The sequence below is a fragment of the Diadema setosum genome, chromosome 14 (genome assembly GCF_964275005.1).
Source record: "Diadema setosum chromosome 14, eeDiaSeto1, whole genome shotgun sequence".
Lineage (NCBI taxonomy): Eukaryota > Metazoa > Echinodermata > Echinoidea > Diadematoida > Diadematidae > Diadema > Diadema setosum.
Genome location: NC_092698.1, coordinates 34,970,556 through 35,258,913, shown reverse-complemented (window position 1 = coordinate 35,258,913; position 288,358 = coordinate 34,970,556). Strand labels below are relative to the sequence as shown.

The window sequence follows — 288,358 nt, the reverse complement described above, 5'->3', positions numbered from 1 at the left end:
TTGATAGATGGATGTCTGACGTTAATTCCATCTGTTACAGCACTTCCTGAATATAGCCTTACTTCTACAGAATATCCTCAAATCTCAAGCCCGTTTGACAACGCTTGCCATAAACCAGCATTTCTTCGAAAAAAGTGTTGTTACACACGCCATGACACATCATAAATCAACCATAACTTATCATATTCATCACTGTGCCTCTGTAAATCTTAACAGATCAGATATCAGTTGAAAATACTTTTTTTCACGTGTGTATGTGCGTGTGTGCGTGTGTGTGTCTGTGTGTGTTTTCAAGAGGAGATATGCGATGTATCCAAGTGATATATTTTCTATCCTATATCAGGACTATAATCTAGACATTAAAATACAGGGGTAACGTTTTGTAGATATCTTCTTCTTTCCATTGTTGACATAATCTCGCACTGCACTTAGATGTGTGCTGCTGTTGTGGATGAGAAAGCAACCTGCACTAAATATTCATTGACATCGAATAAATTTCTTTCATCCCGCATATAAATATGATCATTAAATGATGATAACAAGCACTATCATACAAGACTGACGATTTATGACGACGATACTACCAACAATACCAGTAGTAACAATCATAATCATAGTATTGTCAATACAGATTGTATAATAACTATTGGTCGGGCCCTGTTCACGACTTCGAAATCGATATTCCAACTCTCGTCAACAAAATGACCAGAAATAGCCTTTCGAAAGTCCGAGTTGAGATTATTCTAGTTCATCGAGAAGACAATTTGCATACAAGTGTTATGTTTTCCCTTCGGGATATGCACAAGAACGGCATGCCTTGCGAGAAATCACTATGCACGGAGCCTTTTGCTTGGTGGTTTAAAAAGTATGACCGAGCTCAGAGATGCTCATCGTCATGGTTACACGAACTGAGTTCCTCCATATTAACTCGGGGCGAGGTGAGGGGCCTATACAAGCAGCAATGTGTGGTCCTGTTGACTTTATTGTAAGTATATGTATTACCAAAATGGCTTGCCGGCTAGCATGGAAGTGGCAGAGAAAAGGCAATTTCCTCTCAAAATGACACAAATGTGCTTACTGTTAATTTGTCATTATATCTGAGAAAGCCGGTATAAAAGTTCCTTGGGGCAGTGTCGTCTGTGTATATGAACACGACCGCCATAATCATTAGAAAGGGATAACAAGCTACGTGTCTTCATTACACCATGCACAGGAAGGAAAGCCGGACCGATTTCAGTATCCTGGGAAGACTGCTAGATCGCCGCGTTAATCACTATTTCATGAACTCCGTACCTTACATGTAACAAGATGACCTACTTGCGCGGATGATCTTTCGTTAAAGTCTCCGGTTGGGTCTTCAGGCCGACATCAATCACTTCCGAGGTATCTATGACGACAAGAATAAATCTCGCCATAAGAGGACCCATCGACAGCCGAATACACAGGAGACGAACCAGGATTTCAAAACAAGAAGCGAACTAACTCGTTCTGCACCTCCATACTGATATCGTGTACAAACGGTTACCAATGGCATGGAAAGGATTTAACCCTAACTAGGCCGGGCTATTTAGGTAGTTGATAGAGCCGGGGGGGGGGGGGGCCTCCCAGGCCCCCCCTCCAGATCTCGGCCGTCGACCGCGCGATCGCGACGAAAATTGGCACACACATTGCCTATGATGTAATCTAAAATACCATGAAGTTAATCTTTAAAAAAAAATTATCATTTATGCTAAATTATGCTAATTTATGCATAATGATGCATGAAATCAGACTATTTGGAATAAATCACAAAATAAAGCTCAGAACAGGCACATTTTTTGTGTAAGTATTCTTTTTAGTGTCCTTAGCAAATGTAGTAAAAGAAATTTGTGATATCAGAAAAAATTCTTAAGTATTTTATTGTTTTTTTGAATTTCTTATGTATTTCTTTGTTTTTTCGACTTTATGTTTTTCATTGTTTTTTCGATGGAATTTATTCGCGACATTGCTCCGAACAAGAAAATATGTTATTCATTGATTTTAATCAATAAAACACCAAAATAATCATGCTTTTATGAAATTTGCCTGCAAGCACAGTTTGCATTGAAATTGTACACAAATTCACGTTTTTCAGCTATTTTTGGTCTGACATGCATGTACATATTTATGCGTAATTTCGGAACCACGCGCCCGGGCGTCGCAAATTTGGTGTCAAAAGATGCGGGAGACTTGAAAGAAAAAAGTCATGAAACGTCGCGGCGATAGCTTTTTGCGATTGCGAAACATCGCGCGGAACGTCGAGGGGGGGGGGCCTCGGAGGCCCCCCCCCCCCCCCCCCCCCCCCGGCCTAGTTAGGGTTAAGCGTGAGGAACGACATGTTCCTGAAGGCCTGGTAATAGTACTACCACACAATACATCAAGGAGATGCATTCCAAAGAGATGATTCACGCTGTCACCATGGATACACGTCATTCAAATTAATAGACATCAATTTCTACGATACGAAAGTGTACTGACAAAGAAGCCTCCGAAGTTTGAACAAAAACCTATTGAAATGAGTTCTGTGATGCTTTACTCAGATATATTGCTTGGTAATTACCCAACGACGACAGAATGTAATTACCCAACGACGACAGAATGTACTTTCTTATATCAATAATTGACCTGCCTTTTCTAATTACGTTTAACGGTTTTCTGCAAAATTTGAATTACGGTCGTGATTGTAAGGTAAAGTTGACGAGGTGACCTGTTTTAACATGTGCGGGATTGTACTAGTATGATCATGCATAACTACTCCTTCATAAATATTCATGAGACTACTGAAACGCGTGGCGGAGTCGCTTGTCGAGGGCCGAAAGACCATTCAACTATACCACCGAATATTAAACATCGTAGGCACTATTAACAGGATTATTGGAAATTTTGCCTCGTAATGGAAAACAGAATCGTCTCTTCAGAAATATATTATTTGCGTCTCGATATCACCATCAAAGGCTTAGCCGCAGAGCTTTCCTCTGAAAAGGAGAGGCTTTTAAAAGAATGGTTATAATATGTCCTGTCCCCCCCCCCCCCCTTGTATAGAATTCTGGCCAGTAACTCACATATAAATGTGACACGTGGGACCGACTCCGACGACTTTATAAACACAAGAAGTGAATTTCCTCCCAGTTGCATTGTAGGGGAATAGACGAGAAATGTTACCCGTTTGATTGATCTCCTCTCGGAGGTGCCGTGTTTATGTTCTAAACGGATCGTATTTCTTAAATCTGAGGCAGAGTGGTGCAACAGTCTCGGTTACTCCTCAGTCTTACCCATCAAGGTAGCAGTGTCTCTATCTAATTCATTGCAACCTTAATGAAAGCCAGCGTTCCATCGACTGTACAGACAGCTGGTAGCAGTGCCTTTTGTCGAACAGACCCGAGAGAGTAAATTAATTCTGCATTTAAGGTAGGTTTCAACCACTGAAAGCTGTGACTCTAGGCAAGGAGATCAATGTTCTCAAACTCACGTGTGTTTGAAATACAGCCGTCTCTTCACATGTTCCATCAGGGAGGTGAGAATCCCTGGTTCCATTCAATTTAAATTTGCCTTTCTTATTCGGTTGCTAGATTTGCAGCAAATACTGTAGTAGTAGTAGTAGTAGTAGTAACATTCAGCTAACACGGTGGTTAACATCCCACTAAAATATGGGCAACCAATGTAAGAACATGAAGGTAGCGGGGAAACCGTTACCGTTACGTGTAGATTTGCAGGGAACAATCTCCGCCTGGCTTCAGGCCTAGCCACATTTACCAAGGGTACATGTCAGGCTTTTTATCCATCTACACAATAATTGGAGTTGATACGTGCAGGATTTTCGGCTACATGGCGCGTGGGGGCGAGGCGCTTCCCCTGGTAATCAGCGCCGCCAAAACGATTCAACGCTAGCAATTAAACTCAACTCACACCATAGCAAATCAGAAACAAGCCGGCCCGTGCAAGCTATACACAATGGTATTTTATCTCGCCAAGATAACTCACAGCACAGAAACATAAATGTCATGAATCGCTCAGAGTGCTTAGTGGTGGACCCTGGACATCACATGTCCTCTTTGTCATCATATTGGCCTCAAAACCACAAACGAGCACTGATTTAATATTCAGACATATTAGTTGTAGCATGTGCGTGCGTGCCTGCCTACCTGCTTGCGTGCGCACACTTCAAAATCAGAAGGCGGTCGTCATTTGCTGTCCCGTATGTACAACTCTCGGGATAGTCGTGTGATCACCGCCTAGGGGTAGAAAATATGACGCTGATAGTCAGAGTGTGGCGGAAGACAGTGTTCTCACATGGGTAATGTCGAGGATTCTTGAATTCCGAATCAAAATGCAAACCTCTATTTTCATTGAGACATCACCAAACTTGAAAAGTAGGTAATGCATTGTATTACACGCCTTACCCACTCAACCTTTTCATCATAAAAGTGAATAGCCCACGCAAAGAATACCGTATTGAATATCTACTACGCCTGCAAGGAGAATGGAACCATTTTATTTTCCCCAGCATATGCCAGTTACTCAATTAGAGTATTTTTCCCATGGTATAACACTCAAGCGAATAAGCAAATTGCAATGTTTACACTGATCATTTACATGTAATTATTTCCCAGGTTAGTTTACTCATAATATTCACTGAGGAAATACGTATGAGAACCCCATACACCGATCCAATTCCTTTAGTAGTACATCGTCATGCGTTCAGTAAACACCAATAATTATATCACTCAACGGACTTTTTATTCGAATAATTGTACACACATGGGGGACGCATCCTCTGCGCATCATTTTGCCATCGATTTCTTGCCTTAGTTTTCCATCAATTAACGATTCGTAGGTATTGATTCGCACGTATCATATAGATGGCCCACCACTGCCACGTTTTCAGTCACTGTTTCGATCATCGTCATGTTCAGAGCTATTACAGACGAAACACTAGAACATAAACTTAAGTTTCTACTTTGGAATGTTCACAGACACCGGTCAGTGACACTCAATCCCAAACTTTCCATTTCAGAACTGACTACTGACAAGCGACCAACATTCTGTGTTTTCAAAAGATCTAATATAATAAAATGTAATAAAAATCCTCGACGTCTCAAATAATATCTGGCCATGTGCCCCTTTCCTCGAGTGATGCAGGACATTAAAACATTTTGATGTGTTTAAAATTTATGGGATATTCCTAGCAAAATATTAGGCTTACGTGACGTCTTTCCCGTATATCATACGACATGAAAATTTTGCTCCTGAAGTTGCTATAAAGACTAAGTGGGGTTTGTGCTTCGATGGCCTTACTTAAGTATTTCCATAATGAACGTCATAAGAAAGGGTGAAATTGAAGAAAGAATGACGACAGTCGGTGGTTTACTGCTCTAGTTATGTCCCTACGCCGTGCCTTTTTTTACTCAAGCTATGTTATAAATCATGACCATGTCTCAAAGCGGAAGACAAGGGTTTGAAGGATCATACAGCGGCCTTCAACTACGACTTGCCTACAGTTGTGGGAGGGCACATTACTGTCACTTACAGCACGAAAACGATTCTTCTCTACCACTGACTACCAGCATAACTGGAGAAATAGAGGGCGTGGTCGGGTTGTTTCCATTCTTCCCCGTGCTCCCAAAGCCATGCACACCGGTAAAAACGTGCGATTCGAAAACAGTAACATATGGCATACCCCGCACGCGATCCAAGTGACATTCGTTCTACCATGGACCTAGGTCCATGGTTCTACGTATTGTAGCAGAAACTTACGGACACAAGGCGGATGTGTGTCCGGTGTTTGTGCGATCAATTCCCTGTGTAACTTGAGCGCCAGGATATTCACTGTCCCATTCAACTATCAAATATTAACGCAGATAATATTGGTGCTCGATGATAGTAGGGGGATGTACACGGATGGCAAGCGGTATATTTGTCTCTTCTTACTAATTAAAGTCTCCTTCGTGAGGCCAGGTAAGAGTCGTAGCAAATTAGCTCGCAGGTAACCCTTGCAGATTCCATGAATAAGACAGTGCGAGCAGGAAATTGTTTCATAAATTATTTACCCCAATCTTCTCAGCCTTCCTCCCAGACCATCTCTTCCATCAGTTATTAACCAACCAGGTCTTACGCAAACCGCCGGGAACACGCATTTAGCGTCGTTTTGTTCACGCCGTCTGCAACTCGTCTTGCGTCTTAAGGCAGCCTAATTACCAGTCTTAATTATAAATGGGATTAGTGGCGGCCAACCCAGGGCAGACGTGTCTGCAAAACACGCGTTAAATTATCGGCATACAGCAAGGGACATTTACAGGGCTCTCTCCTCAGCCAAAGAACTTTGGACGATTCCCACCGGGATAGCTATAAACATTCTCATTTCCTTGCTTATAGTTCTCTGTTTCTATCAAGAGATCGAGCACAATGACGTTGGGTTGTTCAAACTGGCGATAAATTTCACAACGGACGAAAATACAATTCTTGTCAATATAGTGCATGCATTAAGACTACAACGATAAGACAATATAACGGTGACAGTGACTCAGAATGAATCACTGTTAATTATGAAGAATATTCATTCTATGCGTTATTAGTCTTCCCTCTATCTCAAAACCAAAGGCACGAAAAATAACACCAAAATTGGACGATGTGTTTGAAGTTCTTTGATTATTTCAGGTGCCTTATACAGCTGACTGCAGTTTTTGTTTTGCTTTATTCTGTTTTTGTCAGTAGTTTTCAGGAAGACCGTGGCACATATACTATTATACAAAAATGTTATCTGCTGATGATCTAAGGACGCATACAGACATGTGTGGTTCCACAGTCCAAATGGAGTGGCTACTAGTATGGGTCACGTGACATTGTAATGTTGTAGGCTCCTCACAAGTGAGTGTAAGGCGGGATGCATAGAATAACAAGCAGGTGTTTCAGGGCATTGACAGCTGAGAGCTGGTTATCACCTTCTATTTCTCCACTGTGTGAGAGGAGGACAACAGTACTCTTTCGATATCTACACCTTTCAGCACAAATGACTAGAACTACTAGGGTTTATTGCCACTTGGTCTAATATCAGACGGTCTAAAACACCACTAGTACTACGGCTAAGGTCATTGGTCTACCATCAATTTCTTTGGTCTAATCCTCACTTGGTCTGATGCCCAGTTTGGCTAATTATCATTCCGTCTTTATGACCAGATTGTCTAACTGCAATTTTGTCTCCTTAGATTCTTTCCCATTTTGTCTGATAAACTGTGAGTATTAGACGAAATTGGCATAGTCCATCTGGAAGTAGACCAACTGGTAATGAAACTACGTACAAGTTGTATAAGTGGCAATTGAACTATAAATATGGTCATTAGAGGAACTGGTTGTACTTGTAGATGAAACGAGATTAGACCACGTGGGTTGAGACTATACATGACTATTAGACAAAGTGGGAGTAGACCAAGTGATAGATCACCAACTACCAGCCCCTCTAACAAGTTACATTATTATGCTGGTATGGCAGTAGTGCCAAAACAGACTGTTGCTATCTTTTGCTCAATTAAACAACACCAACATAAAAAACAAATCACTGCACCTATGACACGCATGTTTCATTTCATCATTAATTTACAGTCGTTCAGGGCCCTGTTTTATGAAGTTATAATTGATTAAATAGTTGATTTCTATCATAAGTCTGTGGCAGCCTGTGTGGTAAGGAAATTTATAATTGATTATATTTTTTGATAATACGGGGCCCAGAAATGCTAAGATAGAATATAAAAAAAAACCAAAAAACAAATACTTATAAACACTCATGGTATATTTCTGCTGCGTTCAACCTGCACACGAATAAACATTTCCCATAGACTTGTAAATATAGGCCTACAATTCACAATCTAATCGTAAAGTGGAAAGTGATACTATCAAATATTCAATCTAAATTGTACACTAGAGTATAAGTCCCTGCGCAAAGTTAGAAAAATCCATAAACGTACATAGGGGAAAACTGTCCAAAATGAAGAGTTCGTGTAATTTCATTGAGTTTTTTTTTCCCCTTTAACTTTTGTTCAGAAAAGATCACCCATCCAGGTGTGAAGCCAACAGCTGAGCTGTCTCTGGTCACATGACAATTATGAAGATCACATGACAGGGGAGTCGGGTCAGGTGACTCGTTACAAAAACATCGGTAAATCGGGTGTCGTGCAGATTGCACTGAACAAGTCACTGGTACTATCCTGGTGGTGAAATACAACCATGAAATATAGACGTGACGTATACGGTTAGCGCATGTTATAGTGCTTTTTTTTCAGATATAAACGGGAAAGACAACATTTTCATCAGTGATTATCATAAATAATATCAGCACCGTTGGACTTCTTTCTTTTCGAATTTTGCTCCGGATTTCACAAGAAAAACAGAGAGCGCTGACCAAGATCACACTGAACTGCTTGGTCCAAAGTACTTCGAAGGCTAATTGCAGTGGCCACGAAATCGTGCTCCAGGACGCAGCGAATAGCTCCCGAAAGGTATGTCGTTCCGTTTCTGCGCCTCATTCTTACCACGGCTATGTGAGGTAATATGCTTGCTGGTTGTTTTCCGTATATCCGAGGAGCTCGCTTTCCTACAGGAAAATATCGGTACATGTAGTTGCAATCAAGAAGCCTGTGAGTGAAGCTAGTTAATATTACAATGTGCTACGTGCACGTAACTCGTGGTACTTTGTGTGTTTAGCCCCGATAATATACAAAAAACGAAGACGCATATTAACTGTCATGCTTAGACATCAAATAATACAAAAGTCATGATATACACGTGGACTCTTTTCTCGTTCGCTCTTCAACTTGCCAGTGGTATATAAATACCAACATAGAGTCAATTGAGAAATCGGACGCTCTTGCGTTTGAAGTTACATGTTACATTACGAAGGTGTATTTCTGAGGGGGAGAGGTGACGGTATTCAGAATACAGGTTACATGATAAAGGCTCATCAACCTACACACGAATATCATTCGATAGCTGGTGACACCAGGTTAACGCAGTACATATGTTTCGGGTCACTCACAACAAGATGCATTGGGCAGATATTCACCTAGTCTCGATTCCAGGCGCACTTTTTCCAAAGCTTCCTCTATGCAATCCTTCATCAAATCTAGTGGCATCGGATCAACACTGGGGTCATGGGAACGAAGACGATTGGCCATATTTTTTCGAGAGAAGGACAGATCACACTTCCTACTCATAAAAGCGACAATCGACCTCTCATCTCTCCCTTCTTCGTGGCGAAAAGTTGACCCACGTCGGTCGGTTCACTGATGATCTCCGTCATAGCGTGTTCTCTCTCTCTCCCATTTCGGGCTCGCCCTGAAACGGGCGACAATGGGCCAAGCCAACTTCCGCGCCACATGCTACGTGGCCATGCTTTGTAAACCCACACAGGCGCGCCTGCAGTGATGGCTAATCCCGCATATCAGTAATATGCCAATAGCCCGGCATGATAAATGACACAGCCATATCGCACTCATGCATATCCTAATATGTACTCAAGGCTAAATGCCGCCAACGAGAGAAAAGAGAAGAGAGAAAAAGAAAGAGAGGGGGAGAGACGGGAAAAATAGAGAAACGCATGGAAAGAACTAAAAATACCGAAGAGAGACGAGAAAATCACCATTAATATTTGCATTCTCAACAGGGCACGCATAAATAACAGCTCTCTGTGTTTGCTTTCCTTTCCTGCACGCCATGCACTGGGTCACAGCTGGGTTCTTCAACACGGAAAAAACCATTCAGACAACGCCCATGATTGATACGTCTTTCGACCCATTGCTACACCCTATATTGGGTTCCCAATTCTACATCAAATTACCTTCTCCGACAAATTAAAATTCTTCCAATAAAATCAGAAAAAATGATCACTGTCAATCATTGTCGCGTTGAAACGGTGAACAGCGGAGCACGATCTCACGTAATTCAATGCAGCCATTAATCACCAACACAGATATAATATAGGACACAGGGGCCTGTGGACAATGGCAGACTATAGGGGGAAAATTGAAGTAGGCTTCCATACACATAAAGATTTCATAAATGCATTAATGATCGTATCATTATGACGTAAATGTATCATGTCATTAACATCAACTCATGTGAACCACTCAATTTAATTAAGTTCTTGGGATTTCGTTAGTTTCATGTGATTCTCCCTACTTAGCTTCCCTCCCCATCATAAAGCAGAGCGGTGAAAATTAGCCGTAACACAAAGCCCATTCACTGAACTGAAGAGTACACAGCATGGGCGATCCCTTATTTGCATGTACTACATTATCGGGTGAGAATTTGCTCAGCTGTTGACAAAAGCAAGCTGAACCATCTTTCACATTGTGATTTCAGCTAAAGGTGCAGAATTCTCTCGAAAAAAAAAAGCAGAAGAGGCGATAACGTGAATGACCAATTACACTGTGATTAGTAGTATAAGAGCACGAAGTAGAGGAAATATATCTCATCGGATCTCTCTCTCTCTCTTCTCTCTCCCTCTCTAGTTCCATTCATTGCCACTATAATCTCTTCTCTATCGTCTTACTTTTTATCTATCTCTCTTCTCTTCACTCCAAGCAAATGAAAACCAAGAGGCACTAAAAAAGTCCTGGCAAGCAAGATTACGAATTACCATGCGTCACGCTCAGTCTCGCTCTCTGTAAGGGCGCATTGAGTCACTGTGGAATGAGGAAGTACACACGTGGATAGAAGGCCTACATCGACTGAATACAGGATTTGTGATTCATGAGATTGACGAGGACGAAATAAATCTCTCACTGTATATCAAGTCGCTACTTACCTTGACCGTGACATTCAAATGACCCCCTGATTTCTCTAGTCAAGGTTTGCAAATTTACGAGCATGACGAGTGTTTCGACTGGAGCAAACGGCCCAGAAGGTACTGGTACACAACTCGGTAAACCTAAAATATATACCAGATTATACAGAAGTAGGGTGTTCACACTTCGAAGTAAATTCACAGATTTTACTCACAAGATAATATGAACAGCAGATGTACCGACAGTCAAATTCTAGCAGCATACAGAAAGAGCCAGTAACCTTACGTTTATTACTGTGCGATGCTTTTGATATACTATTTCAGCCCATATATATATATAGACAAGATCACCTTTTTTTCGAGCATTTCTAGAAAATGTTACCACACTGACTCCGCTACCTAGCAAACCAGGGTTTTTTTTAACTGCTGTGTAGATATCTCACCGGCACTGTATATATTTACACCATACCTGCCAACACCCAAGTGTTTAAAGGTGATACACCTACAGTGATGAGCTGTAGCTGTATTACACGGAAGAAAACGGATTATGTTTTCTGACGTATTGCCCATGTGTCGCATATCGAAGGCAGTAAGCGCGTCATTGTAATCACTCCCCATTCAACATCAGAATTTGAACGATCACTTAACTTGTGCTGAAAAGGGTGATTTCAAAATAATGCGACAAACACAAAAAATCAGTACGAAATAAATTAGTCTGCAATAGATGTAAATTTACATGTGCGTGTTCGCCACCATGAACTATCATTCAAGTCTCTACGTACTTACAACTAAACGAGGATCAGACCATGGTCCTGATCCTGGTCAGGTAATGGAAAAAAAAAGGAAAGAAATATAGACATCGCATTGGCATACGATTCACCCTGTCAGAGGTAGCATACGTGAGAAACATTATCTATGATCCATAAGACAAGTTATGATGGAGCACAAGGCCGGAGATAATACCTACTCTCTTCAACAGAAGTCAAGTTGTCTTCGATGACAAGCTATAGCTTCGTGTTCAATTCCCCCACGATCACGTACACAGACAGTCACTTATTACATACAGCCAACACTAGAGCGGACGCATGGTGTACCAGTAAAATCCCCATTATGCCGGAATACCCGCGTCTCCCCTTGTACAACGGGAAGCGGGGGGCTGGTGGTACCTGCGTGACACGACACTGTGGTGGAAGTTTAGCACACGTCTCTCGGATTACCGGTAACATTTCTGAAGGCAACCTCTACGACTCGGAGAATGTATACTTTTCTCAACTGGAATGGTATTACCGAGGTGGAAATATGGCAGAGATTGCGTGGCTTTGATTCGACTTCTCCGCTCCCAAGCTCTCCATGCATGGATCCCACACAATACACAACGAATTTCCTCACTCTTGGGCGTGCGGTGTGTCGTACGTGGCTGGGCGAGGAGACCGCTCCCGTGATAAGTCAGGTGCACAAAGGGTGCACGCATCATATGCTGACCCGCCACTCTCAGCTGCACAGCGGTATCACTCGTGCATGCTGGCAATAACCCAAACCCATGCGAATGAAAACGCCGAAGCACACATGCGCGAACCTAGTACCTCACCGCACCACAACCCAACAGACAGGAGCCAGCGCAGGAATCATTGAGATAGGGAGAGAGAGAGAAAAAGATAGGGAGAGCGGTAAAGAGAGGAGGAGAGAGGGAGGGAGAGGGAAGTGGGGAAATGTGCAGCAAACGATGTGTCGAGCGTGAAGACTTTGCCCGGTCCCAGCATCCAGATGCGCGCGCTTTTCGTTGTCAATTTGTCGTAATGGAATGAGTGTGTCATTAATACTAAAACGGCGGCTGCTTGTGCTGGGCCCAACTTTTCACCCCATCCAAACCAAGCTACTTATGGAACATGCCATTGCAAATCAAAGTACACGTACTTATACCTTGTGCGTAGGGGAAACGCGGCATGATATTATGTATAAATTCTGCCAGTGAAGTATGACCGTGTGACGTCTTGTATCGTGTATATTGCCTGTTTCCCCTACATCTTCGTATCAACACATTCACCAGTCATTGAGCTGTGTATGGCATGTGACAATACGAATTATTGTATCAGGAAGGTGGGTAAGCTTTTCCTGATTGAACATTGTGTGTAGCATGTGATCCAAGCACATCAAGCACAAACATCATTCCAGCTTGAATAGGGAACGCCGCGTATCACTAAAGCTTATGTTCAATCATTTCACAAAGTTCATATAACCTTAGACTATTCGTCCAAGTGCTGCAGTACTTGTGTTGATACCGAGGAGGTGGCACATCCCTGCTGATCTTTCCACCTCCCTGCTGATTCTGTCGATTGCGGCACTCTCAATGGAGCACTGACTAAATAATACTCCTGATTTTTGACACTAGCACCCAACTGGTCATGGCAAATATAGTACATGTACATCCGACTGCATGGAAGAGCATCCAAGACTTTCTCTTCAAGCGCCAGTAGTGTCATCGCACTTTGAGAGGGCGTCGATATGTGAGCACTATACTGTATATGACAGCACCACATTCACTCCTTCCTCGTTACTCGAGAAAAAGGCGATGCGCCCCCACGAATAACCTAGTGTCAATCCAGGGTTAAGATTTCGAGGAGCTCTCCAGAGGGTTTGGGCACGAACAAGTGTCGAAGGGGAGGAGAGAAACTGGGGTGGGGGAATCCAGAAGCCCCCGTCGCGTGATGGCATCCGAACTTCAGAGGAATACATTGATTGTATGGTTGATTTCTATGAATACTAGTATGCCATCATGGTATAAGACCTACCGAAAATCACCCATGGTCGGAAACATGCAGAATAATATAATTAACTCTGTCATTCATGATTAATGATATAAACTTACACAAACCTCATTTGCAATTAATTCAAAGAAACTATGGAGCAGACTCTATCGGTGAAATCACCATTGAAACTGAAAGTAGATCATTTGTGTCGCATTAACAAAAACAAGTTCGTTATTCTTTTTTTATGCTACAACCATAAGTTTTGTAGGCCTATATCTTCTGTCTGTGATATATTTCAATGATTTAAGTTAGAGAAATAGGCGCTGGAATGGTGTTTCCTTCTTTTTGTCTATTTTTTTTTCATCTTGGAGGAAAAACTAAGAACCCCTCCCCCCCCCCCCCATTTCCTTGCGGGACGATACGGTATTTCCCATCAGGCTATTAACTCGTCACCCTTGCATCGTATTCGCATAATGCGTGAACGGACATCAGTTGGTTTTGTAGCCAGGAAGTACGCACTCCATTGTCATGAATAAAGACTTAAGTCGAAATGTGTCACCCGCAGGTGGCTGTTGGTGGCGTGCTTTACCTGGCAGAATGCATCAACCTTCCTGCAATTTGAGAATCTCCTCCAGATTTTCACGTCCTTAATGAAAGACCAACTGCCAGCTTTCGTTGTTAATTACAATGACACACTCAAAGCACTTATTCTATTTAACTGGCATCTGTGGTTACATTTTTCTCGGGTTATTTTGTATGTATGTGTATCACACCACACACACACACACACACACACACACCACCGCGTCTCTGAAAGGTTTACCCTCTCCGATATTTATTATCAAAGAGTTGAAAGCGACGCCACTTTTTCCTCTTTCTCTTTCTCTCTCTCTCTCTCTCTTTTAAACAAGGACATGAGGCATTAGCGCCATTTTGAATTACCATCTCACTCCAGGATCATGCATCGACCACTTTCGGTCGCTTCTCCGGATTTCTCGGTACGCCATCAATTTTGTTTACAGATAGACGCACATGTTACAGAGCGAAGGGGACAGTGAGTTTTCCCAGGGCGTCTTCTGTCATGCCGCCAACCAGGCTCCTGTAGCTTTTACCGCCATTACACATACTCTCCAAGGCGACGTAAGGACGCAGGTGACTGCAAGACGTTTTATACATTCTCTTTTAAAGTTTACGGCATCAAGAGTCATGAAAGCTTGCAAACATATGCGCACACGATACACAAACATTACATATCTGTATATATGTGTGTATATATATATATATATATATATATATATATATATATATATATTACACACACACACACACACACACACACACACACACACACACACACAGCCTGTAGGTAGGTCCTATATTAAGTGTGTGTATCTATAATACTTTACTTTTGTGTGTATGAGCAGTAATGTAAAAACGCTAGAATATAGTACCGGGATTTTTTTTTTTTTTTTCACGCGTATACATACAACAAGAAAATGTCTGTTGTCATTACATTTTGCCTGATGTTGACTATTCATGCCCAACTTACTGGCCAATAATGTATACAATTTGCTGTAGCAGCTGTTGTACTCTTTTAGCACATGTAATAGCACATAGACATACACCAGTAAAAAAAAAAAAAAGCAAACAACAAAACAAACAACAACACTCTAAAGAACTTCGTATCATTGTCGGCCGCAACGGGCCCGCAAGGACGAACGTTTATCAGTGGCTTTAGCGGCTTGAACGCCAAGGCAATATTCAATCTAATCAAACCACAATTATCCCCGGTGACAGACCTAGAACCTCGAGAGGGTTCGATGCTGCACACATCTCTCACCCTCCCCGTAATGCCCCCACCTGCCAACGATCATCATGCCCGTTCCTATCTGGGCACACTTGGCATTATGGTCGTGTCTGCTGCCTTCTTGGTGGTTGTAAAGCTCTCCTTTGGGCAACCGACATCCAAATCTTCACAAGATGTCAACTCATGCCTGGAGCTTGGCGGCAAATTAATGTTTGTACTGCTTTCTATTTGGTAATCACATCAAGAATGGTGATCGACTTCTCTTGCTATTTTCTGGAAGTTTTAAATGACTTGGTTTGTGACGAAAGATAAATATTTGACGTTCTCATGTACATGTCAGATTTATTTTTTCTTTTCGAATACGATTAACATAACCTGCTTGATAAATATATTTTCAACGTAGCCCATGGTAATAACTGTATTTCTGTTTCACTTTATTACTCCAATGAAGGACGCTGTTTCTGATTTTCTAAGTGTGTTTGGTTATATTTTTATATTAAATTTTGCTCATAATTCTTCTCTGCATCGATGTAAACAAGTCGTGAAAAGAGTACAATCATGTGGACACAATCTTCCTAGTTCTTATCGGCATGCACTCAAGGATCTTTTCATCTTATGCTCAAATCATAACGTGACATTTCTCAAACGCTGTGGAAAATTTTTCATTTCATTCAATGCTACAATGACCTCACTTCTTTCATGACAGGTATGCTTTGATTTCATTTTGTTTGAACATCGAGATCATCAAAATAATCAAAGGAATACTGCGCGGGGAGATGAACATAATTTTCATGTTACAAAAGAACGCCATGTGCCCCATCAAAACACATATCCCTCTGGTCATATTATGTAGTAGACTCTGTGCTGCTATGATCTTTAATTTAAAGGGATCGTATAGTTTTGGTTGAGACCTAATTTAAGGTTTCTAGCATTTTTTGGTGAGATAATGAGAAACCTCTTTTGAAATATGAAAGAGCATGTAATTCCATGAGGAATTCAACGTTTATTTGATGAAAATTGGTTTTGAAATGACTGAGATATCCAAAACTGAGCGATTCTAATAAAGTGTGGGACCCACACTTTTTTACGATCGCTTTGCTTTACTTTGTTTTGGGATGTTTCAGTCATTCCAAACCCGATTTTCATCAAATAAACTTTGAAATCCTCTTAAATGGTATGCTCTGTACTATTTCATAAGTGTTTTCTTGGTATCTCGCAAAAAGTTAAAAGCCCAATTCTCGTCTCCACCAACACTGTACCATCCCTTTAAAGTTTATAATTGTTGGATATGGATGGGCAAATAGGAAAATGGGGCTCGTATGATGCTATTCCGTCGGGAACGCAAATATGATAGGAAAGAGAAAGAAAGAGAGAGGAACCTCGAAAGGGAGGAAAGAGATGGAGCGTGGGAATGATCGCGGCGACACTAGTAAGTGAATGTTACAGACAACGGAGAGGTACATTCAGACTCAATACAATCAATCAATATAATATATATACACTCAGCAAAAAAAGAAAGTAAACACTTTTTCGAGATCATATTTTTCATAAAAGATTTTGGTGAAAATCAATGTATTATATAGCATATCAAAGGTAATTTGATTGGCTATCAGGTCAGTACGTTAATACAAAAATGAAACTTTACGCAAGAGTGAACACATTCATTTTTGCCCGCCAAGGCACAAGATTTTACTCTTCTTATTTAGTAATTTAAGGATTCATGAGATAAATTTAAGAACCAAATATTATTTACAATTTTCCTAATTTGAATACAAATTGAAATTTCTACCATTTTTGTTAATATTGCTTCTTCTCTTATTTCATTGGAATATGGGTTTGACCTAAGATTCTTCATTTTTCTCCCTTATTTTTGGCCTTTATTGATATTTTGGGCTTCAAAGATATTGTAGAGATCAAAGGTTTAATTTTTCAACTTAATTCATGTATCTAATTGTGTTAAATTTGTCTTTTGTCCTTATTGTTATATGGGAGAGCACTTGCGCATGAATAACAACTTGTTCAATTTTGCAACTTTTGCTTTTGTGCCTTGGAAGAGAAAAACAAAGATGTTCACTCATGCGTAAAGTTTCCCTTTTTATTGACCTACTAGGCTGATAGCCAATTAAATTACCTTCAATATGGTATATAATTCATTAACTTTTAGCCAAATATTCTATGAGAAATACAATCTTAAAAAAGTGTTTACTTTCTTTTTTTTTTTTGCTGAGTGTATACACATACAGATATACCCAATGGCGCACACAAACACACACACAACACAAATAAGACACAGAAGTATACTCAAACTATTAAAATGGAATTATCGTATAAAATCAAATTTAAAACAAATTCAACAAATAACAGATGGAAAGTTTAAAGGTACTGTTTACCATTGGGAGTAGTGATTTAAAAATGTTCAAGATATCTGTGTCGCATATGTGTAGGTTAGTTGTATCACAAGACATTCAACTATGTAAAATTTTGCAATAAAGCCTGAAATATAAGGAGATAATTATCACTATTTTTCTCACTAAACCATAACTGTAGACGTTATAGTCTAGAATCATTGTTATGACTATTGTTCACATTTTGAATATCTAAAAATAGTTACCATTAATTATTCTGATTCAATTTTTTTTTACGTTGGCTGTTTCTATCCCTAACTCACATGTTAGCAGAATTTTGAAGCACCGAATTAGGGTTTTTGTTTAATCTGCATATGGTAAATAATACCTTTAAAATAAAGTAGATAAAAATGTCATCAATAAAAATGATAATATCAAAGACAATAAAGCAAACAGTTCACAGTTCTATGGCATACAGAGAGAAACACAGGGCGAATGAGAAGGTTGATTTTGCAACCTACGAATAATGCGGCTAAAATTACACTATTTCGATTCGCTTATAAGCCTGCGTATTCTTTATAATTAAATTTTGAGCAATTTCAGGCTCCGAAGTCATTCAAAGAGTTTATACTTCAAGATTTCTCCAAAAGGAAGTTATTCCGGAGAGAATGTTTCAAATTTTGAATGGCTGAGCAATTCACCTGTTCAACGGCTGACAAAATGACACACCAATCAACAGAGTGGTGACTCGTTACCTGTCATTGGCTGATGCAACGCTGATAACATGACGTCATAGCAAGTCGTAAATAAGTCAAAGCTACCTGGACTTTATGAAAAAAAAAAAGACTAGCAGTCGCATGCGTGTCCTAAGAAATGGTTGGACTGTTCTTTCGCTTACTGCAACTCACAGAAAAGTGTTATAGCTCACATTGGTCTATATACATATTATACATGTATATAGTTTATCACTGGTTTATCCATACAGTGACCTCACAATCCATTCTTGTGTGTCGGCCTTTTCCAGTGAGGCCATGATTATGGAATGAATTTACTTTGTCCTTTGCACGAGAGAGAGAGAGAGAGAAAGGCCAAAGAGAATGGATTTTCTCATCATTACCATCACTGAGGTCGGAACAATCAAATCCTCGCTTAACTTCAAACGCAAACGTCATACAGAAACACACGCACGAGCATAATGAATCCATGATAGCATGGTGCAAAAAGGAAACGCGTTTCTCGCTATGAGAAGAGGACTAAGTGAACTTTCCATCCTATCCCGGTAAAAAAGCTCATGCATGTAACATGAGAAACGCAATGCAGACCTAAAATCATATATGTGAATTCGACATATTCTGGATGTCATTGCACAGGAGAGGAATAAGCGCATAACGCAAATAAAGCATGAATGATTTAGTTCAAACATTTCATTGTGACGACCTTCTTCCACATTAGCCAAACAATGTGGAAAGACTACCATCTGCCGTGTGTCAACATGACTATTCCATGGCTCTACTATCGGAAAACAGAAGCTCACAACATCCTGTTCATCAAAGACTATACTCCACAGGATGACAGAAATATGGAAACACTGAATGCGAGGTTCATACACGTGACGCGTACAGATCACTGTGCATGGGGTGGTGAGCTGGTTGATGCGTAAGCGTGTAATCTCAACACAGGATGATGGACAGGAAATGAAAACGGGGATAAACAAGCTGACGTGAGTGCGCAGGCATGCTCGGCCTGTTGTCATATGTAGAGGGAAAGTCACTGGCTCGGCTTCTGTCACAGCTCTGAAACTCAAGAAGCGCAAAACCAGCAGGATTTTGTGCGCCATCCCCGGATGCAACAGCACGATTCATCTTTTTTTCAGGTTTGGAGCGACCTCTTATACTCGGGACATCTACTACCGTCGAGGTCAAATCCAACCGCTTGTTGTCACGTTAACACTGACCATGATGAAAGGAAGTCGTGTTCTTTTAAACACTCTCGTAAAAGCAAAAGGGTGTGTTTCATATTGGTTTGTTTCTGTTTGTCTTTTATTGCAAGGGCGCCCTCTGCTGCTAAAAGGGCCATTGGCAGCCTTAGGTCTTGGAATATACAACCCGGCTGTGATTATTCTTTTCCCTTAGAATGGACATAATCATGTTAAATGTAACGTTCACGGATTTTGTGTTTAGGTAGCAAACCCATTAATCTACAAGAAAATGCAAGTCATGATGTTTAACGGAAACTATAGCCATGAGACATTATATCCTATTGTCTCACGCTTGGATAGTTTGCGATATTTTGATCTTTTTTAACCTGTGAAATAAAACAGAAGAATTCTCCCGTTCAACAAGATACATACTTTGCCAAATAAGTTAACCAGGGCATCACCAATAGAATCAATTATGTGTTTGATTCCTAATTTCCATCTAAAAAATAATCATCGTGTTGTAGAAAGAGTTTGTAGCAATCTGCAAAGTCTATCACACTCAGTAGTGCACTAGGCTCAGATAAAAGATACTTTTTGCTTCATTGTCACAACTACAATGCAAAACCTTTCTAGGGCAAAATTCCGTGTTCCCACATGGCATGGAATCTGACCTGGCATAACAGGTCATTGGTGATTTCTTTTCTCCGTAATGGGACATGAGACCAGTATGTTGGTGCACACCAAGCTATAAATGTTCTCACCATGAGCAGGAAACCATTCGGTCCGAAACGTGGCTTGGACACGCATCGTGATCTGCATAGCAGCGATCCACTGAATGCTATGATAAATGAACCACCAATCTTCCAATAATCAAAGCTTTCTTACAATTGTCAATCACATTCTGAAATTCGGACTGATGGGTCCATTTCCTTTCCTCTGCTTTAACAGAATAATCCTTTTAATAAACTTATTCGGGGTAAAATTTCAAACCCAAGAGTACATACCTTGAGTTTCCTTGCTCACGCTATGCCAAGATTCTCGGACAATCTGGACAGCTCACCTCGTCGCTGGAAGGAGTCATCGCTTGAACAGCACACGAGTTCGATGTTCGCAGTCTCGACCAAGGCTCATGTGGCAGATCGGTCTATCCACTCTGAATAGGTCATACCTTTTCCCATCGATGTATAGAAACAGTATAAAGCTAACTTTCCAGATCTCTTTGGGTTATGACTTGTGAGTGGCCAAGCACGTGAATCTGAGCATAACGGAGGGGAGGGAGAGAGAGAAAGAGAGAGCGGTGAATAGGCTAGCTATGCGGAAGACGAGAATTATCGCCCGATGCAACAAGCTCATCGATTCGGTGATGGATATACAACAAGGAGGGGAATACGCGTCAAGTTATTAATACAGCAGATCGACAGTGACAAACAACGAAGAATTCAACTTCCGCGTACGTGCCTATTGTTCAGTCGAAGCTGCCTGGTGCCTCTGCTCTCATCTACGGACGCCGCAACATTAAGCTCGCACTAATAACCTTAATCAAATCATCATATCGCAATGGTGCCCGTCTATGTCTTCCAAATCACATGACTTCCAAATCGGAAGAAAAAAAAAATCCCATATTGTAATCAAAATGTAATTGCACTTTCCGCTCTGTTTGTAGTCTTTTTACTTTAGCTTGAGTAAGAATAACATGCCAAACAGCTGTTAAGCAGAAAAGGCTAGTGTATAAATAGATCGTCATTATAAGTCTCCTCATTTGTAATCCCCCTTTTGTTTTCGCGGAGAGTCCCAACGATATCTGTGCTCTGATTCCAAGATGGCTGCTAATTCTACGGGGAGCCATAGCAACATGTCGACTCGCGTCTCGAGCAAGTGTTTTGACCAAAATAGATTCTGCTCACGTTTCTAAGAAAGGGGTTTCTACATGTCGATCGTGAAGCTCAAGCATGTTAATCGGTTGAAAATGCGGTCTCTGCATAAGCACATGTCTTTTTCTTGAAAGTCACTGGCACTTCGGGGTGAATACAGCAGAGGAGAATGAAGAGAGAGTACTAGAGCGCCCTCTGTTAGGGCCCCTGCTCAGCAGCCAAGTAATGCCCTATTGACATCGCAGTCACGCCTGTATCATTTGCGGCAAGCGGCTCAATAATCTTCACCTAAAACACATCTAGTTTCTACTAAAAATAACATGAGGAGAAACGGCAAGAGTCCTGGGTTGTTAGCCCTGGATTAGAAGCAAAGAGTAAAATAGTAGCGAGTCTTCTGAAAGAGGGTTCAGACAATTTAAGAATGCGTCTCCTTCTAATTCAGAGATGTACTATCAACGGGACGAACTACAATTCGCTGAGTTGGACATCACCTACATTTAATCGCAAACTATGGCAACATTTGAACAGATGCACTCGTGTTTTGTATGAGGTTTTAAGAAGGATATCTGAAAGTCCCAATCAACGTTGAGTCCTGATTACAATGTTTTTTTCTACTCGATGCTTCAAGATCTTTTCCGAGACTTACAGGCAAACATGCAGGTGGAGTTCGACCCCCACTAAATTCTTATCACGATTCCTCATCCATGCCCTTCACCCCTATCCAAACCTCAATCCTCACCCCTCATCCCCACCTATAATCCCCAGTCCTCATCCTAACATCGCCCTAATCCTAACCTCAACCCCTTAACCCACTCCTCACCCCAAACCCTCACCACCACTCGTGATCCCCAGTCGATACGGAGCGCACGAGCATCCCCTCCTCGCTCGGTGATTCCCTAACCAGGTAAGTCGTGCTTCAAAGCAGCTCTTTACCATTCCAATCACGCCGGAGGGAAGCGATGTGGATGAAGAGGGGTGGGATGGAAAGGGGGGGGGGGGGGAGGGGGTTGGGAAGGCGGACAGAATACCGTGATATTCACAGGGACTGTCCCACTTTGCTATAATTGGGCCCATTTCTCCGTCTGGCTTTGCCATCGTGGGAAAATTAGGACGTTATCAAACGAGCAACATAGCGATGAAGTTTTCTACACTGTACTTCTCAAGCTAAATGAAAAACAAACAAACAAACAAAGAAACTGATAAATGTGTATCTCACAAGTAGAAAGATGTCCCTTCTTATACTAACTCATGAATTATGGTCATTTCAGATCACTATGAGGTGGACACAATGTATGAAAGCGATAGAAAGTGTATAACTCACGCAAAATTTACATCTAAGTATGCATGCATAACAACTTTATCAATTATCATCATTAAAACATCACTAGTAGCATTTAGTAGTAGAATCTTTGAAGTTATTCTATTACCTGGAAAGCAACGAAGACTGTTCTGTTTTCTCTATATATTGGACAAAGTGACAAACAGACGAATGGGAGTGTAACTACTCCTCCATTAACCTTCCTTCGTACTTATCAAAATGGTAAACGCATCACGTAGTACAAGAAAATGATATTTGATATTACCTTGCATTTTCTTGGTGTTTATTCATTTGTGTGGAAATTTGTGGAAAACTCGTATTTACAGGATAATATAGGTTCTGTTGATAATACCGTCGAGATAATTGTCGAGATGAAAAGTGAGTTCCTCATGCGCCTTAGTACAACATGTATGTTTGGACTACTTCCGTGCCTACTACTATTTCCAGGCTTTATAATATGAAAAAGGTCGGACGGTCTTTTTTTCGTTATCTCGTCGGAGTCAGAGAGAACATCAGACGAAAATGACTGATAGGCATATCACTGCCTAATACGTATCATAGGAGCCAATAATGAATCGAACACTTTCTGAAGGCCTTGTTTGCGCAACCGCACTTCTATTGGGGGGAGATTGATCGACACACACACGCGCGGGAGAAACTCATTTGGGAGAAAATTGGAATGGTGGACCGGTCTGCGCATGAGCATAGGCAAACCACACTCATCAGCTCGGTGAAAGCATCGATTTCTACGCCATTTTATCCTGTTTTCCACTTCCTGCATCTTATCTCTTTAGACCGGCTATATATAGAGAGCATCCTACACGCATCCGTCTAGTAGAAGGAATTGATACAACACGTATTCAGGTAATGTCAAGAAATGCAGAGTGATGTATGTATACTGGCCTACTTGTTGAAAGAAATAAGACGAAAGAGTACAATAATTATTCTACTATCATTCTACAACAGACTCAGACTTTTAGGTGTCTTGCAAGGCACATGCGATAGATATACAAATCCACTTACCCTTCCAAACTGTAACAAGCTATTACACACTCACACACACACACACACACACACACACAAACACAAGATTTTATATGAATAATATAATTATGCGCAATTACGTACTTGTGGTTGGATCGATGTGTGGCATTATCTAAAAGCAGTAATTAACTTAGCAATAAAATCCATTACTTGAATGTCATACACCACCACCACCATAACAAGGGAGAAAACAGAATAAGTCGGTTTTCAAATACCAACGTTTGAAAGTACCCGTATACGAAGTAGGTTATGTAAATGTGAAGTTGCAACAAGAAAACAGTCTTTTCATACGGTTGTTGTGCGTCAAACGCCACATGTCCTTAATCCTTGTCATTCACGGCAGAAGAGGACCTACGCCTCCTCTCAGCTTCACAACCCTTGTGACCCCTTTGGAAGTTCCTGAGAGCTGTGTGAGGACTCCTATAGGACATTAAACACACTTAACCAGAGTCCCAGTGACCGCGATTTTTCCCCATAACAACTACTACCTTTTTCACGCGTCTGCTCATACGAACAACGCATGAATATTCTGCCAGAGGCTTGCGTCGTCGCTAGAGAGATTCGTCAATCTTTGATCTTCCCGCCAAACGAAATATTTGTGGACAACTCCAAGGCAAACGCTCTCACAAAACACAAACACTCATAAACAAATATGACCCACAGGTCCAAATTCAGGTTGATTGAAGAAAGAAATTCTCCATCATAGATGTAGGTTTATGTGATGTCTCACCGTCGGCAAGTGAAGTGGACTACAGTCGACGCCCTCATCTGGTTGAGGCCAAATCTCCGACGCACAGCGGCGCCATTTCAGTGCACTGCGGCACGGCTTTTGATGCGCTCCCAAGAGAGCGGTGCAGTGGGACCAATCGGTCTATCCTGTGTTCACTACAGAGTAAATAATACGCTGGGAAGCAGCTAAAAACAGGCTCGTTCAGCAGGAAGAAAGACTTCTGCAATCGATCTACCATCCTCCCGATGACTGAAGGGCTACAATACCAGGACAGTGTTTAGAAAAATGAACAATCTGGAGCTAAAGAAAATTCTAGTGTTAATCGACTACAATAATTAATCTGCAAGTGACGGAAAACATAGCGTTTCCTTTTGATGAAGTGTCGGCCGCGAACATCAAGCGGAAACAAACATAAAGAACACACAGTGCTAGAGAATGAAGTATGTGAAAATGAGAACATGAAAACCATCATCAGATTTCACTACATCTCTATGATATCTCGAAAACTATTTTCCCGAGCATATGTGTTTAAAATATTGCAACCGAAACTGAACAACAAACATCCTATCCCAAATTAGGCTAATGACATTCCATATGGTAATCGTCTGCAACCAGGATGCGTTATTTCCGGAGAGACAGAATAATGAAACTACATGTTCGCTCTGCTCCGGAGAGAGAGGGGGGAGGGAGAGGGAACGAGAAATGCTGCAATATCCAGCTCGTCTGCAAATCCACGTTCCAGGAAACAAAAGGATCTGGCATGACTGCCTCCCTTTTCATATGTTCCTATTAACGAATCCGGCGAAGGATTCTCTGAAGTAGTCAAATCTTTCCAAGCGCGCGTGTCTTCCATTACGGCACGACAGCTTTTAACGCTTATTGATACTGATGTCAAATGAATAGAGGCACGTCTTGTATATGCGCACCGGGAAAGGGTAATAGCCGTCCATGCAGCATAGAAAATTCACTACATCTCCGCGGAAATGAAATTAGAAAGCACTTGTGCGCTTTTTAATGCCCGTCTCGTTTTTCATATTTCGCGTATTCATGTGTTCCGTGATATCAAATAACATCTATTTTCCAACTCATTGTAATGATGCTCGATCATGTCTTTCATTTCTCGACCATCAATCAGAGGCCGAATTTGATCTGTCTTCTGACTCCAAATCCATGTCAATTCACCCAGAAGTCTTCCTGTTCGTCGAACATTAATTTTTCTGTTGACATCCATTATTGCGAAATTATTGTCGTCTCCTTTTCCTCCCCTCAGCTTCTCTCATTCCACATCAAACGTCTGAAGACGCTTTCAGGGGCAGCACAGGGATTCGACAACAGCAATTACGGGAAATTGAAATGAATAAAAAAAAGAGTCGATTTGATTGCAGCAATGCTTGACATTATTCTACATGTTCCCATAAAGAATGCACCGAGCGATGATATTGTTCTACTTTTCCTCCCTAATGTCGAGCGATGGTGCGTGGTTACTAGCGGCAAGAACAAGCCGCATGTGAGTTAATGCGTGATGCTATAGCAAAGCTAATGGTCCTGGGATCGTTTGAACATGGTTTGAATAATTCACTTGGTTGCGCATCATTATGTAAAAAACAAGTGACTGTGGCAAACGTAGCTTGCCCTAGAATAAATTACATTCATAAAACATGTGATATCATTACTAGCACGAGTCTGGTATATCAGTCTTTTATACTTCAATAAAATATATATGCCAGTGGATACTATACGTGTCACTTGTTAAAATTAACAAAAATACCTGAGCAATTATTGTAATAAAGTTGTTCATTCATGCAAAATGATCTGACAAGTAGAAACACTACAATGGTGAAAATCACTACAATGGTGAAAAAAAACGAGTTATGAAATTCGCTTTATCGGTAATTAAAGTGTTACATTTTCTTTTTTCTTTTTTTTTTTTGGACAGGGGGACTTGATGTCAAACAAAATGTCGTTCATTCATAACACTGATTGGCATGTTAAATTTTCTGACTTGCGTATTCTTACAGTAGTAAATTCCGTTATGGAAGGATGCTCTCAATTTTAATCGAAGTGTATACACTTTTCGACTATGAAAAAGCAAACATATTTCATTTGCATATCACAAGTTTAACATAAATGCGTATGTCGTCCTCATGTGTCACGACAACTAGGAGTTATTTTCGTTGATTTTTTTTTTATACAATTGATAGCCCAAAACAAGACGTCCAAAGAATTGCACTAAAGAAAATGACTTATATCAAAATGTCGAAGAAATTGATTATGGGTAATGACTAAAACTCTATGTCACCAAAATCAGTCGGCATGTAATGACAATAGAACGTTTCAAAAATGGAGCAAAGCCAATACTTCCTGCAGGATATTCTTGAATAACTGTTTATGGGTATTCTTAATCTCTCGTGTTTTCATACAAAGATACGTGATTAATTACACGGAATTTCCACTGTGTCAACGTGGAAGAAGCAGTTTGGTATTAAAGAGAAAAAAAAAGAAGATACCCTAACTTCTCCATCCGAATAATCGGCACTCGCTTCAAGACACTAGAGCCTTTAAGTTCACACCCTGTTTGACCTTCTAGCTTGGGCACTTGTCTCGGAGGATCTCTTCTCTAAGTGCATTATGAGACTACACACTTCCCCTCTTCATATCGAAGCTGTCAACACTCAGTCCAAATTCAGCTTCGCGAAATCAAGTTATACATCTCTGCTGGTCACGTGATCACTCTCTAGTGACGCTCACTCATGGGATACGCCGGTCTTCAAACAATCGATGGCATCGATTGATACCAATATATACGCTGTAAATGGAGCATGACCGGTGCTTGCAACATGCATCCCAGGTGTATTCAACCAAGATATTCGATTGGAACGCATAGTGAGGTGACACCGGAATGGGAAGCGAGGAATTTTACAGTGTCTCTTAGTTGCGTTCATAATAACTCTGTCACCATTTAATAGCGACTTCTGTTTTGAACGAATTGCACTGAGTCCACGTACGCCTACATGGACGACAAAGGAAGATGGCATGTATATGCCTGTATGGACTAAAACAGAAGACAGCTGTGAGGCTTAAATAATGTAAAGAGGTCGGAGAGAATAACCAGTCAAGTGAGCTGTGATTGGGAAGCCGCTGTAATAATGGAAGACGCCACAACTTAACCAGTGTCGGTGCTCGCGCGTTTGTAATGCTGCGTTCACGGTCTTTTCGCCCTCCACGCAGATGCTATCTACGGCTGATGATAAACCATTATCGCACTCACCGCGGTAAAATAATACGTGTGGGACTGAGGAATAAGATGGCTAATTGCCCCTTGCGCTGGAAGGAAACGGTGAAAGGGTTGCCACAGGCATGTGCGGAGGCAATCAAGCTGTCGATGTTCATTAGCGTAACACGCGCGGAAAAGTAATAAAAGAACGACCTTTCTACCTTCATAACGGCGGGCTACGGAGTCCCATTATGTCTTATTTCTCGTTGACATGGGGGCAGTGCCCAAGCCCGCACTATACAGGCAATCATGTACTTTGGAGGGACAAGGGGGTTGGGACTGACGCAAACAATGTCTTACCTGCATTATCGCGCGATCGGTCAATTGTGGGTGGATGGCCAAAATAATTACAAGACGACAGAAACTTCACCGGAAAGTGTAGCCTGTAGGGATCGTTGTTACTTCATTTTCTGTGTCAACATTGCAAACATTGCCAGTCGCTCGTTGTCCGCCTACGTCCCCTTTGCAAAGCATATCGCCCGCTTTCCTGGAGCATTGTTTACAGGTTTTCACTCGCCTAAAGGTACACCCAAGTTGCTATGTTGTTGTACTCTTTTCGAATGCTAAGACGAGCAGTGTTCACATTAGTACCTATATATATACCATACCGTGACTGAGGTCTGTTCACACTGAATTTCTGCCATCCTTTTCTCTCCCTCATGGTTGTACAAACATGGCAACTCATCTTCCATGGTAAATAAAATTTGCAGCTCGTTGTAGAAGTGTAGACCTTAAATGATGATAACTGCTATAACGATAGTGATGATACAATAAACGTAACAATGAAAATTATAGTGATGAAAGAAAATACGGTAGTAATGACGAAAAAACAATAGCATCCTATTCTGTAATAAACGCATAGCACACTGCTTACTTACAAATCCGCCATGTGAGTTCTACAGACATGAAATCCATGCATCTTCGGATACTAAGTAATTCCGGATCGCTTTGGAAAGATTTCATGTGTGACTCTCCCCCCCCCCCTTTTTTTTCTCGATCTTTACAAGAGGAGTAAATGTCGGTCGTCCTTGAAAGTATGAGCCCGTAGAGCAACCTTCAATGACACGATATGCAAGGTATAGTGCAAAAAGAAATGCGCCAGAGACATTCACGTGGAAGTTGTTTACCAACTCGACTGCATTACGGCGTAGGTGGCAATACGCGTATGGCCCCAAAACACCTTTCTGCACGGTTGACTCCTTATTCGTATACGTTTTAAAGAAATGGTGATTATACGCAGCAGGTTAACCGAGGTGCGAAAATTTTTTCGGGAGCCTCGGGGCGAATATTTCGCGCCGAATTGAGCCGGGCGGTGTTCTGCCAATGGAGCGAGAGAGGTTCTGAGAGGCATTTATAAAGGAGACCTTAATATCAGCACTGTCGAGTAAAGAGGACCCATCGAGATTGAAATATGACGCTGAAGAGACGGCGGGGTGGGGAGAATTGAGCGAGCTTATCAAGCATCGTCCCTCTTGAGACTGGAAAGAGACAGTGGAGGGGAAGAAATGTTATCACATGGACATCATGTCGTCACGAATGCCTTCCTAAACATAACTTTAAATAGGACGGGGAACGGAGGTGCTCTGGAGTTGCATCATGTAAGTACTTGACACTCCAAAGGTGCCGGCATAGAAAGGAGCGGTTTCCCCATCTGCTGCCACCATAAACAATGACCGCATGATGCAAACTCACGGAGAAATGGCATTCCACTAATGCATAGAAACAAAAAAGCTACGTATCTGTGAAAAAAAGGCGAAATCTGGCGAATATTTAGAAATTTATTTTGGGACCATTCGAGATTAGTGAGCCTCCACTACGGCTCAGTGGGCATCTCATACTGTAGTCTTGGTCACGTGACCTTTACGTCACTTTCAAGACACCACTTACTGATCTCTGCGTGGATTTAATTTCACGTCTTCCCAAAAGATTTTGTTTCTTTACGACTTTGATTAGATGCATCACGGATACAGTGTCCTCATCCATTCTTTGAGAAACATTACCACTCTCTAGTGTTATATATATATATATATATATATATATATATATATATATATATGTTTGTGTGTGTGTGTGTGTGTGTGTGTGTGTGTGTGGATGCATGCGTGTAAGGCAAATGTTATTTATATGGCAAGTCGTCTGAAGGTTAGAAAGTTATCTTATGATGTTTTCTTTATTCTTTTATTTGCGCAAGATTCCCCTCTTCATTATCTCATAAACGTGCAGTCCATCACAATGAGGACTAGTGCTATGAATATCATGTACCACATTCCACATCATGTACAAACATGACACCGTCTTCACGACTTCTCTACATGTATGCACCAATGACAGGTGTTAATTTAACAGGTTCCCTCGTTATTCCAGGAATATTCCTAGGGTGGTTTGAATCATGGCGTAGCACACTCAGAGAGCTTCGTGATGATGTAAATAAACTTCATCATAAGCCCTGTTTTAACGACATGACAGGCACAGCTAAATCTCATAGAAATTTTCCGAAGACAAAGCTAAGCGTGACAAGATGATGACTCGTGCAGTATTTGCCATTTACGGCAGTGCTACTAGTATCATGTAAGCTCTTACACAGACCCTTGGACGCGGGGTAGACAAATTACACAGCAATCCTCAGAATATGCCGAAATTGGAACAAAGCTCCTTCATCGAAGATCGCGCTTTCTCCTTCCTTTTTCTGTTAAGGGTTTTTTTTTTTTTTTTTTTAGATCTGTGATAGCTGATTATGCATGCAGTATAGCATCAGAATGATAGAGCCCACTATTAGCTGCCACTGGCACTTGGCTCTGATAATACACGATGCGCTGATGTCATTCTTGTCCCACTATGTATACAATGTGCCAGAAGGCAAAAAGCGCCACCAGCGCACCACCATCACCGTGATCATGCTCTTGCTCTAAGTGAGATTACGGCTATTTATACATGTACAATGTAGTCCACATGTAGACGCCACGTATATCTATTCTCGAGCAATTCATCCAAGTTACATGCTCTTAGATGCAAGGACTCATTAAGAACGACATGCAGCCAATCGATAGAACAAGCTCGTTTATGCACAGCCTTAAAACGTGCATTATACTGCAAGTCATTTGCCGCCACACTACAACAGAAAACTTCCATAGTATATTTCACTCTGCAAACATTATTTGGCATGGATCATAGCACATAAATCTGCTAACTTCATGAGAAGTATTATTTTGAGCCAAATCACGTGTGCGTGTATGATGTGTACGTGTTTAGCTTTAGATAGTCTGTTACATAATCATCACATTTGAGGTATACGGCACAAACCTCAAAGATCTAGTATATTGTTCGTTGTTTTGATGTTTCCAAAGAGCAATTTCTCATTCCGTTTAAAACATTGATTGATCTAACATGAACTTTTTCAAGGGAGATACATTTTTTCCATTTGGATGCGAAATTTACTCACTAAATCCACTTGGTGTGCCTTGGACGAAGTCGTGAAGACAATGTTAAGAGGTAACTCGAAAAATTGGCAACACGTCGTGAAAAAGTAAGGGATAATACATACTGCATACCAGTCGACTATTTACTGACATTCTGGTAACATTATATACCTTTATTATTACAATACTTGCTGTCATCATTGCTTCGCTGTATTATCACTGTTTTTATGAAAATATAAAAGCAGCTGTTTATGTCACAACACGGCGATGATTCTCACGGAAGCTCGCAAATATTTATCCGCCACGTGAAACACGGAATGGAAACAGAAACGTACATTATGAGAATTTCTCATCCTCACTGCTATTATGCAGAGTTTTTTAGGCTGTGACGGAGACACTAATCTACAGCGAAATGACGGGCATTTTGTTTTCATTTCGGCATTGCCATTATTCATGCAGCAGCACGGAGGGTGAGGGAACAGTGAGGAATACAAATATCATCAAACTCTCCTCTCTTTTTGGAATTGCATTATTGATATAAGCGAACACAAACTAACTTAAGTACATATTTATCTGACATGTAGACTCGTAAACTTAGCGTTACAGGAAATGTACACCTTGCTATAACTCAATATTAACCTCCGTCCTTGACTTGAACTATGAGAAGGAAAAAAAAAACCCACACACCACCCTACATAAACCATTAGCAATGAATGAATTCCACAGATTATGATCGTCAGCTGGCAATATCATTCCATATTCTTTATCACAACTGTTTTACCACTACATTATGCAATAATGAACGCCATTGGAGGATATTGAGTACGAAAATACCCCCATCCCAACTATTTTATAGTTTAACGGTAATGTTCAGTCTGAAGTGTTAAGTAAGAGCAAATGCCAGTAGGCATACTGTACGTGTGGTTTCCAACTTTTTCAAAGATTAATTTGGGCTGTAAATTACAGCCTGGGTATTTCTTGGCACCATAGACAAGTGAAGTCTCATAACGCCTGTCGATTTGCACGGACCCTCTGGTTTTACCAACCGTGTTTATTCAACTCTCAATAAAAAAAAGCGATCCATCACAGCATTCGCACATTCATTTTGGCAAAGATTGATTTTGAATTAATCAAATTCGGTGTCACGTACAACACACATACACACATAGAGAATGCTCGAGTCTGTCTTCACCCCTTTCCTCCTCCTCTACACCTCGTCCCCTCGCTCTCTTCCTACCCCCCCCCCCCTTCTCCCTGACCCTCACCCACACTCATACACACATCGACACACACAGATGCAAACATGCACTCGCTCCTATCACCTCTAAAGGTTACGCATTCATCCCTGTCTGTCATTGTCACCTCGCTCAGGCCAAAAGAAATTACCGCTGCGAGTTCAAACTGTTTATTCAAAAAGGCGCGATGGTAAAGGAACTACACGAGTTGTGATAGATCTCTCATCCCGGCACGTCCTTCATGATGGAACCGGTGGATCAACCACCGAGAATCTCTGAACCGAAGGTGAGACGAGTTGAACCCCATACCACAATGAAAAATGACAAAAAAATGAGAGAGAAAAAAAAGAACAGTAAACAAAAAGAAAGGAAAATCATTTTTGGATTTTTCTCATTATATCATTGAACAGTTGTTGAAAATGAGAAACAGGAAGTTTCTCGACTAGGAGTAAATAGGACAATACCAACACTTTTTTTTTTTTTTTTTTTGCAAGATTAAGGGCCAAGAGACTAGTGACAGTGATTAAACTAAGCCTAAAATATGTATGGGGATCAGGTCGGGTATAGCGTCATGACATGGTCGAATCGATGCTGGCTATAACCCTGACTCACCCTGTGACCATGGTGTGTGGGGTACCCTGTAATCAAACTGGGTGCATGCTGCACAACCTGACAGCCGCGGTTTGGACTTTCACTGGGCGACAGCCAATATAGCCACCCACTATGTCACACACACACACACACTCGCATTATACATATATATATATATATATATATATATATATATATATATATATATATATATATATCATTATTAGTAGTAGTAGTAGAACAGTGTATTTTATTCGGCATTTCAGACATCGCACATGTACATGGGTAAACACAAAACACATTTGATTCAGCAAAAACAAAAATAAGATAAATTGTAAGATAGAGACAAAGCACAAATGAGAGAGAGAGAAAAAAAAGAGCTAGATTGTGACATAGAAAACAGGGCTGCTAGGGGCAAGAAAAGGTAAACTTAATTACCGTTATATATATATATATATATATATATATATACAAAATTGCATCATACGATACCATTAAGTCTGGGCGGCTCTCCAGTAATTACATTCTAATTAAGATCCCTATACGATCTGAGATAATGGACGGATACACGCAAAATTTCCAGCTTTTTCCTCCTCTTGATCAAGGCAGATATAGGTATTAAAGAATGATATGCATTGGTGTGACTCATGGCAGCACACGTGTGTGCATTATTATGGCCTCTAAGGACATCCTCGTGTGTGATGGAAGTTATTCTAAAATCGGTATGATATTTCAGTGATCTACATTGAATTACAAATTTCCAGAGATCTTTGATATAATAAAATATCGATTAGCTCAAGTTGGTCGTATCGTGAGACTGATAATCAATAAATTATCTCTGAACACCTACATAATCATATCGCTGGATGTAAGAAAACTATTCATTCCTTTTCTCTCTTTTTTTTTTTTCATCCTTCTCCCCTTGTTTATTATTCCCAACGTTTTCTAATAAATTTACTTATTCTGGGGGATACTTGTAAGTATAGGTCAAAGTAATTATGCATAATATATGAAAAGCTGTTTTTATTACACGCGCATGCGCACAGGAATGAAGTTCACTCAACCATGACGAAGGTTCCATCCTACAAGTGCACGCAGATACTGACTCCACCGCACTTGATTCATCGTAATATCATACTACCAAACGTTGCTTTATCTTTATAGGGTTACTAATGTATTCTTGTAGTATCCACAGACTATATGAACCGCAACAGTAGATTAACTTTCACTTCACGCGATTTCAAATAACATGACGGTCTGTCGACGGTTTTCGCCAATAATGATAATAAGGTGTTCTTTATCCAAGGTAGCTTCTTCAGTGTTGCCACTGCTCTACCGGAGTCCCTGCTATTATTATTACCCTAGCGTTGCTAGGTGCCCATTCATACACCTGGGTAGAAAGGGACGTGGTGGGAAAAAAAAACACAAACATCTTGTCCGAGGACGTAAGCACTGTGCGGGATTCGAACTCAGGTTCTCTGATTGGGAGTCTGAAGTCTTATCCACTACACCACAGCGCCCCCACATAATAGTATTACAGTGACCAAAGGATCAATGGGGGGGGGGGGGGGGGGGAGGAGGGATGCGCATTTTTCCTACCCTCTTCCTGTATCCTCATCACCTTTCATCCTGCAAAACGAGTGCAGGCGTGCTGAGAGCCTTGACAATACGGTACTGCGTCATGATGCAGGAAGTTATCAGTTATCAGAGGTCTATCATATCACGTCATAATTGTGTCGAAGGACTGGACTAGGTGAGGCAATCAATTTTTGTGACTCTTAAGGTCACATGACTGAAAAGTCGGGAGGACGAGTGATCGAACTGGCCCCATTATGAGTAGTAAACTCAGATCTTTCCTCTCTTGTATCCTGCATCCTCCCCATACGTAACAGTAATGTACATAGTATACTTGCAATGATGGGGATAAAATTCTAAAACACGCCGGAAAGCAACGAATTAAAGGAGTTCATTCACTAGGCAAGACTTAATGTGATGCAAATCTGAATCGGCTCCGAACCTCTCCATTACACGCATACCGTGCCAGTACTTCTCATGCATAATGCTTGTCGCATGTGCGTACAAACACCGAGCAATATTTGCCGTGCCGATGGGTATTCTTTTCAATTCACTCTTTCATTTCATTTTCCCCATCTAGACATCCTCGTCACTCAAATTAGCGCCTAACCAGATCTGGATATGCACGGAAATTTACCGCACTCACTACTTCGTACCCGATTGGAATCACACACTGACGTGGCAATAGCGTCGATATCTTTTAACTTTGTCACTGCGCCGCTACGGGATTTGATGTTTATTCATGACGTGCGGTTGTTACGAGTATCACGGGGTTCGATTGAATATAACACGATAAGACAGCAAGGCAAAATACACTGCATGCATTTCCCCCTGCTTGATTGAAGGAAGAAAGGATGAAAATTGAACAACCTCACCGCATATATTAAAGTGTTTTAAAGTAAAGCGTGACCCTTGTTCGTGTGAGTGAAACCCAATACGATCTGAGAAACTTTCGGAATTTAGGTCAGAACGGGTTTCGCAGTTTGCTTCGATTTTGTCTTCCTCGCCTTCAGGATTGATTTCCATGTGACTGTCAACGATAGTATGCACTTGGTCGAAGTACTGCAATCGTTTAGTCTTCGATCGATAGAAAACAAAAATAAGGAAATTGTACCACAGAAGCTGAAAACACGTAGCATGGCATCAGTGGCGTATCTAGGGGGGGGGGGCAAGGGGGGCACGTGCCCCGGGCGCCACTCCTTGGGGGCGCAAAAAAACGAAAAAAAAAAACGAAGAAGAAGAAGAAAAAAAGAAAAAAAAAACGAAGAAGAAGAAGAAAAAAAGAAAAGAAGAAGAAAAAGAAGAAGAAGAAGAAGAAGAAGAAGGAAAAAAAAAAAAAACTCGCCCGGAAGGGGGAGGGAGAATGGTGGGGGGGGGGGGGTAGAAAACCAAATCAAACAAGATAAAAACAAAACATGATGATGACGCGGACAAAATGACAATGATATACAAAAATTTTCGGCTCGCTCGCTGCGCTCGCTCGCCACTTTAAATTTGTATAAAAAAGAAGGTAAGAACAAAACGTGATGATGACAAAATGGCAGTATCTATTGTGTTCACACATGTCATTTTATATTTAGCAGGCAAAATGTTTCACGGAGCAGCGGCTGCAATTTCATTCGTTCTGAAGCGATCGCCCATTGGATCAAAAGAGTGCGTCAACCATTGTCAACGGTTTTGAACATACGGGGGGGGGGCGCAAAAAAACAACAACAAATCAAACAAGATAAGAACAAAACGTAATGATGATGCTGAAATATACAAATTTCGGCTCACTCGCTCGTACTAATTTAGAGTATTTTTTCAAGTCCTCACTTTGTTGGTATAAATCGTTATCTATAAGGCCGTCACTATATCTTGATTAGAATTGTAAGATTTAATAAGCAAAAAATGACAAGAGTTTCATGATTTGTAAGCTGAAATACAAAAATTTTCGGCTCGCTCGCTGCGCTCGCTCGCCAAAATTTGTATAAAAAAGAGAAAAACAAAACGTGACAATGACGCGGGCAAAATGATAATATCTATTGTGTTCACTCATGTCATTTTATATTTAGCAGGGAAAATGTTACACGGAGCAGCGACTGCAATTTCATTCGTTCTGAAGCGATCGCCGATTGGATCAAAAGAGGACGCCAACGGTTTCGAACATACGGGGAAGGGGGCGCAAGAAAGAAATCAAAAAAGATAAGAAAAAAACGTAATGATGACGCAGAAATATACAAATTTCGGCTCACTCGCTCGTACTAATTTAGAGTATTTTTTCAAGTCCTCAGTTTGTTGGTATAAATCGTTATCTATAAGGTCGTCACTATAATTGTGAGATTTAATAAGCAAAAAATGACAAGAATTCCATGTTTTGTAAGCTGAAATACAAAAATTTTCGGCCCGCTCGCTGCGCTCGCTCGCCAAAATTTATATAAAAGAATATAAGAACAATACGTGATGATGACGAGGACATTTACAAATTTCAGCTCACTCGCGCGCACTTATTTAGAGTATTTTTTAAAGTCCTCAGTTTTTTGGTATAAATCGATATCTATAAGGCTGTCACTATATCTTGATTAGAATTGTAAGATTTGGTAAGCAAAAAATGACAAGAATTCCATGTTTTGTAAGCTGAAATACAAAAATTTTCGGCTCGCTCGCTGCGCTCGCTCGCCAGAATCTATCAAAATTCATTACATTTAAATCACCCTCAAAAAGATCCCTTTTAAGTGCTTGAAAAAGCATCATATGGACTTTGTTTAAAGTCCCTACAGGGATGGGGTTGGGGTTGAACACTTTTCAGAAATTAGGGGCGCAATTTTCGTGCTTGCCCCGGGCGCCGTTTTCCCTAGATACGCCACTGCATGGCATCACATGGCTACGAGATGATGCTTACAAGTTTACGAAATCGTGAAAAAAAAACACAACAACAAAGGCTTGTATGTCGTGCCCTAAAATAAAGTTAGGATACTAATGCTGTCATTTCAAAAAGCAGATTACCATTTTACTTGAGAATTTAACAAAAGAGAAAAGAACTCTTGAACAATTCGCTGAGATGTAGGCCTACTACGTATACTATATATCGGTCACAATTTTGCCCCCCCCCCTCCTTTTTTAATTTAACACATTGTTCCTGATAAAGCTATAAAGCTGAATAAACCTAAAGCGATATTTTAAGGGGTAAAAGAGGGATATTTCTTTGATAATGACACCTGTTCAAGCACTTCAGATCAGGAGCCTGAAACTGATAGGAATTCTTCAGAGTATACAACACATGCGCTGTGTATAGACTTCACTCCGATATGTTGGCGAGAAGATTAGGGAGGGAGGGAGTTGGGAACAGACGGCAGCTGGATGAGATGTATTAAAAGGAAGAGAAGTCAGTAAGCGAAGACTTCTTTTAAAGCAAGCCAACATTCGACCTAGATCTATGGGTTTCATGTTTGTTTGGTTTGGTGCCCTGTTGAGGTCTGCTTCCGAGTATTTCGGACATTCTTCCGCCTTGACAGTATTCCATTTGAGTGTGGTAGACCGCGTGTGTCCGAAAGAACTCATGGAGAACATCGCAATTGTATATGGTAAGTAGCAGATGAGCTGTGAGAAGTCATCAGGTGGTATTATGATAAGGCGGCTTCGAAGCAGGTGGCATAAGATCCGTTTTACCCATTCTTAAGCAGTTGTGGAAACACTGGTTATGAATACAATTCTATCTAAACCTGCGTGTATGGACTCAATACCGATGTCTACAAATAAAAACAGGACACAAGCCTTATTGCAATCATGATCGGTTTCAGAATGGAGAGACTCGTATGAAAGACGACTACGTCCGTCAAAGGGCCGGTAGATATCTAATGTAAGATTCCCCTTGAAGAACTATCACATTCTCTTCGCGACACCACTTCCCTCTTTCAGCTGCCAATTTATTAGATGCCATAAAATTCACGATATCGATTATGTACAACACTGCACTCAGAAAAAAAAAGAATGTGATATCTCAGTTTCACATTGCCAGTGAATATTGAATTCTTCGTGTATGGACACTATTCTCTGAAATCTTTCTTCGTTGCTTTTTAAATTAGTATAAGAGCAGCCTCTGAAATCCATTAACAAAGGGAGTTTCATCTCGACCACATCAGGCCTACACACTACACAGGAAGTGACTAAGCCGCTTCACGCTACAAAGTGAACAAAGAACTCGGATGGCTATACATGACAAAAAAAAATGCGATTCTGTTTTCACGAAGAACTTGACAATATATCGCTGTCACTCAGCTGGAGAAAACTAACAAACGTCGTTCATTTACCTCCTTGTCCACACACACCCTTTGTGTAATAGTTCCTTTCTCTTGTCCTCACTTCTTCCCCTCTCAAGACTTTTAAACTATTCTTCTTGCACTCCTCTCCTCTTTCTTCTCCTACTTCCCTTTTCATGATTTTGTAAGAGGCGTGACTTGCCACTAGTAAGTCGTCTCCTTATCTCCACGATCCCCCACCCCATCTCACTTTTGGATGACAAAGCTGGTTTGTAACCGTAATCTGGATCAACGCTGGCTCTCTTCTACTTCGTGATATATTCTGGATTAATAATAATAATAATAATAATAATAATAACAATAATAAAGGTGGTATCCTCCAGTGATTGGTTGAAAGAGCTTCATGTGATTATATGTATTTTGTACAATAATTTCAGAATGTCTTAACTGGTAGGTGACACTCCATGGTATACTATTTGTGAAATTATATCATACAGTAATTGTGACATCACAAAGCAATTGTAACATCGCGCACGGCTTCTCACGGTCACTTTATTGTGACATCACAAAGCAATTCTGGCATCGCGTGCTGCTCCGTATGGTCACTTCATTGCGACATCACAAGCAACTCTGACATTGCGAGCTGCTTCGCACGGTTGGTAGTTGGTACTGTACTAATATCCCTCCACAACATTGCATCCATCACAGGATTTTTCACTTCATTTTCCCCTTCTTTGGTATACATTTTTGACCAAAAATATAAAACAAATATTCTCTGCCTAATTTCGAGTTTCCGGTAAGCAGGCCCTACTGATGAGCCTTGATGTCTCCAGTAGCACCATTCACGTTGCCTCTCGATGAATAGTACTATTTTTTTTTGAGCCACCTCTACCCACACCTTTAACCAGAAACTCTCAAGGCAAAGTATATTTGCATATTATGCCCACCTTAACCCTCCTTGAATCACAGAGGGTCAAGTGGTATACTCTGCCAGTGGTGGACACTTCGCGACCTCAATACGCTTCCTATAACCACCTGCATCACGACAACCTTTAGAGACCGATGGTTCGTAGACTTGGAGGATAGTGCCCCTCATTACACAGTGGGAGGAGGGGCTGATCACTCTCCTGGGTTTCCTGCAGTGCTGATCACGATGGGACATTGTCTCTGCCGATCTCATGACAATTGGTTTTGACTTTAAAAAATGCAACTGTCTGTCGCCTGAACAAGACCATAACGTTAACACTCTTTTTGGACTCTTTGTAGTCCAATAATCGCAAATAACTGATGCTACCCTCATTGTTTCATCATGAAGCTTCTTCTACCAGACAGAAAGCATCACGGCATTAATGTAGTATAGTATAATACGAAATTGATATTAAAATGGGATATACCATAATTTTGTTTATTGATTTGACTTTCAATGATAACCACAAAAGAAGCAGTACTTTTAGTGTGTCAACACACACAGATCGCTTCATTCGCGATCAATCGAAAATACTTTCGGTGATGTTGGAAACGCTCACTTCACTGCAATCACACGACTCCATGAAAGCCCTCGCATGCGCGCAATTGATGCGGACGTGGCGTATCAAAATCCCAATTAGGTTGACCACAGTCAAACTCACGAACATTTATTAGCGCGCCAGACGGGGGATTGCTTTAATGGATCGTTAAAGACACGCGGAGTACCTGGCGCCACGATCTACACGCGGCATTCCATACAAGGTGCCTGGTGGTATGCTGGCGACCTTCAGACATGCTCTTCGTATACGCCTGTACCCGCGACAAACAACCACAATAAACATGTTAATACAAACATACACCTTCTAAAGACATACCTCGCATGCCTTCACACCCCACCCCAGGTTTATTCTTTAAAGTCTCTCCATTGATTTCTTTCCCTCTCTTTTTTTTTCTCTTCGACCAATCCACTTCCGCTACGCCCACGTGTTTCCTCAGACTTTACTGAAATCTTGCATTTACCTTTATTTCCATGCTACAAAAGCCAGAGCAATGAATATCTACTTCAGTAAATAAACTCAAAGCGCACAAATATGCTGGACTGGGGCAATTTCCTTTAGCCTCCGTCGCAATTCGAATAACCATTTTGCTTCCCATAATACCATCACTAAGCTTACTGGGGACTAAGAGCAACATAAGCCGGCGTAACAGACAGACATAGACGAGCAATAATACACACAAACACACCAAAACAAAACTTCATACACACACTGACTGAGTACTTCAAGACCCATATTCAATTCCCTGTAGTCACCCTAAGTAACATACCTCAAAACTTTGATAACATTGTATCATACTCCAGATCTTTCTTGATTTGTTTATAGAATAATAAGGTATTGGGACAGAAATATATACGTGAATCTGATTAGCATAGTGGCAAACTGGTTTATTGGCTTACACATTATGAGGCCGGAAATGCATGCAGGTCGTTGGACTATGAAACTGCTCCACGTGGCGGACTGCGGGAGAGAGCTTTACAGGGAAACTCCCTCGCAAGACGTTATCTGAATCATGAGCGACTAACCAAGATGCAGTGCAAATGCATGTTAACTTGTATTGACTCATAGCATAGAAATGATCGTCACGTATGTGACCGAAAGATTAATTATGTAATTCTTTTTTTTTTTTTGCCAGATGTTATTTCATGATACCATTCTACTATTTTTCTTTGGGTTACTTGGATATACCTTCAAACGACCAAGATTCTGCCAGTTAACGTCATTCGTCAATTGTTGCTAAGAAATGCTAAAGTACTAATATTACTAATAATTTTCATAATTAACATAAGACATCGAAATGCACCTTCCCCTATAGACCGATCATAACTTACATAATCATTTCCCTGCAATGTTTTTTGTTAATCATGTAATATGGAAACATGAACGTCATAATAATTCAGTCTATAGGGGAAGGTGCATTCTATTGTCTTTGTTCATCATTTTAGTATTTTAGCAATGCTTGACAGATGATACCACTGAGAACATGCCAGAATCTTAATCGAGATTTTTTCTTTTGTGTGTGTGGTTTGATTGTTTGTTTGTTTTTGCATATCCAAGTAATCTGAAGAAAAACATTGTTTATGTCAACTGTTCGAGAACTGAGCAGTTAGAACTGAAAATGAGTAAAATGATGGTGTCATCGTTTCGCAATTTTCATAGATCATGTGAATAATTATGAAGAAAATGATATTCTTCTCCTTTAAAACAGTGTCATTACTTGCAGAATAACTTCAAAAGTATGATCAGTCAGCAGCTATATCAGGATTTGATACCGGGGCATAATTGCGTTTGAACCAGAACAAAAAACAAACGGGAAAATTCAAGATCTTATAGAATGATGTGCAAACTACATGTTTATAGCAAGTTGTCAGGCGATTATAAATATGATCAACTCACTACTTCATATTGAGCACTGTTTCGAGTAAACTGGCACAACTTCTCAATTTCATAAATTCTCTAATTCTTATTCGATTTTGACAAATTTTTCATTGTTGTGCTTGTTACTCTCTTTTTTTTTTCAGACCGACTTTTAACAGGTCAAGAATTTCCCTTTTGATATCGTATTATTGCGTTACAGTCATTGCCAGATTTTCGTTCATACATGTTCCCATTAACTCAGACCAGTACTGAGCATGACATGTACCAGCTACCTGCGGCTACTCATATTGAATATAACGAGCAAAAACAGGACAAAGCTGGCACACTCACGTACGCGCACACACAGACCACACACACAGACATTATCCCACTAATTAATTACAGCGTGCCCTGCATCTGAACATAATAGCTAGGGCATAATCAGCCAACACCCAGACACACATATTGACGTGTATACACAAGAGATAATGTCTCAGCTCTCTTGAGTCGAAAATCACACATCATCCACACCCAGGCATGCTCTTTAAAAACACATTTGAAGAGCAGAGCTCTCTTTCGAGAGGTCTTTTTTGTGGTTCGGAGAACTGATAAGAGTTTACCTGCGACGTTAAACCGCCTCCTCCATTCTTACACAATCAGGCAGGACCCTGACGAACGGTATACTCCCTATAGAAACACATTGTATACAAAGCAGGCAGAACGTACTTCTCTGTGAATAGAACGAATGATGGTATGTGTAATCCTACGAATTGGGTGAGGAGGTTTGCACGGACTGATAAAGCGCGCTACAGTGCACAAACAGGGATTTAAAAGGCGAAAGGGTTAATCAGGGATTAAGGGACAAGCATAGAGCGGTAAAATCGCAAACGGAGACGAAAAAGGCGGGGAACTATGCACTGCAAGTGGGTGTATTGGAAAGGCGTATAATATCAGACGACATGTGGAAAACTGGTATGCCATGTGGCTCTTCTTTGGTCTCGAACTAGAGACCAGGGGGCATTCCATGAAGCATTTTGTCCGACAGGACAAATTTGCTCTCGGCCAATCAGATGCAAAGGATTTCAGTAGCTTATAATAGTTTGTCAGAAAAATATCGGACCAAAAAGATTCATGAAATGCCCCCTGCACTATACAGAATCATGCTTCAAAGTCCATAACTCCTACAAAATAATATAAGCACACTTTACAATTACAGACACGAGTATGACCAAGGTTTATTGATTGTACACGACATATTACGAGTATGTCTCGTGTTTTTTGAATTAAATAAACATGTTAACCTATCAAGCTGGGGTACAAATTCATTGAATGTGACGGGAGGTTTACGACAAAGAAGGTAGGCCTACTTCTATGCGCTAAATATGTCTTAAAATGAAATCATTTATTTTTCTTTGAATACCAAGTTTCATTTTTCAACTAAACGGTGTTCTCGTTCTCATCATGCAACATATTTGGTGTTTTCTTTTTAGATAGACTCTGAATCTCATGGATTTACTTCATCGGTCGGAAAGAGTCCCTTATGTAGTCCCCTACTAACTTTGCCAGTACCACTCTACACTACCCTACCCTGGTTAGCTTACGCACGGATGTACACACACACATTTGCTTGGAAAGTGGTGGGGACATTATGGAACTATTGCCCATTTATTTTTAACCCTATTGCAAAAATACTCTAAATGGGTTATGTTTTTCATGAGTTTATCGTAACAAAGTTTGCGGCTGATTCAAAGTAATTTCAAGCAAGAACAAACACAGAACGGCATTTCCGTGTGTAGACTGTAACGTTATGGAAGTGAAGTATGACACACAGATATGGCAATACTGAAATTCATTTCATTTTCATTCGAGACTCGAGAGAGTACTCAAATTGTAAACGTCGATACATCGCGCAGTGCGATACCGGTGCAGTTCTCCGTGTCTCGATACAAGAGGCCTGAGGGTACGAAGTAGTTCCTACACGCACAGAGGTCATGGAGTGCAGGTCAGCGGCTCACAATCAGTGACTTTCTGATCTTTTCCGGTTTCCGGGGATTTTGTGCAATGAAATAGCGGAAGTGTAATTTAGAGAGGACATTCTATCCACGCTAATATATAATATCTTGGGCAAGAGTATCCTAGCCGGGGATAGGTAATAGATCGGACCATGTACCTTGATCGGAATATCGTGACATATGGACAGCCGAAAGAATCACTCCCATCATCTCGCGATATTAAACATTAGCAGTAAATAATCAGTGTGCAATTCCTGCCAAAGTACATCAACTCTCTAGGCGCGCAATACAAAATTGTAATTGATTGCCTTGGAAACGTCATGCAAGAGAACTTGCCTAACATTAACAATACCAATATGAATGTAGCCGAACATTAACAAATCAATATGAATTTACTTTTCTTACAACAGTTATACGTACTTCTGTCGAAGCGCTCGTGCAGGAAAATGTCAAGTATAATAGAAGCGTTTTAAATAGACAGGCGGTTGAAGCTCTACGTTGCTGCTGCTTCGTGAAGTTATCGCTGCAGAACGAAGACATGCTGTGACTGATGGGCCTTCTCCTAACGAAGGTAATTAACCAAGATGTCCCGCGGATTCCTTGCCAGACCCGACTCACTCGAGTCCCTGTCAAAATACCCCCGCAAATTGGCGACGCTCAACGGAGTCGGGGGCGATGGAAAGGGGCGTAGACTCGCTCGCTCGTCAGCAACTGTTTCGTGTCAAGGTGTCACGTGTAACCCTCGCTCGATCAATACATCGAACGTGGGCATGCATGTTAAAAAGAGCAATCCACTCAAATTGTAGCGGAGTCCGTATCTCCGCTTTCCGAAACATTTAGTTTTCATGTCAACCGTGTGGTATCACCCATTTAATCATAAACCTATTTGAGCAGCGCAAAATTCACGGTCACGCATACACAACGAGCACCTCTCTAAGTCTAGTAGTATCTTCTCACTGATAAGCAAAAGAGTTCCACTCAAATCACACAATCAGCAAGGGACCCAATACAGGGAGAATAATGACCGAATACCCATCAAAATCATACCTAAATTGAGTGCAAATTGCTATTCTTCCTTCAACTTACCACGTTGATTGATTCCTATGTTTACATCAGCCTTTCGCGTGTGCGTTGAAGACTCCACGTTTCGACAGCTGAAGATAGTAGTGCGCACGAAGCCGTCAGTGGACGATGTCGAAGAGGCCTTTCTCATTTTTGTCATGGTAAAGACTGAGCCGTTTCAGCGACGAAACCCCCTGCTGCATGCAGCTCCAATGTTGCTCAGTCTCTGGCATATAATGATGCGACCTGTGGCGGCGCTGTCCGTTAATGAAAAACAAAATGAACACAGTTGACGTACAACACTGTTTGCCCGCGTACTCAGTGAACTAAAATGATGTCGGTAGCTAATGGTAGGGGCATCACAGAAGTAATCTACTTCAATACCCCCATCCATAGAGAGCTAGACTCCTACCTAAAAACGCAGACTGTACAACAATTCTCTCTCACATGCAAAAGGAAAGGAGTCGGTTTAAAGGCCACTCTGGATGTTGAAGAAAACTTGCGGTAGTCCAAAGTACGATTGTTTATTTTCTCAACGTAAAACTTCGTCATCTATTTTTGAAAATTTAAATCAGAACACTTTGGAAAAGAGTTGAAATAGTGAATTCTAAGCATGACACTCGTCACTTCATCTATATCATTATTTCTGCGGATGAAGACTCAAAACAAACTCCAAACCAAGCACTCAAAGGCGAAACCCTTGCAAGTTCTGCAGGCCGTGTCAGCTCCGCATACCGGATACGCATTCGCTTATCTAGAATCCTTTTGTAACCTTAAAAAGACAGCCTTGTAAGTTTTGAGGTGCAGTTTTCGCTCATGAAATGATTTAAAGAGTGGGAACCTGCGTGCAAGGATCTGTAACTCAGGCGTGTGTGATAAACCTTGCCAACGGGTTCCGTGACACAAACACCTGACATAAGAGAGTTGGGAAAGTGAAACAGTGAGTTACGCACTTGAAAGGAACATCCTTTCTACTGTCTTCTTTTTATCTTATTCTATTTTACGTTTTCACCCAAATTTGCTTTTCGAACAACACTCTTGTCCAAAGCCTACTAATGCATAGTCGTTTTACTAGTATGCTGTCTTGATCAACAATGAATGTATTTTGAATAGTTAGAATTAACAGTGGTTGAAGTCGTTGTGCAAATCTCGTTTGCAGGCTTGAACTGCGGTCTTGGTCACACAGATTTCAAGAAAAAATATATCTTCAAATTGCTTACTCGTATTTATAGTTACTAAAATAAGAATGCTGATCATCGGTAATTACTACTCTAACCTCTGGGTAGCGAGGGGGATAAAAGCCAATTAACGAACGCGACAGGACGGCATTGAGAAAGGCGGTAAAAACGTGTTCTCTAAATTCTCACTTCGCGCCTTTTTTTTTTTGTTTGTTTAGTTCACACCTTTGCCCTTTGTCTTGAAGAGTGAGAACAGATGCGAACAAAGAGAGACAAGATGTTATTTGATATCTACATACCGTGAACATCACTAGCTAAGGCTACGTGCTTTCATAACGTTGCATCATCCACAACATTCACAGACTCTACAACATTAACCAGGGAGGTGTCACCTCCTTGAATTAACAAACAGTGCCACATTCTGTGCAGAGATACAGAAGAGTCAAACTTGGAGACGCACATAGCTCTAACTACACGAAGCCGTACGAATTTAGCTATCATCACGAGGATGTACAAAAGGTTTGCGAACAACTATTGCCTTACATTGGTTTACAGACTGTTCTCCTACAAAGTTGACGATCATTAAAATTTCATGATTGTCAACTTGGTTGGAGAACAACCCTCTTATAAACGTCTAATGTTTACAAGAGGGTTGTAAAATAAGTACAAGCTGTTACTTTTGCATGCTGTCAGTTTGTACAGCTGTGAGACGCCGAATGCACTCAGGCACTCGTCAGACAAAAGGAAACATAAATCTGATACATTTACAGCAGAGTGACCAGACGTCATGTTCGACATCATATCATTACGGCCTGCCTGTGCAACATCAATGTTTCATGGCATGATAGCCAGGGCGCCAGAAATATCAGAACATAAAATATGACTGTTTAACCCTGTAAATGCCTCAAGCAAGATTACTGTGTGCAACAGCAATGACATTTTACGACAGTGCTGCTATAAAAGGGGTTAAATGCGCAGAGATGCATCGCTAAAGTTAGTGGCGTCATAACGAATGGGGGAAAGGGACTCAATTTGAGCAAACTTGCTGGGTTGATGGATGACAACTTCAACACTCAAGACATGAAAATTTTTCACCGACCAAGGGGCCAATAAGTTGACTCGGCTTGCTCCGAATTGTAACTCAATTTGGTGAGGCAGACGTCTCCGTTACCCCCTGAAATTGGAGTGATTGATGATTTACATGCTCTCGAGTTATTATTGAAACAAACTGCACAGCTAAAAATCGCCAGATGATAGATTCAAAAGGTGTGAAATAACTCGCCTCTTACCCCCCTCACCTCCCCCTAACCCTCTGGTCACCCCGACGTTCCCCTCACCTTCCCCTCCCTAACCTCCCACTCATCTCACCTCTACCTTCCGCTCACCTCCCTTTCCCCCTCCCCTTCCGGTTTTCCTCATACGCTCCTCCCCATCACCCCTCCCCCCTCCTTATTCTCCTCACCTCCCTTCCGATCCCTCACCTCCCCTCCCCTTCGTTCTTCCCCTCATGCCCTTCATCATCACATTTACACACAAATACACACACACGCGCGCGCGCACACACACACACACACACACACACACACACACGATGTACACATATACATACATAATACATGATGTGAGAAATAACTGGGTTATTCATCGCACGCACACACGCACACACACGATGTACACATATACATACATAATACATGATGGGAGTAATAACAAGGTTATTCATCGCTGTCGCATTACAATCTAATATTTCTAATACATGGGCACTTAGAGAAAGTTGTCTTTTTTTACGGAAAGCGAGAACACATCATCCCATGATAAGCTTTGGGATATTTATAGATTAAACCATGGAGCTATAGCTCCATGAAAATACAGATTTACTTTGCTTTCTGTGTAACATTGTCACTGTTGACAAAAAAGCTCGTGCTAAAGGAACGGAGGCAAGTAATTCCAGATGCGATCATGTTGTAACTTGAAAATAATAATGTAAGTGCAAGGAATGTCAAAGTTTTGCTATTACAGCAAATTTCTTGTCTATAAACCTCCCCTGAAAATGTGTTATGTGATACCCACTATCGTATTGCTATTTTACATTAGAGGAATAATAGGATCGCTACCGGGGTTTCTCTTTCCTCACGACTTCGACGACCGTGCGCATTCTACGCTTACAACCCCCGTATAATGCTCATGAAGGCCAATGATCTCGCCTGTAAAGATCTGAGCACAAGTAATCCTCGTCAATAACACACCTTCTTCCCCCCCCCCCCAATGATTACTCTTCCATTGAATCCTACTTGTGGGAATTTATCTATTTAATTCTGTAACAGAAATTAATACCTAGTGTGAAATCATTTTTAGCATTATTACAGTCAATGTTGTTGATTTTCTGCGGGAAGAAATTGGGTAAATTCGAAATTACAGATCACAATGACGTGTTTGATATTCAGGCCATTTTGCTACCTGCTTGCGACCGCTTTCTGTTCCTGACGATGGAGGCGCCCTTCTCCTATTACAGGTTTATTGCTGCACAGTGGCAGGTATTCCTGAGCTCTAATGGTGTCATTAAACATAATATACAGTGTACAATCATAGTCATTACTGGTACTGGGTGAAGATGATGAGCGCATGACAGTAATTCAGCCATACGTGATGCGGAGTAAACTTCATCATGGGCCATCTTTCAACGGTGATGACAAAGACCCCACTGTCATTGGCATAGTGAACTTTCACTGACCTATGATCGAAGGAATGAGGCGGTGACAGGCCAGACGATGTCCCCTAACGTCAGCGAGAGTGACTTGCTCTCCAATCGCTTTTTGTTTTTCTCTTCTTCAAACTCAACAGAGTAAAACGTTGATATCTACTCTAAAATTCCAGGTAGTTTTTTTAAAACCTCAACAGGATTATTAATATCAAAAACAAATATTAATAATAATTATGCACGACAGAAAGCTACACCTGATTAATGTATTCTCAATCTGCTTTTTGATAATAAAGGTATTCATTATCATCTGGAACCGCAAGAGACAGGGTTTGGTTAATAAGACGATTAAAGGTCGCCAAGAATCGGATTGGTGTGACTGGTTAAATCCTATAAGAAGATTGTGTTGGTTTCAAATGAAAATGGTGTCAAGTTAGCCTAACCAAGGAGTAAGTATATTACCGGAGGTTTGAAGTACTACAGTGTACCACTGAAATTAGCTGCCTTGCTTCATACATGTATTTGATCAAGATAAATGCTCAATGAAGAACATGGTTAGTCAAGCATGACAATCTATAAAGAAAAAAAATGGTTGCAACCAACACGATCATCGGAACAGGCCAGAAATTAAAATCGTTGAGTGAGTATTATTACAACGTACAGTGTCTTTGTTATCTCAGAACACAATTGCATCGACGAACACGAGAGTACTTACACGCCACACTTTGAGATGCTCCGGTTCATCTTATCATATCCGCGCAACTGGCGTATCTTAGGAGGGTGGTGGTGGTGGGGGGGGCAGAGTATGCTTCTTCCATCCATAAGCAGACGTGTTTCATTGTCTTCTCTCTGCGCTCTCAAGGGGTGTGAAACAACTCACTGAGGTCCAGCAATAGAAGACAAACACCCGGTCTGCCCGGTGACAAATTTCCCGCGCAAACACCTCTCGCCTGTTACCCGGCGTGGAGGATAAACGAGCGGGCAAACGAGAAGATAACGTGATGAGGGGCGAAGGAAGTTGGCGAGGAACGGTGCGGCACCTCAATCGACAGGACCATGACAGAAATGCACACATGACGCCACGGTGCTGGCGAAAATCACAGCCCCTCCTATCCTTGTCACTTAAAAGAAGAAAATGCTATCAGAGAAATGGACGGCGAGGGATGACGACGGCAACGAAATGGTAAACATGGTGGGCAAAGAAAATTCGTTAGAGCCAAACATGCTTAAGAGTCTAACCTCGGCAGAGACGATAGCTGAGATGAAAAGCGCCACGTAGTCGCTTACACTCGACCCTTAGTAAAGGGTCGTTGTGACAGGCAAGGATAACCAGTTTCTATAATGTCTGGCGTATCATAATACGAAGCTGAAATCAGCCTGCTCCAAGCTCCGCCTTACGAATTTCACCCGCGCATTAGGTACGGCCCAACACTTGACTCTCCTCGTAATAAACCCGTCCAGCATGATTCATATCTCGCCACGCTCTGGCGAGCATTCATAATGCTGATCTGATAGCAGCCAGCTCAACCGTCCATCCGTGCAATCCGACCCCGTGTTCTTTCATTCTGGTAATAATAGTCTTAAATCCCGTTTCCCTATTTTTCTGTGCTCTTCATTTCCATGCAACTGTAAACCGTGTCTTCCTTCCTTTCCCAGCCCCCTTTGACTGCGGATGAATATCCACACTTCACCAGTTTAGTGTCCAGGTATTGGTAATTTGATACAGGGGCAGAGAGAGGAAATATTGGCAAAGAGTGCTGGTTATTGTTGCTGGCACGCAGTGTTGTATCAAGCATGATCACAAACCAGCAGCATGGAGCTTGGTAAGAGGAGAAAAACATTTCAAAAGACACTTCACTGATGCACTTACACATGTTACATAGCCTCTATTCAGAAAAGAGCAAATCGAGCCAAGAAAAAGCAACACCCACAACCTGTAATTACACACTGGCGATAGTTTGCGCTAGGCAAACGCTACATTCATCGGGCTCACAATCTACAGAAGATCAATTATGAATTGCGCGAAGTCCATTGACTGCGGTTTCTTATTACGCACGCGCGAATCGAATACTGTACGTGACGACTTCAGCAGCTCTTGAGAGAGCCTCGACTCTCAGCGCAAAAACCATTCCCCATCTGGTCATTTGTTACTTTTTAGAAGCTTGTTTGTCTGCAAGAAAACGGCCCACGGACTATAGTGAATAAATTATCATTCATTTTATGCACGTCACTCTTCAACTGTTAGTTGTGCTGCACGCTGAACGGCTGTTCCTCGTCTCAGCACTGATATAAACTATACCCGTCTTCTTCTGCGAGAGTAGCAGCAATTTATAAACACCCGGACAAAGCTTGCATCCTCTGCGCCTCTATTTGAACCAGGTCAAGACGGCATACTTAATTAACCCTATCACAACCAATAAGCTAATATAACGTGTGTGATACAAATGAGACGTTTAGACAGCGGTACGGAAAGGGGTACATGTCACGTCGTGTCAGGCATTTTTATAGCCATTCACCGTCAATCATATCTTGAAGAAATATGGTCGACTCAGTTAAGCCATTACCCCGATAAATTCTGACGCAAATCTTTCTATTTTGGACAACACAACTGATAAGACCAATAATTCCACTGATTGATTTCGTCTTTCTGGACCCCTCCAAAACCAGACACAATATAAGTCTCACAAGTCGGATCATCACCATGCAATTGTGTTTTGTGATCTTGGATCTAACCTCAAAACGTTTTGGTGGTGACCGTAAAGGTATCAGACTTACATGTTCATGTGATGCATAAATATAAGTGATTTAACGATTGGTCAACAATATATAGGCTGATGATTTAAAAAAAAAAATCACCTTCATACCATTGCTGCACATGTAAATCTTGCCTTTAATATCAGGTAAATATGATTATAATCCTGTATTAGATATTCATATTCCTGTTCTCTTATCAGCAGCCCATAAAGTTCTATATTCATTATCATGCTATTAAAGTAGCTAGCTCGTTTATAGAGTTTCACACTTCCATTCGAAAATCATATTTGGACCCCTTATTGTTTTTCAGTATGCAACATTCGTTCGTTCATTCATTAGTTCATCCATTCATTGATTAATTCATTAATCATTCCAGCAGAAGAGATGATAACGCACGCATATAGCACATGACAAACGATAAAACCCCTTCCTGCATTAATCCATCACAAACAATGTAATATGCGTTATGCCCCATCGAACAATGTGGTCAAAAACTCGCCGTTATCATTACGATGGATTTTGAGAGGAAAAGAGAATTTTGAGAGAAAGACACGCGATTCTTTTTGGTACATCTAAGTTTTCTTAAAGATAGGAATATCTAATTCAGAGAAAGTGGCCAAGATTTAAAGCCATTTTTGCTATCCCTTTTCAAGGAGCTGAAGTAAAAAAGAAGCTCTCTCACCCACCATATCGTGGCGCCCAGCTCCTAATCAGTACCCGTCATCACGGATAACAATACTATCAAAATTATGTTGGATATGCCTCCGTGCATTGCCCTTTATTCATCAAAAAAGAGGTCCTTGAGAGAACCGCCATCTATACTATTGCCATCGTAAGATAGGAAGGATAATTACCATGGAAGTCAACCGTGGACGACCGGAAATGGATCGAGAGTTTGTCCTTGTTGGAATACATTATACCGAGTCCTTCGCGTCACACCTGTAAACCCCTGGAGTAATAGAGTTGCATCACGGATGGCGATACGAGGACATCTTCCGCGGATAACTCTCATTTATACGAGACTGTGTTGTTGCGTGGTATTGATGCCTGGTGGTGGTATACATACAGGGATACCTGTTGGATGGAATAAGGAGGGTGATAAAAGATTAATGTTGGGGAAGATACCTCTCTGATGAGGAATTCAGGTAGAAATTGAGTTTCAGCTACGTTTTGCCACAAATGCAATAGATGAACAGGGTGTTTATAGTCAGAATATGGGCTGCAAGATGAAGAGTATTATGGTACTGTAAAAACAGTCGTGAGGTGTTTTTTTTTTAGACCAATAAGGTAATCTATCATCGTTTAATCTGCAAACACTGACGATATTAAAGAGCAATGATTTTTAGGTGGTGGATGACTGATTGAACGAGTTAAAGTTCTTAATAACCACCTTTATGTACGAACATGACGAATGAACTGGTATTCAAGTACTCTATATAGGTATAACACAGGACAACATCATACTCATAATTTCTCATGTCCCATCGCTTTATGGTCTATCAACGGTTAGGTTAGGTAGTGTCAAGCAGGAAAAGCCGTCATGAATCATGAATAAAGGATTTCGACGTGGATTATCGACAACACGAGGAGAGCTCGAGTCTTTTTCTATTCCTTCAGATAAAGCAAGAAGGAGATTGAATTCGCGTTCAAGAGAGAACTGGGTTAAACAGGAAGGTCCAGGCAGAGGAGAGAAGGGGATTAACATAAAACTCGAGGCATTAGATTTCTTCTTTTTTTTTCCTGAGGAGAAGATACGGAGCTGGAATGAAACGTAGTGCATAATCTCGACTACTTATACCCTTTCCCTCCATGCTGGATAGTGACATATAGATTCATCATTTTAACGCTGCAGAAAGCTACAGAAGTCAACGGCAAAGCTTAAATGGGAGACGAATGAAAAAAACAACAACAACGAAAGAAGGAAAAACAATACTAGAAGTCTAGAAACGGATGGATACCTCAGTCGTATGTGACTTCTAGCAGAGAATAAAAATGAATGAATCGGGATTTCTTCAAGATTGGTTTTTTTTTTTTAAGTTGGGATCGATAGTTTTTTTACCTTACAACTGAAGTTTTCATAAGCTTCAAAATGACTAACGTAACCAGTACTTTTGGTACTTCGCAAAATACAGTAGGTCAAATTGAATTTAGTTCGTAATCATTATTCTCCTGTATAGGGACAAACATTTAAAACAGGTGAAGGCAAATTTGAGTGTGACGTTTTCTGTTTTCGCTGACACAATAATCATTAGGCCTAATTATTACAGTCGTGATAATGTATTTCATATTTTCTTGAACAATGTTCTTGTCATTACAGTGTACGTGTTTCTACAGCTGATTATTTCGAAAGACACGCCATAATTTTTTTTTCTATCAATTCTCTTGTGCGCTGTCTGAAGTACGTCACTCTTCCGGCTGAAGTAAATTAAATGCGAACAACAATAATATCGGATTCAGAGCGGGAGAGAGGGAATTATAAAACAATAACAAGCATGTTTAAAACGACTCCTCCCACTACTCGTGAAATATGCTTGTATTGATTTATTCGAGCAACATGACTCCACTAGCAAATATGATGATGCGGAACTGGCCAGTGAAGAAGCGTGCAAGTGCGCTGCCTGTGGACGACCCTTTTCTGCTTGTTTTGCCGCGACGCCACGAAATAACAACATGATACTGCGCGACAGGAACGCAAATAACACTGAAAACGGAAATGACTGTCAAACATCAATATGTACATGCAAGCGACTCTTGCTTTCCATGCTGTGCAGTCTTATTAATCGTGGTGACGAGGACGTCCTACAGGGAGCCGTCCCCTCGCCGCGGAGCCTCTTGGCTTGACGTCGCTTCGGTCTACGAGCCGCCAGTTGCTCATGGAGAAACAAAAAACTTCTCATTCACGCTTCGAAGCTTCCAGTATTACAGCCGGCATCGTCCGACATCGATCCAATACACTCATCGGCCATCGAGATGATTACTGAGTAATCGATCAACATTACTCCTCAACTGTGCGAAAACATGGTGGCTATACAGGGACACTAAGATCGCACATCCTTAGGAGAGTCTGCCTTATTTTCTGTACACACTGACCCTCGCAAGAAACTGTCTTGAAATTATGTAATAATGTCGTTTATTTAGTGAAGAGTTGACTGTGACCTTTATCTGATAAGTTAGTGAATAGGACTCGTGTCTCGGTTCGCAGCTTCATTTTTCGAGCTAAATATTTTGTCTGTCGGTAGTAAGTGGTAATGCACGTAAATTGTAATGCAATTCCACATTCGAGTTGGCTTAGAAAATACAAGGGTCAATCAAACAAACGGACGGGTAGAATTTTCATCGAAACAAATGTTTTCGATATCACTTCTCGGTGAAAGCTAGTGACAATTGAGAGTTCATCACTGTAGTATTTACTTTATGATCAAGTTTGATGAAACTCTTTTGTTTGATATCACTTTCTGCATCAAATCTAATTTGAATATGGAATGAAATTTTATTTCAGCATTCAAGTTTGAATACTGTAAATGAAAATTAGGGCGTGCTGCTCCAATTTGATGATAACCAACAATGTGGAGCTACACTTAATGTTCAATTTAACATTTAATAAAAAATGAATGAAATGAAAAAAAGTGTTCCATCATTTTCAGACAAAATCTTTAATTTACTACCAATAAAAACAACAAAATGCGTAACTGTGTTGAATAATATGAACATTTCTGCAAGCCCAAGTTCGAGTACTCTTAAAATAAGCAGACATGAATAAGAAATGAAAGCAACATTTGCCACTTGCCTATACAGTTTGATGTAACCCCGTCCCATTACACACACACACACACACACACACACACACACACAATGACATAACCTGTCTTAGAGCATATGGCTCCGAGAACAGCGTCGAAGAGGGAATGCACGGGGTTGCACGAAAGTTCTTACGATGTATTTGTTAAAAACACGTATGTGTCTGGGTGACAAATGTGGAAGGCTGTGCAGTTTTCAACACATCCCGCGCACGTAAACACGTAGTCATCCAACTCAAGATTGTCTGTTATCTATTTTTTTCTCTCTCTCCCTCTCCGTCTTTCACACACACATACACACACACACCCTCTCTTTCTCCCCCCCCCCTATCCCTCCTATAATGATACTTGTTGGTACGTTACTTACCCGACATACACGCTGATCAGCCGTTCTATTATTCATGCCATCCCCACTTGGCCACTCTTGTGTGTGGAACGGATATGAGCAGATATGCTCCAAATATCCCTGCATTGGAAGCAGACGAGTATCTCTGATCACAGCAATTTCAGAGCAGTTCATCCGAAACGAGGTTTAATCCGGGGCCCTACCCTGAACTAGTTCATAGATTGTGAGGATACAGCTAAGACAGGGAATATGCCCAACACCGATAAGACTTGCAAGCGCATCAAGGTTTAATCCCTTCTTCATTCTCCAGTTATTATTTCTACAAAGCAACATATCCTCCTATTTGAGACACGAGTGATACACACCCGGCCCTCCACCCCCACCCTCCCCCGATGATGGGGGTGGGGAGGTTGAAAGCAGGTGTGTCATTGAAAGACAAGTACCTCTACACGTGTCAAGATCATGTATCTCCATGAAACATGCATGAAACATGTATGTTAGGAACAGCGGTACTGTCACGATCTCCGGCACATTACGGGGGAGTGCTAATGATAGAAAATGCGAACAGCCATCCTGCTGCCAGCTATAGCTCTCGTACAAGAACGTGTTTATCCCCAGATTTCAACCTCGGAATATTCAGCAAATATGCCCAGACCCTTCGGCAAATACTGCACCAGCGTATGGCAATCCGACGGAATCTTACTTCTCCTCCTCGAATTTTCATTATGACGGACCAGGACAATATACCATCCTAGCGATCCTTTCCTCTCTACTCTACAGTAATGTTTCCATTCTTTCGTCGATCCCACAGTCAGCATCCTATCTCTTCAATCTCGCTCTCTCTCTCCATCACACCAACAGCCATATATATATATATATATATATATATATATATATATATATATATATATATATATATATATATATATAATGTATATATATATATATATATATATATATATGCGTGTGCGTGTGCGTGTGTGCACGCGTGTGTGTGTGTGTGCAAAGATAGAGAGAAACAGAAAGACAGCTAGAAGATACAATTTAAATCTCTTGTAGTTACTAGTAATCATGATTATGAATTTAAGTATACTTCACAGTGAGTAAAGTATATGTAATGTATATATATTGATCAATATATCATATGTTTGCAGTCAAAAAGTAAAAAAAGATGAAAAATCATAGAAGAATATTGGCTAGGTTTGAGGTTGGTATGATTAAAAACGTCTGACATCACAAATGAGATGAGACACACATGGGCACGGACATGACAATCTACTAAGGAAACCGTACATTCATATGAAAATACTAACATTGTACATAATGTATACATTATAACATATCTATTATAATTGGAAATTATTTGACTTACACAACTTTCACGGCGAAATCCTGGTGATTAGATGGTGAAAATGATAATGTTAATAGTAATAACAGCAATACTAATAACAATATTATCAATATTATCATCACTGCTATTGTTGTTGCAAATGTAGCATAAGTGATGGTATTGTAACACTTCAACCAATAATGATAAGAATAATCATTATGATAATGCAATGAAAAAACATAATACTAAACTACATTATTGATTAACATAAGTAGGCCTATCTATCAAAATACCAATGACCATGTCCACTGTGATGACAGCACCACTACCAATGCAGCTACACCAAGATTCTACATCAAGTTGAAACATTATGTTTTCGTTACCATGGCAACAAGAAAACCACCCCACGCACATATTTCACAAACAGTGAGGAGGCCCCCGCCTACGCGGTGTATCTGATGTAGAAAAAGGACACATACCAAAGTTTATTCCTCTACGATGTAGTTACATAGCCAGCATCCTGCGACTACGATTTTCACATTCGTTGAGGATATCGCTGAACCAGGGTTAATCTGCAAAGAGACTGTGAGGTTCCGAGTAGGAAGATTCACATCTCGCAAATGTGTCCAAACCGATTTGCATGTACAAGATAAGCTGCCTTGCGCGGCGGACTAATTCGGGGAGACAAGCCGGAAGACGAATGTCAGCCTTAACAATGATCAATTCTGACTAATTTAAGTCTAGATAACTCTGGCTCGTACGGAGGGTAATGGTTTCATCCGTCGTCCCCAGGTCAGTGCCAGTTATTCCCAAATAGATCAAGCTCTGACGGCACTGGTGACCGATTTCTCAGCTGTGTACGATGAATAAAAAAGTCAGGCAAAGCACAAGACAACAAGTATGCCAAATCACCGTCCACGTGATCTCTAAGTAGTATGCTATCACCCATTTCCTGCAGTGTGACTCATTGAATAATACAAATTGTCCCGCGAGTGACGTGCGATTCAGTAAATACACTGCTTCTTCAATAAGAGCCAGAACGGTATTGGTTCATTTTTGTGAAATAGCAATACGTATAGGAGCCTACATGGTAAGAAGGTGATGTTGCTTTGACAGTTCTGATTCTCGTTAGCTAACTTAAAGGCATAATTTACGATTTGCAGATGAAACAATAACCCAGCTTTAGTGCTTCAAAAGAGTTCTAAAATTTGAAGTAAGGATAAAAACAACCAATGTAAAAATTTGAATCAGTAGAATCGATGTTAAGCATTGTTAAATATACAAAATGTGAACAATAGTTATGATAAAATTGTTTCCAGACTAAACCGTCTACGGTTATGGTTTAATGAGAAAAATAATGATATCTCCTTATATTTTAGGCTTTATTGCAAAAAAAAAAAATAAAATATATATATATATATATATATATATATATATATATATATATATATATGGTAGGGTGTTTAGTGATACAATTGACCTACACATATGCATCAAAAGTGATATCTTGAACATTTTTAAATCACTGCGCCCAAAGGTAAACAGGACTTTTAAGATCAGATCTTTACTGCAAAGGGAGCCTCCTGCATGGTCAACAGCACATTTACCTTTTATGGCAAAAGGAGAGTGTTTTTTTTTTTTTCAAGTTTGCGCAGTTCCCTTTATCACGATCATATTCTACACTGTTGTAGATGTAGATCTGTCTGTTTACATCAATACCAGACAGTCGCTTCCGACATCCTGTAGTATGGAATGATACATTTCATTTGTACTCGTGGATATTTAATTGCCTCTTCACACAAAGATTAGAAGTAATAATACACGTAATGATACACTAAAAGTCACAAGACTAACGCACGATTTGTACTTGAGTGTTTACAACCTCACACTTCTGTAAGAATGATGACGCCATGATGATAACACGTTGTGAAGCGCACGCATCATTGGTTTATTTGATTTTTAACTAGCATTTTGTTTGTGGCATCTTCATTTCTGTCTATGGAAGACATCTTCCCCTCCCCCACCCCCCCCACCCCCCACCCCGAAAAAAAAAAGGATAAAAAAAGGGAGGTGTGTACTAACCACTGCTTTTCCTGCTTGGTTTTCTCGAAGATCCTCTCAAGTAAACATTTCCATCAAGAGTGCAGGGGTGAGGGTGGAAACTCATTTACGGTGATCGACAACAAACAGACCGCGGGAATATTATTGTGGCGGAATGGCCCGACAAAGGACGCAGCTGATCAGAATTGGTGGCCCAACAGCTTGTGCTGTTCCTCTTCCTTTTCACCACAAATTCATTTCGATGGAGACATAGTCTTGGACAGATACAGGAGTTCAAACCAGACGACGCGATTTTCTATCTTCTGTATGATACCAAGCCATTTCGACGGCTATTCAGACGATATCATCGACATCGGCAAAGGGTTGTCGAGGAATGTGTCCCAGAGTGTGTGACAGAACGTTGAGCGAGAGACTTTACTCGTGATATCTAGGCACTTAACGTGAGCTACTTCCTTCTTGCGGGTATGTTTAGTCGAGGGGAAAACCAAATCTCTGAACTTTAAACAGCATGTCAAACTTTCATGCATTCGGTCAGAAGTAAACTGCTGTATGATGTTGACACTTCTTTATGCAAACATATGTATGGAGGGCGCGAATGGAAGTTTCACTGATGAAGCTGTTCAACGTTACGGGTATAACAAATGAATTTTTGAAATCAAGCGAATGTTAACGCCATTGATGTCTAAGGGGAGGGGGGGGGGAACTTAATCAAGTAGATTCTAAGTATTGAATCTGGGGGCGCTGTGGCATAGTGGATAAGACTCCCGACTCCCGATCGGAGGACCCGAGTTCGAATCCCGCCCAGTGCTTACGTCCTTGGACAAGATGTTTTTACCCACTGTGTCCCTCTCGACCCAGGTGTATAAATGGGTACCTGGCAACGCTAGGGTAATAATAATAGGAGGGCCCTCTGGTAGAGCAGTGGCAACACTGAAGAGGCTACTCTGGGTAAATATATATTATAAACTTTAAAGATAAAGTTTGTATGACTTTTGGTTTTATGGCCATATGACAAAGGTATAGTTAAACACGAATCACGATAGGTTTTTTCATTTCATATGTTTTTCAATGAATATTATGGAAGTGCTGGGGAATTTGACCACAAAGTGAAAAATCGTGTTATTCACTCAATATCACCATTTCACTGCAATTTACTGTCAGTGCAAAGTGTCGTCTGTCAAAATTCTCTCGTTGTATTATGTTTCAATAACACCCATGAAACAAGCTATCTCGTCGTCGGCATTAGATAGAAAGTTATTGAACAAAAGAAGCAGTTTGCTGTTCGTATGTCAGCAACAAAACGTGTATTTTTTCTTTATTATTTACCATTCCAGTGTGACATGACAGGAAAGGCTAAAAGACGTATTTACGAGACTTCCGTTGCTATCAGTACATGTACTCGATTCAAATCACGTGTTCACTCGAGGAGGCAAGGAGTATGCCTTGTCTCAAATGGCTGTCGAATACACACTCTCACGTTTCTGTGTGTCAACCCGAGTCTGCTGAACAGCCGAGACTGGTGATCAGATCTCTTTGAACCCCCAATTACATGTCAAACACTCCCTAACCGGCAGAATTGGTGAAACACCGGAAAGGGTTGTGCATTCTGTCCGCTCTCGCGCCCCGCTCACACCAGAGGATTCGCATGTTAGGCGCCTATATCGATTGATTGGCCGTTATCAAGAGTGTCCTCAAATTAAAGTTCTTGTATAGTTTTCGGAAATAATCCGGGAAAACACTAAAATGATTTTTTTTTTCTACTGAACAAGGAAACTGATACGGCCAGTACATTGGCAAGTGTCGCAAGTCAGCGAATGTTTCAGCAAAAGTTTATCATGTCAAATGAGCTGAAAAATATGACAAGTCGGGCACTGTCTGTGTGCACACTTCAAAAATCCGTAATAGAAATCTGATTGACATATCCTCTCCTTGAACTTGTAATCTAATTAGTTTGCTCTGCTCATGTCAGGATTAAAAACAAAATAATGTCCTCACAGCTCGGCGACGGATCTGTTGATGTTGGGTTGTAATTTTGCTCAGATGTTGAGCATTACTAAATGTCTCGATCTTTAAGAGAAACATGCCGAAAATGGAGCTGTTGGGTAAACCTGAATCATTGGCATTCCGTTGGAGATGTGTGTAAGTGGTATCATAGTTACGTAGCCAAGACATTTCTATTAATTTTCTTCGCATTTCCATTGGGATGCCATATAGAGGATTCATTGGTCTTCAAATAATCATAACTATTCAACATGCATCCAGTGTATATCACCGGTAGTCACATTTTCATTGAGTTGTAATTTCTATCGGACTATTTTCCGACAAGCTGACATTTTTCATCAGAATTATCACTCCTATCACTAAGCTTTCTCTAAGATTCGACGGAAATAATGATGGGACTCAACAAAGACGTTTCACTGCACCAGGGAGGTGGGAAGAGAGATTCTCACCTCCCTGACTGCACAAAGGCTATCCATAGACTTGTTGGTATCGGTTAGAGTATAATAGTGGCAAAGGTGAGCAGTATGTTCATTAGCTCATATCCAAACTTCAAATGGGAACTGAGATTACTGCATTACCAGAAAATGAGACTGAATTTTCGATGTTTTTTTTTTCTTGAACATGGCAGTTATAACTCTACACACATTCTTGCAGGACTTCAAAAGTGTTATCAAGCATACTTTGTGGTAGCGATCTTACTTTGACTCTCTGAGTGTTGAAGATCGTCACACAATCCCCAGCCTAAGATTGATATGCCAGACGGAAGAATATATTTTCCATCACTTAATCACCCACAACATGCAGATTTTTCTTCTGTTTTTGTCATATCTGTCCATCTCCCCTGTTCATACCTGGTCGTAGTCATATAGGCTACGTAATGCACTTTGACGTCACTACGGGAAGCCGAGGGCCGCATATCATCACTGTGGGGCCGCACATGTCGAAGACCCGTGTACTCCTCATCGCATCTTTCCCTATATCTCCTTCAAAATACGAATGTCACCGGTGGGAGGCCCACACTCAAATCGTTTCTCCATCAGAACTCATTTCACCTCTGCCGTACTGGTGGTTTCAACGTGACGGGGCTGAACGACTCGAGGCTGTCTTTTCCACGTGCCCGTAACGAGAGGAATGTTTATGAACGTTCATGGCTCTTTGCTGTGTTAAATGTCTGCTGGCTTTGCGACGGGCGTCACATGGCCTTGAACTTGGCACGAACTTTCTCTCACCCGATGAGCTAGCCCGATGCGAGCTTCTCCCTTGCCAGCCCGCCGCATCGCAAACGTTTGCCTAGTCTACACTTCTCTGACGGTGACATTTTCTCATCCTCTACAAACTACTGTGCTCGCACGGACAAACATCGACAGAAAACTCTTGTAAACGGTGGAGAAGGCGCCTAGCTCAAGTAGTTTTCAATGTACCTAAATTTCAGGCAGGCTACTTCTTACAGTGAAATTAAGGCACTGGCCTAATTCGCAAACTATCATGTTCACCAGCAAACAGGAGCAATGAAATACACATACCAAGTGGTACAATATACAATCGACGTGTAATACGATCACAATGAAAATCTAGGCAGATGTCAAGACGCCTAAAAATGAATGTTTATGAAAGTCAGATTTACAATATCCTGTCATGATTAACAATCATACTGAGATGGGATAACTGGATCGTAAAAATATGTCATATTTTATTCTAGAAAGGCAAACAAAATGCCCCTAGGTTATTAGTAGCGCCATTTCAGAATCAATAACGGGATAGGAAAAGCTTTGGTGTTAAAACCTGATTGGCATGGAACTAATGAAAGTTTTCGTCATCCTCCTGAGAGCCACCTGTCGGTTTTCTGGAGGTAATCAGGCGAGGGTGCCCAAACCAGCACGGGCAGCTTGTAAACAAGGAATATGAATTAAGCATTGTGAGCATAATAAGCGGTCAAGGTTATAATTAAATTTCTCTCTACGGAGAGGTGACGCCCATTTCGTTCCGCCTCCACGTTTTGGGGTTTTTTTCTCTCCGCGCGAGAATACAATTTGCGTTCATCCTTGCGAGTCAATTCAGGGCGCTCAGAACGTTTAGCCTTCAACATTATAACAATTATGATGTCATGGTGTCATAAAAACGATGAAATACTCATGTAATTTTTTACGTTTATTATGATAATGAAGGCGGTGATATTGATAATGGCAATAACAATGATGATGATAATAATACAGTAGAAATAACAATAATAGTAATAACAATACGATCTTATAGATCCTTTGTAGTCTAGCATTGCCCCTGGTTCTAATAGAAGGCCCTGCTATATTATCACCCTATATAACAATGTCATGTACAAATTCATACACGTGGGTCTAGAGGAACTGCGTGGATAAAACATATCTTGTCCACGAACATGAGCACTGACCCTTTTCTAAAAGGCAAGTGTTTAACCCACTAAAGAATGACTGTTGATGAACATAATTTCCGTAGTAAAAACAAACCCACACGAGCAGATGAAAATGAAAGTAAGAATTTGGAACGTGATTTCGTGTACAAGGCGCTGTTTGTACTGGTTAACTGTGATATAAGCTGTAAACATGTAGGCCCACAGCAGCCTTACAGTAGTGACCTCCTCGCTGAAGCGGTAAAAGAAAAAGGCCGACAGTGAACAAGCAAAAACAGACAGGGGGAATAAGAAGTAGGAACATAAGCTGTACGCCCTGATTCCCATATCTGTTTGTGAAAAAAAAAATGCACACATCAGTAGAGGTAGAGGCTATACAGCTACACGCCGGAGAAAGCACGACCTTATTGACGCCTCAGCCAAAGTGAGGCTCATTCCATTAAATCCTATTTTCCCTCGCTCTTCTCTCGGCTTGCCGATTCGTGCGCCCCTCCCGAACCGAAATCCAATTTCTGCGAGTCACCGGCACGCATCTGCCGGTGAAATGACTTGATTGAATCATGCGGCCAAGTTTGCCCTGCAATAACAGGCTGGAGGGGAATGTAAAGGTGCAATTAAGGGGATCTCCCACCCAAAAAGAAAAAAAAAAGATAATAATAATATCACACGCATGGCCTTTCCATATGCCTGACAAACAAACAAGGGATGCGATTTGGGTAAACGTTTATAATGGAATTTCGTGACGTCTTGCGGAAGATGGATTAAAGAGGTATCCATACTGTTTTTCAACCACTTTCGATTAAGTCCTTGTACAGCGGGACTGCGGCATGAATAGAAATGATTATAGGCCAACGAACACACATTGCCAGCCTATGGTGAAAAATGGTGGTTAAAATGAAACAGTTCTTTAGCCCCAGATTAAAACGATCTCTACTTCAGATGCTGGTATGGTGTCAGATCGTGCCGTGTGCAGCAGGAGCATTTCCAAATTTCGTCTACGGAGGGCGCGAATGGAAGTTTCACTGATGAAGCTGTTCAACGTTATAATTAATAATTAGACAAATTTGTATAGCGCAGCTACTATGTAAATATACTCTACTGCGCTGTGATGTAACAGAGCTCCTGTCACTGATTAGACACACGAAAAATAAATAACAAATTAATCAAAGGCTTCTAAAAAAAGATAAGTCTTCAATAAAGATTTGAAGACAACAAGTGATGATGCCTTCCTCAGTTTCTCAGGTAATTTATTCCAAAGTTTTGGAGCAACGGGTATAACAAATGAATTTTTGAAATCAAGCGAATGTTAACGCCATTGATGTCTAAGGGGAGGGGGGGGGGACTTAATTAAGTAGATTCTAAGTATTGAATCTGGGGGCGCTGTGGCATAGTGGATAAGACTCCCGACTCCCGATCGGAGGACCCGAGTTCGAATCCCGCCCAGTGCTTACGTCCTTGGACAAGATGTTTTTACCCACTGTGTCCCTCTCGACCCAGGTGTATAAATGGGTACCTGGCAACGCTAGAGTAATAATAATAGTAGGGCCCTCTGGTAGAGCAGTGGCAACACTGAAGAGGCTACCCTGGGTAAATAATACCTTATTATTATTATTATTATTATAGGAATCAAGTATTATGAATATACAGGAGTTTGGGAGCTAACGGTTTTGCAATCTAGACGAGGTATAGTATGTTCTCTGGATGGAGATCACTATATAGATAGCAATGTTAATTTACCACAGGAAAATTAGAAAAAAAGAGAGACAGAATAAATAACATCTGAAAGCTCTAACTTTACTCGGATTCTCCACCTTCATCGATTTTTAAAGTGACGATTCGTCCTTAAAGGGTGTGTACAGTTCTGGTCGAGGTGAAGATTTAGCTTTTAACGTTTTATGAGATATTCAGAAACCACTCTATGAGATGTGAAAGAGCGTGCAGTTCTAAGGGGTATCAAAAGTTTATTCGATGAAAAGCGGTTTTGAAATGGCTGTGATATCCAAAAACAATGTGAAACAAAGAGATACTAATAAAGTTGGGGCATGTCGCCTTTTATCATTAGCACTTTTTTGGATGTCTCAGCCATTTGAAAACCAATTTTCATCAAATAAACGTTGAACCCTTCTTAAAATTACATGCTCTTTCATATTTCAAAAGAGGCTTTTCATTATCTCACTTAGGAATGTTCAAAACACGAATCCTTACTTCAACCAGTACTGTACAGTCCCTTTAAATCCTTCTTAATTTCATTTAAGAGGAGACCACACATCACTCATCTCACATATTGCTGAAATAAAGCAAATAGTTAGCTGCAAATAACCGAATATGTCAGTCGGGAGAAAGTACGAAGTCATAAACATCCTGTAACAATTGGTCATTGGGGCCCAAATAAACATGAAATTTATCAAAGCTCAGATCTGAAATAATTCACAATTCTTCCTCTTTGATGAATCAAATCGAACGGGGATTGCAAGCGTTTTGTAAGGTTATCTCTTGCCAGAAAAGGGAAGTGGATGAACTTTCATTATGTCTGAAACGGCGAGAAGATTTGCACCATGCGAGTTTCCAGCGATCATATTAGTGAACGACGCCTCCCGATTCAGGATGGATTACTTCGTGTTGCTGAGGGACAAACAGGTCAGTCTTTCTCTAAACACGTCTCATCCAGTTTGACGTCTTTCTCTTACGAAATACACTCAGGACATCAACTATGTTCTCCATAGAGGCTTTGCAACCTTAATGGTCTAAAACAGGGGTAAAAACAAGATCCAATGTTCGAAGCTTGTGAGCGTGAGGGAACTGTCTGTTCTTTTAATGGGATATGAATTGAAAGACAGAGGAGAACCAATATACAAACAATCCCTCGGTTCTGTTAGATATTACATACACACTGAAAATGGAGTAAAACAAAATAATTTCTCAATAATATGGCACTGATGCGTCTACTTTACTGCGAAAAGTACAACGATTTGAAATGTTTTGTTTCGAATTGCGGCAATTTATAACTTGCGTTAGTTTCTATCTGCCAGCAAGGCAGATCTGGGGTTCTGGGAGAATGACAGAGAAGAATCTCAAATACTTGTGAGCGTAGGCCTACAGGTTTTGTGGTTTGAATCACAAAATTAATGTAAGGATCTACGCATTCTTTGCAATAGTGTGCAAGTGTGAAAAAAAAACAGTAGCTCAGGCTGAATATAATTCGTCTTGCGAGCATATTACGCACAGAGACATGAGAGGGGAGAAATGGTTCATCTAAGGGCAACCGGAAGTCCACAATATCAATTTCAGGGGATACAGAAAGAAGAATTGATTCGTTCTCATTACCAAGATCTGCTGATCTGAAATTGTAAATACATCATCATCTTCAAACAGTTGATCACAGAGATTACATGTTGTGGATATTAGGGTGGGTTTGCAAGAGACGGATCTTAATATACGTTGTCGAAAAACAACAATCAACATTTTTATCATCTATTTCTGTGAAAATGGATACTATTGTGGATTCAATGGGCTGTTTGAAGACTATGATAGGTCATGCCCCCTTGGTGAAAAAGAAAAAAAGATTTTTGAAAGATGGTCGATAGGTTTATGAAATCACGAGGAAGACACGGTCAAATGACGACGCCAAACCTGCATGGTATCCGGGACGATATCGGGGAATGGCAGCGGATGAGTTAAACGGGCCGGAGAATGTTGACCCCTGCGAGGAGGAAGGGTCAATCCGGAGTGGTGAACTCTCCCGACAATGCTCGCCTAACGAGCCGAGTGAAGACGAGGAGACACAACGTGTGGTTTATTCATTTCTCCGTCCTCGGGTACCTGACGGGGAGATCAGTCTACCTGTCGGTCCGCATAGACGCGAAGAGTCAGCGACAAAGTGTCTAGTCCTTCCTCCCCGATGTATGCGATTGCCCGGCGTCTGACACGCATGGACACCTGGAAATGAAGACTCCAATTTTGGCTCTTGCCGCACTGGGGAAGAGATGAATGATGGAAGAGATTGTCTCGACATGTTCGTCCGATTAACATGCGATGGGATGCCATGCCGGGATGAGATGCTGTCCCAGCCATGGATGCGGCGAGACCTCACAGCATGTGGCTTTACAAGTATACTCACCGTATAGCTTTCTCTTGTTTTGAACATCACATACACACCAGTTGCCATCAGTTTCGACTCCCGTCAATATGTGAAGATACCAACTACCAATAACAATTACACTCACCTGCCACCCTGATATCATGCATAATATCGTAACTTGATCCTGATCAGACTGGACACTGTTTCTGGTGAATCATAATCACTGGTATTGCCAATTGAAGAATGGCGGGTATAAGGGAAATAAAGCTTTCACTGAGATGCATTACCATTGTCTTACAGGTTATCGTCAAAACGGCATCCTCGCTGTCATCTTGACAATCGTCAAAAACGTCATAAAAGCATTCTAGAGAAAGAATACTCTGTGTCATCACCTCCCTTTATACTAACTTCAGATGAACCATTTTCTTGGGGTCTTATAAAATTCCAATTACCCATACTCATACTCCAATGTGATGACTTATTCCGTTTTCTATGACCAAGGCAGAGGTGAGGAGTATGTCTTTCTCTCTTCCATCGGTTTCTCGTATTTCGGGAGAAATTTGAACGAGACACGTCCAGAGAGTCGTAAACAATTCCACCGCGATAATCGCTCTTCATCTTCCTTGACCAAAGAGGTACGCCATGACCTAGAGGGCTCGACCAATGACATCAGGGTGAACAGACAGAACGCTGAGCTATGACCCGTGATGACTCTCTCCTCTTCCGCTCTATGTCACTGATGCCTTGATTTGGCGAACTAAATCTTGAAAATGAGTTCGGTTGAAATTCCGCCCCTTCTGTGCAGAAAGTTTACCATTGTATAACTGCGTGACATCATTTGAATTTTCGTGGTCCAATAAATGTTGAACTCCGCCCTCAACGAAGAAGCCCTGGGTTCAAGCCTTTCTTTGGCACTTGTGCCCAAGGACAGACTTTTTTCCCAACGCTGAGTGAGAGAACAGCGGATGCAGTTCTGCTTCAAGTGACCTGGGTAATGATGATGTGTTAAAACGCTTTTACACCAACGTGGTGGAAAGGTTAGCATAACATTTTACTGGGAGAGTATGCAGTGTTTTATCACAACCCTTATTTCGACTTAATGTCAATGCTTGTCATCAATTACATTAATACTGTTACTTGCCGTCTGTATAACTTGCTTGCCTCATTCTCTCTTCACCCATATTTGAAAACCTAGAACTGCAGTGGATGCCCTGATACTGTGTTTTCGCAGAGCTGGCTGTAGTAATAACAGCTACAGATCACTCTTTCGTCGAGATTAGCAGACAGTAATGGTACAAAGGAAAGAGGATGACACGCAAAAAAATAAAAGCAAACTAATATTCAAAGCCCCCCCCCCTGACTCTAACGTGCCCTATTTTTCATTCCGATATAGACACGACAACACGACCTAAATTTCCGACATTACCCTAAATTTTACCCCAGAAACACCCAATCACGGTAATTTTGGTGGATTGATATCACATGCTTTCACCGACACCAAAAATCCAACAATCATAAGATGGGACTCCAGGCAGATTTGATTTCCTTTGATGAGAGACGAGAGGGGGCTACCCCTTACCGCTATCCTGTGGATGTACTCTCGACATCAGTCTTGCCTTAGAATCAAGTTAACAGCATCCTGAAAATGGAGCATCGGCGACACACACTTGTTTGCACAGAGAGCAGCCGAATTCCGGCGTCGAGTAAGAACACTGCGGCACAAATTTCACCTTACAACGAGGGCATTTATTTGGTCCATGTCCGCGAAAATTGTATATATTACGACCAAAATGAAGAAGGGAGCTTTCCAATTGCCCCGATTGCATTCCTTTACACTCATGTAGTGGTATATTTGTGATCTTGTTTTTAGTTTCAGCTTAGTTTATCTTTTTATATATTTCTAAAAAAAAATAATACTCCGTGGTTATACAATATATTATACAAAGCATACACAAAAACACGTCACAAAAACATTCATTGAAAAGTGTACATTGACCGTCATTATGCTAATATTGCAGATGCAAAACAGCAGAGAGAGAGAGAGAGATGAAGAAAACCTACGAATAACAAAGGCTGGTAGGAATTGCAGGTTTCCAAGGAAATACAAGAATGAATTCTTAGAATATCATATATTATGTAGGCCAGAAATGATTTCAAACTGACCAAAAATGAATACTCATATGAAAACAACAACAACAACCGGCATCAACAACAACAACAACAACACACACTCACACAAAGTTGTATTTAGGAATAACCATCTTTCAGTATTTGACTATTTGTCATGAGATTTACAACATTGTATTTTTATCTCAGTTCACAGTTTCTTTTTTTCATTACAGTGTCGTGTTATTTTGTGTATTTATATGTTATAATTATATTTGTTGGAAATAAGATAAACGAAATGAAATGAAATGACTGAGACACGATGTAAAGAAGTAGGACAGCATCGTGAGTTAACTCACTACGCACATCTATACTGTACTTACCACTAGTAATGGTAAATAGAATCTCTGGCAATGCCTGATACCCGTTGTATCTAAAGTGAGTCTTTGTACGATACGATGTAATTTCCTAAAGCTGAAAAGAATGCGTTCACAGTATCCAAGCTTAGCGTTTGAGATCCTTCAACAACGGATGCAAGCTAGAATTAAAAAAAAAAAAAAAACTATAAATGAAAACGTACTACAACTGCAGATGATTAATATGTTAAGTTTATACGTTACACACAAGCGCTGCGACGTGTAATATTTTCGTGTGAAGAGTAAAGAATAAGTAATGTGAAAATTGGAGAGGCGTGTTGTGGATAACACGCGTCAGGATTAACTTATCTTAATTTGGGCACACTCCTTCCTGCATTCATTCCTCCATAAGAAAGGGATAATATCGATTATAAACGAGATACAATTTGTGAGGCATCAATAGAAATGAGCTGAAAGAATTAAGCGTCAACATAATTATCACGCATTTTGGCTGAAAAGTCACGAGGAATCCTGGAAACCACATCAGCAGAATCAGTTGCGCCCAACAAAGTGAAAAATTACATACGAGGACTTGAGGGGGAGGACGATCTGCAGAGATACATACTCCACACTGCATTTGACACAATTGATTTAAAGAAATTTACTGCGAGGCATTTTCCGAGGGTCCAAAAATGAAGTCTTTAAAATTCTGGTCGTGGGCTCCTAGAAGAAGTATTCATTTGTTTTCGTTTTATGAGGGAAGTGTAGCTTTCATGTTTCTCTTTGGAGGTACGCTCTCGAATTAACATATCTTTTTTAAACTTACCGTACCACAATATTACAACGCTACTTTTCCTTCTGGAAAAGCCAAACCTCGTTTACATTTTAAAAAATGTATATTATAGAAACAGATACCAAAGAAGAATACTTCTCAAGTTACAACATTATCTTATTTCTGTTCACCAGCCCCTAATTAGCCTACTGATCACGTCCTGCACCATGTGTACGTCATTCTGCACCTATATGATTAGAATATTTCGTAACATTTGCAACACACAGCGCTTCAGACTCCAAATGAAAGGGTAATGAGAAGTAAGCCACTGGAGAGATTCAACTTGGAGATCTCTTGCCTTCGTCATCTCTTTCCTGATTCCCAAACCCGGTGACATGACTAACCCTTTCACGATCATCATCGTAAAATGCTATAGACATTGTGCATAAACGTGCATTTTCTTTGTTAATTTTGTAATCATCCTTAACTAAGCGTCCCCTCGATTCTTAAACAGAGAACAACAATTGCTGAACTCTCCCTCCCATCCCCCCCCCCCCTCTCTCTCTCTCTCGTTTTGTCAATGGGCGCCTCGAACACGATGCCTGTTCTCTGTTTTGCCAAAGCAAGAGCCCCACGCATCAAAAATAGCTTTTCCTCTGAACGCTGAAAGAGCAGTCGAGCAACTGGCGAACATGGGGGGAAAAACGGCCAAAAACTTTTTACACAACACAGTCATTGCCGCCGTATTAATCAAGATAATCTTTGTGAATCGCTTTCCATATCCTTTTGTGCTGCAGCGATAGATCGTTTTAAAGCTCAATCACGTGGGTAGATTGTGCTCAAAGGAAGGAAAACATGAGGAGAATGGGGGGAAAGTGCAAGCCACCCTTATAGCGCACACGTCTGCCTGAGTCGTGCTTCGCCCCGGGTAAAGTTGTTCTCTTAATCAGACAAACAGTGGTGCCTTAGTCGCCGACCATTATGACTGTTCGCGAAACATTATTGCGGAATAATGCGATTACTGATAACACGCTTCATGTCATGTCTATTTCTAGGGCATGGTCACCAAACTATACATCGCCAGCACGTTCACAGTACCCCGCGCATTGCCGGTTCTTTCCAGCCAGTCTGGTTTGCGCCAGGCCTCGATGTCATATCACAACTCGGCCTGAATGAAAGCTACGCAGGTTCTAAGTGGCGCCTTTTAGTACACATTTACAAAGATGATTGGGAAAAATCAATAGACTTTCATCGTAATCTTCACATTGATGCCGTAACATTACCACATAATGACGCCGGCAATCTTACACCATAATATGGTTTTATACTATAAAACAATCCCCTATAGCCAGGTTTACACGAAAGTTATAAAGTTCCCTCTTTGCCGTTCACCCATCAGGCATCATCTAGGAAAAAGCTTTGTGTGAATGGTTCAGTTTCAGATTCGTGTCACAATGGTTGAAATCCTGCTCTCTCTATTACACCTGCTTTAAACTTATATAGGGAAATGGGTTAAATAAGGCAGGGTGACATGCATCACTGCTTGCGAGTTGTCATGACCTTTATCAAGCTAAATGGATAGAAATTATGATATGCTGCAAGATCTGTTCTGCGTCTGCAACTTGGTATCACTTCCTCCTTCTCCTCTTTTGATTCCTTTTTAACATTTTATTACGAAAAAAAAAAGGATAGATTTGTACATGTAGGTCAATGGGAATCTTGTACGGCGATGACGTCATCAGCTCATCTGATTTGCATATAATCATGATTGTGAGAATTATCACTTTGCCGGGAACACATTTTAAACTTTGAAAATCCGTAGCATCTCACTTCATGTGTGATTCTTATGATATTTCTTCCATTAATTAAACTCGGCTCTTGAAAGTCGACGTGAATACATTTGGGTTTTTTTTTTTTTTTTTTTTTAAGAATTCTAAGAGGTCAGTTGCATTAAGCCCGCCGCACACTATACGACTCAGGACTATACGAATGACAGACTTTGGATCCGAAATGAATCACGTAGCCTCAGAATAAACGCGCTTGTTTATTTCAGATCCAGAGTCTGTCAGTCGTATAGTCGTGAGTCTTATAGTGTCCGGCGGGCTTCAGTCAGATCATCCCGCTAACCTTACACAGCAACTTTGGACATAATAATAATACTGTAGAGGAGATGACGGGGCGATATAACCAAATCCTCGTGTTCTGTTATAATTTCTTTTTCTTTAATTTCTGCGTATAAATTGTGACGTGTTCCTTAGAGTCAAAGGCACATAATCATGATAACAGATAATCGGAGGCCACAAAGGATACTGGTGGTAGCGAAATAAATCCATATACGGGTGTGGTAAATAAGACTAGGTGGACTTATGATGTCATTTCGGGAGCGGATTTACGAGAGCTTCGGGCATAAAATTGGATTTTCATGTAATTTTTACAAATCATCTTCTGGGAGAATTTGAATTCATCCCATAATCCTGATTACAACTTCGTTGCGCGAAATAGTGTCATTATACTCTCCGCCCGAGGGTCGCAGGCATTAGTCTCTATAATCAAGAATCTAATCCTTCAAATTCTTCGTATAGCATAGAGGACGTCACGGTATGGTCTGCACTATATGGCCAGGTATGAATGAACAGACAATAATTACGAGACATGCTTATTCACTCTTGTCTGCCTTTTACCTGGATGAAAGATTCTCATACATGACCACAATACATCATTCAACAATAATCTGTTCTGTTCACTTATGAAGAATCACACAATGTATAGGAAACAAAAAGTAAGCAATACAGCGCTCAATATCATTTGTTTTTGTTTTACTTTCTCTCATCAGTGGAGTTACATATCTTAAGATGAATTCATTTCGGGAGGTGTCTCTGTGGATGAAGCAATTGCATCAAAAAAAGAATCTGCCAAAAGACTGGACTAGCATTTCAGGTCCTTCAAAAAACTCAAACGATTAGGGAAGAATATTTGTGTGATTTTAATAAACTCAGAATAATACCAATGCATTTTATGTAGCTGCAGAATTATAGGCACGCTAACTACAAGTATATTCATTTATTTCATACTATATTTCTCATGAAACTTGCTGTCTTCATACCTTAATATTACTACGGAAAGCTGACAACTCCCTTCATAGAAATACAGGATCTTCGCCCACTGTTTGTCGTTAACAATCAGAAAACCAACACAAGTCTCCTGCCCTTTCCGACCCACATTAGCGTCGCCTAACGCACGTCACTCGGTGTGTCGTTTATCGAAGCAAAGGATGGGAGTCAGGTAGCAATGTCTTTTATTTGTAGTTTCGTATCGGTATCAACTGTCCTGTTATTGGTGAAACATCATCCGCAAATACTTGCAGGGCGGCTGAGGGTAAAGCCGAGAGCGCGATCCCGAGGATTTCGTCACAACTTCGATCTCTGAGAGGAATGCTAGACAGAACTCGGACGATAACGAGTCTTGTACGCGTCTTGGGTTGCGCCCATACCAGTGATGATATTTCTCTGATAAGTTTCGGAGCCACACACACACACACACACACACACACACACACACACACACACACACACACATACACACACACATACAATGGCATTCAGAGAGGAATGGAGTCAAGACAGTCACAAATACCGCGAGAACGAGAGAAAAGAGCGAAAGACGCGACACCTGCTCTTGAGTCAAAAAGTCACTTTCATTAGTAATTTCAGATGTACCCCTATAACTGCTGGTTATGAGGAAATCTACACTCTCTTCAAGATTACAGGTCGTTGGTTTACGAGCGAGTCAGTGCTTATTTGCTACTCCAGATTGTCCTCATTCACATCTGAGATCTGGCCCGGTATGAACAGGTGCTATTTTCTGGTGACAAGATACGGGTACATTTTTTAATCTAATACGCGACGCATTGAGAACATCTTTCGTGAAAAAGAAGTATAGGCCTAATTGCAGAAATATTCGAAGTAAGTGTCAACAGATTGGCAAAAAACAACACTCATCAGTCACATTGCAATTTGGAAAAATAAAGGCAGAATTAAGAAAATCCGAACAATAAGCCGGTAGGCAATTATCTCGGAGTGGCTGTCCCACGGGGCAGTCAGCCGGACAGGAGTAATTGTCCGGATTAATATTTTGGTCTTAGAGAGGGTGTCCGGGGAGAATTATGTGGGGAGTAATTATCCGATGGTTGATTATGGTGGGCAGGTGTCAAGGGGCTAGTTCTTCGGAAACAGACGTCAACGATGAAATTAATCGAGAGAAACACCCGGCACTGTTGTGGCGAACTGTTCGACTAATCCATAATCACTGTGTGTATAATAACTTATGCATCGTCTTTGCGCCATCTACGTGTCTGGCCAGGACATTTTTCACGCCGTTATAATAGAGTTGACGTATTTGTTTTGAAATTTATTTATTTTTCAACACTCTACTGGTCTACCTGTAAACTCACGACAGGTTATTCGTTCAACTTTTATGGTAGGCAAACATGATGACAGTATTGGGTCTGATTAATGGAAGACTATACCACCAGTGGGGAAGGTGAGTGACCGCTACTCATGCTAGAAGTCACAAAACTCAAATTAGTTATTCATGAAAACTTGACACGTGTTCTTCAATCATGCAGGAAATATGACAACATCATGCTATCTACACGGCGGTTTAATCCCCTTCGACGATAAAAGTAAGGGGAAAGGAGCGAAAACTGTCGTTTTCTTGTGGGTATAACGAGTCGATAATTATAAAATGGGACAGAATGATTGATAACTGTTTGTAGAGCGCTCCTGGCTCATAGATCCCATCATGGAAGACTCGGTTTCATATCAAACTTCAACATCGGAGAATTAAGTGTTTGCAAAGCAAGAGATACCCAGTGTTGTCGTTGGTCTGTGATTAAAAAAGGAAATTATGATAATGATAAAAAACAGCTCAGATCGCAGGCAGAACCTGGTTATTATTACATACAGCAAGCCTTGTTTGAGTAACACTCCGTATAGTTTCATACTTCAAAACAGATGTCATTTGCTCCACGTTTGTAGCATCTGGTATTTTCGTCATTTCTCATTTTGGGCTACCCACGTATATACACAATGTTCATCCCCAATACATGGGACAGCGCGCTAGCGCTGAACGCTAGCGCAATTTATTAATGAATGAACTTGCGAGAGTCCGTGCGGCCTCCCTGGTCATGCTGGTGCGGCCTGTAACAATGCCTTACTATTATCGATACAGTGGACCCGATCGTTTATTTTGGAAGGAATGAGTATTGAATGTACGCTAGCTCAAACTGACGAAAGTCGCTCGCAAAATCTATAGTATGTAGGCCTACTTCATGAATTCCGTGTATGGGATTAATAATTCCATGATCTTCTCTTTACAGAAATTATAGCCATGCTATAGTTGACGTGTGCTTTAAAATCAGAACCAGATAAACAACACTCTTCCTTAGCCAAGAGGTCCCCTTTCTAGTGCATGTGTTCTGTGCGTGGAAGTGTAAATAATCAATGATTGTGGATGAAATCAAAATAAAATAGAACTGTATCAGCCAGTCAACATGTTTCCAAATTAGTGTTACCCGATACCAAAAATATTATCTAAATTATACAGCTAAGACCTGCAATTTTCGCTTTTAATGTCCTCTACGAGTTTTGGAGGTTCCAAAAAGTGCCAAAAGCTGTCATTGGCATGGCAACAAACAGGAGCTGGATCACATACAACTAATTTAACCAGGAGCAATGATTGCATTATTTGCCATCATTGCTGAGCTAGTCATCATGATCGAAGACTTAGTGAGAGTTGTCCCGCTCTTGGAGCAGAGGGGGCAAGGCGATTCCATAATTACAAACTATGTTCAGAATTATTACTCTGTTAGTACCATTAGCAACTAATTTCCGTACATCTATTACTATTCTATGGTATGACCTTTTGGGAATGGTCGTTCTGAAAGGGTTAGTGTAAGGTCAGGGTTTAAAAGGTCATCATTCTGAATATAAATTATACAATCAATCAATAAATATCAATGTCATAAGCGGAGCACGTTGTCAAACCAGGGAGGTCACCTCCATGGTCAAACTGTCGGTCAACTTATGGTCAACTGCTGTATAATAGTATCTAAAACTTGTCAGAGGAATACAGTGACAACTCGATTGGCCCAAACAGAGTACAATATACAAAATTAGAGTGTATGAATGCGGGTATTTTTGTTGTTGTTGTTGTTCTTTTTTCGTAGGTATCGTCTTTTATTCTTTTGTTATTTTGATCTTGATTGTTTGACTTAAATTTGTTATTCGTCAGTAAATGCTGTTATACCTCATCATCGATTTTAAGCCAATTTTTAATTGAAAAATAGTGAAATCAAGCAAATAAGATGGAACAAGTTTCGTGAAAATTGGACCCAAAATAAGAAAGTAATGGAATTTTAGACAATTCCGCATGTTGTTGTTTTTTTAAGTTACAATGATGTTAGACTCAACCACATGATGGGACTTGGAGGAGACAATAATGTCTTGGCTTCGCAAGTCTCTTTATACTGACAGAAATATGAAATCTTTACTGAATTCCTCTTTTGGCATGGAATCGAAAAATAAATACTTATATTAATGTTTCGTTGCTGTGTTGCAACAACCTAGCAGAAAAGGGTTGTAGTTGTTGAATCATCGTAAAAAAAAAACAACAACATAATATTGTTTTGACAGTCGGTGACGTCATCATCTTAGCTAATATGAATAGGCTACTGATACTCAGTAAAGACATGGGAAACTTTTAAGTTCCACAAATTTCTAGTTTCAAGTCCTATTTTAATGAAACTTACATAAACTATAGTCACCTGATTATACTCTGGTTATGAAAGTCGACTCGAATATTTTTCAATTCAATTCAAAGTTTATTTCATTTTTCGACAAAACATATAAGTTACACTTCTTTTGACAACAGAGAATAAGGTAAACATAACATTATGTATCGAAAAGAATATAAAACAATTGAGGAGGACCACATAGTAATTATACATTATAGTAAAAAAAAAAAAAAAAAAACAGAAGTGATCGAAATATAGTACATGTATAACTTTGCTTAAAGTGCGAAAAATGGAGAGACCCACTAAAAAGACAGAGCTTGTAGAATGTGGGCCCCTCTGGAATAATAACGTCAATGGAAAAATTAACTAAAGCATTATAAATACTATAGGCGAGGGGAAAAAAAGAGGAAGAAGTCTGGAAGCCCACTGAGAACTAGAATCACAGATAAATACACTTACTATTACAGACGTGAACAACATAGGACAAGACTAGGCAACAAAACAACTGCTGGAGAAAAGGCTGTACGGGACAAAACGGGATGGACAAGACTAACAGACGCGAAAAAACATGAAACAAGACTAGACAGCAAAACAACTACTGAAGAAAAGGCTGTACGGGACAAAACGGAATGGAAACGATGAACAAATAGAAGACAAAATAGCAAACGAAAATGCACAAGAGAGACAGCGATCGTCGACAGAAGTGTATCAAGGGACACAGAAAATGGATGTGGAGGGGAAAAAAGTGATTGTAGCGTCTGAAAGGAGAAAAGCAAGGAATTGAAGGGACGTGAGAACAGGAATAAGACAGACATTCATCATTATTGTTCATGTCTTTGACTCTTTTGGCGAAAGCGTGGATAGCAGCAGACATCCAAAAGATTAGAATTTATTCTTCAAAGAGGAAAGAGTAAGTCTGTATGTGAGAGAGAAGGCCAAATGGCTAGTTGAGTCCTGGAAAGTCATACGACTGCAATAGAAAGGACTTCAGTCTCCTCTTGAAAGAATGTATGGATGGGGCGTTTTTTATATCATGATTCAGAGAATTCCAATAATTTGGGCCGATATAAATAAGTGTATTTTTAGCAAGAATCGTGCGTAAGAGGGGTAAGTGAAATTCATTGGAACGCCTAGTGGGATATTCATGAAATGATTGGTTTTTTAGGAACATGGAATTAAAAATAGACGGAAGCAAATTGTTACAATACTTATACATAAATTGGCCCAAGTTATACAAAAACAAATCTTTAATTTTTAAGAGCTTATTGGAGGTAAACAACGTGTTTGTATGAGAACGTACAGGGGAATGGCAGATAATGCGGAGGGCTTTCTTTTGCAAGAGGGACACTCTTTCAAATAAATTCTGATGCGTGTTGCCCCATACTAAAACTCCATAATTCAAATGAGGCAATATTAACGACGAATATAACATAAGTAATGTTTTTTGAGGAATATGAAATTTCAATCTATTAATAACACCTGTATTACGCGATATTATATTACAAATATTATCAACATGTGATTTCCAGGAAAGTTTATCATCTACAATGACCCCCAAGAATTTAATATTTGATACTCTTTGTAGATGAGAATCATCTAAAACTATATTAGTGTTTAAACTATCAACAGTATTGCTGAAAATCATATATTTCGTTTTTTGAGCATTTAGTGATAACTTATTAGCTCTAACCCAATTTGTCACTTTATTCAATTCAATATTAATTTTGTGAACAAGAAAATCAATATCATTATGGGCAAAAAATACGTTAGTATCATCTGCAAAATGAATAAAAGAGAGATCATCAGATACACGACAAAAATCATTGATATAAATAATGAACAATAACGGCCCTAAAAGACTTCCCTGTGGGACGCCACATTTGACTTCTCTGATATCTGAATCATTGTTTTTAATTGTTACAAATTGTTTTCTATCGAACAAATAACTCTTGAACCACTCCAAGGCCTTCCCACGTACTCCATAATGCGATAATTTATAAAGTAAAATGTCATGATTGATGGTGTCGAAGGCCTTGGAGAAGTCCAAGAAAATACTACCTAAATGCGAGTGATTATCGATGGCATGAACTACTCTATCAACGAAATATAAAAGAGCATGCGAAGTACTATGTTTCTCACGAAAACCAAACTGATAGTTCGTAAAAACTTCATGTACCTTCAAAAAATTGCTCATTCTCTTATAAATAAGTTTTTCTAAAACCTTAGAAAGTGAAGACAATAATGAAATTGGGCGGTAATTACTGACTTCAAGTTTATCACCTTTCTTAAATATTGGTATTACTTTAGCCAATTTCATTTTATCCGGAAACACACCGTTGAGGATTGACAAATTGAATATATGAACAAGTGGATCAGCAATCGAGGAAATAACACCCTTAAGTATGAAATTATCTATCTCATCATAACCAGAACTTCGTTTGTTCTCAAAACAGGAAACTATATCAATAATTTCAAATCTATTAGTTGGCGTCAAAAATATGGAATCAGAGTTGCGCTGACCTAAAAATTCAGTAAAATGAGTTTCTGTTGCAGGAATAGTTTGAGCATAATTTTCACCTATTTACCTAATATGATGAGAATCATTAATCACTTCATCATTCACTTTAATTTTATCAATGTCAGAGTGTTTACTCGGAACATTCATGGCCTGTTTCAGAATTTTCCAAGTATTTTTCATATCAAACCTATATCTCGAGAATTGCTTGAAGTAATATCTTTTCTTTTCAGAACGTAAAATCATTGTCAGAGTATTTTTGTATGATGTATATCTATTTTTCGATCGCTCAGTTTTTTCCAACTTATACTTATAATACAAACGATTTTTCCTATTAATTGAACGAAGGATTGATTTTGAGATCCAAGGTAATCTGGGTGTTTTTTTATAGTCTGTTCTATTTTTTTGTTTTGGAATTACATCATCTAAATGATGATTAAATATTTCCATGAAATTATGAAAAGATATATTGATATCATCGCTGCCAAACACTCCTGACCAGTCAGCATTCTCGAGAGCCACATCAAAACTAGCTAGCTTTTCGGGTGAAACTCTACGACTAAACAAAGGAAGTGACAGAGGTTTAATATAAGATGATGTTTTAAGAGTAAAATAAGTCATTATTGGAAAATGATCAGTCATGTCTGAAAGAATTATGAAAGAATCGGGGAGGGGTAAAACATTACAAAAAAAGTTGTCAATGAGGGTGGCAGAACGATCTGTAGTACGTGTGGGTTTGGAGATAAGCGGGAGAAAGGATGAGGATAGAAGTGTGTGAATAAAATCACTAGAGATATTGTCATGCTCAGACTTCAGCAAATCAATATTAAAATCGCCGAGCAAAAAGCAATCCTTATTTCGGAAAACATGTGAATTTACCAAATCTGAGTAATACGTTAAAAAATCATTGGCGTTTGAGTTAGGAGGTCTGTATACAATGCCTACCATAAGATTTCTACATCCTGGGATGAGAATTTCTATGAACAAAGATTCAACAACATTGTCCATTCTAGAAATACCTTCATGGACAATAGTTTCAAAGCAACATGATATATACAATGCCACACCCCCACCATTCTTATCAGGCCTATTATTAACAAATAAATCGTAACCATCGATTGCAAAAGAATTTCCTGCATTGGAAGTCAACCATGTCTCACTTAATCCGATAACCGATAACGACTGACTTTCATTCGATTCTAATAAAAACTTTAAATCATCAAAATGTTTATTCAAACTCCTTATATTTAAGTGTAATAAAGAAAACGTGTCCTCAGAGAAGTTGTGAATGATATCTTTGTATTGATTCACTGTGATATAATTGCACAACATATTTTGAGTGGGATCATTACTAAAATCATGAGGCAATTCACTAGCTGCTGTATTCAGGCTTTCGGTGACAAAATCATCATAAAGGGTGGGTCGTGTGTTGGTTAGCCAGCTAGCAGGGTCAGAGTCTAAACTGGTGTTCCTAAACAATTCAAATAAATCATCATTCGATACCGAATTAAAAGGAGCATTAAGAAAATTAGCCATGCTTAAAGATGCAAGACGAGATTACAAAAGTCTGCGATATCAGCAAGACTAGGATATCGTAGATAAGTAGATGGTACAAGAAAATGACCAGTCGCCAGAAAGAGGCAAAACACTGAAGTAATCTATAAGCATAAACGACGTCAAAATCACGATAAGCAGAAGATCGCTGCGGAGAAGAAGAAAGTGAGACGAGAAAAAGCAGAATGAGGTAAGTGAGAATGTACAGAGGCATTAACAGAGAGTGACATAGAACACACACAACACAATAACAAGAACAAATCAAGTGTCTCTGTGGGCTTCCGGGGCAAAAATACACAGAAGCAAATGGCGGAAGCAAATGGCAGAAGAGTAACATAATACATAATCATGGCGTTTACTCTAATGACGAGTTTGTAGAAGATATCAAATTATATATACACCTTTTGGTATACTTTTGTTCGACAATATAGGAAGAAGAAAGTCAAAAGGAACGGAACCAGTGTAAAAAATAGTTCAGACAGAGTCTGTACCGCTGTTGTAAGGACATCAAATAATGCATGGCTATTGAAGGAAACTCATTCAACCATTAATATACATGATCAGGGAGATGTGACTATTAACGAACAAAATGACAAGGTAGCGCTACAAGGGCGCCAAAATAACATCTGACTAATGATAAGTATGTCGACTTGGCGAGCTGTGCGGCCAATTCAGGCATGTCAGGCAAGTACAATAGTCGGACAAAACAAGTACATTTAAATGTAATATGGCGTTGACTGGCAAAGTAAGTCTTATTCTGCAGCTTCTGCTTCTTCCATCCACAAGTTACCCGAATCGTCGGTGCAAGTGAACGTGCTGCTTTACATGTTTTGACGGTATCTCCTTTGACCTTTGACCTTCCACATCCTTACACTGACAGCCATCTGTAAATCGGCAACTAATTTGACATCGCTTTGCACGAAAAACATTAAGGGATCAGAGTCAGATGTACCGAGAATATGTAGGTTTCTTTTTTTCCCATCTCAAAACGTCGGTAAAATTCATGAGATAGAAAGGTCCCTGTCAAATAGAAGTCAACGATTCGTCGCTCATGTGATTCACTTTCAGCCATTCACCTGCCAGTTGATGGGCATCTGGCCAGCATGTTGTCATGGTTACGAATCAAATACATGTTTTCCAAAGCGCACTCAAATTCGATAGAAACAGAACACAAGGAAGAATAATAACAGAAAAAAGACAGGTGAAATAAAGAACGGCTGGAAGAGAAAAAGTTCAGCGTAAAAACGGCATCGCCTCCCTTGTCAAAGAAAATAATTGAAAAAAAAGTATCTTTGTAACTCCGAATTTATAATTTGCACGTTTAATATCATTAAAAAACAAGTTAGTTATAATGTCTGTGCTAGCAAGTTGGAGAGTGGTAAGGCGATGGCATGATCACCTCTTCTGATTGGCAATCTGTTTTTGACCGATATCACAACATCGAGAAACAATGTAAAACTTTGAAATACCATAACCTTTTTTTTTATTTTGGCTGAATAATGAGCGAAGCTTTCACTGTTTTACGTATATGTCTGACTGAATTCTACTTCGTAAAGTCGATTTTACGAACATGGTAAGAAGTTTTCCTTCCCAACCCAATCTCTCACAAACTCCCCTCAGCACACTTGAGTGATTTTCATGCTGATGCACGAACCCTCCTTCCGACTCTCACGTGTTTTAATTCCCCATCGCATCACCAAGGTGTATGATGAGGCCCCCAAACTTCCAGGGATGAGGGAATCGAGGAGGGAATGACACGGAGAGGTTCGGTGACCTGCGCCATTCGCAGAGATCCGAAATTTTCTAGTTAATAAAAGGCCAGGCACCGAGTTAGAATTGACTGGCTTCGACAGAAGAGGGTCACCTTGGAGAGAGCGTGGAAATCATTAAGTCGAAGAAAGCTAACGCCAAGGGAGACGGCTCTTCCACACCTCTTCGGACTTTCAAACAGAGCCCAAACTGTGAACATAATGATAACTTAATCATCCTCTTTAACTCAGCCCGCGGGATGCATGCACTTTCGTGCTCATATTTACTTGACATCTCTCCTTCACTGTCTCCTTGATTAGTGGCCGACGACGAAAATATGGTGATGTAAAAATATGCCCTTTTAGCTTCCACAGACAAGGAAAGTGCTCATGCGCATACGACTTTGAATGGTGGACATCAATTTTGTCGAACCAAAGGGGCCAATATTACCAATTACGATTGTGGGCTGCTGTCACTCTCGTACGTTTTGCTACATCACACTTGTAACATAAACCAGAAAGCAAGGCAATATCATTTCATGATGCAATAAAGACATATCAGGGGCCCGTTTCACAAAACTTGTTATCAGTGACACTGTCACATTTCTATGACAAATTTGCTCTCAGCCAATCAGATGCAAGGATTTCAGTAGCTTGTCACATCTATGACAACTTGTCACTGATGACAAGTTTTATGAAACGGGCCCCAGGTGTGCCGTCAGTATCACTTTCGCCCATCTCGACATAACTCCCTTTCTTTCTTTCATCGGATTTTGGGGTCTGATTTCACAGTCGTGAATGAAGACAATTCATGTCACGCAGTAATACCGGTACGTCCATATCGCATAACCCTGATGTGACCCTGGCAGTGGGTATGCCATTTCAGCAAGAGAAAGTTTGGATGAAGTCTTCTCCCTACAGTTATTACTGGTACACGACTGGTAGTATAAAATTTTCTATCTTCCTTACACTGAACAAAGAGCGATGTTCGATTTAACACCATGGGTGTTAAATCTAACACCGGTCATGTGTCAATAGAGGACCATACCGACAGGTGTAGAAAGTATGTTGTGATGGTGTTGAAAAGTGTTCACCTGGCACTTAGTGGTGTTAATTTGACACTGTAGCTGCTGATATATTGACACTGTGCCGGTGTCAATTCAACAATGTCACTGCATGGTGTTGATTTGATATTGCTGGTGTTAATTTCAATGGTATGGCACCTGCCCAGTGTCAATAGGAGACCACACCGACAGATGTTACTGTGGTGTAAATGTGTTCACAACTTTTCTTTTCTTTAAAGTGAAGGACTTTATCGGAAAGTTCTTGTTCGTCTTGTTGGAGTTTAATTCAATTCAATTGAAGTTTGTTTCCACAAATTCAGTTTAAAAAAACATAGGCCCCACAGAGAGACAATCAATCAACAAAATCAACAAGAAGAATAGTAACTAATTACCTATCTGATATAAGTTTTACATTTTGAAGTGACACCCAAGGTGATAATCTAACACCACAAAATGAAAGCCGGGAATTTAACTCCAGCTTGGTGTTTCATATTTAACACCGGACTTTTTGCAGTGTATTATCCAAGTAAACGATAGTGAGTCCTCGGTGTCCGCCCTCACTCTGCCCGGACCAGGTTGGAGTGGTAAATTTGGAACACGTGATAACTTCAAAGCTGCAATGTGATTTGGGAACGAAGATCTACATGCGGGACATATTGATATTGGTCATCTTTCATACTGAGTTGTATCAAACGGCTATAATCTAATGGTATAGACTAAAGTGAACAAGTAAGAAAAAATAATGTGTTTTGGAACACGTGCGTGAAAGATACAAACGTATATGGATTATAAATTAGTATTTTACAATTATGTGTCGTTATAGCATCAGAGAACATCTTCAGATAAAAGACGACTGTAAAGATTTTTCCGTTACATTGTTTGCAAACATTTTCAGCATTTTGATGGATTTTTATGTCTTCCGAAGGGAAGAATTCATCGAAACTTGGAGATTTCAGTTTTGTTTTGTTTTTTGTTTTGTTTTGTTTTTGTTTCGTTTTGTTTAGTTGGTGGTGGTGGTTTTTGTCTTTTTGTTTGTTTGTTTGTTTATCTGTTCAGTTTGCTTTCTGGTGGTTAAACTAAGACAATTTTGGTCTTGAAAGCCATGAAATAAAGACAAGTGTGCGTCACCGGAACAACATCGCACATTAATTTAATGTCACAAGGGCGCCATCACAGATCGCTGGGAATGGGCCACTAGCGCTGTGCCCAACATGCTGAATTATTTGTGAGCAGACATCAGGGTTGCTCGGCCAGGCTCGGTCAAGACAGACGGTCACAGCCGCCCTACAAGAAGAAAATTATAGAGCAATGGCCTCAGCTGGCTTCTCTTGCACTGTTTAACCCGCGAGGCAACATGAGGGTGATACAAACATGCATCCCATCCTCTACAAAGTAAAAAAAAAAAGGGGGGGGTGCGAGAAAAGAGAGCATCTTTGCAGACTTACAGTAAATTTGGTTACAAAGAAACAAACACGCTAATTTCACAGTCTGGCCTCTTGAAAATCTTTTGAAGAGTTTTAACTTTTTACACCTTTCTGATAATACAATGTCTTCCGAACCTTATAACAAAAGCGTTAGAAAAACAGTAAGATATTTCATCATAACGAACGAGGACTTTTATATAACGATAATTCTATGTGAAAATCATATGGAACCGTTTTAATCAGCTTGTTCATTGATTCAAGGAAAACTCTCTGAAAACACAGAAAACAAAGTTGTGACTGATTGAAAGATGTGTGATTACCGGCGCATTTAACTCGGAGCGCCTTATCCGCTTTACGTTGATATACAGTGCAGGAGCAATAGGAAGCTGCCATTCTTCACTTTTGCCGCGGCTCCGGATTTCGAGTGAGGTACCTGGCATAGGCCGGGAGCGGTGAGCCCCCCCCCCCCCCCTTCTTTCTGTCTCATTCTCTCTATCTCATCTCTCATCCCTGGAGGAAGCTGTAATTGATCGATCACCACAAACAGGGTGTTCAAAAGGGATGTCACTTCTATCCTAACCTCACTTGGAACAGCGGTTAAAGTGAGGGTATGCTAACATTCATCCGAATAACACGACAACTGTAAACAACAGAAGTACAAAATGTAGAAATGCAACAAATCTGGCTCTGTTCCCTGTTCGGTTGAAAGAGCTCGCTAGCGCAAGATAGGCAGCTCATTGCATGGGGAAGAGGAGGAAACCCCTGCCCCTGAGTGTGCTCACATCTTACTCACCATTTTCATTTTCATTTCATTTCATTTTATTTCATTTCCAACAAAAGTATAAAGTACACTACGACATTTGCATGTACAATTGCAATCAATGCAGCTCATTTTTTACAAGAGTTAACAAAACATAGTTTAAGGAAATGCATAGACAATCTGTAACTGAGTCGTATCAAGGAAAAGTTGCCAGAAATGGAGAGAACTGCTTTCCACTTCTCAATCCTCTTATTTCTACCGCATAGACTTTGTCGCAAGTATGATGCAGGCCCTACATTATAAGAGTTGCTATCACAAAGGTTCGTACGAACGATGCGTTCGTACGAATTCTAGAGTTCGTAGAGATTCGTAGATGGGGCACAGATTCTTCTACGGCCTTCTTACGAATTTTGTACGAACGCTGTTTAATTCGTAAGAACAACTTAAGACCTTTTATGGGAAACGAAATGATTTTCAGTTATACAATGGCCCTAGAATCCTTACGTTTTTCGTAAGAATGCCTTGAGTTATTCTTTCGTCAGGCTTACGGCCATCTTATGATTTCTTTTTGTCGCAAGATGGTCGTACGTGCAACTCGCGGCACTCTCAAGTCATTCGTAAAAAGATTTTACGATATTTCTTTTTTTTTGTATATTTTGTCGGGTTGTTAGAAAGACGCTGTCGTGTCCTGTCGAAAATTCTGTAAGGTTGAAAGTTTTAAACTTCAAGATGGCAGTAGTGTCACTTCGGATGTCCATCGTCTCTTGAGGTTGTTGTCGCCCCTTCCGCCTCGTCTCCCTCCTTTCTTTTCTTCCCCTTCCCCTTTTCCCCTTTCAATGCCTTCCCTTTTGGTCCCACATTTAACAGAGATGCTTTCTGGTCGAACACCTAGAACAGCGTGAGGATTGGAACTTCGCGCGTTTGGCTTTATACACCAACAAACTCAACAGTTGCACAAATATTGTGTACCTATGCCTTACGAGTCACTTACGATTGCCTTACAAACTCGAAGAGTAAGCTGTTGTTCGTAAGAACGCCGCACGAATCTCCGTTCGTAAGGCATTCTTACGAAAGACGTAAGAGCCCTTTATGAACGACAATCATCGTAAGAATTTAAGGCTTCCAGAATTGTCTCTCGACCCTACAAAATCTTGCATAGTTCTTACGATGCTCGTACGACGTTCGTACGGCCGCATTACGAAGAGAGGGTTTCATACGAAGTTAAAAAAAAAAAAAATTGGGAAAGACAATCGACCAGGCTACGAACTTACGAACGGTCTACGAACGGTCTATGAACATTGGTTTCGTAAGATCTTACGAAATTGTCTACAAATCGTTCGTACGGCGTTCGTAGCGTAGCAGTTCTTAATGATATTTGTGACCGAGCCATTAGCTAGCAATTATTATGAAAAAAAAAGAAAAAGAAAAAAGGAAACAATGCCTCTCTATCCCGTCGTGGGCTCTGACCGAGTTATTCCTTAATTCCCTCTCGATGGAGCGCACTAGACAGGTTATCATAAACATATTACAAATAACCAAACCGTTTATCCATCCATTCATCATAATCAAATCTCAGAGATGAACGTTGTGGTCGTAGTGTTTCGCTCTGGTGCATTGCGAGGGGCTCGAACCCTCCATCCTTTTCGCTAGAGGTATAGCGCACAACGCGCTAGACACTTGCTTAATGCTTGTGATTGCATGGTCAAAACTCACTTCGCAGTCGTGCTCGTTCGAAAAAAACAAACAAGAGACCCGCGGGTCTAGCGCTCACCTGAGTATCGCAAGTTCACCTTTCAAGCAGTCACTAATCTAAATTAGTAACAGCTTTACTAAAATTTGACCAGGCATTCTCAAGTAGAAGATGAAAATGTACAATAAGGGCCCAAATTTTTGAAGATTCCTTAATTTGGGGGGATGGGGCCCCCTGGGGCCTTCTGGGTGGGGCATGGTGCCCATTTTGATAAATTAAGATCCTGACCCCCTAGGGATGCTACCTGCCAAGTTTGACGAAAATCCATCATGATGTTTTCAGGAAGAAGATGAAAATGTATAATTCAGGTCCCCATTTGGACCTTTCCAACCCCCAACCCCAAGAGGGGCACCCCTGGATCTGCTATGAACAAACTTGAAACTACAGTCATCAATGCACTCACTCATAGTATTATCTTAGCTCTATAACTTCTGATTCTAGAGAAGATTTTTAAAGATTCCTCATTTTGGGGGTTTGGGCCCCCCTAGGGGCCCCCTGGGTGGGGCATGGTGCCCATTTTAACAAATTGAGATCCTAACCCCCTAGGGATGCTACCTGCCAAGTTTGGTGAAAATGGGTCAAGGGGTTCTCAAGAAGAAGATGAAAATGTACAATTTAGGCCCCATTAGGACCCCTCCCCACCCCCTCCCCTGGGTCCCAAGGGGGACACCCCTGATTCTGCCATGAACAAACTTGAAACTACAGTCATCAATGTACTAACTCACAGTATTAACTTAGCTCTATCACTTCTGGTTCTAGAGAAGAAGATTTTTACAGATTCCTTAATTTTGGGGGGTTTGGGCCCCCCCCCCCCCCTGGGGGCCCCCTGGGTGGGACATGGTGCCCGTTTTAACAAATTGAGTTCCTAACCCCCTAGGGATGCTACCTGCCAAGTTTGATGAAAATCGGTCTTGGGGTTTTCAAGAAGAAGATGAAAATGTAAAAAGTTTACGCACGACGGACGACGGACGACGCACGACGGACGACGCACGACGCACGACGCACGACGGACGCCGGACGAAGGGCGATCGCAATAGCTCACTTGAGCCTTTGGCTCAGGTGAGCTAAAAAAAAAATGAGATCACGACGACCGTACTGGTGAGCGACGAGGATTTGAACCCATGTTACGAATGACATGTTTGCGGACTAAAACATTCGGCCATGATCTTAGCGAACACGATCTTGCGTAACCTCGCAAACAGCTAATTCGGTGAAAGTCCATTAGCACGCACATTGTGAATACAATAGTTGTATCGAAGTGTCCTCGGCGATACAGTGTATCATGATCACGATGTTTTCCCGCGCGCGCTCTCAGTCACGTCGATACAAACACAAATAATGTACGGATACACTCGGACACGTACTGAACTTTGCATAGCAGATAGCAGGATACTCTGAATTTGAAGGGGGAGAGAGAACGGGGTGACACTGAGTTACAAAGAGACGATAGCTTACACTGTGCTATCAGATTTCACTTCACGTCATGTAACGTAAGAGTCGTTTTTTGAAGGAGGGTGACATTGTGTCATTGACAATGTCAATGTAGACAGGTAAACGGTAAATTGGTACTCTACACATGTTGGCCTCTCACAGACTTGCAGGTATCCGTATAATTTTATATAGACAGAGATTGTGTGAATGCTTTATATCTGTATGTGATTACGCCTTCAAGCATTCATGGAGGGATATAGCACAATTATCATTATGAACGGGCTAAAGACAAAGAATGCTTCATTTGCCTTTTTTTTTTCTACAGCCGCAGATATAGGGGGCTTGATATTACGGTGTAGCTAATGGACTACACTAGTCACAGAGATTCTGTCCATCTGTGACTGATTAACTGCCGTCCGACGATATTATTGCTGCTATCGGGTATGTAGGGGAAATCCCACCCCCTGCTGGTGTGTAGCACATTATACACCATGAAAGATCTAAATTCACACATACACACAATGAGTACACACACTAGCACTCTCCTTTGCTCAATTAAGCAATGATTTCTGTTGGGCCTCGTAAACTTACCTTTGACAAGAATAAGGCTTGGATTTGGCGCCCAACTGTCCTTGCTGTGTCCATTTTGCGAGATCACATTGAGAAAAACCCGACCAACATCACTTAGTGCATCAAACCGGTCTTAGGCACCTGTAACGAGAAGGGTCCTTTTCGGACCAGATACGCCTATAGCAATGGTTTACAGCAGGGGCGTCTATCTCACATCTCGAGTATCAGGGATCGCGAGGTGGAGTGCACCTCCCAGAGTCTTCAGTGGTGAAGTATGCTTTGCAACCGTAGACGATTAATCTGCAAAGGCTCGTCCGCCCTGTCGATCATCGGTGTACGGGGTATCTCGATACCTCGAAGTTGAGTAGCGATCAATGTTTTGAGGCTGATATACACATAATAGTTTTTTTTTTCTCGCACATCTTCTTCTGTTCAAGACTTCCAACGTGATTTTTCATCCTTTTTCACGACATCTACGATCACTGACAGAGAGTGGTATGTTTGAGAAGAAAATAATTATCAGGATTACCAACGCTCTTGAGAACATGGCATCAGATAGCTATTCGGGTCCATAGTATCACTCAAGCGTCCTCATTTCATGGAGTCGACTGTAAAGGACGGATCAAAAGCCAAAAATGTTTTGAAAAAAAAAATAATATTCTTTCAGATTTCAACAGCAGACGGTCTCTGGTGTACAAGCGACACCACCACTGCCAGCTGCGCGAGGTATGAATACGAACCATTTGGAGCTCTGCGCATTAACCATGTCCACGGCGCGGAGAAAGCAGAATACAATTTAGTGGTACATGTATATAGATGAAGATATGATAGGAACTCTTTAGAAACGAATTGACCTTCAGATTGCCTGGGCCCCCGCGATAGGCCAATACTTTTACCACATGGACGAGAGTCGCTGTGGCCATGGGGCGATCTTTGACCCCAGCTATACGATCCGCGAGGGGCGTCGAGACGAATGTTGGTCACGGCGTCATTAAAATTCAATCGTCAGTACAACGTGTTGAGTTCTCGACGGAGAGGGCCTCGCGAGCAAGATGAGTCGATAGGTCACTTATGTCTTGTCTATATGCGTGTGAGATGGATCCCAATCTTATATGCTCCTGCTGATATGTCACTCCTTCAGAGGGCAAAGACCCATTGAGATAGAGGGGTGCAATTTCAATGACTGAAGAGTGATTATCTGTGGAACTTGAACGTTCTAACCATGGAGCTCGACTGCGAAGCTCCATGTTCTAACTGAAAGCCTTTACATAGCCACTTATCAGACTAGTATACATCATACACATTATCATGACCATTGTGTTAAGAGAGTGGATATACATAGATAATTATGGCACCATCCAAAGCACATGCAACGTAGGGGTTAGTAGAATGCGACTTTCGACGGGAACCAGGCAGATGCACTGCTGGCTTGAACCATTGAAATCTTCATCAGAATATAATTTGGTTTTTGTTCGTTTTCCCGACCAGAATATTTTCAAAGTTATGTAACTGTCCCTCATGCATATCACGGCTTCCCCTTGTAAAGTTTGTATCCCTGATGAGGGTACACAATCACAAAGCAATGCGATGTCTGCATTTTGAAGAAGACATCATTTTGTGAGATGAGGTGCTGTGTGGCATAGTATTGCATGGAGACTAATGAGACTAATGACAGACCTTAAGGTGACTACATTCTGAAGACTGTCACTGGTAGTCGACGGGTCGGTAGTCGAGAACTTGCACTCGCATCTGATGTTTTTGTATGACATATATAATACACCAGTAAAGAATACATCACCCAACACTGAATTCTGTTTCCATCAGATCAGAAACTGACCTGGTGGATCGTAAACCCAAATACCAGCCATGTATACGCATGACGCGTGGACGATGCTTTCGTTTTGGTTTCCCTTTGCCATATTATTAACACCACGTTGGAGCAGCTTGGTGTCGTGATTAGCGAACCTGCTTCTAACGTTGCAGGTGATCACTGACGGGATTCGCTAAACATCTGACACTTTTTCCCCCGGTTGACAATTACATTGATTACTTCGTACAGTGGAGTAAATACTGCTGTGTAACGTAAAGAAAAACACGACGCATTTTCTAATGCCATTACAAAAATAGAGGCAAGTTGTCTTTCGTGTTCAAACCATTTGAGATCCGAGATACTGTTTCCTCCAACTAACCTAATACGAATTCATCCATCCATTTTGTTGATCATCAAAGGTGACTGAACTTTGGGTTTTGTTTTTGCTGGTTGTTGTTTCTTTTTATGCATTATACTCACTTTGACTTTCCCCATTTCAGGAAGTCTCACTGGCTTACGTTCTTGCCGTGCTATAATCCTGAGCATGTTTGTATGCACGTGCATAAGATACGCATGGACATTTAAAAGGCATTCATATTTTCTAAAGCAAGATTCGTCTCATCAAGTCTTCGTGTAAGGAATTTACCCAGCATGGCATGAGTACTGGTATCATATTTGAATCATTTTTTTAAACAAAACTTTCTTACAAATTAGTAAAAGTGCAGTAAAAAGCTACGAAATGTTGAAATTTCACAAAGTTTCAACAAATTATTGAGTGAATTATAAATGACAGCCACATTATACGAATTTGATTGATGATTATTTCAAACTGCAAGTATTAAGAAAGCTCCCTTACCTTTTCACAGGGTATCCAATACTGGCGCCAGAACTATAGTCATCAATGGAAGCATCGCCATGATGACGTAATTATTGCCTTCAATGGAGAGGCAATAACTGTTGTCATTCTCCGTGACCTTCGATCCTCTGATGACTCGTTTCAACCTTTCAGTTCCGAAAACATGGAGGTACGCAGTTGGTCGACCTGGCGATGATGATGATGATGATGATGATGGTGGTGGTGGTGGTGGTGATGGTATGGTAGATGGCCACGCATTTCAAGTTCAAATCTTTCCCTCACAGCTGAGAGTAATAATGCAATTCTCTTTTTATCGGCCGGGCAGACAGCGTGCTGAGCGGGATAACTTGTCGTCTGCCGCTTTGTACAGTCACCATTTTGTTTCGAGATTTCAAGGTAAATTAACGACACTGATAGTTGTGCGAATTACTCGCAACAGAGTTGCTCTGCCTTCGAATCGAATCGGAGGATGCCTCTTTTCATTTTTTTTTTTCGCAACGCCACTAAAGCTACGAGACGAAAAATCGCATACGTAAATATCAATTTCGGTCGACAGCACACGATCGCCCCGTCAACGGAAGAGAAAGATGTGGCGGCGGTTTGATGCCCGCCGCAAACCAATATTCTAATGGAGGAGACAAACACGCGCTTCCTTATTATACCAACATCAGCGAGCCGTGGATACGCGCGGGAAGGTTCAAAAACACTCGTAAACATTGCGTCGCTAGGTGAGCGGTGGCATGGCAGTTGATGTGAATGATTGGTTCACTTCCCGTCTAATCAACAGCGGACATTAGCAGCTCAGAGTTTCTCTCCAATTTCCGGATGTATGATAAATGTCTTTTCAAACAGAATGCCCAATATGAAGGCGCCGCTGTGGGATAATGTCGACAAAAGCGTTCATTACTCATTTGACAAAGGTCCCACTTGTAAACTAAAATCATTTTCAAATCGTAGGTCCCGCTGAATGTTCTGATTTGCTTTTCTATGCTGTGTTTTTGGTGGAAAATTAATGGATAAACAAATGCTATTATCTTAGAAGAGTTTTATCCAAGATTCTGTAATGTAAATCTTGTGTGACATCCTAAACATGAAATATGATAGAAAAACAACAAAAAAAAAACACACAATAATAATAATAATAATAATAATAACAAAAACAACAACAACAACACACACACCCCACACACAAATACACTACCACATTTTAACATAGTATCACTAAAGTCCCTGATTGTTTTTTTTTTTTTTTATGTTTGCGAGGATATGACCTCGCTCGGCAGTTACGTCCATACAGTGCATTGCTCTTGGCAACGTAATGCACAAACATAATCATGATAATGGAAACAATATTGTTGTACCATGGACCCTACCATGGTTGTGCAATACATAAACGTAAAGCTAAATAACAGAAAAAGAGACACACATGAAATGGACTTAGATATCAGTTATGTCTAAAAACCTTACATTCATGTGGTGCACTAGTTCAGTCAATTTACTCCCCCCCCCCACCAAAAAAAAAAAAAAAAAAGAAGAGGAGAAAGAAAAGAGAGAGAGAGAAATATGATAAAATACTGTTCTCCTGCACTTGTCAGGAAATGAAATATACACATTGTGTGCACACACACGCAGTGTACACCAACACGCAAGTTTAAAACCACATGACACTTCGCTGCTCCTCCCATCATACATGGATAGAAGTGTGTGTTTGATAACCGCGCCAGAATCGTTAGTGTCGACCAATATTTTGTGTGTGTTACCCTGTCGCCTAGGCACATAACACGCAATTACGTTCATACATTGAGTGATTAATTCTGCTGTCAAAATGGAAAAAAAAAAACCCAAGAATCGCATGCAGAATTTCTTCAGTCTTAATCATAACGTGATACTCCGTTGATGGTTTCACCACGCATCAGCTGGCAAATCTTTAGTTTGGATCCTTCTTTGTTTTTTTGTTTCACCACGATCTGTTGGCTTTACCACCGTCCAAAACCTGTACTCATACGAATGCCTCGTTGTTTGTTTGTTTTTTAAATCATGATGACGTCCATAGAGCGGCTCAGCATTAACAAAGTGCGGTCAATCGAATATGAATTGACAATGTTTCTGCCTGGATAATTATAACAAGTGTAACGTAAATGACCGGGACACGATCGGAGAGAGTCTCTGAAAAAAAAAAAAATGATGTCTGAAAGATTTATCTATATTGCGTAAACGCTTGCTAACCATTACAGATACATGTAGAAAAATAAATCTAAATGTAGCCCTATGCTCATGACTTTATGTAGTAAACGTAATTATTTCTTACAAAATGCTAACAATATAGTGATGTGTATGCTTTAAATAGGCCCTAATGCTTCACCTTTTTATTGGATGGAAGTAAACTATGATTGAATTGAAATTCAAAATGAATTGAAAATACAAACTGATAATTTTCATCGCAAATCCATTGTAATATCAATAGATATTGGCTTGATTTGGTTTTATGTCTATACTTCTTGCTTCATAAGTAGGACCTACAGTAACAAATTGATACAATGTACGCAAAAAAGTAGCATCATGCAAATCAATATTGCAATTGTCAATATTCAGAAATATCACTGTCCCTGATAGCATATAGCATAATAGGAAAATATCGATATTGCATACTATAGGTAAACAAAGGAGAAACCAGCACAGGAAACCGTCATCGCAAACAGAACTTGACTTAGATTGGGACCCCATTGAGGTTACAATGTACTATCTGTCGCAACATACGCACTGTTTTACTATACATGTATGCCTATTCCTGAGGGAAAAGCGATAATTCGTGGGATGATGATGTCGCGCTGACTTGTGTGTGCAGATAAGTTTTTAGCTGTCTACTGTAGACGAAGTCGCTTAAATAATCATAGACTTCATGACTGTGAGAGTATGTGTGCATGTGAGTGACAATGCGATGCAGTGTGAATTCTGAATGTGCGTGCTTTTGGCGCAGCTTGCCCACTTGTAGGTGTGACATGCAAACATTTTCCCCTTTTATAATCATTGATAAGAAATAGAATGTAGCCTTTTGCAAAGGCGGCTTGCAATGGAGTCGCATACGGCGGGCGGCGTGTTTTTTTTTAGACGGCACAGATTGGGAAAACTAAAAATCTATCGGGGACCCTATCCCTAAACATAACCCTAATCCTAATCCTAACCCTAACCATCAAACCCTAACCCTAACCCTAACCCTAACCCTAACCCTAACCCCAACCCTAACCCTAACCCTAACCATAACCATAACCAAAAACCCTAACCCAACGTTTTTCCCATAGGTTTAACACGCGCCATGCCCCAATCTGTGCCGTCTTAAAAAAAACGCCGGCGGGCGGTTGGACTCGCGCGCACACAGCAATCGGATGGGAGCGAGTTCGCCGGTCGCGCGCTGTGTGTGCGTGTGCTGAATTTATAGCAAGCTGCCTTTGCAAAAGGCGAAATAGAATGACGAGGTTGTCAAATTAGACAACATTGCTAGCATAGATTATGGAGAGTGATCAAAATTTAAAGAAAAAAAAAAGAGCCTTATCTAAGAATACTAATGCTAATCGCCTGGGTACATAATTTCAATATCCAGTAGGCCTACTTTCTTAGAATATGTGCCTGAAAGTAAAACAATTAAGTACACTGGGTTACTTTATCGGGTATGCTGCGTAAGAACTCGGGTACGTTATCTGATTGATTTCTGCGCTAAAACAGTTCTGGGGGTTCACGAGGTGGTAGTCTGTCGAACGGAGAGTTGAATATATCAAATCTGATTTTACAGGCATTGACATAATTTTCTTCTTATATATTATCCACTATAAAAGGATAAACATAAAAACAAAGTACAGGAGGACAGGGGAGTGAGGAGAGAGAGAGACATTATTGTATTACATCTGTGCTTGGATCAGATCAAAACACAATACTTGCCGTATAATATATTTCATTATCTATTGCGTTTCACCCCCCCCCCCACCCTTTGGCTTATTCTAAAATTATTTTATTCTTTATTGTGGAACTTTGTGTACAGATTAACAATGGAAATCTTTCCACTTTTTTAGTTATGTTGAATTTCATAATACAAAAAAAAAATACAGGAATCATTTATGGTTGATGCATTTTTCTTTCCGTAACGAGGTCACAAAAGGTCGGCAAGACCTTTATAACGTTGGTTTACCTCAGGGTGCTGACAAGGAAAGATATGACACCGTGTGAAAGAGGCTCTTTTAGAAAGAATCAGCAATGTATTTTGCTTTGGCAAATTTCCACAAATGGCCACAGTCCCACTGGTAGTGGTACCTATTTGTTTAAAAATTTGTCATAACTGATGACCCATGTTCCAAGTCGGCTCGCGTCGGCCTTGTCGGCAATGAAGATTTTGGCTGGATCGTACCGGAGGCTAATTCCCAGCAGATAAAGACGACGGGCTGACAAGAAGACCACTATCCGCCAGCCATGATGGATTGGATAGACCGCCATTGCGAATAACACGACTCTCATCTACCGACACGCCTCGACACGCATCACGTGACGCGGCTATCGTGGATTACCGCTCGGCCAATCGGAGGCGCGCAAATTCATCCTCACGCAGAGTCGCTTGATTAGCTTTTATATGACGAGAACCTAATCAGTTAATTCACTCTGCTGGCTTTTTCCACGGTATGTTTGATATCGTGGTATTTTCCCCCTATCTCTCCGTCATTCGATGTCATAATATGCCCACTCAGTCAGTCGTGGAGAAATTCGAAAATTACAGGGACTATTCAAGCGATGACATTATGTAGTCTATATTATACTTGATTAAGAAAAGATGGCGTCGATTTGTGACCACTGGAGATGTTTTGTTTAGCGTGTGCAGTCGTTTCTTGATTCAAATGACACAACGGCGGCACAAACGAAAAACCCTTTAGGCCCTCTGTGTAAGGCCTCCGAATAAGACAAGTTAGTTACATGAATTCAAATGTATCCCCCTAGTCCAGCGCTATTCAACAAATATAGGACCTGCTCAACATAATATTACAGATGCAAAATAATGAAAGATTTTTGACTATGTTAGTCAGCGGTTATTGATAATGGTATCCGTTATACTGTGATTAGTATCATTGTTGGACATCGGACGCAGTGTCGTTCGTCAAGAATGAGAGATTTTTCGGTATTCTCCACTATAATTCGGGGGATCAATCCAGACACCTTTTAAGCATCTAATCATAATTGTCATACAGGCAATCAATCTAATCAAGGCCAAAAGCGTTGTAGAAATCGGGCCAGTTCTTCTTTCTTCCGTTCTCAATGTAATATGCTCCACCTGAGAGGGCGTTTGATCAATCATTAACCTCGTTACATCTTGTGTATATTGTGAGCATGGTGTGTGTATCTATATCATAGGGGTGTCTATTTCTCTGTGTACGCACTTCTACTGGTGTCCGCTCACGTGATGACTTATGAATGAACCAATGAGAGAAATTCGGTAGGTCAGAGAAAGCTGAGCCTAAATCTTTGTTCACACTGACAAGGCAGTGACATATCATTTCATTGTTAGTAAATCATCCAAAATAGTGTAGTGCTCTGAGTACCTCAGAATAGTTATAGCGCTCGTGTCCTGGAAGGATATTGCGCTGTACTCCCAATGTGCTTTTCCAAACACACACACACACACACACAAACAAACAAACAAACAAACAAACACGCACAAACACATACACTCTCACAAAGTCAAAATGATGCAATTCTGATAGACATTTTCTAAGTTCCTCACTTGGGAGATGCAAAAAAAAACAAACAACTGAATGTGACTGGTACATGCTGAACAGATCGCATGAACACTCTTCCATATAGAAGAAAATTGAAAAAAAAATAGAGATAAGAGCTATGTCAGGCAAAGTCAGATAATCAAGAAGACAGTCACACGAACAAGGCAGATCGTTGGCAACCTTACTTTGCTCCTCCTTAGGTGCAGTAACTGATATGAATATTTAGGATATTTCTGTCTCTGTCCTATCGATTGCTCACACTGTCCCTTCTCTGTTTTCCTTTAAACATCTTTCTCTAATTAATCCAATATAGGTACTAATTTGAACAAACAATTTCCCCAAGCGTCATTATCGTCTTGCTTCACAGCCACCGGCATGTTTAGTCATGGCTTGTGATGTTATGGTCATTTGTCATTTTAAGGCATTAACGATTCAAGGCTCACGGCCTAATTAGCCTAATGACATTGTGTTCCGTGAGTACACTCTGTAACGGATGTATAACAATGATCACACCCGCTCATGTATGCTGAAAATTAGATGTTAAAGGGGTTCTCCAACCTTTTGTCAAACAACGGTTCGTTGGCTTGAGTAGAGTTAAGTACATTATGAAAGGAAAGAAATTACGGCGAGTTAACAGAGAGTGACCAAAATAACAGAATATAGTCTGTGTGCATCGAAAGTCTATACAAATTTCCGTATGAAACGTCATTGTGACATCGTTGATCTTTCCAATGCTATATACTCGTGCCCAAGACGGCCAACAATACTTTGGTGTTATTCCTTTACTCACTTTGTTTGACGGACAACCTTTTATCATTATAGTTGCACTAGTCGTATAATAGTTGCATGGTAATGTTCCACTCATTCTTTTGCTTCCCTCTGTCCCTCCATCGTTCGCGTTTTAAACAGTTTATGTATATCAATTGATATGTATAATTATATGTATGTGTATGTATACGTATCATGTATGTATGTATGTATGTATGTATGTATCTATGCAGGGTATATATAAATAATAAGTGTGTGTGTATGTGTGTGTGTGTGTGCATGTGCGTGTGTTTTATGTCGTGCTGAGCATTTTGTTAAAGCTGCTCATAGCTGATAATGAAATGGCGGTGGTTTAAGTCAGTTGAATCCCAGCGAGGTCACTTTTCTGGCCCACCGCCAGCGCGCCATGTTTCAATCTTCAGTAGATCAAAGTGACCGTGACAGTGACAGAAACTGCGTCCGCCTGGATTTGTCAAACGTACACGTACCATAATTGCGGTAATGACCATGCCATGTGTTGTTGGTGTATACACTGTCAATGAGGCTTGACCTCTCTATGATTGCTTCTTTGTTGTCTCAACGGTGAAAAATTATATGATTTGTACAGTACATGACTTGTAGATGGGTTTCAGGACAGTCTGGCAGTCAGTCGACCTTCTTGATTTCACGTAAATCTTATTCTAATTCTACGTGACTTCTAGCCAATATGAGATAATCATCATTACAAAATGTTTTATCATAATCATTACTTTCAATGGTGTTAATCATCTTCACTATAAACTCCACATCCACCCTTTTTATCTTCATTTGGTTGTCCATGTATTCGTCGTTAAGAGCATATCTCTCTGACAGCTCTACCAACACCTCCCAAGTGAACATTGCGTAAAGGATCCAAAGTAGGGCATCTTCAATCTCAAATTCAGCCCAAGCTATATCCAGGCAATGTCTTTTATTCATGAAGGAAGGTTTAATGAAACACATTTCGTCATATTCAGTATGGCCGCTATATATACCCAGTATCACTGTGTATATCATTCGCAGCCATCAGCGACGGATGTACTTTGAATCAGATAAGGGCATCGCTGCTTCTGACTATTTTTGTTTGACATTGTTTGAACTCGCTTTTACGCGGGAAGTGATACGGGACATCAAAAATATCAATACTGATCACGTGTTATCCGATTCACTTTCTTGTCTCCTAACCTTATGGCTTTAATACAATTAGAGGTGAAAATATAAGTGTGAAGCGAAAGCCATCCGGTCGTTTTAAATGTATTTCGGACACATAATGGACATTAGGTCGGTCAAGCACTCATAAAATACATACAACAAAAAGTGACCGTGGCTGTATTAAGTATTATACGTGTAGATGTAAACCGCCTTTATTATCCATGTTTTTATTCTGTGTGTTGTTAACGACACACTATACGCTCATTTCTGCAACTCCCAAACGCCACACCACTAACACCAAATGGAAATATGCAACTCTCGCGGGCCTGTTTTTTCGTTACCATGGTGAGCAACAACTCAACCTGACGTCACAGCGTCCTTTTGCGACGAGAATTATGGTAGCGCTTGGTGTGTGTGAAGGCTTGTTGGTGTATACATATTTCATTTTTTGGTCTGAAATACATTAATATCTCTTTTTATCTAGGCATCATTTTTATTTGTTGTTTCTTTCTCTTCCGTATCCCCACTGTGCATTGCATATCAAGATTTCATCTAATGTAAGCACTAAGCTGGCTGGGATGTCTCGGGCGAGACGGGGATATCCATAAAATATGCACATACTGTTTGTCGCGGATTTCAGATCGGAACCATAAAAAAGGGTAATAGCAAACACCGTATTATGCACCTGGAGCTTTACAATATCCATGGGATAAGAAGAAGAGGAAAAATTATATATATATATATATATATATATATATATATATATGCGTGTATGTGTGTGTGTGTGTGTGTGTGTGTGTGTGTGCTATAATGTGTGTGTACACATGTATATATTGCTTGGTACAATATAGTCATAATGTATTTTATCGTTTTATTATTTCATTTCCACATACCAACTGAAAAAAAAAAATTAAATGGGAGAAGTCCACCATAAATTATATCGATTTCAAAACTAGTAAACAAGTAGCCCACGCTTAACGGGCTGGCTAAGCTGGTGCTAAAGTAGATTGGTAGACATGATGATGGAACTTAAAAGCTAGAGCAGGGTGCAGAATTATTAGCTCAATCAACAAGGCCTTGCCTGACACGAGGCGCCTTCGCAACTCCCATGACAACAATTAGAATCCTCCAATAGAATTGAGGCACATTTTGACATTACTTTATGACTACAGAGATAATTTTTGTTAGGTTTTGAACCAACTCTAATAATAACGATAATAAAATCAGATCTAGCATTACATTTTTTAGGAGATAATAATCATCTGCGATGCCGATGCATCTCGCTTAGCAGTGACGAGTAAACTGCAGGCGACTACAGGTTCAAAGATTGTGCATGCAGAATCAGCTGGCAAAGGATATATTTTGAGTTCCACCACGACCATAGAGGGTGCTATTCAGTAACGGCAAACCGGGGCGCTGTGTGTATGTGTGTATGTGTGTGTATCACAATACAGTGAAATGTACTCTGTGCGTGTGTATATCATAGACACGCGATTGTATCATGCTTACTTACGTGTGGATTTCTCATAGAAGTACGACTCTAGTTGGAAAATGTGTCTGCAAGACACCCCCAAACAAAACAAAACAAAACAAAACAACAACAACAACAACAACAACAACAACACCAACAAGAACAACAACACCACCAACAAACAAACAAACAAATGGACAAACACAAACAAACGAACGAACAAACAAACAAATAAAGGAAAGCAAATGTGCAAAACACACAAACACACAAAGGAGATTCCCATGAACCTATCTCCTGTGTCATCCAGCACCAAATGAAACCTTGTGGCAACAAAGATATTTTATAATATGAACCAACATGAGACAACATAGGTGAAAGTCGAAGTAAAGAGGGACAAGATTCAAGGTACTAGTATCTTAATTGGCAATAAACATATATTGATGTTGTTTTCCTGAGCCAAATCAGGCGGAAATGATTTAATATGCAGGCATTGGTTTGGTCATTGAGAGGTGCTTGTCGTTACTATGGCAAATAACAGAGAATACACGTCACTAGAGTTCTTTCGATTGTCCCTTGACTCATTATGGACCTCGGACAAACTGGGGCAGGTTTTTATCTCACGGCGGTATTAATTACAACCAAGTGCACTACTACAGTTTGTTTGTTGAAAGAATAGACAAAGGACTGCTGGCCCCTCTCATCAAACCTGATAAATAATCAAAATAGACAAGTAAGGTTGGAGAATCATAAAAAAAAAACCCTCACACAATGTTTTGTGATAATGTAGCTTCGAACACTGATTATGGGCTTACCGTGCATAGGGAAGATATTGATAACATAAATGACAGTAAAAATTAAAGTACATGTATAATGCGAGCGATTTCACTGGTGGACTATTAACAACAACAAACACCGTTCCCCAGAAATAAAGAAACAACAGAAAAGAAAAACAAGCAAGCAAACAAGCAAACCAAAAATACCCAACAAAACTAACAAACTAACAGACGCTATAATAGGCGTTTTTGAAAACCTACCGGAACAATCGGGGAAAAGAGAAAGTGTGCAATTTCAATAACAAATCAAGACAGTCTTGTACTTTAGATTAACCTGGTAAAGTGCATTTGAGTTATCTCGCATGTGGCTATGGACAAAGAGAAGACACTCTTATCTCTTCTGTGTTATCTTCTTGGTTTCTGGTTTTAAGTGCAACTGCATATTCAATACATGACATTAGGGAATAGGCAGTATCCGTTTAGAACGACAAAACAAAGACAAAAGTGCACTTGCCACGGCAGAAGTAAACGTATTCTACTGTAAGATAATACCGAACCATTGCGCTTGATTCACTGCGTCAAGTCGTCCATAGCACCTGGCGAGGATGAAAGGCGGGGAAGTGATGTCGCAGAAATCCTAACAATCAACCACTTCAGCAAAAGGAAAAAGGAGAACGCACTCAAGAAAATTGATCATTTTACTATCACTGATAAAGATAAATTCACTGAGCGATGACAAAAATAGAGAAATGGAGGGAAAAGTTTCCAGTTGAAAGTCATGGACAATGATAATGATATTATCCTAAGAGGATTACACACAAAAAAAAAGTCTTTATATAGTCTCCGCTCGATGTCTGCATTTCGGCTGTGCTTCGTGAAAGGAATGTCATAGATATCCCATTTCCCGGAATGAGATATGACTTCCATGATTACAGTTATATATCTGGAACATTACGGTTTCATGGATCATGAAATACAAATGAAGTTAAATTAGAAGAATATACAGTATTGGATTCTCCCATCAACAAAATCGATAAAGATGGCCTCCCTCGAGACTTCACTCTGACGTGATCAAAATTGGTTATTTTCAATTGACCGTATAGGGCTCCACATTAGATAATTTACCTCATCCAAAAGTTCATAAGTTTCTTATCATTCACCGTTCGCTCAAATTTACCCCAATCTGTTGCTTTTGTGTAGCTGCATTCCCTCCGGGACGAAGTCACCTTTCCCGCCGAAAGAGCTTATTGTGACGTTCCCCAAAGATCAAAATTTGATTGAATATTATTGCTTTCTTCCTGAGCAGCGAGACCGGGTGGATGACGGCATGTTGCGGAGGGGGCACCCGGGTAGAGCATCCTCTCCGCTTAGCTCTGAATTTCTTTGTTTACAGGCGTATCGATGAAGTTCTTCCCATATTTCCTCCTTCCATTATGTAATGAAATACCTATAGCCCTCTCACGGCGTTTATTATTCGCGTCGTGACACCAGCAGTCAAGGGAGGAGAATACGAGAATGCTGCCAGAGATTTTTTTTTTCCACCGGCTTTGCGACAAAAATACATCCGCCTCATGTTTAGGCTGATTTCCCCAGCGACGGTTTGCCTAGAAGAATTAGTTGGTGGCCCTTGATAGTCAGGTAAGAGATGAACGAGAGAGAAAGCAAAGAAGAGCGACATAGAGATAGAAAGATAGCTAGAGAGAAAGGGGGAGATAGGGGGGGGGCAGGGAGAGAGAGAGAGTTGCAGAGGCGCTATTTGGAGAAGATGTAAAAGCCTTTGATGACAATAATATGGCGTCCCTAGAAATTGTTTTGGATTATTTGTGAAGCCTCGTGCTTCGATTCCCTAAAGACTACTAAAAGAGAATACATCACCATTCTGGTATAGACAAAGTGATTTGCTTGACTTGGTCCAAAAACCTCCCAGCAATTGCTCTTTTCAAAACATATTCCATGAATTATGAATTAGATAATGCATAAAAAGCTATGGCATTATTTTTCAGGATACATTTTTTGAAATGAACGTTAAAGTTTTGTTTTTTGGCCTTGATATTAACGTTGTTTTTCTTTTACATAAGATGTTTTCTCGCCTTGTATTTATCATTATTCTGTCAAACAATACGCGCGAATCAACCAGTATAATAAGAACATTTTAATGCGGGTTTTAAATCTGCTATTTCCCATATTCCTTTTCAAGAACACCAAAACGTGAGAGAAAATTCACAAAACTATTATATCGGGAACAGGACATGTAAGTAAAAGACTCAAGCAAAGCATGTCATGGTTTTATGCCAAAGATGGACCCTCTTATTCACGTAATTTATCTCATGCTCCTTTAACATTTTCTATGCCAATGAGTAACTGTACACAAATTTCACACGCATGCCTATGGACAGGAGGTTAATGTATAGCACACAGAGTTAAGCCGTCTCTTCTATCGCTTTGTGACGTAATCATACTCTATTTCATGTTGCCAAGAATACTATTAGATCCTGTTACAGTTCGCTATCGATGCATGATTACTCTTCAAACACACAGGAACTATCCTTTATAGCAAGACGAAGGAAGAGAATCTGGAATTCTGATTTCACTTTGAACAGTCTCGTAAAACCCAATCCATCTATAAAACCTTTGCTCTCTACTTTCCTAGTAAACTCCCAGATTCAATTCATGAAGCCCCTGTCACACTTTGCCGGATAGGCCTACCGTACAAGAAACGGGTGATATTTTGTTCATCCGTTATTCAAATCGTCAATCCGGTGGACAAAGTGTAAAGTTTCCGTTCCATTCACGGTCTAGGGGCCTAACAAAACGAAAAAACAAAAAACAAAAAACACCCCCCCCCCCCTCGCAACTGGGCGATTGTCTATAGGACAGTGGAACGTGCGCAGAAGCATGAGGAACGAATTATCAAATGCACGAGGAACAAATGGGTGACGCATGAGACGTACATAAAACGTCACAGCAACATTCACGTGACGAGTGAGTTGCAGCAAAGCCGGTACATATTCGTTAAACATTAGCGTCATGTCTTGTTTATATACATGTACTGTGGATGTGCTATAGATATCCTGTAAATGTGCAATCACTTATATGGTAGTCGTGTCCGTTTGTCATCCGTAACTACATGCGTTTTGCCCGGTAGTCGTCATGTGGCTACGCCGTGCGTATGAGTTTGATGTGCTGTACATAGCCTTTCCGTCTGTTCCATCCCTTGGAACAACGGACTCTACAGGAGGCCTGGCGGATGTAGACGCGTGGAAAAGACAAAGTAGGCCCTACCAGTACAGATACAGGAGAAAACGTACAACTATTGGACAAGTGTCAGATCACGCTATCCGTGTTTGGCGAGAAAAATCTTTCTGCATGCACAAAGTTTTCTGGCCGCTCTGACGAAATCACCAGAGGATAAACGTCCATCCAAAGGATAAAAGGGACATGCATGAAACGCATTTTAAGGGACATCAACTGATGTCAAAATCGACATTCGTTTGTCATGCGTTTGCCTTATCCGGCAAAGTGTGATAGGAGCATGAATAATGGCTTCCTTCCTTTGTGATATACTATCTGGGAAATGACCTTATTCAGTACTTTTTATAACGTCGTTTTCAAATACTACGGTGTAATACACTATTTGTGTGAAAAGATGGCACAAAGCAATTGTGAAATCACACAAAACAGTTGTGACACCGCGCGTTGCTTCGTACGGTCACCTGTAAAATGTCGCAAAGCAATTGTGACATCACAAAGCAATTCTGACATCGCGCACTGCTTCGTACGGTCACCTGTAAATGAGGCCACAAAACAATTCTGACATCGCGCGCCGCTTCGTATGGTCACTTTATGAAATGTCAGAAAGCAATTGTGACATCGCGCGCCGCTTCGTACGGTCACGGTGGGATCCCTCTACAACATCACATCCATCACACGACTTCTTGCCTCATTTCCCCCTTCTTTTGTATAAATTTTTGATCCCAAATCAAACAAATACTCTCTCTGCTCTACCATATTATGTAGACGTCACTGCCCCTTGGCAATCGCTGATGCATAAATTCTCCTCTACCTCTTTCTGTCGTCGCACGAGTGTAGCAAAGTTTTAATATGCTCTTTCGTCAGTTATCCCAGCCATTGTGGACAGGAAAGTTAGCCGTCGAAACAAATACACTCTGCCTAATTTCGAGTTTCTGGTTAAAATTATGGGTCTCGCCATTGGTGCCTCCACTGATACTACTTTGGAATGACCTCTGCCCGCAGTTTTAACCAGAAACTCTCAAGGCAAAGTACCGGTATATTTGTATACAAAACTATAATTATGATACTGCTATTTCATGGACTAACGGATTATAATGTGACAGTGACCTGTGTCATCAAGATCATCGTCATCATTAACATTTTCATTATCTTTATCGTCATCACTATCAGCAGCCGCAACGGCATCATTTATGACACCATAAATCACGATGTATTGCTACATAGGTTGTCTCAAAGATTCGGTATTCGAGGAGAGGCACTCACATGGTTAAAGTCTTACCTGTCTGGACGTACTCAAAAAGTTGTGATAGGAGAAAATGAGTCTACTGACCATGTAGTTACACACGGTGTTCCCCAAGGACCTGTACTAGGTCCAGTTTTGTTTTCATTGTACACATCTCCTTTGGAAACTTTAATCCAATTCATTTGGTGTTCAAAAGATGTTTTATGCCGATGATACCCAGCTGTATTTAGCTTTTAACAAATCTGAAGTTGAGAATGTAATCCCACAGATTGAATCCTGTATCAGAGCGATAAAGGAATGGTCGATGGTTGATTTCGATTGTACTACAATCCATGCAGAACACACTTGCAGAAATTTAGGTGTAATCTTGGATGATGAATAGCTCATGGAAAATTTTGTGTCGCAAAAATATCGCTCCGCTTCATTTGCACTTTACAAAATTGGGAAAATTCGAGAGTTTACTGACAAACACACCACAGAACATTAGTTCATGCTTTTGTCATGTGCCACCTTGATTTTTGTAATGGATTGCTTTATGGACTGCCGGTCAAACAGATACAGAGATTACAATCAATCCAAAACTCTGTGCACGAGTAGTATCCAAAGTCAAGAAACATAAACAAATTTCACCAGTTTTAAGAAGCTTACACTGGCTTCCAGTGAAAAATCGGACTCAGTTTAACATATTATTAGCATTTGAATGTTTCTATATGTTTGCTCCACATTATTTAAGGGAGCTACTTCAAATCTACACACCAGAGAGGAACCGCCGTTCTAAACACGCTAAAAGTAAAGATTTATTTGTTATTCCGAACAGAAGGACCAAATTTTACGGAGAACGAACATTTGCTTTCAATGCCCTTACCTTATGGAATAATTTACCTCAAAAATTAAGACAAATCACTGATATACAATGTAAATAGATTCAAGTCTGCTTTGAAAACGCATTATTTTGTTTACAGTGTAAGCAAACATGAAGCTCGGTACCATCACTGTAATTGGAATTGAATGTTTTTGTATAATCTTTTCATTTATTGAGCGCATAGGGACATTATCATTCTGTGTTATGCGCTATATAAGAACTGTCAATTATTATTATCATCACTATTACTACCATTATTCACTCAACAGAAGCAAACCCATCGTATAGGGCGCCTAAGGTGTTGCATGATGGGAAATTGGCGCCCCAAATCTTTTACACAAATTTACAAATTCTTGTTAACTTCTGGTTGTTTTTTTCCTAAGGTAATAAGAGTAGCTCTTTGACATCATATTCCCGGTTCTGATGACTCCTAGATATCCATCGTCCGACGCGGAAATGAGGAAAACAGGATGAAATTCATTCTTGAAGGAATGAATGAGTGCGGAGTATTCAAGTTTTAGTTCAGCCGTCGAGCTGGTCATCTTAGTTATCTGCACTACATGTTATTGGAAACGACACACTGTCGGAGAGCTGAATTCATGAATGTCTATGAGTTCAGATACATAATAATGGAGGACATAATCTGTGACTTCATTCGCATTATCTTTGTTTTATTTCACGTTTTCAAATAAATAAGTTTTAGCACACCGTGTTGACAAAATATTCAAGAATCCGAGAGGTTCGTTACACCGATGATGGTACATGTAGTACCAAAAGCGCCAACTTCCATCACCAGCTTACATCTAATATGCTTCGATGCCTAGGTAACTGAAGAAGGTGCTACGTTCAGACTAATTAGTCTTCTTGTCTCATTGATAGGGTTAAATAACGAGGAACGCGGTGACATGACGGATATTTATGAGACCCTACGGGACCATAGTCGTGATATACAATCCTGACATGGAAATGGACTATCAATCATGTATGGCGCTTTAAAATCCATTGGTTACCTCCAGTGCCATCGTCAGTAATAGCTCAATCTCTCCCTCTCTATCTCTTTCTCTTTCTATCCATCCATCCATCCATCTAATCATCTATCCACATTCCTCTCACCTACGCATCAAACTTATCAATAATTTTTGTCACTCTGTATTCACTCATCAATCTACAAAATGCTTTCCCTCTCGCATTATTGAAAAAAAAAATGCTACAATGTACTTGTATAATCCTTGCATTTGATACCAGTTTTTTCGCTGTGTCGTCTTGTTTTTCCGGCCATTGCTTCCTAAAATAATGCAAGAGTTTGGTAAATCACGTTCATTGAGAGATGGTACCCTTCATAACGTAATATAAACTGTGAGAAGTGTCCAAATTACACAATACTCCACCATACAAAGAAATATTTTGTTACAACATAAAATCACTTTATTCATTTTCTCGATTGTGACAAATGCAAATTTTCATATTCAACGCTTCATTCACTTCAAATAAGAAAATTTTCTTTTTCACGCAATTCATCGGAACAATGCCAGTAATTTGCAGGATGAAAAAAAAAAGAGACATTATATCAGAAGTTGCATCAAAATATAACTTGGTATGTATAAAAGGATTTATGTGCTTAATCTGCCTACATCACATTCCTTTCAAAACACAAAATAATATCAAGTATAGAACAGTATTTTGTTCATTGGAACATATCAAGTGCTTTGCATTCATATATACATTACTCTACGATATAGTCAAACTACAATAAACGACAACTAGCATCTACAAATCAATATTTTGCGCCATTAAATGACTGCAAAAGATATAGCAAAACAAAACAAATTAGAATGGCAAGATAATGGATGGCATTCCCTACTACATGTAGTCATGTTGTCATCACGGCCATTTGAACAGAACAAAAATTAGAGCCTTTCTAAATGCTTTTTTTCAGTTGATTTCCCTCAGATCAATTATGACCTATGCATGTAATGTGTTACCAAAGTTGACCCCTTACACCAAAACTGACCTATGATATCTGGAGCACCAAGGCAGAATATAGAATAGGGTGATAATGTATTTGTGTCAAATACATTCAGTATTGCAAATACAATGTACTAATTCCCTGGGAATCTCTGGGACTAATGACTATTTCTTATTCTCTCTTATGAAGGATGTGGGTTTGTTGATGTTTTGCTGACTCCAATTTGACCAAAAACCATCTTTTTTTTTCCAGTTGGGTCCACAAGGAACTGCCCAAACTTCAACATAACTTACAGTATGGCTATTAAAGCTGTAATGAGAGTGAACCGCAAAGGTTGCTAACCTTATGTTTGTGCGGAATAGTATAGTTAACGGCCCATGTGAATGGAGTTATCAGTGAACTCCTGGTTAAGCCAGACTCCTAAGAGGGCTGAATAACTGCCAGTGACTAAACACCTTGAATTGCTCATGCACTATAACCAGAGAGGTTCTGCACTAGAGCTTGGCATGCATGAAATTGGGGTCGCTGCATGCTGTGCACTACACTTCTGGATTTCATGATTTAGTGCAGCTCCTTGATAGCTAATTAGAAATTCTATCTTCAATGATAATCCTAATGTGAACATGACTAATAATTGGTAGCATTTTTGCATATTACGAAGAAAGTGACTGTGTGAACATGGCCTCTGTTTTAATCACTTTCTTACACCACATGTTTGTAGGATAACTGAGACTAATATATGTGATATCATCTTATATGACACAAACTTCCACTCTGCATACTATGTTTACCATTAAAGGTCTGAAATTCTGGAGCAAGCTGTTTTGCTTGGTATTGTACAAGTCAGCGATAAACTTATTTCTGCGGGGTACATAATCTCATTGGCTTGTTCTCTTTCAACAAGGACACATGTGATTCAGTTGTCAAATGTTCAGAATTTATCCCAGATGAGGCAATGAATTCTCTCCTGCCTATTGCTCTTTGCATCAATAAATTGCTTTAATCCAATCTTCGTCTGATTCATCTCGCTGTGTTGGACAACTCGCAGTACTCGTATGTCACTTATTTCCCCCTCCTTCCTCCTACAAGCACGAGAAACCGTCACTCGCCACATGCGACACCAGGATTGCACAAAGCGGTATATCACTCCTCGTAAAATAACACCCTTTAACCACCACGATAGAATGAAAAAAAATAAACATAGAAAAATATTATATACACAATGAATTCCAAGTCTCTGGGCGTACAAAGATTACCACACTTTGATGACTACTGCACTACAAATGTCGATCTAGTGAACACCTTGTGCCACAATATTACCTGTATGTGGTATGTCAAATATGACATAAACAGCTAGTGAATCTTTATGTGTTTGAAATTTGGGATATCAAAAATGGCACAAACTTAAGCACACTCTTTCTTGACAAGCACAGCTCCCTCACACTCAGCCAAAACAAAATGATATCTTTATGCCTTTTCAGCCTAAATATGATTTCATTTTACTATACAAATGCCCTTTAAGTGTATTAAATATCGACATGCCTCAAATACAAACAGCTTATGTAACATCTGCAAGCAGACAAGTACAAAATACTACATACCTTCAAAGTAGGTATACCTGCTGCACTTTACAAGCCTTCAAAGCCACAGAGCAAAACTAAAATGCACACACTCTTTTCATCCACAGTTTTGCAGATTGTAAAGCTGTTTGTGCTGCATGACCAGCTCTTACTGTACAAGCAACAAAAATCAATGTCCATAACATGTAAATCAAGATGTAAAGAAATACACTTACACCTCCTCATGTCCTATTGTCCCAAGTCAAACCTGTCTAAGATGTCTGTGTACAATGCTCTCCATATTGCTTCTACCTCACATTAAATTTTCCTCCACATCTCACTCGATCCTGCTTTTTAAGAATGCAGAGAAAAATATTTTGATGAATTTCTTCGCCATGATTAATCATATCCTGTTTGATCAACTCATATTTCTTTCCTGGAGATATAAGATTTCTCATCATGACCTTGACTCCTGACCTTAAGAAATCATGATATCATATCCATGAAAAGGTCAATCACAGTCCATACGTACATATACTTTGATTTGAATTCTATCATATGAATAGTTAAAATCGCATATCGACATGTTGAAATATCAGACAAGAAGCCTGAACTTTGACCTTTATATTTCACATGGTATATTCACAATTTACCCATATCAGACATCTGAGCTGTGGTTCTACATTATCTTATACCCCTTGTTTTAAGTGCCAACTTTTACACAGTGTATACATAGGATTTAAGAGGGGAATAAAGCATCCAGGCACTTGCTGTTGCTGAGAGTTTTGCAACAGGAGTCTTATACTTTTTCACATAAAAATAGATGACGATCGCTGCAGCTGCCTTCTGTGTGTAAGCGCCTGTGTGACTGTGTGCACTGGCTGTAACACACCCCGCTTGCCTGAGCTGTGCATGTGTGCATGCATAGTATGGATGCAATATAGAGGTGGAGAGCTGGAGTGGAAATTTGTTACTGGGAAGTTGGAAAAAGTTTACATTTTAATAATTTCCACTTCTGCTCAAGATGCCTGAAATGGGTAATAATAATGATATGGGCTAGCTACTTTGGGGGATACACCATTAACTGCCCTCACTAGAATTGTATTGCCCTTAACTTTGACTTGGCAATACATTCTAGTTCAGGCAATAAATGGTGTATCCTCCTCAAGGCCAGTCCATATTATATTGATATTACCAGTGAATAGTCTCCTACCAAGCACATTTATGCGTCAATTCTTACTACAGTCAATAAAATGTTTCTTGAATTAAACCATGCCCTGCCAATTAAATTTGACCTATGAGCCCTAATGATTTGTGATCAATTGTCTTTAAAACAATATTCATACATTTTTAGAAATAAAAAATAAAATAAGCTGGGATACCTGTACAAGAACTAATCAGGCACAGGGAGATATACATGATATGTACAGATAAACTTACATCACGGAGAGAAAAGTCACAGATACATTATGCACCCAACGCCACCATCTAGTACAGGCATGAATGGAATTAATTACTGGAAAAATATGATATGATGACTCATACAAACACAACTTCACAATTTAATTTACCAAGTATGTACAGCACTCTCTGGCTTCGTATACGTGTTCTTATTTTACACGAAAACTCTAGATTATGCACCATTGGTAGGGATGAAAGTGAAAGTTAAGCATTAGTATGAATATATAAACTCTTCGATTTTGACTCAACAGCATATATAAATCTGTTTGAAATCATCAATAGATTTCTGAACAGAATTTCATGTGAGTCTGCTGGGTGCTGTGATAACTTCAAAATATGTGAAAGTCAATTTACTGTTTAGTGGAAGGTTGCAATATTGGCTAGTTTTTGATCACGTGATATTTTCATTCACAAATATAGAAGAAATTCATACAGTACTGGAAATACTTTGATGTTATTTTGGAGAGATTAATCACAAGAAATGTGAAAACTCTGAGACAAAATACACACATGGAAAAAAAACGTAGCTAGAGGATCTACTTTTCTTTACTGCAAGTGAAAAAAAGGAGTCTATGCTTGTCAGCAAACCTGTAACTATATCAATTAGATAAGAGGAAAACACGTATAATTGACAAACTTCAGTCAATCATACTCATAGCTATGATGTCACATTACAATCATGTTCAAGGTTACATTCACTTCTCATATAAATCATTCTTCTTAATATATAACTAGCTAAAAACAAGAGAACATGAAGTTGGAGGAATGTCAGCCTTTATAAACTTTCTCAGTAAGCACACATTAATTCTGACAAAAAAAAATTCCAGTCCTCTTAGTTTTGTTTTCTTTTTGTTTCTTTTTTTTTTTGTCAGCCAGGCTGTCGATTGTGAAGCAGGCTGTTGAGGTGAAATGTTTGACATACTTTGAAAATCTACTATACAAAGTTGCCTGATGGACAGACTCAACGTGCTGCATTACAATACATGAAAGAACAGAAGACATTTATCAAAAGGAAAAAAATATTGACCTCCATGTTAGCATTCATAAATTTCTTAACTACATAATGTTCAGCTGACATTCAGCCCAAATTTATGCCAAGGTTGGCTAACTGGCCACGCGATGATACATATCACAGGATTACGTCCATTTCACAGGCTTTCATAAAGAAAAAGGAATGTACTGCTTACTGACACTTGGCAGAAACCTAAAATTATCAATGCCATTACTAATTATCAATGCCATTCACATGTACCCGAATTAGCAGGATACTAATCTTGAAATTTGAATTGCAATCGCAATCTCGAGATTTTTGCACATGTGGACACAAAAATCCCACAAATTAGCGCGATATGCATTTGCAAATGCCAATCCCAAGAAATCTTGTGCTTATTTCTAAAGTAGCGTGCTTATTTGGCCCACGGTGACTGTGTGAACGATGGACCAAATCGTCTGTTGAGAATGAGAAGGGTGTTAAGTGGTCTTGAACACTATGGGTTTAGTGACAACTTAACGCCCTTATCATTCTCAACCGACGAAATGATCTTGAGATTTTATATCCCATCATTCAAAGCGCACATCACAACGGTGTGAACACCATGCCACTGTGAGCTCAAGAACAATAAATTTTGTGATTTATCGACTCACAATTAGCAATCTATTTCTGTACATGTGAATGCTTGCAAAAAATCTCGAGGTTGGGAGCGCGATCGTCATCCCGCCATTTCTGACCGTGTGAACGCTTGCAAGAAATCTCACGATTAGGAGCGTGATTGCATCCTGCTATTTTGTACGTGTGAATGCAGCTGCTGTTTTCACAACTTCCATGAATGGTATTACTCGTTCCCAACATTTCCAGTATCACAGTGCCAGCAGTGTTAAGTCTCTGTTTTTTCTCAAAGTCTATATAAAAAGAAAGGAAAACAAAAAACAACGAAGAATTGACTATGACAGGAATGTTTTGAAGGGAATACAAAGCATCTGCTCTCGGTTGCTAAAAGGTTACGATTCAGAAGTACTAGCACTAATTTACATGTTTACATTCAAAAGTCGTGTTCTTTTTAGCCATTTCTCAATTGGGTAAGAACCATTTTATTGAAGGTTAGAGTTTAACCAACAAAAAAAAAAGAAAAAGAAAAAATATGATTGCTAAAAGGTATGAGCTGTAACGTGACTCTGACACTGCCTTCCTGGTAATTCTCTGCTCAATGAGTTAAAGTGCCATCTGAAGGAGGTAAATGACTACATCAACGCATTCCTCTCCCAGTCATACTCCTGCAAAAAAGTTTTTTGGTCATAGTGGAGTAAAAAGCCACATCTACAAGCCTGTACCTTTTCCAATGCTTCTGTTAAACCTCCTTTGCATTCTCAGTACAGTTCTAGTAATCATCATCCCCTAGTTCTCCAACATGACAGGATCTTGCTTTTTCTGGCTTTAAACAAAGTCACTCCATTCAGACCCATTATTTCTGCGAAACACTGGCAGACCACCAAGCAACTGGACGTCATCCACCTGTTGATAACAGAATGTCATGATACAGCAATATCCTGCAGGTTTTATAAAGCAACTGGAGGGAAATGTGATGGGTTACCATAGCAACAAATCACTATGAGGAGGAGGTGGAGGATGATGGTGTTGCCGCCTTGAGCAACTGGGTAACCTTCTCCTCGTTGGTATCCAACCAGGCAATCCTCATCTGGATGTCCTGCAGTGCTTGTCTCAAGGCCCGCGTCCCTTGCTTGGCGTCGTCCTTGTGCTGGTCAAAGAACTGCTTCGCCTAGTCATGGTATGAACAGCAAACAAATTGTGATGATGTAATTACTTCCGTTTGCTCTGGTACTCATACTTGCGAATGAACTATATAATGGGTTCATGACACATTGCATGCTTAAAAATGCTGTACATGTTTCTTGAGATTCAGCGACTCAGAGCATGATGTACCTCTAGTAATATGTGATGACAAAAAGGATGTCAACAGTAGGTAAAATGTCTTGTCAAACTTTATACAGTTTGTTGAGGTTCTAAAAAGGTGATTATGTTGGCCAATGATCTTAGGTAGATGATTTGGGCACATGTATTGCTTTATTAACTTGATGTACTCATATTTCAAATTCAAAGTTTTAACAATGATACAAAACAGAGTCCATTTAAAAAGGGGTGTTGGCTTCTTTGCTTGTCCCAATAACACTTCAATAGTAATACTGTTTATTTTTAACACTGCATTGAATTTACTCAGAATGGCAAATGCTGATTCCTCAAATCATCAAATATTCAAATAAAATTACACACTTGCAGCCTATAAAAGCTACTAACAATGCTACTGCAAAAATGGTAAGGTAAGGAGAGAATCACACACATAAATATGTATATTTTTCATTTGTTTACATACAGGATTCAAGCAGTGACTTGATTAACATCTAAATCTTCCAGTAATCTTGGTCACAGCATGTTATTCGTGCAAGTGCTCAAGGATGACTCCTTTGAGCTCTTTTGCCAATTGGAGGAATGTTGTGTAGTTTTGTGTTGGCCTTGTTTTTGGTGTGGGAGGGGTGGATTTCCTAAAGCTACCATATTTGGTTAGTAGCCTTCACTTCATATTACAAAATGAGCAAGGAGATACAGTAACTCACAATCTGGTATTCAAACTGAGATGAGATCCAACTCGTAGTTCCTGTGATGAGGCCTGTCATGACGAAGGGCTGATCACCAATCCTGGGAAGCGAGGACACGCATAGACAAGATACATTAAACCATCACGTCCAGAAAGTCATATTTCTGCAGTTTGGTGCTAAACTGTTGCTCATGATTTTTGACAACTAATTGTGAGTGGTTCATATGGCAGACAAGAAAAAGAAAAGAAAAAAGAAATTATTTCATTATCATTTCATTCATTTCCATTTATCTTTATTATCAGCAAAGAGTATCAGTGTATCATACAAGTTCTTTGCTGTTAACATATGTGACCCTGCATCACAAAACCAACAAAAAGTCGCCAGACATGGATTTTTAGTTAAGGGCAGATTCTTAAAGAGCAAACTCTAAGCTTTAAAATTATGTATAACTCAATTCAAATGGACTCCCCTAACCTATCTAAATATTGAAAAGAAAGCACACACTTTGGTAAAGTGTGAACTGAGAAAAGAGTCTCTGAAGTACAGGGTCTATTCAAGTGCTTAATCTTCACCAAGCCGTGCTAGCTGTGCAATGAAAGGGACAAAACACAGGATGTAAACCACAGGAGCAACAACAAAGAAGGGAGTATCAGATTAAGCTGAAATTGAGCATGTTCTTTAAACAAATTCTGTCCATGATTAATGCCAACTTTCAAAGCAGTAGAGCTATCCTTTTGAAAGTTATTAGACTTGAAAGTGAAGAGTGTGTAAAGAATTTCAAGATATGAAAAGGAGACTCTACGACATACCTGATCATTCTATTCTCCGCCAAAAAGGGTTGTAGAAAAACTGTTAAAAACACACTTTCCCATTCATGTTATGATCCCAAACCAAAGAATAATGTAGAAGAAGGATAGCTCTTTCAGAAAATATGAAAGATTCAAGATCGACTCAGTTCACCCATTTCACCTTTTTTGAGTCCTCACGTAAAATCAAGGGGTGTGAATTTTTGTTCGTTTTGTGATGCACGGTCACATATACATGTTGCTGTTGCAGAATTTTCACAAAGCTTCTTGACTGCTGGATTTATAAATGATCCTTCAAATGGCAACACATTTCAGAAGAGTAAAATTCATGTTGCTCTCTCATATTGGTAATGTTTTCTACCTTTCTTTGTGATATTGTGCAGACCTAGTAAATTTGACTGGTTCCATCTCATATTTCTTTGATATCACATATGCAGTGATATCACATATGCAGTGAAATACAGTGTCCAATTTAATAAGAGGATGATTTCGGGGGGGAATTAACTGCAATCTGGACAGCATTCTTAATGTAACAGATCACAGTATAGTGCAGCACAGTATTGATACTGCAAGGCATATCTGAGAAAAAGGATTACCCGGTACTAAGCACTACACCTGTACTAACACTGGGTTGAATGTAATAAGCAAAGAACCCTGATGATTTGTAATAAGATCATTTCTAACATCTAATCAAATAATATATGTTTTTAACACATTTTTTTTTTTTTTTTTTTTTTTTTGTGAAAGCAGAAGAAAAACAATATGGCACAGTTAATTTCTGTATTAACCCTAAAAAGACTGGGCTATTTTGATGCCTCGTAGGAATTTAAAAAAATGGCTGTAAATCTGTAATTAAAGGTCCAAAACTGCTGATTTTTGGCTTAGGTACTCTGTGTATGATTCCTATTGAATGTACATCAGAAAAATAGCGTTATCAAAATGTTTTCTTATGTATTTTATTGTTTTTTAAATTTCTTATGTATTTCATTGTTTTCGACTTTTTGTTTTTTATTGGTTTTTTTTAATGGAAATCATCGGCGACACTATTTAGATCATAAACAACATGAAATTAATTGATTTTGATCAGTAAAAGTAAAAGTAATGATACATTTATGAATTTTGGTCAGAAACAGAATTTGCATTGGATTTGTACATGAAATCACGTTTTTGAGCAATTTCGGGTCTGACATGCACTTACAAAATATTGTGTAATTTCAGAACCGTGTACCCAGGCGTCACGAATTTGGTCTCAAAAGTTGCGCAAGACTTAAAAGAAAAAAGTCATAAATTGTCGCGGCGTGAGATTTTTACGTTCCAGATTTATCGCGAAAAATGTCGAGGGGGGGGGGGCCCAAAAAGCCCCACCCCCCCCCCCCCCCCCCAGTCTTTTTAGGGTTAAGGGGTTTGTACAGTTTGTCCAGATGTCTTGGGTGTTTAAAATTTTGCCACGTGATAAACTTTTGGACTTTATATGATTTCAAAATTTCTGCTGTATTGCAGACATATTAGTAAAAACTTTGCCATCACATGCAAGAAATTAGCAATTCAAGGAATTGAGAGTAGGCATTTTCTTATTTAACCCAGTGCCTACAGGGACCAGGTGGTGTCACCATTGCTGGATGAGAAGACTATTACAGTTCATGTCACATATGGAAAGTATTACAAACAATAAAGAAAAATTACTGTATAAGCTGTTATTTTCGCGAGGGTTTAATTTTCGTGAATTTCGTGAATCACATTTGGATCGCGAATTTAACAAAACGCGAAAATGTCTCAATGCACTTTGTTAATAGTGCGTTAACGTAAGCGTCGGCGACAATTCGCGAAAACAACATCTCGTGAAAATATCAATGACCTCGTCATTCGCGAAATATCTGTACGCGAAAATAACAGCGTATACAGTAACACATTTTCACTTTTCTACCACAATGAAAGAGCGCTTGACCTGCTTCTCTCAGAAAGCAGGGAGAATAATATTACCCTAACCATTTGTCAGTAAATACATCAAGTTGAGGGAGTGTGTATTCATGAAAAAATGAAATTTTGTGGAATTTTAGTTTCATTTTCTTTATATCGTTTTCTATAAATGACATCATGCACCATAATAGTCTTTTCATCCAGTAATGGCAGCACCAAAACTTGAGAAATTCATAACTTCCGAACTGATGGTTCAATTTTCCTCACACTTTCACTGATGTGCTCTACTAATATAGCAATCCACATGTATAAGCCAGTTCGGAGTTAGCTCATGGGCACATTGGTACGAATGACCTTTCTTTTTTCTCAGTTGGTTAGGGGCACTTCACTCGTTTTCATACACCTGACATAATGCATATAAGTTTTACGTAACAATTTATGGGATTCATCAATCCTGTTCAAACAAAGAATAAACTTGCGTAGACCAGATGAGCATATAATGATCTGTCAAATAACACTTGAGAAAGCATCCATTTCATTATTTTGCATTGGATGTATTGACAATCTCCTTTTATTGATATTGCCAAATACCACTTTTGCTGTCAGGTGGATGTGCTGGCAAGCGGCATTTATAAGGATTACATGAATAATCATTACATCACAGATGCTTATCCGAGTGAATTTAAAAACCAACATGCATGTTAGTCCGAATGACCTTGTTTCTGCTCATGCGCAAAGTGGAACTCCGAACTGGCTTATTCTCGGGTTCCATCCCCCTTTAAAAGCAAAAGGTGGAAGAGTGTAATTTTATTCTACTTTCCCAGGGTAGCATTACAAGTGGAAGACTGGTACAGTGCACTCCCGTTATAACGAACATGGTTATAACGAAATTTCGCTTACAATGACGTAAAAATTCAGGCTGCAACATTATCCGTTCTATGTTTTTTCATTGTTTATTTGTTCGGTTATAACGAAATTTCGGTAAAACGAAAGAAAACTGCCTGTCCCGAGGACTTTGTTATAGCGGGAGTCCACTTTACTGGCACCTACTTTTCCTTGATGGTCTCCCAATTCTCCACCACAAAGCTGAAGGCCATGTATGAGCCAGCCCTATTGCGTGCCACACTGCCAATGACCATGTCCGAATCCTGCTGGCGAATCTTGTCACTGTCCAGTGCCCAGTGGAGGTACCTGGATGATGCAAGTTCATGAGAAGAATATGAGGCATCTTAAGACATCTTATAGACATCTTTATACTCCACCTGGTGGAGTGCAGGGGCAATGCCTTGGAGCTTGACAGCATCAAAGCCACATGAAACATGGCTTTCTAATCCCTTTGAAAACTTCATCAAAGAGCCCGGCAATTTAGAACATTCCTTGGTTTTCTTTCATGGCATGCAAAATCATTCAGTCATGTAAACACAAATACATTTTTCCTGCCAAATATTAAATCGATGGCAACTTTTTCCAATTTTTTACGATGCACAAGGGCAAAAGAACTTGTCTTCATTTCTTGTCTGAAACTTGGTGACAAAGCTCTCAAGAGACCTAACAGTACATGCTGTTATACACAAATTCGATCTTTCCACTCAAGATTATCTGATGATATGTTTGTAGGTCACTACAAAAGATCCTACAAAGAGCGGAATGATCTAAACTACACTAAAACATTTAGCGGAGAGGAGTAAGACTTGAAGGCCAGTGAGCACAGCCAAAATGAGATGGTCACTGGTCAGCCGAGCTCTGCAGCCAAGTATGGATCAAGAGTAATATCGGTCATCCAATGTCTAATCACTGACCTGTTGAGGAGCACTTGGTCATTTGTGCAGGCCAAGTCGTGAAGGAGAGAGGCCTTCTCTGTGGGAGAGTCGGTGGTCAGGTACTTGTTCCAGGCAAAATCCCACTCCTCTTCGTGGCCATATTGGAGACCTCCACATCGCACGGTGCTCCGGAGGTTGACCCCAACATTCCTGCGTGGAGGACATGGGGGAGCAGAGCCAAATTTGCAGCTTACACTTGTATTGTGTACTGACTGATTACCCCTGCCTTCCATGCAATGAAATCTATGTCTACAAATATACTGAGCTTTATTTTAGTATCTTTAAACTATACCTGTATCTCATATTTATCTGTAGGATGAGATTTACATGAAATAATTGCCCTCTCCTTACCATGTGATTACAATTAGCCATGCATTGTTGACTCCAACACACATATCCTGAAATAATCTTGTGACTGGCAAGACTGTGTTTGCTTGACTTCTTACTAAACACCCAGCTCTGCTCCAATACTATTTTACTTGTGCAATTTTCTTTGAGATTACCTTTTCTGTTCCACAAAATCTGTAACAATGAGCAAATCATTTCGGGAGATATCTGAACACTTTTGATCAAGATATAGGACCTAATGAACAGCATTTTGAATTTAAATTGCATGATAACCTCTTCTAGTTGCTGCATGACAAAGTTGGCATCTTCATTTTCTTTGCGTAGACGGTGAAAAAAAGTTTCTTCACAGAAAATAAGGGGAGAGGGACTAATGGCAATGCCTCAATTCACTTCAGCAAATATATCAAATATTGAATTGAATGGTTAGGGTTAGGTTTAGGGTATAGAGTTTGGGTTAGGGTTAGGATTAGGTTAGGATTAGGTTCAGGATTAGGATTAGGGTTAGGGTCAGGGGAAGGGTCCGGGGTAATTGCCCAGGGGGTAATTGCCCTAGACCCACAAAGGGGTAAGAGAGACTCACAACTTGCCGGTGGACATCCAGTCCTTGTATTTACCACTGGCCCACTCCAGCGTATCCTGATGCCCCAGTTCACAGAGGTATCTTAGAAGTCTTAGACGGAGCAATCTGGGTCAGTCCAATAGTGGAAAGAAAGTTAGGAGTATGTGAAATTGAAAACAAAAACAAACAACCATGTACTGGTATTAAACATAATTTATGCACGACATTTAGAGGTTTGTGAATGTACTGCAGTTTCCTATTGTGACACCATTAATGTGACAATCCAATCAATACATCCAAACCACTAGACCACGTTTTAAGAGGGCAGTGTTATTGTATTTACATAGCATCAACATCATGTCTCATCTCATCTGGCGATTTTTAAACATAGATCTGTATAAATGTGGAAATTTTTGCGGTGTTGAAATTATCACGCATTTTGCACAACCAGAAACTAGCGCGAAAAATGAAAGCACGCGAATACTTTTTGCTTGCCATATGTTCCTGTACTTGATGTCTTGATTACACAGAATTAAAAACACTCGAAACTCATATTAGCCAACCAAGGGTGAAAAATTAGTCGTGCAAAAATATCCACTTTTACAGTACCACATGATAATTGATGGATACTATCAACACATGATGCGCAATCTCTCTATAGATGCAATGTTAGAATTGAAACAGTTTTCATACAGGTTTTTTTCAAGTGCTTCTTCACAATCACACTCCCAAAGTCACTGGCTACATTCCCTGTTTATTTTTTGTTTTGTTTTTGTCAATGCATTTCACGTGCACCACCCCCACTCCCACATGACCACACCCCACTGACTGCAAGGCATCACATCTCTTAATATCTACTTTCTGTATGTCCAATGTGGTGGTGAAGATGATACTTTGCATCTCCACAATTTAACACTACGCTTGCTTGAGCTGGAGGTGGTACAAAGTCCCAACCACACAACTGCAATACCTCCACCAGACACCTTTTCTTGGCCATCCTCTCAGTCATCAGTTCAAAGATCACATGCTCATGATGGCCAGACTAGTTAATAACACCAATGCAAGAAACAATGTACAGTACAATTGTACTTGTCATAATATTTCTTTCACTGCCTTTTGACCACATTGCATGAGTCTCATTTTCTTTTTTGTTTGAAAGAGAAAGTCAAACATCACTGCTCTGTACCTGTCTAGATGTGACCCTGTATCCTCCCGACCTAGCCTCTGAATAATTCCATCAAAGAGCTGGATGACATAGAGCTAGGAGAAAAAAAAAAAACAGCAGTTAGAAATAAAGAAAAAAAAATCACATAGTATCAAAGGAATTCCATCCTCCAGCTTTTTCAGTAGGCGTTTTCACATCAGCCCGATAAAAATCCAAGCTCGAAAAATTTTCCGCGATTGCGAATTAGAGCGCTATTTCATTTCTTGTTCACATCAGCGCGAAGAGGGGGTAGCCCGAATAGTTAAAAATTTTAAAATAGCTAATTCGACAGCTGAGTATGTGCAAACAGCATCAGTAATGTGTGTGCCCTCTCAAAAATTCCTCATGCTTTGTGTGCAGTTTACCTCGGTCGATCGGGTCACACACGCTAGGAATGATGGAATTCATCGCGCAAATTTCTCGAGTCGTTTTCACATTATCAAACAGCGCGCTACTATCCAGCTATTTCAGAAATTTCCCGAGTTGGACTCGAGAAATTTTCTCGATCAGCGCGATACAACTAGCACATTAATTTGTGTTCACATTATCAAATAGCGCGCTATCTCGCTATCGGGAAAATTTCCCAAGTCAGAAGATAGCGCGCTATCTCGAAACATCGGGCTGATGTGAAAACGCCTAGTGTTACTAGCTCGACTACCTTATATCCAAATACTGAATTTACGAATGTTTTGAAATTCAAAACTGTTCTATTTCAATACAGTATAAACTACAGTCTTTTATTTCAAATATACCCTAGGTGGTTGAATGTCGAATGCTTTCCTGCCTGCTTGACTCAATCCAAACTTTAGGGCCAAACTATATGAGCTCGAGAAGCCACCTTTCTCAACATGTGTGCTGAAGGCTTTTGGAAATAAAATGGGACAACTTAGATAGCACTGGAATGTTTAGAATCTTGACAATTCAGTAGTGACAAAATCAGATGCTAGGGGTGATGGGTCACATTGTGTGGGAAGATACAGTCAAGATTGGGGTTAGGAGCTGCACTGTATTTAATTGTGTACGCACCTTGAAGTAAGAATAACCCTCTCTTCCATACAGCACATCTCCGATCACAGCGAGGTTACTCAGGGCTGTGACGGTGGGAACATACTCCACCTCATGTTCCATATACCCCAACAGATTCAGTGGTATGGAGTAGTCAACATACCCTGCCCTTTAGAGGAATAAACGAGGCAATCATTACTCAACATGTAATGCACATTGTATTACAATAAACAGGCTTTAGTCTGATTTGTCTTTTTTTCTCCGTCACTAAACTAAAAATTCCTGAACTTAAAGCCCTTCTGCTGAGACAATCTTACATGAACATGGCATGGCTTTGCAAGTCTGGGCGTCCCAATTTCACAGAGTATACCTCATAAAATGAAATAATCAGATTTCCAACACACACAGTTTTAGCTGTCACTGCAAAGATAATGACTCGCAGAATAATACAGTCCGACCTCTCCTATCCGGGCATGTCGGGACCTGCGCTCATCCGAATAAAGGGATTTGGCTGGATACGGGAGACTCAATGTTTAATATATGCAGCTGCCCACCCAGTGGTAGCTAAAGATTAATGAATCAATTTTGTGTGATCATGTCACATCCTCGTCGATCAGCTGGTCTGCATTCAGAATTTTCTGATAATTTGCTCAATGAACAATCACCTGTCTTGTGCCATTATTTAATGAAAAGCTTTCTGTCCATGTTCTTGCTTTGATTTGAGGGTAGTGAATACCTGAATACATGTTATTTAGATGAAATTTGATGTGAATGTATGTTAATTATGTTGGGGAAGATAAGTAATTCATGTGATCTTGTGCAGGAATTTTGTCTGATTTTGGAATCTCCCTCTTCCCCATAATTTTTATATTGAAAAAAAAAAAATCCATGGCGAGATCGCGTCCGCATAATAGAGAGATCCGGATAAAGGTAGGCTGTATAGAAGAGGTCGGACTGTACTGATATATTTCTATTAGAATAATACAATATCAATGATAATCTCACACTGACTGCAAAAAACATCTCGCCTTTCCCTGTTGTTTTTTGCAATTCTTGTGAAAAGAGAATTAAGGTTAAAGGAAAGGTACCTCATGCATTGCTACACCTTTTAACAGCACAATTATAAAGTGTGACCGAGCTGTAAATATTGCTGGGACATTCTTAGGACAGGGGTGTATGGAGGGGGTGTGGCTTAGAGTAGGGGAGGGGATAACATTTGGTAAGGGATGGGAGGATATGGGGTAGGAATTCTGGGTCTTAGAAGGTAAGGGGCAGATGTGGCTAACTGATGGGGAGAAGGATCAGTTTTAAAGGACAGAGAAAGGGACTGAAGCTAAGACCAAGGGAAGGGTGAGAGATTTGGGATGAAATCTACTTCAACATCATAAGAGGATCCAGATGGGGACGCCCCTGGTGAGCGCCCCCTTTCTTTTTTTTTTTAAACAAAAGAAATTTAAAAAAAGAATGAAAGGGGTGCAGATGCCCTCCTTTAATTTTGGAAGAAACCATCTTAGTCGGGTGATTGCAGTGGCAGCAGAAATTGCCTTTTTTTGTTTTTGTGTTTTGCTTGTCAGCCGATGAATCCCAGAGGTGGCACCAGAAATATTTTTTTGCGCCCCCTCTTTTCGGAATTTCTGGATCTGCCCCTGAACATGTCCAAGTCTGAGATGAGGAACAGAGAAGATTTGCAGGGTGCAGGGCAAGGATGAGGGAAGGCTTGTGACATGCAGTGATGATGGAGATTTTGGAGGGTCAAGTTTAGGAAGGAGGAGGAGCATGGGAGGAATGAGGAGAGATTGTATGCCCATGAGGGGGCATGGTTAAGGTGTGTGTTTGGGGAGGGCGGGAAGGATGTACACACCATGCCAAATGGAATGCATCATCGATGAGACTGGCCCGGTCGGCCGGTTTGGGGATATCATCACGATGTTTCAGCAGCACGTTGATGAGGGTCATCCATGAAGCACCATCGTAGTTGACACGGTACATGCCCGACTGTTCCGAGTTGGCCTTGAACCACTTCTCATCACCAATGTTCAAGACAGTTGAAGCTGCATCGAACCGTTCATATAAAGTGGGCAATGGTGACATCTCTAATCGATTCAAATGCAATGATAATATCTTCCTGAACCTCTCCATAACCAGGGCTCAACATTAGCAGTGGCTCCGTGGCAAGGGGCCACTGAATATTTGTGTCGGGCCACCAAATTTATCTTCTGGTGACCCAATCTGGCAACTAAGATTCAAAATGGATTGTTACTACATATCTTTTTCTAGGTCACCAAAATTTTACATTTAAAGATTTCAGTGGCCCAAAGGTGTCAGTAGACAAAAAGTTAGTGTCGAGCCCTGCCATGAGTGACATAACTTGATCAGCTTTTCATCTTGCAACAAAGTTTTTGGAGACATGTCATTACAGTTATCATAACTTCACTCTGTTTGTGATTGTATTTTCTCACAGTGATCAAGAAACTAGTTTTACAGTGGCTAGATCCATCAAATTCATCATTCATGGCATCAAACACAATCTTAGCTTTAATTGAATCATACCCTGGTCTGTATGGAGAATCTCTGTCCGCACATAGGAGACATTGGAAGCTGTGAAGTAGGTTAAAGGGACAATCCACTTATATCTGAAAGAGAAAATGCAAAAAGTGATGTCATGAGGAACAGACAGGATGGTAATTTAGCAGCATACGCTACAGGTAGAAGCAGGATGTGTTCGTGTTCAAATCTAGCTCATTTTTTTAAACCTCAACTTGGTTCTCTTGATGTTTCAGTAAGCATATTCTTACCATTTTCAAGAGAAAATGGTAAGAACATGCTTACCTTAAAGGACAAGTTCACCTCCATACACATAAGGATTGAGAGAATGCAGCAATATTAGTAGAACACATCAGTGAAAGTTTGAGGAAAATTGGACAATCGATGCAAAAGTTATGAATTTTTAAAATTTTTGTGTTGGAACTGCTGGATGAGGAGACTACTAAGGCTTGTGATGTCATATGAGTACAACAGTATAAAGAAAATATAAAGAAAATTCAACATATTTTCACTTTTTTCGCATAATAAAAAAGCACTTCACTTGCCTCTTTCTAAAGGCGATGGGAATAATATTACCCATAACATATGTCAGTAACGAGTCAAGGGAATGTGTACTTTTTTCAAAAGATGAAATTTTGTGAAATTCTCTTTATATTTTTCTTTATTGTTGTACGCATGTGACTTCATACACTGCAGTAGTCTTCTCATCTAGCGGTGACTGCACAAAAACTTTAAAAATTCATAACTTTTGAACGGATCGTCCAATTTTCCTCAAACTTTCAATAATGTGTTCTACTAATATTGCTACATTCTTTCAATCCTTATGTTAATGAAGGTGAACTTGTCCTTTAATGTTGGGAGTTGGTAGGTCCTTTTCAGGGCCACGTGCATACCCAAGAAAGAATATTTTGTGCACCATTAAGCCTTTTGTTCTATTGCCATGGAAACCTTCCAAGATTTTATTGGTTCTTTTGGTTTCTGGATAACGCTGCTTAGAAGACATGTAGATGCTGGAAATGATGGACATCAACTCAAAAGTAGATATTTCACTAGTATTCTTCTGGAGTGAGGATCATTTACTTAAAGGAGGATATTATTGCATTGTGCTTATTTTCACACATTGCATCAAACAATGAGTGCTGTGAAAAGGCTATATAGTGGAGCGGCATAGCCGAAAAATTGTGCATTTTGTGATAAAAGCACCAAATTTCGTACACAGGTTGACAATCACGTTCAGATCAAATTTAGATATTGGGCCATCGTAAATAGCGCCCTCAACGTCCGTGGCAGCCATTTTTCAAAATGGCTGCCATAAATGCCATGTTTTCGTAAAATTTACTAATTTTAGGAGAGAAAAGTCAATAAGATTTGGGTTACAAATGGGAAATTACATTCAAAATAAATCTAGATATCGGGCCATCGGAAATAGCGCCCTCAACGGCAATGGCAGCCATATTTTCAAAATGGCCGCCATAAATGCCATTTCTTCAAAATATTTGCTAACTTCAGAAGGGAAAGCCAGTAAGATTTTGCAAACAAGTGGGAAATTACATTCAAAATGAATCTAAATATTTGGTCATTGTGAATTGCGCCCTCAACGGCCATGACAGCCATTTTTCAAAATGGCTGTCTAATGTGCCACTTCTTCGATGATTTTGCAAATTTCAGAAGGGAAAAGTTAATAACATTTTTCCCATAAATGTTAATTTCATTCAAAATGAATCTAGATATTAGGCCATCGGAAATTGCGCCCTCAACGGCCATGATAGCCTCTTTTTCAAAATGGCTGCCACAAATGCCATTTTTTGTTAAAAAATGCAAATTTCAGAAGGGAAAGCCAATGGTCTTTTTTTAAAACAAGCTGGAAATTACATCCAAAATAAATCCAGATATTTGGCAATTGAAAATTGCGCTCTCAATGGCTACGGCAGCCATTTTTTTTTTTCAAATGGGCACCATATTTGCCATTTTTTTTTCAAATGGGCACCATATTTGCCATTTTTTCATTAAAAACAAATGCTTATTTCAAAAGGAAAAAATGAAAAAAAAAATGAAATTTTAGTTATAAATGGGAAATGATATTTAAAATAAATATCGATATTGGGCCATCGGAAATTGTACCCTCCACGGTCATGACAGCCATTTTTCAAAATGGCTGCCATAAATGCTATATTTTTGAAAAGATTTACTAAAATCAGAAGAGAAAGTAAACGAGATTTTGCAATCAGGTGGGAAAGTACATTCAAAAGTAAATTTATTGGGCCATTGCAAATTGCCCCCTCAATGGCCATTTCAGCCATTTTTCAAAATGGCCCCCATGAATGTCTTTTTTTTTCCACAAAGGTGGAAAATTACATTCAAACTGAATTTGATAATAGGCCATCCAAAAGTGCACCCTCAACAGCCATAGCAGCCAAGTTTTAAAACAGCTGCCAAGGATGCCCCCCCCCCCTTGTTTTGCTTTGTTTTTTGCAAAAAAAAATTGCTGATGTCAGAAGGAAAAGTCAATAAGACTTTGCAAACAAGTTGAAAATTATGCTCAAGAAATTAATCTAAGTGTAAAGTCTTCTTAGAAGGCGCCCTCAAGGGCCATGCTGACCGCCATGGATGTCTGCTTCTTTCTTTTTTCTTTTCTTTTCTGGAAAGATTTGCTAATTTCAGAGAGAAAACCAGTGAAATTTGTACATACCTTTATGTTTAAAATCATATTCAAAAGAAAATAATATATGAGATCATTACAAATGGCACCATCAAGGTCCATGGCAGCCATTTTCTAAATGGCCACTATAGATGCTATTTATTTCTTGAAAATATGATAATGCCACAAGAAGACAATATAATTTCTTGTGCAAATTGACAAAAGACATTCAAATAAATTCAAGTTTGAATTTGAAGTTAAATTTAAAATGAAGATATTGAGCCACCATTTAAACATCGTCCCAACGGCTATGGCAGCTCTTTGGTAAAATGGCTTCCACACACTTCTTATTTTTATTTGCTTATTCCAGAAGGAGAAAGCAATAGAATACTGCTAAACAGCCATTGTATCTAATGCAATCTGGTGTTCAAAGAAATGTAAATTAAAAAAAAAAAAGGTTTCATTGATGGGTTAGTTCTAAATTCATGTTTTCAGTTTAGTCCTAATTGCAGTATTTCGTGTGTGACGGCTAACAATATGGATATCAAAGGTATATGTTTTATGGAAACATAGCAAGTAGATTAACTTTTTTTCGTGAAATGAAAGGCCATTTTTTTCGTATCTGTTTTAAGAATATTTAGGCAGTTACATTTTAGAATAGATACACGTCATATATCCCATATATTCAATGAAATGGTGTTACTGTCAAAGTTAACACATGGCGCCATTATCCCTGGATATTCATATTACGCTTTTTCGGAAATCTTTTATGTTTGCCACCTAAAATATGCATTCATCATTGGTGAGATATAATTGTTAAGCATTTGCCTTGTTTATTTCAAATGTTCCTCAAATGATTTCCGTAACACCATATTTCAGATTATATAATGTCTCTGTGAGTATTCTACTGTCCTCTCCTTCTGAATTAAAGCAAATTTTCAAGACAAAAAAAAAGGAAGTGCGTATTGTAGCCATTTTGACAAATAGCTGAAATAGCCATTGAGAACACAGTTTATGATGGTCCAATGTCCAAACTTCTTTATATGTATTGTCAACTTCCGCCAAAAAAAAAAAAAAATGTTTACTGTCTTCTTCCGGCATTAGGACATCTTCATTAAAGAAGAATGGCATCTATGACAGCCATTTTGGAAAATGACTGCAATTACCGTTATAAGCATTCTTTTTTTCTTCTTCAAAATTTGCGAAGGAACAATTTCTAGAGTTAATGCAATCTAGATATATTGTTTGATTTTAAACATGATTTTCAATTTATGTACACATTTGTTGACTTTTCTTTCTGAAATTACCATTTTTAAAACAAAATGATTATGACTATGGCAGCCATTTTGGCATATGGCGGCCATGGCCGTTGAGGGCAGTATTATAATAATCTAATACAAATATTTATTTCAAACATAATTTTCAAATTGTGTGCGAAATCTTATTGACTTTTCCTTTTGTGCAATCAGGAAATAAAAGAAAATGGAATCCATTGTGGCCATTTTGAAAATGGCTGCAATGGTCATTGAGGGCGCTATTTACATTAATGTAATACATAGGCGCAAGATATATTTCAAACGAAATTTTTGAATTGAGTGCAAAATTTCACTGTCTTTTCCTTCTGGAATTAGTAAATTCGGAGAAAAAGGTGGTATTTATGGCGCTGAGGGCGCAATTTGCGATGGCCCAACATCTGAATATATTTTGAATTTTATTTTCAACTCGTTTGCAAAATCTTGTTGATTTTCCCTTCTGAAATTTGTTGGTTTGGTTTGGTTTGGTTTTATTTTCCGTCATAAAAAGCATACAAATGAAATATCTTTACAAATATACAGAGTTTACAGAAATGCAATGTTATACAAACTATACAAACAAGAGAAAATTAATATCATTAAACGGTACGAGTATGAGTTTACAGACAGCGAACCGAAACAATAATAACAGAGACAAAGTGATAGATGAGATAGTGGAAAACGGCTGGAAAACCCATATTCAGCGACACTGTTATAGAGTCACTGGTCTTCCATGGGGACCAGAAGAAGAAGAAGAAAAAGAAGAAGAAGAAAAAAAAAATATATAGAAAAAAAAAGTGGGAGGAAAGAAGGTAATATCGTCTTGTAATAACCATAATGATATTCAATATCATCTTCTCATTCAAATTAAAAATCGATATACAAATCAAAATAATCATTAATTATACATACTTCATACAAGACAAAATCTTTGAATTGTTCATAAAATAGACACCATTGAGTCTTATTCAGTCTAATTGTTTAACAATAATCGCTTAAATGTTACAATTGTTGGGCAGTTACGAATACAAATGGGAAGACTATTATGCAACTTTATACCTCTATAAAAGAATGTGCGTTTACAACTATTTGTTCGAGGTTTTGGTAAAGGAAGATTGTTGTATCGAAAATGATAGGGTTTTTCAACAAATGATATATTTTTTTGCACATTTGTACATTTTTATTAAAAAATGGCATTTATGGCGGCCATTTTGAAAAATGGCTGCTATGGCCGTTTAGGGCGCCATTTTCGATGGCCCAATATCTTAAATTATTTTACATTTTATTTTTTCACTTGTTTGCAAAATCTTACTGATTTTCCTTTCTGAACTTTGTAATTTTTTTTTGCGAAAAATGGCATTTATGGCGGCCATTTTGAAAAATGTCTGCCATGACCGTTGAGGGCGTAATTTACGGTGGCCCAAGATCTAAACTTATTTTGAATGTTATTTCCCACTCGTTTGCAAAATCTTATTGATTTTCCCTTTTGAAATTTGTAAATTTTTACGAAAAATGGCATTTATGGCGGCCATTTTAAAAAATGGCTGCCATGGCCGTTGAGGGCGCTATTTTCGATGGCCCAATATCTGAATTTATTTCTAATGTAATTGTCAACATTTGTGCGAAATTTGGTGCTTTTATCATAAAATGCACAATTCCTCTAATTTTTCAAGCTATGCCGCTCCACTAATACCAAATCTACACATATAACTCTTTTATTTCTTCAGTAACAGATACCTCAGGTAATTGAAACACACTTCACTAGGGTTTTTAGGGCAGTCTCTTATTCTCAATACAATTACAGGAAAGGAGTGTCAAATCAAATGGCAAATACCCTAACATCTATGGACAGTAGAACTATATTACTGTTATCATCATCATCATCATCATTCCTTGTTCTGCTCCGAATCAAGTTTGGAGTTAAAGTAACACTGACTAGAAAAGCACTCAGAGAGCACAGACCCCCGCCAAGCAGCTCATTTCCACCTACACATGCATGCAGAAAAATCGACCTAATTTCCAATATAAAGCCTTTTGTATACGTCATCAGCTTCCATCCACATGGCTGCGGCACCTCGCCTGAGCAGAGCACACGCTTAGAACCTCAAACCTCAAATACACGCAGCTTAAACTCTGAAGTACATTGACCCTGTCTGCAATACGATTAAAAAAATCCCTCAAAAATCCATAAAACTTCTCGGATCACTACATCTGTTAATCAACTGTTCCTCGTGTCATTATCAACTTTTCCTGCAAGTTTCATTCAAATGCATTCTCAACTTTTTTTTAGTTATTTTGCAAATGGACAAACCAAGATCAATGAAAAAATAACTTCCTGCCTTGGTGGAGGTAAAAATGCACCCACTATGCAGGGAGTCAATGGTGGGAGCTCACCCATAGGTTGAATTAAACTCCAGAGACGGCTCGCCCCTGGGGTAGATCAGAAACCGCTGCTGGGTGACGGTAACCATTGACCCCTTATGTGTCATGTTGATCATGGGGAAGCCCATCTGGAGTGTCCATGTGTCCATCATGTCTGCCACATCCACGCCATTGCCGCTCTGCGCCTTGCTTGCCACCTAGCAGGGAAGAAGAGGGGAATTCATTATCCACAATGAATGGACGTCAGTGTCTGTGGCATGATGGCATTAATCTTTAGAGGATTGTGACATAGAGGGCAGCATATAGTTTCTGGCAACTGAGTGCGTTTGGTGGCTCACTCTATTTTGTTGGAATATTCACGATCAAGTGTGCTTGGTGGATCGTTCTAATTTGTTGAGATAGTCAGGATTTTGGTGGGATTTTTTTGACTTTGTTTAGTGTCTTTTGCTCACTTTGCTCAACTGCTATTATTTGGTGAAAATAAAGTTAGGGGATTTTTCTGGTTTGGAATAGTAACTACCATATGAAAATAAATGAATGTCATGAAAAAGGAAAACAATGATATCTGATGTCAGAATAACGGGTCACACTTAAAAGTACTAACACAACATTACTCATAAATATTTGCTGGAGAAGAAATATGAAATAATAAGTTTTCATTATTCCCCTCAAACCCCTATCCACCCTCTAACATCCACCCACTCCCATTAAACAAAAACACATCTACAGCTTGTCCTGGGGAAAAAAAACAACAACAAATGAATATATAATAGAATATTTCTCATTATAACATTCAATAATAACTAGACTCGGAATTTGTCAACACTGACAAATTAGGTGATCCGATTTATTGGGAAATCAATGATTTGAGTCCAGATCCCAATAGGCATGACCATACAGGTTTCATCTGTGTTGAGGGGACATTGGCCATGTGATGTTTGATTTCTCATTTAGAAAAGGGAGTCAGACCTGCCATCTTTGGTACCGAATTCCGTATGCACTAACGAAGATACAGAATGAAGTATATTTTGACCTTTGACCCCATTTTGCACACCAAAGATGGCATCTGAGCAAAAAGTGGTTATTTTGTGAAATGATTCTTGTAACATGGTCTTTGCGTGTGCAAAATATGGGAAAGTTAGGACAATTATTCACCAAGATACAGGATGAAACATTTATGACCTTTGACCCTAATTTACATACCCAAGATGGTGTCCGATCAAGTAGTTGTTATATTATGAAATAATGTACTTGACATGAACTAAACATGTGCAAAATATGGGGGTGATAGAGGCTGTTTTTCTTGAGTTATTACAGAGAAAGATGCAAAAAAGAAAGAAATATCTCAATACATCGAAGATAAGCTTTAATTTCAACCAAGTTTTTTTTAACATGATCCCGACATAGTATGAAAAAACAAAAGGCACACTGACGATAGCGCAAAGTCTCAGCTACAACATATTAAAATCTGGGAGAATTTCACCGAAGGGTAAGTGAGCTAGTGCTCGATAAGGACAATCATGTCAACTTTCACATCTAGAAAAATTCCCTCCCATAGAGATAACACGTCATAACGAAGGTACAGAAAAAAGTACATATGACCTTTGACCCCACTTTGCACAGACAAGATGGCATCTGAGCAAAAAGTGGTTATTTTGTGAAATGATTGTTGCAACATGGTCTTTACGTGTGCAAAATATGGGAAAGATAGGATATGTATTTACTAAGATACAGGATGAAATATTTATGACCTTTGACCCTAATTTACATACCCAAGATGGTGTCCGATGAAGTAGTTGTTATTTTATGAAATAATGTACGTAACATAAACTAAACATGTGCAAAACATGGAGGTGATAGGGGCTGTCTTTCTTGAGTTATTGCAAAGAAAGTTGCAGAAAGAAAGAAATATCTCAATACATCGAAGATAAGCTTTAATTTCAACCAGATTTTTTGACGTGATGCCGACATCGTATGAAAGAACGAAGGGCACACTTACGATAGCCTAAAGCCTCAGCTACAACATATTAAAATTTGGGAGAAATTCACCGAAGCATAAGTGAGCCAGTGCTCGAGAAATATAGTCATGTCAATTTTCATTTCCAGAAAAACTGCACTCCCATAGAGATAACACGTAAACTGGTCAAATTTGACAAGATTACTTTCAATCCATTTTTACGAGGTGATGCCGTTATCCAATCAAAATGTTGTTATTATATTAATGAAAGAGCATTTAATAAGCTACAACATACTGAAATTTGTGTGAAAATCGGCAAAGTATAAGTGAGATACGCTCGAGTGAACTTGAATTTTGATGACGTCATTTTGAAAATTTACTTCTTTTATTCTATTAAGAAATTTGATATCTTTTAATCATTTTTTCTGCATCGTCAACCCATGAAATGACATGTACAACTCATCAGCTTTTAGAATATGTAAAGAAAATGGGGGGTCACCGTCCATCCTGACAAGTAAAATCGGATTTAAAATTGGCGGTTTTTTGGCATAGTTGCACTGTGTATCGCCACTGACGCGTGCGCGGAATTTCAACTTTGACGGGCCCGTATGACGTCATATTGAGTCGGATTGACTTGAAACTTGGTAGACATCTTCCTTGACTTTTCAGGCATTCGATCAATGTGAAAAAACGGGAAATTTCTATTGCATATGAGCTGTGCGTGCGTATATGCGCGCGCGCGTACGCGCCCGTCCAATTTTTTCAATTTTTCGAAAAATGCTGCAAATGGTCTGAAACGTGTGCAAAATAAATTTGAGCTCGATTGGAGCATACAAATATTTTAACGCGCGCGTACGCGCGCTTTTTAATAATAAATATGAATTTTGATAATATGAGTAGAATGCCCTTGACTTGAAATATATGTGACGTAAATTTCATTGAAAAATTCCTTTCCATTAATGAGATATGAATGAAAATGTGTTTTCCTATAATGACGTCATAGTGACGTCACGGTTGACCAATCACAATGATACATTAGATTTGTCGTCTTTGGGACATGATACATATATGCTATAAGTTTGAAATTGATACACTGAGAACTTTCTGAGTAAGTAGATGCACAACTTTTGTCCAGAAAGAAAGAAGAAGAAGAAGAAGAACAAAGAATCCGTACAGATACAGAAGGTGATCCGAGAGGATACTCGGATCACCTAACTAGGAATATTTTGGGTATCATTGAAAATTTATCATAACATTGCATACTACATATAAACACAGTTTATTAGTGTGGTGGCTATGCCTGAACAGCGTGTGAAATTGTCATGTTTCCTTGAAACACCTCTAAAACCTGTCCACATCGGCATGTTGTGATTGTGCACCTCACATCCATTTCCGATACATATTTCCGTAGGAAGAAAAAAAAAGTGTCATCAATATCTTGTTAGACTCTAGCAGATGGATCTTCCAAGAGAGGAAAGTGATTTCCTCCAAACTCTTTACCACCTGGCATGTCCCAATTTCATTCTCATTTTGCCACTAATTTAGAACGGGATCCATCTCTCGGAAAGGCACCCCGCTCTCTCCGACCAACATCAATTTAAAAAAAAGCAGACAAAAGTGCAGTCACCTCTGAGATGGATGCCCAGAGGTCCGAGGTCCTGGCGTTGCTGAACTTGTATTTCTTGAGGTAGGCCTGGATGCCCTGCATCATGATGTCCTGGGATCCTTTCATCAGGAAGCTCTGCAGCATCTTCAGGATGGTGGCTCCCTGAAGTCAGGATGAGGCAACATGTCAAAAACTTGGGTCAGAGACACAAATTGGTCTGTCAGTGTCTGCTTTGTCATTTCTTCCTGTGCTTCTATCCTTGTTTGTGCTGTACTGTGTGTTATGCAAGATCATAGAGGGTTTTGCACACACTACTATGGATCTACTACTGTGAAAGTGGACATTTTTGCCTGAGTAATTTTTTTTTTGTTTTTTGTGCTCTGCCCAATAAGATAAATGTCATGTTTTTTTAATTCTGCAGAATCAAAACGGTAAATAGTGTTAGATATAACAAGGAAAATATACATGTGCTTTTATTTTTGTGCTAGTTTCTGGTCGCCCGAAATGCATGAAAATTTCTACATCACACAAATTTCCACTTTTACAGTTTATTATGTATCACTGGTGATGTCACGCATCCCATGCAGCATGCCGTTCTTTACTATTAAAAGTCATCTACACGTACATCCACTCAGAAGTATGCCACATGCAATTAAATTGCTGTATATTACCAGGGAGGTGGGATATGATGACACAATCCTTCCTACAGCCTTTCTACCACCAGAGAAGCATATAACCATAATATGCCTCAGACATGACCATTTTGGCTGCAAATTGACTCTGGTGATCAATTGAAAATCAGGACCTGTCTGGAAGTCTGCTGTGCAGTGACTGGCATACAAACTACGGTAGAGCCACCTATCCATGCAGAGATGTTGTCTGGATGCTATTCTTGTAACATTCACTTTATACGTATCAGGACTGTTTTATCGGAAAATCAATTCTTTTCACTCAAAAAACAACAACAAAACAACCAGTTTCCCTAATGATGAATACAGATTACTGTTTATTTGGTTCATTACTATGAAATTCTGTGATGTTTTTTAGTGTTCTTGTTTCTACACAAGTACATTGTAGGACATACAAAGATTAATGCATTACATAATAAATGGCCCCTTCACATCAGCAGCTGAAACTAATTAAGAAAGTGAAAAATATGTTGCAGGTGAAAGTACTGCACAATATCAGGCACATCACTCTGTCTATCTTCAATCTACTTCAATGAGGGTGATTAACACCCCCGCCCCTGGTGTCGCTTTATAGTATGTGATGTCATGAGGGCAATGACGTTAATACCAAGTTTGTGCATTTGTCGAATTGGAAACGGAATGATTTTAGCTTCCTGTACAATTACAGAGTTGACACTGAGTTCCACAAGGTTTGGGAAAATAGTGGGGTTACCATGGCAATGCATTGTCTGATACAAACACAAGGGACATTTTGCATAACTACACTTAAAGACCATCATACACACCAAATTTGACCTTCATAGCTTGAATGGTTTATTTTGATACAAAAATGAGCGGTTACCATGGCAATACATTTTCCTTAAACTAACACATTGGTGTCTTGCAAAACTACACTTCTAGATCATGATACATACTAAATTTGACTTTAATTGCTTGAATGATGGAAAAGTTATTCGATCTGCAAGGTTTTGGTAAAATTGTGGTTACCATGGCAACGGTTTGTGTGACAAACACAAAAATTATGTGTTCCACATCTATATCTCAGGGCCATAATGCCTACCAAATTTGGTTTCAATTGCTTGAAAACTGTGGAAGAAGTTCACTCCACAGGATTTAAAAAAAAAACAAGGAAAAGTAGAAATTACGCGGTGCGTAATATATGTCCCCGCCGGAAGTAGCATTCAGTAGCAAAATGTACAATATAGGTAAAAAGATGAAGGTCAAAGGTCAAAGAGGTCAAAGGTCAAAATTCTATGTAGAAGTTTTGAAGCCCTCACCTAGTGCCATCACATAAAGCAAACGGAATCGAAATCGGGTTAGAAATGGCGAAGGAGTAGCATTTTGTAGCCAATGTACAATATAGGTAAAAAAATCAAGGTCAAAGGTCAAAGAAGTCAAAGGTCAAAATTCTGTGTAGAAGTTTTGAAGCCCTCACCTAGTGCCATCACATAAAGCAAACGGAATCGAAATCGGGTTAGAAATGGCGAGGGAGTAGCATTTGGTAGGAAAATGTACAATACAGGTCAAAAATCAAGGTCAAAGGTCAAAGAAGTCAAAGGTCAAAATTCTGTGTAGAAGTTTTGAAGCCCTCACCTAGTGCCATCACATAAAGCAAACGGAATCAAAATCGGGTTACAAATGGCGAAGGAGTAGCATTTTGTAGGCAATGTACAATATAGGTCAAAAATCAAGGTCAAAGGTCAAAGAAGTCAAAGGTCAAAATTCTGTGTAGAAGTTTTGAAGCCCTCACCTAGTGCCATCATATAAGGCAAACGGAATCAAAATCGGGTTAGAAATGGCGAAGGAGTAGCATTTTGAAGCAAAATGTACAATATAGGTCAAAGGTCAAGGTCAAAGGTCACAACTGAAATTCTGTATACAAGTTTCAAAGCTCCCATGTAGTGCTATCATATAAAGCAAACAGAATCAAAATCGGGTTAGAAATGGCGAAGGAGTAGCATTTTGAACATTTTGATCACACACGGACGCACACACGGACACACGGACGGACGGACACACGGACGGACGGACACACGGACACACACACGTACGGAGCCCGTTTCATAGTCCCCTGCTCGAACTCGTTCGGCGGGGACAAAAAACATGCCGTTACCATGGCAACGCATTATCCGATACAAATACAAGGGACATTTTGCAAAACTATACTTAAAGAGCATCATACACACCAAATTTCACCTTCATAGATTAAACGGTTCAATTTGATACAAAAATAAGTGGTTACCATGGCAACACATTTTTCTTATATTAAGACATTGGTGTCTTGCATAACTACACCTCCCGATCATGGGAGGGAGGGAAGATAATTATGGGATGACTGGTGACAAAGAAGGAATAGTACATTGACTCCATCAGTGATGAGAGAGTCATGAGATGGGTATCTGTATTCCTCAAAGAGGTTCTATATAATTATGTAATAGAGCGCGCGCTCGCATACAGAAGCGGGGCCAATTGAACGACCCGCCGCCATTTTCAAAGAGGTCGACTACCAGAAGACTGAACCCGGAAGTGCCTATAGTAATACACGTAAAGTACAGTTTCGAAGATGGGGTTGGGTTGGAAAAATCATTCTAATTTTAAGGAAAATAAATATTTGTCCATATGCCTCCGGATTTTGTAAGAGAGATATATTCTCAACACAGTATACGTGTTTTGATGAAAAAAGGACTTGCTCTAATGTGTCAAATATGTGCCTTAAATACATGAAGCCAAAATTGCCAAACAGGCATTCATGCATTCATACTACATACAAAGATTGCAGAAAGGTACAGTGTATGCTCTTTGGTATGGGAGTACTGATTTCACATAATATATGTCACTTAGAAACATCCGACACACATACAACACACACTCCCACACACATACAACACACATTCCCACACACACCCACACACCCACAGCAAACACACACTCACACACCCACACACATACGCACACACATGTACACACCAAACCACATTTTTTTTTTCAAATTCCTACACACACACACACAAAACACACTGTGTATTGTGTGTGTGTGTATGTGTGTTGGAATTTGAAAAAAAAAAAAGTGGTTTGGTGTGTACGTATGTGTGCGTATGTGTGTGTTTGTTGTGAGTGTGTGTATGTTTGTGGGAGTGTGTGCTGTCTGCGTGTGGGAGTGTGTGTTGTATGTGTGTCTGATGTTTCTAAGTGACGTATATTATGTGAAATCAGTACTCCCATACCAAAGAGTATACAATGTACCTTTCTGCAGTCTAATGCATGAATGCCTGTTTGGCAATTTTGGCTTCATGTTAAGGCACATATTTGACACATTAGAGCAAGTCCTTTTTTCATCAAAACATGTATACTGTGTTGAGAATGTATCTCACTTAAAAAATCCGGAGGCATATGGACAAATATTGATTTTCCTTAGAATTAGAATGATTTGTCCAACCCAACCCCATCTTCGAAGCTGTACTTTACGTGTATTACTATAGGCACTTCCGGGTTCAGGCTTCTGGTAGTCGCCCTCTTTCGTGCGCGCGCGCCACTGTTCAATTGGCCCCGTTTTCATTTGTACGCAGTGAATGGTGAGCGCTTACTCTATTACATATAGAACCTCTTTGGTATTCCTCTACTCACCTTGCTGTAAGAAATGGCATCAAAGATTTCACTGATCTCATTGGGGTTGTTCACAGGGACTGAAATGGGGTGTGAGTTGGCAAGCTGGTCCTCTCTCATTGCTACGTGGGTGGAATCCAGTATAAACATGTCCATCTATACATAAGGAGGATAGAGATAAAGAACACGATTAATAGACAATATCTGGATGCATGAGCAGTGTATGACAACAGAACTATGGATATTTATGATACTGTATAATCTGTTAAATTTGCGAGGGTTTAATTTTCGTGAATTTTGCGATTCACTGTTGGACCGCAAATTCAAACAACATGCAAAAAATGTTGCCATGCGTTATGGCAATAGTGCACTTATGGTAGCCTGGATGTTAATTCACAAAAATAATATCTTACGAAAGTGTCTGTGACCTCCTCATTCGTAAAAAATATCTTTTTTGAAAATAAAAGCATATACAGTATCAGAAATATGGTTATCTGATGGGAAATGAAAAGCAGAGGCCACCATCAAAAAGAAAAAATAAATCAAATTCTCTAAATGCACTTTCAACCAAATCACATGTTTACAGAATTTTTAGTGTGCACATCACTGTAAATATGCTACAATATACTGACTGCACCGTCACCTACTGTCGCAGCACATCCCATCCCAGTTAAGTTTGGAAAGAGCTGCTTCAGGGATTATCTTGGCAAAATTTCAAGTCCTTTTACACATCATTACAATGAGGAATGAAATCATGAATGTTACTAGTAACCCATCCAGAATGATATTATCAATGGAGTCTTCATAAGCTTTGCAATTAGACTGGGAGGGGGAACTTTATAAAATTTGGCAATGCTATAGATATAAAGCAAGGACACTACAAAGAGCTTGATAGATAGAGATTTAGCTTAAAGGTGGGATCCACCTTTTATTAGGATCGCTTTGTTTTACTGTTTTGAATATTACAGCCATTTCGAAACCAATTTTCATTAATTAAACTCTGAATTCCTCTGAAAAGGGTATGCTCTTTAACATTTCATAAAGTGGTGTCTAATTATCTTGTGAAACATTAAAAGCTGAATCCCCATGTCAACCAAAACTATACCATCCTTTTAAAAGAAAAGCCAAATCCCTATCTCTATTCTCCATTTAGGACCTAACACCTCAGGGTAATTTACATAATGCAATTAGTGCTCACACTAATTCTTGTGAGGCAATTACCTGGCTAATCAACATAAGGCAATTATACTGTTTCAATTGAAGATTTGCTAATGGGGAAAGAGCCTGTACGATGATATCAATACAAATGCCAACTATACATTCATGTTCAACATAGATAATACGCAACAGCCACAAGCTGACTAATGTCACTCTGCAAAAGGTTGTCCACTTAAGTTCTTGTTAAAAAAAGATGACCACTTACAGAAGATGAAAGCTCTCACCATATGCCATTCTGGCTGAAAATGATTAGCTCCAATGTACTCGACAAATGTTGCAAATCCTTCATTTAGCCATAGATCATTCCACCACTCCATGGTGACCAGATTACCAAACCACTGCAGTCAGAGAAAGAAAATAAGAACAAAACTAATCATAATGAAAGTCACACCAAGAATATGGACAATAGATTGACATCGATGCTTTCAAAACTCAACCAAACTTTCCCAATAGCCACAATAGAATATTAACTACAGAAGAATGAGTCTCAAATGCTTTATCTCATTTTGCAAGTTTTTTTTTTCTTTTCTTGTCAACATACAAACATGATTTTACAGGCAAGACTGTAGAGCAAAAGTTTATCAGCAATCATGTATCGGATGAATACAACACATCTCTAGCCTCATGTTAATGATTATAGTGACTAAAGCCATGACTTCATAAACACAATGAACCATTTATTAGTTATTTGATACCAGACAGCTAGTGTGTTTGTGGGGGTTTTTTTCTCCAATGGTTCCTCACTTTGATCACATGAGAAGATGCGGAACTAATTTGTTTTAGAATTCACTGACAAGACTATTTTGTCATTAAATACAGTGGTCCAGAGGTGACGTCATAAACCCACAAATTTAACTCTGAATATTGATAGACAGACAGAAATGAAGGAGAACAGAGGAGCTACAGCTTAAGCATAAGTTTGATATGCTATGCAGCTTCCAACATTGCATACAAACTAAAACCAATGGGTGTTTTTCATCAAACAAGAATGACGATATCATCAAAGTGTTTGCTAGAAGAGTAGATACGCATAAGAACATGGGGTATGGGGGAGGGGGAGGACAGAAATAGACAACAGAGGGAAGGGAAGGAATAGAGATAGACATAGACGGAGAAGGGGAGGGGCAGAGAGAAAGGCCCAAGGGAAAGAGAGAGATGGAGAGAAAGGGAAGGAAGAGAAAGATATAGAGAGAGATAAGAGAGAGAGAAGGAGGTGAGGATCTGTTTATATATACACCTGCCAGCATTATTCAACACATCTCATCCGAGGAATAAATACCTGGTGAGCAAGTTCGTGGGTGATGGTGACAACGATCCAGGATTCTCGTCCCGCCGACGTCACGTTGGGTTTGTAAAGGACGGAGGCTTCGCGGTAAGTTATCAGTCCCCAGTTTTCCATGGCTCCAGCGGAGAAGTCTGGAATTGCTATCATGTCTTGAGCACCAGATGGAAAAATACACAGAGAAGTTTTGTATTTAAGAACACATCATAACTCATGACCAGAATTACACAACTTAACATACAATCATCAGTGTCATTATTATCATTACCACCATCATTATTACCATCATCATTGTCATCATGATAAAACTTCGCATGATGATATTCATTAGTATATCTCTTCATCAAATGCGTGTTCTTAAATCCTTGTGTATATACTACATACTTGGCAATATATTACTGTATACACCCAGTGAATATTTGAAAATAAAACTTCACCACAAATGATTTTGAACACTTCTTGATCACACACAGATAAATGTTTCATGTGTTTTCTCAGGCGTAGGTGATATCACACATGCTTGTTTATAACTATATAACATTACGACTATTAACCACGATCACAGCAAATGCATCTACGAGAATCATTATCAATTTACTAACACTGAATGTGTCATTAAAAAGTTTTGACTGAAATCTGATTTGCCATCAGCTTTCTATGAAAAAATTTTAAAGACATATCTCTCATACCCCCCAAAAAAAACCACCCCAAAATAAACACAACAATCTCTTTTGTGTACTTTTGGTCATTTCAATTCAGTGAAGGGTGAAAGTCCATTACATGACAGTGCATCAAAAGATATTCTACATATTCTTTCATATTTGACAGCAAATTAAATTGTAATTGGTGTTTCCGCATTGGCGTCCCAATACATCATGCTGCTGGAGAATGATAATTCATTGCCACAGTTGTGTTGTAGTAACTGTCAATGTTTAATTGCTAGGATTCCCTTTAGGATTCACTCTCTTTACTAATTACAAGGATAGTGGTCTGGCATAAATGATTGACCATTTCTCTTACAATAGGAATAGTGACCATCTTGCATCATTGAAGCACTGCTAGTGCAAACCCCCGTCTGTTGATGATTTACTATGCTATCAGTCCAGGAGTGAAGATGCCAGTTCGCTAAAATTGAATTACGTAACACTCTCACTTCAATTTTTCTTCTCCCTGCTTTCTCTTCAGAAGGATAATGGTATGGCTCAAATAACTGACCGTTTCTCTTATGACAAGTTTCTGTTGTCAGCAAAATTGACCATCTTACTTCACTTCAACGAAACACAACTACTGTGAATCCCGCCAATTGATGAATTACAATGATACCCGATCAAGGAGCAAAGATTCCTGGTTGCTGAAATTGAATTACGTAACACTCTCACTTGAATAAGCAGGATATTATCTTGTCGGGTCATTAACATTGTAGTGGTTATCGACTGGCTGCGTACAGAGTGAGTGCAGAGTGTATCTCTATGACATAAAGTATGCATAATGTCATTCAAGGGTGCTAAAATATTCATTGGACAGACCACAGCAAGAAGCAACGGGAAGTAGTAGTTGCTGTCAAAACTTTCATTACCACTCATTTTATTGGCAAGAGCAGTTAAAGGGATCGTATAGTTTTGGTTGAAACCTAATTAAAGGTTTCTAACATTTTTTTGTGAGATAATGAGAAACCCTTTATGAAATATGAAAGAGCATGCAATTCCATGAGGAATTCAACATTTATTTGATGAAAATTGGTTTTGAAATGGCTGAGATATCCAAAACAGAGCGATTCTAATAAGTGTGGGACCCACACTTTATTACGATCGCTTTGTTTTACTTTGTTTTTGGATGTTTCAGTCATTCCAAACCTGATTTTTATCAAATAAACTTTGAATTCCTCTTAAAATGGTATGCTCTGTACTATTTAATAAGTGTTTTCTTGGTATCTCACAAAAAGTTAAAAGCCCAATTCTCATCTCCACCAATACTGTACCATCCCTTTAAACAAAATTCTTTTTCTTCATGTTATGTCAATATCAAAGTGGTGCACACAAAAAAAGAGACAAGTGAAAATGATGAATATGTTTCATGTAAAATTATTTTGTACACACACACAACTTTTGCAATGCAAATATGGTAGAAAGCAACTTGATTTTGATAAATACAATTAACAGTATTCAATAAATGTCTCATCGAAAAGTATCCTGAACCAAATACTGGCTTTCTCAGAATCAGAATAGCATAATCTACCATGTAAATAAAAACTAAATGTCAAGAAATCTTCCTCTTAACTCTGTTCAGGTACATTGTCTCATGAGGCATTGAAGTATTGCCTTTGAAGATACATACCTATATTCTCAATGCCCTTATTTTTTCAACCCATGTTGAATGTTACAGGTACACCTATTTTGAGAGGGACTCCCATTTTGATATGGTTACCACTACATTGTAGAAAGGAGTGTGTCATCCTTCAAATGTATCACGTTCACCATTTACTAAATTGCCATAAGCCTGCTGGAAATGTCCCCTCTCTAAAAGGCTATTTGAACAAACATCTCCAAGTCAGCATCTCACAGTTTTCTAACACCTCTTCCCCCCCCCCCACTTACCGCCTCCCACATTTACTGCCTCCCTCCCTTCCACCCCACCACACCCCCACCCCACCACACCCCCACCCTCACCCTCACCCCCATCCCCATCCCCATCCCCATCCGCTATCTTGTCATCTAAGCTTCTCTACCCTTTCAAGCCGGCATCTTTCAGCAGGTAGTGGCCCTACTATTTTCCTGGAAAAAGTCTTGCCTATTTTTGAGGGGGCTTGAGAGCAACTCACATCACACTCCTTCTAACTGATTGTGTTGGATGCATGCTGATGAAGATAGCTCTTAATCTCTAGGTGTCTAAACAACACTGGCCCACACAAAATCAATCATGTTCTTGGCTCTTGTCTGAGACTGTGGGTCTTTGGGGTAGAAGTTGTACAGTTCAGTATGAGAAAGTTCAGATTGGAACATATCAGATGTAATAGCAATTATCCTTGAATGTGATGCCTGATCTTAATTCTTCCTGGTCTGGTTAGACTGTCATTTTAACTCGAATTGAACACTAAACAAACTGACAGGGTAACATGATACTGTTGATTGGTATGTAAATGGCATACTAGATTTTGCAACAACACCAATTTCTCATTCCACTCCTAGTTGATAGTATTACAGCATCAACAAACACTATTTAGACAAGCAGAGTACTGTAAAAGTGAAACATTATTTTTCCGCACTTTGCAGGACCAGAAACTAGTGCAAAAATAAAAGCACAGAAATATTTTTGCTTGTTATATGTACTACTATGTAACATCTTCATTCCATGGAATAAAAACAAACAAAATTCATTGTATTCAGCAGAGCTTGAAGAATTACCCAAGCAAATATTTCCACTTTTACAGTATCATATATGTAAAATTGCAGCAAATCTTTCACGAAGTGTGTGAAGCTGATTACTTATCTATTATATATGGAATACCATAAATGGTATGCATTTATTATGACTATCAATTAACCAAGTGGATTAACAATCTTAACACCGATTTGTGATCCTTTCCTCTTTAAGGATTTAAAGGGATTTTGCCATCTTTGAGTAAATTGGTAAAGTTTACACTAGTCATCTCCTTTCACTGCCTACCACGTGTATAAAATATGATGCTATTGCACAACCGCATGAATTTCTAGCATGTCCCTCTAACTTCTTTTCTGCTCCTTTAAACTGTGATGCTGGTGATGAGAATAAATGGAAACATAATCAAATAAGTGCATCAAAGTGGATTAAAATATTATCACACAGCCTCCTAAACTGCCATGCCACTCAAATTGTCTACCCCTTGAGGTGCTCATGTACTTTGCTGTAACTTGCAAAAGATACATCAACATTGGCATAATTTGGGGTATACTTCCCAATTTTTCCTTCTGTTATTGAGTGCAGAAAACTGCAAAAAAAAAAAAAAGTGTTCTCTTGGCAAAGATATCAGGTGTTAAACTCCACCTTTGTTTTTCATGAAATAGCATGCTGTGTATGGACATGTACTGGACTATTTCACAACTTACTCGACATCTTCGGCGCTATATTCACATCTAACTCTGATAACACACAAAAACACATACACATACACACCTTTCTCGTTCACACCACTCTTTCTTTCCACACACAGCATTACTGGCTTACAGCAGTCATGCTGTGCTACAATAGGCAAAATGATTCATATGATGAAAAAAAAAAAGTCAGGATGAATAGGAAACAGGCATTATTCTATCTGACCTTCAGGATTCATACCGAGATGAAATTAACTTAATGATCATCCCTACCTGAAATGGCAGAGGTGTTGTCATGCATACAGACCAAATAATTCATTGCTTTATTCTTTCTCACACAGGGCATCTTCAAGCGACCTACTTAATTCATGATGGAACGGGGTAATGATTGCCCTACGGTCAAATCCTAGTCCCGACTGGCATTCACCTAAATGCCATAGGTTCATCACTTACAAGTAAGAGGTATCAATCTTAAACTATGCTTTAAGACACGAGTCTCAGAATTGGTTGCATTATGGCAGAGCGAAAAAGCAATTGAGAGCCGGCGCAAGGAGAGAAAGGATTGCGATGTGTCTCGCCTTACGCAAACATGGTCTTTCGAGCAAAGCATTCCGGCCGGACTCAAAAAGGGATTGTCTACGGTGATGTTATGACAGCGTGGGTAATGTGGACACACTCGCTCGCAATGTAATGACTGCCCAACGGGGGGCCCCCGGGGTTGACTTCTTGATCAGAGCTTTCGGGCAGCCGAGCAGTAGCTTTGAAATCAAATCTAGGAGTCACTTTGATATGGTATACTAGTTTGCAAAAAAGGATACATTCACTCGGCGTACATGAAAACAAAGTAATGTGAAATATTGCTCAAAAAATGGACTTCATTATTTCTACATTTGGTGATGACTCACTGTCAAAAACATACTAGCTAAACCTGGATTATTGGAGAGTATGTCCCCCATCTTGCATCTCCTCACATGCTTGTTTCGGCACATGCCATCTTCATGTCAAAACGTGATGTTCAGTTTTGAGACATGCCAGACATTTTTTGAATGTTTTCTAGAAGGAAAGGTATTTCCCCTCACCTTTAAAGAACCACCCCCACCCCATCACATACCCCTTTGCATTAAAACAGAAGAAATGGGAACAGTGAAAGAGAAAGGATCCTCAAGTAGAATTCTGGGTCTTCAGCGTAATCGGAGATGATCAGCAGACGGGAGGGATGAGTAATAAAGTCATGCATTATTCGCAGTATAAATCAAGTCCAAGGCACGACCAGCACACGTACTCCGACACCTAATCTCGCAACAGCGATGGGAGACAAATGGATGGGGCAGGCATCGCTTTCACTTAAAACGAGTGTACTCGGGTTAGATTCACTTTAATCCAATAACAGCTGCAGGAACAGAAATTTGGGCACTCAAACAGAAATGCAGCTGCAATTGCACGGGTCATGAAATATGCAACGGCCAAGTTTGCCAGCAAAATAATACAGAGTCGAGCCAAATGCGCATTCTCGCAGGAAATATTGGACATGAAAATCAAGTCAACGAAACTTGAGCTGACAGTTTGGGGTTACACTCTGCTTTGCGAGCAACAATCAGGACCTCGCACACGGCTAGCAGTGACTGCCACACAGATACTAGACAAGAAATTGGTTTCTAGCATTGCTTACATCTGTTGCGAGAGGAGGGACCCTAATCATTTTTTGACACAAGATTCTCTCACACCCAACACACCAGTGCAGGCAGACTTCAGAAACTCTTAATTAAGAAGAAGAAATACTGTCACTGTTACAGTATGCCGTCTGGAGTAGACTTAAAGGGCCTATTTGATAACAGATAGTCAACTTGTCTGAAACATTCAGTATCCAGACCTGTTTGCTTCTTCCTTCTTTCAGAACTCATTCAAGAGAACACATTGACAGACTTTAATCCACATCATTTCACCAATTCATAACCGACCTCAAAACAACATAACACTGTCCTAGTGAAATCTGAAGCAGATTTGTAGCCCTTAAAAAGAGGTCATCAAGCCCAAGGGAGAATGTTGCTGCAAAAACAATCATCTTTTTATCAATTTGGCAACTTTGAATACTACATCCGCATTCTACAGGAGAAAATTTAGATAAAAGTGGTAAAGTTCATTACATTTATACAAATTAGGAAAAAAATACTCCAACAAAAATATGACAAAAAATGTGATTAATCTAATCTTCTACAATGTGTTGACAATTTAGGAATTAGTTATAACTTAAGCAATTTAGAGGCACATAGAAATGAATAATAATACATGTCCACCACTGGGCTCAAATGGTACATTTTGTTGCATCTTATGAAAATACTACCATTATACAAATTAAAATCAAAAGATAGAGTGTAAAACACTAAATACGGTTTCTTGGACTGTGTGGGTGAAATGATGATGAGACGGTGTAATTCTCATTTTCTGGACCTCCATGTATCTTTGAGATAGAAAAGCTGGCAGTCAATACCTTGTTTTGGGAGAGGGTAGTCGATGTCAAAGAGGGTCTCGTAGAATGGAATGGTTTTGTTGACAACTTCCAGGGCCAACTGAGCTTGGCTAATTTGTTCTGCTGGAGCATAAACAGCAACCTGCAATCCAAAAGAGAGAGAGGAAAAAAACAAACAAACATAGAGTTTGTGAGGTTGGGAAAGGGTTCCTTTAACAATCACTGTCTACATACATTTACACACAAATAAGCAGCACATACTATCCTAATGTAAAAATACATTTTGTCGTTATTCATTAAAACAAGCAAAGAGGAAAGACACAAAAACTAGCAAACACAGATATTCTTTCAAACTCATAGATACCTCAACTCTTCCAAGCAGGAAAAGAAGAACTGGATTTCTGAACCATTAAAGGCATTATTTACCACTTGCAGATGAAACCCAAACCCAGCCCAAGTGCTTCAAAATAGCCTTAAAATGTGAGTTAGGGATAGAAACAACAATGTATAAATGCTAATCAGTATAATCAATGTTAAAGGCATAATTTACCATTTGCATATGAAACAAAAACCCAGCATTAGTGCTTTAAAATAATCCTAAAATGTGAGTTAGGGATAGAAACAACCACTGTAAAAATTTGAATAGGTAAAATTGATGTTAAGTATTATCAAATATACAAAATTTGAGCAATAGTTATAATAAAAATGTTACCAGACTAAACCATCTACAGTTACGGTTTACTGAGAAAAATACAGATATCTCCTTATATTTTAGGCTTTACAGTGAAAATCTTCTATGATATGATGTTTTGTGGTACAACAAACCTATACATATGCATTAAATGTCATATCTTGAAAAATTTTTAAATCACTGTTCCCAAAGGTAAACAGGACCTTTAATCCGATGAGGACGGGCTGATATTGCTACAACATGCATTTCCCGTAGACACCTGCCCGAGTATACTTGGGACTCAACTTCAACAGGTTGTAAGTACACAAAATGTGAACAATAGCTATAGTAAAATTGTTCTTAGAATAAACTGTCTACAGTTATGGTATATTGAGAAAAGTAGTGATATCTCCTTATATTTTTAGCTTTATTGCCAAATTTTTATATTACAGATTGTTTTATGACACAACTGACCTATACATATAATGCATCAAATGTGATAACTCGTAAACATTTTTTCTTTTAAATGACTGCTCCCAAAGGTAAACAATACCTTTAATCCTCATCAGAGTGCACATATCGGTCTCCTTGCATTTCTTTTTTTTTAAATTATTATTATTCTGGTAATTCACAGTAAAATAATTTAGATGATATCCCTCTGAGGTACATGTATCATGATCTGGAAGCCAAACACTTTTGTTTGAACATGTGTACCCTCTACCAACAACATCTGACAGTTAAACGTTTTGTCATATCCATACCACGAGGACATGTGATGTCTGCACGCAGTTCGTGATCCTTTGCAAGAAGAGGAAAATCATACAAATTTAGCCTGGGATAATGGTAAGTACCAAAACACTCCCAACAATGCACTGGTAATGAATCTTTAAAAACAGGCTTGGAATAATGCATCTCCAATTTGCTCAGCATAAGACATTTTCCTTTCTCATCTCAAGTGCTACATCAAAATTATGTATCAACCTAATATTGTGATGTATTCAATACAAACATTTTGTTTACGGGATCAATAAACCATATTTTATTTTTACAACTTTCCAAACTTATCCCTAAGATTCTGGCAACTCCTTTCATCTTAGTCATATTCAAGAAGATATGGTACATATGTGTATATCAAATAGGTGAAGACAATCATTTTATAACATAATTCATAAAATAGCCTTCAAACAGTTTGTGAAAACATAAACTCTGTTCCTAGAAAATAAGGTTATCAAAGTATGATGCTACATCTGATATGGGTAACACTACATGGTCTTTAGAAAATTTCTGTCACTCTGTTTCATTGTACGATATCAAATTGGAAGTCCAGACGTTTTTCATAATTTCACATCATGTAGTACATAAATCGACAGATCCACGTATAGACTTATGGAATTTATCGTGGTCCTTGAGCAGATAAACGAATACTCTGAAAAACCTGAAACAAATTACAGTGAACAAGCATGATGACATAGTAGGAGACCTATATATTCTAGTAATGTAGCAATGTAATTCCTTTACCATACCACTTGCTTACCGAGTTCGGTCCATGTAGAATTTATGCATGCTGTCTTCTTTTGTTCAGCCTCCTTCAGCATCAAGTCATACATTCTTATGTGAAGCTGCTATGTCATCATCCTTGTTCATTGTGGGTTTTTTTAAATGAATTTTGAAAACATTTTTATTCCTCATCGCAATCACTATATATTACAAAACTTGGTAGCAAGTATGACCAATTTGTTCAAATGCTAAAGTCTAAAAATCATCCGGAGGTCTCCTTTAATAGAAGTTGAGACCAGTGATGCACTTTTGAGAAGGTATTACTGACACCTAGCACTGCCTAGCAGCTAGGTGTAAGCAAAGAACTACCACTTTGAGATATCTACCCAACTACACCACATAGAATCTCGCCTAGTCTACACACAATCAGACCAAAACACAGTTTTGCAATCCACTGATAAAAGCTACCAGCTGACAAACTCACAAGATAGTCACAAAATTTAGTACCACTGGTTCTAAACTAATGAAATTTGAAGGGTTACTACTGACTGTACATTATGGGGTCTGTCATTGGGTTTCAATTTGAATCAATTTTTGAATAGATTGGAACTCCAAAGTTCAAGGTAAATGAGACCAGTATCATCACAACAATAACACTCAAATTGTCCTGAGGTCTTCTACAACTGTATTCTATGGGAGCCTCAAAATAGCTGCCTCAGCTATGCTACTGTGTTGTCACCTGTCTTGAAAAAAACAAGGATTATGGGGAATAAAATACAAATCTCCTATGAATTTGTGGACAGAAATCAAAGTTCTCTATCTGAATTTCAACACATTTTTTTTTCTTTCTTCCCCCCCCCCTTTTTTTTTTTTTACATAAGACCTGAATGAGTTACGTTTCAGGACAGACGAGTTAAGCCCTCCTTACATCCATTCAATTAATTCCTGGATCATACATAAATGCCATGTTATATGACCTTTCAACTTGCAAATGGTAACTTGCTGAATTCGTCTCACATTTTCCTTGAAGAAACAATCCGTGCAGCTCTAAATGCAACACAGGGTAGATGCTCTCCAAGTCTTGACATTCAGTTTCCTCATTACCTACGGCTATATTCTGTGACCAGTGTTTTTCCAGATCACATGTCACATACTGACTCCACATTAACCACATAGTATCAATACATGGGCCTCATTAAAAGCAGAGCTTTAAGTGCCCCTTCCCCATCTACTGTCGTAAATGAATGTCCCTAAAGTGCATTCCTCATGCATGAATTCACTGGTAAAAGGGTCCATTATTTGAAATGCATCCTAAACTCTAAGCTGCACACACATAAAAGCAGAGGTTTCCTGTACCTTTAAGAGGGTGGAAGATGAAAAACAAAGTGGGTGGGTATTTCAAGCACTACGCATAAAACAAAATGAGGGGAAATCAATCTCGTGAGGCTAGTCAAAGCATCATTTTGCTTAATTCTTTTTTTCTTCGAAGTTATAACCTGCATCTGCAGATACAGTTAGGTAATATAATGTTAGTATATGAATTTGTAATAAAATACACCAATCTGCCAAGGACAGATATGCATGCAAAGTCTTAATTCATGACTGTATCTACAGACTAAATGTACAGCATTGCCTTGGAGTTAGAGGCCATACTGCCAACAGAGGCCATACTGCCAACAGAGGAAACTCAGGGCACTTAAATGCATGTATGCAATTGAACCTGCAGGCACCGCAGAATGGTCTGTAGAAGGTACAGGTGGTTTTCATAATTTAACCCTTTGACAACCAACTCGCAGCCAGAACCCTATCTACTCTATCACACTGGAGTACATTCACAACAGCAAGGTATCCTCCTACTAGACATTCTGTAGACTACATGTAGGTACTCCACAAGGCAGGTGATACGACCTCTGCTGGACCACTGGGGGCTTGCACCTGTCTTGTAATGCAATTTACATTAACCTCCTATGACTGCTTTCCTGTACAGGTGTGCATCTAGTAACTGTTAACTCCTTCTGACCACCATTTGATGTTGTTGTTTCAAAGTGTTGCTCGAGGAGGAACAGACTGGATACAAATGACACAACCCATCAGTGAGTGCACACTAAAGATTTCTAGGGCAAGATGATGGTATATCCAACACCTTTTTCTGGGCAAGAATTTAAGAAATCATTTCATGTCGACTTGAACTCCAAATGCTTTGTGGCATGAGATTTAATTGAGATTTAATTTCTCCCGCCCTGGCTCTGTGTCTCCCGCTGGAAAGGATTTCTTACTTATTGCTATCGTATGTTGAAAAAATAAGCCTTAGATAGCACCAGAGAGCATCTAGAACCCTAGGAACTTCGCGCTTCGCACGCATCAACTTAGAGTCTCCCGTTTGCTAGGGGTTTCGGGTGGGAGAATCTCCAAAACAGAAGGTGCTTGGAGTTGGAGTCTCTGGTCATAGACAAGTTGGCCTTTTTAAACAGCCAGACAGCCCCCTCACAACGAATCAAACTCTTGCTAATCTCAAGTAATACACTGTCATGCTTCATGCCCACATATGTGTACACTGTATTATGTCCCTCGTTGAAATGCTAAACATTACATTTAATTTCTATTTCTCACAGAGTTTCATTTACCCTAGTATTAGTTACATAAATTTGTACAAGCAGAGATGGTGATAGATATAGACAGGAAGAAATTTAGAAAGAGAGAGAGAGGGAGAGAGAGAGAGAGAAGGAGAGCTGACATCCATATGTGGAAATGCTATTTGGCGAAGTACAATTCACGAGCTCTGTTTACCATGGCAACCATCCTCGCTCTTCCAGGCTTTTTCCAGCTTTTGGGATTGATGAGGGCATTGCTGCGACATTAAGCCTCAAATTCAACAGTGGAGGGACTCTGTCTTCCCCAGACGCGGCAGCTCCCCTTCCCTCGCTTGGCAGCTGAAAGTTCTTTTTTTGTCGCGTTCGTTATAAAATGCACTTCTAATCAGAAACGCTGGTGGCATTTACAATAGCACGTATGATGGGAGTCCATTGAGAGTGGATAAAAGGTGGGCAATGCCGATCTTAACACACAGCAATTACTGGCTGCAGGAAACAGAACTACTTTGAAATTGTACTCTGTGTACCCTGCAGATATGAATGAGTCACTGGCACGAGTTTGCATAGAAGCATAAAGAATCCTTGGGGGGGGGGGGAGTCTGACATATAATTGATATTTCAATCTGAGAGGGGGAAATTTTCAGCAAATGTAGCTCGTCTTACCCACAACATGGGCAGTACCTATCTGGTACACATCATGTCTTAAAGACACCCAGTCGCGAGGATACATGGACATATTTCAGCCGCGGGCGGCAGCACGTAAACTGGCTTCCGAAGTTGCTACGAAGCGAAATGTGTGTGTGCGCAAGACATCCCTAAAGCAATGTATCGCGCTATAGTATCTCGTTTGCTCGCTTGATTGATCTGAGCGCGGGGATCCCGGGAGTGTGTTTTTTTTAGACGGCACGGATTGGGGAAACTAAAAATCTATCGGGGACCCTATCCCTAAACCTAACCCTAATCCTAATCCTAACCCTAACCATCAAACCCTAACCCTAACCCTAACCCTAACCCCAACCCTAACCCTAACCCTAACCATAACCATAACCAAAAACCCTAACCCAACGTTTTTCCCATAGGTTTAACACGCGCCATGCCCCAATCTGTGCCGTCTTAAAAAAAAAAAAAAAAAAAAAAAAACGCATCCCGGGAGTACGTTTTGCGTAATGTGAATTGAATGTATGGTATACTGTATGTACTGTCACTACTGTGTGATGCAATGTTCGCATGAGCTAAAGTAGCTAGCTGCCTATACTTCGTACGACTACAGTGTACGCCTTCTCTTCATCGCACCGTCGATCGTCGTCACTCGTACACTGTAATCGTCGGATCAGATTATATATAGGTAGGGTGGCCATCATGGACGATGACACATCGTCATGGGTAGCGGATATTACCGCCGAGTTGTCCATTCTGAACGCGGACAATTGGGTCGGGGACCCTGTGTCTTGTATGTTGCCCTGGCGTGTGTAAATTCAGGACGGGGAAGCGCCTGTGCCCGTGCAGGGCCAACGGCCACAGTTGCACTGCACAGTGTACCTGTGGCCGTGGTAGAAGGGGGCCGTGCACCAACCGACATACCTTCAAGTCGAAATAGGGCCTAAACTAGAATCTATTATTGTTAGATCTATCATCTTTGAACCTATAGTTCCCCTGTTTAAACGTTAGAGTTCTACCAGATCTATTGGGTTAGACTACATGTATGATGGAGCTTGTGATAGATCTATTCATTTTTTTAAAATTTATTTGCAAATCCTAAATCATATTCTTGGGGAATTTGCATAACATGATTGATATGAAAAACTTCTCATTTAATGGGACTAATGACATTAAACTGACCCAGCAAATGTCATTTCAATTACGGCATTATCATAATTTGACATAAATGAGAACTTAGAGAAGTTTTTCGCGGAATTATACATAGAAAAATAGGCCTACTTGTCGATCAAACGCAAATGCCCTAAAGTTACTGATACTAGATTAGAAAAAGTCATTCCACTTCAATCATTGATTCATGTGTAGACTTCTACTTACACATCATCTGGATCTGGATTCCTTGAAGTTGTTGACTTGGCCAGCTGGGGTTGCTTGATTGGCGTAAGCCGTGGCAACACAATTCCACCGTGCATGTCGTAACACGAATTTGCACATTCTAAATAAAAATTCCTGCAAAACTGTTCATGCAACTCCAGCAAGTGGAAAGCAAATTTTTCATCGACACGCTGACGCTGAAGCCTCCCCCTCTGGTCTCTTACTTGTCCTCCAGCTAAGAACAATTCTCTCTGCGTTCTCCACTCGTCGATAGCGTCAAACAAGTAGATACGTTGCCTCGAGTTGGACGGCTGTTTGATCTCCATTGTGAGGTTTCATTACTAAACCAAAGCCAAGGCTAAGCCGAAACAGTACAGCACTTTTTATTGCAAACAGTTCACGCATACCACACACAATATTGATATTGACATACCGGTACCGACGACTTTCTATCAACTTTGTTATGTTACGATCCGGCCCAACGTACTGTAAGCTGTACGTATAACACATGCAGCTGACGCAGCAGACAACATTGCACGATGAGATCATAACAACCTGCCATATGGCCATATGCATTGCAACTTGCTATACATGAAGCTTAGAGTTTTAATATTTCTTCATCAAAGCATATTTATAAATACCAAATATTAAACAACGTAATATATAAATAATTTATGATATTGTTATATAATATTTTCAGACATTTTGAAATATTATTGCTTAGATTGCTGAAGTTGGCACCATAGTGCATATAAACAGAGACTGGAGCCAGATACGTACGTACGTACACCCGATCGACAGCTCTCACTACTTGTTGTGTCGCGGACCGGGAGAGATTTTCATGCGCATGGCTGTTGTGCGGTTTTGTGCATGCACCCATTCGGCCCCATTCGGTAGGTATTCGGGCGTCCATGTTGAAATTACAGTGGACAGCTCGCACGGCGCTCGTGCCCCATCTGGTTTTCGCTGGTGCGCTGCGTAGCGTCGTGTTCGGCATTCGGTACGTACAGGGGTACAATAACGGGAGGAGCAGCTTCTCGTGCTTTTCTACTGAGCTGCGAATCGCCTGCGACGACCGGCTGCCTTTAAATGTGGTACATTGCAGCCCTCAATTCTGAACACTAAGTGTATTCATGTTTTGAGAAAATTTAAAGCGTGATGCCATTTGCATCAGTATCAGACTGCTGGACAAGACAGTGATGAGATATAAAATGTTTTTTTCAAACTACTTCCCTTACTACATGTATGACTTTTGTTAAATTTTACATGGGCCATCTCCCATGAATTATCAGTTTTCTATATTTCTAGGAACTAAAGCAAATTTTACATACATGACAAAAGCTTGCATGTAAAGTCTTGTCTTAAAATGAGTTTGTAATCTAAATTAAAATGAGCCAATATCTGTTCCAGCCACAATTTTTTTCCCTACAACTTCCTCCTCCACACCCATATTATGAATAGCAGCAACTGCAACTAATACACCAGTCATGCCCCATAGAGTATAATATGTAAATAATATATTCCTTTGGTCAGCTCATTGGTCAGTTTTTGTGATTTTCAATAAAATTTGAAAAATTTTTAATACCAAGGCTCCAAAATGAGCTTTGTACAATGAATGTACATGTATATTTCAGGTATGTTTCACTTCAGACTGACATACCTTTGTCTGTTCTGAGGGAAAAAAAAAATGGCATCACATCCTTAATGCGTTGCACATTTTTCTGATGTGTGGTGCCGTAGAGGAGAAATCAATCTACGGTCTCCAGAGTGAATCTCGGATTTCACAGAGTATCTACATGCAACCGTTATCAATATTTGTGGAGATAATGCATGTCTGTGTGGAGAGGTCCTCTCCTGGGGATCACGCTTTATATACTGCATACATTTCTTTGTCTTCTCCTGCTGGCTACGTATCACTGGAGAGCCATGGATGGTGAGAAAAAAGTGCTACAGTCTTTCATTTTTTTTCTGAAATCAATGAAATTAATCTAACCAATGGGAGATGAATCAGAAACTCGCTAAATCATTGCAGTGTACAATGTTGATAATGTACCAAATGTCTCGTAACTGTCCGTCTGTGATAAGTCTGGATAAGACAATCTTTTAAGCCTGTGTTCACTGCAACACACACTGTATGCAACACTCATAAATATTACTATCTAGATATTACAAGTAATAAATTAGTTTGATATTCTACACCTATGACCATTCATAAGTTTAATTTCTTTTTTGTTGAATTTTCCTGATACCAAGAGTAAAACAGGAGACCACACCCCAAACTTGTCTTAGAACCTTTTATGTGCTCAGACACTGATATAATTTCCCAAACATTTTCATCAGCATTTAGTATTAATACATCCAAACTTGACCTAGTTGTAAAGTTAGCAAGCCCACTCAGGTATAGCAATATGCCTCTATCCAACAAGAAGGTAATGGTTACACACTACGGATAAGGGGACTAGGTAATCTGTACTCATTTGATAGCAAAAAGTTTCCAGACATATAATTATTATGCCATTCAGCAAGGGAAAGCACTCCAGTACGTACATTGTATGCCAATTAGTAAACAAAGCATTTAACTAGTTCAAAAAACACACAAACAAACAAACAAACAAACGAACAGAGCAAAAATTAAATATCAACCATGATAATGAACTGTAAACAAACCACAGGCACTGATGTTATCATCTAAGCATGTCTCTTTGGTCCCAAGTATTCCTACCTGTGTACCACTGCTGGTGACATCACTGATGTTTTGAAAGTCACAAACGACAAATGCCACAAGATAGGTGCTCATCGGAACCGTGGGCTGGTAGATGTCGTGGACCAAGTTTTGATCTCCTCCTTCGTGATGGGGGACTCCCCTTTCTGAAGCTGGTGTGTTGAATAGTGTCAAGTGCTCTGGGTTCCGTATCATCGTCATCGAGAAATTGGCCTTCAGGGCCGGTTCGTCGAAACATGGGAACGCTTTGCGGGCTGCCGTGGCCTCAAACTGGGTGGTTGCGATGTTTCTGTGTAAAAACAATGCACACAAGGAAAAGATTACTTCACAACCAAACTGAAAACTGAATTTAAGTTCAACAGGACACTTGCAATAAGTGATAGATTTGATTACAATAACACAATACACAGTGTTTATGATTTGTGAATGGCATATTTAGGAATACAGATGCAATGTAATACCCTAGAAATTGTTTTAATCTTACTGATGTCTAATAAATCTTTACAGTAAAAAACAAACAAACAAACAAAATGTTTATCAACCTCTTAGCAATGTTCAATTGAAGTAGATTATAACAGCTTTAAGTAAACAGATGTAAACATCCCATTCCAAATTTCATCATTCACTTCCATTTTCATCCTTTTAATGAACAATAAAAAGTTGGTTAAGTATATTTTTTTCACTTCTGCAAAACAGTTCTTGAACAGTTGCTATGAATATGTAAATGGTTAGCTGATGATATCATCACCTTACAATTTTCCATTGATCATAAAAAAAAAACTGCAAAAAAAAAATAAAGGAATAAATTTTCTGCTATAAAAGTGTAAGAAATAATGATATTCCTGGCTGAACAACTTCCAAATAATGATCAGTCAGATAAATATAAATCAAAATTTGAGACTGGGGCATAATTGTATTTGAAAAGAGAGGAAAAAAAGTAATTTCTATATTTTGTGTATAAACTATGTGGCAAGTTGTGAGTTATGACATCATCAACTAACTCATTTACATATTCAAAATGACTGTTCAAGAAGTGGTTTTGAAAATGGTAATTGGTAAAACTTCAGTTTCAATACTTCCTTTATTCCTAATCCAATTTTGATCAAATTATCACTGTTGTGCTTATAAAGTTTCACCTTTTTTCCTGACTAACTTTGAACTGGTCCAGAATTCCCCTTTAAATGACAGTGTGTATGTACATACTGTATTTCCATAGCAGTCAGAGAGTTGTACATGTTGAGCATACTGCACAAGAAAATTCACATGTACATGCCTTCCCAGCCACATTACTTTATGTAAGCATGCCCCAAAGCCTAACCCTTTTTGAATGCATGCACTGAATAACCATTTGGGTCATGAAATTGATTTGAGAACCAATTACGAGATACACATGACCCAGATGTGGACGCCTAATTGAGAATTAATCTGCAGGCCAATATCCTCATCAAATCACTCCAGTATCCATAAGGCATACCTTGCAAGTAAACACAAAATCTACTGTAGAATGTAAACTTTGCTATGCCATATCCTGCATACATGTTTATACTTACAAGCCAAGTCTATTCAGCATGCATGAATGTCATTATGGGATTGGCAATTACAGTCAAATAATTAAGTCGGAGATGCCAATCAGACCACAAATAAGGCAGAGTATCTGATGACTATTTTCCAATAATCTTCAGGCTAATGTTCACACCTCTTGATTTTCAGAGACAGACATTTGGAGAATGAGACGTAGACACAATTCAATCTGCACAAGTCCCATTATAGCTGTACATTATGGAATACAGTTTATACCGTGTGCAAAATGGCACAAGAAGCAGAATCATCAAATCCCATCACACACACACTCTCTCTTCTCTCAGCTCTCTTAATAAACAATCTATCTTGAATGATTAATGCCTGTTGGGAGATCGTCTGAAAATCATCTGCTCTGGTTTGTAATTCAAGCAGGCACAAAAAGAGGATCTTCTCAACATAAAAGATGTTGTTTGTTTGATTTGCATGAGAAGCTGTCTAGTCGTTCTTATCTCTTTCAATCCCTTGCTTCAAATCCACTGCAAAATTAAATAAGTAAAGGAAGAGAAAAAAAATAACACTTAACAAGTTATGGGTGTATTGTATGTGAGTAACGCAGGACTGCATGCATTCATTATCACAATCAGGAGGTTCTGAAAGCTACGAGAGAGATACTTTTGTTAAATGCACATTGCAATAGGTCGTATTAGCCCGTTTCATACTGAGTTCTGAAATGACATAGACTATAATACCCAGGCCACCAGGTTCCCGTACAGAATGGGTTAATCTAGGAAATGAGAGAGGCAGTGACATTATTTGCCAGGACGTAAAAAGATGATTAACTTTTGTGGAAGCTTCTTGCAGTATCAAGGGAGACTTGGCAAGACTTTGCAACCCTGGTTATATCACAGCAGAAGGTAGGTGGGTCATAGCTAGCTCTTCACACCCTAGTAATCTGAGCTTTCACACCCTATTTGCAAGGTGCAGAGGGAACGGAGAGAATTTATTTCTTGCAATTGAATTTTTAGTTACCACCCAATGAACCATCCCTAGATTCTAATGGTCATGCCTATACTTTTCAATACTTTAATCAGCACTTGTAAGTACATTTTTTTTCTTCTAGTGATTATGTAATTTCAAGTACTGTATATGCTGAATATTTCATAAGGTTTTGATTTTCGTGAAAGAAAATTTTACTCAACTTGTGAGACACTAATGATGAGAGTGAAAAGTCATAAAAAAGATACAGCACCCAAACCATGGAAATATGATTTCTGGGACTGAACGGTTTGATAAAATACTAATATGCCATATATTTTGCTACGGCTTCTATTTTCACGAATTTAGCATGTCGGGTGTATTTGCAATGTTAGTAACACGCAAAAATATTAATTCTGATGCCAACACGAATGCAATGAGTACATACACATTTGCAATTGCTTTGTTCATTACAGTACTCAATGATCACAAATTTAACCACTCGCAAAATTGTCAGGCGGTTCTGATTTGTGAAAAAAATAGGCTCGCTAAGTATATGGCATATACATACGGTACAAGAAATCTAGGGAACAAGATCACGTTGCACTACACCAAGATGCAAACATGTCATATCCTTTATAAGTGACTGGTGTATTTCAAAGAAATAAACAAAAATATACATTATATACATGTGCAAATGTGTGTCTGTTGAAAGTATTCACAATTCCATAGCGAACAATATGAAGACAGAATCCAGACACAGTTCAAATTAGCATGAAGTCGGTATGCACCTGAGGTGTTTTGCTGGAGCAAGATATCTTCATGAGCACAAAAACATTTCATGGAAAATGTCAGGGTTTGTAAAAATTAGGGAAAGTACCTCGGCAGCAAATTATAGCGGTGGCATCTCATCAAAATTCACTCATATTCCATCACCCATGTCTCCTCTTACCCTGTGGAATAATATCTCTTACACAACCATGGTACAGTCCGCCCACAAAGAACTAGCTACCTGAAGTCCTGGCTAGACATGGGAAACAAATCCTGTTTCTTCACGCCGTCATTCTTCAAAAATTATTATATTTCTCTATTTATAGCCCGGTCGGATGAAATGATGACTCAGCGACATACCTGTTCAAAATTTACCCCTACAATAACATTTTTGAATTCAACATCATAAAATTCATAGTATCTTTACTCATGCCCAGTGACAAGGGTACAGAACAGAGATGCACCTGCTTGTAATTTTCACCATCTTTGTCTTCCTTCATTACTAAAAAAAAAAAGCTGAAAACTGCCTACTACATCAATTTATTTTGAGTAACGGGAGTAACTTTGTAAACATACTGTACACTTGAATATAAATGTATGGTCTGCATTTTCAATGTATACATTAAGGGCATTATTATTAACCATAAAATTGCAGGTGAAACAAAAAAAAACCAGCTCAGTGCTTCAAAATAGTTTAAGTTTTTCTGAGTTTAGGATAGAAACAACCAATGTAAACATTTGAATCACTATAATCAATGTTGAGTATTGTTAATGTGAACAATAGCTATAATAAAAATGCTTCTAGACTAAACCGTCTACAGTTATGTTTTATTGAGAAAAACGGTAATATCTCTCTATATTTCAGGTTCCATTGCAAATTGTTTATATAGCAGGATGTTTTGTGATACAACTGACCTACACATATGCATCAAATGTGATAACTCAAACATTTTTGAAATCACTGCTCCCAATGGTAAACTATACCTTAAACATGATTTACACTACTGATTGTGAGAGTTTCCACGATGCTTGTTGATGAAATCATTGTCACATACTCCTCAAGCATTACTATACATACCGAGAGCCAAATCTCCTATAACAAGGGAGAATGAATTAATGTAATTAACTCAAATACACTACAACCTCATCATCTAGTACCATAAGATTATAAACCATGATAATGGACTGTGATGACTATAAAGGGTCTGATCATTTTCTTGAGACAGGCTGTACTACCCATGTGTGAGCGTCTATGATGCCTAATGAGGTAGCCTATTGGAATTGCTCTGACTGTGGATGCATTAAAATTCAATTTTAAAGAGGTTGGCAATGGTGGCCCCCTTCTGGCCCCCCTAGGTCATCCTATAGGAACAGCTCATGACTCTGCCACAGTGACCCCGCTGCCCATCACAAGAGCATTGGAATACGCAATTTGAGAAAAACAAGGCAGGGATGTTGATGTTGTTGTTATGGCAGGCAAGAGGCGGCTGATAAACTCACAAAACCTTTTAAGTGCTTTGCGACACTCCTCTATTCCGTGGAATACTCCTCCTGAATTTTAAAAGCATGATCAACTCTGATAGAAAGAAATGGAAAGTTTCATGAACAAATATCATGTCAAAATGCGGCCAATACAACTTTTGTTTCTACATGCACATACAATGAAAGAAATGATTTCCAGCTTTAAAAATCGGAGCAGTATGGTCCTACGTCTGGTATTGTGTGAAAATGAAGCTACACGAAATACCTACCTACTGAAAATCATGAAGAATTGGTTTGCTGGTTTGTTTGTTTTTTCCTGGAGAAGTAATCTGACAACAACAAGAGAATTTTGTTTATAAGGACCAACCTCCAGTACATATTGGCATAAAATGAGGCATATCAATTCAGGCTGCATAGTATCACAGTTACAGGCACATAGACCTGGTGGGTTAGGCGAATGTGTGCGCGGAAGGAAGGAGCAAGTTTCCTACAGACACCTACGCAAGGACTCCTCTTTTATCCTTTAGCGCTTACGCTTAGACCCATTTCCACGAGTCTGCTGAACCGGGTCTATACGCATCATTAAATCATCACACGGTGGTACTGAATGTTCATGAAATCCTTGAGTGATTATTGGGTCATTCCTAGGATATTGCTGTAATTATGTAACATCACTCCACCACAGAACAGTGGAGATTACAATATCAGTGCAATCAAAACATTTATTGTTCAAATATATATTACATCCATTTCTTCTGTGGTCAAACAAACACATTTGGGGAGGGGGTAATGAAACAGTAGCTAATGTCAAGGTAATTTACTCTCCTTATCACCACACTTGATATTAAATGTAAAAAGCAGAGAATCATGAAACAAGAATCTTAATAATCTCACATTTTACTCTGTTCAATTCACTGTCCACTAAAACCTTTTCAGGAACGAGCCCTTCCACAGCAGCTATGAACACTTTATTTTCCAAATTTGTATGATTTAATTTCTATTGTGCCATTGCTAAGTATACTTCTTTCTACCCTGATCAACGATAACAACATAACAGAAAGATTCCATATTCCCCGGAAGCTGCTCTGTACTGTTCTTTTTGGCTTCAGTACAATCTCAGCTGGTTTTTGCTAAAAATAGTGGACAATCAATCTTTTGCAAAGTGGCACGGGAATAGAATTAAACAACGGACAATAGAGCAATATCATTAACAGTCTACAGAGGACAAAGACTGGCAAGGCAAGTAATGCCATCATGAAGCACATGCTTCAGATCATCTTTGTATTTTCTCCAGCCCCATATTGAAAGGCTTCACTCATTTATCTCAGCAATTAAACTGATATTCATTCGCAGGTTTTGCATTACTCTGTGGCTTTAGTGCATGCCAAGCGACGAATTTGACATCCAAATACAGAACTCGGGATGCTGTCTGTTTATTTCTTTCATTTTATTCACTTTTTTTTTTTTTGAGGGGGGTGGGGTGGGGTAGAGGGTGAGGATGAGATGTGACATTTTAAAGCATCCTCAGTTATATGAATAGGAGGAAACAAGTTGAGTTGCCTCTCCTTGCAAAACTAAATTAGGAACAAAATCAATATGATGCCACATGTTTATGAAACACAGAAGTTCAACACAACTTTGGTAGATTTATAGATCAAGCAATAAATAACTCACACCAAAGCATAGAAATTCCTTAGTTTCCATTCAAGGAGTGACAAATGAAGAAAATGCATTATAAAGTGTCATACAATTTTCATGTTATCGTGATGGTAAAAAAAAAACCAAACAAACAAACAAAAAGAACTGACAATTTTCAAAAACGATCTCAAACTCGGAAGCAAGATCCAATCTGTTAGAGGGCAATGCACTGTCACCTAATGCTACAATGGCTGACGATACGGAATTCCACAAGATTGGGAACAGGGCACCAAAGGGGTGATCTGCCCTACAGCCAGCGGAGTGCCATATCCAAAAACACATTTCATGAATATTTAATTCCCTGGCAGGGTAGACTTGAATGATCCGACGATTCAGAGGATGATGAGTCACCCCAGTGGAAAGTGGATTGTGAAATCCAAGAAACATTATGGCTCAATCTTATGACACATCAAAAATGTGGACATCCTCGATGAAGTCTCTTAGTGCATTCCCTGTGGCTACATCAATACTTATAATATGCTAATGTGAAGAAGAGTGTGAAGAAGACCTAGGGACAGATATTGAGGGAGAACAATATTTGATGATAATGTTCACAGTATTCACAATATGAGAGTTAACTTTTCAGCAGCTGCTTTAAATTTAAGTTGTCTTACTTGAGACTTACATTACAAAGACTGTAATTAATCATGCTATAGTATCAATTCATTGTGATGAGTACTTAGTTATTGAACAAATATATCAGATGATTATGAAAAATAACATATTTTACATTTACGAAAGAATGGTTAAAATATTAAAAGTCCAAAATATGTAAAAGCAAAGAAAAGAAGTCAACTTTGAATTAAATGTACCACTGTTTCATCAAATAATCAAAGACCCCTTACTTTAGAAACAAACAGTAAATTGCCTTGAGTATTGTCACATTTTCTACTCCTATACTGATAAAGAGAGTATTTGAATTGCTATTTCTTTTTCATCTATTTCTCCAAAGCTGTCTACAGATTCCACTCTCAGCTCTAAAAGCAGTCACTTCTGATTCCACTTACATCAGCTTCAAGCGTATAACTTCTTGCACTTTTCCAGGGACACTGAAAATGCATCCATAAAATATGTAGTCATGATGATGGAAATGTAAAAGTATGATGGAGATTTGATAAACCTATGCTTCTGATTATTCTGCACATTATTTTTACATTTATCTCATCAGACCTGTCTAGTTTTGCCCTCCCTTACATTTCATAAAGCTCTCTGATGCAGTTCTGAAAAAAAAGATACCTTTGTTTCTCCTTTTCACAGTAAAACAAAAACAAGAAAACCCCGCAGCTACAACCTTTGAAAGTCAAATGCCCGAACTTATATTACCTCTGCCTTGTTTTACACAGCATGTAATCTCTCCACCCTAATGCCGTCTGGCACTGAGAGAGAAAGCAATATGGCTACAATAACTTTAGCTGCAATAGAACTTTGCCGAACACAGGGTGTGGATTGCCATCATCTTGACTAGAAATGTCATGTTTATTGCAAAGAAAAAAAAAATCACATAAAGATATTGCCATGAGCTTGCCTATAACTGACTGTTAACAAAGGAAAAGAGAGACCCAAAACCAAAATCAAATATTTTGTTCCGGTATGCCTGCAATCAAAGTCAACAAACTGAACACGAGACCTGGTGGATTAAAGGCTCACTCGAATATAACTAATATCCCCTGCAAAGCACTGGCATGGACAGTGAGTTTCACACGGCTACATCAGTCCTGAATTTAGGTGATATTTTTTGAAAACAGAATAAACCTTTTTCATTATTGCCCAACCCCATGGCACTCCTGAAGTCCACATCGGTTGACTTTAAAGAGGAGATATCTGAAGATCAAATTCTGACCAAGTTTGGTTGAAATCTACCATTCCATTTTCAAGACTGTGAAAACATGGAAAAGTCAGAGACTCATAACAGATAACATGCAATACTATCAAAATCAATTCTGCTCCGGTGAGCGAAAAAGACATACATCATTGTTTCTTTGGCAAACGTTTAAAAAAAATTTCATCCTGATATTGTGGCTTTGTATGAAAACAGAATAAAATCAGGGAAGTGGATCACTGGAAAGTTAGCGGAAAAAATAGACACAAAAACAAAGTTATGAATTGTTAATACTCAGAGAGCAAGACAAATGGGCAACTCTGTGTGATGTCTGTGTTAAGCAGCTCTCCATTTGCTTTAAACACACAATTTCACTTATTCTAGTTTTTTTCTCAAATATTTAGGCACAGACAGAAAGAAAAAATGGTTTAAATACTCTTATTTTGTACCAAGACAGGTCTGACAGAAAATTTCTCTTGGGAGAAAAATGAAACCTGCTGACTTTTTGTAAACAAACCGAATGGAGAGTTGCTCAACACCTATGTCACAGATGATTGCTAATTTATCTTACTAGAGATAAACTATATCAGTTAAAAAAAATTTTTGTGTGTGCATCTGATTTATTTCCCAAGTTTTCACTGATTTTCTTCTCTGATTTTCTCTTTTCATACAAAGCAGCATAAAGCATGTATGCAATTTACCTTTACAAGGTTAAAATTCTAATTTAATGAGAATTTAATGAGACAAAAGACAGTTCACATACCCACTGCCACAAACCTTCATGAAATTATCTCTGGAGTGGAACAATAGACCTTTGGCCATGGGAAAGCTGTTGGAAATCATTTGTTATCGTCCAGCCACAGTATATCAGCACAGTTCATATCTACTGTAGAAAAGACTGCATGTGCACTGTACTTGGCATGGAAGCAAAGATGCAATATTCCCTGCATGGACATGCATAAACCTCTCCTAAACCTTAGTGATCACTCGATGCTTGATGTAAGGTATCAATATATCAAGCAAGCACAGCATCATGCCATCTTGGAAATCCATCACCTACACACTTTCAAATCAGTCGATACAGGTAATTAACACTCTTGACTCGTATAGGGAGCACATACATGGCAGCATGTGAACATGAAATGGATAATACAGGCGCCACCACTTAGTCAGGACAACTCAGGAGCAAGATCATAATATAACCGTCCTGGTTACAACTGTAATGATTACAAGAGATCAGAAATTTAATGAGTTCAATACATGGGCTTTCACAGCACATAGTAATTTACACACACTTGAGTATGACTTAAAAGATAATACAGAAAAAAATTACTAGAACTTATGAAGTAAGAGCAGCATATAAATGGTTTAGGCTGGGCTCAGCATACCATGTGGACTCTGTGATGCATTGTCTAAAAAGAAATCTTACGTTACAGTTGAATATGCCTGAATTCCAGTAGATTCCACGACTTCAGAAAGGTTGTTCTAATACCCAGGGCTGCATTACATTTCTTGAACTTCCTCCTCCAGTAAGATAACCTTAATATTAAGTTTTTTATTTTGTCAAAAAATTCAAAGGAAAATGTATCCTGTTTAAATGTGTTGTCCTATTACTCAGTAAAACTTAATGTACCTTCGGCATGCTACTGTGTAAAGATAATCTATCTTAGTCCATTTTAACAATGTCGACTGTAACAGTAAATGCACTACACACGGCCATAAAAAAGTGTGTATAAGAACACATGGCCATAAAAAAGTGTGTATAAGAACATACTGCAATCTGCAGTCTATGTGTTTCTCCTATTTCTGCTGTCACAAACTGTTGCCTTATCAAGGGTCAGCGGAACAAAGTGTCATGATACAGAATCAATGAACAAATAAAATGTATGTCCATTATGTGGATGCTTTAGATTAAAATCAAAGGCATTAATAAGCTTGACAGATGCAGGTCTGTATACCTGATAATAACACTGTAGTGTTACCTACCCAGGGAAGATTCTTCAGCATTTTCACTGCTCTTCCAGAGGGTCCTGTCATATATCTCTCCTCCAACAAAGCCACATACCCATTTAAAAATGAAATAAAATAAGAATAGAAATGACTAACCCCATGTCCATCTTTTGAAGTTGAAGCAACCTCTGTATGCAATGCTCTCATTGTGGGTGTGTACCACACTAAAGTTCATCACATTTTGCCATTTTAAAATGTAATCTGTGCATGAAACCACCTTACAAATTTTTATCTATCTATCTATCTATCTGTCTGTCTGTCTGTCTGTCTATCTATCAGATATAGTTTTAGCATGTCCTGTCTGTCTATCTATCTATCTGTCTATCTATCTATCTATCTATCTATTTGTGTGTCTGTCTATCTATCAGATATAGTTTTAGCATGTCCTGTGAAATGGCTTAACTGACCTCAGCAATGCTTTTCATCGATGACAGGTGCAATGCCCCATTCTGATAGATTTTTCTACCAACTATGATGAACTTCTCAACTTTTTCTTGAATCTTTGCAACAAGAAACACCAAAAGACATACTTTTTGTTTTTTAATGAAACAGAATAAAGTTCAAGTTCAAATCTGGACATTTGGCCCAAGAATATCCTGTTTGATTTGGCAGGAAATCCAAAAAAGGGACAGATAACAGTCAAAGATGTTGAGCAATATAATGTTCGACGATCACTGCTCTCCTGTTATTTTAATCATAATTACATTTATCGACGTACAAGAGAAATATGCCAATTAACAATTTGACCTTTTCAAGTGCAGTAATCACCATCACACATGGAATACTCTGTTGTGAAAAGTTATGGTGAAATTTGTCTCCACAAGACATGGTGTTTACATGACACAGCCCCGAGTAGGGATCTTGATTGCACTAGGTGATCAAGAGGCGACTCTGCCGTCGCATTGAGTGGTGATGAATTGTAATCACGGCATGAAGACGCTCCGCCAAAACAGACAATGACAGTCAATTTGAGAAGCCAATTGAAGGCACATTTAAAGGTCAGTTCAGCTCTCAGTGCCTGTGACCATCTGCAGCACACAAACTGTGATATTGGCTCATGGCACATGAGTAAAGAGGCAATTTACCTCTTGCTCGGAGAATATTAATTACTTGTATAAGCACCAGTAATGAGAACTGAACTTGAATTAATTACCATTTGTATCTGTGCCTATTTGAGGAGCATTACGGTGATGACAGGACATGCTCATTATATCTATTAGTCATTAGCAATCCTTCTCTGAGTGACAATGAATTTCATTAATCGACTCTCCTTTTGACTGTTTCGTTATGATATTGATAATAATACATTCCACTCTAACCATGCTAACTGAGGTTAAATACTAGCCATGCTTATGTTTTACAATTGTCATCATAGAAGAATCATCAGGAATTATCTTGAGGTGTTTTATCTTTAAATGGAATACAGCAATTTTTCACAATAACCAAAATTCTATGCTAACTTCTAGGCTGGTTTACTAACACATTCAAATTCTACGCACGCCTTTCTAAGCTGGCCCGAGGTTTGTCTTTAACAAAGCAACAACAAATGTATGCAAACTGCATTCCAAGTATTGGAAAGTGTTTTTGAGGTACAGGCTAAGGTCACACTGTCCCGAAAATAACACCAGATGGCAATAGGAAGGTGCAACTTGGTCTTTGGACAATTTTGTTTTTGTTTTTGTTTTTTGGGCTTGCAAAAGATTTTGCCACCACTCACCAAGTTTCTGCTGGAGTCTAGCTCCATGACCATACAAATGGCTAAAGTGCCCTCACAAATGATCCATTGCTTAAATGATCAGAGCCAAATATGAACATTTCCTTTATCACTTGTCCATCTTTGCTATTAATTCTGGGGCAGTGTAATGCCTGAAATATAGAATGGCTCATTAAGTATGCATGTACCTCAAGAGAGAAGTAATGTCTGCAAGTTTGAATATATGTTTTTACTAGTAAGATGGCCTATTCCAAGGTCTGTGGCTTGGTTCTGTTTCAGAAACAAATCAGTTGATGAAGCTGCATGCAATCAAAGCTCAAAATTGTGGGTACATGTCCTTCCTCCTCCCTCTCTTCAATCAAAGCCACAGAAACCATGTTTGAAGTTTGGTATTCGATGTTATTCACGGTTACATGCACAGACATCTGGTTTATTCAAATCCACACAACTGAAGCAGAAAACAATTTCCACTTCTTGCAGGTGATGGCTGATAGTGGCAGGGGGCGCCGTTACTTTGCCGCAATATCTCGAAAACTAATCAATGCTGGATGTTCAGTGCCAGGAGGAAATGAGATATCCTAAAAAACAACTGCATGTATAAAGTTGTTGTTGCATTTTTTTTTTTACTTCGAAGAGGCAGCAAGGACAGTTGATAGTCAACAAAATTCAAGATTCTTTCTCATATTACGTTACTTGCTTACATGCAAACAACTTCCAAGGAAGATATACAAGTAATAAAAACTGGCATATATATATATATATGTCAAGGAAAAAATGCTGAAAGAAAAGGAAAGACATGCCTTGCATGTTGACAGGAAGCCACAGTGTGCACGGATTATACCAAATACATGCACAAGAGAGTGTCATCAGTAACACTTGGTAATTGTCATGCTTTCTGTGAAGTAAAATGTGTGTATGTGTGTATCATATAATTATATAATAATCATATATATGAATAAATGCCACACTTGTATTGTCAACACACAGTGGAAGTCACTGACAGTTTCTTCTTGTGACATCAGAAGGAGGTCTCCAGGTAAGAAATAGCACAGCGTACACTCACTCCAAGACAAAAACCAAGCAGAAAGCAAAACAGCTGCAGTAATCGCTCGACGATGCCTGTTGCAGGATATTGGGTGACATTTTCAAGTGACTGTCAGGGACATTGATGTTGCAATAATTTGCCAATGTTCTACATGACAAATATGTCTATGAACTTCAGTATGTGTTCATTAGATAGCAAAATATATCCAAATGAGATAGACCTTCAGTGTTACCTGATGCAAAAGGAACTGAATTCAAACATTAACATATGTCTTTGTTGCGATGAAAGTGTTAACAAGGCTGTCATGGCCGTCTCGGTCTTTGTTAGTGGCTATTTTATACACTTGTAACATTTACGCCTACATACTATTGTGTTTCATTAGCAGAGTAGCTTTATGCTCTCGAATGATTGACAGTTGAATATTTGTTTCCGTTATCATTCCATCAGACAGGAGAAGGGCATACAACAGGCATAAAATCCGGCTTTGTAACTGGATATGGCAGTCCTTTTCTAAACCTTGCTAGTTAACACTCACACAGAACTCTCCACTTCACAGAGAAGTCTACATGGCAAAAGGACCATTCACACCTATGGTGAAAAATCGCAACAGCATAAAAATGGTGACATTTTTTTTGAAAAGCAACCAGGTACCTGTACTAACAGCAATCAAAAACATTGCCACATTAAAAACAAGAATGTTTGTTTTTAAAGATCATGTTCCCTAGTAATAGCATTATTTGCTAACTTGTATTTCCATTAGGACAGGGAAAGACAAAGAGGGGTCTTAAAAATTGCAATTTCTATGGACAATGTCTGCAAGGATTCTTCATCTATAGGCCCATTCTCTACATGATACTGGGAAATATTACTGCATTAAAAATTGACAAATACTTGAGCTTTCCATTCACACTAAAACAAAATAAAGAAGAAGTAAAGTTAGACATTTTGTGAATTTTTGTCTGTGCAGTGCCCATGAGTGATCAACTTCGCAGTAAGCTGCACATCTACAGTAGTGTCAGGAATGCAAAATCAGAACAATGACAAATACATCAGTTAAAGTTTGTGCAAAATCATAAAATCCCATTCAAGAGATCAATGAATTCCACAAAACTTAAATTTGATTAATGAAAAGCAAATATTCCTTAAAGTTTCGGCTGGACTGTAAACTCAGATAGGTTAAAGGGATGGTATAGTATTGGTAGAGATGGGCGAGATATCAAGAAACCACTTGTAAAATAGAACAGGGCATACCATTCTAAGATGAATTCAAAGTTTATTTGATGAAAATCGGTTTTGGAATGGCTGAGACATCCAAAAACAAAGTAAAACACAGCAATCGTAATAAAAGGTGGGTCCCACCTTTTATTAGAATTGCTCTGTTTTGGATATCTTAGCCATTTCAAAACTAGTTTTCATCAAATAGACATTGAATTCCTCCTAGAATTACATGCTCTGTCATATTTCATAAGAGGTTTTTCATTATCTCACCCCTAAATGTTAGAAACCTGAGGTTAGTCTCAACCAAAACTATATGATCCCTTTAAGACATTGTATGGTATTGCTCATGTTTCCTGAATGAGTTATAATGCACTCTTTGGGTGTCTTTTAAATAGGAAAAGGAACTGGTCTTGAAATTTTAAATGGAATTTCCTCGTCTTTCCCACTGGTGTTCACTAAATTTGCTGCATTCCCTGAATCCACATCAATCTAAAATTGGTGTTTGCAGATGTTTGTCTTGTTTTGTTCCTGATAAAATCTCCTCCTTTCTCTTGGGATATATCAACTGAAAATACATTCGTCATGGGCGGGGGATTTCTTATATTGACATACATTTTGCAGTTGTCTTCACGCGGGCAATTGCAGTGATAATTTTTCATTTTAATTGTAGACTTATCAAATCACTGATTGATACATGAACATTTCTAATCTTGTTCAAAGTGTAACAAAAAAAAAGGCATTTACATTTTCTGTTAAACTGCAGACATGGTATTGAGCAAAAGGGGGAAAAAGAAATGTGAACAAAGGGGAAGTGATATTTAATACTCCTCTCAGGAGACAAGAGGCAATATTTGTAGAAATCTAGGTACTACATTATTAACATTAAAAAAACTAATATGTGCATTTCACTGTTCAAATTACTGGTAAACATTCAGACAGGAAATGACTCTAAAGTTTCTCTTTCTGTAAATGGACTCTACGTAGCACCAACTGCATTAAAACAAGTACATGATTCATTAATAAAACACTTTTGGTATCAGTTTAAGGAATGAGCATTTAAATTCATGAAAACAAACTGAAAAAGGCATACATTAAATGATGCACTTGACTTGTTACAGTATGTTCTATTTTTGTTTTGTTTTTGTGTTTCTAAAGTCTGTTATATCATCATTTCACAGTCTGTCTCCCTTTTTTCATCCAAACCTAACTCAGATAACAACAAAAAAAGAGAGAAGAAGAAAAAGATGGAGGGTTCTTTGTTTTGCCTTCAGGGCCCCAAATAAAGCACCCTAAAAACAGCACACTCTATGCATTATGTGCATCTTGTTTTTCACACTGCAAATAACAGCACAGTGCAGTGCACTATCAGCACTGACACGTTTGCAATTTAAAGTTATTGTATCTGAGAGAGCAAATGTTTACTTCCAGGCATCATACACTGCTACAATACAATTTTACAATGTTTGCTGTTTATCCATATAAAAACAGATATATCCAGAGAGCTTTCAACACTGTTACAAGAACACATAAAGATACTTCATGTGTGTGCGTGTGTATCATTACATTATTTGAAAAAAATACAAATCTCGCCTTTATTTGGAAGATAACAATCTCTATGGAAGTGATAACCAAATTGCATGTACATAAAGTATCAAAAACTTTAAGGCAGATGGTTTTTTAAATTTGATTCACATGCCAATGTAGTCATCTGATTTGCCAGATATCAAGGGACCTACAATGGAAATTCACTCAAATAAGCTTGCAATTACGACTCAAAAACAAGTCAAAATGATATTCTGAAAAACATATTCCCACACCTAGAAAAGAACTAGAAATGTCGCTATGGCGACTGGTATGCCTCCGCCATAATGCATGATTCTCCTAATAGGTCTAGATAGTACATGTGGACAATGTGTGATTACATTTTCACAAAATTGGCAAAATATTAAAATGACAAGTTTGTCACAAATGTGTTGAATGTTCACCTTCCTTGACCTAGGTTTAATTGGATGAATAGGAGAGCATGTATTTGGGATTTAAGGACTTCAACTTGACTTTGACCCATTCAAACATTTATAGATGCATTGAGTAATTTTAAAGGTATGGAGAAAAAGTGCAATTTCTGTATTGAATAGTAAATTGTTACCATTTTCATCAGGCCTTTGACCATAAAATTCATAAGATAATCACTGTCAGGCAGAACATGCATAATTATGTAGTACATTTCAAGATAACCTTAGCCACTTCCGAGATATGGAGGAAAACTTAGTTCAGCACTTTCCCTTGATCTTTGACCTTTTGACCCTTGAGGCAAAAACAAAAGAAAAAAAAAAACTTTCCAGAGAATCTCTATTAGGTTATACATGCATACACCAAGTGTAAAAAAAAAAAAAAAAAAAATCCTGCTGGCATTGCATAAACATGAGGGAAATAGTAAAATTTTGAAGTGTTGCCCTTGACCTTTGACCCCTGACCTTTGACCCCACGAACCCTAAATTTTCTAGATAATCACCGCCAGTCAGTACATGCATATATACAACGTACTATGTTCCATGAAGATACCTTGAACTATTTCCAAGATACGGAGAAAAAAGTTAAATTTCACATTTTCTACTTGACCTTTTGACCTTTGACCTTTGACTGCATGATCCCAAACTTTCACTAGAGAATGTTGATTGAGTAATACATGTATACACTAAGTTTCAAGAAAATATCTTCAGGCATGGCATAAATATGGGGGAAATAGTAAAATTTTAAGCATTTGACCTTGACCTTTTGACCTTTGACCTTGAGCATGTGCACCCAAAAGTTGATAGGCACAACTTCACCCCCTAATACACATACATGCCAAGTTTCATTAGGATACCTCAAAAGGTTTTGGTAGTTACCCTGTCCACAAAATTCATTACGGACGGACGGAAGGACGGACGGACGGACGGACGGAAGGACGGACGGACGGACGGACGGACGGACGGACAACCCGAAAACATAATGCCTCCGGCACCACTTCGTGGCGGAGGCATAAAAATCTTTTGTGGCCAAGCAAGATTTAATGGGGAAATACGAGGACTTAATTCAGCAGCAGCACAAACAAGAGATGACACAGCAATTCTGTTGCTGACTGCAATTTACACATAACTTTTGACAACCACAGATGCTTGGGACACATGGCTACTACTTCCTTTAAAGTTCAGCAGATGCTCAGAGCTGCTGTGAGGCTGCTCATGCATGCCCCAAGGCACACAACTGTGGCAACAAGTAACAGCACGTTTCCTTGAATTTCCTCCAGTTCTTCTCTTCTTCTTCATCTCCTTTCATTATGTAAGGAGTGATGTACAATGCCTCTGGCACCACTGAAGGCATTGATCAGGTATAAATAGCATCACCATATCTATCACACACAGACACACAGACACACATACATATGGACAGATGGACATACCAACAGACACAGAAAAAAAAGACACGAGGAAATACAAACATATGCAGACACAGAACATACAGACATAGCCACCAGACACACAGATACACAGACACATACACAGACACACAATACACACAAACACACACACAGACATACATACTGTATACGCCGTTATTTTCGCGAGGGTTTAATTTTCGCAAATTTCGCGAATTGCAGTTGGATCGCAAATTTAACAAGGAAAAGTAGAAATTACGCGGTGCGTAATATATGTCCCCGCCGGAAGTAGCATTTAGTAGCAAAATGTACAATATAGGTAAAAAGATGAAGGTCAAAGGTCAAAGAAGTCAAAGGTCAAAATTCTATGTAGAAGTTTTGAAGCCCTCACCTAGTGCCATCACATAAAGCAAACGGAATCGAAATCAGGTTAGAAATGGCGAAGGAGTAGCATTTTGTAGCCAATGTACAATATAGGTAAAAAAATCAAGGTCAAAGGTCAAAGAAGTCAAAGGTCAAAATTCTGTGTAGAAGTTTTGAAGCCCTCACCTAGTGCCATCACATAAAGCAAATGGAATCGAAATCGGGTTAGAAATGGCGAAGGAGTAGCATTTGGTAGGAAAATGTACAATACAGGTCAAAAATCAAGGTCAAAGGTCAAAGAAGTCAAAGGTCAAAATTCTGTGTAGAAGTTTTGAAGCCCTCACCTAGTGCCATCACTTAAAGCAAACGGAATTGTAATCGGGTTACAAATGGCGAAGGAGTAGCATTTTGTAGGCAATGTACAATATAGGTCAAAAATCAAGGTCAAAGGTCAAAGAAGTTAAAGGTCAAAATTCCGTGTAGAAGTTTTGAAGCCCTCACCTAGTGCCATCATATAAAGCAAACGGAATCAAAATCGGGTTAGAAATGGCGAAGGAGTAGCATTTTGAAGCAAAATGTACAATATAGGTCAAAGGTCAAGGTCAAAGGTCACAACTGAAATTCTGTATAGAAGTTTCAAAGCTCCCATATAGTGCTATCATATAAAGCAAACAGAATCAAAATCGGGTTAGAAATGGCGAAGGAGTAGCAATTTGAACATTTTGATCACACACGGACACACACACGGACACACGGACGGACGCACGGACGGACGCACGACCTCACGGTGATATGCTTGTGTGTCTACCACTTTGTTCTCCCTTTTGTTAAAATAGACACACAAGCAAAAATTTTAGCCACACAAGCCTGACGGAATAAAGGCCATCTATTGTGCACTATTGTTCTCCTAGCCACACAAGCATACTCTCGTTAGCACGGACGGACGGACGGACGGACGGACACACGGACACACACACGTACGGAGCCCATTTCATAGTCCCCTGCTCGAACTCGTTCGGCGGGGACAACAACACGCAAAATTGTCTCCATGCGCTTTGTTGATAGAGCATTAATGTAAGCGTCGGCATCAATTCGCGAAAACAACACCTCGCGAAAATGTCTATGACCTCGTCATTCGCGAAAATAACGGCGTATACAGTACCTATGCATTTTATGCATATTTCAGTACTCACCGCTTAATCGGAGAAACAAGTTTTTCTCCCGTTTATGCGGTGCTCCCGCTTAAAGCGGTGGCTGATATTGGCCTGTGCAAACAACACAACATAAAGTCCAGTATGTGGGCACTACAGTAAACCATGCACAGTTGTCAAACCCGCCGATAACCACAGCAAAAGAAAGTGCACACTATGATACGCAAACACAAAACAGCGATAAGAAAAGACACAGTGCTCAGTCTCATAATTTTGGCAAATGTTTCATTGGAACAAACCTTCATTCACTTGATCTTCAAAATAACCCTTTTTTAGGGTTCAAGGTACGTGAAAAGTCACGATACCTACCCTGTTAAGTCACGATACCTACCTATGTTAATGCATAGAATGGGGCAGCTACATGTATGCTAACTTTCACACGCTAACATGTTAACAACATGCACATTTAAAGACGACACGGATTGCAATGATTGTACGAACACATTTTCTCATATTCATGCTCCCTTGTCACACACAAGCACACACACTGCATGCATACTATGCATGAACAGGGAGAGAATGGGCCGCACACGGGGAAGGCAACTCTCTCTATCGCACTGAAGGGGTACAGTGTGCATTAATAGAAGCTAACGCGTGATGACGCTCGTTAAGACGACCGTGTCTGCCCTACATCTCACTGCCTAATGGCAAATGTTTAAATTACAGTAAGCAAAATCTATTGGGAACTGGTAAAAAAAACTCTTTCTGGTAAGGAAATGAAATCCCAGCAATTATTTCTAAGGATTTACCTATCATTTATCAGACATTAATGGTGAAAAAATGGGAGTATTTTAGCCAGATTTGTCCCAATAAAGTGGTGGCAATGACACATGAAAAATTTGTTACATTAAGTTTTGTTGCACTTAAGCGGGGTTCCCGCTAAAGTGGTTCCAGATTAACGGGTGAGCACTGTATCAAAACTTTGGCTCAGGGATAAAGTTGAATCTATGATTTACCAACACATCAGAGAATTAAACTGTGCAAAACGTAGTAGCATGAAGTGAATTTCATAGAAATGCACAAAGTTATGATTGTGGGTGATCATTTTATGACCTTAAATAAACATCCTGCAATGATCTCCCTGGATGCTTTGGTTTCAGTTCCATTTCTTGTGTTTACGTGCATATGAGCACTTCCCTGTCTGTCTTGCTATGATTGCTATACAAAACTTACAAGATATAAAGTGGGTTGAAAGTACTGTAAAGCAAGATATTTTCGCAACATGAAATTTCCGCAATTGGGGCCGACTGCCTTTTACGCGGCATGCAATTTGTGCAAATTGCCACTGGCATTCCATGCATATAGTGTAAAAAAGGAACTTTTGAGTGCATTTTAATTTCACAAATCAATACACAGTTCACTTAATTCCACATAACAAAGTTCAAATGAAAAAATTAGACATGCAAAAACACAAAGTAAGTTTTAATTTTTAAAGAATCCTTCCCATTTTTTATGTGCCTATCCTTCATGGAGTCTTTCACACGAAATGAACCAAGCATTGTCTGTGATTAGTTTAAATCTATGCTGTGATGAATCTGTCTCCACGGTGAGAAAAATGTAGGAGAAATACTATGCTTAAAGATAATATAAAGTTTTGGTACCGATACCTCAAAAGTTTCCCTGAATTTCCTTGTCTTAGTTTGTGTTTCAGGTTAAAGTACCTTTCATATAACTAACACTGTGAGACTTACTCGCCCCAAAGTGCTCTCATGTCTTAGTAATCATGCAATAATGGTTTCGTACCAGAGCCCCCGCCGTACGGCGGCGAGGTAGTACACGTATTGTACGAAACCATTAGGCTGCGTTCACATAGAAGTATTCGGTATTCGCTATTCGGTATTCGCTACTCGGGCCCCGAATACACCATCACCCGCACCGTCAACTCACCGTCCCATGCAGTGAGGATTTCTTCCTCCTACATCCTCGCAAATCTTATTAACAGTTTCTAAACTGCATCAGAATGTCAGTCTACATGCTTATTTTTGCTAAAGGGCAAATCCAGACCAAAATTGTCATTATTTCATAAACGAGAGACGGTATACGCTGCAAGAAAATCGAACAAGTTCGATTCCCACTTTGCTATACTTTTCGCAGCTATTCGGTACTTTCTAATAGTGCCCTCCTATGTGAACCGGTGTGAGGAAATCCTATCGTTCGATTCAAGCTATTCGCGTGCCCTCGAAAAACGAGCCCGAATACCCGAATAGTATACTTCTATGTGAACGCAGCCTTATTGCATGATAACTGTGACCAGCAGCGTGCAGCCCCATACGCATACTGAGTAGCTAACTGCGACCAGCAGCCCCATACGCATAGCTAAATGGGGCTTCGCATTGTAGCTTACAGGATCATGACAGATTTAGTATCGCGGGTAAATATCAACTTAAAATCCAAAAATTTCTTCAATTTGAAGACATACCAGTTAATTGAAGTATTGAAAACAGGCTTCGGGCAACGTTTGGTTTTGCCAATAGTCCCTTTCTGTTCGAATTGATGACTGAATGTGACTCGGTCGAGAGGATCTTGGGAGAGCTACACTGAATTGATGGCCAGCGCATGCGCACACAAACATCTTATCCGTTCATGGATTTGAAATTTGTTCGCATGTGATTGTGTGCGTATGCGCTGGCCGTAGTAGTCAGTGTATGTAGCTCTCCCAAGGTCCTCTCGACAGAGTCACATTCAGTCATCAATTAGAACAGAAAGGGACTATTGGCAGAACCAAACATTGCCCGAAGCCTGTTTTCAAGACTTCAACTTAATTGGTAAGTCTTCAAATTGAAGAATTTTTTTGCATTTTAAGTTGATGTTTACCCGCGATACTAAATCTGTCGTGATCCTGAATGCTACAATGCCAAGCCCCATTACGGTATGCGTATAGGGCTGCTGGTCGCAGTTAATTGCATGATTACTAAGAAATGAGAGCACTTTGGGGCGAGTAAGTCTCACAGTGTTAGTTATATGAAAGGTACTTTAACCTGAAACACGGAAATTCAGGGAAACTTTTGAGGTACCAAAACTTTTTATTATCTTTAACATGGTCAACAGCGAGGGTTGATTTAGGCTCTGTAAATGTGAAAAGTGTAATTACCGTGTAACCCCGTCCACCTTGTAGGAGCTGCGGTAAAAACCATCTAGGCCACTCTCAAGGCTGTAGGAGAACTTCAGCGTCAATTTGCAGGAAGTCTGGGCAGGCAGTGGACTGGCAAAGTGCACCGATATCTGGTCATTCTGGGTGTAAAACAACAGCTTGGTCACCTCAATGGTAGATGTCTCCTGGCCAGTAAGCTCGACCTCCTCTGGCTTTTGGACGATCATTCCTTTGGCATGGAGGACAATGAACTCCACTGCCTCCTCCGTCTTGAAATTGATCTCTACCCAACCAGAAACGTTAAAGGTTGTCAGGTTTGGATGCAGAAAGATGTTGTAGGAGCTGGGCGTGGCCGTCTCTGGGAGACGGATGTTGCTCCATGGAAACGGTTCTCCATTTGTGGCTGTCGCCTCTGTGGGGGTGACTGGAGCTGCTGTGGATGCCTTGGTCGTCGGTGTCTGTGTGGTGGTGATGACTGGAGTGGTTGCACTTGGAGTCTGTTTTGTCTCCTCACCTTCCCCTCCATGCTTCTCCAGTTCATAGATTGTCAACACCGAAATAAGCAGTAACACCAGCAGCATGACAACCAGAACTGCGATGACTTTGTTCTTTGTGCAATATGTGTTTGGGAGTCGCACCCGTGACTTAGTCCTCGCCCGCGAGGGTTCGATCTGAACCTCCACCTCCTCCCGTGGCTGGAAGCTGTCCGGCTGGGAGTCCAGGTCGAAGGTGTCGCTGGCATCATCACTCTGCAGCTGTCTGTATGATGTCATGGTGAAAGGCCACCCTGAGGGGAATCTACATAAACCATGAAGAAAAATATGCAGGAATCAAGCTGTGTATAAAAAGAAAGAGTCAAAGTCTATAAGACGATGCACTCTACCCTGTTTTTCCAGACAATGCATTCAACGCTGATATGCCCAGCTGTTCTGACATTATGAGTACTTTCTGCTCACATTGAGATCATTTTTGTTTCCAAAAAGACCACTGTACATACAAACTTGAAATTCAAATTTCATGCATACTTTTGACAATAAAGGTTGACAAGCAACAACTTGCCATCCTGCCTGACTCTTCCCTTTCACAGCAGAACCAGACCTGTTTACTAATTTATTCAAATTCTGGGCAAATTCTGGGCATAACAATCAGACAGCTTGCAGGAGTCTTGCCAGATATAGCAACATTTAGATGCATGCACACTGATTCATACTAAATACGTATGTACATTTAGTATGTACAGGTAGAGGGAACGCTGGATCCTAGGGAAAAATATAGCTACAAGTTTGCATATATTAGTAAACTGACATTATAACATGTAAAGTGTTTCAGTGCCCTGAAATGTATTTTTAACAGAAAAGGTAAATTTGCAGCTCACTCCTTCAGTACAGGAGAAGGGGAAAATATTAAGATTTCATAAATCTGAATTTAAATTATTCCTAGCAGTATTAGCAAAGAGGCCTATATCATGGCCTTTTGGGATGGGTTATTTGACACACTTGAGGGCTAAACACACATTTCCTGAGCATCAAGGCCCTTGAATCTTGTCTAACATTTCACATAAACTGACAAGAAATAAGTTAATACTGTTTTCCATGACAGATGAAACCTATTACCTTCATCTCATGTAATGAAAGGTCGCACTTTAGGGTGCTACATACCACCTTCCCTACTTGCACAAGGTTCCCAAGACTTGAGTCAGGCAATAAAGTGAATGGACATTTGCCTGCTAGAAACATGGTGCTCTTGCACAAATGCCCATTCGTAGAAGTATAAGGAATATCTTTTTGTAACGGTCGGCATACTGTAGAAGCATGATTTTTTTTTTTTTTTTTTTTTTTTGGGGGGGGGGCAAATTGGAGCTGACGGCCTTTTTTCATAGCATAAAACTCTCATGAATTGCCAGTGCTGGCATTCAATACATTGTGTAGGCACAAATTTTGCATGCATTTTACTTTTGCCAATTTTGGCCCCTCAGAAAATTCACGAAAGTTTCTTGAACATGAAAAGTTCTTCATTTTTTTTTTCCACAGCAAGTGTTGAGTACTTTTGGATAAGTTCTCACTGTTACATGACCAAAGTTTGGAATAATCATAAAACAAGTGACAAGAAATGTGATGTTTGATAGCCATTGTAGGCCCCCCCCCCCTTTTTTTTAAAAATAAAAATCATTTACCAAATTTAGCTAAAAATATCACTGATCTGATGTTTGAATGATAAATTGTACTCGCAGAATATACAATGTACATGTACAGTACAGGTCTATTATTGCAGAATTCAGTGAGTCATCACCCTTGACGACTCCACTTGGCTAAACATACTGTATTAAGAGATTATGAGTAGTCTATGGAACAAGCCTCAAATTGGCAATTTTTCAACTCATTTTACAGAAAATGCTGTTAAAAAAATAACACGTACATGTATCTCTTCATAACAAACAAATGAATATATATCATACATTGTGGCACATCATACTACTCCAAAACAAATCAGCATGTAACTTGAAAAATAAAACTGCCACATATCACTAGAGTGCATTCAAAGCACACACTACACATGTAATTTATGCACATCATGTTCTTTTCTTATTTCTGGTCTTCAATAGGTGAAGAGAAAGTACATTAAAACAAGTTCATCCTCTTAATCACCATTACACATCAGCTCTAGACTTTTCACGCCACTTACAGCTGTAGATCGCTCATGCTGCTCACACACTTAATGATGCTATTTGAAATGGCATAACCACTTTCACTCATGAAAGAGAGGAACTGCACTGGAGAGCCAGATGATTTAAAGGTCTACTGTAAGTTTACTGCCATATTTAAAGGGAATATAGCTTTGGGTTGAGACGTAACTTCAGGTTTCTAACATTTTCTCTTTTTTTTTTCTTTTTTTTTGTGTGTGAGATAATGAGAAACCTCTTAAGAAATATATATATATGAAAGAGCATGTAATTCAAAGAAGGATTCAATATTTATTTGATGAAAATTGGTTTTGAAATGGCTGAGATATCCAAAACAGAGCAAACCTAATAAAAGGTGGGACCCACCATTTATTAGAATCACTTTGTTTAAAATTTTATCTATTTATTTTTTCAGAATGGTATGCTCTGTATTATTTCATATGTAGTTTCTTGATATCTCATAAAAAAAATGAAAAGGCCAATTCTCATCTCCACCAATACTATACAATCTCTTTAACCTATGTTGTATATTGTATAATTATTATAATTCTTTAGGTTTGATCTAAATGTGTCCTTTCAGCATCATTTTTTTTCACAGTTTGGCTTCATACTAGAACCTTACTCCCCAAAATCCAAGGAATCACCCAGTTTCTTCTGAAATCCTACGGCAGATGGCACTTCAGCCATAGACCTTCCTTAACCCGTAGAGGACGGACTAATTTTGCTACAACACACATTTCCCATAGACACCTGCCCGAGTATACTCGGGGACTCATCCTCAATGGGTTAAAACATACTACAATGCATGGGCCCAAAGCAGCATAGCAGGTTTCAATACCATTGTACAAGAGCACTGCATGCATCAATGCCATACAAACCCCATGACCTATCTATGACTGGCAGTACTCCAAAATTTCTGACGAAGCACCCCTATTCCAACATGTTCTACACAGTATTCAAGTGAATGCATGTTTTTTCCTGATATTTACAAGAACAACTAGTTGCTCCAGCCAAGCTGAACATTAAGTACAATGTACTTTAAAGTTCTCCAGTCTAAAATGTTTTGCAACAGATGTATATGGCATGCATTGCTGTAAAACATAATATATTCGCGGCATGAATTTTTCGCGAATTGGAGCCGACGGCCTTTTTTGAGGCATGAAATTTTCGCGAACTGCCACTGGCATTCAATGCATATAATGTAGACAAGAGCTTTCGCGTGCATTTTAATTTCACGAATCTTGGCGCTCACGAAATTCGTGAAATCAAAATGCAGGCGAATATTCCTCGTTTTACAGTAGTTATTAGTTATCAGTATTAACTGGTAGGTCAGGCAATACCAGAGACTCCAACCCAAAGCACCTTCTGATCTGGAGATTCTCCCGCCTGAAACCCCTAGCAAACGGGAGACTCCAAATTGATGTGTGCGAAGCGCGAAGTTCCTAGGGTTTTAGATGCTCTCTTGTACTATCTAAGGCTTATTTTTTCCACACACGATAGTAATAAAGTAAGAAATCCTTTCCAACAGGAGACAGAGAGCCAGGGCGGGAGAAATTAAATCTCAAACAGGAGAACGGGAGATTTTGCAAAAATGGGTTTTCGGCGGGAGATCTCCCATCGAAAACGGGAGAGTTGGAGTCTCTGCAATACATCAGCGGGGAGCTGTGGGGTTGATATGTGGCCCTTGTCAGAGCATAATTTGAACAAAACACAGTATGACCATCAACGAACAGCAAGTCTGTCACACAGTCTTTGTGACAGAAATGTATCAAATACCACATGTAACAAGGAAGTGCAGAGTGGGGAAAGTGCATTTTCATATATTCTTCTTATTATGTCATCTTCTATTTCCAGGGATTAATCAATGTTTCCATAAGAAAAAAAAAGTATTCACGTTGACAAGTTTGTCGGTGAAACGTAGCGTGGTGTAGAGGAATAAAAGATCACATGTATACACGTACCAGGTGTTACAAAAAACATTTCCCACACTTGATCCTTAATAGTTTGAAAACTATAGGCCTACAGGTGTACATCAGATAACACTGTCATTGATATGAGTAATAGCTGAATAATGTACAATTTAGTTGGAGGTGATTTGAATATAAGACCATGAATCAGTTTCATTAAATCCATGATTAATTTTATAGTTAAGTTCCAGATTTTGGTCAAATTTGAACCCTCGGTACAAAATTGAACTTTACACAAGAACTTTGATGTGTATGTGAATGTGTGCTTACAATGACCCTGAACACAAGACATGAATATCACGAATACCACCTTTTCAGAGCTCTGCTGACTAGGCTTCTGGACTCTTGCTCCAAGGCACATGAATGCTTTATTAATCATTCATGATGGATTGCCCTGGACACTGCTAGTCTGAAGTCATGGTAAAGGGTAAAATGCATGCACATGAACAAAGTAAGGACGTGTTTTCATGTGCTTGCATACACTACATTTCAGGATGAATAAAGACTAGCTGTGATAGTGGAATTTCTCATGAATATGTAATAGAGCATTCCAATCCTGGCCATTGTTCAGGACCATTGTCAGGGTGTTTAACCACACACTCCCATACACACCAATTGATCCCTGTGCAAAATTAAAATTTTGTACAGAGGGTTGAAAACAGCAAAATCTGAAAACTAACTTAAAAATAAATCTTGAATTTAATGAAACTGATTTATGCTATCACTTTTGAATTACCTCCAGCAAAATTGTACACAATTCAGCTAATGATTGCTCATATCAATGTCAGTGTTATCTGATATATAGTTTTTGAACTACAGTTTGTACTAAGGATCAAAAGTGGGAAATGTTTTTGTAACACCTAGTATATTGACAGGTACAGTACACTTTTTGATCTTTTTACACTTTGATTCGTGATAGACAATTGCAGATCTTTTTGAAACCCACGGACATTAATATTTTGAGCAAATCATGAGTCAACATGAATAATTGACATCACCAACAGAAGCATTCTTTTTGAGGTGCAAACAATCTACAGTTTGTATGTTTACAGACACTACATAGGAAAGCACTTACAATTTGTACCAGTACACTGATATTAATGCAACATACAAATCTATGTAACTGGCTACTCTTATTTGTGAACAGAATTGAACCCTTGTGACAATATCTAACAGATCTACAGCAGGTACAGAACAGCACACTTCAATTTCAAGTAATTGTTCAATGTTTTCATCGTCTTTCTTGCCAAGGAGTCTTAAATTGAATAAAGATTATGCCAAGATTACCTCAACAGCCGCTTTTCAGAACTCATGCTGGTTTCACCACATTCAGCAGAAGCCGCATCTAGACCAGCCATCAATAATATAATGACCCCAACACTGCACTCGATAGTTTCATCTACATGCACTGTACTCCTCCTATACGAAAGTACCATGTACATGTAATCTCTATGGCAAAAACTGATTCTAATTCTGGACTAATAATTGATTTCATACTTATTTGCTTGCCATTGTTGCCAATTTGTACTGCAAGCAAGCAGCTGTCGGTTAACATATCATAGCAGCTGTCTTTCTCACAGGTTTGTTGTTGTTTTTTTCCCCCGAATAGTTTCATTTTATATCTCCTGTGGTACACTATTATATGTTTGAAGCACTGCTTCGTTACCTCTAATAAGCTGTAGTATTAAATCACAATGTTCATATGCATGTGTATTTCTATTCATAATAATCAAATCAGAAATGTTTATAGTGTGACTTATTTGTATGCGACCTCTCTATGTTCCTCAGACCATCAACATGAGAATTCAGTAAAACCTTCAATTGTATATGGGAATTATATCTATGATATATATATATATATATATATATATATATATATATATATATATATATATATATATATATATATATAGTATATGTATATACTGTAAAACCAACAATTTTTGCATGCATTCTAATTTCATGAATTTTATGAAAGCCAAGATTGCAAAATTAAATTGCATGCAAAAGTTCTTGACTACACTAAAATGCATTGGATGCCAGTCATAATTTGCAAAAATTTCATGCCGCGAAAAAGGCCATCAGCTCTAATTTGTGAAAATTTCATGCTGTGAAAATGCTTTACAGTGCAACCTTATTACCCCTGTGACAAACTTCTTGGACCTAGATTCTTATCAAGCAAGAAAGTTTTCTTACAAGAGACTGATATATCAAATGAGCAATAGAAGTGAATCAGAATAAATTCTCTTACGGTGTAATTGAGAATTGGCAGAACAATCCTCTGAGGTATATCTGTAGTAGACTTAATACTAACAAAATTTTGAAGCTATTTTAAACTGAAATATCTATGCCATTAAGTAAATTTGATGTAAATTTGATACTTTTTTCCTCACATCTATGATTAAACAAACCTAGATTTAAACCCTTGGCCCTGAATGGTCTAGATACCAAATACTTGCTTTTGCCAACAAAGAGCACAACTGAATACAATTCAACAGAATACAATGTGAAGCCAGCCATACTAGGTCATACATTGTACTCAGGCCTTGCAAATTCAAAGACAAACAACAGGCATTCCGATGCTGCACTAAGTACTACAGTGTATTTGACATGCCTGCAGATGGTCTCTGTTGGCAAAGCTGCTAAATCAATTCAAGAAGATTGAAATGTGAACAAAATGATCCGAAGATATCATATTGGGGTTTGGTCCACTGTCCTAAAAAGAGTGAATAGTCACCAAATTCAAGCATTTTAATAGCATTTTGTGCGAGGGAGTAGAACGTTGATTTGACTTGGCAAGTTCCACTTCCACAGCATACCCTACAAATATGCCACTGAGTGGGGCCCAACTCGGCATGAGCGATGGCTTTGCAAATTGACGAGTATGTCCTTCTTAGAATGCAGGCTAGCACTATTTATCATCAAATAATTGATGGATTGATCAGACATATTTAAGGTGGAAGAGCCTTTAAGATAGGTATTGTGTGCCACTTCAAGAAATGTGTGCCTTGTTGTGATAAAAACCCACATCCTGATACTACGGTGTAGCAAACGATCATGACCCAGTTAAAAAAAAAAAAAAAAAAAAGCTAGTTTCTCTTTCAGTATCAATATTGTCTGTCTGCTTTCTCAGCATCTTGAGTTTCTACTATAAAAAAAAAAAATTGAACTGGTTTTGCAAAACTGCCCCCTCGTTAGTAAATGGTGAGTAGCCAAGTCAATAAACACCCATATAAAAGTCAGAAGTGGCATTGAGCACTGAGAAGCCACTTTGCAAGAGATGATTTTATACCCTGTACATGTGTAGATATAAATAGATATGAATTTTTGTACAAATATTGATTTTCAGCTGTTATGGCTATATCTATTATTAAATGGTTGCATATTCCAATTCCCATAAAATCTTGACCTGAAATGTTTAACAACCATCCCCCCCCCCCAGAAATTCAATTTAATGCTGATAATGTTGTCAACAAAGGATAAGATACAAAATTTTGTATAAGACTGATATATGACCTTTCAAGGTTTGTTGCTTTACAGCTGACAGAAAATCAGCAATTCAAACCCGAAATACACACTGTCTTTGCCCATATGAGTAATTTTATTATTTCTTTGCCATACCAGTAATTTCATTATTTCTTCTTTTTTTTTTTGTTAAACATTTTATAACAACTTGCAGTACTACCTTGCTTGCTGAGCAGATAATGAAAAAAATACTCGCATCACATCTGTCATAAATACCTTTGGATCATAAGCTTACAAATTATCTATCAAAACTTCACTTACCACCGCTTTGATTGCATATCATCCGAATCATACTTTTAAAAGCATCCATGGCCAAAATAGTTGACTATCAAGGTGAAAGACCACATTAGGTTCTGGAAATCACAGCTTATCAGGCCCGGCGATACTGTAAGAGTAGATATTTTCGTGCGACTAATTTTTCGCGCTTGGCCGGGTAAGAAGAGTTTTGCATGTTTTTAATTCCGCGGAATCAAGACATCATGCACAGGAACATATAGCTAGCAAAAATATTTGTGTGCTTTTATTTTCGCGGTAGTTTCTGCTTGCGCGAAATGTGCAAAAATTTCAACACCATGAAAAATTTCCACTTTTACTGTAAGTGCAATTAACTCCACGATAAGAGGCAAAAGCTTTTGAATTCGTAATGGTCATCAACGCACTGTGCGAAGCAAAGGACAAAAAATCTCGAAATTTCACCTCCTCATATCTCCCTTATTTTACCACCAAATCCCTTGAAACTTCACATTATATCTAATATGGATGTATCATCCTCCATATGAATTCGGGGCTTAAGTGCTGATATCATTCGAAATATTTGTATTTTTCTGTTCGAGTCAATCGGGGGAAATGGTTAGGATTATTTCCCGACACAAGTCTGCTACAGCATGAATATGCATTTGAATAACATATTGCTAGTCTGTATATGGCGTATACCCCTGACTCATTACCTGCGAAGTTTCGTGTTTCACAATTAGTCGTTAGGTCAAAATCAGAGCAAATAGACAACCAAGTTTATAAGAAAATACTGGACACGTGCATGCATTATCAGTGCATGCTTAGCCAATCAGCGATGTCAGGTTCAGTGACACGGTTCGGTCTCACTGTTCGGTCCACAGGGCAGACAGCACGAACCCTGCAATGTGCTTCAACTGTTGGATGTACACTAGCATGGAAATCAATGCATCGGACTGCATAACGCTTACGCTTTAGATTTTACAATGGGCCACAAATGACGGTGGTCTCAATTTTTTCCCCGTCATAACCATGTGACAAATTATATTAGAAAAAAGATATTTGAAACACAGTAAGGACATACTACCACAAGCTATAACCTGAAGTTTCATTCTTGAGCAAGAAAGAAAAATAAGAGAAAATAACACTTTTATAAAGACCAAATTTTCTTTTTTTTGAAGCTAAGTTTCACCACTATTTTCACAGGTTTTCATCAATAAAACTAAAAATGAGTAACACTGCGAGTTAGAGAATAGTTTCTCCTCCAATTTGCTGTATAGATGTGACCATTTGATGGCTTCTAGGGCGAATTATTGCGATTGTCCTACAACACTTCCCCAGCGGTTTTGTGTGAACACATTATTTACTGAATGCAAATTAGGCAGCAAGGCCGAAAGCTTTTGGCGAGTTAATTGCACCATATCGCCAGCCCATTATAGCACAAAGCAATTTGGTATACAATGTATATGATTCTCTTGCCACACTGAAATTCAGGGATTATTTTAATCCACGTCAAGTAATTGATTGATTGATTGATTGATATGCTTAATGACACTATCAACACATGTCAAGTAATTGAATAGCAAATGATATGATACACATGTACTAAACACATAGACTGTACATACACTAGATGACTCATACTTTCCATAATTTTCTGGCACCCACTACCAAAGTTTAGATTTGAGCTGAAAAATCCACTATGTTTCACACTTCCAAGTAGAGTAGACATGTCTACAATGACTGCTCACAAGAAACAGGAAATGTAGTCTTTAGAGACAGGTGGTTGTAGTAGACATGTTTGATGTCACTACGATTGCGATAGACATTTTCAATGTTCCACATGATTACATGGATGCCACAATGCTCAAAATGTGTGCATCTATTCGATATATTCGCTTGACTTCGCTAATCAACCCATCCCATCAAAAATCACTGATTGCCGAAATAGCTGTAAACAAGTTTCAGCAGCACTTGTTTGATGCAAGAGTTAACAAAGCTATGGTAAACTAGTCGCTCTAGTAAACTGGTCGCTCTGCCACCATGAGCTGCTGAGCAGTCATTGTGCACATTTCATCCAGCGATTAAACCAATCTGTGGTCGCTAGTCACTTTAGGCATGTGGTTGCTATGCAAAGATTCTCCACAATTTCTTTGCAGGGGATAATTTTTCCAGACAGCTGCTATGTATGTGCAGGTGGAAATTACAGACAAATGGTTGCTAAAGCAGGTTTGACTGACTATTGTACTGATGATATCTAGTAAAATATGAATCTCGATATATGGCAGATGTAGTTGGGTGTTATATTTTATGATTATTCAAACAATCCAACAGGAGTTGAATTTCATCCACAATGGCACTACACCATACAACGCCATTATTTTTTTTTTCATTAGCTTTTTGAACACCTTTCCCCATAAAGGTACAAGACAAGTTTAGCCTCATAAATACTGGAGGTACATTGTACTTATATATATGAGAACACTTTTGATTTTGCTTACAGCTAACGATGGGCCTATGGCTAATGCACTCTCAGCCTAGTGGTCACATCAACAAAAAATAGTGTAACATCATTTAGAATACAAGATTTCCGCTATCACAGTGGTATATTCATTAAAATGTTACAATGGTTTGAATGTCATATCTCTGTGACTGTGAGTCCTTGCCATAAGGACGATGTTAATAACTTGGCACCAAGCTCTTCTAGTGACTTCAAAAAAGCAACATATATGGGGACTTCTACCCCAACAATTTGTATGAGAGATAGCCTTGATGTTTCATAAAACAACATCTTGAACACATAGCTTTTGGTGTTAAATGCATATACAAAGAAGTATGTCAAAGGGGGGGGGGGGGGGGAGTGAAAATATTCAATAATGACATCTCACACTGACCCAAGGACAAGGATTAATACAATACTCTCCGCTTAATACGGTACCGCTTAAAGGGACTGTACAGTACTGGTTGAGGTGAGGATTTAGCTTTTAACGTTTTGCGAGATATTCAGAAACCACTCTATGAGATGTCAAAGAGCATGAAAATCAGTTTTGAAATGGCTGAGATATCCAAACACAAGGTTAAACAAAGAGATCCTAATAAAAGATGTGGCCTGTCGCCTTGTATTATAATAACTTTTTTGGATATCTCAGCCATTTGAAAACCGATTTTCATCAAATAAATGTTGAATCCTTCTTAAAATCACATGCTCTTTCATATTTCACAAGAGGTTTCTCATTAATACTGTATCTCACCAAAAAAAAAAAAAAAATGTTATAAACCTGAATCCTCACCTCAACCAGTACTGTACAGTCCCTTTAATCAGCCAATAAGACAGGGTACTCCGCTTAATTATACTATCAACACACACACATAATGATGCACTAATCAGTGCTGGTATAAACTTGCCTTAGATGCACTTATCAGTACCGGTCGATACACTTGCCTTTGTAGAGCTAGCTCTCGAGAAAAATCTATTTAATAAACTACAAACTCCAAGTAGATGAGATTCTAACCTTTCTTCAGGCCGTTGATTGAAAACAAACCTTTAAAGTCACCATGAAACATGGGGACACAGCAGAATTTGTTGCAGCATTTGGCTGCATTATGCATGTATATAGCTTCAAGTGACACATGTTTAAAAACTTGCACTATACAGTATTCATCACATAATCGGGACAGGTTGGGAGTAGCAAACACAGCCCCTTTAAGCGGGGTGCCCGATTTCGCGATGAGCACTCACCATACACTAACGGCATACGACATGTACATTATGTAGTGCACACACACACATACCTGCACACACACACACATGCATACTGACGTACTGTACATGTACATGAATACACAACCACGCTACCCCTCGGTGCGACCCTCTAGCTGTCCCTGCATTCTCGCAATGATGTAGAGTAATCGCAACCGGGTTCTTCTTCTGTCACCTCTCTTCGAACACAAAATATGTGGATTAAAAGCTAGCACTTTCTTAAACATTCGTAGAATTCTTGGACACGTAGGGCTTTCTGTATCCACATATCCACAACCATGGGAAATGATTACCCAGAACTGATGTGGGAACGTCAATGAAAAGTCCTTCAATCATTCAATCATCACGGCTTGATTGTTTACTTGCTGCGATCAGTGCACTGTACATGTGTTGTAGCGATCTAGCTCGCCATGTATACACATGTACAGAAAAGCGAAGGCGGGCAGCGAGCTGAAATGTACGTGTACTGGATGGACGGAGGTCAAAACACACCAGTCCGAAGCTTGCTTTGTAAGTTTGATGTAAACGACAACTGATAGGGAATCTTTGAAATATTGTTGTGGTATTTTGATAGATTTTTTGTGTAAAATTTCAACAAAATCAAAGATCGCTTGAAGAAAAATTGTCCCGTTTATCAGAGGTCCCCGCCCGATTATCCAGTGAAAATAACGTGCATTGGAAATGTTTCTGGGAAGCGTATGTCATTTAAGCGAGGTTCCCGATTATCAGATGCCCGATTATGCGATGAATACTGTATTGATTATTATATGTATCGATGAGGCCTTGGAACTGCATGCAGACTGTTTGCAAAATTTATGCTTAAGACAATAACTTTAATACAGTGTGTTGTGGGAAAAGATGAGCTGTGGATGTATTAAACGGGACATACATTTACGTACCATGCTGTGTGTGTCTGATGCAGAGAGGTGTGTGATTGGTATGGATGATCTGTGACTGTTTCCTATGAATTAAAGGGTGTGTACAGTTCTGGTCGAGGTGAGGATTTAGCATTTAACGTTTTGTGAGATATTCAGAAACCACTATATGAGATGTCAAAGAGCATGCAATTCTAAGGGGTATCAAAAGTTTATTTGATGAAAATCGGTTTTGGAATGACTGAGATATCCAAAAACAAGGTGAAACAAAGAGATCCTAATATTATAAAAGGCGTGGCCTGTCGCCTTTTATCATTATCACTTTTTTGGATATCTCAGGCAATTGAAAACCAATTTTCATCAAATAAACGTTAAATCCATCTTAAAATTACATGCTCTTTCACATTTCATAAGAGGTTTCTCATTATCTCACTTAGGAATGTTCAAAACGTGAATCCCCACCTCAACCAGTACTGTACAGTCCCTTTAAACATTTTTAAAATGCTTTCGGGTTAAACGGGTACTCCGCTTTTTTAATTGGGTATAAAATGATCTGCCAGACACTAGCCGATCAAGCGGTGACTTTAAGTTACTGTACTATATAGTAGGAAGTGAATGACTATGGCTATGCATAAGGGTACCGGTTTTCGACACTTTAGCACATTTCCTTGTTTACCATCAATACTGCACCATTTTACCTCAGAATTTCGATATGAAGTTGAGCTACAAAGGCCAATAATAATATGCCTTAATCGAATTCCCATTTGAATGCACTCGCGTTCAATTTTTAAGCGATTTCCGTCACGCCGTCGCTGGCATCAGATTTCGACACCCAGCATCATTTTTCGACACAATCACAGCGCGCATCACACAGAAATCACATGGCGCGTACAGTACGCGTACACTGCATTGTGGACGCAAACTAGCAATCATACCGGCGCAAGAACTTGTTGTTTCCTCTATAACGTGTCTTGATATGGGAATGTCGAAATCTGGTGCCACACTCTCAAAGCCAACTCTTTCTACAAGTTTGCTCATTTATTAAGAATTCAGCCATGAAATTACTAAAGACGATTATGAAATCAAACATCAAGATTTGGCAAACAAACTGATACTAAAGCAAGATAACCGGCACGGGTGAATTTAATTTTACGGCGATGTATACAAAATGCGTCATATTGTTTTGAACCCCTAAAAATGGCTGACAATGACATTAACATTTCTGCTGACACTGTGTTGCTTTTCTCCTAAATATTCTACCGTCGGATTATGATGACAAGTGACAAACGGTGTTTATATAAGACTAGAAATGTGATTGATAACTTGGTTGATTGCTGAAGTCAGACGTTTGGATTGAGTATAAAATTTTTAAAAATTATCTGATGGGTGTCGAAATCTGGGTCCTGTTGAAAACTGGTGCACTAACGGTACATTCATTCAATTTTTACACAGAAACTATCAGGATTCGATGTCATTTATACTCCATCATGTTCAGACAATGTTGCTGAGGTATAAATTGAGACATATACATCCCATGTCCGAGGTATACATTCATACAACATAATACATTGGAATCCTTGCTAGGATCACAGGATCTACCTCTCCTCGTACGCAGATGATGATGATTTTGTAACCAAGGCAAGGGTAAGGCCAAGGGGGTAATCCGCATGCACAACAATGTGTAAACGAGAGATCAACCCACCATGCACCACCATCGACCCAACCCTTTACACGGGAGCCTAAGCAAGCCTGCGCCGAATCTTCCGGGAGCTCTGCATGGCCAAGGATGGTCAGTCGACGGCTTCACGCGTTAGATGATCACGGGAAAATAACAACCACTTGTTCTGGCAAGAAGAGCGCGGCTCAAAACTTGCACTCTTAAAATTGATATAAGTTATAAAAGTACGTACAAGCAACAAAATGTAAATAACTGTGCTTACCTGATGTAATTAACGATGAACACTGAAACAACAGTCGCAACAGCTACGACCAGTCACAGCTCCTGCGTATGTACCGGTAATACAGCGAGCTACAACTTTACGGCAACCTGTCTGTGAGCATTCATTTTGTGCGTGTGTATGTACATAAATGTGTGAGGTACTAGGTAAGCAGCTCACCCAGACTTCCGCCCCCTTTTGTGCGAGAAGTGCGCATCATGTGGTGAAAATTTGGAAATGTCAGGCAGTGTGGTGATGATTCAAAACATTAACCCACGCTCTTTTCTAAATATTTTCCTGTGTGAATGTACTACAATTACATGTATTTACAAACAAGAGATCATCCCCGTGATTACAGTTTGACAGCATGTTTCATACCCTAAAACACAGGGGTACAGAATACTTTTAATACTCCTGTATGCGTGAATATGCAAAACATAATTAGTCCCCATATTAATGTTACACCCTGCGAGTTTATAGCATCCTTCATTCAGCCTGAATATGTATTAATTAACAATTCATTTTGCAACTGTTTTCTTCATTTGTTTTATACATAGTAAGAAGTTCAATGAGGTATGAGTTTTCTTCAATTTGTCGGCCATCTGTACAAATGAAATTTGTAAGATCGCAAAACTGCTGATCTATATTTTTGCCAAACTTGTCAGAAAAAAAAAAAGGAACCAACATTTTTTCTTTTTTAAAATGTAGATCAGCAGTTGCAATCTTACAAATTTAATTTGTACAGAGGGCAGAGAAATTGAAGAAAACTCATACCTCGTATCTTTACCCCTCTGCTTAATAATCTTGTGCTTTCAAAAAGTTCATTACTTTGATGACTGTATGAGAGCATCATTTTGAGATATCCTTGGAAAACTGCTGGCCACAGGAGCCCATCAATATTACCTGCACCAGGATATGATCTAGCCAATTGGACGAATATCAAACAAACTAAGTGATTACAAAGGCATGAAATGCCTGCATTTACTTTCTACCAAAAGTACTCAGATGCAGTTCAGGCAAATTCAGTGCAGTATCAATACAATATTGAAAGTGTACTTATTCATTGGTGTAAAGTTAATGGTTAAAGAAACACACACACACACACACACACACACACACACACACACACACACACACACACACACACACACAAATGGAGAATGATAATCCTTGCGAGAAAAAAAAAAAATCTTGGAGACCACAAAAAGTTGTACCGTGCATTTCAAGTAGCCTTACCAATTCATGAAAAAAGGATGATTTTCTTGAAATCTTGATTTCGTCTCACCACACAGAAACACAAACACAAAAACACACACACACACACATGCACCCACATCATAGCTATATTGTAGCACCACAAACCAAATCAGAAGAAAAAAAAAATGTAGACACCAGGGAAAATTATTACATGTAGTATGTAACATCTTTTATTTTTTTATTTTTTTTTGCCGAGATGGCTCAGAGAACTGGACACCAAAGAAGTCTTTAAAAAAGAAAGAGTAACCCTACTCATCGTCTACATTTTTTTTTCTTTACAAATTACCCTCTTTTATAGAGGACTAATAGTGTCAGTTTTTTACTTTTTTTAAGATAACTTCACAATTATTCCTTGATGAACTTTATTTTTTTTTCATAGCAAATTTAGCATCATCTGATTGCCTCATGGCAAAATATCAAATTTCCGAGCACCATGTCCCTTTATGAGAATTAAAATGAAAGCTCACGAGATGTATCAGAATTGTAAATGACGTGATGAGTCATAATTTTTCATACCCCGAGGATGTGTGACTACTAATGGCTACCATCTTCATGTATTTCACCAAGTACCTTTTGCATAAAATATCACATCCTTCGGTTCTCTTATTGCAATTACAAAACTGAGTTTGTGTAAGGATATAAAGATTAAAATCTTGTTGCCATGAGCAAGTGGCTAAAATATTTGATGTCCAACTATTGATATTGTCTTTTCGAGGCATTAATGTTTCTAGTTAGAAAAACCTGATCTGCATGACCACACATGCTACCAGTCTCCTGATACTAAATTGTCTAAAGATAAAGCTCTGAAGAATTTGCAGTCAATATGAAAATGTGAAAAATGAATTAAAAAACAAAACAAAAACTGTGACCAAATTTACTATACTCTAATTTGTTCCACAGACAGCAACATCACTATACACCATTTCAGAAATGTTTTGATTTCACTAGACTCATATCTTGAAATAAAACAGATGTAACACAAACTTACACGATTATGTAAACACAATTGCATGTATTCATCTACAAAAACAGCAGCACATATGCATTACTCCAGCGAGTTAACTTACAGACACTGAATAATGAAAAACACGAACACATCTATGCTTGTTCTCAAGGACGACTGGATCCATGTCTTATGTACAATACTACACGTAGGCACCTACAAGTTTGACAAGTCATCTTTCTGTAGTATTGTGCCTTGAACACAATCCAACTGGAAAGGGGCAATACTTATATCCTGGTTATTGAAGACTGCTTCAACAAAGAAATAAGTTGTACAAGTTGGTACCTTCAAAACAACTTCTTGTAGCAAATTTATTACAGCCGCTGTCCACTACTGCCGGTATTTTTTTTTTTTTTTTTTTTTTTTTTTTTTTTTTTTTGTTCTGCATGATAGTAAACAGGGGTCAGATCATGAAAAAGTCAAGAAAATAAAAAAACATGAAACCTTGACTTACAAAAACAAAGGAGGAGCAAGTCGGAAGTAGTACATTTTAGTTCATCACACATGACTCAATGAGCACCTATATCAATTAAATGACACACTGCTTGAAAGGGTTTCCCGATCATCAGTCTCGCTTACTTGACAATGCAAGGACATTTCACTCCTTTGTCTTAAAAAATGTGCAGGAAAACATGGTTACATCGCATATGGCATCTTGGTACATGATCTCTCCTATAAAGCTACCCTCACAATGCCATGATGGATTTAGTGACAGTTTATGGCCATATTGTCCTTGATGTATCTTGGTTGCTAAAATACAAATAGACCAGAGGGGAAGTTTTATGTCTCTTTTCAGCTGGGTGAAAATAAATCCTGCAGTATAAGCCTTTGTGCACGGTGTTTTATCAATGAATCAAAACACAATACAATCGTCACAGGCAGATATGAACTGATAGGTATGATCAGTAGAAAAAAAAAAGGGGGAAAAGGCAAAATAAATATAACTTTGGTGCTATGTACACGACTATGACAATTACCTGCAGTCTTCCTTTCACAAAGATGCATGAAGGCCTAAACCTCATTTCCTGAACTCCAGGTTGGAAGCCCTTCCAGCAGAATCAGAATTCTACAAAATTCACCACACCATATTGAAACAGTACATCTGTTGAAGTAGCAGTCGAGATTGAGCTACTTTTGGCCACCGTACCTAATGAATGTTAGCATAAAACATCCGAGATACAGTATTTTACGCCAGTCTTAATAACTGCTGGATTTCTCTACAGCGCACATTAGCTCAGAATTAAAACCACAAACCTTTGACAGAACTATTTTTTTCTATATGTATACTTTGCAATAAAAGGAAAAAATACAAGAGACCCGCGGGTCTAGCGCTCACCTGAGTATCGCAAGTTCATCTTTCACGCAGTCACTAATCTAAATTATTCACAGCTTTACTAAAATTTGACCAGGCATTCTCAAGTAGAACGTGAAAATGTACAATAAGGGCCAAAATTTTTAAAGATGCCTTAATTTGGGGGCATTGGGGCCCACTTTGATAAATTGAGATCCTGACCCCCTAGGGATGCTACCTGCCAAGTTTGACGAAAATCCATCATGAGGTTTTCAGGAAGAAGATGAAAATGTACAATTCAGGTCCCCATTTGGACCTTCCCAACCCCCCCCCCCCCCCTGCCCCCAAGAGGGGCACCCCTGGATCTGCTATGAACAAACTTGAAACTACAGTCATTAATGTACTCACTCATAGTATTATCTTAGCTTATCTTAGAGAAGATTTTTAAAGATTCCTTCATTTTGGGGGGGTTTGGGCCCCCTGGGGCCCACTGGATGGGGCATGGTGCCCACTTTGATAAATTGAGATCCTGACCCCCTAGGGATGCTACCTGCCAAGTTTGTCGAAAATCCATCATGAGGTTTTCAGGAAGAAGATGAAAATGTACAATTCAGGCCCCCATTTGGACCTTCCCAACCCCCCCCCCCCCCCTGCCCCCAAGAGGGGCACCCCTGGATCTGCCATGAACAAACTTGAAACTACAGTCATTAATGTACTCACTCATAGTATTATCTTAGCTTATCTTAGAGAAGATTTTTAAAGATTCCTTCATTTTTTTTTTTTTTTTGGGGGGGGGGGGGGGTTTGGGCCCCCCTGGGGGCCCCCTGGGTGGGGCATGGTGCCCATTTTAACAAAATGAGATCCTAACCCCCTAGGGATGCTATCTGCCAAGTTTGGTGAAAATGGGTCATGGGGTTCTCAAGAAGAAGATGAAAATGTACAATTTAGGCCCCATTAGGACCCCTCCCCACCCCCCTCCCCTGGGTCCCAAGGGGGGCACCCCTGATTCTGCCATGAACAAACTTGAAACTATAGTCATCAATGTACTAACTCATAGTATTAACTTAGCTCTATCACTTCTGGTTCTAGAGAAGAAGATTTTTACAGATTCCTTAATTTTGGGGGGTTTGGGCCCCCTTGGGGGCCAATGTACTAACTCATAGTATTAACTTAGCTCTATCACTTCTGGTTCTAGAGAAGAAGATTTTTACAGATTCCTTAATTTTGGGGGGTTTGGGCCCCCTTGGGGGCCCCCTGGGTGGGGCATGGTGCCCATTTTAACAAATTGAGTTCCTAACCCCCTAGGGATGCTACCTGCCAAGTTTGATGAAAATCGGTCTTGGGATTTTCAAGAAGAAGATGAAAATGTAAAAAGTTTACACACGACGGACGACGGACGCCGGACGCCGGACGAAGGGCGATCGCAATAGCTCACTTGAGCCTTTGGCTCAGGTGAGCTAAAAATTCCATCACCAATAGAAATATTTCCTGGGTTAATTCTTTATCCCTTTCCGGCAGATATTCAGAATTTCACTTTCACAGATTAAGATTTTGAAAGTATTGAGAGCACAGATTGAACAAGGGTGAACCTAAGACTGCTCAAGTATGCAGTTAACAAAGCTAATACAGAAATTTCCAGACGAAGACTGTCGTTGAGAAATTACATACACAGACTGCTTCTTATTAATATAACTGCATTTGACTCTTGTCTTACATTTGATGAAGGTCTCAGTGAAGATTTCAAGATGACAATGGAAATAATGCTGACAATTATACAAACTGAAGCTTTCACCTCATTCTTGTGACTGCATGCCGAGGTGATTTTCCTGTATTTTCCTAAGTCTAGTACTTGCAGATGTGAATTTAAAATCATTTACCCAGTACTATAAACAGGGGTGAGAATGACCACAAATAAAGAAGTGCTGAAATGCTCAAGTCAATAAAAGCTCCTCCATTTCTGCACAAAGGAAGTGCACAAAAAACTAAAAATAAGCAGAATATCAACACCCAAATGAAAGAAGAAGAAGAAAAAAAAGAAGCTTAAATCAGCTTTAATCAACTCTCACACCCCTGTATAAACTATGTGTCACCTTGACATATATTTCTCAAAACTTTGCTAAAATCGAGATCGGTCTTCCTCTTTCCATGCCACACCAAAAAATTGTAAACATCACAACCCCCACACCAAATTTGGGGTGGAGGGCAACTGCTTATATGGTACATGTATATTCGTTTCTTTCTCTCATGGCAGATGGACATTTATAATAAATATTTAAAATGTTGAATACCTCAAGTATATCAAACAGGATAATCATGATACATATTGAACACCTTTTGAGTCCAGCTTCTTCTGCTTTGTACTTCCCATCGGGACCAGCATGTTTTAAATACATTGGTGCTGCATTGTAACTTACATTTCAATGGTCTCTGTTTCATATAAAAAGGTGTGATATTGTAATACTTGAATATCTACAATAAATTTGTTCATTCAGTTCAGCAAATACTCTGAATATAACGAGAAATTATGAAGTCAAGTGGTGAGAAAAAGACAATGTTATCCCTTGTGGTGTTATACATTCGCCTGTAGAGAATTTTGAGCTTTCTCTAACTGGCCAATTTTCATCAGTAGATGACAGCAGGCAGGGCTAAAATGTCTGGCCAAAGAGACATGTGCTGTTGGGCAAGATATCTTGCTTATGGTCCAGAGAGTTATGCCTTTTCAGATGTATTTATTCCCCTGTTACAGTTGCATTTGCTAGACAGATGGCACACAAGGATATTTTCTTCAATGCCCTGTCTTCATATTCCTTCATGGTTCAAGGGAACATTTTCCCCTTTATTGTAACTCCATATGGACATCACTCTTTCTGATCAAGAAATATGCATTTCTGCAATTATGTGCATGATTGCTCTCTAGTGCAACCAAGATCATCACGCTGAAGTTAATGGAAAAGGATGAACTTAATTTGCATTTAACATTCACAACACATGATGTATCAAAGAAAATTAAACAGAACATGCCCCTCCCTCAAATTTGCATGTCATGTCCACCTGTGCATGGCACTGACTAAATTTTCTTGGCAGAATTTTTTGTTCTAATTCCTTCTTTCCATGTGGTCTACTGGTGGGGAATTGAGTCCTGTTTCACCGAAGCTTTTGCAGTAAAGTCAGGTAGGGTCCACTGCCAGGTTTGAATCTGTTCATGAAGACTTGAGTAGAATAGAATAAAGGAGAAAATGAAAATAAACAAAGCTTGATAAAGCAACGCTCTACTTCCAATTAATAAATGTTTGGAAAAGCACATGACGAGAATTACATCAGTCTTTCTCCACTTTCACTATTTCAGTAAGGTTCATTTCAAAGCTTTGGCAAAACAAGTCCTATAAAGTAATTGGGACTGAGGTTCTGAGTCAGATACTATCTAGCAAGTGGGTAGGAATTCATTGGGAAAGACCTTTTCCCCCTCTCCAAACCCCAAAGGTGTATACATCATTCTCAGAACCACTGGTACTATGTTTAGCATGCCATAAAAGCTTTACTTTTCCTACATCCTAATTGAAAGAGGTTTAAAATAATTCAATGCAAAAGTATACATCGAGCTGCCCTACCCTGCTTAACACACACAAACAAATTAATAACAAATAAATTGAAATAATAGCCAAAATGAGTCATGTATTGTGAGGATGGCATTTTCAGGGTACTACATTTTTAAGCTCTTTCACTTTTTTCATAAGATGAAAATCTCACAAGGTGCTTTGTTGTACATTTTATGAAATTGTATCACTATGTAGTTGGCCCCTGTTATAATGAAGTCTTTGGGATTGGCGGTTTTATTTCATTACATCGATATTTCATTTTAGTCGAACAGTAGAGTATATACAGATACATAGATAATTTAGGGACCTTATTCTTACTTCTTTGTAATGAGAATTTTGTTATTACTGTGTTTGTTACACAAGAGTGCGCTGCAGTTCCATAGTTCCCTCCCTGCATGTATGGCAAAGTGATCAGATAAAGTTACCTTCAGCCAAACTTTGTGCTGCCTTTCACTGGTGTGTCATCTGCCCAAGTTGTCTTGGGATGATCTCTGAAATGAACACACGGACACACAATTACATAAGATTTAACATCCAAGTCAATGGAGACAATAAAGTTTTTAAATACTGGTTCAGATACTGATAACTATGAGATAAAATCACCAGCCTCTGCAACCTTGCTTTCACAGCATTTCCTTCTACTCCAAATTCCAGTATGAATACAAATGGTGACTTTTGGAGTAGGTCTCAATATATCTGAACTTCATTGAGGGATACTGCGATAGGTGACAATTAATTTCTTTTTGGAGCATTCGAATGCACTGTAGAAAGATTTCGGGTTGTTGTGAGAACTGAAAATGATATCTTAACAACAAAAAGACATTCATAGCTTCTTGGCTTCAAAGTATGGAGATCCTTTCTACTCGTACAGCCACTTACCCTCTCAACTGCTTGCTTCTAAACTTGTAGGTTCTGACTCAATGACTTAACATTATCAACTGATAATCCCCAAACACCTACAGAGTGCATGATTGATTTGATTAACACTCTCATCTACATGTGAAGAAAATTATCATTGTAATCATTTAATTTGTTTCATGGGACAGTCATTACTGGCAGAGTGAAATTACTTTTTACAGAATTACAAAATTATGTTTACTTTGAGATGATCATAAATCACTTTGGAAACTGAAAAAGTGGTGGAAGAATTGAATATGTTCATTAGAGCATATTCATAACTTAATACACAAAGATTACTTAAAACCTACATCTACAAAAGCCCAGGTCAGAATAATGATGACATCACAATAAGATGCCTCAGAGTCTAAGGGAAAACAATGATCATCATTCACTGGGCTTGTTCCACTATAAATATGACATCTCTGACGCCCACTAGGGAAGGACTGCTACACCTGCCTATTGCAACATCATCTCATCATGGTAGAGTATCAATGTCATCACTAACACACCAACATCAAATTCCAGAGAGGCGATATGAAATGACATCGATAAAATGACATTGATAATAGCAAACGAGTTCTTCTTGCCCAAGCTTTGCCAATCACTGCATTACACTCGCAGACGAGACACATTTACCTCACTTCAAATCATGCTGCAGTCCCGCCTAACGCAGCACCCGTCTTCAGTCTCTCCTTGCATCTGTGATGTCACAGCCATTCCTCATCTCCACTGCAAAGGCAGGAGATAGTTTGTGCAGCCTCATGGAGTGTTTGCTTACAAGAGGATCAGGTGACTGAAAAACAATTGAAAAAAGGTCAACAGAAAAAGTTAAATGCACATCTATACACTCGACTATATTCTGTAAGCCATAACAAAACACTTCTCATACAGTCCACAGGTCAGATTCAATTATGACCACATTGTATTTTCAGACCAATAGGGAAACATATGGATCATCATTCCATAGACTGAATCACAGAAGTGTGCAGTGTCTAAGAGTTTTATATTATTCACTGTGTACAGCCCTTCTTGCATTTCATTATGCACTGAAACAGTCCACATTTCGATGGCATAACATGTTTTAACACAAACTTATCATGTTGATGCAAAGTTATAATTCACATCAAAACTAATGTCAGTCAACTGTGTGACTTTTGACTGCATTATGACTGTTTTCCCTTCATAACTTGACTTGATATCACTCTCAATGCAACAGGTGCATTAAAACAAGTTTATAGATGTCTAAAGGGTGAAAAATGCAAAGTTTTCTCAACAACCCTTGAATACATCCATGTAGATGGCTTGATAATGAATTCTATGTCTACACAGTAGTTCTCCACATTCATCCATCATTCCAACAGGATCAAAACATGAATCAAAGTGGATTCAAATTAAAGAAACAAATTTAGATTTATTTTTTTTTAAACTTACCTTCCTTTACAAGAGTGGGATTTCTCTTCCTTCTTTTTGTTAAACTCCCGTGGTATGTAGTTCTGTAAAAAAAAATATTGATAGATTCTTTTAAATCAACATGGATTAAAATAACACTTCTTTGAAACAATCTGCATTCTCATCATCACAGTTTTCAGAGATTTACGCTTAAAAGATTGATTTCATGAAATATTTGTGGAAAGTTAGTCCTGGGTGCAAGACAGCAATATTTCTACGAGTCAACCTCTAACAAGTGAAGTGCTCTTTTATCAAGTGGCAGATTTAAGACAGTCTCATTTGCACTTGGACTCCAATCTCAACATTGCATGAAAATGTAGTTAATGTAGTGAGTCAAAGAATTTGCTTCCATGTAAACAAAGGTGAGATTAAATGAGATTAGCTCAGCTGACTTTTTTCATTGTACGCCTTTCATAAAACAGCACTGTTGACAGAGTACACTGACCTATAATAATAATATAATAATAACGGATGACCTATCCGTCTGTGATATCTTAAAACTCAACTTGCCTCAAGATGTCCAGGACTGCTTCACGCTTCATTTCTTTTTTAGGATCGATGGGAGAGAAAGAGAAAATAAGTACTTCTAATACAGTAATATTGTCAAAGTTATACTAGTATGTCATGGAATATACATACTATTGGAAATTAATTACCATAGTATTGGAATGTTGGTTTCCAATACTGCATATCTCTTTGCGTCATAACCTCTGGTACACTTTCAACTTTCTCTGGTGTAATAAATCCACATTTCTTGCTGTATTTTTATTACAATTTCTTTTTCAACTGTATTTCCCTTCCCTGAAATTCACCATAGGGAGTAGAAAACAAACATCTGCCCTTGTTCAGCTTCAGGCAAGAGTTTCCGCATGATTTGTGAGGCAATATTTGGACCAAACCTCCTCAGCGTCTAACGGATTAATCATCATCGGCTAAACATCAGGCATCATTGTTTGTTTTTTTAAATAATTCAAATACAATAATCCCTGCCCTTTTCAACTTCTGACATTGAGCACCTTCCTATGAACTGTGACTCATACATGTATCATACATTTAATTTAATAACACAAAATACCATCATCTGCTTAAATTCACATGCATCCATCCATTCTGAGAGACCTATCATCTGTACTGCAATGGTGGAAATGTAGTACATTTAATGAAAAGCTCTAAACTTCAATCATCTAGATTTAACTTCTACCTCAGACATCTGCTGCCACTTCACTTTCAAGAACAGGTACATTTTTATGGAAAAACTGTTATGTTGATTATTACTAGGTACTGTAAGCATGTCATGAGTTCATAAGCTTCTTGACTGATAATCATCAGACCTCACTCCACACCAAGACTGAAAATAACTTCTATTCTTAATTGTCAGAATAAATGTGGGCCCTCTATCTGTATAGACATGGATAATCAATATTTGTGTCTGGATGCAAATAACAAATACTACTGTATGCTTTCAAATGCTGTCTCAATGACCAATTATTTGTCTACTTATTGTAACAATATACTGGGAAGTCTCCATGACTGGGTTTACAGGATTGAATAAAGCTTTATATGACCAGGTAACTCCATCTTAACTTCTCCATTAGTGCTATTTACTCCCATAGCTCATGGCATTGCTGCAATTACATAATCTAATCATACTCTTTCGTACAACACTATTTTGAATTTAAAATTATTGATTTATTATTGATTTACCTTTGACAGCCATGGTGATGAAATACCTTTCTTGAAATGGAATACAGTCGGCTTCTGTCAGCAAGAACTAAAGAAAGAGACCAGAGACAAAGTGAAATAGTTCTAGGTTGGTAATCACCGTTAAATCAGATGGCCAACACAATAGGCCTATACATACATATTTTCAGACAACAATAGAACTTAGAAGACACATGGTAGAACTGGAGTAGCCCCATGAAAGAAATGAGCTTGACCACTGCAAGTATCAATTATACAAGGGGGATAACTGCAGCCACATCTGCCCACCTTCAGATTAATATTTCCGCACGATGAACGAGGCAAAATTTTGGACCAACCTCCTCAGCGTCTAACGGATTAATCATCATTGGCTTCAATGTCAAATGTTTCTACAGTGCAGCTATTTCCCCAAGAACCGACACATGTCATATGAAACAAATCAAAGCCACATATATCACAAAAAAACCTCAACATGGGGTTTTATGGAAAAACAGTCACTGATATCATAGATCTCTAATGCCAATAAGTTAGCATCAATCTTGACCATACCTATCTAAGATACAGATTCTAAATTCAATTTCAGTAAGGTTCTCATACTTTTTTTTTTTTACACAAAGGGAAGAGGATTCTCAGATGCAGAATTTCTTTGAAATTATTCACTATGAGCTGAGGTGATATTCTTCATAATCTTACATTGATACCATCATAGCGGCATTATACAATGGAATGAAAAGTGATTACTAAACTATGTTCCATATAGGAACGTTGAATGATAATTCTTTTACCTATCAACTCACACATTTTCAGGTGTCTTTTAAAAGTGTTTTATGCCCCCCCCCCCCCCCCCAGGTTTAGCAGTTCAACTAAGTCAATTGATCACGAAACCATAAAAAGTATTCATATTTCTTTATAATGCCAAAGATTGTTACAAATGAAAGATCTTTGAAAATAACATTTTTAGTACAAATTGGATATCTAGAAACCATCATATCAAAAATGCACACACACAATCATCTTATCTGGATTGAGTTTGACAATCACAATGCAGTGGTGCAGTCAAGTAATCATAAAGGTCACCAGTTGCTCCCCCCTCTGGATCCACCACTGTAAAAATATTTGCTGGAACCTTTGTTGTGATGCAATGTTTGTTTGTAGTAACGTACATTTGTGCATTCTTTTTGTCACAAAAGATTTTTCTTTGTCATGTCCTTTTTTTGTAATGTACCTGACCCTAAATATGAAGTTTCCATGGCAACTCTAATATTTGCTGAATTGTATTCACTCTTTTCTAACAAAATTCTAGACCTCTATATCATAAACCTGGGAAGGATGAACATGTTTTGCATGATTTTCACATGAAATTAATAAATGGTGATTTTGCGGGACAAAATAAGAATGCAAAATTCCTTACATTACCAGTACTACCTGCGGAATTGCCCATCTGTCGGTATACACGTACAAATGATGCACAAGACAGAGTGGATCAGTGAGAACTGGATGCGCGAGTTTAACTTTGAAACTGTTTAAACCCACACGTGCAGCGAGTGGGTTTTATTAGACGGTTCCAAAGTTAAACGAGAGCATCCAATTCTAACTGTACTGATCCACGAGATAGGCCTGATGTGCATCATTTCTGTTATAAAATGGGCCTGTAAATTCATGAAATACAAGCATTTTCCCAGCTAGTCATGACATGTGTCCCGTACATGTACCTACTGTAGATCCTACTAGATAATTTATCTACACTGGACTTGAGCCATGCGTTCACACTTTATCGGACGCTATGGCTCAGACTTTATCGGATGCATCACCATGGCTCAGTGTGGATCAGTAAAAATCAATGCACGACAATTGACCAATCAGATTGCAGAGATTCTAAAGCCCGTTTTTTTTTTTTTTTATTGATAGTATTAGTAAGGTCCCTACATACCAGTAGGGCCTAGGGCAGTACCACGGCAGAAGGTGCAGGCAAAACATAGAGTCTCTCTACTCTAGTAGGCCCTACTGTAGTAACGTCAATTACGGTATGGTCGCCACTGCGGTAAGGTCGCCAGACATTCATATCACATGTAACGCGCACCGCGATCGGAGATCAGGTTGGGCGACGGATTTTCATCACTCTCAAAATACATTCGTAATTCACCTTTTTCCTCCGTAAAAACACAAAAAATTTTAATCAAAATATATTTTACCATATGTAACAGGTGATAAAACCATTTTTGATGCGAGGATGTTTTTGATTTAGAATGGATTTCAGGTGGCAGATTAAGGGAGATTTTCAAACGCAGTGACCGACAATGCCTCCTTCATTGAAGCGTATGTATAACACACACGCTAATAATATGTGGCCGGCTATAATGGGCGGCGAACTAATTCAGTGCCGATATTAGTTCGCCAGCCCGGACGTGCACAAGAATTACACACAAGTGGCGACCATACGGAGTAATTGACGTTAGTGCTATCATTATCAAACCTGCTTTCTCACAGCAGTGCTCAATGTTATTCTAGAATTTTACTAGCAGCACCTGTGGAATTCCACGGGTCTGAGGGTTTTTTTTTTCTTCTCGTATAAATTATACGATTTTCCACATTTTTATTGATGAAATAAAAAGAAAAGTATTCTCATTCTTTCGTTAATTGTGTTCTCTTCGTTGTTCTCTTCTACCCATGACCACCAACCCCCCCACCACACACACACGGTAATCTTGTAGAAATGCACACCTACCGTTCGCTTCGCCGTTTGTCTATCAAATTTTGTGCAGCTATTGGAGATGCTAAATTGAACCATATCCGAGATTTTCATGGAATTAGAAAGCCAAAAGGGAAGAAAAATGAGAAATCGGAGCTGAAAAGTACGGTTGTTGCGAACATAATCTCCGACGTAGTAAGTAGTGTATTGATTTCACAGAGAACGATGTCAACGATTATAATCGATTCTGGTAGTCTCTAATTAGCCGTTAACTAGATTCTATTCACAATATCGAACGCGATTCGTGCAATATGTGTAGGGCCTACTTTATTTTTCGTATTTTTTTTTCTCATTGTTTCCATTGCCACAATCTTCACGATCTTATCACTATTACTAATACTATTCAAATTATTGATACAGATTATTCATATCAGGATTTGGACGTCCTTTCTTTAAAGATTGTGGCAAGTATTGATTTCATCTTGGCAAAAGTTGATAATTTTATAATTTGAATAGTGTTGAAGGGAATAGAATGAAGTTGAAGGAAAAGTGGAAGAAAAAGGTAAGGCTATTAGAAGGAGGGAGAGAGAGAGTAAGAGAGAGAAAAGAAGATGAGAAGGAAGTTGAATTCAAAGGGGATTTGTTTCTAGTAGTCTACATATAGGCCTAATAGTAATAAATTAATGAGAATAGTGTTAGAAAAAGTGTACAATCATGTAGTAATATAGTGGACTTCTTAGTTATAAAGTGCTCATTTCACCTAAAAAGATACTCATGGCGCTGTGGAAACAGAATATTGAAATTGACATGGCGATATGTTTTTAATCTATAAGTTCGAATTATAGTACATTGTAAAAATAATTGTTTTCATGATAGTATTAATTTTTCCATTTCATTTTTTAATTATGTATACAAGAACTGCAACCCCAATATTTGCTTTTGTTTTGTAGTAAAGGTCCATTTTATTGTGCAATATTAATGATGGATATCATTTTCTTTTTTTTTCATATATCTTTTACTGTTTTGTACACATATTATCCTTCCATCATTTAGTCAGCAAAAAATGGTGATAGATATACAGTCATATGCACACACAGGAGAAAATTAACTAAAACTGATAAAAAACAGACGCATCAAGATCACTTTCTTTCTTCCACTTTTTACTGTCAAGCCGACGTAATTTTTGTGGTTAAACACCAAACAAGCGGCTGTATCACAGACTACGATCGATTATCATCGTTTATCGCTCTTCCACATAATCGATCATTCATCATGCTACGCTGACACAGCCGTCAATCGGCGTACTTTTGAGTCAAAATTAGCTACTTTTCTTCTGTAATTGGCTATGAAATTTCATGAAACCGTCAGATATGGTCCATCTTGACATTTCTGATAGCCACAAGAAGTTTTCATTGACAAATTAAGCAAGGAAATGGTAGGTGTGCATGGTGTGCATTTCTACACACACAAACATTGAGGGAAAAATTACCAAAAATGGTAAAAGCAAAACGGTATATATCTGCTTTCTTCTACAAGTTATGACACTGCCCTTCCACTTATGGTGGCGAGCACATGGTCATTTAGAATCGATCCTTTATAGCATACACACACGGTGGAGGAGCGCCATTTTGAACACACCACCGGGAAAGATCAATCACTCTGTGACTCAGTCCGAGGCCTAATGAACGCAAATATTCGTAGTAAGCATACATTTCACTTTCTGAAACTCATAGGGAAAGTGCACGATTCTGAAAACATAAACACTGATGTCAAATAGAGGCCCCTGGATCATAATCACTTACATTTTGGGTACGTGTACCTTTCAACGTCCTTCCCCGATGGTACACGCGTCGCAAAAGAACCTCATCATGCAGTGATCCACGCCACACACGCTGTCCATGCCACCATGTGGGTGCCGCCGCCGCGCCGCCGCACAACGTTGAACACGCGGTTTTACGTCCCCTCAGACACGAGATGGCGTTTTACTGCCGAGAATCTAAGCTCATCTTTATTCTTAGAACTAGCCTGGAGTATGTGGCTCACCGGAGATGAGGATTCACTGTTCAGCTTTTAACTTTTTGCGAGATGCTTAAGAACCACTTTATGAAATGATAAAGAGAATACAATTCTAAAAGGAATTCAGAAGTTTTGATAAAATTTGGAATCAAAATGTTTGAGATATCTAGAAGTAAAGTAAATCAAAGCAATCTTAATGAAATGTGGGTCCCACCTTTTCTAGGATCGCTTTGTTTTGGATATTTTAGCCATTTCAAAAGCAATTATTTTCACCAAATAAACTTTGAATTCCTCTTAGACTTCTATGCTCATTTATATTTCATAAGAGGTTGCTCATTATGTCAAAAAATTATCATTGAAAAACTTTGAAACCTGAAACTCCATCTCAACCAAAACTATACTATCCCTTTAACATTGGGTTGTAGATGCTGTTGTCTGAGAAATGTGTCATGAATGAAAGAAAGCCCATATTTGCATATCTCATGAATTTAATGCTCATGTCTGGGTAGAATGTTTTGTTTCTTCATTTTCTTTTCTTTTTCTTCAGCTACCTATTTGTAAAGTTTTGACACAAATGAGTCTGGAATCACAGCAACCGTTCCTCTGCATACTGTTATTTGTATCAATTAAGGTATTTATGCAGTACTCAGAAAAAAACCCAACAACAACCATGTCATCTACAGGTGTCTTCCCAAATTCATACAATCAATCCATTTCCTCAATTACTGGTACTTCTTTCACATTTCATTTACATTTTCTATAATCCATGTAACCATCTCACAGAAATTATTTCTTTTTCTGTATGTCTCTCTCTCTCTCTCTTGTCAACTCTCACACACAAACACACACATAGGTCCTACATGTGAATATATTATGGTTCCACAACATTTGCTCCTGCAACAATTATCATTGCTCACATGAATATCTGCATGCTAAGCCAAACAAATTCTACCCACAAACATAACCCTAACCTTAATCCTAATCCTCACATCAAACTGAATCTAAAACCCTATCACAACCCTAACCCCAAGTTCTTTGAAGAAAATACGACCAAAGCACTTGTCGCAGCAAATGTGTCAAATTCATGCATGCATTTCCCAACAAAATAATGACTATAATATAAGAGGGTTTAAAGTGTCTGTCAAAATGTAATCACACTGGATTTGAAAATAAAAAAGAAAACCATCATATTTTGATTTGATTTTCAATGTTGGCCAGGCTACAGACTGGATGCATTTTAGAAGTGCACGATTCAAAGATAAAAACAAAAAGAATGACATGCGTTCCTTCAAAAGAAAGTACTTAACCTGTATGAATCCAAGGAGACAAATTCTTTTGTGTCTTCAAGAAGTATGTTTGCTTGTTATTGGAAAAAATCATGTTCATGGAGCCTTGTTCACTGTTGATATCACACCTAATTGAAAAAAAAAATGACCTTAGCAGGCTACAAATACCAAGAATACCAAACATAAAGTAGCTTGGAATCATTGAAGAATTAGTTGATATCGATCTTTAAACTCTTGTCTAAATCTTTTGATTGCTACATACCATTGTACGTCTATCCCATGTACCAATGTACTCAAGTGTGTGAATGTGTGAATTTCTTCGAAGTACCAGTTTGTATGTGTTGTATAGACCTATGTTAAACATATTTTCTTTTAAAATACTGCTGTAGTTTGTAAATTTGGGGACTCGTGTTACATCTGCATGTTTCTATTATATCACTTTTTATGACTGAAATGAGCACTTTCTTGATGCTTATCACAATAATTTGTTGTACACTTTATTGTCACATCTAACAAAAATGACAAAGTATGCGAATGCAAGGGGTTTGAATTGAAGTTATTAACTTTATATTATACAAATATGCATACAAATGAATGACAGAAAGTTATTGTGGTCACATTTCCATAGCAACAGAGTATCACAAGAACGTCCTGTTTTATACATTTTACAATCATTAATTTAGTATGCTTGCTCCATTCAAGGTTAGCCATCAAGTTTATTTGGTATCAACCTTAAAATCTGATACAACTTTGAGCCATGAAACTGTCTTTCTTCTAAAGCACGTAGAGACACCTCTAAACCATTCAATGATCCATCAATGATTTCATCACAAGAATTAGCATGACAAATGTTTATTTATATTAATGTTCCATCTGGCTAGACTAATTATGAAGACTCAAGACATCAGCATTGAATTTTGTAAAATAATGCCTGCAAACTGAGCACAATGAAATCCAAGCAGCCTTGCATTTTACCACTAGTGTACTCGGACAAGTATTCTCATTCCCTTCGAATGGACAGTAATTACAGAACAAATATATGCAATACCGAGGAAAAAAAAAAGTTTTCAAGATTAGTGTACATCAAAATCTTCCTGCACCATAAGACAAAGAGTTCTTGCAAAATGCAATATCATGTCTAATTCATGTCATCACCATAGCAACACTAAGCAATTTCAGTGATTTCATATGGAATCTCTCATTTTTCTTCTTGAAACTGGGAATACAGCGTACTAACCGTCATCTACTATCTCCTGGAGCAAACGCAAGATTAACAGGCATTAAAACACACACACACATGCACACACACACACACACACACACACACACACACATTTAAAAAAAAAAATCACACAATATTCTTGAAGACTTATCAAATAACCAAACTCAACTCACTGGTAATGGGTGGGGATGTTTAGAATCATTTGGTCTACATAACAGTGATCATCTCTCTAAAGCTTGAATCTTTGTGAAGGAATCATTCCTTCAATTGAAGCTGCCTCTACACTTTCATGTGATTACAACAGACCACTGTCATAAACTCCTATCAATGAATAAAACAGATACACAGCTAGCCAATTTATCCTTTAAAATGGCATGGATGAAATAAAAACAACCACAATACATGAAGAAACCTGACCTTCGTAGTGTTGAAATATTACATTTACTAATGTATTCAAATTTATGCAACAAGCATTCAGTTCATCTGTAAATCCTCAATGCATTCCAATATTCTGCATTTAGTTATTACTTGTTGCTATGCCAGGCAAGCCATATACAAGTTTTCTGGCTGTCAGGAACTACGTTTGTTATAAGGGTACGCACTGAATTTGAATACATGTACATGTATATTACGCACTGAATTTGAATACAGGTACATGTATATCAATAAACCAGTCTCCAGTCATTCTTATATCATGGCTATGTTATGGCTATGTTATTGTTTTCCTCTCTTTTTTCCCCCTTTTTTACAATGCAATCATGCACATTCGCTGGTAAGCACTGAGACTAAAACACTAGTAGAAAAGTTTACCATCCAATTCAGATATCGTGTACCATACATTGATCAACTAGGGCCCCGTTTTATCAAAAGATATAATCGATTATAAATTTCTTTACCACACAGGCTGCAATAGACTTGCCATAGAAATCAACTATATAATCAATTTTAACTCTTCATAAAACAGGGCCCAAGTTTATTTCTGACAGTCACAAAAATTGCCTGGGACATGCTGGGACTTGTCAAACAGAGGATTGTATTCTATAGGAACAGCTGAATTAAACAGCTGTCATCTTATCCTCAGATAACATCTATCCACAAACTTGAAGTTTTGGGTAAATCAGCCTATGACTACATAAAACAAAATTAGTAAACAATGTACAAATTTCCATCTCAATGCTGAGGTAAAACGGCAACTATGATTCACAGTGACTGAAACTATGAGGAAAATCATAAATAAAATGTTAGTCGTAATATAAAAAGTTATACTGGCTATAAACATGGTTCTCTTCATAACCATTCCAAACACTACAGATGCTGATGAGAAAGTAATCTATAAGAACAGATAGATTTCCATACTACCTTTGCCCACTTGCACAAGCAGAACTCTTGAAATTCATTTCGTATTGCACAAGGATAGTGGAAAATAACATAATTGGGGAGATCAGTTTTCAGTAGCATTCTAATTCATGGACAATGTGCAACTCAATGTTATAGCACAGGATTAACATATTATAGATTCACAAAATGCAAACCGAAGCACATTGAATGTTCCAATTTCCTCTTGCACAGAAGTACTGGTAATATATGATTCAACAAAATACTTTAAAGTGGTAGTAAGAGGGAGAAAATCATTCTTCCAACAGATGCCTCACTTAGATGAAATTTCCGAACCAAAACACAACACACAAATATGGAGGGAGAAGTATATTAAAAATATATCAATATATTCTACTTGGCATACAGCACACATAACCATCACCAGTTCCTTAACAAAATTGTGACAATATGCCAGCAGAAAAAAAAAATAAATAAATAGAGAAGACAAAGATACAATATATGGTACACTTTTTGAGGAATAACAATATGCAGTTTTTCTAATCTGACATGTTTAGCAATGTTCTAATATCAGAAAGAAAATACAGCTGTCACAAGAGAAAACATCATGACTGTTTCACATTACAGGGGTGGTATAGTTTGGTTGAGATGGGGATTCAAATTGTATCATTTTGCGAGATAATTAGAAACCACAAATATGAAATATTAAAGAGCACACAATCCTAAGAGGAATTCACAGTTTATGGTACTCATGAAAATCAGCTTAGAAATGGCTGAGATATCCAAAAATAAAACAAAGTGGTCATAATAAAAGGTGGGTCCCATCTTTTATTAGCTTCACATTGTTTTTGGATATCCCGGCCATTTTCATCAAATAAACTTTTGATTTCTCTTTGAATTGTATACTCTTTAGTATTTCATATAAATGGTCTAATTAGATTGCAAAAAGATGAAACTTGAATTTCCATCTCAACCAAACCATCCCTTTAATGAAGGCAGGCACCCCAAGTATACTGGTGAAATCTGACAGTTTCATTAGCCAGGGATTCTGCCTAGGGATGCCAATTAGAACAAAAGAGACGGCCTGAAATACATGTACATCTACACAAAGTTTTTGTACACATAAGGGTCTGAACTTTTACCAGGGCCTGAATTCAGGCATTTACTTGAAAACAGGCATCCCCAATTAGCCATTGTAGCCACTGTATAGATCAAGATGTCTACATCATCATAAGCTTGCAACAAATCCTCAACATTGTTACAATTTACACTTCAGCCTCCATTCTTCATGTCCTATCAGGACACAAATAGCTTTCTTTACATATTTCCCATGTGTACACATAAAGCGTTCTCAATAATCAACTTCTGATATGAAAATAGCAGAATTTAGTCCCAAGTCTGCAGAACAAAACACCAGAAGTCCAAGATAATTGCACAATACAAAAATTTGATTTTTTTTTTTCCTTGGATACATACAGCAACATATATGGTTTATATCTGTTCAATAATTTTACAGCATTCCCTAAACATTTTGGTAATCTACCTGATTATGAAATTAATGGAAGATTATAGAAATGGTAGCAATTAATAGTATTTCTTGCAAAAATTACTTGCAGTCATCTATTGATGTGCAGAAAATTGTGCACTTAATTACTGACATCGTGGTGATTAATGATGTTGGGTGTCAATGAAATACAAGACACTTTTCACTCAGTGTAATCTTATCAATACTCGTCTGCAGGTGGCTCATTTAATGATTTGCAGCTGTAAGGTAACTCAATGTAAAAGCCTTATTCTGCAGTACACAAACTGGCGCCAGAAGTTTGTGAACATGAATGCATCTTCCATTCTTTAAGGTCACCTGCAGTAGGGTATCAGTGAAATGTAAGACACAATTATATCCCCTGTGTGCATCAGTAGTGTGTGTCCAGAGGTGCAGAATTGTACCACACTTCCATCATACCTGATCTTGTCTCATTATTTGATCATACTTCACACATTCTTAATGCCAGATGAAATAACCAACTCAAATGTCAAATGAACATGATAGTCATGGCATTCAAACCACGTGTAGAGCAAGCAAGCAACATGCTGATATACAGCAAATCTATTGTCTTCAGTCTGTGTATTAGTGAGATAACTTCCAAGAGTAAACTGTCCTAGCCAGCCCCCAAAAGGGGGCATGGCAAACATCAGGGTTATGAAGTACGAGAAAGTACAGTCAAAAGAGAAACACATACCTTATTCACATGACTAACAGTATCCCTTTGCTACTGAGGGGAATATATCCCTCACATGTAAGATCACAAATTTTTTCACAAAACTTTACAATGGCACTTTGCATACTAGTAATATGACTTCAAGATTTCATTGAACAGTCTACCAGACTAGCAAGGAGAGATATTTTTCTTTGAAATTCCTTGAGTTATCATTTCAAAGACGAAGTTATCTTCAAGCCTCAACAAGATGCTTATTTCCTCACAATACAATGATGCAATGTTGTAGCACGAAGACTAGACTAGTTGTGATGTCAAGCGAACTTGAATCAAACCCTAATGTCTCTTATTCAACACCAATATGGTGCTTTGCAAAGCATTGCAACTGTTGAAGAGGATCCCGCATGCATATGCAAGGTAAAGAGTGGATATGGATGCATATTTTTATACATGGCAAAGAGTGGATATATATTCATATGTGGCAAAAGTTATGGCTTCGGTCTGTATACTGATAAGGAACCTTCAAATGAAGATGGTCATGTTTAGCTTAGAAATCTTGGTTGGTGGTGTTTATTACATAAGAGATGGGCATCGAGCGACAAACATTGCATATTGCATTCAAATTCCCATGCATGGTACATGCTGCTTCTCGAAAATCGTTGGGTCACCGCCAAGTTTCTCCCTTCCACCAGCAGGGGCGCTCTTGACGTTCAGCCCGGGATGATGCCCACATGCCAGCCGAGGACCTGTCGGTCGAAGCCGCAGCTGAAGAGGTTGCAAGCGGCGCTCTCGTCATTCCAAGCCGTGCAGCACACCATTCTATGGTGACCCTGATTGGACAAGGAAAAATGCATTTGAGTCAATTACCGGTAGTTCCTTTCTGAAATTCAGCATACAGCTTACCTCACCTAAGTAGAACCCGAAGGACTAAAGAATATCTTTTGACTTACACAATAAAATGAAATTAACATACGTTTATTACCCTTTAGGATATAATCAGCCAATTTTTTTTTTTTTTTTTTTTACTTGTGCAAGGTCAATGCAGGGAAGTTGACTGCACTCCACATTGGTAGAAATTACACAATTGGTGAGTCAGTGCATTAGATATAGTCAGTGAGTAACTTATGGACAGTTGACAGAGAAGAAGATATAATTCCCATGGAAACTTACTTGTCTGTTACTACGTGGAAGGCGCCCAACACGAACTCCATTGAGATCATAGAGCCTGATATTTCGGTTGTCTTGCGGTATCGCCATAATGTTGCTGGTTGGTGATATGGATAGCCTAGCAAAAGGAAAAACAACAAAGTTTGAGAGAGCATGTCAATATTTTCAGTTAGTAATTGCCAACGGCTAAAAACTAAAACACTTATAACAAAGTGCCATAGAAGCAATGCACTTATCATTACACAGGGTTATTGAAATAATTACGATCATAAACATACATACACTTTTTACACTTCTTCATAATGAATATCTACATAACTACAACAAATTCAACTGGTAGGTCTTGTGCCTATATACGGAACTATTTTTGTGGTTTGGGATTGACAAATATGAAGAGGGAAGCAAATTCCACAGTTTCGGGGCACAGACAAAAAACAAACAAACAAAAATAAAACAACACAGAAGGTCATCTGTCCCTACCTGTTCACTGGAGAGTCTGTTCTGACCATGGCTAGTGGCGTTCTCATGTTCTTCAGATCCCACACCTTCACTGTCCGGTCGTCGGACCCGCTCACAACCTTGTCACCCGAAGCAAATGCAGCTGAGGTTACTGAGCTGGAAGACAGTGGTGGTAATGGAATGAAGCATCTCCAAACAACAATTGGTATTTCACAGTATTTTGCAGTTGCTTTCCTTTGCAACACGCCTTTGCAAAACCCAACCAATGTTGTTTGTGGAGGGAAAAGAATTCGGGGGGGGGGGGGGGGGGGAGCAGTATGAATTTACGACACTTCAGTGGGGATGTTTTTTGGTAGCAAAATCCTACTGAGAATCAAATGAGTAATTGTAATAAGTCACATACTATCAAACTAATTACCTTCAAAACAACAATCACTGGCTAATCAAGTGCATCTTAAAACAATATGTGCCTGTTCACATACAGTAAAGTATAGTGTTTGACAGATAATGTTACTACAGTGGGACAAGACAGAGCAACCATTCTTGTACGATCGTGCGAATGCTGCATTATGCCTCTCAGTTTATTGGCATCAATAGAAAGAGCGGGCCCTTAATAGATATTCCACTGCTTGCGAATAGCAAGTCTTCACTTCTATAGCCCTTTCTGTGCCAGGGACTTTGGACAGTGTGTACAATGCTATGGGGTTATCTGTACTCATCAACACTCACAGCAAACAAAGGGTAAAAAGACATTCACTTCAATACATACTCTGTATGGCCTTGGAATACATTGACGGAGTGTATGCTGGGGTCACGGAAGTCCCACAGACGAAAGGTGGTGTCCATTGACGATGTCACCACCATCTTCTGAGATGGGTGGGCACAGGCATGGGTGAGCTCCTGGTCATGACCTGGTCGGGAAGTAGGCAGAGTCACAGTGGTATTAAAGTATCATGCCACTCTATGCAGCAGAGTGCAAATAACAATCAATACCAATATCAAATTGACATTCACTTTTGATTCATTAAGAGAAAAAATGCTCTGTGTAATTTACCCATAAGCTTCATCGTTATGATTTAAAGTTGTGTAATGTCAATGTAACATTTGTGCAATAGTAGGAGCTATTTCTTTGGGTAATTCTGTCAAATAAAATTTTGAAGGGAATATATGTAAGTCTCTTCAGAGATGTAAAGGAATTTACATTTTGATGTACATACTCAAGCCAAAGTAAGTTTATTCTGCCATCACAAAGTTTACATAAAAAGGGCATGGTACTCATGCATAATGTAGAGGCTCTTTGAATCCTTTGCAAATTAACAAAGATAACTGTGGGTCAAGCACAATTACAGTACCATACAACACATATAGTATAGCTATCAAATTATGGATTTGGTTGTCATCTCACAAGTCAAAGAATACCACTCAAAACTAAGAGAAATCTGACATAGGCTATACCAGTCAAAGTATGAACTATAGCTGATGTCTCCAGGTCATAGAGGTTTGCTGTTCTATCCCATGATGCCGTAACCAGCTGCTTTCCACCAGCGAGCCAATCAGCGGCGATGAGAACGCTTGAGTGGCCTTCCAGCTGAACTTGGGGAGTCTTTACATATATGATGTTTTCACTCTCTTGTCCTGAGAACAATGTGATACATAATATGAGAAAGATTAAGTCAAAATTTTGGAAGAGAGTTTGCAAGCTCTAAGTAAGATGTTCATTATGAATAAAAAATATCATATAAGGGCTAATTTGATTCACGGTTCATGAAATACCAATACACTTGATATAAGAAAGATGAGATTACCACCAAGCTTATTCTAGTTAGCACGAAATAAGCACTTTATGTGATAAGGCATGCAATAGTTACTCCTCGAGGATCTATGAAATAATTGTAGTTGGCATAGGCTTATCAGATTCCGTAGAGGTTACTACAGAATGAGTTCATAATATCTGCAATATCAATAATGACCACCAATTTTCACTAGTTCTGAGTTATAATCCTCTGAAACAACAAACTGTCCATGATTCAATAATTGAGCAGACATTCTTCATTGCATTATGAAATAAATGTGTAAAGACCTGAGGTGTGATATGTTGCAGGTCTATTGAATAGATAGGACATCCGTTGTGATAGGGGTATATTGAATAGATAGCACATCCGTTTTGATAGAGGTATATTGAACAGATAGCACATCCAACACAACAAAACAGATATGATTGAAATGCACTCAGTAAGCAGAAAGTACAAGCTAAGTGAAAAGAGGATCATTCACAGAGAAAATTTACAGACCCCATATGAATGGAATGGCAATCCATAAGCATTTCAAGAGTATCCATTGATTGGGTTTCTCTCAGGCATGGTAGTATTGCTACTCATTTTTATCTTTACTGACAAAGTCAACCAAAATATCAGAGTAGAAAAATTGCCATGTTTCACAGCACTTTGATAATACAAAATGTTCAAGGACATTCAATGATCACAGATTTAAAGGTAGGAGTACATAAAGACATGAAATAAAATTGATCTGTATGCTTTGCTTATAGAGATTTTAAAAGAATGAGATCCACATGCTATAAGTTGCTCAAATCACAACAGTGTCTGACTCAAAGTTCTGACTCAAAGTTTTCAACATATACAGGCAATCTTTCAAATTGGCTGTGGAAAAGAATCAAAGTCCATAATCAAACACAGAGGATAGTACCGGTAAGCACAAAATGCAAACACATATGATATAAATTCATATAATTAGATGAATATACATGTCATTCAAAATATTTCCAGCAGATATACAAATGACATAACAGAATGACACAAGTAAACATGAGAAGCTAATCATGTTGATGATATCAGCTGTATTATGGTTGTTACCGGCAGAAAAGAGCAAACACAATCCAAATCATGGCTGAGGTATGGTATGTTAACGTATGAATGTGAACATGGCTGACAAGTACTCCTCCTTCAACTGGAGGATCACTTATTATTGAGGTAAGTGGCACTTCATTCTCCCATCACTTGATACATTCCAGTACACTCTGGAGAGCTAGAATACCTTCACGATTACAAATCAAATTGATATCCACTGATTTTTCTGTTTCTGCATTAAAGGTAACATCAACTGTGAGGCAGCTGATAATTTTTTTTCATTTTGTCTGCCCTTTGTACAAATGAAATTTGTAAGATCGCAACTGCTGATCTACATTTTAAATTTAAGATGTCGGACAGAGGAACTGGTGGGAATCGAACCTGTCGTCTACTGTTGGCAACCAGGGATAAACTGGTGGTGGTGTCCCTGCCCGGAAAGCAGTAGATGACAGGTTTGATTCCTGCTGGTTCCTTTTTTCGACATGTTTGTTAAAGATGTAGATTGGCAGTTGCGATCTTACATAATTATTTCATTTGTACACAGGGCACACAAATTGAAGAGAACTCATACATCATATCTTCACCCCTTTAATAATTGCTTGCTTTCATTAAGGAGTGAACCTTTTGGAAAATTTGCATATATCTACATCAAGCAACAGTTTAAGTAATTAAATTATCATAATGACAAAGAAGCTATAAATACTCTCTGAGAGTAGGGCTGTAGTATTGTGTTACTATGGCAACATTTAAATGCCCCCATCTCCATGCACAGAAGGAAAATACCGCATAAAGAAGAATTGTAATTTGTAAAACACAAACACACAAACCAAAAACTTTACTTCTTACACAAAGCATCCGTTTATATTCAAAAGGTGAAAAACACCATCAATATAGACCATGACTTGCTCATATATGCATGCCACTTGGTATGAAATTCAAATAGAAATAAATTACAGATTTAGATCACCTGCAAACAAACACTGGGCCGAATGCATAAACGTTAGCAATTGCTTGTGCTAGCCTTTTACTCGAATCTGTATGCATAAAAACAAGCAATTGCTTGCGAGCAGAAGCTTTTGCTAGCAAGCACAAGCAATTGCTTAGAGACCAAGCATTTGCTTAAAAACGTATGCATAAAACGTACCTTTTGCTAGTTCTTGCTAGCAATTGCTTACAATTTTCCAAGCTCTGTAAAATGAGCTTGAGCTTTTGCTTAACCGGAACGTTCCCTTTTTTCATATTCATGAAAGAAAGACCACACTTGTGAAGGAGTGGTATAAATCTACAAGAAATTACTCTTGAGTCGTGTAAGACACTTTTTCATTTCAACACCGGGAATGTCCAGTGGTTAGCACGCAAATGTGATGAAAATCGGGATGTCTGACTTCGGTGGAGAGCAGGGAGACCTCTCTCCGCGTGCGATCTGGCAGATCCGGGCTACTATAAGCCGCAGTGATGGGAATCAGCCAGTAATACGTGTGTGTGTATAGATGTGTGTGTATGTGTTTGTATGTGCATTTCATAGCTCTTCTGCTATGTCAGGAAATGTTTCCTCACACACATGCCCTTTCAAATACATGCTGTCACACTCGCCTTTGTTCTTGTGTTCACACAGGCGTGAAGTCCCTTTTGTTGAAAACGCAAGCAATTGCTTGTGCGGGACAAGCAAAAGGTAATAGCATAAGCAAAGTTTATGCATTGGTATAGATTTAAGCAATTGCTTGAGCTAGACCTTTTGCTAGACGAGCTTGTGCTTTTGCTTGAAGCAATTGCTTACAAGCAATTGCTTGTTTTATGCATTCGGCCCACTGACATGTCACCTTCATGGCATAATCTCTGGAAAGAGAGCCTCCAAGACAAAAACGTGATTCATTCCAACTGAAATGATCGCACAACAGGCAAACAATGTGAAGCATGATAGAAAGATGTATGCTGAATTTTGTACTGATGTATTTTTGTTTGTATGCAATACTGACCAATAACATATACACATTGTCATTACAAACTGAATAAGTGAACACTGGCACAGTAAGTAATGTTTGTACAGGTGACCTATTCATGCCATCACATAAAACCTGTATCATCTTTTCGATTTTCTTTCTGTGGGCAAAAGCTGTTTTCAGCTAGAATGTCTTGCATTCACTACGAAATGACTGGATTCTCGAGAAATATACAAATTCAGCAACTGCTGTTCATTCTTTCTCTGGTAGGGATTGAAATCTGCATTGGGCAGGGTGATACAAACCCACTTGCCCTACTCAGTATTTCTTAGATAGGCCTACTTGTTTCCCTCCATTTTGAAAGCACCTCCCTATCTCATGTCTACCAAAATGTCTGAATCCCCCCTCCCCTTTCACAGGTTTGCTGTAAGCTTTTTCTGCAATGAATACCCCCCTAAATCTGGAACGCTGCTCAATGCAACCCCTATATCTCAGGTGAACTCTCATTCCAACCCTCTATCTAAAAACAGACACCCTTACCTGATCTAAGGTACTGTCATTACAATACCTTCGTAGAGATTTTTTCATGTGTGTGTTCGAAATGGGATCTCAGAACTCATCAGAAACAAAAATCAAAATCTCATGGCCTAAATGTTTAACCTCTTTTCTAAATTTCTCAGGAGTCCAAAGAAAAAGAAATAAAACACCCCTTATCTATAAGAAATCTCCAGGCGAAAAGTCAAATACACCCCCTTTTAACAATTCTTGGACTGGATATCATTGCACAAGAAAAACCCCCTTTACGGGAGAGTTAGGGAACATGCATCTCTCTAACCAAAAATTGGCAGGTCGGGGGTCGGGGCGCTTGCTCAGGACAACAAAACCTCACCGTAGGGTGAGTTATATGATGAACACTTGCCTGTTGCAAGTATGGGGCGCCTTACCGAAAAGCAGGAGAAATACCTTCCATAATGCCGCCATTGGGGGCATGACCACGTAATGCATGGGCACAACAGGTAGTGGGCACTCACTCTTGAATGAGGGCATCAATAGAAAATAAAGCTAATACGAACGGCTATATGATCTCTGTATGCACCTATGGCTGCAACGTGCAAGCTAATTATTAACTTTTATCAAAATGGCGACTTGATGTGAGTATGATCACAATGAAATATTAAATGAATAACACAACGATTCCATATCCCAGATGTATGTAGTTAACATTACAACATAGAACCGCTGACAATGTGACTGATCTGTGCTGTGTGACAAGGTTTCATGTTGTGTACACTCAAATCTGATATGAACTCTGTTGAATTGACCACAAAACTGTACAAAGAAAGACATTGGTGTTTGAAAAAAAAAATTGTTACATGAGTCCAATTCCTGTGATGTGCATCTTTCCCTTGTACAATGTATGTAGTTGGAAGTACATATCAATACCTGAATCTCTCTTTACTAACCCCAAATATTTTGGAAAGGAAAATGTAGATGAAGTCAGTGCAAAGAGTGGGAAAGAAAGAAAGAATGCATACAAATGTAGGTACATAGAGATAAAGAGAGACAGACAGACAGACAGACGGACAGAAAGTCAGAGAGAAGATAGAAAAAAAGAAAGAAAGTAGTGGTTGAGTGGTTGAGTGGTTGAAAAATGATACTCGACATATGATTAGCTGTGCATATAACAGTACAAGGCATCAAACAGAATGAAAGTGTGCAAAAAAAAAAAAAAAAAAAAAAAAGGAAAAAGCAGTTGAAATCTACAATCACTCTAGAAGCATTTACTCACCATCCGATTCTGTGCATGCAACATTACGGGGCAAAATTAAAAAAAAAAATTGAAAAAATTTGAAATGAAAACACAAAACGAACTGAACAAGAGCTGTCACCTTAAATGAAATATACAAATTTAAAATTAACTGTAGATTACATGTACTGTTATAGAACACCGCATTTACCATATTTTGTTAAAACAGACAGAAAACATAATGCCTCCGGCACCACTTCGTGGCGGAGGCATAAAAAAAACCCAGTGTACCACTGTAAGCAAATATGATAAGTCAGTACTACATAATTTGGTAAACAAAGAATAACTGCGATTACTACATAGGCTATACAATATCCCAATGGATAACATACCCTTTGCATCCATATGTTCTCAACTGTATGCCTCAATTTTTGTGCACGTTGATATATGTGCATGTCAAAGGTACACCTATTTCATGCTTATTTTAGACCATGGTCTTAGACCATGGACTAAATTTAAACCACCTTTGTGAATTTGGGCCAATATGTCTATCTCACACTAAACCTCTTTAAGAATTTCCGCACAATCCCAACATTTTGTCCTCAGCCTAGTTTGGAAGTGGCGTGCTTTGGAACAAACTTTATACCATCAGCAACAACCAGAGATATTCCCTGAATAATCCCTTACATACAGTGTCATAAAGATTTGGTAATACTAATCTATTCCACACATACATGAAAGCAGGTCGCATTTAAAGGGACTGTACAGTACTGGTTAATGTGGGGATTCATGTTTTGAACATTCCTTAGTGAGATATTGAGAAACCTGTTATGAAATATGAAAGAGCATGTAATTTTAAGAAGGATTCAACGTTTATTTGCTGAAAATTGGTTTTCAAATGGCTGAGATATCAAAAGAAGTGATAATAATAAAAGGCGACAGGCCACACCTTTTATTAGGATTTCTTTGTTTCACCTTGTTTTTGGATATCTCGGCCATTTCAAAACCAATTTTCATCACATAAACTTTTGATACCCCTTAGAATTGCATGCTCTTTGACATCTCATAGAGTGGTTTCTGATGATCTCGCAAAACGTTAAAAGCTAAATCCTCACCTCAACCAGAACTGTACACACCCTTTAAACTTGAATAACTGGTTTTACAAATCCTTTTTTTTTTTTTTTTTTTTTTCAGTGATCATGCAAGCTGGCCAAATGTATGTGATACTCATCATTAAGGTCCACAAAATGAGCAGAATAGTGTATCTGAAACCTTTGAATACAACATAAAGAGTTTTAGAGGGAAATGACTGGCACATAAAGTCATGGCTTTTATGTGGTGCCATCTCCAGTTACAAAAACACACAAATTGTGATTTACACATTCATTGCCTGATAGCCTCGACAATTTGATCAAAACCAGAAATACCAGGAACTTCACTATTTTTATTCTTAAGAAAGCTGTGGTGGCTGAACTAATACTTACATACATGTAGCACTGAAACAAATTCTGTCACTTTCTGAGTTAAGTACGATAAGAATACAGTCTAATGTTGTCACTGTCAACAATATTGGCAGAATTACAGCATGGCAGCATGTGAAATCTCAGCATGAGACAGCAAACAAAATCACAAGAAAGACAACATTTATTCAGCAAATAAAATTCATGGCCACACATCTAAATATGGATATTGAAGGCAGCAACAGGTCTGAATCAGCGTATAACAATATTACACTTTTTTCACATCATCAATGAAACAAAGAGAAAATAAATATTTCAATGTTCGCCATTCCATCTTCAAGGTGACTCCAAAGTAATACCAAATTAGCATAAAAGCACAAGTTTAATCAACAAAGTGGGGGAAGTTATGTAGCTGTAAAGCTTCTCTCATGTTTATGACATGGTGAGCATGTACTGTTAAACTTTGAAATTCAATAACTTCCTTATTTGTAGTCTGATTCTATTCCAGCTTATATTATTCTATTTGTTGGTTTCCCCACATCTTCTGCAGTCAAAATGAACATGGAATGGCTTTGAGCTTGAGATAGTCCATGACAAACTATGAAGCAATCACATGTGACTTCTGTAAACTAGATAGAGCTGTCATCTGTAAGAAATATATCCTTGTGTCTTGATAAGTGGTGGCATACAATATGTGTTGAAAAACAATCCAACAAACCCAACGCTCACAATACTTCACATTCATTAAAAAAAAAGGGGGGGGGGGGGGAAGAGAGCTTACGATGTTACAGCAATGACACATGGTTGTCAAATGATATATAATTGCACCTCCCATTATTTGCTTCTAGGACTTTACAGTTCTTGATAATAATCTTATCAAAATTAAATGTTTAGTCTCATATTCACTACTGATCGGGCTACAGTATATACTACAGTAAATATGAAATTCTTCTGTGCAGGTAAGAAAAATAATCTCTGAATACTGTGTTGTCGTCTCCGCAAGATGTCGCATGAGTGTATTGTCACTAGTGATAAATGAATTAATTTAATGAAATCAGGATATATGAGTTCAACTAAAATTCAACGACAAAATGATATTTTGCATAATATTCTCTCTGGGGCCCAGATGCTCCGCATAACATCTTCTATGCCAGTGAGCTTTGGGCCTCCGAGAGGAGTGAACTGAGAGATAGGATGACCAAAGCATGACCATGCGTATTACAAAATCATCATGCAGCAGAAGGTTAAATGAGGCGGTTAACATCATTTACCCGCATAATTACTGGTAGCCACACTTCGGTGAGATGGTGTGTCTATCATGTGCAGAATAGGGGAAGATTGGATATCATTGTAAAGCGATATTAACTCTTCCAAAACATGTGACCATACACAGACAGAGAAATGAATAATCTGGACTGTGTATGCAAATCTAGATTTATCTTCAATGACTTATAACAGATCATTGAAAAAAAAAGTATGCATTATTACCAAAGCTTAAAACAAAACTCAAACAAAAAAGCAAAACATGGGACATGTCTGCATTCAATTAAAAAACAAAAACAAAAACAAAACCCAAATATATTTCCATTGACATTTCTAATATCTGAAAAATAAAGTGCTTCAAAGTAAACTGGCTTCCTTCTCCAGTGATTATTGGAGGACTGAAATTTCTCCAGAAAATATCAAAAAGCAAACAGCAATTCTGATCAAAGATAAAAACATAACATGCATGTCAAACTTCATGTGATACGTTTCAGGTGAAAAAGGGAAATGGAACATAATTGGCATCAATTGACGGCAAAAATACTCTAGCAACTGTTCAGCGGGAAGATGATGCCTGTAGAACTTTATCAAGATTTACACACTGTAAAACCAGACTTTTCTGCTTGCATGAAACTTTTGCACATTTTGGAAAGGAGCAAATATTTGCAAAAGTCAAACGCACATGAAAGCTGCATTGAATGCAAACAGCATGCTTCTTAAGTCAACTACTAATATGTGTACTAGTAGTGCACATTTTTTTTTCTTTTTAACTACATGTGTTAAGCAGTGCACATTCAGTTTTGTTGTGTTTTTTCTATAGTCCAGCAGTGTGTGTTCAACAAATCCCTGTATTACTCATACATGCAGTTATAATGGTATACATTCTTTTTTTAATGTTGGTAATTCCTGAAAGTTCCATGCTGTTGAGAAGGCCTTTGGCTCCAAGGGTGAATTCACAAACGTTTCATGTCACAAAAATTTCTGGTTTTACAGTAGATATGACGTACACGAAATGCACTGTGGCTATCCGCTGGCAGCCAGCATTTGGACAGATTGGTATGTGCAACAATTCTTACATGTATCTCATCTAGTGGTAGTGCTTTCATGGTATACAATCTCCCTCATGTGCAACATCTGCCCTAACATTCTCCACACGAATCGAAATGCAAACAGATCAGAAACTGGCAAATACTGTCAGGATGACATGTACCATCTGTCTCAAGTTTTTATGGCAAATAAAATGATTGATTATTGCACCATAAGAGTCATGGTTACTAGTTTCTGACTTTGGCATCTGTGAGGCAATATTAATTGTATCAAAGAACAGCTGCCCACGATGACATTCTGGGGCCTTGTTTCATGATAAGGGTTGTCATAATCGTAAGCTGCAATAATTGCAGTTACTATGGTAGCAGTCAGGAAACTACCAATAAGTGATAATGATTTCACTTGTTGCTGCATTAACTACAACTACTGCTATTCACAATGACTCATTGTAAACCCTTTTCATAAAATGGGCCCCCAGGAATGGACTTCTCTCCGAGATCTCATTTGCTATAATCAATTAAGGTAAGTACCATGGTACATGGAGAGGGGTAATACACTGCACTGGAATATGTGCCATGCTACACAACGGTGAATGATATCAACTTTAGGATTGCACTTTACTACACACTCTGAACCGGTTGTTGTTATGGCATTGCAAACAATCTTCTGAAAGGCAAAATAATGTCGACCTCAACCGGTAGATTGCAAACGACAAACAGACTTACCATCAACATCCTCTCTATCTGATCCATCGATGTCATCTCCTGAAGAAGGGCATGATCTCTGTGAGAATATTAATAATGATAATAATGATGATGATGATGATGATGATGATGATGATTATGATGATAATAATAATAATAATAATGATGATAATAATAATAATAATAATAATGATAATAATAATAATAATAATAATAACAACAACAACAACAACAATATAATGTTTCATATTGTGCCAAATCCACACTGTAGAGTACTGAAGGTGAATACATACTATTACTACGTGGTTACTGGATAGGCCTACATTATTCCAACCAGCACTGACAGTGCTCAATCTCCACTCCCTGGGGAACATTCCATCCAGTTGCCATCTTACAGGTGAAAACATGCTGATCAACCAATATTCTCATTCTAGCAGGTACTCATTTATACTCCTAGGTAGAGAGCAGCAATGTGGATAAAGTGCCCTGCTGAAGGGCAAATGTCTTGGGCTTCGTTGGGCTCAAACCTACAAACCCAAACCATGCTCATGTGATTCAGAGACGTGCGCTCGGCCACGACACCTCCACTGGGATTGCACTTTACTGAATATACCACCAGAAAATTTTACCAGGAGTGACAAAACACTACTACATACTCGATATGAAAGGCAATGTCTAAATGGAATGGCAGCAATATTTGACAATGCATAACTGATCAGTGTTGATGCTTACAGATCATTTTAATATGACACACTAGCAAATAGTACCTTTCTCTCATTTGACTCTCACTATCAAATATGACATGAATGACATTCACATGAGTTACTGACTTTAAAAATTAATGTATAGTGCAACTGATACATCAACTTGGCGGAGTGAAGGTGCAAAAGTTTGAAGAGGAATTGCACTCACTATTTCGGGCTGCTGACCAATGGTGGGAAGACTAACATTTGATTTCCAGACGTGTGCAGTGTTGTCCCCCGAGGCTGTGGGTTAAAGGAGCAATATCGAAAACTCTGAGGGCATACATTGTATCCACGAGGTGTTCCTAAAGATAATCTTCTGCGCACAGATGAAAATCTCTAGTCCTGACCACGACTTGTTGAGCTATGACACAGACTGTTTTACAAGAATCTCATTGAGTGAGAAAGTTTGAACTGTACTAGAAAGATACATTACAATATTCTAAAATTTTCAGGACATTCTTGATAGTGTTGATTATGAATGTTTTACATATTAATGATGACAATATTGAGGAAGACAAGCAATCTATAATGTACAGTCTATGATCAATTCAATGATTATGAGGTATTATATACTATGACTTTCTTTTATTCTTCCATTGGGTCCTGCAGTGCTTTCAGAATCATAGACTTTACTTGTACAAATGATATCTACTTTTAAAGTAACAAAGGAATTGCCAACTTTCGTATTACCATTTATTGAGTGACTAAAGCACTTTGTCTACAGTAGTTAATCAAAACAAAGTTCTTTTTTATGGTGACATCATTCTGTGAACATATGGTAGAGAGAAACAATTACTGTACAAGCTGAAATTTTTGCGTACAGATATTTTTGCGAATTGCTACTTGGAGGACATTTTCAAGTGTTGTTAATTTCGGGGTTGCGAGGGTCTAACTGAACTTAGTTATTCGCACGTTGTTATTTTCGCATGTTATTATTTTCGCGGTTAAACGGCGATTCGCATAAAACCACCGTGAAAATTTCAGCTCGTACAGTAGTGACTACAGCACTTGGACTACAGTAGTTATTAGAAACAAAGTTCTTTTTTTTTTATGATGACATTATTCTGTGAACATATGGTAGAGAGAAACAATTCCACATTCAAGACCAGCTTTGGTTTGGCTGTGTAAGATAGCAAATCACACAGAAGTGGCATACCTGTCAGGAGGAGCGGTTCAGAGGGATGAAAGCGCACAGAGTTCACAGAGCCAAGGTGTCCCATGTACTGAAGCACACATGAATGAGTCTCTATGCACCATAACCGCGCTGTCCGATCTTTAGTGCAATACAAAGAATGAAAGCACCGAACATATAAAGATGGTTTAGCATAGGATTTCATTTGTGTATGTGTGTGTGTGCGTGTGTGTGTTATATCTCGAGCTTCATCTTGAGCAATGTCACTGCTTCAAGTATCAACTGACGACTTGCATTGTAATATGAGACTAGGATCATAACAGAAGCTTCCTCTTCAGGCACAGCTCATATGGTATCTCCTGTCATGAAAATTGTACAGAATCCCTTATCAGTTATGAAACAACCCATGCCTACACATTTTACACATCAGGAACCATATATCTTGGCCTGGTTACTCTTCTTCTTCTTTTTCTTCCTTTTTTAAAGTTTTCACCGAGCCTTATCTCGCAAAATCAATGGACGAAACAACTCTGCATCTCCAAGAACAGCCCAGGTGTAAGAGCATTCCATTGAATTTTCCCATAAACACTAAAGTGACTTGTGGGCACCATGGTCTCACAACTTTTACTTATGCGTCACAGGTTTTACACATCTCCAGGAAAACAAAATGAAAATATTACAGTATAGTTCACGCTGAAATACATGGTTCAGAATATGAAGAGTAATTTTATGAATAGCTCCAAACAGCCATGTCAACAGGGCTTAATCATTCAGATGTGTTATGCTTGACACCATAGAATTTTGCATTGCCCCCGCTAGAAAAGAAAAAGAAGCAAAAACAGAAAAAGAAAGAAAAATAAATCTTCACACAGCAAGACCAAATTTTGAATGAATTGAGGCTTCGCAACATGTACTCTAAGGGAAGGTCTAAACACAAACCATGGCTTAACTCATTGCATTGGACCACAGCTTCACTTTCAAATATTAACCCATCTGATAGCAAATGGTTAAAAAACAACTCACATCTCGCCAGAAGTTGAACTTTAAACAGAGTTTCTTTCATGCCATACTTCACATTGACACCATTTTTGAAGTTTAGTCCTAGATGAGTATTTTATAACTCATATCTATGGATCATTAAGCGATGACTACAGCATCTGTGAATTGAGATTTCAAAGCAGGGAAGGAGGTAATAACGCATAAACATAGTGTAATGCAGATTACCACCTATTGCCAGGTTCCTTACCTGCAGAAGCTGTTGCAAGAAGAGGAGCATCCCCCCTGGAAACACTGACTTCCCACACACCATCACTGTGACCAATGTAATGGTGCATCAGCCGATAGCCAGTACTGCTTGTGCCCTTGAAGCTGAACACAGTCTGGAAGAGATGATGATCAATGTGGTGGAATAAATTAGGCAAACACAACATGAAGTTTAAGGGTGGTATTCTACCTGTTCAGCTAAATTTCTATCAAACTGCCAGATCCATCTAACAACGTCCTTTACTATCTCCACATTATGACATCCTCCATATGAGTTTATGTGAATCACAATTTCCATCAATTCCAGACTGATGACAACATATGACACAGCAGAATGTGACAAACATCAGCTAAAACTATACACACCTACACATTTTCACTTATACAAAATATTTCTTGAATTTCATATCTAGCAGATTCTATGATTGCCCAAAACATCTTCCTGTCACATTTTTTTTTTCTTCCTATGGCAAAACATGTCAGGTTGATTACGTTTGCTGACTATTGCTAGTCACCAGGGGTGAACCAGGAGGGGTCAGGATCATTCAAGATTCACTGGGTTAGCACCCTGCTCCTTGCAAGAAAATGATGTGGATTTTTTTCAATGTGCATGAGTCGTAACTCTCTCACATGTGGGTTCTCCATTTAATGTCCTACCCTATGTGTAGTGCTTTTGACTCGCACCAGAGGTGACCACATGGGACAGCACTACTCATCAAGACTCACTGAGACTCAAACTAGAGCCATGTAAACACAAGGTAGATGCACTTCAGACTAAGCCACCTCACTGCCTTACTTTCACATTTACAAAATGGGGCAACTCTATCCTCTAAATATTGACACTATTACTGAATGTAATAGAAAATCAATGGGTTGACATTTCCAACTACGAAAGTTGGAAAACAAGCCTCCCCCCTCCCCCACCCCCCCCCCCCCCCCCCGCAAAAAAAAAAGACTTTGGACCATACAGTAAAATCAATACCACATCAAAATTGCAGAAGAAATGTAGAGCGTTCCTGAAAATAATGTTCAAAATGTGATCTTTACTTTTGACTCTGGAAGTTTAAGCACTTGTAAAGATTTTACTCAAACAGTTGTACGGTTGTTCTTCTATTGCATATGTTTATACACAGCTTACTTGAAATCTGTCAGAGCTTCACTAGGATTTTCAAAACACTGATATTTTATAATTTGGCCAATATTTATGCAGCCTTCAACAAATTCATTTTACCATCGTATCACCCTACAATAATTAATACTTGTGACAATTTTGATTTACCGGTTCTATCACACACTTTGTTCAGTTGTTGCATAAATAAAATTAAGATGGACAGATCATCAGAAAACCTCATGCTCCCAGAAAAACCATAGTATATGTATGGCCTACAAAGTGCTCACACACAAACCCACATATATACACACACTACATATCATTGTTTTCTTAGCACCAGAACTTCAAATATATCCCTATCCTTAATTTAGTCTCCATACCTTTCCCCCTGCTCCTTTAGCTTTTGGCTTTAAAATTAGCTGACTCAACTGGCTGGAAGCTGTAAGAGAGTAAGAGAAAGAATATGCACAATAAAAATCATTGAGAACTGATGTGTTCTTCAACTAAAGAAGAAATTCATAAAATTAATACAACTACAAGACTAGCATAATTGCTATGGTACATAACCATATGAAAACAAGAGATCCGCGGGTCTAGCGCTCACCTGAGTATCGCAAGTTCACCTTTCACGCAGTCACTAATCTAAATTATTCACAGCTCTACTAAAATTTGACCAGGCTTCTCAAGTAGAAGATGAAAATGTACAATAAGGGCCGAAATTTTTAAAGATTCCTTCATTTGGGGGGATTGGGGGCCCCCTGGGGCCCTCTGGGTGGGGCATGGTGCCCATTTTGATAAATTGAGATCCTGACCCCCTAGGGATGCTACCTGCCAAGTTTGACGAAAATCCATCATGAGGTTTTCAGGAAGAAGATGAAAATGTACAATTCAGGCCCCCATTTGGACCTTCCCAACCCCCCCCCCCCTGCCCCCAAGAGGGGCACCCCTGGATTTGCTATGAACAAACTTGAAACTACAGTCATTAATGTACTCACTCATAGTATTATCTTAGCTCTATAACTTCTGATTCTAGAGAAGATTTTTAAAGATTCCTTCATTTTGGGGGGTTTGGCCCCGCTGGGGCCCCTGGGTGGGGCATGGTGCCCATTTTAACAAATTGAGATCCTAACACCCTAGGGATACTACCTGCCAAGTTTGGTGAAAATTGGTCATGGGGTTCTCAAGAAGAAGATGAAAATGTATAATTTAGGCCCCATTAGGACCCCTCCCCACCCCCCTCCCCTGGGTCCCAAGGGGGGCACCCCTGATTCTGCCATGAACAAACTTGAAACTACAGTCATCAATGTACTAACTCATAGTATTAACTTAGCTCTATCACTTCTGGTTCTAGAGAAGAAGATTTTTACAGATTCCTTAATTTTGGGGGGTTTGGGCCCCCCTGGGGGCCCCCTGGGTGGGGCATGGTGCCCATTTTAACAAATTGAGTTCCTAACCCCCTAGGGATGCTACCTGCCAAGTTTGATGAAAATCGGTCTTGGGGTTTTCAAGAAGAAGATAAAAATGTAAAAGTTTACGCACGACGGACGACGCACGACGGACGACGCACGACGGACGACGCACGACGCACGACGGACGCCGGACGAAGGGCGATCGCAATAGCTCACTTGAGCCTTTGGCTCAGGTGAGCTAACAAGACATCACATGTAAATATTAGCTATGATTCAAACACGAATGTAACATGCACACTTATCTCCATTCATTACTGTACTCCACAAGTGCAAATTTAACCACGCACAAAATTGTTGGGAAGTCCAAAGTTGCACAAAAAAAAAAATAGACTCGTTAAATATGGCGTGTACAGTACTTGACCCAAAGTTGTATCACATGGTCTACTACTTTCTGGATCTATAAAGCATTTTTCCCCCAGTTCATACACCCTGTCATCCCGCCTCCTACTTTAGAAAATGTTTCCAGGCAGAACTGCTTGCTTTCCTTTCTTCCCTAGGCAAAATACCTTTACCAAATATGTAGTCCTAAGCCATCATGACAAAATGAGTATACATGCATATGAGATAAAATTGCTCATGACATCACAAAGACACAGATTCAGGAGTCCACAGACACTCCATGCAACAGAGCAGTTTACCTTTACTCTTGACACTGAGCTTTGCTGAACTGTCTGTTCCGTCGATCATGGAAGCTGCACCCTCGCCCAATGTTTTTCCTGACTGGAGGACTTCCAACTTCTCAGTCAGAAAATCCACCTTCTGCTGTACTATAGGGTGACCAAAAAAAAAAAAATGTCCATAACTTTACACCCAAGAAAAACAGAACAAAAATTATCAACACTGCCAATGAAGATACTAAAAAAATATATATATATAACATATTTTTATACCACATCATCCCTGATGCTGCACATACTGTAGTCATCTACTTCACATACATGTACATGTACATGCAGAGGGCCTTCAAGAAACAGTATACACACACATGTTCTGAGGTATTATTCCCCTTCAACTGCACACCCACTGAGGTCTTTTCTTCATCAATTGGCACAAATGCCTTGGAACTACTTGTTAACTGCAATGAATAGAGATTACCTTACCCCCTTAATTCCCATTGTGTCACCATTGTGTTCCTGTTGGAATGAGGTACATTATTGCCCCTAAGCAGGTTAGCTGAGCTACAATTAGGAGGAATTAACTACAGGTAAATGCTGGTGAAAAAGTACAGCAATATACAGCTAGGTATATGAGCATATAAAGTGTTAGATATTGAAGATATTGGTTACTGTAAGATATGAGCAAAGCATATATGACTTTCAGATTAAGGGGCCTTCAAATTTCCCAAAGATTTATCACACACCTTACTCTTTTCTTTTTTAAAACAATTCTCCAAAAACATTCAAGGCCAACAGACAAGATTCTTTCTGCCCATTAGCAAAGACAGCGAGGTTGGTAATCTGCCTGCACGAAAGCAGTCAAACGGTACATGTATCCCCTTTCCATGGGCAACTGCATATGCCATCAAACAATGGGAAATATCAATCGGTTGTGAGATTATGAATAGAGCATGTGCTCTAGGTAGGTACGAGCAGGTACTCGAATGGGGTCAGCGAATGTTAAAATCTAGTGAGCTCAGCCTGGTAAGTACGTCTTAATACGAGATTTATAGCAAATTAAGCACTTTTCTGTGCTGGAATGTCAAAATGTAGTGAGCTCAGCCTTGACTGATACATGTAGGCCTTCATATGAGTTTTATAGCAAATTAGCATTTTTTTTTTCTGGTCAACACAACACACAACCTCCTCCTTCCCCCCCCCCCCCCCCCCATGAATTTAGGCCACAAATGTAGACACTCTTGATGTCTACAGTCTTTTGGGAACCTGGTTTACCAGGTTTCCTTAAAGAATGGGTTAATTTCTAACCAGGTATATTTGTTTGGCACCCAAAATTGATGGTGATTTTGATTGTGCTACAGTAAAATATGGATTTGATACAATGTATAAGTACTGCTTTGGGCAAGATAGAATGATCTTTTATGTTATCAAGACACCTACATGCAATGTTCTCCTCATACATTCCTTCCAACTCTCCCTCGATTTGCCGGAACAGCTTCCAGAGGCGAGAGCGCATCTCTGGGGGCAGGATGCTTTCATCCTCAGCCATCCGAGGGGTGCGAAGCTCTGCATCGTGAGTTCGGCTCCGGATGGACAGGCGCTGCTTGGTGCCCTTCTTCAGGCCACCCTCTGTGGGCATTCTCAATCTTAGTTTCTGGCACTTCTAGAACTTCTGTAGACCTGTAAAATAGACAATGATTTCCAATATGATATTTTAAATACAGTCATAGGATATAAGAGGATTAAAGCTGTTGACAGGGTATATAACATCACTTAAAAGGCAGGGTTTGACGATGGCACGAACCTCTTTGTAATTTTCAGTATAAGTCATTCAGATTCCAACCATGGAATCACACAGCACTGGCAGGAGATTGAAGCAGTGCTGATATGGTAACTGTAGGGCTCCGGTTCGGTCAGTTCTCCAGCACACTAAAATTCAACGAATATTTCATATTATGTAAATGGTTGTGTAAGTTTGGGTGAGTTGAACAAATTTCCAACATTGTAAAGGTCGATCAGTGAGAGGTGAAAGAGCAGAAAAATGCAAAGAAATTTCATGTGATGTTCCTTTGGGTTTGAGATGCAAAAACATGGGTAGAGTGTATGTGATAGGTAGCGTGCATGGGAGCCTCATGTTTGTGTATGTGTGTGTGTGTGTGTGTGTGTGTGAGTATGAACATGCATGTGGTCTGTAATGCATGGGTATAGAGAGGGATGATACATTTAGATACAAAAGGATGGATATACTGTGCTCCTATAGCTAGGAAGTTCAGAATAAATCCCTACAGTACCGGTAACCATTCATAGATCTATAAAAAAAAAATATTCATGTAGGCTTTACACAATATCATCCCATTATTACAATCCTTACCCCTCCCCCCCCCCCCCCCAAGAAAAAAAAAAGTAAAGCAAGAGGAATAACAGACAACAAATTATTTGGAGTTTGCAGATAGTGCACATAATGATAAAACTTGTAACATCACCCGTACCAACAATTCAAGTTGCTCTGGAGTACCACTGGCACATGCTGTACATATAGGAAAATGAATATAATGCATAATTGGTTCACCCGAATGGGCTTTCCTTTTTCCCCAGCTCACAGATCAATATTTTGGAGAAGACAATTGGACATGTCAGCCATAATTGCACGTCTCTATTGCAACAATGTGGAATGGCAGTATTGGCACTTTTAACTGCATGCCACGCGATGAGCAATTGACCAATCAAATACCGAGGTACTAGCTTTACCACTTTTACTTACTGCACTGCAAGTGTCAAAGTGACAGTGTCTGCTTTGAGCTGCACCTGCTGTTAATGTAAATCGTCATCGACATCTATAGGAATATGGTTTAGAATCCATACTCCACTCACATAGGAAGTCTAGCTCGATATTATGGAAACTCAGTCATTCGGATTAACGATTCTGATTATTACAGTCTACAGCATCCATCCTATGAACTACAATATGTACAAATTCCACCCTACCTACAACACCTCACCCTCCTAATATTATACTTATAGACTCACATTTTCCCTTAGGACCCTACCTCACAGAATTGTTGGCTGTTGTTGGCATGATGGTATTATGGCATGGCCTTGGACATAATTTATGACATGGTTAGTGACTAGTAGGTACATGTAGTTACCTATTCAATATACACAGTCCAGTCGCTGTACGTACGTAGCGCGACTGCGTATTAACAGCGTCTGGTCGGGCTAGTAGGTAGTGTGCCTAGCCTGTTCATTGTTTATGTTAATGTTGTTGCGCTGTTGCTCAGCTAGTTTGGCATCGTAGATCATGTAGAAATCTAATGTTAGATGGTGCATGGTGCTGGTGCATGTGCATGGATGGTGTAGGCCGTCTTATACTTGTGATAGAAATCAATCAATCACTCAGTATGAATCACAAATCTCTTGAAAGCTGCAATCAATTGCAACCTGTGATTGACTGATTTCAGTTCTCCGTCTTATTTCAATCATAACTTTTTTATAACTTATATAAGATAGATTCGCATTTAATCGTAAAGTTGTGATCTTGTGACTGATTTGAATCAATCACAAGTCTTTATAAGACGGGGCCCTGGCCTAAAAAGCTCAAGTCCCTTGCCGGTGCCATGCCCACATCCAGAGTTAAAGAAAAGTTAGACCAAGAATGCAAGATCCACCACAAACCCACACTCAATTACGATTACTCAACAACACTTTTCACTACAGCTCAGATTGCAGTGCATACATCCGTACATATTGCCACAACATGGAACCTACGATATACATACCAGGCCCGCTACACACCAGTGTTTCAGTGTTGTGTTTTACAGCTACATGTAGTGCAAGTGGGCTAAGGATCATCAGCTCAGTCCCTGCTGGTAAACAAACTCCCTTCATTTTACTAAACCCAGTTACGTTTCCTCGCATGACCCGGAAATTATTGTTAACCTTGCTGACCTGCATGTGGTCGAAGCGCACATGTCAGACATGCATATTTATAAGGGAAAATGATCAATCATCTTTTATCCAATTATATTCAGTTCCAATAGTTCGTTGACCGCTTGTTCTTTATCGATGGCCAATGAAAAATCACAACACGCAGCAGCATTAGCATATTTTCCCGAGGCCCCTCCACACTATTCTAATTCTGTCTTGAAAGTGAGAGAATAGTATTACATTTGACTAGACCATCAATAAAATCAAGTGTAATATCATGGAATGTTTTAACTGAAACATAGCTGAGCTGCAAAACAGGCAATTGTAGTAGTTTTAAGAACCAAGGCTGAATTTAGGTTTCTGTCATCGGTGCCTCACAGGACGCACTTGCTGCATGCAGTTCAGGAATTGAACGAGTCCATTTGCGTTTATAGGGGTGTGAGGGACTGAATTACATTTATATATGTATTTAATGTTATTTCTCTTCATTTTTATTGACTTATATGAAATGAGATAGACTAGATTAATTAGTGGTATATGTTTACTTGTTGAAAACTCTTGATTGTAGGAAAAAATGAAGAAAAAATTTCCCCTCAAAATCCTTTCAGCACATGTGCTCAATATATATGAGGGAACTATTCGCAGAATTTCTTGGAGTCCCTCCATCAGTTTTAAGACAGAATGCCAAAAAGTAAGAATTATTTTTCCTAATGACTTTTACAAAACACTGCTTCATATTCCCAATAATGCTCCTACCAACTATAGAAATGTAAAAGTCTTTTTTCTTTTCACTGGAAGAGAGAAATGACGAAGGCCCCTTTCACACAGTTTGTACACAGGAATTCCCTATATGCACCATGTACTTAACAGTAAGGGCTTGTCGTTGTGGCTATTGTTTGATGTCACACGACTGCTGCCCCTTATATTATGCATTAGCGAGCACGCAAACATCGCCGCCATTTTGAAAATTACGTCTTCGTCAAAATATCGTTCAATTTTTTCTTGACATTTTGCGGTAATTTGCCACATTTGCTTCGGTAAGTGAATTCATAGACTAAACTAACACTATAGAATTATTCTAAGAATTTATTAGAGGGAAATGAAACGTTTGATTGATTACGTGAATTGTAGAAAATAGGGAAATGTTCCAGTCTATTTTTTAATCTCGTATTTATGGTTATTTTTCTTGTTACGTAATGGCTTATACTGAATTTTTCTGCTGTGTCTTTGATGTATCACTACTAAAGTACACATTTGCCCATCTCATTTATGTTAGAACGCGTGAATTTGTGAGAAATTCGTTATATTACAGGGCGTGGTCCCTTCGCAAGAGTGCTGTGAGTCCTGAATCCGCAGTGCGGTGCAGGGCGCGGCGTGATGAGTAGGTAGAGCGAGTTTGCGTAATCGTGACTGAGACTAACCTTACTTGATCATGATGGGTGCACTGCCACTGATATGGCCACTTCTGGCAAGTTGTGTGACAAGATTTAAAATGTTTAGGTCTTTTTGTTTTATGTGCGTTCAGATCAGTTGGTGGGTTGACAGTGTGTACTTGCTGATCCATATGACATAACTGATGAATCGCATAAAAATCTATGCTATTTTGTAGTTTTCTTGTCAAAGATCATGCTGAAGTCAAGTTTTATCATACACAGTGTATCTTGAATGTGAACTGTCCCTATTTATAAACTGATGGTGTTGTTGTGGTATTCAAGTTGCCTCATGTGTTGTTATTTTGAATGATTATTCTAATTGAATTGTGTTGAATGACCTACTCCTACTGTCTGAATTGGTATCTTTTTACCAATGCAATAGAAACTGTTTTTGTTTTTGGAACAGGAATTATCAAGCCTGACTTTCATAAACCTATACATCTGGCATCTGAGTAAATTGGTCTTGGTGGGCCCCTAATTGGAATATTACACGATGATGCTTCACTACAACGTATAACAGTCCCGTTGCTGTAGACAAGTGTAATGTGTTGCGCATATGGCGTCTGGTTGGGCTAGATGATGCTAAACTACATTGTACATCACACATATGCATCCTTGTTAATAGGCTGAATTCTGTAGATCGGATATAATCTTGCAGTAGATAAATAGTTGTTTTTGTTTCTGTTGGAGCAACAACGCAAGAACAATTGTTTGACTAGGTACCTCTCTACAACTACAATACATCCCCTATTCTAGTCAGCGAGTCAGACACAGTATTGACCTACAAGTATGTACATACTTGTATGTAGCTGTGCTTCATAGGGCATTTTATCTACAAGTTGGTGACTGAATAAAAATGTGTGAACCGAAGTTGCAATGTCAAACCATGTACAGCACAGCTGTACAGGACTTGTACATGTACGTGCTGTTTGTACGTGAAGACCATTTGATAGCCAGACATAGATATATTTATGGAGGGTTTATTTATCGCTACCGGTAACTGGTTTTTACAATGTATGTGTATTGCATATTCGAAATTGTGAAGTGTTCTTGAATCATGAAGAAGCCATTCTTTCCATTTGAAAGCCTTTTTCATATAGTGATAGTAACAACCAATGTTGTGTGGCTTTGCCCATCATGACCAGCAATGTCATTTGACTTGTGGGAGGTAGTATCAAGGAGGTACTAGCCTAGTACCTCCTTGGTAGCATACAGTACAACTGCACATGTACACATGTTGTCTGCTTTCCTTAGACTACCAAAATCGGTTATGATATATGTACAGACATATACCCATTGGGTTACCTGCTTAATCATATCATCTATTAAAGTAAAATTTACCAAACTGATAATATTTAGCAAATGCCTCACTTTAAAGTGGAAGTCATTGTACCATGTTCCCTTAAATCACTGTGTCAGGTACTGTTACAACTTAACCCATTGAAGATGAGCCCTGAGTATACTCGGGCAAGCATCTAAGTATGGGAAATGCGTGTTGTGGCAAAATCAAACCGTCTTCAACAGGTTAATGCAAGACTGATTGATCGATTCACCAATACTTTGAAACTTTGTCCAAGCAGCTTCAATGGAGCCGCATTAAGTTGGAACAAAGGCAGTCACATCAAAGGGCAGAATAGAACCGTAGAAGAATTATAAACAAAACTGGACAAATTTCACACATATGTATGTACATGTACAAGTAGCCTACATTACCTATCGTGACATCCTGTAGGCCATTCAAAAAAGCTTGATGATTTTTACTACATTGTTACACTGTTTATATTTCTCATTTGCTTTGCAGCAAACAAGCAATAAAATATGCTTGTGAATTTACAAAAGTCTCAATGTGTTTTCACTGTAAGCATGGACAGTACATTGTACACTTTGTGAACACTTTTATAAAGATATTGTGCATCTTGTTTTCAGATCTTTACTGTATCGAGGAAAGTCCACTGATGATGTTATTTGTTATTATGGATAGAACTTGGAAATATCTCCACTGTTCAACATCATGGGTTAAAAGTCTTAATGTTAGTGGTCAAGATCAATGAACTCCATCCAAATGTGGCAAAACATACTGTAGTAATTGCTTGAGAAGGCAGAGGCATCTTGGTTGACTGTGCTCTGCAGTCAAATTCATCTAGTTTTCACTATTCAAAACCATGATGAACTTTCTGTAGATTGCAATACACATCCTAAAACAACATGTATCAAACTCAGAGGATACGAGTTGTCTACAATGTACTCTCTGCAGGATTAATCATAGCCAAACTCTCAGAAACTATTATGCCACTTGCAGGAGTAATTTGTAGTATAAAATTATATCAAATTGTCTAGAGATCTACAATCCCATCACTGCTTTAGTTGTGGGGATATGCATATGAAGTAAAGTTGAATATCAATGTGTCTGTTGAGTGCACGTTACATGTACTTTCCAGGAAGATAAATCATGGGTAGTGTATTATCTACAACATACATTGTACTTTGGTAGTTTTAGTTGGAAATAAAGTATGTTGCACATTCATTCCCTGTTGACAAAGTGACCTATTCATCAAGTGTTTTCACCCATAGGAAAGGAAAAGAAAACGAATATCGGGGAGCTTTAGTCAAGGAAGACTACAGCTGTATATAGTCAAGGAATCAAAAATACTGTATAAACAGGCAGACTCAGACAAACCCACCGAAGTACTGTAAAATTGCAATAATCAGTTATTATGAATCTGTGCATGACATGGTGTATGCAGATTGTAGTTTCTTCTTGTGATAAAGAGATCTAAACAGTATTACAGTGTATAATAGTGTATACCTACATTGTACAATGTGTGGCCTCCTACAGATGTTGAAATGGCTTTGTTTAATTTGCACAGTTTGTAACAATATCAATGCAGATTGGTAAGAATCTATTGTACACTTCATGATGTAATTACCTGTGAAAGTGTAAATTTACTGACAGAAATCACATCTTGAATGAACATAGCAAATTCATGTGCGAATACATTGTATGATATACTACTCAGATATGTAGGTTTAGACACGATATAAAAAATTTCCCGCTTCCATTTTAAAACCCAATAGATGCCCTCTGAGGAACGATGATACTCAAGTTGGGAGGGGGAAAAAATTCTTTGAAATGCCATCTTGATCCCTTGAGAACTGGTGGCGTTGCACAACAGAGGGTACATTTTGTGCCATTTAGGAAGTTGCTGCAATAATGCATTCCCCCTTCCATGGCTTCGAATGATACATCATGTTTTTGATAATCACTGGAATTTTGTGTGATCTGAGGTGTCGAATGTCCTCTTGTGTGGTGTCATTTTAGAACCTCTGGCTGAAGTTTGTAGGAGCACATCATACTCTACTGGCTCTGTTGTTTCCTAAGAATAATGCAATGACAGTTGCATGCAGGATGCCCTGATCTCTCATATTTAAGAGTCATAAGACAAGCTGCAAATTATGCTTTGCATGAATGTTTTACTGTAAAGCAAGAAATATTCATGGCATGAAGTTTTTGCGAATCGCAGCGGATGGCCTTTTTTGTGGCATGAAATTTTTGCAAATTGCCTCCAGTTGGCATCGACTGCATTAAAGGTACTATTTACCTTTGGGAGTGCAATTTTATAAATGTTCAAGATATCACATTTAATGCAATAGTGCAGGTCATGTGTATCACAAAACATCCTACCATGTAGAATTTTGCAATAAAGCCTAAAACATAAGGAGGCATCACCATTTTCTCAACTGACCGTAACTGTAGACAGTTTAGTCTAGAAACATCTTTATTAGACTTATTGTTCACATTTTGTATGTTTATCAATACTTAACATTGATTATACTGATTAAACTTTTATACATTGGTTGTTTCCATCCCTAACTCACATTTTAGAACTATTTTGAAGCACTAAAGCTGGGCTCTTGTGTCATCTGCAAATGGTAAATTATGCCTTTAAAGTGTAGAGTACAACATGTACTGTAGACAAGACCATTCTCGTACATTTTAATTCCGCAAATCTCAGCTCTCATGACATTCATAATCAAAATGCACATGAAAATTTTGTGTTTTACAGTATATCTGTATGCCAGAATTGGCCATCCAATATACACTTGTGCTGTCTCCAACTGTACACTGGTATCAGAATGAGTGATTTTGGGTTCATATGGAATAGAGAATTCGTCTTCAATAAAAAAATTATTTTGAATCAAATCAAGGTGGTTTGTTAAGAAAGCTCAGAGAAAATGTGTGGCACATTACAGAACAAATGACTAAAATGTCCAGTAAATATGTGTTGCCTTTATCTTTTTTTTTTTTTTTTTTTTTTTTTTGAGTGGGGCTGTTTTGCTTTGCTTTAGAGTTTGGCAGCCATGAATGTAGCTTTTGTCACATGACTGATCAAAATTGGTAAACAGTGTATGTTATTTAGTCTTAGAATACAACTGAAATTTTGTGAAAGCAGCATTTTATTTGTAAGATACATGTATAATGTTTTAAAGCATATCCACTGAGATGGATCAAAGCCCTTTAGTATGAATTATAAAAAAAAGATATGCTACAATGTAATACACATGTGCAATTATAGAATGTGTGCCTTCTTTCATACAAACATTCTTTCGTTTTGATATGTTATTTTTTTTTTCTTTATCTGTTTTCCTGTAAGCTGCAGCATGTGATCATACAATTGTATTTGTCATGACATTTTTGCAAGCAGTCATAATTTTTACCTCTTGTAAGCCAATTTTGCTCGTATTTTTGTTTTCACTTATTTTTTTTTTTTTTTTGATGATTACTGAGACAGCTTTTTCAGTTGTATTTTTTTTTTTCTTGATCCTTTTATTCATGGAAAAAGCAGACTTTTAACCATTCTGAATTTGGAGGAAAGAATCTGAATTTGACCATTGTTTCAGTAGGAGTTTCCTAGATTTTTCTTGATGATTTTACTACACGCTCCTATTGAACTGTGCTTTCTTTCCTACTTTTGAGCCAAATCATTCCTATTTTTTTCAGTCAGAAAGGTTGGGAGCTCTGTAAAAGGGAGAAAGGTATGCTACAGTATTGATGTATGTTGCTTTTTTCATTGTATATGATACCTGTAATAATTTTATGCAAAACTTATCCTTGTACTGTTCATTTTTCATGGTATTGCATTTCTTTTTTTCCCTTATGCAGCCATTAAATTGTACATGGATGATACAATGTACATACACTGTATAAGAGTAAAAAATTTTATATTCCACCCACGATTGCTTACCAACAGTATACATTTTGTATGATGCTGAAGTAATATGGGGTTTTCCCTTCTCAAGCTACAAAGCAATAACACTTGCGAAACAAGTTTGCAGTTGAGTGTAATATTGAGGCGTGTCCTTTGCTCATCTTGCATTAATAGCCACATTTTCGGGAAATATGTTTAAAAAATCAAAACAAAAACAAAACAAAAATCTACATTACATAGAACCTTTTTTCCCCATTTTCTGCAGTGCACTTAGTAATGATAATTATGCTGTACATTTTCAACAAGGTTGTCATGAGATATACACAATTATTGATATTGTTTACTTGCCTTTTATACATTCTTATAAACATGACAGTTAATGCATCTACATTGTAGGGTCAGCAGATATGAGTGGATCAGGGTTGGCACAACCTTCAGTTCCACTAAATATGAGTTTTATCAAATGTTTTTGTAAAATTGTAAACTAGTCAGACACACCTGTGGAACCCGGTTCTCTTTACCTTGTTGATGTGCAGTTAGTTTGTGTGATGTCCTTATTTACTTACTTTACATACTACTGTAGTATATGTACTGTAGTGTATTTACAACTGTAAGATCAAAGTTAAATAAAATTGTACAAATCTTCCATGTCTACTTATTGCTTTTCAACCATGACATTTTGCCTTTGATTAGGCCTATATTTGCAAATTGTTGTCTTAATTCTGTTTCAATATGTCTTTATGTTCAAGATAGGTAATTTCAGCAACATGAGACAGTATAAAAAAGCTCTAGCTGAGTACATGTACATGTACAGTGCTGTACATGTTGTTTGAGACTGTATTGGACATTCATGTGAGATTGTACAATAGAATTTTAACATGGAAGAAATAATGCACTTTATTATGTGAAATCTATGGACATTGTTATATGATGTCGTTTCAAAAGAGATTTGTAGAAAAGATGAGACTAAAGCCCAAGATTTATCGTAGTGAAGCATTAATATCATGAATGAAATATTTACATGAATTCATTAGTCAGTATACCCTGAGCATATGTTCTACATTTATTTTGATTGGTGCTACATAGACCCCGTTTACAGTACGGGGCTGGGCCGAGCCGCGGCCGAGCCCAGCCTCAATTGCGGGGCCTTGCCCCGCAATTTTGTCCGTTTACACTGCCGGGCTCGGCCGCGCTTTTAATTAAAACTTTTCAATATTTTGTCGTATTGGTGCTCTGCTTGTAAACAAACGCAATTTGGTATAGTCTGGTTTTCAGACCCTTTGCCAACTGGATTCCGTGGCGACGAAGTCGCCGTTCGGGCAAAGGCCTTTGCCGAAGGAAAAATCCTTTGCAGGACAAAACCACCTTAAACTATACTAGTTTTCGAAGTTGAGGGGGTTAATATCCTGAATAGCGAAATAGTACGGGCAGAGGGTTTGGAAGCCAGACTAAAATTGGCCGCGCATTTGGCCCAGTTTGCGTTTACACTGAGAAAAGGCCGGGCTCGGCCACAGCCGAGCCGCGGCTGAGCCTCGCACTGTAAACGGGGTCATAGAAGGCATCCATTGGGGCTACATGTAGAGCTTCATGATAAGCCAGTTTGTAGTTCCACTTTGCGCATGAGCAGAAAAAGGTCATTTGTACATTTTGTACCAACAGGCTTGATGGTTTTGTAATTCACTGAGAAAAGCATCTGTGATGCACTGATTATAAATTCATATGTTATTCATGCATGTATACAATGTAAATGGTGCTTGCCTCGACGTTCACCTCATGCTACACCAGCCCTATTACTGGTGAAGAGAACAGAAAGTACATACAAATGTATATCCATTGATTGAACATTTATAATGCAAACCAGAAAAGGTTTGTTAAAGCATGCAATGCAAAACAAAGAAGTGGATGCATCCCCAAGTTGATGGACCATTCTGGTCACCTGGTCTACACACGTTTATTCTTGGTTTTAATATGAATTCTATAAATTGTTAATGTCAGGCAGGCTTTGTATGCATATGCCACTTTTAAAACGAGGGAAGCGCCTATCCGACCAAGAAAAAATGGAGGTCAATCGTACCAATGTGCATGTGAGCTAATTACAAACTGGCTTATTCTTTTGCACCGGGAACCTTTTCAGGGGCCTCACTGTCAGTCTGGGGCAAATCCTGAGTTTCCCTCAGGAAAATAGTGCAAAACAGCATATTGAAAGAAGTCATATCGTAATACATAGGTACAATTTGTACATGGACTGCTTTTTGTGCTGACTATAAGGCCCAAAAAAAAAATTTGTTGCATTGGCGTAACATGAGATTTTCAAATAGGGTCGGTCGGGCGGATTTTTTTTTTTTTTTTTTTTTTTTTTGCTACCTGCATTTTACGTGTAAAACTCGTGCTCAGCTCAGTAAACAGTTACAGCTGCTGCACCGAATGTGCTGTGTTCATCTATTCTACAAATCATTTATGAGGCCGATATTACTGGAATTATACCCCTTCACAGAATTTAAAGATGTTGAAATCCCTATCCTGAATGTTTTCACTTCATATTTTACTATTTTGACTTAGATAAGATAGATGCAAATTGACCCATATGTACGATCTTTTCATCGCACACGGCGATCTCTATTACAGTCCCACATATACAGATTCGTGTAAGTTCTCCACACAAGAAACCTATGGCAAAACTGTGCACAATACATCGCAGTCTGAATGCTACGTATACACTGAATAAATCTTGTTAGAGTACATGTCCGTGTTGGAAACAGATGACGTACTGATCAAGGAAGGCTTTATGCGAGGCGCTAGATCTCTCCCTCGTACATCCGATATCCCCAGAGCCGTTTCCACTTCCGGGTTTGTGCCATCGCGATCGCAATCAACAAGATATTTGATATCGATAGCAAAAAAAATAATAAAAAAACATGGGGTCGGCGGAATTTTTAGGGTCGGGCGGGTTACGCCAATGCAACAATTTTTTTTTTTTGGCCTAAGCCCACTAGTCTTTTGTCACATGCAATGGTTTTTGCGTAATCTTTGTCACCGTGCTGGATTTGCAAAATTACAAGAAAATGTACAATGTGCAGGTGCACAATGTACTGTACATGTAGTATTGTTAAAGGTGAATTACACTGTACGAAATGTATTTTCACAAACACACACAATAACACTGAATGCGCACTACTAATCGTGTAGTTTAAAAGCTGTGCTGTGTAGTCAGTGGTACAAGTCAACTAACTTGTAGTCTGAACCTGACCAGTACTTGCGTGGTCAATAGCATTGTACTGGCATTCAATGCATTGGGTAGACAAAAACTTTTGTCTGCATTTTACTTTTGCGAATCTTTACTCCCCACGAAATTCATGAAAGTTTCATGCATTTGAAAATTTCTGGTTGTATACATTGCAAATTTATGTCATATACTGTAGCTCATGTGTTCACACCTGTGTCCAAGTATACACTGTAGGAGATACATGTACATGTACAATGTAAGGGGGTTTCTCTTTCAATTTTTTATGTGAATTCTGGAGGAGAAAGCTACCCCTGTTCCCACCAAACTGTTGGTATTGGGGACTAAGAGACTTCTGCTGTGTACAATCAATATTTATGTGTGCATGTTCATGATTAAGATGACTAAACTTGGCTGCTTTCACTAGCAATTTATTTGGAGCCTATTGTAGGCTTCCAATCCATGTAATAGCTCGTGATGTCCTTTAAACCAGTCATGTGTGAACAGTCATCATTTTATTATTGGGCGGTGAGAGAGACAAATCTGGCAGATATTTCCAGAGATCTGATGGATCTTTCCTTGGACTCAGAGACAAGTGTGAATGCAGTGGGAAGGAGTCCACTATTTGATGTTTCTGTGCTTTGACATTAGAGGAGTTAAAGACCCGTTAGCATGTGATTCATGGTTAGCCGTATTCATTTGCTGTCCAAACTGTAGGTACATTAGAAACCATGAATAGTATCAGCATGGGGCTACATTTTATTTGTAGCTTCATGGTATCATTCAGTGAATATGTGCATACAAGCGTATGCTCATTGGTAGCAGTCAACTCCAGTTAACAGAAAGATCAGTGAGAAAGCTGTACACAATTCATTACGGGGACATTCTTCAAGAAAGTAGCTGGACCAGCCTTCCTATTCTAATTTCTGTGGTATCCCTAAGCTACCAGCGCTTTAACAGCAGTTCAAATTTTATTTACATTGACCTGTTTTTCTGTGCAGGGCAAGAACGAGATGGTAATATGTCTATACATAATGTGAATGACATTCATATTTCCTTTTATTTTCATTCTCTTTTGCTTGCAGCCAATGTTGGCACTCACGTGATGTACGAAGGCAAGCATATTCACTTCTCTGAAGTTGACAACAAGCCGCTATGTTCGTACAGTGCCAAGTTGTGCAAGCAGCGTCGCCTCAACGGCTATGCCTTCTGCATTCGCCATGTACTGGAAGACAGCTCAGCGCCGTTCAAGCAGTGCGAATTTGTGGCAAAATACAATAGGCTGCGCTGCACCAACCCCATTCCTGGTGAAGAGAACAGAAAGTACGTATCCATTTATTGAACATTTATAATGCAAACCAATGTGAAACGTTTAAGATTATGCCTTCAAGCCATCACCATTGATGTCTTTACTTGGTGATGAACAGCACATTCAAATATTTTGTGTGTCCATGAATTCAATTAAAACATCATTACAATTTCATTTATTCAGAGTAGCACTACATGTACATGTGTATGTACTGTACACTTGTAATTACATTGTAGTTCAAAGAGTAAGACAAATTGGAAACTGTGATCTACATAAGGTTTTGAGCAGCTCTCCATTTGTTTTATACACAAAATTACACTTTATACTTTCAGTTTTGTCAAATATTCTGGAACAGAGAGAACTTATCTGCTGCAGAGGTATAGAAAAACATATTTTATTGTACACCAAGAAAGTTTGAAGAGTTTTTGGCTCTAGAAAAAATGAAAATTGGGGAATTTTGGTTTACACACCAAAACAGAAAGCTGTTACAACACCAACGCCTACAATGTAACATGTACACCTATAGAATATACATGTACATTTGTACAAATGGGCACTGTTCCCCACCTGGAGCGCAATACACAATACAAACCATTATAAGTGATAGGCTAAGTTAGATAGTGCTATGAGTAAGATTGATGGGTGACTAGGGTGCACTTTGTTGGGAGGGGGGGGGGGGGTACCAAATTAGGGCCAGTTTTCACATTTTCATTTTCTTGTTGAAAATGCATGGTCAGATTCTATGAAATTTGGCAGGGATTGTCGCTAGGGTAATAGAATATGTATCTGTACAAATTGGCACCATTCTCCACTTGAATGGCAACTCATTTCACATCATGAAAGTATCATTGAAAATTTACCAGTGTAATTTCTCTCCTGGCTGCTAAATAATCCAGCAGAGCTCAATAGGTAAAGCTTTGAACGTTACATTCAGATGCTAATTGAATTGGTAAGAATGGAATTAAATGATATGAAAAGGATGTGCTGTGGAGCCTGGAAACAGAAAGAGCTCTGTTTTATGCATACAGTAACATCACATGATTGTATAAATGAAATGTTTTAGAATAATTGCCACACGAGTCACTAGAACTTTAGATCATGAGCTGATTGTACTTTGATATCCCGTCAGTGTTGTGCAAATGAGGAATATTTCCCTTAACCAGTTACTCGGCAAATGATACCCGTACTGTGCCTTTTCCCCCAAAATTCTTGGCTAGGGTTGGCTTTGAAAATACAAATGTTAATGTGCAGAGTGCTTTTTGTTAATATTGTACAGATGCACTCCAACGTTGGCTCACACATTTATTAGCCTGAACTACCTTGTCCCTCCCCAATAGGCATTTTCACATCAGCCCGATGTTTTGAAACAGGGCACTATTTTCAGTATCTCGAGCTTAGAATTTTCATGACCTGATGACAAAATAGCAAGCTATTTGATCATGTGAATTTGCCTCAAGACATTAGCACAATGCATCCATCATGCCTATCGTGTGTGACCCAATCAATCGAGGCAACCTGCACACAAAATTACTTGTACAAAAACGAGCAATGCGGTTTATTACAATCTCTCTTTAGAAATTTAGAAATGAAATAAAATCAATCAAAATGGTGATTGCCTGGGTAATTTTTTGAAGGTGCGCGCTATATGGATGCTGTTCGTGCATGCTCAGCTATCGAATTAGCTCTAAAAAATTTAGGGATAATTCTCTGATGTGAATCAGAAATGAAATGGCGCGCTAATTTGCGAGTGCGAAAAAAAATCCCGAGCTCAGATTTTCATCAAGCTCATGTGAAAACGTCTACTAATATATATATTTTTTATGAGAGAATTTCACAGCTTTGACAGTCCAGACCAGGGCTGCATTCTAAACATAGTCTTGCAACAAGTTATGGGTGTTCATGGAAATTAATTTTGGCTCATATTTTTTTTCTCCTTTTGGTATGTCTGCAGGGCTTATCTGCTAGATAAACTCTATTGAATATCACATCCCATAATACCTTCCAGATAGCATGATTTTACAACGTAAAATCAAAGAAGTTAAAGAAACTGAAAATTGCCAGAACTGTGGCACTGGATACAAGTTTGATGGAAGTGGTGATACAGGTTGTAACAGGGTTACAGTTGTATGTGTATAGTACTGCATATGGGATATTGTGTTAACGTTTTCCCGTAGAACATTTCCGTGCAAGAATTATTATTAAAAAAAAACAACGAACAGAACACTGCAGACTAGTGCAAGCCTGATGTGTTTGGGATCAATGTTATATTCATTGGTTTCCATGTTCTTGCAATCAACTATGAGCTTAGAAAGTACAGTAATTAATTATTGTGGGCCCAATTATAAGTGATGATTCAGAAATAACATGTAATTTTGGATGAGGCTTTCTAAATATGGAAGTTCAGATTTCAAGGGTCAAGTAAAGCATTTTTCTGGCTAACTGTATTTCTTGGTGTATAAGCCGCACCTGTTTCCATTGGATTACATGCAGAAAAAGAGGGTGCAGCTAATACATAGGCATTTTAAGGGAAATTGGTCTAAAACCTGAGCATTCCATGTAATTATCTAATATTCATGTGGCACTACCTCCATTTACAATTCTTGCTATTAAAATTAATCAAAACGAGATATGAAACTCGTCACGCTGACGAGTTAGGTGATACGCTTGGGGTCATCAGGTGTCGGTCATCTGTGATCGACAAAGAAAAGAATGTGATATAGGCACCTTGAAGTTATATTGAGCGTGCATGCAAAACCGTTTCTCTAACCACTCGGCCACGGGACATCCCCGGAAATGGTAAGGCCAAAAAGAAATGTATGGATATTACAGGGGGAAAAAGTCAATGCCCATGCACTCAACAATCGTGGCCGCGTGAACATGTATTGCATTGCTAGACGGAAATGCGGGCTTGTAACGACTGATGTCGCTATGCCATTTCTGGCAACTTGGGAAAAATACGCGCCGTAGACATAAAGCCTATAATCGGCTGGTTTTGATACCTTGCCTTTAATCACAATTTTCAGTGTGATGACGTCTCTCATCAAAGTACAAAACAATGACATGGTCTTGAAAGACAATTGTTCAAAGTACAACACCTCCGTCGTCGTCATTACATACTATGATCAGTTTGACAAAGTCAGCCTGCAAAATTTTGCGGCAGTCGAAGCAATGTGGTCTCCAACACAAAAAAGAGGGATATGGTGTGTGTCTGTGTGTCTGTGTGTGTATAGGTGCGTTTATATACGAACGCGATTTCTACATGGACGAGTATGTAATACAAAATTGAAGAAAAAAAGTAAAATAGCTAAGTATTTTGTTTTGTGATCTTGTGGGGTTCGAACCCGCAACCTCACGTCTCTGAGACGTCGCCTTTAACCACTCGGCCATACGTCTCGACGAGAAAATATGGGAAACGTTATGGACTTGAAAGACAGTTGTTCCATATATAACACATTCATCGTACGTTGTCAGTTTGCTATTGACATGACGATATATCACATGAATATGAGGCAGGTATTAGTACCTGTATGAAATTATTATAGGCATGGTTATCAAATTCCCCTAAAATTTCCTTATAATTGCCTTATTTTTACACACAGTTATGCTATCCCTTTAAACTCGTCACAGTTTAATTAGAATCATTAACATCATACATTAGTACCATATTCAGTTCCATAGCTGATCATGTTTGCTAATTAATTAAGATTAATTGTCTAGAATGTGTCATATGGCCAACCTGTATACATACGTATATACACACACACAATGCTAAATGTATGTATCAAACATCTGTAACACAACTTTGAACTAACTGTAGGAATTATCGCTGCACTTATCATCCATACTTTTTATCACTATCTGAAACTCCACAAAAACCACTAATTGACAAATAATCATCAATACAGAAGACTGACTTAAAGGAACAATGAAAATACCTTTTTTTACAATGTATAGCTTGTTACATGTATAAATCAGCACAAAGTAACCACGACTACATTGTGTTACTGAATTGATATGAACAAATTTCATTTTGTAACAATATACTATGTCAGTTTGAAAAGCCCAGCCTGCAAAATTTTGCAGCAGTCGAAGTAATGCAGTCTCCAACGCAAAACAAAGGTATGCTGTGGGAGTGTGTGCGTATAGGTGTGTTTACATGGAAACGTAATTTCTACATTGACGAAGGTTTAGTACTCCATTGAAGAAAAAAAAGAAAAAAAAAAATAATTGTTTCTTTCGTGCTCTTGTGAGGATCGAACCCGTACGTGTGCAACCTCACGTTTCTGAGACGACGCCTCTAACCACTCGGCCATACGTCTCGACGAGAAAATTGGAGGAACGTAAACTTATGTACGTGAAAGATGAATCAGGAATCGTTTCGTCCGCATTCCATTCTCATTTTCAGTTTTAAATTGCAAAATTGTCAACCTCATGAGGAGATTTCAAAGAATAAAATGCATGATTACTGCAGCTTATTGTCACAGCTACAACATACTTAAGTTTCAGAGGAAATGAAGCAAAATCAGCTGAGATAAAGGTGCTTAAACGTTGTCAAGTCAATGCATGGTTTCTAAAAAAATCACCTCCCATAGACATAACACGTAAACTTGTCCGATTTTGCATCTTTACCTTTAAACACAATTTAAATCATGATGACGTCATCAAATTTCAAAACTATGACATGGACTTAAAAGGCAAATGTTCAAAGTACAACATATCTGAATTTGGGATAATATTGAGCTTAAACAACAGAGATACGAGCAAATGAATGTCAGAAACAGTACCTTAAAAAATTTAATTCCACTTTTTTGATTTCAGATGATGATATGATGACGTCATAATGTATTCATGGAGATATTGATACTTGAAACGTTATTTCCAATTCATATGTTTTTGTACTATGCAATAAAAACATAGGGTAACCAGACGTTTTAAAGAGCTATGGCGAAATAAACAAAGACATGTTTTTCGCTATATTTGCACATAGACGCGCACACGAAATTTCAACTTTGACGCCAACGCATTCCTTTGTTATAGGTCAAAATTGATCGAAAATCAATGGATATTGTTGCTTAATGTATCAGGAATCCAAATCTGTCAAAAAATGTGCATTTTCATGTTGCTTACGCGCACTACGCGCGAAAATGTGCGGACGGACGCGAACGCGCGAAACGCTTAAAATTGTCTGAAACTTCGAGATTTCCCATTGGTAAGTTGTTTTGAGCCTTTTAAAAGTTTGACGCGCGCGTACGCGCGCGTAATAATGTCCTAGGTAATTAGCATTAAAATGTAAGATAGAGCGTGACCTGAACTTAATGTCCACCGAAAATGATACAGAAATAACCTTTAGTTATGAAGTTATGATCGATCATGTAACATGGTCCGAAAATCACAAAATGGCGCCTAGATGACGTCATAGATATGTTACTGTCATGAAAACCTTATTGTGGCTAGATATTGTCATGAGACATGTTCCCTGAAAATGTCATGTTATTCCGTAATGTCATTCTTGAGATATTGATGACACAAAATTGTCCAGAAAGAAAGAAGAATAAAAAGAAATAAAGAGAGATTTTGACAATCACAATAGGTGATACGCTGATAGCGTATCACCTAATAAAATATTTTAGTATTCTTATTTCAGTATCATTTGCTCTTGTACAGCGTAACACTATGCATTTCAAGCAAATATTTGCCAGTGACCTCTCTGTCACAGCCTCTGCTTCAATGGCACTGCGTCCCTGTATAACTAGGGGCATGTGCTGGTAGAAAAGTAGCAAGAAAGTGACTAATATATTTCACATTAGCAATTACTCAACTGCAAAAATAGAAAAGATATTAAAGGATTCAGAAACTTGCATGGACTGTCATAAAAGTTACAACCTCTGACTTTTTTTTTCCTCACATTGGGGACCTAAAAAAAAATATATATATATAAAAGTGGGTGCTTCTTACATGTGTATACACCAGAAAATACAGTGTTAATGGAAGACAGAGATTAAAACAAGTCCGACTGGCTAGATTGAAATGTTCATCAGGACGGATAGAGACATATCTGATGTATGAAAGAATTATTTTTTTTCTTCTAGTGCTTTGAATCTGAGCCCAACAAGGCATTTACCTAATTTGAAACATGACCAACATTACTCTTTTGCCAACCAGCATGCTTTGCTTGTTGCTTTCCCACACATGTGCCAGCAGTTGCTCATTTATGATGCGACCTCATATGATCTTGTTCTTTGTGTGCTATACAGGTTTTGTAACAGCCACATGCAGGTCTTGGGGCTGGTACCGAAGAGAGGAAAGAAGCGTAAGGGTGATCAGTCTCCGGACTCCAGGAATGACATGGCAAGCAGCAAGGGAAGTAGCCAAGACATGGACAAGCATAAAAAGAAATCAAAGGAAAAGAAGAAGAAAAAGAAGAAAAAGAAAAAGAAAGAGAAGCACAAGAACAAAGGAGATAAACCTGTCACAGTAGATGGACTTTTGAACTTCAAGGGCAATTTAGATTCAAATGACTTGGGTTTGTTGCAAAGAAATACTATGCCACCAGAATATCTCAACACCTTGTCCAGCATTGATGGCTTGCCATCTCGCAACAATGCAGTTGAGAAATCCAACAGGACAAAATCAAAGCGCAGGAAAGATGGAAGTACCCTGCAAGAGAGACTGCAGGAGAAGCTTGAGAGAAACAAGCAGCGGTTACGACAGCAGCGAGAAAAAGAAATGCTTGCCAAAGCCTCGAGGCATGGGAAATCTGATGACAAAGCTGCGTCCAATGTAGCTGGCAGCCTAGTGGAGGGTGGATTACAGTACAATGCTTCATACCTCGACCAGAAAACCTTTCCCCAGCCAAACCCTCTTGTGGCAGGGAAGGGGCGTGTTCCCAGTCTCCCATGGCCACAGCTTCCCCAGCGTGCGCCGTCACCGCGGGAGGCATTTGTAAAACTCCAGCAAAAACGTCCCAGGGACCTCTTCGCGCGCAAGCTTGATTCTTCGGCTGTTGATCGGTTACGGGAACGACTGCAGCATGAGGAGGTAGAAGGGACTGACCTTTTCCCCCTAGGCAAGTCATAGTTGAACTTGTAGTTAATTTTTAATAAGAATGCATTAATGTATAATGTGTTTATGACAAATGCATGTTCCATTTTATGATACTAAAAGTAGAAAAGCTGATATTGAAGAGATAGTTTGACAGTACAATTATGTGAACATACATTATACATTGCAGTGTTCACATGAAAGAACCAGCCCTCATGCATGCAGTATTACTTGGGTTGTCTCACATAGCAGTGATCTTGTTGAAGTCTTAATCAAGAAATCATGTCATATCCAGATCATGTTTTATGCATGTGTACAGATAGGGAAACTCTTGTTCCTTATGCAAAGGCAATATGCTATAACAACTCAAAAGAATACAAGAAGAGAGTCAAAGAATACCTTAATTCTTGTTGTGAGGGTTATTGAACTACATATTATTGTCTTTAGAGTGACAGTAACTTTGCAAAAATGCCATCTTTGAATTTTGCTGGAAACTGAGTACAGCTTGCCCAAGAGGTTTGATAGAAATTTTGTCTTGAAATTTATTATCTTGATGTTGATTTAAGACTTGGTCAGTTTCACCTTCAAACTTGGATATTTAGATTATTATTATTATTATTTTTTTTTTTTTTTGGGGGGGGGGGGAGGGGAGGGAACTGGTGTTCGACATTAGAAGAATTTAATTGAATTGAATTGTCAGAGCTCTCTGTCTATCTGTCTGTCTCACCGTCTGTCTGTTTGTCTGTCTCTCTCTGAAGGTGGCATATTGTTGTGTCAGAATATGGGCAATACTACTAAAAACTAATTTATGCAAACCATAAACACAATAGTACGGAAAATGTTCATCATCGTGGTAGAAACTGAAAGAAATAAAGTTGATCTTTTGTCCCCCTCACTTCATGGGACAAAAGATCAACTTTATTTCTTTCAATAAACACAATTATGGCTAATAAGATTTTCAAATAGCTGAATCTCACAGGACTAGATTTGTAAGTTACTATAGAGCACAATACAGAACTATTAAATGGTTTTGATGAAGTCCCAATACAGAGATCACACAAATATCAGAACAAGACAGAAGCAGTGAAGAGCCACATCAGAGACTATTCGTCCACAGTGTAATGTCATAGAGTTGCTGCTCTATTAAATTGTATACTATTAAATCCTACTTCGTGCCAAATCACTGAAATAGAATTAAGTGAAAGTCATTAATGACTGGACAGTTGCATACAGTACATTGTTTTATAATGTAAATTGCTGAGATGTCCTTTGTACAATGTTCAATGTATGTGCACATGCCCTGGTTATTTGATCATATCTAATCTATACATTAATTTATGTGCGTCATTTCCTCCTCCCTTTTTATCTTTTTTTTTTTTTTTTAAAGAAGTTGTCAGTGATATAAAATTGTAACCTTTTTCTTGATATAGGAAGGATGTAATGCAGACTGACACACACATCTTGTTCTTAAATACTGTATTTGCTGGTGTATAAACTGCATCCTTTTTCATTGGATTACATGCAGAAAAGGGTATGAGGAAAAAATCAGTCAAAAACCAGAGCATTCCATGTATTTATCCAGTATTCATCTAGCACTGCATGTACCTCCATTTACAATTCTCGCCATTAAAACTTATACACCATTTGAATATATTCAGAGTCACTTGCTTTTATAACATTAAGGATTTTAAACAAGTGTGTGCCAGTGACCTCTGTTTCACAGCCTCTGCTTCAATGGCACTGCAGCCCAGTATAACTAGATGCAGGGACATGTGCTGGTAGAAAAATAACAAGAAAGAAAGTGAATACCATAATTCATACTAGCAATTCCTCAAGGTTCTGCAAATATGAACAGTCTTTTGATAAAGAAAGATTCAGAAACTCACATGGACTTTCATAAAGGTTACAACCTCTGACTTACATGTACATGTACATTTTCTCACTCTCTCGCATTGGGGACCTTGAGTGCAGCTTATATACGGGTGCAGCTTATACAACGGAAAATATTGTACAATTATTTGTACATTGATATGCTCATATAAATACTGTATGTTGTGTTTCATTCTCATTCTTTACAGGTCTTGAATTTTCAGACACAGAGGATGAGGAGAGTGAGGAGGTCACAGATAGAAGATGTAGATATACCTATAAAGAACAATGTAGTGTAAGGTATGTGAACTTTGTATCTTGATTGATTTCCTCACAGAAATGTCATCTTATACTTCCTACTTATTGCTTTGTGGGCAGTTGGCTTGCATATTACTTTCCATAGACTCAAGCCTATCTGATGTCGGAGGTGAAACAGATACTGGTTGCATTATCAATATGGAGATGGTTTAATTCAATGATTAATGTGTATTGAAACAAGAGATAGATTTTGATTAGCAAAGTATTATCAGCTACACAGAGTTTTGTAAGAGCATGTTCTCTATGACTGCATGTATATCCTGGATTAGACTTTCTTTCTTATATAGGGTGATAAACATTGCCAAATGTTTGCCAGTTTTCTCACCCAAGAATATGATTTGTTTCAAAAGTTATTTCGCTTCCTTTGATGTGTGCAAAACAGTGTATTAGTACACATACTTCCTTCATGCGTCAGTAAAGTGTATAAAATGTATAAATCATGCATATTTCTTTCGACAGTAACATTTCCAGTACTGAAGAAACCAATATCCCATTAAGTCGGAATGACAGACTGAAGCAGCTGAAAACCCACCTGCAGCGGGACAGGAGAAAGCTGGACATCTCCCTGCAATGCGACAGGCTTGAGCAGGGGAGCCTCCGCCGCTCCAGCAAGCTCCTTGTGGATGCGGCCAGGGAGCACCCGTTTGGAGCTGCAGTGTCAATACTCAGGGTTCAAGAGGAGAAGCTGCAAAGGTATGGACAAGTGAAGCTACTCTGATACTTCTGTTAGCTATTTTGTATCATTGCTCAAAAGAAGTACTGTAATGTTCCTGAAATTTCTGGATTTTCTGTTTTGCTGTCTCTGTTGTGTGAGTCTGCATGTGATGTGTGCTACATAGCAATAAACATCATGGCATTCTGTGCAAGCTGAACAGTGACACTTACAGAAGTTTTCAATGTCTAAAATGGTGTACATGATGACTGCAGTGTTTCAGGCTAAAATGATATGTGGTGGTAGATGTCCTTAGTCATCTCTAAACAGTAATTGATCTCCAGTGTGATTACAGAGAAATATTTTAAGCATCCTGAGTAATTGTTATCATGATGAGAAAGCTGTCAGAACGAGTGTGAAAACTTGAGAATGTAGTCTTGTAAAGAGCCTCTCTGCCCGGAATGCTTGCACCACTAATTGAGAGTTCCACCATGTGTGATTTGCAGGCCCAAGGTGCAGACACCACCAGAGAGGATCTGCTGCAGCAAAGAGGAGAACGGGGATCCGTGTCAGGAGGAGTCCATGCCCTACAGCAAGCACTGCTTCAGACGTATCCTTTGCACTACCATACTGTTTTTGTTCATTTGATGTAAAACTGTCACAATTTGGCCTTTAGGCTGCGATGACTTTCTTATCAATAAAGCATTTCAATATCAATATTCATTTCTGATGTGTGCCCAACCTTGCCATTCAAATTAGTGAATATGGAGCAAATTGGCACCATCCATTGTCAAATTTCATTGTTGGGAGAACATATTGGAGAGCTCTTGTCAGATGCAGCTATATATGGCATGAAAATAACATAACAACATCCGATTGCATATGTGGTACTTTTGAGTTCAGAATGCCGAGAGTGATGATGTATGGCGTACATTATATGCAGTGTGCCAATATCTCTTCATAGAACATATTTATTTTTCAGTTTCCATAATCATGTCACTGGAGTATTGCCCTTTTTGGCATGGACAAAAAGTTATGAGATGGGCCAGATAGCTGCATAGAATCCTGTCACCTGCATTGACTTGGAGGAGTTTCCTTGACAACATATTACTAGACATCCTGGAAGATGAAGAGCAGGTGTTGTTCTATCAGTGTGGAGCAGAATTCCCCGGAGGCTTCCGCTGCATAGAGCCCAGCTTTGACATGCTCAATGAGCAGCCCCTCTGTCTCGAGCATGCCAAGAGAGTGGTGAGTTACGGGTCTTTTCTCTTTGTTTCAGTGTTTTAAATCAGTTTGTTTGTTTGTTTGTTTTTTCAGTGTACAAGTGCCTCTCTGTCTGACTCTGTCTGTCTCTCTGGTTAGAAAAATTGATAAATGACAAGTAGTACAAACAATTAAAATGATGACAGTATCAAGTATATATAGCACATTTCAAAATTGAAAAGAATTTCAATGCGCAGAGAATAAATCAGAACATAATTCCAATGCCAGACCCTTTAGTCTTTCAATGTCTAGGACTTTTTCCCATTTTGAAATGCCGTTGAGGTCCTCTAGAATGAGGCGGTAGGACAGTGGGCCATTCACAACCTGCTGCTGTAGCTTTTGTGTCATCACATCTTTTGCTCGAATGTGGCCTGGTAGAGTGTTCCATATCTCTGGATCAACCCTCAGGGCGCTGGCCGCAGGGCATTGGAAGGCATCTTGTATCTTTCTCCCATGCGTTCCAATGCTGTCCTCTCTTGGGGCATGGTCATAGACTTTATTAGCCTGTCGTCCAATTTCTCTAACAGAGGGGGACCAGATCTCTCCCCTTTTTCTGCATGTCACTGTCCATTTCCAAATGTCCGTCCCCTTGAGGGTTGGGCTACAATGCTGATAGCAGCAACTCCAACAGATCGTATCGCTCTCCCAAGAGCAAGGGAGCAGCCCTGCCACGGAGGCCTGCTATGAGGAATGTGTCGTCCGCGAATACACTGATGTCGTCCCCTGCCTAAGGGCTTGGGTCCATCGCATGCGGAGCATTGCGGTTGTTTTTGCCTTAAAGATGTGAGAGGGCATCCGAAAGCCAGAGAATCTCAGCGGCATGGCTAGCTAGTTGCTCCTCTGCCCTCGTTGACTTTCCGGCTCATAAGCGTGTGTCATTGTCAGTAGAAGACATTTTGAAAGACTGCCTGCACACAAAGAAATGATGGTCTCCCACCTTCCTCTCACTTTATTCATACCTGTTATGCACGGAAAGTAATTTCTTCGAAATTGCTTTTGTGTGGAAAGCTGCCTAACCATGAGAAAAATGCTACCCTCTGAGACAGTTTGCATAAAGATATTACATAATACAATACAAAATATGCCAACAAGAATTACAATACAGATTAAAATATCACAGTAGTATACATGCAAATCTACTATAAGATATGATCTGCAGGTACAGATTGGAAATAATGTTTCTAAAGACAATTTTGATTTTAGGCATTCTGTGTTTTTAGTTTTGTGTGTGTTATATCAAGTATTTGTTTTACACTGTTGATGGAATCGGCAAATAATAATGATAATGATGATAATAATACTAATAGTAATACTAATACTACTAATAATGATAATAATAATAGTGTATACCTCTGGAGCGCAACAATCCATGGAAGAGATGTTCGTATTGCTGTGTAGAATTTTTAGAAACGAGATTAATTTCACTGCCGTCCATACTTTTTTAAATCTATTTATAGTACGACTTGTTTGATAAAGGGGGTAAATGCACATTTGCTCACATATAGATAGCTACTTCACAGAGTTGATTTTGTTTCCCTTTTCCTTTTGAATTTTGTATGTTGTAAACATTTACATGAAGATTTTGGAAAACAAATAGAAAGATTATTAGAATTAAATAAAGAAAAGAAAGACTGAAAAAAAGGGTGATGTTCAATATTGTAAATATATAGATTGTATTCTTCAGTCATGTTCTCTGATCAAGCTTCAAGATGTGTTCTTTAAACAATGTGGTGCATTGAACTGCACTGAAGAATTTGTTGCTCACTTGTGTCCTTGCCAGCTGCTGAGATTGCAAGTATTTTGGTGGAAATTGAATATTTCCTCACAATGAGATAAATGATGTGTCATCGTTGGATATGTCTGATGGGCAGAGATTGCATAATTCTAGGAAATCTGTGGACAGTTTATGGCTGCACTGGACTTATGCCAATGCACAGGAAGTCCATTTTCATATGCCAGAAGCTGAACATGCTTTGTAGTTGGTTTGTTTTTTTATCATTTTTTTTTTCCCGGTGGAGGAGGGATGTTTTTCCCAAAGGAACTGGCAGTGCTCCAGTATTATGATTTTGAGTTTGATTTTTAGCTATATATGGTTGCAGTTGCATATCATGATTTCCTGATTAGAAGTTATTTAATGATCCCTGTTATAAGATAAGGGGAAATAACTACTGACTTCAGAGAGTCACATTCTCAGTTTTGGCAAATTGTTCAGATATTCCCAGGAGAACAGTAGCAAGGATTTAGAAATGCAGAAAAGTCATTGTAGCATTTATGAGCTATGAGCCACCTGATTTGTTTCTTTACCTTATAACCATCCTGATTTACTCTCAATTGTACTAAATTTATTTTGTGTAAGGAATTGCTAATATGTAAATTCAAGTCAATGTCACAAGTTCTAAAGTTTATAGTTTTAAAAGAGACTGACAAACGAAAAGAGAAGTTTCAAGAGATCATTGTAAGACCCTTTTTTTTTTGCTCCATCTCTTCCTGTTTAGCGTATGCAACCCAAGCAGAAGAGGCCGAGAAAGAAAACGAAGCCATCTGCTCTGACGAGACCCTTCAAGAAAAAGAAGAAGAACCAACGCAGGAAAGTCAGACCTCAGAAGCCGATTCCACCACTAGGTAAGAGATTGTAGCTGCTTGTCCCTGACATTATATTTGGTTTCCTTCCTGAGATTCCATCCTTTGGCTACATGTGTATACATGCACCCCTGTGATAATGTGAGGAAATCAAAGACCAATGGCATTGCTGTTGTAATGCAGACGGCTTCAAGAGGTACACTTGTTGAACATGGTGTGATGGATGTCTGTCTGTGTCAGCAGTGAGAGAGCTTATTTGAGAGAGCTGTCAGTTGATGCATGCTCGTACAGGATGAAGTGTTCTGTGTCACTGAATACTGGTTTTCATGCTTCTGCTTCATGATAATGCCACTGGCGAGTTCTGTTTGTGGTTTGGACATCTGTCTGCAGAAGCATGACATTTCTTTTTTATTGTGTTTGGATTTATTTTACATGGCCCCTAAGGAAGCACTTAAATGCTTCAGGAGTGAGCAACCATTGCACCGATGGCTTTAAGTCCCCTCTGAAGGACAAGGCATAAAGGATAAAACATGTTGCTAAACTACACAACTGCTGCTGCCAACTCTCAATACTATTGTGTTGAATATGGCCGTGCATTTAGATGGTGGGGCTTATTTTGTTCATACTATTATGAGTATGTACATTGCATATTGCACTTTTGTTACTACTTTCCAACATGATTTGATGCAATATTACACATTTTACAAATAGTGTGTGTTTCAACTTTTACACCTCCCCTCTCAGAACCTCTGCAAAACTACCAGCTTCCCATCAGCACGACGACGATGCCCGTAGCTGCCCCTCATCCTCCCACACCAGCCCCGCCCTTCAGGAGCCCCTCCCCCCTGGGAGCCCACGATATCCCGGAGCACCTGATGGATATCTCAGCTCTGGAGGAGGCCATGAATGTGGACTCGCCACCAGAGGAGCTGGGCTCAGATGCAGAGGAGGAGGCTCTGTCTAGCATCCTCCCTAACCTGGATGAATTCTTTGAAGGTACAGGGACAAAATATCTATTTATCTGTCTAATTCTCATAAAATTTGTGACATAATCATAGCTACTAACCTGCATTGTTTTAAGATATGTAGGCCTAGTATATTTTTCTTCATAAAAAATACAAAAATGCTAGTGAAGTTAAAATATATTTGCTGAATGAAATCTGATTAAGCATGTGTAGCATGTTCAATATATTCCAATTTTAACTACAATCATTCAATTTTGCCTTGAAAAAATCACTAGTAATTTTTTATATTTACTTTTGCTGTTTCCTGTGCATCACATTGTCTTATGGTTTGCAGAGGTTGGCAACTGCAGTACTTTACATTGTTGCTGCATGAGAGGATTTGTTGAATTGTTTATGTGCTCTTTGTTAAACAACAACTTTTCCTTTTATTCACATGTATACATGCAAAATAAAATTTGTCAGGTGTCAATTTGATGCAACATTTGATGGGAATGATTCTTTACATCAGGGCATCAATGTTAAGAACTTTTCTGATTATCTGTTAGTACCAATAGCCATTGAAATACCATTTTTACAATTGGCATCAAAATTTCTATGTATCATATTGAATTATGTTTAGTTAATTGGATACTTAAATGTGGCAGGTCATCTTTTTAAAATATCTTGATGCAGTTCTGGTGGTTGTTTGCACTCTTTTGTTATCAGAAGGCAATAGACATTTGTGCATAGCGTATTTTTGGGGACCTTATTGTTTTCCCACCTGTTATTATAGTGTATGTTGCCTCTGAGATAGTGATTGCTATGATCCATCTTCTGTGTTGTATCTTCGAAGCTTCCAAGAAGACTTAAGAAATCGTCCAAAAATATTAAAACTACAATTCTGTCAATTTACATTAAAGGAGACAATGCACCTTATTTGTGTGAATGGGTGTGATAGCATAATTTGGTCAATGACACAAAATTTAAGACAACATTTTGATCTATTCTAATTCACAAACAAATGTTTTTTTGGTACTAAGCCAACATATTATAGGCATATCTGCTTGCATGCATAGTAATCAACTTTTTGTCTATTTACTGATAATGTGTTTATGCTGCAGTTTCAACGACTTGTTTTAACCGAGTTTCAAACTGAATTCTCCTTGTAGGAAAGAATGGCGGTTTCCTACCAACCAAGGAAGAGGCAGAGGCTCTTGAGAGGGCGCTATTCCAGGCATCAGAAGAGGTGAATGATGCCAAGGCCTCGTTGGAGCAGCTGTCACACCCAGCTCTTGGCCAGTTTCCTTCCGCCACTCTGCTTTTGGATGATGCAGAGTGTGAGAGTAGCAGCTCGTTGCCACCTGATGTGACTGAGGCTGCTATCAGTCAGGATAGCTCTGATGGACTCCCAAGTGATCTCCAGCTAGCTGCAAACAGACTCATTGCTGACACAATCAGGCAAAACTCTAATGATGGGACCCATCACAATGCAATTCAGCCGTCCTCAAATCTCGCCAACTCAGTGCCTTTGAGTAGCCTCACAGCCTCACAGCCCGGGCAGACCTTCACCCTGCCAAGCACAGCAGTCTACACGAATAGCGTAGCGCAGTTCAATGGAAACATAATGCCCCAGACTCAGACGCTCCTGGCACAGAATGCATTGGCCACCACCACCGTGCCAGTTGATCACAACCACCATGAATCACTGCGGCATACCCTCCTCAACGGCCTAATTGGTGGAAACCAACGTGCAATGCTGCCCCAGTTCCCCGTCACCCAGTCCATGCCATCACCACACGGACAACAGGTCCCCCACCCCATGCTTTCACCCCAGAGTCCCCAAATTGTCACAACAACCTTGCCACAAGCTAGCCCAAACACCACACCAGGAATGAGTCCGAATTCATCTGCGTCGGTTCAGGCCAGCCAGCCCACAGTTCTACCTAGTTTTAGGCAGACATGGAGCAACCTGCCTAACATCCACAATGCCTTACTCCGCAGCAACGCCAACAGTTTGCCCAGCATCAATGGCCTCAACTCAAATGGAGGATTGCAATTTGGTACACAGATGACCAGCCCATCAGTGAATACTCAAAAGTTGCCAAGTTTCAATGTCATTGCTCAGAGTCACTTGCAGCAGCAGCAGCAGCAGCAACAACAACAACAACAGCAGCAGCAGTCTGGCTTTGCACCTGGACTGCCATCACCTCAAGCAAGTACTGGGATACCAACACCACCATACACGGCACCAAATGTCAACATCACACCTACCATCAAGCAACAAGGCACGTGACACTGTCTCTTTTGTCCTAGCGTCCACAAGTGGTTTATCGGTATTTGATAGTATTCAGTAGATGTCAATGAAATAGGTGATTTGTGTATTTATGTTCTGTGTTTTGTCTCAAAGTCTATGTATACTTCAGTTTTCAAGTAAACCCACAGTGAAAAGAATTGCTGTGGTTGAAAAAAAAAAAAAAGTGTCCCAACCCACCCCACCCCAGTCATATAATGTTTAGAGAGATGAAGAGCTGCAGTCTGTGACTTCTGTACCCAGGCAATAGAACTGAAGCACACAGGCTATAATGAAAAGGTGGTTACCTAGTGTTAAGCAAACAAAAAATGACACATGAGAACACTTTTAAAGAATGCTGGACTATAATTCCTCTACGAAAGCTGATAAAGCATAATCAGTCAAATAGAAATGTGCCGCAGCAGTCTGTGTGTTATGCAGGGAAGGCAACATGTTGGTTTTTTTGTTTTTTAGCTCAAGTATTTGTGTGGTCCCCCCCAAAATGTACTGTGTCCCAATTCTAGTGTCATGTGGAACAATGCTGTTTGACTTATTCAAGGCCTTGTGTTTTCTTTTTGTTGCAATGGGGAAATATGCGTATGAAACACACCTTGATGTACTTTCGTTGAATTTTGTCGTGCTTATACAAAGCTTATATTCTTACTTAGCAAATGAGATGTACAATGTAATGAAATGGGAGATGATTATATATTGCAGGTAACGTTACAAAACAGCTTGCTGCAATCAGTAGCATATAATTTCAACTTAATCAAGATTTTATAAGATGTAATGAGTGTAGATATTTGATACTTTCATGTGCAAAGCACTTGAATTTGTTCTGCTTGTGTTGCAGTCTTTGGGGTATTCAAAGTCATTCAAACACAGACTTTAGCCATCAGACCTTCTTGATATCAATCATAGGCAGTGTTAGGCTGTGTTGTATTGGGATTGAAAACAAATTTAACAGTTTTGTTTGGTTGGGCCAGAGTTTCACCATTTCGTAAAGCTAATATGCTATTCCTTATGCATTTTGACAACTTGGACGGAGGGTTATTGTGGTATGGTTGTGGGTAATGGTCATTGACAGTTACAGTTCAAGTGTCAGAATGTGATGTGTCACCTGTTTGATAAATTGGGACACAAAGTCTAGATCACCTGCTGTCACAGCAATCTGCAGGGCTTGTATTGTTTTCTTGCCAATGGGCATATGAAGATTAGGTGGGTGGAGCATTCCAAAAGTTACATGAACTTGTCACACTCGTATCCAAGACTTAACAGGTGATTTTGATCATTCTTTTCTTTGGTGTAGGAGAAAAATATACTGTCGGTCTAATTCATTGTCATCACGGAAAACTTTTTATGACTCTTCATTTGGGTGTTTCTCTGCATCAAGTCTAGTTTGGATGATATGATGTCATGATTAGGTATTTGCAATGCTAGTTGTATTAGTCTACTGACATTCTTCAACACAAAGGTTTTTGTCTTGTTCATCTGTTTGCTGGACCAAATTTCATGTGAGATATTTTTTATACAGATATATATATTTTGTGTAGTAATGAAAGTATAGATATTCTGTGCAGTGCAAACAGTTTTTGTGACGACATCCCACAATGAAGCTACAGAATAATTCTTTCATTGCTGAAGTTGTTGCGTTTCTCTTCTTTGACCTTCACGTGAGATCAAGAGACGACATTTTTTTTTTAATGAATAGAAATAACCTATTTGAATTGAAATCAAATTACCATTGTTTTCTGAGAATTTCACATCTTTAGTTGTCTTTCAAATAGTGAAGAATATGTTCTGATGAAACCAGGTTTAGAATGGTACAGCTAGAGGCACTCTTGTCTCATGCAACTCCCTCACACAGAATTTGTGCATAGAATTAAGAAGTCATAGAGTTAACTAACTACTAAACTATTTTCATTGGCAGTAGGAAATGGCATAGAACAACTGTAGCATCTGTCACACTCATATGACATGAGAATATTTCTTTTTCGATAAGTGGTTAAATGCAGAGAAATTACAATGAATTTATTAGCTGTCTGTTAGATGTTTTCTGTACACATGCATAACAATGCTGGATTGGTGGCAAAACTAAAAGTTAGCTGTCTGCGATAAATGGAAATAAGAAGAGCCCATATTTATAGATTCTATTGTAGAAAAAACAAAGTAGCTGTGTCAATGAATTCCCTTTTTCCACTATGGCTTGTTGAAAAAGTAGCAATCATGGCAAATAAAGTGACCCCCTTATAAATTTGTTCAGGATATGTAATAGTTCCGTTTCTCGTGTTGCTGCTTTTTTGTTAAATGACAGTTTACCAGATATTAGGAGTGTAAGTACCCAATGCATGTATAATCAAGGAGGTTTAAGACATGGAGTCACAACGGCCTTATTCCCTTTGAACCCTCAGTTGATGCCGCCACACAAAGATATTTGAAGTATGTGCCAAACTGGAGCTGTTCTACAGATAGGAAGACAATTGATTTATATCTCAATGTATAATAACCAGCTACTCTCTCAGGAAGATATGTCTTTACGATGGTAATGAATTTCTGCCGTCCCTTCTTACAAAAGATGAGCGGTACATACTGGTACAGACACTGGGATGCACGAATAAAAATTGTGCAAAAATTGATGAAATGAAAATAAAAATGACTTGACACCACATGTCTTTACACTAATCTGGCTTACAAATGAATGAAGAACTATCTTGAAGATTATACCATATCAGTTTCATTTGTTGAAAGTGATCTGAAATATAATAAAATCTGCTTTCCATTGAGGGTACAGTTTCAAAGTAGATAAATACTTTTACAATAAACTGCTTAGAATTAAATTTTGCTCATTTTTCTGAACGAGATACATTTGGCTTTATGTGCTTTATCATTATGTGAAATTTAATTTGATCTAGTAAATAAACAAGCAGAATATAGCCAACATTATTTCAGCATTCAAAAAGAATCTTCAGATTGCTTAGAAAGACGGCAGCATCGAGTCCTAATCATCAAATACACAAATGCACAGGTGTGCAATTCTTTTGTATATCCATAGAAAACTGACAGCTGTTATGAATAACTACAGCCAGTTGGAACTCCATCTCTCTAACCTCCTTGGTATAACCAACATCCCTTGTTGTTAGGTATATTGTAAGTGATAAACAGGAAATTTAACATGCTCTGGACACATTGGTGATTTAAAGGTGAGCTTTGATGTAGCTTTTCAGAGTACCACAATTTGAAAAGGTCTCCTGTAGGAAATATGGCAGTAGCTACATATCACAGTCATGCTATGCTGGCTAAGTAGGAAACTTGTAAATGCTATGCACTTAAAGTATTCAGCATTTTGTAACTGTTTTCCAGATCTTATGGAACTACTCAACCTCTACTGATTCATGTGAATTTTGCCAACTAACTGTTGATTTTAGAAATGTATGTTTGTTTATGTATGCATTTTGGGTGGTGTGACAATGTCTTTATGGAACTGAGTACAGGTAACTCATACAATTCTCTATGTGTAGATGAAAATATTTCTTGTGAATATTCTCAGGTCTAATTGCATTTGGTACGCCAATTATACTTGATAATAGTTACCATTGCATTGATAAACTTGATAGTGTTCTGATGTAATGTAGAACAAGTGCAGCAACTTTAAAATGACATCTAAGTAGTAGCGTATGTAAATGATGTTGGTTTCTGACATATACCAGAACTCTCTTCAGTATTGTCTCCAGTTTTTGTGAGAGGAACGTTGATATGAGTAGGTTCTAGGCCAGGTTGAAGTGGGACATTAGCAAATTGAATAACAGACATATGCAATTACAGAAAAGTATATCTGAAACAAATTTCACTGACTATATTACATGCTATAGTTTGTTTTTGTTTTGTCACATTATGTACATATGTGTACCAAATGACATGAAAGTGAACATAGCCATTCAGAATCATAAAGTACTCATATTCATACTTATTTCCTAGTTTGTACTTGGAACTTTTTACCAGCAGCAGAATCCATCTGAAACATAAATATGTGTGAGCAAATTTATGTACTCATTGTGGAAGACACTTTATCTTTTAAAAAGTGGTCTTAAAATAGGCTGAATTTCATATGTGAATTGATAAGCAATGATCCAGTCATGTGCATTAGAACCCCTTAAACTTGAGCCTGTCTACCTTCTCATTGATGGGGTATGAGGGAGCCCTTCATTAACTCATTCTTATGATGCCACATCACAATATTTGTTGGCCAGAGGATAAGGAAACGGGTGCTACATGTAGGTAGTGATCTATTGTAAATTTGATTTTTGATTTATTCATTCATTCTTCATTTTTGTGGCCTGGAGACTGTCTTGTTTGCCTTGAAGTAATTGAGATCCTGCAAAATAGGGGTTACATATATGGATTGGTGTTCACAATTCAGACTCATTCACTAAGCTTTACATATACAGTGTAGCTGCAATGTCATTGTTGTAACTTATATTGCGCAAATTTAGTAGTACGTGACTACCACTGTACCACATGACTACCATACCCTACTCAGCTGCTTGCCTCATTATAGCAATCGAAGAAAATGTGTTTCTGAAGGTATGTATGTGTCAGTTCCCTCAGATGAAATATATACTGTAGCATGACTGCACAGTGCCCCCCTTTTCCTGTCTTCTTTTGGTCATGTTCAACAGAAACCCTTCACACTAGAGGAGAACTTGGAGAACTCGGGATTTGAAAGACAGTTTTGTGAGTGGTGGAATTTGTGATCAAGAACTGTAGTGACAATGAGAAATACAATTCAACCCCTTCCAGGAGACAATATACAGTGCATTTGTGTTACAGGCAGTGACATTTTGACAAGCTGTTAATCTTGCAAGTATCAGTCAACATGCAAAAATAAGTCGCAAAAATATGAACACTGCAAAATATTCCAAATACACAGTAATGTTAGTCTCCATCGACCTCCTGGCAGAAAAGGTTAAATACAGATGTCTAGTGTTGAGTGCTAGACAAATCAGAAACCAGCAAACCAGTGCTGATCAACATTATTTCTCTCTAACACAAGGCATCCACTTCAGAATTAATTTTTGAGTGAGAACACGGAAGATGATTTGCTCTAAAATAGTCTATAGGCAAAATTTTCTTCGAAGATATTCTGTTAGAAATGTACTTGACTGTTTATAAAATTGTTATATCTGTGTGTTTATCATGTCTTTGTTTCATTTTTTGTAATATATGTTAATGGAGAATGAGGAAGTGCGGCCCAGTCTGCATTCAGTGTATTGTGGGATATTTTTTACAAGAGAATAAAAAATACTATTTTGCCACAAACGACGGAGGATGGAAAATATTGTCAACATTAAAATATAATCTGTTTATGGCAGGTGTACAAATGATTATCCTTTTCAAGAGTTGTTCCTTCAATGATGGTGGATATTATGCTGTTTAGAGAAAATGTGATGGTGTGTGTGTGCATGTGTGATATGTGATTTTACCACAAAGTGGTATGTGTGTAAATGTGTGGATACTGATGTAGGTGTGGATTCTTGTTAGATGTCAAATCTGTTGCAACTATCGAACTGTGTATTCTAATTTTCACATTCCAGATAAGTTGGGTAGCACTGGATTTTCTCTTCAAAAATATTTGGCATCAGTGCTATCAAGACAAATATCATAACCCAATAATTCGTCCCACTTTTCACGAAGTGACGGAAAGCCGCACGGATACCATGCAGCTTCCGTCACTTCGTGAAAAGTGGGACGAATTGATGGCATGCATTTAGCAGGTGGGCATATTCACATTGACTGTAGAGGAAGTGATAGATGAAAAAATATATATATATCATCCATTATCTTACATGTCCCCAAAACATTTACTGCTGTAACTGCTTTTTTATGAAGGAAATCTCAATTTTCTTAGTCTATTTAAGTAGAACTCATGTAGATGAGTATCTGCTTTAATCAATCTCATGGAATCGTTGCCTACCTGTGATTATTTCATTTTAATGATACACTGAAGTTAAAAAGTAGAGAAAAAGAAGATTTTGGATCGAAATTAGAATTCAGTGCAAAAAAATTCCCATTGTATGGATTTCCATGAAGGTGTGGCTGTACATATTTTCACCTTGCTAGACGTAAAGGGTGAATAATTCAAAGGGAATAAAACCCAAAATATATGTGGATTTAGTGAACGACAACATTTGTAGAACACATCAGTGACAGTTTAAGAAAAATTAGACAAATCTGAAAAGTTATGAAATGTTAAAAGTTTGGTGCTACCATGGATATAAGAAGACTACTGCAGATCATATGGAAAGGAAGATACAAAGAACATTTTGCAAAATTTCACTTTTTAAATGAAAAGTACACATTTCCGTTACCAATTGCTAACATGTTAAGGGTAATAAATGTACTATTTCCCCTACTTTCTGAAAGAGGCAAGTCCAGTTCTCTTTCATTGTGCTAGAAAAGTTAAAATGATATATTAATTGCTTCTCTATGTCCTTTATATTGTTTTCCATATGTGACATGAACTGTAGTAGTCTTTTCATCCAGCGATCAAGATGGCAGCACCAAAACTTTAGAAATTCTTAACTTTTGAAGGGATTGTCCAATTTGCCTCAACTTTCACTTCTGTGTTCTAATCATTACTGCATTCACTCAATCCACATTTAGTTTGGGTCATTCCCCTTTAACTGATGAGTAACATTGCATACACAGGATTTTCACAGAAATGGGACATTGAAAAAATATATGTAGGACTATTATAGCAATGTTTCACATGTTTTCAATGAATTTGAAAGGTGACAGCAGCTGGAACCTTACAGACATATCACCTGAGATGACACATATCACTGATACTGTATAAAGTTTCCCATTGGTTTGTAAATTAAAATTAGAGATTTATGCATTCAGTCAGTAATTAGCAAGTAGAACTTGCCCATGAAAGTCATTATATTGCTAGGTTATTGCAATCCCAAATTTTGATCTTATGATACAAGCTAGCTTTTCTGATGATGACTTTAACAACTAATGTTGTTTCAATATTGCTCTTCTATTTAATAAAACCAGAAATTGAAACAACCATGGAGCTACAGCTCAATGAAACAACTAACATTGTAATGAATTGCACCAGATCAACGTACAGCTGGTCTCATTTGGAAAGCAAATGCCATGGGCTTGTCATGAGCTGTAGGCCCTTATAACTACAGAATGAATGAATAAATAAGAATTAAAAAAACCAAAAAGACCGAAAATACAAAGTCATTTAAATAATTTGTCTGAAGGGCAACAAGGAAAGTCCTACAAGTTTGGTAGGTCACACTTCACAAAAATAATCATAGGCCTACATGTATTGCACTATTCAACAAGATTTAGTTTATAGGAGTATAGTCAAATTCACCTCCCTACTGAAAATTATATATTGTACCTTGTACAGATTTTATTTCGATTTTGCGCGGGTTGTCACTCACGATGCAAAACACGTCGTCGATTGGCCAATAGTCAACGCACACATGGCACAGCCCGCAATCCACACATCGCGTTGCATATTGTGGAAGAGGAATAAGAGAAACTGAAAATCACACACACGTAGTACAGTACACTGTAGTAAACACATGTGTTTCAGGTACAATGTACACTGTACGTCAAATACGGTACTTGAAGCACATTCTGTAACTGTACACTGGTATCGCTACCAGCCAGCTACACTTGAATTCCATTAATTTCAGTGATCGACGACCACCGGTGTATAAACAATAAATACATTGTACTAGAATCTACGTGCCTGTACTACGGGAATTTCGTGTTTTTGTCGATTCTGCGGCTAGCTACGATGGTTGAATCACGCAAGATACTTGTGTTTTGCACAGTAATGGTATTATTGTGCGTCTCTGGTTCTTTTGCTGCCGCGGACAAGAAGTCCGAGAAAGAAGGTGGTTCTGAGAAGGAAAATGCAGCTGAGAAGTGGAAGAAGAAGGACATCCGTGACTACAATGATGCAGACATGGAGAGGTTGTTTATGCAGTGGGAGGTGTGTAATTTATCAACTTAATAGCTTGCGATAAGGCTCACTGTGCATGTAGACATGAGCGTATGTAGGATACTTGTGGATAGCTCAGCGGCTTCTACTTGTTCTTCCGCCTCCTGGAAAAGGGGGGGGGGGGGCGTGGGATGGAGGCATTTCATGAAGCATTTTGTCAGATATGTTTTTCCGGCAAACTGTTATGAGCTACTGAAATCATTGCATCTGATTGGCTGAGAACAAATTTGTCAGAGAAAAATATCTGACACAGTGCTTCAACTAGTTCAAGTATACTCTTGTCCTTGACTTCTTCTTCCTCCTCCTCTTCTTTTTCCCCTTCTGCCCGAGAATCTCTCCCAACCCAGCCCACATCTCATTAATTTGTATTTCGTGAAACACTAACAGATAGCACGTGCTACAGCATATTATTTACCATAGTAATTTGTAATATTTAACTTATTTCCAGCCAGTGCAGTGGAGGCTAAGTTTCTACAGTAAAAGTATACAAATAGATAAATTATTGAAATAATGAATGAAAAAAATAAAACTCCCCTTTGGTAAAATGCTGAGCCCTACCAGTAGCACTCTAATTAATCTTGCCTATGAAACTAGATCTAGTCACTACATAATAGAGACATCTTCGGTAGAATCGGCAGAAGAAGGAATGATAATAAATGAGCTAGAATGTGGATGGCATGGCATAGTCAGCATAAAGGCTCAATTGCTCTCACTTGGGGCTGTCGACAGCTTTTAGACCAAGTTTTATTATTAGCTGAGCCACCTGTAGACAGGAAAATCTGTTCAGATGAGTTTTTTTTTTATTTATTTTTATTTTTTGACATTTACAGCTGTCCTCCATAGACACCCTTTCATCTGTAGAACAGATAGAATTCATCCTACCAAAAAAAAAAAAAAAAAAAAATAAAGTTTATTGACAAAAACAATTGTAGGGCCTACCCGGTACTTACAGACTACTTTGTTTCCATTACATGTGCTGGAAAAAAAAAAAAAATAGATAGTGCAGTGTTTTCTCACTGTTAAAGGGCTTGTATAGTTTTGGTTGAGACCTAACTTCAGGTTTATAATATTTTTGGATGAGATAATGTGAAACTAGCTCTCATGAAATATGAAAGAGCATGTAATTCCAAGAGGGATTCAATGTTTATTTGATGAAAATTGGTTTTAAAATGGCTGAGATATCCAAAAAAAAAAGAGCATTCCTAAAAAGCGGGACCCACCTTTTATTAATATTAGGATTGCTATGTTTTACTTTGTTTTTGGATGTATCCGCAATTCCAAAACCGATTTGCATACTAATAAACTTTGAATTCCTGTTAAAATGTAATGCTCTGTACTATTTCATTAAGTGCTTTCTTGGTATCTCACAAAAAGTTAAAAAGCCCAATTCTCATCTCCACCAATGCTGTACAATCCCTTTAAATCATGAATATTGGTGATAATACAATACAATACAATACAATATGGGTACTGTAAAAGTGGAAATTTTCGCGGTGTTGAAATTTTCGCGCATTTCGCGCAACCAGAAACTAGCGCGAAAGTAAAAACAGGCGAATATTTTGGCTTGCCATACGTTCCTGTGCGTGATGTCTTGATTCCGCGGAATTAAAAACACGCGAAACTCTTCTGACCCAGCCTAGCGCGAAAAATTAGTCGCGCGAAAATATCCACTTTTACAGTACAGTGCACTCCCGTTACAACGAACACGGTTATAACGAAATTTCGTTATAACGAAGTAAACCTTCTGGTCCCAAAATTATCACCATTAAAGTCTATGGTACAAAATTCGCTTATAACGAACACGGTTATAGCGAAATTTCCGTTATAACGAAGTCTTTTCCGAGCACCACAGACAAAGAAAAACAAAAGAAATGTGCTCCGTTATAACGAAATGCGAATTGCTTTCGAAAATACGTAGCGGAACAAGCACTTACAGCATCTCTGCATGGGTGAACTCTTCACACCACTGTGTGTTCGTTCCTTGTGTCACACACAGTTTCTGAGGGAAACTTGCGTTTATCATTGTAATACAGTTATCCCATCACATTTCACATAGCTTTGCAGTGTATGATGAGTATTCAGCAAACATAATATACGTGGTTCCTTGTTTTCGTTATATATTGTATTTGTTCGGTTATAACGAAATTTCGTTATAACGAAAGAAAACTGCCAGTCCCGAGCATTTCGTTATAACGGGAGTGCACTGTACTTATATAACGCTCTTGCAATGAGTGAACATGTATCAATCCTACTTTCCAGTTTACTGAAAGAATTGCGACAACATTTATTCATGGTTGTTGAAGATCATCATTTAAGAAATCTTATATTGATTTCCCTTGGGAAATAAATTCTTTATTTCATCTGTATCAATGCTTGACGCTCAAATAAATCCCATCTTATTTCTCAATTCATCACAGTATTACGTGCTATGATGCTTGTCTTAACAGGAGGATGAAGAAAAGGACCCTGATGATCTGATGGAGCATGAACGCCCCGCCCCCAAGATCGACTTCTCCAAGATCAACCCACAGAACCCGGAATCCGTCCTGAAGCTCAGCAAAAAGGGCAAAACGGTCATGATGTTTGTCACAGTCTCCGGGAATCCCCCTCAGGAGGAGAGTGAGACCATCACTCAGAGATGGCAAGATGAGCTGTTCCAGGCCAATTACCAACTGCAAAGGTATACTTTCCAGTGACACAACATACGCTCCTGCAACAATTGCCTCGTTCTTAGTTTTTATCCAGGCACTTGGGGTTAGGTTTGTAATAGGGTTTTAGGTTCAGTTTGATGTAAAGATTAGGATTAAAGTCAGGGTTATGTTTATGGGAGAAGTTATGTTTGGCTTAGCATGCAGATATTTCATGGAAGCAATTGTTGCAGGAACAAATGCCATGAATCCATATTTTCTACTCAGTAACCTGCTGTTGGTGAAATAACCTCTAGGGGAAATGAGATGTTGCCTCTGGAATATTTTGCTGTCTCATGGAATCTCAAGTCACTTTGGTTGTGATTTTCGTATGACCGAATGAAATTTTGAGTCTTCAGGAGTGAAAAAATATGTACATTCAAATGATTGTGAAGAAGAAAGATGTTGTTCTCCCATTGCACCTTTCTTTTTATGAACTTGTCATCTCTCTCTCTCTCTCTCTCTCTCTTTTCTTTTTATATATTTTTTTCTACTCTTGCTGTTTATGCGTAACCTTTCCCCTTGCTCAAATGCAGACACAGCAACAATGACTGGTTGTAATTTATGGTGTCATCGTCTTTTGAATCTTGCATCACTTTTAAGATATACACAAGAAAGTCATCAAAAATTAACCGAAAACTACCAGTTCTGATATTGTACCCACTAAAGTTCTGATGACCAGAACACCAGAACACTAGATAGATGTTTAATCTGTTTAGCTGTTATATTGAAAGCCAAGAAATTGTAAGGTAAGGATTGTCAAGCTCAAGTTCATCATTTCTGAACTCACATTGGCCTCAGTGAAAACCATTTAACATGTTGTTTGCCTTGCTGTTGTTCAATCCCAGGTACATGGTAGATAGCAACCGTGCCATTTTCCTGCTGAATGATGGCTCCCTTGCCTGGGAAATGAAAGATTTCCTCATCCAGCAGGACAGGTGCCAAGAAGTGACTATTGACAACAAGAGCTACTATGGCCGAGGATCTGGAAAGAAGACTGACGGGGCAGGAAACCTGTTGGAAGGAGAGGTGGACGACAAGGCACAGAAGAAAGATGGAAAGAAGACGACGAAGAAATCAAAGAAAAATGTGAAACCAACCAAAGATGACAATAAGGTGAAGAATGATGCCAAGGCTGCCAAACCAAAGAAGGAAGAGAGAGTTGAAGACAACAAGACAGAATTGTAAGAATATACAGGCATTGATCTGGCATCAATTAGATTGACTTTTACAATTTCCTTGATTGGATCATATAGTGGTATAATGCTTTACCCACCATATGTTTTGCTCAACTTAGTAAGACAATGCTGTTGTGTGCTAGGGTTTATTCATGGATTTTTTTTTTCCCTTTTTTTTTTTTAAAGGGGCCATTTCTGCAGAATTTGTCAGTGGCAGTAACGAGACAACTCACTACAAAAGTTTTCACAGCAAATCAAATACTGTATGCGTCAAATATTTCGCAAGGTTTTTATTTTCGCAAATTTTGTGAGTCGGGTGCTATTTGCGAAATTAAAGACACATGAAAATATTGACTCTGATCCCGATATGAATGTGACGTGCACATATACATTTTCTCCATTCAGTATTTTTATTCAGAATCTAACCACTGGTGAAATCATCGGGAAGTCCCAATTCACAGAAATTTAGACTCGCTAAATATATGCCGTATGCAGTACCAGGATTACAGCAACTTGTGTCTGTGGTTAGTTTGATAGATTTTTCATATTCTGAAATGTGCATGAAGCAGCCAGCGTGAAGAGATTATTTTGCACTGTTAAGTACAATAATGACAAAACTTGAAATTTTAGCAGTATACTTAAATTACAAAATATGTGAGAGCTGCCAAAGTATGTTGCACTAGATAGTGTCTGCCCAGATGTGCACAAATTGGTATGGCAATAAGTGCCACTGAAGGAAATCATAGAACTTACATTACAATGTCCAGACATTTATCTCAGGTCAGTGTATATTAAGTGAGTTTCAAAGGACTTTTGCAAATTATGTAGACCCTTAATCTCACTGCCATGGTACTGTGCTTCACTGGTGGATATGATCTCCTGTTAGATGAATCTATATTTCATATTGATGGAGTGTTGGTCATTGGCATGTATTTCTCATGTCTTTGCACTGGTGTTTGCTGTGATGCTAGGTAAAATCTGTCCAAGCTGGATGTTTACCCTTGACAGAATTGAATGACAATTATAAATAGCGTATATCTAGAGTGAAATCACCATTTTTGCATGAATTTTTGAGATGTTGTGATTTCGATTAATGATGTATATTTTGACCACTTGCTGCACTGTGTGGGAATTCCAAGTTGTTGTTTTTTTTGAGTCACAAGCAAATGAAAAGTGTAAAATTTCAGTATAAGGGTGAAGAGAAGATGGTATCATTACTGTCATTAATGCGTACTTTTCATCTTGTACTTCTGGATTAAGTTTAAGAAAATGTGCTTCATTAAACATTGCAACTGCTAAATTTAGATTTGTGCAGGAGGATATGTATGAAGATGGATACATTAAGTCTGAAAGGAAGAACTGTCTTAAATGTTGAATGGGTTAAAAGAAAAGAAAGAGGTGTATATCAACCTATTTTTATTTTTAAGCGGGTGGGAGAATGTCTTTTTGTAAATTATGTGTGTGTACAACTGGATAGAAGATATTAGGAATTTGCAGCAAAATGCATGCAAGAAGTGAAATGTTGACAAAAATGTCTAAAAAAACAAAGATCCTTTGAAATGATAGTCTCACTCTCGGCATAAGCCATTAGGAAACAATTGTAGTAATGGCTGTTTAGTGTAAAAGCATTCAAATTGTTGCACAAGTAATTTTCTGTTTAAGATAAATCTTGTATATGATTTTCATTTCCTGAACACCATTACAGTCATGGCAAATTAATGAGTGAACATTTCAAACATAACATAATCATGATATCCCTACAACACACCTTCCTTGAAATAAATGATGAGAAATATTATTACAATATACTTACAATAAGAAAAAAAAAATGTTCATTTTTTGGGCACTAATTGCATATCACACAAAATTTGTGAAAATTTCCACTTGTACACTAGTTGGAAGTTCATGCAGATAGCAATTGCTAACAATTTCGATTGGCTGATGCTTTGATCATCAGTTACAATTCCTTGCAAATATTTAAACCATGAATTTCTAGCTCTTGGATAGGGTAGGGTAATCGGTACAAAGTGTGCCTGCTTTAGTCATCTTCTTGCTTCTTTTGTCTTCAGCAGTTTACATAACTGCATTTTAATATATTACCAGTTTCCAGTTGGCAAGGTAGAACTTTGCTACCTATAGCCTTTTTGAAATGACCTCTTAGTTGTTCTGATTGTAAAGCATTCATTTGCATTAAGTCATAGTCCATTAAGAATGTAAAAACAAAACAAAAATACTTAAAAAAAAAACAAGAAATGTGCTTGGTTGAGTATATGTCAGTGCAACTCAAATTTTTTTTAATGAAGTATTTTCTTGCCGCTATGTTTTTAGGCATTATACATTAGCTTTCTTGACCTGTCACTCATTGAATCACACTCAACTAATTTTCTTTTGATTTCGCCACGGATTGTTCTGATGCTTGGTTAACAGCCAATTTAGGACAGTAGATTATCCTTTTCTATCACATGATCACCAACAGAGAGTCTTTTTTCTCTTCCTCCATTTTTATGAAAAAATTAATAGCAATTGTTTTGTATATTTGCTTGACAACATATTTCATATACACTTGTAGCTGTATACATTATATGCCTTTGGATGCTATGGGTTAGAATGCAATATTTATGTATATGTGGAGGATGAAGAATGATATACAATAGTGCCTTGTTTTCTCTTTGTATGTGTATCAGGAATAAAGATGTAGACATAGTCTTAACACTATTCTTCCATTTTCATTGTTAGCTTATCAAGGCTTCAAAAATGTTTCAGCTCATAGTTTCCAGGATTATTCTGTAGATGGTTTATTATGTCTTGACATTTGTGGTTGTGGTTTAATGTAATGCTGTGCTAGTTACTGCTGTAACCTTTCCTTCCTTATCTATTTACTTTTTTTTTCTTCTTCTTCTTATTGTTGTTGGTATTGTTATCATTACTGTAATTGTATTGAGCTGCTTTACAAGATACATTTGGCAGGAATATGTGAAAGGAAGAAATCTGTTTTTGATACACCAAGTATCATTGTATATGATCCGCCAGAGCCTTTTTTCCTTTGCAAATTTTGTGTTTTGTTTGAAATTGTGGATGTTGTTGTTGTTTGTAATTCTGCTTTTACTGGTCTCAACACGAATGTGCAGTTTCATATATCCTGAAACAACTGAAAAGACTTGCTCTAACAAGTTGGGGTATATGTTTTGTGATAAGTTTTCAGGGATATTCAGTTTTTACTTATAACTAACCCTAGTTTAATGAATGCACATTTGATGATTATTGTCATGAGCAGCCCTTGTGATACTGTAAAATGTCAGCAAGGACAGAATTTTACTCTTCAGTAGAGACTGCTGTGTGTATTACATAGATCTGCCTCTACTGCTTTATGTAATGATATTTATTGTATCTAAGAGTTACAATGATTATCAGTTGTATTCCACCCTTATGTTGTACATGTTAATCACGACTGCAAACATTTTTTCTGTGCTGTTGTGTAAAGCAAGACTTGAGGATTTTAAAATTGATCTATGCATTTGATTTGATTTTTTTTTTTCAGAGCAGTTTCTTGCAGTTTTTTTCACCAAGAGAATATCGTATTGAAGAAGCATTGTTCACAATATGTTTGACCCACTTCTTTGGCATCTAGCCATGGTGTTGTAACAGAATAATAAAAATGCATGTCCAGCACAGGTCTGGTTCTGCTCGAAGTTCCCTGGAAACTTATCATGCTTTTATACATACCAAGAGTGCTTAATTTGAGTGATGAATTACAAACATGATTGCAATTAAGATTTGTATCATTGTTCATTCTCATGAATGAGGAAGGCTTCACAGATTCTGCCGTTTTGAATTTCAGAGTGAGGAGGTGTGGCTTCTTACAAGTTCTCATCAATTACTCTTGAGCCATCTTTCTGCGGGAGTGATTAGAAGGTGACCGTAACCTCCACTCCCCCTCCCCCCCCCCAAAAAAAAAAAAAATGATTGGAGTTCAATAGCATTCATACTGTTGTTTCATTGGGTAATTTATTAAAATCTTAATTTCTTTATCAGGAAAATGGTTCTTAGCACCGTAAATCCTACCTTAAAAAAATGCAAGTTTAGCCTGCTTTAAACTAATTTGTATATGAGAGCTCCATGTTATTTTCTGGTGTGGTCTACTAACTTAAGAGAAGTATGGTATATCTAATACGTTGCTGTAATTTTCACTATTTCAGATGAATAAATCAAAATCAGTCAATTTAAACTTGATGTACATTTGTTTGAAGAAGATGAACATCTTGAAGTAGAAAGTTTTGGTAAAGAGAGTTTTTTTTTATTTTTTTTTAATTTGAAACATTCTATTGAGGTACTTGGCACGAGTGAAGCCTAGATACAAATTCAAGCAGAAATCAAAATAAAGATTAAAATGTAGGCATTGTTTGTCACATTTTGGAAAAGACTTTTTAAGGTACGTGTGTATTACCTTGCTTTGAGTGATAATGCTTTTTACATTGGCCAAATGTATATTTGTGTTACCCAACAGCAAATTTATATGCACCTGGCAGGTGTAAAGAAGGTTTGTAGTGGCCTGAAATGTAATTAACTCTACCTATATGATAAATAATGGGTAGTGCTGGGTACCAGTATTACAAGTAGGATTTTTTTTTGAGGGGCTATGATGTATCTTTTTATTTTCAATATATATGTTTTGTCATGTCATGGTTTAATTAATAGCAAATGTTTACTCATTATTTGTGTGTGGACATTGTGCTCACAGTATGTTATATGCGATTTTCTGCCTCCCCGTATCATGCATACTGTAAAAGTGGAAATTTCTGTGGTGTTGAAATTTTTGTGCATTTTGCGTAACCAGAAACTAGTGCGAAAATAAAAGCATATGCTCCTGTACTTGATATCTTAATTCCACAGAATTGAAGACACACGAAAACTCTTCATACCCAGCCAAGAGCGAAAAATTAGCCGCGCAAATATATCCACTTTTACAGTATCTTGTTTTGTTGGGTTTTTTTTTTGTCTGTTCTTTCCAAAATTTACCCATGGTTTAAACTGAAACTGCTATATAATTTACATAGCACTTTGTATGAAGCATGTTACATATGCAAGTATTTGTTAAGTAGGATTATTGAATATTCTATTATTGTTCTTTATAAGACATGTGAGATGTAATTTTGTATCCATTGTTATTTCCATGGAAAGTACTTGTGAAAATTATTGTGTACTATGAAATATTTCTTTGTAAGATTCTTACAATATTGCAAAGCTATTTTCTCACATTTGTATGAATTGTGAAATGTAAGTTTTTCCATATTCTGTGCACTTTGTCATCCATGTGATAACTTCGAGTGCTTTCATTAAAAGTTATGTGAACAGCTTGATCTTGCCTGTGTATATATTTTGATTGTAGATATTTTTATTGACATATTGAAACCATCAGAAAAATTATAGCTCTCAATAATATCACTATACATGTGTCTATGAATATTTATGAATGAGCCATCCATTATACCAGTTATCAACAAAGGCATTTCTCCATGATTTTTTATCTAGGTAGAATACAGTCAACCTTGCATAGGCCAAGGTGGACTGAAGAAATAGCCTCAACTTATAGAAAATTTGACTTATGAGGGATTAAAATCAATAGAATATAAGAGAAGAGAACTTGAAAAGACCTTCGAATTTTCAATAGGTGATTATTTTTACTTATGCGAGGTCGACTTCTTAAAGCAAGGTTGACTGTACTGTATATCAAAATAATATTGTACAGTGTAGATTGCATGTACTACTTTCCAGGGAATGATGGATATATTTTTTCAATGGATAACACAGAAAGCAGTAAGCACACGTGCTGTCATACAGATGCAGTGTGTTCTTTTCATGAATTTTAC

At 38.8% G+C, this 288,358-nt stretch overlaps 4 protein-coding genes and 1 long non-coding RNA gene across 6 annotated transcripts; 2 read left to right on the top strand and 3 right to left on the bottom strand.

The window, feature by feature from the left end:
• Window positions 1-115,914: 115,914 nt before the first annotated feature.
• LOC140237734 (endoplasmic reticulum aminopeptidase 1-like) lies at window positions 115,915-197,675 on the bottom strand. The gene is made up of 18 exons (XM_072317660.1): window positions 197,607-197,675; window positions 182,629-183,426; window positions 160,293-160,581; window positions 150,803-150,923; window positions 144,245-144,399; window positions 143,190-143,303; window positions 141,769-141,903; window positions 137,477-137,617; window positions 133,905-134,089; window positions 127,587-127,669; window positions 126,898-127,087; window positions 125,058-125,205; window positions 124,014-124,087; window positions 122,849-122,953; window positions 121,900-122,070; window positions 121,151-121,291; window positions 117,396-117,477; window positions 115,915-116,542 (listed from the first exon to the last, which is right to left on the bottom strand). The coding sequence occupies exons 2-18, from the start codon at window positions 183,399-183,401 to the stop codon at window positions 116,372-116,374; spliced, it is 3,078 nt and encodes a 1,025-aa protein (XP_072173761.1). The 5' UTR covers window positions 183,402-183,426; window positions 197,607-197,675; the 3' UTR covers window positions 115,915-116,371.
• A 5,976-nt stretch (window positions 197,676-203,651) lies between these two features.
• Window positions 203,652-207,145, bottom strand: LOC140237996 (uncharacterized). Its single transcript, XR_011901874.1, has 4 exons — window positions 207,082-207,145; window positions 206,287-206,443; window positions 205,176-205,241; window positions 203,652-204,363 (listed from the first exon to the last, which is right to left on the bottom strand). It is a non-coding gene; the product is annotated as an uncharacterized lncRNA (long non-coding RNA).
• A 12,040-nt stretch (window positions 207,146-219,185) lies between these two features.
• On the bottom strand, window positions 219,186-240,201 carry LOC140237411 (WD repeat-containing protein 37-like). The gene is made up of 12 exons (XM_072317331.1): window positions 239,991-240,201; window positions 238,575-238,703; window positions 236,848-236,906; window positions 235,340-235,472; window positions 234,118-234,234; window positions 233,128-233,201; window positions 232,237-232,294; window positions 222,646-222,825; window positions 221,960-222,101; window positions 221,212-221,346; window positions 220,735-220,849; window positions 219,186-220,394 (listed from the first exon to the last, which is right to left on the bottom strand). The coding sequence occupies exons 1-12, from the start codon at window positions 240,187-240,189 to the stop codon at window positions 220,275-220,277; spliced, it is 1,461 nt and encodes a 486-aa protein (XP_072173432.1). The 5' UTR covers window positions 240,190-240,201; the 3' UTR covers window positions 219,186-220,274.
• Window positions 240,202-243,392: 3,191 nt separating this feature from the next.
• Window positions 243,393-275,981, top strand: LOC140237781 (INO80 complex subunit D-like). 2 transcript variants are annotated; one of them, XM_072317717.1, is made up of 10 exons: window positions 243,393-243,511; window positions 253,420-253,657; window positions 259,898-260,709; window positions 262,763-262,853; window positions 263,331-263,564; window positions 264,030-264,133; window positions 264,638-264,771; window positions 267,282-267,408; window positions 268,111-268,362; window positions 269,480-275,981. In XM_072317717.1, the coding sequence occupies exons 2-10, from the start codon at window positions 253,440-253,442 to the stop codon at window positions 270,601-270,603; spliced, it is 3,096 nt and encodes a 1,031-aa protein (XP_072173818.1). In that variant the 5' UTR covers window positions 243,393-243,511; window positions 253,420-253,439; the 3' UTR covers window positions 270,604-275,981. The 2 variants fall into 2 exon arrangements, with proteins under 2 accessions (XP_072173818.1, XP_072173817.1); XM_072317716.1 differs by lacking the exon at window positions 243,393-243,511 and adding an exon at window positions 243,713-243,942.
• Window positions 275,982-278,265: 2,284 nt separating this feature from the next.
• LOC140237693 (LDLR chaperone boca-like) lies at window positions 278,266-283,678 on the top strand. The gene is made up of 3 exons (XM_072317620.1): window positions 278,266-278,617; window positions 281,074-281,306; window positions 282,162-283,678. The coding sequence occupies exons 1-3, from the start codon at window positions 278,420-278,422 to the stop codon at window positions 282,499-282,501; spliced, it is 771 nt and encodes a 256-aa protein (XP_072173721.1). The 5' UTR covers window positions 278,266-278,419; the 3' UTR covers window positions 282,502-283,678.
• Window positions 283,679-288,358: the final 4,680 nt, after the last annotated feature.

Excerpts from the sequence above, each read along its gene's own strand:
- LOC140237734 (XM_072317660.1), bottom strand. The coding sequence starts at position 183,401 with ATGACATCATACAGACAGCTGCAGAGTGATGATGCCAGCGACACCTTC. Across the intron at positions 127,670-133,904 it reads GAGTTTAATTCAACCTATGG|ATATAAGTGGATTGTCCCTT; the intron begins GTGAGCTCCCAC and ends TTTCTCTTTCAG. Across the intron at positions 124,088-125,057 it reads AGGGTTATTCTTACTTCAAG|CTCTATGTCATCCAGCTCTT; the intron begins GTGCGTACACAA and ends TTTTTCTCCTAG.
- LOC140237693 (XM_072317620.1), top strand. The coding sequence starts at position 278,420 with ATGGTTGAATCACGCAAGATACTTGTGTTTTGCACAGTAATGGTATTA. Across the intron at positions 278,618-281,073 it reads GGTTGTTTATGCAGTGGGAG|GAGGATGAAGAAAAGGACCC; the intron begins GTGTGTAATTTA and ends TTGTCTTAACAG. Across the intron at positions 281,307-282,161 it reads GCCAATTACCAACTGCAAAG|GTACATGGTAGATAGCAACC; the intron begins GTATACTTTCCA and ends GTTCAATCCCAG.
- LOC140237781 (XM_072317716.1), top strand. Across the intron at positions 253,658-259,897 it reads CCTGGTGAAGAGAACAGAAA|GTTTTGTAACAGCCACATGC; the intron begins GTACGTATCCAT and ends TGTGCTATACAG. Across the intron at positions 264,772-267,281 it reads TCGAGCATGCCAAGAGAGTG|CGTATGCAACCCAAGCAGAA; the intron begins GTGAGTTACGGG and ends CTTCCTGTTTAG.
- LOC140237411 (XM_072317331.1), bottom strand. The coding sequence starts at position 240,189 with ATGCCCACAGAGGGTGGCCTGAAGAAGGGCACCAAGCAGCGCCTGTCC. Across the intron at positions 233,202-234,117 it reads TGAACCGCTCCTCCTGACAG|CCTCGGGGGACAACACTGCA; the intron begins GTATGCCACTTC and ends TTTAACCCACAG. Across the intron at positions 221,347-221,959 it reads GTATTCCAAGGCCATACAGA|CTCAGTAACCTCAGCTGCAT; the intron begins GTATGTATTGAA and ends ACTGTCTTCCAG.